Here is a 279,729-nt window from a genome sequence, read left to right on the forward strand (position 1 = left end):
TAAGCCTTTGCTTATGGGGACCTTATGATAGGCTTATGATAAGAATCATCATCTATACATTCCTAGTGTATACATTTATAGTTTCCTGATACCAGAGTTTTCATTTTATTGCTAAAGTAGGGACATATGACTGCTTATACACTTGGAATGTCTAAGGTTCCATTGGAACGGTGATACGAAAGCGCGGCGAGAAAAAGGCGGGGCTTAACTACGTCAAGCGTAAGACGTAACGCGACATTTCAAATTCATTGGCTCGAGGTTTGACGCGAAAAGAATGCGTCGTCATGGTAACAAAATATAAACAAATAAAAACCTCAATTTGTTATCGTACTTAATATTTTAAAGTAATTATAATGTTCTTCACGAAAGAAGGGTAGTGATACCTAATTTCACGTATTCGTATGGTTATAAAAGAGATAATCAGGTAAGCTAATAATATAATAACCATGACTAGGCTTAATGACGAGTTTTCGTCGAATTAGGGTAGCGAGGTGCGAGAGTTTTTCTCGTAAGTTTTCCGGCTTTAAGACACGCCCATTTCTACGAGCTTCATCAGGGCCGTAAAAATCTTCCTTCGACATTCCAAGTGTATACCTATATAGTTTCCTGCAGCCACCAATGAAATTAGTTCTCGATTTGAGTATTAACTAACAATAGAGCAAGCCTTAAATTCCGAAAATGCTAGATTTGGAACACTGTTTTACCGCTGTCAGAGCTCTCTTTCTGATATAAGGTTATTTTTTATTTATAAATGTCTTCACGGGTCTATGGTGCCGTTCATCAAGATAAAACTGGTTTATTGGATTATAGCTTATAGGAGATGACTCAATTTAACGCACGCCGTAACGCGCACTTGGTTAATAAGGTTTTGGTGTTAAAAGTAAATTGCATTAATCCAAATAAAATAAAAGCTTGGCAAGTTTGTGGGCTAACACAGAAATCCGGGCTTGATGCAAAATTCGCCTGAAGGAAGACAAATTTCAAGGAACGCCTCGTCGCGAATTTTTTTGTCATAATGGATCACGTATTTTATACGAATTTCGTAAATATAAAGACAGCTCAAGCTTATTCCTTATCATCTCATTGCATCTATTTAAATACACTCGATTAGGCTTCGTATTAAATTAGGCCTTTGTTGGAGAAAAATCCTCCGTCCGAGGTTTTTTTGGACGACTCTGAAAGGTTTTTTTAGCGTCTGTTTTTGGGGAATTAATAGTACTACCTTTCATTACGTTATTAATTGGTTTAAGGAGTTCGTAATGAGATAGAAAGTTCTACTAGAAGAGCACGCGGTGTCAGTAAATGAGCCACTCAGCCGTGTAAAATGAGCTGAGATCCCCGCAAGCTGTTACCAGGGACGCTTTTTATAAGTTATGCTCGAAAAAATTTATATTTTTTTACGTGGGTACATCTTTTTTTAAGAATAGTTTTAGTACAAAGTAAAACTGGTAATTTGCGTTATTACGCGAAGCCTTCCAAGATTAGTAACTGTCTTAAAATTGTTATGAAATGAGAAATGTGGTTTATTTGAGGATAGCTAAAGAGTGGTTTTAAAACCATGGAAACAAAAGTGATATTATATGACACATAATTATAGGAGCGTAGTGAACGAAGTTTTTTTGTACCGTGGAGGAAACTTCGTGAATAATTTCAAATTCCTGACACTATATGGAACCAGTTGATGGCAATTATTGCGCACTTTTCAATTCATTACCAAGCTTGAATTTCAATATTTTAGAATGAGCTGAAATATTTGAGGTCAAAGGTGGCCATTAAAATGAAGTCTATGGGAAATTTTGACGACTCAATTTACGGAGACGACCCGAGGTGATAATCTCCGATTTTGTTTAAAGTCGGGTATAATGTACACCTCCATGAAACTTGAAAAACCTGCGACGGGCTTTCGTTTGGCCATAGCAACCGAAAACGTTTTTGACAACATGATTTGGAATTATTTCCATTGAAAATAACATGGGAATCTGAAGGATTTTAAGGGTCCCCCAATTGACCAAATTGCATTTAAACTTGATTAAATTTAATTTTTAAAATCAATTTAAATGTATTTTTAACGGTTTTGAAATTTTCAAATTTTTTAATTTTTTAAAAAGTTTCACAGGGGGGGAGGGACCCTTAAAATCCTTCAGATTCCCATGTTATTTTCAATGTAAAAATCCCTAATCATGTTGTCAAAAACGTTTTCGGTTGCCATGGCAAAGCGAAAGCCCGTTGCCACTTTTCTTTTGCTGGTTTTGTAAGGTACATGGAGGTGCACACTATACACGAATTTGAACAAAATCGGTGATTATCACCTCGGGTCGTCTCCTTGTTAGTTTTATAACTCATTACAACTCTTGGAAAGGATAAATCCAGCTAATATTTGTTCACGTGTCATGAGGAAGCTGAGTTTGCGGAAAGATATCGCTAGCTTAGTTTGAAAAACCAGGTAAATTGCCTTATATATATTAGCTTTTTGGCGTTTTTCAAAAAAGTCTTTCAAAATTTGCTTATAGACTTTGTCTCGCATCAAAAGGTGTGCACCACAATTTTGAACACACCATGACCGGCAACACTGCTGTCACGGTTGTTTGTAGCACCCTGTATGCTGAAATATTTAGTTTCAAAGTTCCCGAATTGGGGTCAAAGGTGACTGTATAACGATACTTCAGAAGGATGTACTTACTAAGCTGTGTAGCCGCCCAAGTTGAGATCAATCGACGGTGGTAACGCAACGAAAGCTGTTAGCGAAGGTGATTCATCATCCGCTACGCAACGTTTGGGCGTGGCTTAGAGTTTAACCTCTTTCCAACTATTATGGAATTATATTTAAAGCGGTTCTTTATTCCTGGGGAAAATGACTAAATCAATGATATTAGGAATCTGATGATTTAAAATTTTCGAAGTCTGCTAAATTAAAACATTTTAGAGTATGCTAAATTAAAATATTTAGAGTCTGCTAAAATATTTTGAATGTGCTTATTTTAATACCTTTAGTTAAATTGGAAATTATTATAGTCTGCTAAATTTAAAAATTATTATAGTCTGCTAAATTTAAAAATTATTATAGTCTGCTAAATTTAAAAATTATTATAGTCTGCTAAATTTAAAAATTATTATAGTCTGCTAAATTTAAAAATTATTATAGTCTGCTAAATTTAAAAATTATTATAGTCTGCTAAATTTAAAAATTATTATAGTCTGCTAAATTTAAAAATTATTATAGTCTGCTAAATTTAAAAATTATTATAGTCTGCTAAATTTAAAAATTATTATAGTCTGCTAAATTTAAAAATTATTATAGTCTGCTAAATTTAAAAATTATTATAGTCTGCTAAATTTAAAAATTATTATAGTCTGCTAAATTTAAAAATTATTATAGTCTGCTAAATTTAAAAATTATTATAGTCTGCTAAATTTAAAAAATTATTATAGTCTGCTAAATTTAAAAATTATTATAGTCTGCTAAATTTAAACATTATTATAGTCTGCTAAATTTAAAAATTATTATAGTCTGCTAAATTTAAAAATTATTATAGTCTGCTAAATTAAAATCTTTTGAATCTGCTAAATTAATATCTTTCGAATATGGTAAATTTAAATTTAAAGAGTATGCTAAGTTTAAAATTTTTTAATGTTAAATTTTAAATTTTCGAGTCTCCTTTATTAAAATCTCTGGAATCTGCTAAATTAAAATTTTTGTATTGTTAATTACAATTTTTGTATTGTTAATTTAAATTTTTGTATTGTTAATTTAAATTTTTGTATTGTTAATTTAAATGAAAAGAGACTTAAACCGTTTTAAGTCTCTTTTCATTTAGTTTTTCACAATGTGCTTCTCTTCACTTCTTGTTAATTTAAATTTTTGTATTGTTAATTTAAATTTTTGTATTGTTAATTTAAATTTTTGTATTGTTAATTTAAGTTTTTGTATTGTTAATTAAAATTTTTGTACTGTTAATTAAAATTTTTGTACTGTTAATTTAAATTTTTGTATTGTTAATTTACATTTTTGTGTTGTTAATTTAAATTTTAAGAGTATAATTAGTTTAAAAATTTTAGAGTATGTTAAATTAAAAATTTTAGAGTATGTTAAATTAAAAATTTTAGAGTATGTTAAATTAAAAATTGGTTAGAGCATACTAAATTTTAAATATTTAAAGTATTAAATGTATCGATTCTGCTAAATTAAAATATATTTAAATTCTAAACAGTATGAGTTTGTAAATTGCTGTTAAAAGTGGGTTGTAGAAAACCATTCCAAAACGTATTTACGCTGCTAAGACGTTTGCAAATTGAACCTTCAGCACGTCGTCATGCAGAGGAAAAGATTGTGTTCTTTTTTTAAAACATTTCTTCCCTCTACAAGTTTCAATGAAAATATGTTTCGGAATAATAATAACCAACTGCAGCTAATGAATTCAAATATATTCGGGTTCTCAGTGTTATCTTAACAGGTTTCCCCGGGAACCCATTAACAGGTTTTGCGCTTCAAAGATATCATCTAAACTATTGGTCAGAGCGAACTAATCTGGTATGCGCTGGCCGTATTTAGAATTTCGTTTTATTTCTATTATTCTTTCTCGTAAAAATTCGGAACATACCATTTCGAAATTGAAAAGCTCCCTCTGTCGACGTTTCCATCCCCTTCGCTTAAAATTAAAATAGTTTTTGATTTCCTTATTCCCGCCAGCGGTATTTGAAGGGAAAAAAGCCAGCAGCTCCCCTCAAGAATTAGCGCCTCTCTTATCGATCGTTCTGGAATTTCAATCGTTCTTGCGGCCCGAACTCGCGGAGCGTCTGCGATGGCGAATTATTTAAATGAAGCTAAATAAAGTTGCTTTTATCGCCTCGGATTTACCTCTTACATGTGTTTGTACTATCAAGTTGGGCAATTTTCCGGATTAACCGTTTCAGATGCGGAATCTAATGTTCAAAAATGTTTTCAAAATGGTAGATTTTTCGTAATTAAGAAACCATCTTTTTAGTGCTCGAAATATGCGGAATTAATTTTGGTAATTAACGCGTAATTTACCGGTCAAATGGTATATAAAATTCTCGTTTTGTTAATTTATCAACGTGATAATTACAATTTTACATTTTATATTAATAGATTACTCGCGGTTAATATTTTTTTTAAAAGTAATATTTTTAAAAATAAAAAAGAGGTTTTCCACAATCAGCTTATTATTTAACTTAATTTAGACTATATAATGATTGATATTGAATGTGAATTGTAGCAGGAAATCATATGTATATACACTAGGAGCGATGATTGTGTTCCTAAAAAGTAAAAACGGGCGTGATTTGCAACCGATATTTTTACTCTCCCTGCTACATTAAAATCTGCGTCAATTCGATACTAAGCCTTGTCCAGAAGAAAAGTTCGCAATACCACATTTGCTTTCTTAATACGTGATTTTACGTCGAAATAGACTAGTTTAGTAAATAGTTTATTTTCTGGGTGAGTGTCGTCCATGAGCAACGGCCAATGGATCCTTGGGTATGAGTATTTAATTTCCCTAATTTTAGTCATTTGGGCTTCATTACTTACATTTCTAATTATTAATGAAGTATTACTAAATCCAATAGAATGCACTATATAGCCCCCAAAAATCAATTTATATTCAATCTCAAGTTCTATCACGTTTGGAATTAAAAATAGCAGGGGCGTAGGAGCGTTCTAGAAGTTGGAGGGGGCAAAGAGAAACGAAAAGGGCTCTAAAGAATGGTTTTGAATTTTTAATGGAGTGTAGCTTTTCCGAGTGCATGTGTACTTTTTACTACTATGTAAATTGGTGGGAAAAGACTGAAATTTAAACACAGTTGTGGTTCTTTAAGCTTTATACGCGTTTGAAATGAGCATTTGAGTCTTTTGAAGATTTCAACAGACCAAAACGTTGGAGGGGGCAATAAAATTAGTTGCCCCTCCCAGCAAAATTCTAGGGAGGGGAATTTCCACCCCCTGCCCCCCTGGTTCCTACGCCCCTGAAAAATAGCATGTTATATCCGGTGCCAATTAACGAATTATTAGATCACCACCCCGAAGTAATAGTAACTGGTATTTGTGATCCGATGATAGCAGATTTCTTTCAGCCAGTTCAGATATCGGATTCGTATTTGAACGTCATTATCCGGGCATTTCAGATTTCCAGATTAATATCTATCCGCGATAAATGTTTTTATTTTATTTATCAGATCGGCTATCCGAGTATCTGCGGCACTATCGGATGAGATCTAGAATATGGTTGTAACGGGGTAGGTACATTTGTTCAAATTTCATTCGTCTGAACGGTGGAACAAACGTTCGAATTTCATTCGTCCGAACCGCCGAAATAACAAATGTTTCAATTGTTCGAATTGGACAACTTGTTTGTTTCATTCGTCCGAATCGGTAGCATCACTTGTCCAAATTCTGTCGCTAAATTAGTATTTCTTATTGCTGTTTTTTTGGTTCGGAATTGCGTTGAATGCTGTGGATATTTTAGTTTAGGTTAGGTTAGGTTAGGTTCACGTTAATGTTACTATTTTCTTAAATTAACAATATTAAAAAAAACAACCAATTCCTAATGTTCGAAAAAACGGACAAACGATTATTCGAACAAATGAAATTCGCCAGTAAAGTTAACATAAATTGAACGATTAAATAACCAACAAAAGTTGTGATAAATTTTTCGGGTAAATGAAATACGTTTTCGGACATACGATCCTGTTTTCCGGCATTCGGACAAATGATCATTCGGACATTTGTACCACCGTTCGGACGAATGAAATTCGAACAAATGTACCCAAATCGTTGTAACAGGGTTCAGTCAATCGACTTTGACTTCTACATTTTTCGGCAATTTATCAGAAACTTTATTTTTGAAAGAAACCTAATATTATGTTATTTATACTTTCCGTACAAAAAACAGCTACAAATGTCTATCAGTTACCGCGAATTGATATTTAAAAGTTATAGGATCAGATCAGATCAAATTTCTTATCAGATATCGAAATTAAACCTAACAGTTGACGAGTTTCAAAAGCAGATATCGAAATCAGATGTAGAATAAGCTTCAAAATCCAAATTGTTTAAGCACTAGTCACTGGCCACTTTATATCGTGGTTTTTAGTGGCATATTTTTCCCCAATACATTGGAAAACTAGCAGTCTAGCAGCGTCTATTTCCTATAAATTTAAAGTCATCAATTAAGCTGAACCCAGCCATTATCACCTCCACTAGCAGACTCTTCTTTCCTCTTTCATTATTATTTAAGGCTTAATAGCACGCTCCGAGAGCATTTTTCACTGTTTAAGCCGTCCCCCCAAATAAAGCCCTCTCGTTTTTCGCCGTTAAACTTCTCACTGGAAGTTTCTCCTTCCGTCCATTAATCTCAAAACGGTTTGTTACGAACGCGATTAGATTCCGAAGAAAAAATCTTACACAGAAAAATATATTTTCCTGTTAGGAAAACCATTGTTCAATGTCGGATGTACTTCATTATTTTACAACTCACGTAGGCTTATGATTTAGCTCTCGATGTCATTGTCGTTTAATAACCGATTTGTTTACTCTTAATGCTGGACAAATTTCTAGGAAACAAATTCCATAGTGGACTTTGAACTTGGCCCCACCTCCCTTGACACCTAAAAGGAACTTCAGTTTTGCACCCCCTATAGACAAGCTATAGCCTACGATTAATTCACTTAGGGGCCCCTAAAGTCGATTTATGCGTAAAACTTTGGAAAATTTAAATTTTAAGTCAATATATAGGGAGGCCCACAATTGAGAAAAATCTCCTGGCGCTACCCCTGGCAGTTTGAGCACCTAAAACCCATCCCTCTAAATAAAGGCTTTGGATCCCATATAGCTGTTTAGTAATGCATTGTCACGCATTAAACCCCAAGGTCCTACAGTTAATGCTACGATTTTGACTGGTTTCAGAGAACTCACTCAAATCGCTCTGATAAACTCAGTTGTAAACTAAAGACCGGTAATGTATGCCCCAAGGGTATAAGAGGACAAGATTTCATCATGAGGTCATCAAGATAAGACCATTCAACTGCATTTTCTTTGTATATGAACGTATAAATTTGCGGGGGAGAAAATAGGGCAGCCAATGAAAATTTCAATAAAATTTAAAATAAACAAGTAAGGGCGTCTATTAAGATCTAAACATTTTATCAGTGACATTTAAAACGAGTTGGTGGCAACCACAAGTTTCACTCATTTTTGATTGGCCGCACCCTTTTTGTCATTTGCGGGTAAAATAAACTCCGTTCAAAGTTAAGCACTCCTAATGTTGATGAACTCCTGATGTTACAGTCATTTATGAGCACACCATAATATAATAACATCATTAAAAGCTGAAATTAATTTTATGAGGTGGACCCATAAAAACTTTGTTGAGGTTATCGGTAATAGAAAGTGTAGGGAGCTGTTAGCTGGAGGGTAATAAGGGATTTCCACCAACCTCATACGCATTACAGCCCAGCCAGCTGATTTAAAGTCATTAAAAGCCTTTGGTATTAGCATAGCCAATTTTTATTATTAATATTGTTATTATTAAGCCTGTATATTATTATTAATAGTGGTATTATTAAGACTGTATATTATTATTAATATTGGTATTATGAAGCCTGTATATTATTATTAATATTGTTATTATTAAGCCTGTATATTATTATTAATATTGTTATTATTAAGCCTGTATATTATTATTAATATTGTTATTATTAAGCCTGTATATTATTATCTCACGAAACCACAATAACAGTTGAGTAACACGCATCGATTGATGTGTCATTTACCTTGCAAACCCTAACCATGCGACAGACAGGAAACGCCCAAATTATGAGCCCCGAATGCTCAAAAACCAATTTTGCGTTCCTGAGTGATTTATCGATTGATGTGTCATTTACCTTGCAAACGCTAACCATGCGACAGACAGGAAACGCCCAAATTATGAGCCCCGAATGCTCAAAAACCAATTTTGCGTTCCTGAGTGATTTATCGATTGATGTGTCATTTACCTTGCAAACGCTAACCATGCGACAGACAGGAAACGCCCATATTATGAGCCCCGAATGCTCAAAAACCGATTTGGCGTTCCTGAGTGATTTATCGATTGATGTGTCATTTACCTTGCAAACGCTAACCATGCGACAGACAGGAAACGCCCATATTATGAGCCCCGAATGCTCAAAAACCGATTTGGCATTCCTGAGTGATTTATCGATTGATGTGTCATTTACTTTGCAAACGCTAAATATGCGACAGACAGGAAACGCCCAAATTATGAGCCCCGAATGCTCAAAAACGATTTTGCGTTCCTGAGTGATTTATCGATTGATGTGTCATTTACTTCTCTACCTAGAATATCTCCACTAACTGTCTGAAAAATTATATAATTTTAAAATCAACCGATGTAACTAAAATCGTAGGTTAATAAGTCCAAGCCCAAACCAAAAATAAAGCGTTCCATCAAATCCAGCTTTAATTAAGAAATGAATATTTCTATTCGAAAATCGAGGAAAAATTGATTTGGTCTAAAACGTCTCAAGTGATAATTGAAAAGCTAATTTCCTAGGAATTTTATATTTTCAAATCACATAGCACACGCAGGGGGTCCTTATCGAGGTGATATAAAGCTCAATGACCCTGAAGGTCATTCAAAATCTATCTCGAAAACCGTTGGGCTTAGAGACTCGGTTCCAATTAGAAAGGTGCACACTTTTCGAATTTGAAACGACCTTCCAAAACCCTAACGTTTTCAATATACATTTTGAATGACCTTGAAGACATGGTTCAAGGTCAACCGAATTTAAATAGCATAAGATATCCTACCCGAGTGAATTTTTCCTGAAAACTACTTTCTAAATTATTAACACATAAGCATAATCTATTGGATATTTTTATTTATGACCTTTTCATTTTTGGTGTTTATTTTCTTGGCTTCCTTTTGGCCCATTTACATACGGTTCAAGGTCACTTGGACATAAAATGCGACGGCGCACACCTTTTTAATTGGAATGGAGTCTCTAAACGAAACGGTTCTCGAGATAGTTTTTGAATGACTTTGAAGACATGGTTCAAGGTCATTGAGGTTTGCATCATTTAATGACCCCCTGCGTTTGCTATGCGATCTGAAAATAACAAATTCTTAAGAAAAATAGCTTTTCAATTATTAGCTCTGGATCGTTTATTAGTGGACACCCTGTATATCCATCATGGAGAAAATACTCCAAGAGGAACTTGTTATCGTTCGTAATTTTTGTTAGTTGGCCGCATTTTTAAACCCCGGTTAAAGTTCAGCGTGTGCCACCAGGTGGCGTGGGTAAAATTCATAAAAAAAGCTCGTAACTCTCTTTTGACAATGGACGACTTGATAAAACAATGTCACGCTACACGAAATTTTCAAAGTTACCTAGTTTTTGGCTCAATGTACGAGCACAGAAATTTTTTACAAAATCGGTTGAGTTGTTAATTATAAATTATAACCTTTAATAAAAATGGTAGAAACCACGTCTTTCGGAATTTTCCGAGATTTCTATAAAAAAATAAATTTAACCACCACTCGATAAACCAATAATTCCATATAGAAGCTACTTTCCTCCTAAAGCATCGGTATGTCAATCATAGCGAAATGTAAGCCGCCTTGGAAACCTACCCTTGGAAACTGTGCGAGCCCACCCTTAAATTTTGAATCATGTCGTGCGAGCAGTTGACGTCGCGAGTTCCAACGTTTCAGATGGCTATTGCTGAACCGCTCCGTGGACCGAAAACCGTGAATTTTTTGGAGCTCGATAAACTTTTTATGGATTTTTTTTAGAAGCAATAGTCTTTGTTAAAAATACAAAAAAAATCTGTTGAAAATTATAATATTTTTACTCTTATATAAAACACGAGTGTAGACGAACTCCTAATTGTCTGTATATGTTACGCATGCCCAATTTCCATTGAACCGCGCTGGAAATCCGACGTATGAACTTAAGCTGGTTTCACACTCGACGGAAAATATGCCGGAAAGTAGATAATAAACGCCGAGCTGAAAATTGATTCCCATTCAATATACCGCTAACGTTCAACTTTACGCTGCTAATTTTCCGTCGAGTGTGAAACCAGCTTAAGAGTTTTCCAAACGCTACGCATCTCTGCGATATTTAAACAAAGCAAAACGTTTCCTAGGAAATGTGTGAACGCTATGTAGTAGATACAGTTTTAGCCTGTTGTATTTTTCATCGTTTTGGCAGGAAACAGCCTCGAGCAAGGCACATGTTTCGTTGATTTGGGTACATTTGTTCGAATTTCATTCGTCTGAACCGTGGTACAAATGTCCGAATGCCGGAAAACAGGATAGTATGTCCGAAAACGTATTTCATTTGCAAGAAAAAATTTTCACAACTTTTGTTGGTGAAATAGTCGTTCAATTAAGTTATCTTTACTGGCGAATTTCATTTGTTCGAATAATCGTTTGTCCGTTTTTTCGAACATTAGGAATTGTTTTTTTTTTAAATATTGTTAATATAAGAAAATAGTAACATTAACCTAACCTAACCTAACCTAAAATATCCACAAAATTCAACGCAATTCCCACTAAATACTAATTTAGCGACAGAATTCGGACAAGTGATGCTACCGATTCGGACGAATGAAACAAACAAGTTGTCCAATTCGTACAATTGAAACATTTGTTATTTCGGCGGTTCGGACGAATGAAATTCGAACAAGTGTACCTACCCCGTTTCGTTTCTACGTCCGATATGGATACTTCTCGTGTAAGAGAAAATTCTATTTACTTCTGATTAAAATACCAAACCCTAATTTTAGTCCTAACACGTGTATGTAACTTTCTACTCTTAGCTAGGAAAACCCTGGTGCAAGAGAGGAAGCTTCGCCGGAGGTAAAAATCTGAAAATGTCAGTTTCAAACTAAAAAGAAAATGCTTTTAGCTGTAGAATTGTAAAATAAAAATGACATATTTTGAAAGAAGCCCTTCAGGTCATAAAACGAAAACTATATTCATCTATGTCGGGTTTCGTGCAATACAACCACCAATTTAATTAGCTCATAATCGAATTAACAAATTCTTGCTATGCCCGATTTAGGGTCTCCCATCCCAGTCCGGCGTTCTACAGAAAAGGACAATTAAACACACCCCAAATAATATATGGTACAGATAATCGAGTCTTGGTAAATGAATATCAGCCATAGATTAATGTTCTTTTGATAAATAACAATAAACGTTTTAACTGAACTGAATCAACTTTTGAAACTAATAGGTATGCTTGCAATAAGCCAATCCCTTTCTGTAATGGAAGCCACAAACGGAACACCATCTTTCATTTATGCTGAACTATTATAATAAAAATAATAGGAGGTTATTATACACTTATTGGATCCTGTGTCTTGTGCAATAATAAACTTAAATTAAAAACAATTAAGAGAAACAATCAAATTTGAAAGTGCCGCATTTATATTTTAGATCAACAATCAAATTTGAAAGTGCCGCATTTATATTTTAGATCAACAATCAAATTTGAAAGTGCCGCATTTATATTTTAGATCAAAAATCAAATTTGAAAGTGCCGCATTTATATATTAGATCAACAATCAAATTTGAAAGTGCCGCATTTATATTTTAGATAAACAATCAAATTTGAAAGTGCCGCATTTATATTTTAGATCAAAAATCAAATTTGAAAGTGCCGCATTTATATTTTAGATCAAAAATCAAATTTGAAAGTGCCGCATTTATATTTTAGATAAACAATCAAATTTGAAAGTGCCGCATTTATATTTTAGATCAACAATCAAATTTGAAAGTGCCGCATTTATATTTTAGATAAACAATCAAATTTGAAAGTGCCGCATTTATATTTTAGATCAAAAATCAAATTTGAAAGTGCCGAATTTATATTTTAGATAAACAATCAAATTTGAAAGTGCCGCATTTATATTTTAGATCAACAATCAAATTTGAAAGTACTGCCTTTAAATTTTTGATAAACAATCAAATTTAAAAGTACCGCATTTAATTTTTAGATAAGCAATCAAATTTAAGGAATGACATTTAATTTTTAGATAAGCAATCAAATTTAAGGAATGACATTTAAATTTAATTAGAAAAACTCGATTGCCGTCTGTTTCAATGCAGTAGTGTAAGTACAGAATATCGTCTGCTGTGACAAGAATTTATAGTAGGTTGATTCTTTAGTATTTGTTTACCAGACTGTGGTAAAATGGGTTTGTTTAGCAAAAATTCAATTCGTCAGTACACAGGGTACAATCGTCAGGCTGTATTTCTACTCTAGCAAGTAAGACCAGATTTTTGATATACATAAGCTAGTAATACCTTCCCAGTTAATTATTTAACGTCTGGTAGTTTATTCGTCCCATATATGAGGCTCTCGGTGGTCATTTGTTGCCTCAACAATTCTATTGCCTGTAGGAAAAAATTGATTGAATGTTATTTTTTGTTTATGTTACAACCATATGTGTCATAATTCTTGGCCTTTCCCACCGCTACGAGCCCACCAAGGGCATCCCATTTTTTGAAGTCCAATTTAGAAGTTGTTTAAATACAACAATACAAATTGGGGCCCCGAAATCATAATGCGCCTAAGGGCCTGAGTTGGTGTGAACGCGCCACTGCTTATATAAAATTTTAAAATTTACTCTCCATAAGTATATATACTTATTTATAAAATAACTTTAAAAAATCATTATATGATGTATTTCGCCCAGCATTATTTGGTCTTCAAAAATATAAAAATCAAACTTGAGAATTTACATATTTCACGTGAATAACATTAGTAATAAATATATTAATACTTCTTTCGTAAAAGATAAGTAAGGCGAAGTCTGCTTTGTTTGCCGATCCACTATGGCATAGATTAATAAATAACAGATAAAATATAAAGTCGAAGTTCGAGGCCTTTGTATGAAATTTTCATTATTTTCAGTGAAAATAACGCGCAACAATTCCTATAAGGATTTTAAGTAAATTCGGTAATATATTTGGTAATCATTGAGTAAAGATGTTCTTCAGCTCTTTTATGTACTTTAAACTCGACTTTAAAGAACCACACCGGTGTTTAAAAAATCGGAGTTGAAAATAAAGTAGCTTCTTCTCTTCTATACCACTTTCAGAGTTCATACAGAGCTGGAAAACCTGGAAATATCAGGGAATAAGATTGTAGACTAAAAAATTATTGAAAACCCGGGAAATTCCCATTTTTTTAAAAAAACCAGTTAAATTTAAGATTGTTCTGAAAGTTTACATCAATAAGTTTATCTTATTGAAGATTGACCTTTATTACATCTCTTATACAATATGGAACAAATTTAGTTTAAATATCCAACGTCAATGAGTAACTTATACCTCTTCGTAAAAAAATGTAAAGACACATAGTTATGTGTTTTCGACGTAAGATAAAACCTTAATTTATATTGAGGTTATCTTGTATCTGGGAAATATCAGTGGGAAAACCTGTAAATATTTCCAGGAGCCAGAGGGCTTGACTAATGCAAATTAGGGTTATTTTAATAGTCTTTGTTTTCCATCGTACATGTCGCCAAAATTTTCTTTAAAAGGGTTGTAAAAGGCCTATCCAGTAGCGGTAAACAAAGCCTAGGCTTATTCGGTTAGCAGATCTGGCCAATCATTTTGAAGGATTTCTTACCTTTATTTCTGGAGCTCGAGCGGCAACAAAGGTGTGGTCTTTTAAAATAATCAAAGAATTATTCTACGTACTACATAATTTATTGTGTCGCTTTTCTTAAAACTAACCCTGTTGTTCAAATACAAACGCAGTTAAAAGCTAGTAAGCGAGACTGGTAGCTTTTCCGTGTTATTTTTAAATTACCAAATTCCGTTGGCAAATTAAATCTGGTAAATAACCCAGAAGGTTCCTAAAAGTCCGGTTGTGTTTACTTCAATGTAACCTGCAGGTTTTAATTAAGGTAGACCTTTTCTACTATACTTCCTTTTTAGTAAATTTTATTTCGACTAATACGATGGAAACCGTGGTTCTCTTAGCCATAATATTTACTCCATTACTAATTTGTTTAAATATGTAAATTATACATGTACGGACTTTTTGTTCAGAACATGTACCTCGTTTTTATAGAAACTGCGCAAATAATTTACACTAAGTTAAAAAATATATCGACGAATACGACCCAATTCGTAAACTGTTTCAGTAAGGCTAGTCGAACAGAGAGAAAAGTTAGCGAAAAACGAGAGCTAGTCAATAAATTTCAGAACGTCGCGTGCGTACACGGCTTGATTACGCTCTGTTGGCCTCTTCGAAGTAAAATGTCCCGATAGTTTTTTTACCGATCGAGGGCTTTTCTAGCGTGAATATAACTCTTATTACGCGCTACAGCTTACGAGCAGCCTGACTGTTTAGGCGTAAGTTATTAGCCTAATATCTCGGCTGACAGTGCGGGACCAGGTGAGCGTCAACCGTAACAATGTCTCAAATTAACATTCCCCTCCTTTAGCAGCTATAATGTTTGGAGATCGGAACGCATTAGGCAAACTTTGCCGTAGATTGTCGTAACGGTTCGACAGGGGCCCCTACGCGTATGAGGCTCGTACGCCGAATTGATCCTGGGCACAGTTGTATATCGCGGAAGTATTCGCGGCAGGATGGCTGGCTGGCTGGCTTTAATAAAGCGACGCGAACGGGCAGCGCGCGCACGGTTTTGTGGGAATAGCCAGGGAGAGAGTGCTAATATCCAAAATAGCCTCGCTATATATATGAATAAAGTCCTCTTCTGGCTCGCCTTCCAACGGATCGATAGAGGCCTTACTCGCGCGTTTTATAATAGGTAATCCACCGGAGAAGGCTCTGCCACGTTGCGTTTCGCTGGAGAAACTTCCGAGTTTGAGCCACGAGCGCCGCTGCCAGCCGCGGAAAGCGAGCGAGCTCTGTCCGTGTCTGCAGTCGCGCGTGCCAGTCGCTTCTCCGTTTTGGTGGAAGAGGTTAGTCCTCGGAGATTCTCCATCGATTGAAGAGGGCTTGCGGCCGCGGCCGCCGGGCGATCCAAGTCGCGGCTGCCCGGCCAGGACACGGAGGCTGCAGGGAGCAACTAGTGTCTTCGGAGCGAATATACACACAGTCCGCCGCTCCGCTTTTCCACGAAACTCGTTGCGCCCCGACGTTCCCATTGAGCCAAATATAGAAAAGAAAACGACGAAGCGATAGAAAAAAAATCGTTCTTTGGCTCGGCGCTGTTAGGATTCGGTCAAGGCCGGTTTGCATGAACTTACGAATTCAAAGGAGGAAAAAACGTAAAAAAACACTTTCCCATATTATGATTCAAAGTTCGATTCTCGAACCATTACCTTACGACCTGGTCACCGCTCATCGCCGTGGTTTCACGAACTGTACTTTTGGATGATATTTCACTATGATGGCAATGAAACGGGATTGTTGAAGCGAACACTCAAAAGTTATGAGAGAAAGATCAGATTTTGGGATAAATTATTGGTGGGCGGTTGTTCTGCTCGTATTCCTCTTGGCTCCCAAACTTTGGACCACCGGTGGCGTTGGCGGAGCTTACGGGTAAGTCATTGTTGTCAAAAACCACCTCGTACCAAAACCCCTACAAGTGTCCCCGCGAGGTATATTCGTACGAAACCAACCCCAGCGTGAATTGTCCTCATTCAGTATACTGGTGTTACATCGTATTGAAACGGACGCTTTTAATTTTAACGATCGCGACAAAGTTTGTAAGAGCTAGGGAGAAACGACTTCGCTTATGAGAAACCTTTCTATTTGATTATGGCACCCGCCTAGACGACAAATATTTTTCCGTGTGTTGGAAGGTGAATGACCGCGTCCAAAATCAAATGTAGGATTTCATCTTGAACAAATTTCTTATCCTTAAAATATTCTTCTCTACTTTTCCTCTATTTTATAATACACCGACGTTATTCGGTAAAATAACGAAGTTGCGAATTCCAAAACGGTGGTCGTAGGCCCTTAATCATATTTAATTATTTAACGTGCCCAACCGCTATTGTCCACGATTGCGAGCGCGAAAGTATTATTGAAATTGTTAACGCGTTTCGTAATTTTATAATTTAGATTAATTTAGTAAATATTTAATTATGGAAATGGCCCTAATTACAATTAAGAGAAACTTTCCGTAAGATATATCGTTAGCATCACTGTGTAGGTTACAAAATGTTTTCCCTTAGCAACTAAAGTTGCACATCTAATATAATATAAAGTGTTCAAATGCTTATTTATTCAAACTTAAAAATTTTGCTTCATTTGAGACGTTTTCAAATAAAAATCTTATTAAATTCCTTTGTGTTTATCAACTTAAAATATAAATTTTTTACTACTGGTGATATAAGTGGAAAATTAGGTAATAATAATAATCAGCTAGGCAAATACCCAAGGCACCACTTTAGGCCCAAGTCATCTAGCGACTTTTAAGCCTCTAAACAGGTGGCCGGGTTACAATGCGTAGGAGGGTGGTGGCGAGCCCTTCAACCACGCGAGCCAACAGCCAGGTTGTAATAGGTTACGATATTATTTGTATCATGGATAAGGTAGCCTGTTTGTGCATGAGGAGTATGTGATATTATATTTATATAGCATTAAGCATTAACAAAAACGCATGTAGCTCTAAGTCAAATAATGAATCGCAAACTAGCTTAGAACTGAAGTTTAACCAAGAACAAACTTCTTTGCAAAACATATCGCGTACCATAAGTACAACCAATTAAACCTAGCTAAAAGAGGTTAAACACGAACAATAAATGGACTTATAACAACCTTGGAGTCGTTCTTTTTCTTAATTTTTCCGTCTTTTTTATTAAGTGTCACGATATGAGAACGTCCCAGCCTATAAAGAATCATCAGGTTTTTTCTTGACATTTCTCATTTTCCCTTTGAAACCGCAGGATGTCGCTTAATTAAATATTTTATACGTATACGTAGTAAAGTAGCCATATTTTATTTTACTTTGAGTATTTAATTTAATAGCCGGATAATCTTTGTTTTGGTTAATGGCGTAAATAACGGACCCCAGTAGCAAAAAGCCTCTAAAATTTTCCTGAAAATAAGTCTTTTTAAAAAGCCCCAAAATGCGTTTAGGAAAGGCGTTTCCTCCAATGCCTGCACGTAGTCCACGTACCTATATTTCTAGTATACAGCTAAGGTAACCTACACGAAGTGAGTACATTTCAAAACAAATCCAAGCTATAATTTTATTATGAGTTCTAGTACTCGGATGTCGATATTTACCTGTCAAACTATACTTCATTTAAAAAAAATAGATATTTGTTTATAAACATTCAATTTCTACCGATATGTTCCTTAAACGAGCGGCATCTAGCGATAATTTGAATTACGCCTTGGCCGTACGTATTTTACGCACACATAGGCCATAGAGAGAAGTCTATGACTGCGGTACAAATCATAATCCGAAAGAAGTTTACTTTTTGAAAAAAAAGGCGACTATTTGAGATAAGTTATAAATGCGAAAATGTTTTACGCAAACAGGCTAATGAAAAAATTAATGAAAAAAGCAATATATTTTCCAAAGTTTAACCACGTAGATCGTTTGAAAATGTTCTCTATCTAGAAAACCCTTAATGTCGTTGCTTATATATGTCGCTATCCTTTAGCGTAAATTCTAAGAGGCTATAGTCATCATCATTATAAAATCGCTCACATTTACACAATTTCCGGGGGAAAAGGCTCCCACGGTGGCCACTTTAAAGCTTCGAAAAAGGAAAAGAAAAATGAGCTTCCTTCAATAATTCTACGACGCTAATGCCACTAGAAGCGCGAAGGCTTAAGAAGCCTCGACGACAATTTTGGTCCTTTTAAAAGATGCCAGGTCTTCGGGCTTAAGTTATAAGAAAAGAAGGGTGCTAGCGTATTAATAGCGACAGCGGCAACCGTTACTTCGGGGAATGTGGTAGCTTTTACACCCGCAATTCGTCTTTCAGTCACGTTCTTTACATGTTAAAGGAAGACCCATTTTTAATTAAAAAACACGGTGTTGGTCCGATGCGAGGTGTCCCGCGCGAGTTATTATCAACAACTCTTCGGCTGTCGCTGAACAACTAATTTTATTTAACGTGCGCTAAGCATTTTTACTAACCTTGAATCATACCGAGGTACTTCAGGTATATAAATCAGCAGTGAAATCACTTGAAATCACGTAAATGAGACTTTCTATAAAGTCATTACGCTTGCCGAACTTGTTTTAATGTATCGCTTTCGTCACGATATATGTAGGAGTTCAGTTCAGTTTTGAAGGTTATATCTTTATAAAAAGGGCGGCTCGTTGAATTTTAATTCATGTATTGTTCAAATTGTTAAAATGTTCCACGCGCTCTTTAATATTTTAGCGTAAAAGGCTCACGCATTTTTTGCATTTCAGGGGAGCACGCGCGAAATCGCTCGAGCCCATTTACGCTAAAATATCAAGACGCGCGTGGAACTTTTTAACAAGTTGAATAACACATAAATAGAGTTTATGCTAGCGTCTATTGGCTATCATAGTGAAACGTCACTTCTACGTCATGAGTGACGCACCCGATGCATCTAAACAAGAGAGCCAATGTTACTTTATAGAAAGGCCTATTTAGTAGCTTTAATAACTTTAATCAATTAAATATTGAAATCACTTGAAATCTGAAATCAGATGGACAAAATTTCTAACATTGGAATGATTGGATAGCCCCTCGATTCATACGCGAGCAGTAGAGGAGAAAACATTTGAAAATTGCAGACGATTCTTTACATTTTAGCTCGTAGAATTTCATAGGATTTGGCTGGGGATTTTAAATTTTGAGACTCGCCTCGTTTTGATTAAACTTGGTAATTTCTACATTATAAAGGTAATAAATGTTAAAACTATTATTTGCTATCATAAATATACATACTAATGAACAATAATGGTGATTCTGAAGGCGATATCTCCGTATAATTTCTCAATACGCTTTAAAAAACCTTAAGCCTTGCCCACCTTTTGCGTTTAAACTTTTAAACCAAGGATCATCTATACCTACGTTTCAGGTTTGCCAACCGACGTTTTGGATAGCAAACTACTTTTTCGCTACAAAGACTAAATATAGCGCTCACTAGATTTGTTAGTCCTAGGCCACGTTAATTTCTTCTTTGCTCCGTGTCGAAAACAAGATGTTTCAAAAGTTGTACGTTGGCGGTATAGGGAGTTAAAGGCTTCTCTTATTTTAGGCTTCTGATAATATTTATCGTGACTCGGTTAGTTCTAAATAAATACTGATAGCTATGTGCAGTGGTGGATTAACCATTTAGAAGGCTTAAGTTTGCCGTAAGGTAGAGGCGAGAGTACGTAGGTTGCGAACGAACCTAGAACGAGGTCCAGCTAGGGAAGCCCTAATAAAGTTCACGTCTGGGCCTGCTTGGTAGTTAGTCGGCCACTGTCTATATGTGGAGTGACGAAGGATTGACGTCATTCCCAAAAAGATAAGTGCCGCTAGTGACAAAAATACTTTAAAATATTTTTAGGTGCCTTGACACGGCTGCTCGCAAGCGCTAACTTAGACGACAATGCAAAGAGCACGTACTATTTCTGAAGTCCTTCGAAAATGTATGGTCAGTTTAGAATTGGCTACTAAGATTTAGAATGCGGAAGATTTCTAGATTTAGGTTTATCCTGATCATAAGCTTGTTAATACGCTTCTTCACATCCCGATTCAATGTATCTAAGAGACAGAGAAATATATAATCTTAAGAGACCGAGAGAGATACAATCTTAAGAGACAGAGAGATACAATCTTAAGATATAGAGAAAGATATAATCTTAAGAGACAGAGAAAGATATAATCTTAAGAGACAGAGAGAGATACAACCTTAAAAGACAGAGAAAGATATAATCTTAAGAGACAGAGAAAGATACAATCTTAAGAGACAGAGAAAGATACAATCTTAAAAGACAGAGAAAGATGCAATCTTAAGAGACAGAGAAAGATACAATCTTAAGAGACAGAGAGAGATACAATCTTAAGAGACAGAGAGAGATACAATCTTAAGAGACAGAGAAAGATACAATCTTAAGAGACAGAGAGAGGTACAATCTTAAGAGACAGAGAGAGATACAATCTTAAGAGACAGAGAGAGATACAATCTTAAGAGACAGAGAGAGGTACAATCTTAAGAGACAGAGAGAGATACAATCTTAAGAGACAGAGAGAGATACAATCTTAAGAGACAGAGAAAGATACAATCTTAAGAGACAGAGAGGTACAATCTTAAGAGACAGAGAGAGGTACAATCTTAAGAGACAGAGAGAGATACAATCTTAAGAGACAGAGAGAGATACAATCTTAAGAGACAGAGAGAGATACAATCTTAAGAGACAGAGAGAGGTACAATCTTAAGAGACAGAGAGAGATACAATCTTAAGAGACAGAGAGAGGTACAATCTTAAGAGACAGAGAGAGATACAATCTTAAGAGACAGAGAGAGGTACAATCTTAAGAGACAGAGAGAGATACAATCTTAAGAGACAGAGAGAGATACAATCTTAAGAGACAGAGAGAGGTACAATCTTAAGAGACAGAGAGAGATACAATCTTAAGAGACAGAGAGAGATACAATCTTAAGAGACAGAGAAAGATACAATCTTAAGAGACAGAGAGAGGTACAATCTTAAGAGACAGAGAGAGGTACAATCTTAAGAGACAGAGAGAGGTACAATCTTAAGAGACAGAGAGAGATACAATCTTAAGAGACAGAGAGAGGTACAATCTTAAGAGACAGAGAGAGATACAATCTTAAGAGACAGAGAGAGGTACAATCTTAAGAGACAGAGAGAGATACAATCTTAAGAGACAGAGAGAGATACAATCTTAAGAGACAGAGAAAGATACAATCTTAAGAGACAGAGAGAGGTACAATCTTAAGAGACAGAGAGAGGTACAATCTTAAGAGACAGAGAGAGGTACAATCTTAAGAGACAGAGAGAGGTACAATCTTAAGAGACAGAGAGAGGTACAATCTTAAGAGACAGAGAGAGGTACAATCTTAAGAGACAGAGAGAGGTACAATCTTAAGAGACAGAGAGAGATACAATCTTAAGAGACAGAGAGAGATACAATCTTAAGAGACAGAGAGAGATACAATCTTAAGAGACAGAGAGAGGTACAATCTTAAGAGACAGAGAGAGATACAATCTTAAGAGACAGAGAGAGGTACAATCTTAAGAGACAGAGAGAGATACAATCTTAAGAGACAGAGAGAGATACAATCTTAAGAGACAGAGAAAGATACAATCTTAAGAGACAGAGAGAGGTACAATCTTAAGAGACAGAGAGAGGTACAATCTTAAGAGACAGAGAGAGATACAATCTTAAGAGACAGAGAGAGATACAATCTTAAGAGACAGAGAGAGATACAATCTTAAGAGACTGAGAGATACAATCTTAAGATATAGAGAAAGATATAATCTTAAGAGACAGAGAGAGGTACAATCTTAAGAGACAGAGAGAGATACAATCTTAAGAGACAGAGAGAGGTACAATCTTAAGAGACAGAGAGAGATACAATCTTAAGAGACAGAGAGAGGTACAATCTTAAGAGACAGAGAGAGATACAATCTTAAGAGACAGAGAGAGATACAATCTTAAGAGACAGAGAGAGATACAATCTTAAGAGACAGAGAGAGATACAATCTTAAGAGACAGAGAGAGGTACAATCTTAAGAGACAGAGAGAGATACAATCTTAAGAGACAGAGAGAGATACAATCTTAAGAGACAGAGAAAGATACAATCTTAAGAGACAGAGAGAGGTACAATCTTAAGAGACAGAGAGAGGTACAATCTTAAGAGACAGAGAGAGGTACAATCTTAAGAGACAGAGAGAGATACAATCTTAAGAGACAGAGAGAGGTACAATCTTAAGAGACAGAGAGAGGTACAATCTTAAGAGACAGAGAGAGGTACAATCTTAAGAGACAGAGAGAGGTACAATCTTAAGAGACAGAGAGAGGTACAATCTTAAGAGACAGAGAGAGATACAATCTTAAGAGACAGAGAGAGATACAATCTTAAGAGACAGAGAGAGGTACAATCTTAAGAGACAGAGAGAGGTACAATCTTAAGAGACAGAGAGAGGTACAATCTTAAGAGACAGAGAGAGGTACAATCTTAAGAGACAGAGAGAGGTACAATCTTAAGAGACAGAGAGAGGTACAATCTTAAGAGACAGAGAGAGATACAATCTTAAGAGACAGAGAGAGATACAATCTTAAGAGACAGAGAGAGATACAATCTTAAGAGACAGAGAGAGGTACAATCTTAAGAGACAGAGAGAGATACAATCTTAAGAGACAGAGAGAGGTACAATCTTAAGAGACAGAGAGAGATACAATCTTAAGAGACAGAGAGAGATACAATCTTAAGAGACAGAGAGAGATACAATCTTAAGAGACAGAGAGAGGTACAATCTTAAGAGACAGAGAGAGGTACAATCTTAAGAGACAGAGAGAGATACAATCTTAAGAGACAGAGAGAGATACAATCTTAAGAGACAGAGAGAGGTACAATCTTAAGAGACAGAGAGAGATACAATCTTAAGAGACAGAGAGAGATACAATCTTAAGAGACAGAGAAAGATACAATCTTAAGAGACAGAGAGAGGTACAATCTTAAGAGACAGAGAGAGGTACAATCTTAAGAGACAGAGAGAGATACAATCTTAAGAGACAGAGAGAGATACAATCTTAAGAGACAGAGAGAGATACAATCTTAAGAGACTGAGAGATACAATCTTAAGATATAGAGAAAGATATAATCTTAAGAGACAGAGAGAGGTACAATCTTAAGAGACAGAGAGAGATACAATCTTAAGAGACAGAGAGAGGTACAATCTTAAGAGACAGAGAGAGATACAATCTTAAGAGACAGAGAGAGGTACAATCTTAAGAGACAGAGAGAGATACAATCTTAAGAGACAGAGAGAGATACAATCTTAAGAGACAGAGAGAGATACAATCTTAAGAGACAGAGAGAGATACAATCTTAAGAGACAGAGAGAGGTACAATCTTAAGAGACAGAGAGAGATACAATCTTAAGAGACAGAGAGAGATACAATCTTAAGAGACAGAGAAAGATACAATCTTAAGAGACAGAGAGAGGTACAATCTTAAGAGACAGAGAGAGGTACAATCTTAAGAGACAGAGAGAGGTACAATCTTAAGAGACAGAGAGAGATACAATCTTAAGAGACAGAGAGAGGTACAATCTTAAGAGACAGAGAGAGGTACAATCTTAAGAGACAGAGAGAGGTACAATCTTAAGAGACAGAGAGAGGTACAATCTTAAGAGACAGAGAGAGGTACAATCTTAAGAGACAGAGAGAGATACAATCTTAAGAGACAGAGAGAGATACAATCTTAAGAGACAGAGAGAGGTACAATCTTAAGAGACAGAGAGAGGTACAATCTTAAGAGACAGAGAGAGGTACAATCTTAAGAGACAGAGAGAGGTACAATCTTAAGAGACAGAGAGAGGTACAATCTTAAGAGACAGAGAGAGGTACAATCTTAAGAGACAGAGAGAGATACAATCTTAAGAGACAGAGAGAGATACAATCTTAAGAGACAGAGAGAGATACAATCTTAAGAGACAGAGAGAGGTACAATCTTAAGAGACAGAGAGAGATACAATCTTAAGAGACAGAGAGAGGTACAATCTTAAGAGACAGAGAGAGATACAATCTTAAGAGACAGAGAGAGATACAATCTTAAGAGACAGAGAAAGATACAATCTTAAGAGACAGAGAGAGGTACAATCTTAAGAGACAGAGAGAGGTACAATCTTAAGAGACAGAGAGAGATACAATCTTAAGAGACAGAGAGAGATACAATCTTAAGAGACAGAGAGAGATACAATCTTAAGAGACTGAGAGAGATACAATCTTAAGAGACAAAAGGAAAGACAATCTTTTGTTTTGTCACATTATCTTTCGCTCAGATACTAAACGTGCTCTGAAAGGTTAAAATTTCAACCTTCATAAATTTAAGCGCAGTTTTGGGACACTTTAGAAGCTCGCGCTACTTTCTTAGTAAGAGATCAGTATCAAACGCGTTAGAACCTGGATATCGATACCATGTCTACGCGGGATCGAGCTGCGGTCCCGTCTATACAGTACTCCTCGTCTCGTGAGACCTAGATAAATCAATGCGGTAACGGGATTCAACTGTGTAAGTCACCAATCAAAACCGGTTTGGGTCATGATTTCGGTTTTAATGCAAGCTACTGAATTTACGATATTTAATTAAGCAGGCTTAATCTTATATACGTCATATTTAAAAGCGGAACTCGTTTATGGAGATAACAAATCGTAATCCAGAAGAGGGATTACCATCCGATTCGTATAGAGAGTATATAGAGTAGAGCAGGATTTAATTATAATTTTCCGCTGGCGTCTAGTGACACGAGGCTATTTGAGTAAATCTGTAGTAAACCGAAAGGACGAAGAGCCATTTGGGGGTGTTCACACGCTCTTTGGACTGAAGGAAGCGCTTTAACAGTCCGCTCGTCATACTTGACTCGACAGTTCCGGAGTTCTGGCAGACATTTTAAGCCTGGCCCAGAGTTTAGTCCATTCTATAATGAGGTCTATCGAAGTTTCTCATTTCAAACTCGCGTTCTCATTGGGCTTTTCTGTGGTAATGAACTTTGGCAAAGTTTCAACTTGCTCGGAGAGTCTGCTCGCGTATCGTATAATGTTTGGTAATTTATTTGTCACAAATAACAAGAATTCTACTTGAAAACGCAATTTTCAATTTGATTACGCAATTTTTATTTTTGATGGCGTGTTTGGAAAGTGAATTATTCAGTAGATTATTTAAAATGTATGGCTGGGGATCATAGCTGCCCCTTCCAAGACGCAAAAATACGCAAATTCAAATAATTATATTACTCACTCTGTGATTAGTTTTAAACCAGGCACTACCTTCTAGGAAATACCTTTCCTTCGTAGTCGTTCATCTTTTATGAAAAATACAATCTTAGAAGGTACCCTTTTTCCTTTTAAACATTAATACCTTTCTGGTAGTGTTTTGCTTTCGCTTACATGAATTTTTCAATTTTTGACTCGCGCGTTTACCGGTATTGGAGTTTGCCCTGTGGGACAGATATTTCATTGATCCGTGAGAGGAACGGCTGTCTTTGAATGTCCAAAGGTCAAACCTTAGAGTCTTAGGAACCACCGTATATGATACATCGGATTTTCAGACGCTATTTGTACGTTTCTGATGTTGCTGGGAACCTAAGTAAAAACATTATAAATAACTGAATATTAATAAAATAAATCTGCAACTTGGAATTTTTGTAAATTGCCCGATTGAAAAAATTTAAACATAAATTGATATTTGATAATACCTTTTAGATTACTTCTAGCGCTCTAGAAAACGTAAAAAATAATTAAGGGTGTTGAGCCTTCGAAATAAACACAATCCCGTAACTAGAGGTCGGCGGAACGAATATATTAACCGGCAAAATTTCGTTTAACAATAAAAAGTTTGGTTAACTGTTTTATATGAACATTTTATACGAATAAACAACGGTTTATCATGCAAAAATATTCGGTTTTTTCGTATATTTTTCGGATAATTTGCGGTTATGAATAAAAATAAATAATTGGATGATTTCTTATTCAAACGCCAATCTCTACCCGTAACACACTTAAGAGCTGTCGAAATTACATTTAATAATAATAATAATAATAATAATAATAATAATAATAATAATAATAATAATAATAATAATAATAATAATAATAATCAGCTAGGTCTAGGTTAACGGTAATAGTTAGTGTAGGGAGCTGTTGGCTCGATCTCGTGGCATGCAGGGCTTGCCACCACCCTCCTACGCATTGTAACCCGGCCACCTGAATTAAGGGCTTCAAAAGTCGCATGATGACTTAGGCCTAAGGTGGTGCCTTGGGTATTAGCCTAGCTGATTATTATTATTATTATTTAAGGTCAATGAATTAATTAGGATAATTTAAACCCATTTCAGTTTGACACTGATGTAATGCCTTCAATGAGTGTGTTATCCGCCCACCATGCCCACGTTTAAATACAAGCATCCTTTCAATTATTTTTTTGAGTCTTCATTTAGAGGAATGGCTAACCCCGCTGTGCCCTTTCAAATGGCGCGTAAAAAATTACAAGCGTCACTAATTAATTGGACCTATTATTAGAAAAAAAAAACCACGGGCCAAGTAATGTTTGCTGGGGCGGATAAAAGTAACTGGACAAACAGCGCCGTTATGAACGGTTTGTTTGAAATTAATAACTCTGATTAAAAATCCTTCGTGTTTTTAGACTGCTTCGAGCGAGTCCAAAGCGTTTTTATCCCCTTTTCCTTGGGACACGGGAAAAATGAAGGACCTTCTACGCTTGAAATCCCACTAAACGATATTCCACTATTACGAATTCCGGCAGGCCCAGGGCCCGGCAGAAACCAATTTATTTTACTAGAAGGCAATCCACCTATTTCTGGTTTTCGCGGCCCCCTTTCCCAACACAGCGCGGCTAGACTCGGATCTTGTTTTAAGCGATATTTTTTAAGTTGTTGTTGTATTAAATCCGCCTATTTCATTTTCTCCCCGCGAGGGCGGCCTTTGGCGCTGAACGGAAAAGACCGTATAGTAAACCCCCTCTACAATCGTATACCTCTTTTGGGGATATTTATTTTAGGAGATCCGAATAGCCCGGGACAACAAATCAAAATCCGGGCTTCCCCCGATGCTGTTTTTTGCCGGCGACGTAGCTAGGCCAGACACGCGTGCGGCGCGCTCAGACTCGTCAGTAATATGCAAGCGGGCCTAAGCGGCTCGTATAATGAACCCAATTTCCTGTCAGCGGCTGCTGAAAGCTATTTAAAGCGAGCCTGCTGCCGCTGACAAAAAACCAAGATAAAAGGCCAACGTTGTCCAAGACGAATGGAACTTTTACGCTTTCTCGGGGCGCTCAACGCCCGTTTCTTTCCCGCGTTTCGCGCGCGGAGGGGTATAAAAAACGCCATTGCAGCAGGCCGCGTCTACTTCCGCGAACCGTATCCCTCCGCTTCTTCGACGGTAACTCGGTCGTTATGTTTTTTTTGCTTGTTTTTTTTTGTTTTTCTCGTTACGTAGGACTATAGGCTTCTTTGAAAACATTTACTCACGGCCTACCTGGGAACCAACTTGAATAGAGAAAATATGCGACGTTAGATCTTTTTCGGGAGCTCCTTCCTCGATGATGGCACATGCGGGACTTGAACTTTGGGCGCCTTTTCTTCGGGGGAAATATATTTCTCGCGTACGAGACTTTTCCTAGAATGCGTTTTTTTTCATCATGGCGATATTAAAGCCTTTCGGACATACTTTGTTCGGAGACACAAGAGTCGTAAAACTTGTTCTTTTTACGGTGATAGGTGAATGACTCGGTAGATACGGAACCGACTCTACTCCGGAGTAGTCTGAAGAATATGCCTGCAAAGTTATTAAGGCGTAGAAGTGGTTTTTGGAAAGGTCGGGAACGCCAACGTCCTTATAAAGGGATGCTTTTATTAGTATCCGGTACAGAATGAAGAATAATATACACTCGTATATTCTAATCTCATATCTCATTTGCACCTTCCGTTTTGAAACGATTTGTTTGATTGGTTGCTACAATTTAATCAAATCCAAAAAAGTACCCTTACCCAGAATCCCAACTACAATTTGTTCATTGCTTAATTACGAGCGTTGGCTGGTTTAAATCATGATTAAATTTAAAAATTTAAATAAAGTTAATAAATTCTATGAACTGGGCTTGTACGAAACAGTGAGTAAATTACTTAAATGAAATTGTACTTGACTTTTAATGAAAAGCGACTAATAATTTTATAAAAATCAAACTAAAAATAACAACCCTGACTATTATACTTGTCAGGAGATTTCATTTTTCCGAATGGTGTTCCGAAAATACATTTGTTCGAGTAAAAAAAAGAACAGGTTTCATGTTTTCATACGGAATTTTTTTAGTATGTTTCGTGATAAGTGGCCAGATATTATTAAAGTAAACTTTAATTTTATCTCTATCCTTTTATTTTTTTCAGTTGCTAGTGTTTCGAAAACTACGTTTACGTTAAAGACAAGTTTAAGATTGAATTGAATTAGGTTAGGTTAGAATTGGTTAGATTATGTTTGAATGGTTTGGGTTAAGTTGGATTAAGTAAGTTTTGATTAAGTTAGGTTATATTATATTTCATTTGTTGGGTTGGGTTAGGTTAGGTCAGGTCATGCTAAGCTAGGTTAGGTTTGGTTAGGCTAGGTTTAGTTTTTTATATTTGAATTAGTTAGGTAAGGTGAGGTCAGGCTAGTTTTAGTTAGATTAGGTTTGGTTAGATTATTTTTGAAGGTGTTGAGATAGGTCAAATCAGGCTAGTTTAGTTTAGTTTGGTTTAGTTATTTTTTTAGGATAAGTTAGGTTGGCTTAGGTCATGTTAACTTAGGTCGTAATAGGTTAGGTCAAGATAGTTTGAATGGTTTTAGTTAAAATGTATTAGTATATCGGGTGATACTTGCAAGTTTGAATGCATTTGATCCACATTTTAGAGTTTAGACAATATATAATTTCAACAATTCCAACACCATTTGAAAATGTAACCAATGCAACTAACTCCTAAATTCCATGAAAGTTTGGTGAAAATTAAAATACAACAAGATAAGGTCCTATATTAACCGAAGTAGACATAAGAAAATTAACTCATAGATTCGGCACATACTATTTCGTCATTACACCCATTATACGAGGAAAATAAAAATAAATAGTCTAGAAACCAACTTTTCATATTCTTTAAGGGGAACGGTCAAGCTTTAACCAGTTGGATAGCCCTATAGCCCATTAAAAACTAAAACCGCATAAAAATATTGAGTGGTTAATGTTTAATAAAATAAAGAAATTTCGGGAAATCGAAAAGCGCGCGGCGGCCGCAACACCTGGTGAGAAGTTGGTGAGACAGAAAAACAATATAAAAGCGCGCGCTGCTGAAGACGCAAACAATTTATTTTGCACGCGCGGCGCGTTCCAGTTATAAGAGACTTAAGCCTAAATCGCGCGATTTTAAAAGTTAGGATAGTTCGCAAATCGCTCATACGGGGTTAGGGGCGCTGGCGGCAGCCCCTAAGATGGCGGCGAAAATTCAAACCCAAACACCTGGCGTTATTTTTCGTTTCAACTTTTTGGGCCAAAAGCTATTGTTTCAAGACAAAAAAGGTACGTGTTAGTATATTGAACGTCTTGTTAATCTTTGATACGGAAATAAGGCCATATTTGGAAAAGCTTGGCCGTTCCCCTTTAAGTAAATAAGAACCACCTATGGACTGCATTGCAATCTACCTCTTCACTCTATCCAAATTCTTACCAACCATAGATTTTAGCCCAGCAATAGGCTTTTCTATAAAGTAACGAGGCTTTCATGTTTTAATATGATACTTACATCACGGTCTATGGCTTTTACAAGGCTGCGAGTTCGTGCTAGAGTTGCCAAAGGAACTTGGAACTTTCAAGCACGCAAGTAATCGAACGTGCAAAGTCTTTACTAATAAACCTTTGTCTTTGTGACGTAAAAGCAACATTTTATATTCTTTTTATTAATTTTATTTTATTTTATATTTTATTATATTCTTTTTTAAATATTTCTATCTACGTAATGAAAGTGACGTTTTTAGGACATGTTTTGACAAGAAGGCGAGATATGGTTGTCGATTTTCCATATAGATATATTCCTGCGCGTATCGACAAAAAACGTATGGCCGACCCAATAATCGATAGTTAAAGCGAATAACAGATAACTTGAAAGGGACGTGGTTAGGACGTTTTCGGAATATCAATTGAAATGCTAATTTTGTATAAATGACGGAAATTCGTTACATCATGGTGGTGCGTGGTTACTATTCTGGACGATCGCGGCGGGTGATTTCAGTTCGCTAGCCTACAAAACTTAATATTCTAATTTCGTTTAACGCAAATCATTAGCGCGACAGTAAAGCGTTTTTGAGATACTTCCTGTATTAATTAAATGAAAGCGAGTTCCTTCGTCTAATTAAGACTGGCGAGGCTTAGCTCGACTCGCCTTAAAGCGAAAGCCCAACTAATTTTTCCCAACACGGTGTTCGGGACACTTCCCCGTGTTTCACATCCAACGCGTTCAATTTGTCGAAAAGAAGAGTGGCGGTTCGGGACGGACTGAGTAGTCAGTCTGTGTACATGTACCACTGTCGGAGTGGATTGATTAATTAATCCGGATAAGTTCGCGGTGAAAGTAATTGTCCTCGAATGCTATACGCCCAATTTTCTTAATTGGTAAAACCCGGATTTCGTCAGTCGACAAACATCACTCTTCAGTTAAAATTGAAAATGTGCTCGTTATTGAAACCAATTACCGGCAGACTTCCGCAATTTTAGCAAAATCGTGGCTATTTGCCTACTAAGGTGAAATTAAGATTTTCAAACGGTACATCGGATAGCATACAGGGTGTTTCAAAAGGTTATGCAAAATTTTTAAGGAGTTGTAGGGGGTGAGTTGAGAAGTGTGCCTGTTTTTTTTTTCCATTTTCCTACGAAGAGTTAAAAGAGCGCCAGAGAGCTTCAAAGTGTGGCCTACTAGCCCTTGGAAGTAGGCTGCAACAAACGCAAAACCAAGCAGCAGGGAAATGCGAACATTAAGGTTTGGGTTCGTGTTATAGGTAAAAAAGGACTTTGTAACAAGTCGAGGTAACCAGAGTAAAAAAGTAAACTTAAACAGTACTTAAAGTGGTGATGGACCGCGAATTATCATCACTTTCAAACTGCAACAATGAAGTTCATTTCGAAAGAACTGGCGGATATTTATTTCGTGTATGGACTAGCGGATGTCAATGCTTTGGCTGCTCAGCTTCACTAGCAGAAAAGGTACCCGAATCGCCGCATCCCCATCTGCGGACTTTCACCAGTGCTTGTTGCAGCCTACTTCCAGGGGCTAGTAGGTCACACTTTGAAGCTCTCTGGCGCTGTTTTAACTCATCGTAGGAAAATGGCAAAAAACAGGCATACTTCTCAACTCTCCCCCTACAACTCCGTAAAATGTTGGCATAACCTTTTGAAACACCCTGTATATCAACACCGTAATATATTTATTTTATCGTATTACCACACATTTTATTATTCACCAACAATAATATTTAATTTTATAAAAATTCCACGGCAATAATACTTTATTTAATATTTCCCAGCAATATCATTTCTAACTACAAATTTAAATTTATGTACTCAATTAATTAAAAAGCATTGCTTTCTTAAGCGGAATATAGTAACTCTTGAATCCACATATCCAATATTTTATTAACAATTTCGATATTAATCCATCAATCTTCAAGGTGTGGACGTTGGTTCACCCCATGACGATTAACACGTTTACAATCAGCGCTCATTGAGCACGCCACCAGGCACTTTGCCAAGGTCGTCTACAAATTAGTTTTAACTGCTAATGATCATGGTGCTTTTTTCCTAGTGTTCGTTTTTTAGTTCATTACCACCGGCTTGTACAATAACGGCTAGCTAGGAACCATATTAGGTACCAGTAATCCAGCGAATATTAATGCCATTAATTCAGGAGGCCGGATTACAATGAGTAGGAGGATATTGATAAGCCCTTCATACCACGTTAGAAACCGAATAACTTGGAGAAACCCCTTTAAGCGGTCCGATAACTCGAGAACTCAACGCAGAAGGAGTGGTTCCGAGTTTTACACCCAGTACCACTAGCTCGGATGTGGTTAGGCGGTTCCTGATTTAAAACCGGAGATTCTATGGTTTTGGGTGGATAGATACGTCAACTAGATTAGTGTACGACTATATTTTGGTAGTTAAATTTTTTAATAGATTTTATAAAGGTTGAAGTGTTACTGATACAAGTACTCCTAGTAATAAAGTAATGTTCTGTTAAGTGAGAATCCTGCGCTCCGGTCGCCTCTCCAGGTGGACGATAATGATCGAGATTTGACCTCTGTACTGAGCAAATCTGTGACAGAACTAAGGTATCTGTGGCGCACCCAATAACCTCGTTTGCGACCTCTAAGCTTGACCACTTGTACAGAATCTTTCGTCCTAAAGTATAAAAATATCCTCAAGGATATTTAAGTATTCCTTGTCGTACAGAACATTCTAATTAATATTTAAAAAACCTTTATTAAGGATAGTTAGTTTGGTTATTCTTAGTTGTCTAGTGGCATATTATTATGGAAATGTTTAATTTCCTTCTTTTTAAATCAATATAATATCCTTATCGATAACATTAAAATTAATCCCTAAGCATACTACAGATAATTTTCGTACTAACTCGGGTTTTCGGTTATTTGGCACAATGTTATTATCTTGAAACATTTACAGGTCCACACTTTTTTCAAAAACCAAAAACATTGTGCGTATCGAAATAGTCATATACAGTGACTTTTTAAAACTTTTACATCGGAAAAATAAAGGTTTATAGATAAATAAATTTCCCTAGAAAGCGCAATTTTGCATTTAACATATTCACATTATTCACATTATATTTAGAATTTGTTTCATTAAGTTCACTTTTGTGGCCTATATTTATACTTATCTCATAATTGGTATATTATACACTTCTGGTTATACGAAACTGAAACAATACCGCTAAAGTTCTAAATAATCTACAAATCATTAAAATAAATTTTAAAATAATGCGTATTTTATGTAAATATATAAATATCGGCAACCATTAAAAATTGCAATTTAAGCAAACATTTGTCCGTCCATTTTTCCAAAAAGACAAATAAACTAAACAAACTCTGAAAAATCGATCGGAGCTTTTTCCGCTTACCGTAGATGTAAGTTTCCCAATCTGACGTCATGAAAATTAATTTTCAAACATTGCGTGGTATTAAAAAATGGCTACATATATTTCACTCGAAAATACATTCAAAATCACTTTAATTATTCAAATTATTAAATTAAGTCTATTTAATTTCAAAGAGTTTTAATAGTTTATAATGTACAGTAGTCACTGCATTTGAAACAAACGCCTTTCACTTTCATTAATTGTTTGAACATAGCAAAGCGTTTTACGTTACAATGTTCGATTCAAAACGCAAAAATCAACGTTGTTTCTTCCGAAATTGAAACTACCGTGTGCCTTTGCTCACAGTGATTAACTTTGACTTTGAAGCGATAGTCACGCCTCAGTTCCGAGCAGACTCGTCATGCAAAACTAAAAATGTTTCTCAGATTTAGAGCCACGAGGAGAGATATATTTACGCCTCCGGTGCTAAATTGAACCACTGCCAACTTCGTAGAGTTAGAATCGGCGTCCAGAGGTTGACCGTCCGTACATCGTGGTTGGCAGTGGGATCTCGAACCACTCGTTCGTATTCTGAAAATACGCGAGAATGGTAAAAGTCTGATATTGATTAGCGTGTATTAAAACGAAGCTGGAAGGAGCAAAAAGCGGCGAGGAAATGAACGTGCTTGGAAAGAAGCGCTCTCGGAACCGCGAGCCGAGCAGACCCCGAATATTATTCCGTTGCCCGTTATCTCTCGTATTTAAGCCTATAAGCGTAGTGTAAAAGATAAGAATTTTTCAAATCTTCTTCTACGATTTTTGCTTAAAGAGAGAGATATTTCAAATTCTTTTCCACTATTGCATTGCTAAACTAACTTCGAGAACGTTTAATGGAATTCATTTTTCTGTTCTAATTGAATTTGCTTGTTTATTTGGAAAATGTATTAAAAGGGTTTTATAAAAACCCTCTAAAAATAAACCAAAGATAAATAATTTAATTTAAAAATGTAGAATAATGCGTTTTCATTGAATTCTTGGCGCAACGAAACACAGTGTAAAACCTTATGGTTCTGAAAGTAAAGGCTTACACGGTTTAATTATTTGTAAGGGTTAATTATATTTTAATTTGATACGGAAAACATTGGACACTTCTAAATAATTTTTTTTGAAAATTAGCGAAATAGTTCTTTTTATAAAGTAAAGTGGTCTGCTGGTTGTATTTTAACAAGTTTACGAGCGCGCGATACAGTCACCAGGGGAATATAGCTTTTTCTAGCTATATAATTCTAGAATATTAAAATAGATTTTCGGAATAGAAACTGAACTACTTTATATTTTCCTCGTTCATTTGATGATGGGTTTTGCGAAAATATATAACTCACTTGATGAAATACTGTCGTTAAGTTTATTTTGTTCTGAACGATAATTTTAACGCGCCTAGTTTGTGATGGACTATGGTTATGTCTGAATTTTCCCCACTTCCTCTGGTAGATTATATAGTCCCCATTATCCTACCAAGATGATTATTGTAATATCCTTGCTGGATAATATGGCGATGCCAATTTAGCGCTTAAAAAATTCAGTAGTAGAATCTCATGGTTATTATAGGAAATCTTTCGGATTCGGCCATGGAATCAGTAGCATCTACATTTGGTATCCAAGTCTAAACTCAATGTTGGGGATAGCGGCCAATGATAAATAACGTGTAGTCAATGACGTCAATCACCACGCTAAAATTTGAAATTGTTTTGGCGTTCTACTAATTATTTCCAATTAACTACGAAATGGAAAGATACGAAACTTTATATTTGGGTATTCTAAACGTACGCGCTTTGTTTAATATCAAAATTGAAGCGGTAACGAATTATATGCAACCTTGGTGTTGTGTTTGTTGCTCCTAGATGCAACTTACTCTTTAATAAAGCCGTGTTTTGTGACGTAAGAGCAACATATTACTTTTCTTAGTTCTTACTCATTTTATTTTATAAAAACAACTAATGGTCTTATTTTGATCCTTGGTTACCACAATTAATCTCTAATTTCCTTAATGGCTAATTATATCGGTTTTAGTCAATTGGTGTTCAGTTGAAAACAGCCGTTCCCCAATTAAAACACATTCTGTACAATTCAGTACTATTTTGTTCAATGTTCAACTGTCTTATTGAATTAATAAACCATACATTTAAGTTGTTCTTTTAAATGACCAGCTAAAAATAAGTTTCGATATTGAATTTGGTTTCTTTGTTTCCAATCATACTTCAATTTACCATATTGATTATTTTAATCTAAGGTATTGTTTTCTTTACAGAGAAGAAAAAGTTAACGTCAGTAAGATACTGGATGGTTTTTTCGATCAGGGATACGACAGAAGGATAAGACCAAATTACGGAGGTACTATTTATTTATATATTTATTTACATTATATTTATTATTTATACTATTTTAACTGTTTCGTTAAAATTGGTGTAACTTTATAGAAGGCTGTTTATTCGAACTGATAATGCTTATATATTCGACTTAGAATACCAATTATTACACATCGTAAAATTATTGGTTTCGAAGAGTATTGTACCTTTAAATAGCCCTGCAAGAATGCTTATCCTGGCGTATCGCGTATGGTAAGATTACTCTGACGGCTTTGGTCCCGCCTACGAGATAAAAAATCCCCTTTGGGCGCGCTCCAATCTCACGTACTTGTTTGTTAAGTTAATATAGTGACGTCAAAAGAAACCGTTAGCCACATCGAGACGAAAATCTGCCGTGATAAGCATTCCAAGTAGAGGTATGGATTCCTGGTATTACTTATGCTTGACCTACCAGAACACTCACTATAGGTATTGAAATATCTGTTTTCCCATAAGTGTATAATATAGTTACATAAGTGTGACGCTTCCTAATCTTCACACGCAAAAATTTTACTACGAACTATTCACAAGACAGACTGCATTACGGGCTTCGTCGCCGTTTTGCGTCCGCTTGCTAACGCGTCGCACGTAGCTTTTTACAGCGCCTCACTAGGGGGAGATTTTCTTCGTTACTAGCTTTCAGTAAAATATTCTCCAAAGTGACAAACTTATGGAACTATATTATTATTATGGACTCCTTTCCATAAAAACTTGTAGAGGTTAACGGTAAAAAGTCGCTAGAAGACTTGGGCCTAAAGTTGTGCCTTGGGTATTAGGCTAGCTGATTATTACTTATGGTAATATATTAACAGTAAGAATAGAAATTACCAAAACTTAACACCGAACTAATTTTCAGAGCTATTGCGCATTCAATATTTAGTTCACTACAGAGCCCCCTAGGCAAGTATCTGTATTAGTTCACTACAGAGCCCCCTACACTGTTAGAAATAATGGTCTTATTTTAGATCTCTAAAGTGGTTAAAAAATTCCCATATTTAAGACCATTTAGGGTATTGTCACAGAACATATTTAAATCTTCCGCTCTCCAAATTGAGTCCTTTTGTGTAGTGTTTAAGTACCTCTTTTACACTTTTTAATCTATTTTACTTCATAAACAGTAAGAAGTTAGACCTTTTAATCTCTATTTTCAGTCTTTTATAGGTCCTTATTTATTTACATTTCATTTTTATTTTTCAATACGACCATGTCCAGTAAATTAAGAGGACAGGTTTACGATAGCCTTCCACAGTGCATTTTATTTCTCACCGCGTATCAATCAGCACGAGAGACTCCGAGGGAGTCTGGCAAGGTCGTTTGTACCACGTGATCTTAAAATTTCCATATGACAATCTAATGCGGTTGATATTGTTACGTAAATTTTTGCGCTTTATATTTTAGTAATTTTTCATCATCAACTGATATTTAGTATATAATATTTAATCTATAAAAACGTGAAAAAATACCTTTTGGCGTAAAAATGTACTTCTTGTTTATCTTTTTACCTCTCCGAGGAGACTTTGTACCCTAGGAGGGGTTATACAACCACCGTGTCTGTCTGTCTGTGGGTGGGTGGGTCTGTCAGTCAGGCCTGCGAACGCATTTTCGGGGCAAAGGGTATTCACTGCGTACCCAGTTTCTTAGAATCAGGGAAAAGGTTTTTCCAAAAGCACCCTCTTTCTGTCATTGGGTGTAGTATAATTTTTTATTAGGCCGGGATTCGAACCCGAGCCCTCTTGCAAGACAGGTGAGCGTTCTACCGCAGAACCACGGATACAGTTACGCTTCACTGGAGGAGAGGTATATGTTGGGTTGCCAACTTGTTTCTTTTTTCGAACAGTATCGTCCACTCTTAGCGATACTTGTTTTTTTTTTTTTCAAATAACCTTGGACGACTCCCTTAGTGTGATTGGTTTACGGGGCTAAAAACCAGGCTTTTTACCGATCCTCTAAAATCTACTATCCATGACACGATTCAATTTATTTACCATTAACACGGCCAGATAATGCTGGTTTTCGCCCGGGAAATAGCCGAATGAGCGTAAAATATCATTTAAGTATTTCGGTATTTGATACAGATATAACCAGACTTCTTCAGCCCCCCTATTTGGGTACGCATAGTTGAACGCCTTAATCAATTTCCCCTATATTTAAAATCCGTAATCAAACATTTAAAGAATTAATTGTTGTTAAATATTCCAGGTAATTGGAATTTCTTCACATTGCGTGGTTTTAAAGAAAATATTCAAATAGGAAATAACGTAGTATTCAAATACTAGTATCGAAATTGGTCCACATAATTGTTTTCTTCGTTTAAGGGAATTAAATGGATGTTCAAAAAACTAAATGAAGGAATATAACTTTTTATACCTTTACCACAAGGACTGGAAAAGGTTTAGTCTTAGGGTTACTTACCTTTCAATACCCCACGAAAGAGTAGATCGAATGGGTCTAAAATAAATTAATTTGACCTTTTTTAGTACCTAAATGGATGGAAATTAATTAAGTAGAGTTTTAGTCGTTTTTTAAACTTTTTTTTTAAACAATGTAGGTAAGTATTAGTTCACTACAGAGCCCCCAGGGGCAAGTATCTGTATTAGTTCACTACAGAGCCCCCAGGGGCCAGTATCTGTATTAGTTCACTACAGAGCCCCCAGGGGCCAGTATCTGTATTAGTTCACTACAGAGCCCCCAGGGGCCAGTATCTGTATTAGTTCACTACAGAGCCCCCAGGGGCAAGTATCTGTATTAGTTCACTACAGAGCCCCCAGGGGCCAGTATCTGTATTAGTTCACTACAGAGCCCCCAGGGGCAAGTTTCTGTTTTAGTTCACTTCAGAGCCCCCAGGGGCAAGTATCTGTATTCGTTCACTACAGAGCCCCCAGGGGCAAGTATCTGTATTAGTTCACTACAGAACCCCCTAGGCATTAAAACAATCGGAAGTATATGTATTACTTCTGTTTGACAATGGCAAAAATTGTGGCTTCAAAACGATTCTGACAAACAAATATCTCCATTCCCTTAAACTGCGTTTTCGCGTGGGCCCAATAGGTACTCCACTGAAATGTTGTAATTGGTATTACTGCACGATTCAAGCCACATTTTCTAAGCCGATCCTTTTCTTAATTAACCTGGGGGTTGTATGAACGTTTGACAAAAAAGATGAAAAACAAGACGGGCTCCCGTCCAATTGAAAACAATGCCTCGGGTTTCATTTCCGACGGAACAAAGACCAGAGCGTCCCGGCACTAATTTCGATAAAGCAAATAGTCTCGATGACCGACTCTTTATTACAACGCTAAGCGCTCGTCCAACTTCCAGCTTTTGTGCTGCTCAAACAAAAGGCTACTCGCGCGTAGTTTTGTTTAGTCGAAAACTTTCCAAGCTGGATTAGGGCTTATAGTATTCGTTGTCACGCTACTGTACGCGATGGGAAAATCCTACTATTTTCATTCGTCGAGATTATTACGCTTACCGCAACAAATTCAAATAAAGCTGGAGCGTGAAAGCCAAAGTTGAAATATAAATACTCGCAAAAGCGTTCTTCATATTTTCATTCGAGGCGTTTTTTTTTTAAATTAAGCCTTGGTCCGTTTAAGGGTTACGTCTTTCACCGCATTTGCTACCTCCGATTCCGTAAGCCTTAGACAAACTCTTTTTCAACCTACTCGAGCGTAATGTCATTAGTTTATTCGGTTCAAAATCGATCCGAATGGCCAGAGGCCAAAGTCGAATTTATATTCGCCCACCGTTGATAGTAAGTTCCCCTTCCAGTTTTTTTATTTATTTCAAAAATTTAATCCTCACGCCGAGGCTTAGGGCAAGGACGAGTTAAACGCGATAGTCCTTCCTCTACCCTTATATATATATATATATATATATATATATATATATATATATATATATATATATATATATATATATATATATATATATATATATATACATACATATATTTGCAATATCGCTCAATAAATCAAGAGTTATACTATACTTTAATAGCGTTTCTTCGTAGTCCGATAGATATCCGACCGTATAACTGCCCATTTCTAGCTTCCTTTTGTGCTAGAAGGCAATCATTTTTGAAGTGGATTTGTTTGTAGCTTGGCTTATTAAAGATGATAAGAAATACGAACCATGCGGAATTTATTTTAGTGCCCATTTTAATGGCGTAGATTACGGCATTCGTAAAAATGCGTAGCGAATACGAATGTTATAATATTAAAAGTTTGTTTCCAAAACCATTGTGAAGCGCATTGGAAAAGTGAATTATTTATTTGTCGATTTTTTAACATTCACTTCACGAAAGGAATCGTATATACGTTATTCATAATAAAATACATATTTTGTCTCTCGCCAAAACGTAATCGCCGCCATTACCGCCATTTCCCTTCACTATATCCGTCATTCTCACCATTTCCTTCCACTACGTCCGCCATTCTCGCCATTTCCATCCAGTACGTCCGCCATTCTCGCCATTTCCCTTCCACTACGTCCGCCATTCTCGAGATTTCCCTTCACTACCTCAGCCATTCTCGCCATTTCCCCCCACTAAGTCCGCCATTCTCGCCATATCCTTTCATTACATCCGCCATTCTCGCTTATCTAGCAGTGATTGTGTGTGATGATTGTGGAATAATTCCTTATCATGTCCCTAAAGACATCCCACAGGATTCTACTGTACTGCTAACTCACTTTTGAGTATGAGGAGGGAAGGTTTGGCCAGATTTTAAATATGAGTATTTAAATTTTTTTAAACAAACCATTAGTTCCAGTGAAATAACAATATATCATTTATAGCGTTAATATTTTATTCATAATATTGCTATATTTTGAAAAATATTCGGTTCACGTAGGTCGATTACCTTAGTTTGATACAAAAAATCGACGTTAAAGTGGGCGATTTTTCAATAACAAACCTTAGAATTGATACTTCTATTGCCGTAACTAGGTGCCAAGAAAATTTACTGCCTACTAATAATCTACCATAATAGCAGTGTTGCCAAACTGACAGTTCTAAACGTTTGCCGCAAAACACAGTATATACCGAAGTTTTGGAAATTGACCAGAAAACTGGTAATGTTGCCTTAACCGAAACTGACACCCAGCAACTTCTTTATCCACGAAACACTCCACTAGCGAATTGTGGGAAGCTACATGTATAGTCTGAAATCATATAAACACTGGTATCCCAAATTACGTTTTTAATTTTTCTTTTTTTCTAAAAAGAAATGACTTTGGTTCTCATCCGGAAGTGCTTAACAATTCCGTTTATGTCAAATAAAAACTGTGCGAAAAGAGATAACTGCTCTGAGAATCCGTAGTTTTCCAATTTCCTAGTTTTGAAGAATAGACGCTTGCTTATTTTATGTTCCTTCTATAACGCAAGAGCTATTCTTGGTGGTTCATATACTAAAACTACAAGTTCTGTTTAAAACTTCCCAGACTGTTGGATAAAGTTTTTCTTACCCATTTTCTTTCCAAGCGAAACTTCGGTGATACAATTTTTTTTTTTAAATTTGCAAAACACGTAATGGTACAATTTTCAAAGTTGTCTTGGTAAACTCTTCGAAAGCTCTCTTAAAAATCACCGGTATCCTTTGCTACTGGTCCTAGTCGGCGTGTGATCAAATCGAGTGTTGAAGATACTTGTTGTAAACCCTTTCGCGTTGAGCTGGTTTTGGGTATCAAAACGAACTGGGCGGATAGTAAACTGAGGTACACGTCGATTACTTACTATTTCGTTGTGAATGTATTCTGTATTCTTAACGAACACTAGTTATTTCCTAAGTTACTTTGAATAAACTAGCATTGAAACAGTTTACAATAGCTAATTTTAAACGCCCTATTGGGCGTGTAATCGTATCTTAGATGTCTCCATCTAATTAATTTTCCAGAATTAAATTTCCATAATTACGTAGGAGTCTATTTGGCAACGAAGCTTAAAATAGCCCTAGATCAGATATACCTTAGGCATCGATTATATGAATGGCATACGTTAGGAAGTTACCGTCTCTTATTGAATATAAGACCGCGCCTGAGAGAGAGAGAGAGAGTGAGTGAGAGAGTCAGTGAGAGAGATAGTGTTAGTGAGAGAGTGAGAGAGATAGTGATAGTGAGAGAGTGAGTGAAGAGAGAGAGATTTGGTCCAATATGATTTCGATACAATTGAGCTTCGTCGGCATTCTGTTCCTACATTGAAATATTTGAATACACGTATTCCTGAATCCATACCTCTACTTGGAATGCTTATCGCGGCAGATTTTCGTCTCGATATGGCTGATGGTTTTTTGACGTCACTATGTTAACTTAACAAACAACTACGTGAGAGGGGATTCTAGAATAGTGACGGGCTGATTTTTACTTTCTTTTATTTTCCCATCCATATTAAATAAGAGTTAAACTACGTATTGTAATTAGATTATTATGCTTATCCAGAAGAAAACAGAAGCAAAATTAAAAAATAAATTCTTCAAAATATGTATTTAATGTGTTTTTTAAATTAAGCTTTGGCATGTTTAAGTAATATGTCTTTAGCAAAAAAGATAGCAATCATAAATTTAAAAACCATAAGTGTTACCACGATGATATCGTACGATGCAAGTTAAATAAAATACATGACGGATACTACGTGGTTAACAGATGAATTTAAATTTAAAATTATTTCATTTATTTTAAATAATTTTTAAGACAAAACTTTATCTTTTAAGCACGTAGTAACCATCATGTATCCATCAGATAGCAGTGTTGTCAGATTCAGATTATTTTTTGAAATACACCGAAAACGGCCCACCAAAATATGGAGGGAATAAATTATTATTTTGCGGCATCGACTAGGAAAAGGGGCCCCCTGTTCCTCAATTGGGCGCCCCCCCCCCTATATATTGACATAATATATAAAAACTTCAAAAATATTTCACGACAATCATAATTTTACAAAAATAAAACATGCCTACTTACTCACAACATTAAAATCGCAAGGATTTGTACAACTAATTTTGGGACAATCTGCCAATGTAAATTCGAAAACGTAACGCTGTCTACTAACTCGAAACTTAAGACAGCAGAATTAAAATTATATATATATATAACGTTTTTTATATTATTGTGGGTTTTAAATTTTCACAGTATTAACTATTATCAAATATGTTATTTTAAAGAGTAAGTACCAAATAGATTTCCTGAATAAAAACTTAACTACTTTATACTTTTCTCGTTCATTTGATGATGAGTTTTCCGAAAATGTAACTCACTTGATGAAATACCGTCGTGAAAATTCATAACGCTAATTTTAATTGGATAAATTTTTCAAAACTATCACCTAAAATTACTGCTAAATGATGGGCAATGATTAGAAATGGTTCAAATGGAGACGACCACGTTTGGCCACAAAAGTCTAACTGAAAAATGATATACCTGAAAATTATACACATCAGAAACGTTACGATTCGTGTCTCTCACTATTCTGATCTGTATGAACTGCCTGTCAAAAAAAAGGACCACCCTTAATCGTTATTTCTATCACTGTCGTTATGAATTATATATGTAACGAATCCACGATATAAATCATAGCATTGTATAGAGAAAGGAAACGAATTGTTCGGAACGTCACCACTTCAAATAGTTCCTTGTACAGTTTTGAATAAATTTCGCGTGTTTCCTAAGAGACGCTTCTTTTGTTTTTGCCCCGACCAAGGCTTAAGCGTTATCCCCCTTTTGACTTTTGAAACAGTCGAAGATCTCGCTCTGGGGTTTGGCGGGGGTTTAGGCCTCCCATCGATTTCTCGAGGGCGCAACAATTGGACTAAATCCTTCCTCGAAAAAGAAACGGAGAAATCTGTAATGTAAACAAATGTCTCGGCGACAGAAGCGAATAAGAATGTTGGAAACAGAGAAAGACTCGCCAAGAGAAGACCGATAACAAGAAAAAGGGAAAAAGTAATAACTCGTAAAATTGGACGTTTTTTAGGGTGGGCCATTTCGGCGAGAATAAACCCTGAAAATAGAAAGATTACTAGCTCCCCAAGGACTCATAATTGCCAAGATATATATAAAAAAAACCCAAACAAAAGAGCCGAGGAAAAAGGTTCGCGTGTTGATCAGAAAAGATCTCATTTCTTTTTATTGGCGCAAAATAATCAAAGACTGTTTTACGAGTTTATTTAAGCCTTGGCGAGACCGGAAGTAAAATATTTGGGGCATTAGGCAATTGTGACCTTTAATAAAGAAATAATTGAACTCAGGTGGTTAAGATTTTTTGTCCCAAGCTCATTTGGCGATTTTTTATTGCACGTGGGGATTTAAAACAGGTTCAGATATTTGATGTTTTAATTAAATTTTTTCGCATACAACAATATTAAAGAGGTTGATGAAACGCTAAAACAGATAGTGACTCTTTTTCAGAATTCATAATTTAGGGATATGAGTATAGTGTTTATAATTTTCCGGAAAAATAAAATACGGAAAATTTTCCGCAAATCGGAAAAATAAAAAATTGAGACATAAATTACTTTTTAATGGTTTTTAATGTTTTTAACTTTTTATCGATGTAAAATGTCTAATAACAGTAAACATACTACAAAACATTAATAGTGTTACATTGTTAATCAGTTTAACCTAGTCTAGAGGTTTAGTTTTACTTTCAGATTCGAAAAAAATAGCCGAAAATACCGCTTAATTTAAATATGAAAACAGTATATTAGACTAATCATGGGATGAAAACTTTTTTATTTTTTTCGAAAAACTACGGAAAATTGTCCGGAAAAAAGGCCTCGGTCACTTTCCGGAAAATTTTCCGACTTACAACACTAGATATGACAAATAGGTGTTATAATCAGCTAGGCTAATACCCAAGGCACCACCTTAGGCCTAAGTCATCTAGCGACTTTTAATGCCTTTAAACAGGTGACCGGGTTACAATGCGTAGGAGGGTGGTGGCAAGCCCTTCATGCCACGTGAGTCAACAGTACCCTACACTAATTATTACCGTTAACCTCTACAAGTTTTTATGGAAAGGGGAAACCGAATATCTCGGAGGAAAACCCCTTTCATATTTATAATCGTAAATAGTGCTAAATGAAAGCTAAGATTTTAATCCATTTAATATATATACTTGATTTAAATTATATTGCTGTTTGCTTTAATTTCAAGATAAGTGATCTTAACGGAACAAATTTAGAAAATGAAATAGATCAATCATTTAAACTACTTGAATCTAATTGAACAAATCCTTTCAGGTCCGCCTGTTGAAGTTGGAGTGACAATGTACATCTTGAGTATAAGTTCCGTTTCTGAAGTACAAATGGTAAGTGCTTGTTCTTTATTTGTACTCTCAGTTTCACCAAAAACATTTCACCAAAGTATTTATTATGCTTAGGGTTAATTGTTGGGTTGATTTTTAGCGTGCCTTCCAATCCACGTGATTCTCGAAAATAAGCTCCTGCCATTAAACAAAATCGAATGAGCCCGGCGTTTCATTGGTTCCCTAATACCGAGGGGTCGGGCAATCACTAAAAATGTGTACGGGATTTTGAAATTAGGGATTTCACGCTGGATTTCAAGATTTCTTGTTGGATTTCGGATTTCTTAACTTTTGTCTCGGATTTCGGGATATCGCGATTTTTCGCTGGTTTCTCGTTTTATCAATTTCTCGATATCTTGTCATTTTTCCGGATTTCGGGATTTCGCGTCGGATTTCTGATATTCAGGCCGGATTTCTGGATTTCTGGCCGGATTTCGAGATTACGCGTCGGATTTCTGGATTTCTGGCCGGAATTCGAGATTTCACGTCGGATTTCTGGATTTCTGGCCAGAATTCGAGATTTAACGTCGGACTTCGGGATTTCTCGTCGGATTTGGCGTTTTTTTAATTTCTCGTTTTCTTGTCATATTTCCGGATTTCTGGTCAGACATCGAGATTTCGCGTCGGATTTCTGGATTTCTGGTCAGACATCGAGATTTCGCGTCGGATTTCTGGATTTCTGGTAGGGCATCGAGATTTCGCGTCGGATTTCTGGATTTTTGGTCGGACATCGAGATTTCGCGTCGGATTTCTGGATTTCTGGTAGGGCATCGAGATTTCGCGTTGGATTTCTGGATTTCTGGTCGGACATCGAGATTTCGCGTCGGATTTCTGGATTTCTGGCCGGATTTCGAGATTACGCGTCGGATTTCTGGATTTCTGGTCGGGCATCGAGATTATGCGTCGGATTTCTGGATTTCTGGCCGGATTTCGAGATTACGCGTCGGATTTCTGGATTTCTGGTAGGGCATCGAGATTTCGCGTTGGATTTCTGGATTTCTGGCCGGATTTCGAGATTACGCGTCGGATTTCTGGATTTCTGGCCGGAATTCGAGATTTCACGTCGGATTTCTGGATTTCTGGCCAGAATTCGAGATTTAACGTCGGATTTCGGGATTTCTCGTCGGATTTGGCGTTTTTTTAATTTCTCGTTTTCTTGTCATATTTCCGGATTTCTGGTCAGACATCGAGATTTCGCGTCGGATTTCTGGATTTCTGGTAGGGCATCGAGATTTCGCGTCGGATTTCTGGATTTTTGGTCGGACATCGAGATTTCGCGTCGGATTTCTGGATTTCTGGTAGGGCATCGAGATTTCGCGTTGGATTTCTGGATTTCTGGTCGGACATCGAGATTTCGCGTCGGATTTCTGGATTTCTGGTAGGGCATCGAGATTTCGCGTCGGATTTCTGGATTTCTGGTAGGGCATCGAGATTTCGCGTTGGATTTCTGGATTTCTGGTCGGACATCGAGATTTCGCGTCGGATTTCTGGATTTCTGGTAGGGCATCGAGATTTCGCGTTGGATTTCTGGATTTCTGGTCGGACATCGAGATTTCGCGTCGGATTTCTGGATTTCTGGTAGGGCATCGAGATTTCGCGTCGGATTTCTGGATTTTTGGTCGGACATCGAGATTTCGCGTCGGATTTCTGGATTTCTGGTAGGGCATCGAGATTTCGCGTTGGATTTCTGGATTTCTGGTCGGACATCGAGATTTCGCGTCGGATTTCTGGATTTCTGGCCGGATTTCGAGATTACGCGTCGGATTTCTGGATTTCTGGTCGGGCATCGAGATTACGCGTCGGATTTCTGGATTTCTGGTCGGGCATCGAGATTTCGCGTTGGATTTCTGGATTTCTGGCCGGATTTCGAGATTACGCGTCGGATTTCTGGATTTCTGGCCGGAATTCGAGATTTCACGTCGGATTTGTGGATTTCTGGCCAGAATTCGAGATTTCACGTCGGATTTCGGGATTTCTCGTCGGATTTGGCGTTTTTTTAATTTCTCGTTTTCTTGTCATATTTCCGGATTTCTGGTCAGACATCGAGATTTCGCGTCGGATTTCTGGATTTCTGGTAGGGCATCGAGATTTCGCGTCGGATTTCTGGATTTTTGGTCGGACATCGAGATTTCGCGTCGGATTTCTGGATTTCTGGTAGGGCATCGAGATTTCGCGTTGGATTTCTGGATTTCTGGTCGGACATCGAGATTTCGCGTCGGATTTCTGGATTTCTGGTCGGGCATCGAGATTTCGCGTCGGATTTCTGGATTTCAGGCCGGATTGCGAGATTTCGCGTCGGATTTTTGGATTTCTGGTCGGACATCGAGATTTCGCGTCGGATTTCTGGATTTCTGGTCGGGCATCGAGATTTCGCGTTGGATTTCTGGATTTCTGGTCGGACATCGAGATTTCGCGTCGGATTTCTGGATTTCAGGCCGGATTTCGAGATCTCGCTTCGGATTTCTGGATTTCTGACCGGATTTCTTGATTTCACGTCAGATTTCTGGATTTATTTCCAAATTTTGGGATTTTGAAGAAACCCCGGCTGGATTACGGAATTTTTAAACGGATTTCTTAGAAAGTGTACTGGATTTCTTTGAATGTCTGACCCCTCGCCTAAAACTGTTGTCTTCCACCGCGAAATAAAAATAATGATCAGCTAGGCTAATACCCAGCAAGGCATCACCTTAAGCCCAAGTCATCTAGCGACTTTTAATGGCTTTTAAATCAGGTGGTCGGGTTACAATGAGTAGGAAGATGGTGGCAAGCCCTTAAGCAAACACCGTTGACTTTTTTTCTTCCTTCCTCTCGGTGATACATAATAATAATAATCAGCTAGACTAATACCCAAGGCACCACCCTAGGCCTAAGTCATCGAGCGACATTGACCTTGATGCGCGCTGATAGTCTCAACATAATCATTAACCCTAAATATTAATAAATATATTCTTTGTTTGCTTACATAAAAATAAGCTTTGATGTACTCAGACTTTTTTGAATAGGCCTTTCTATAAGATAAGCTACGCTTGCTGAACTGGTTTTATGTAGTTCATTAGTCACGATATACGTATAGAAGTTCAGTTCAGTTTATGCTATAAAAAAGGGTGCCTCATCGAATTTACTCTTATGTCCCGGGCTTTTCGTATTAAAATATCATCAATACGTCACCCTTGATGCAGCAGCAACATGAAAACAAGAAGGCTAATGTTACCAAAGAGTATGGAGGTAATAGAGATAAAACAACAGGGAGAGGTCCGCAACGAAACGTTCACCACCGAGGGGGTTGACAATGGGGAAAAACCTCTGGAAACCGGGCTTCAAAATAGCTACCGCAGCGCCATTTCGGGATTCTTCGTAATCGAAAAGGCACAAATTTAATTGCAACAATAGCACCAAATAGAATTCTTTGATAGTGCTTGGTCTTTTCTTAGAGTACCTTCTTAATTTGAAAATGAATTTAGATCATAAATATGGCAAAGTTAAATCTACCAAAAGTTTCAAAACGAAAAGCAGGACCAGAATCCCGAAATGGCGCTGCGGTAGCTATTTTGAAGCCCGGCTTCCAGAGGTTTTACCCCATTGTGAATCCCCTCGGTGGTGAACGTTTCGTTGCGGACCTCTCCCGGTTATTTTATCTCTATTACCTCCATACTCTTTGATGTTACTTTACAAAAAAGCCTATTTCATTTATCCGAATGGTCTGGCAAATGTTCGGAATTAATATGTCCGAATGTAAATTAGTTCGAATTTATAACTTATTCGTTTCATGTCTGATTAGTCAGGTGAACGTTTGGTAGGTTTAAGTTAGGTTTGGATAGATAAAAATTCGTTATGTTGGTTTTGGTTTGGGTTATGTTCTCAAAATACCTATACTACTTTGATATTGGCCAAACATCTTTGTTTTAATATCTATAGTCATCATTTGCAAGTTTAAAAACTTTGTGATTTATTCTTTTTTCAACAACATTTAGAACATAAAATCCATATTTTTAGAGTTCAGGCAAGTAAACATTCGAACATTTAGAACATTATTTAGAATGCGACCAAATCATTGTAGCTTATTTTGCCATAATTAATAATATAATTAAATTACAAATAAAATAATCGAATTAAATTACATACTTAATAATCGAATTAAATTAAATTCTTAATAATCGAATTAAATTATAATACTACACTATAAATAGTTTTTGAATGTAATAAAAACCAGTAGCGTAACCCCCTTGTCTGTTGGCTGTAGTTTTAACTCTACTAGATTTTTAAACCTTTCTCGACTCCAATTTTGAAATTTTACAACCTTTTCCTAGACGAAATTCAAGCTGCACGACTGATTAAAACCATTTATTAAAAACAAATTCTTTCAATTATGAAGATACAATTTAAATTTCCATTACTATGTATCTGGAGATTAATAATATAGTTTCCATATGGGAAAACAGTTGTGAATTCTTTTCGTTAAAGATGAATAATAATTATAAAAGTTATTTTTTTAATTATTTCATTAAATTTTATATTTATGTTACCATAACTTAAAACTCACTGCCAATTTGAGTTTTCATTACCGTGTAGATTAATAATTGAATATCCAAAAGGAAAAACAAATTGGAAATTCTTTCGTTAAAGATGAATGGATATAGTATGCATGTATCTGGAGATTGATTAAAATATAGAGTTCTATTTAATAATTATAAAAGTAAAATTTTTATTATTTTCATTAAAATTTGATATTTAGGTTACCATAACTTAAGCTCACGTCCAATTTAAGTTTTCATTACCGTGTAGTTTAATAATTGACTTTCCATATTGGAAAACAGTTGGCAATCTTTTCGCTGAAGATCAATGGCTCTCGCGTGTTCTAGTTCTGTGTTCGGGAAGGCTGGATAGTTTCATATCCTTCCGAACAATTTAGAAGTCACGTGGGAGCAATTTTGCTCACAGCAGATGGAACAAACGAAGGATACACGTACACGACAAAATCAATAACGAAGTTAGGTTAAATCGGTGGTATACGATTTATTCGGGACACGTTGTACCAACTCCCAGAGTCACTAGCAATCATAGCTCTCAAATTGTCTAACCCCGCGGGGCCCTCTTTTCAATGGAACCTCATCCGAGTCGCGCCTATACCTAAATATTTTGTCTTTGCACCGAACGACCAAATTCGCCCGAGTTTTGTTTCCAAGTTCAAGTAACAATATTTGCTTTAGAGAGTCTGGTTATTTTAAGCCTAGTGATACACTACGTTCTAATTAAAACTAATTATAAAATTTATTGCATTAACTGTTAATTTGAGTGAAAGTTTCCGAGAGAGTTTCTACACTGTATTTTATTATCGATTTGATTAATATGAAATAAGAGCGTAAAACTAGTATAAATATCTTAAATCTAAAGTTTAATGGTTTTTTGGAAACCAATTACTTTGAATAACTTCTTGTGTAAGGAAAAACAAGTTGGCAAGCCAAAATATACCTCTCCTCGGAATAATTGTCCCTAGTGGTATTAATTTCTCGAGACGACCCTTAAAGATATCTCCGCAATTCAGAGTTATTTACTAAAAACGTAATCCCGGTTCAATCCCGCCCGGTATAAAATTTTAATTTTTATTAAAATAATTGAGACGAAACAAGCGAGTTTAATTTATTCAGAATAATATAAATTAAGTAGTTACAACAGCGAGTTAGACGTACTAAAACAATGCACAATTGAATTTAACCCTATTTCCAGAACAAATTTACCTGTTAAATATAATACGAAGCAAATTTTAATGAAAGAAATATCTACAGAGGGTATTTGTATTTGAAACTGCGAACACAGCGATTTAAAAAAACTGCGTACGCAGTTATTAAACTTTTCACCGAAAATGCGTACGCGTTCGCAGCACAGACACACAGGCGCACAGACAGACACGGTGATTGTAAAACCCCTCCTAGGGTACAAAGTCCCCTCGGAGAAGTATAAAGTTAAAAAGAATTTACTGAAAAACTTCATCTCTGCTCTGGATATTTGCTTTGGTAAATATTATATTTTATATTTCTTATTACAAAGATCAATTTCTGAGTTCGATTACAGATATAGCCCATTTTAACAGTACTGATACCTCGAAATAATTGGTAATTTTATGGTAAATATTTCTTATAAAATAATTAAAAAACTTGTTGTACGTACTTCCATTATATTTAATTTGGATAATTAACTCGTTTGTTGTGAATTTCCCGAAAATGACTGGCTATAATGTAGGTTAGATTATCAGGATAGGCTGGTAATTGATTTCATTTTTGAAAGGAAAATATAATATAATTTATATCAGCAAAATACCTTAATAATTTAATTTATTATATTTTTGAAAGGAAAATATAATATATATCAGGAAAATACCTTAATAATTTAATTTATTATATTTTTGAAAGGAAAATACAATATAATATATAACAGGAAAATACCACAATAAGTTAATTTATTTGTAAAATTATCAATTTATAACTTTTAACATGATAAGCACGTGACTGAATCATATCATAATATGATAATATAAAAATAATATCGCGGTAAAATATTTACAGAATAGTTCATAAATCGATTATTAAGTCGGAAAATTTTCCGTATTTTTCCGAAAAAAATAATAAAAGGTTGCATTCCATGATTAGTCTAATATATTGTTTGCAAATTTAAATAAAGCGGCATTTTCACCTAATTTTTTCGAATCTGAAATAAAACTAAACCTCTAGACTTGTTTAAGCTGATTAACAATGTAACACTATAAATGTTTTGTAGTATGTTTACGTTTATTAGACATTTTATATCGATAAAAATTGAAAAACATTAAAAACCCTTAAAAAGTAATTTATGTTTCAATTTTTTTTTACGATTTGCGGAAATTTTTCCGCATTTTATTTCTTTCTTCTATATATAAAATATCCATAAGCAATCTTTTTCGTAACTTCAAAGTGGTATAAATTATTTTAAAAATTAAGAGAAATTGAGAAATTGAGTAAAGCACTCCGGGTATTTACCGACAGCAAAATCTTGATCGTTGTCGATAAAAACCGGTAATGGCCATTCAAAAAGCAATTGAGGTATAAAACAATGTATACCCCTATATAACTACTGATATACGGGATTAGTTGGTAAATATAGCAGGGATTATACCCTTTAAGGTTCACACCCATCACAATATCGGCGATTTCGATACGTATAATTTATATCCAGGTGCAATATAGCTGATACATCGTGGCACGGACTCGAATGGTGAGGCACCTCATTCGGTTCGTTCTCTTTAAAAATTTATGGAATTATCTTCACGCGGAGAGAATGAAAACGACTGTTCTAATCTTTTCTACCTTCTCGTTGGAAAGATACTTCGCGGGTTCTATTAATTTTACATTAAGGCTCTTAGAAACCCGTTCCGATAGGTCTCTCCAAGCCGTTAAAAAACCATAAAAACTTATGAAACTAAACCAACGTTTTCCCGCCTATTCTGAGAAAACGCAAACGGCGTGGGTTTCCAGGATTAAAAGCCAGATTGAAGTTTTGGGAAGTATTATAATAAATCTTTGTTTCTTTGGGGCCAATTTGACCCCCACCAAGCCCGAATATTTGGTCACGTCTCGCTCTCGATTGTTTATTTGGAGATTCAGGCGAGGCGGTAATAACCGTAATTTGGAACGTATTTTAGTTATCATCTTCACTCTTTGCGAAACACGTATCTGGGACGAGCAGGTGGCGCTCAAGGGCAGCTGTTTTCAAAACCCCAAATCGAACTCTTCATTATTACATTCTAGAAATTACTCTGAGAGATTTAAATTTATTTTTACGCGTTTTATCGTTGTTAAAATCCAAGTTTTTGGCTCGAACCTTTTCACTAACGAGGAGACTACCGGAGGTGATAATCACCTATTTTGTTGAAACTAGGTGGGTATGTAGACCTTATGGTAACATGAAGGGAAAAGTTGCAATGGACATTAGTTTCACTCCCTTTAAGCCAGTTTAAATATTCGAGTTATGTAACTTCCAGTCAGGAATTAATAGGTCGATTCCGAAAGTCAGAGGGGGGAAATTTCGTTCCCCTATCTGAATGTTTGGTTTTAGTTACAAAATATTGTAATATCTATATTTAACATTATTTGCCTCTTTTTTAACTTTTGAAAAAACAGTATAGTTGTGTTCTTGGAAAATTAAATTGAACGCTTTTCTTTGTTTCATTGTAAAAACTATAAAAACACGTGGCTTGCCAACAACTAGCAGGGTCATTCCATGACAAATCAACCAAATGTTTTTAATTTGTCCACCCTCCCATTTTAGATTTCATTGAAATTTCGTTTAAAAGGTACTTAAGTACGGAAAAGTCGATTTCCCAGTTTTTATTATTGTACGATTATTCGATACCAAATTTTGGTAAAAATAGTAAAAAATGACGTTGACCCATAAACATAAAAATGTATATTTTGTCAAATAAAAGTCCGATTTTAACGGGACCAAGTACCCTTTATACGAAATTTCAATGAAATCTAAGATGGGTGGGTGGACACCTCTGGTTGATTTGTCATGGAATGACCCATGCAGCAGACGAAAATATTTTCTTAATATAATCCTAATTTCCGCTAGATGTCTATATTGTAGTAAATTTAATGGCTTAACGTTGCCAAGCCTACCTATACAGTCTATTCCATTATTTCCTCTCCATAATTTCCATCCTCCTAGAACAGACGACATTTTGAAATAAGGGTAAGTGAGTCTCCACAAGACCCATTGACGATTGGAATCGATCAATACCTTCGTAGAATTTTACCATCGGCCATTTTATTTTTACCCATGAACCCAGAAATTCTTAGAACGACTGACTGTATAGCTCCTCAGAAACGCTGCATTGAAATACTTTTTGTACCCAAAATTCTGAATTTATCAATTTTTCTAGCGGCTTAACGTACAACAGCGGGTCGTCCGATTTTAAGTCATGACTTTTGTATCGATAAAATGCAAATCTCGAGTTCCTCTAAAGATGGTTTTTGCTGAGTGCTATAGACGAAACACTTATGACAAGCCAAAAATTGCTAGTTGCAAAAATGACTTTTTAAATTTTTAGATTTAAAAAACATTAATGCCCAACAACTGAGGTATTTCAAAATTAAATTCTTACACATATTGTAGAAGCCAAAAAATGTTGGTTACAAAAAGTGGTTAAATTTTTTTAATTTTTAAAAGTTGAATGGCACAAGAGTAACTGAAATATTTTAAAATTATATGGCACGTATAACACGTTAAATTAATTAAATTTAACATTTCTAATTTACTATATAAAGAAAACTAATTAAACATATAAAGAAAACTAATAAAACATATAAAGAAAATTAATTAAATATATAAAGAAAACTAATTAAACATATAAAGAAAACTAATTAAACATATAAAGAAAACTAATTAAACATTTATAGAAAACTAATTTAACATATAAAGAAAACTATTTAAATATATAAAGTAAAATATTTTAGTATATAAAGAAAACTATTTTAATATATAAAGAATACTAATTTAACATATAAAGAAAACAAATTTAACACATACAGAAAACCTTTTAATATATAAAGAAAACTAATTTATTTATAAAGAAAACTATTTTAGTATATAAAGAAAACTATTTTAATATATAAAGAAAACTAATTTAACATATAAAGAAAACAAATTTAACACATACAGAAAACTTTTTTAATATATAAAGAAAACTAATTTATTTATAAAGAAAACTATTTTAGTATATAAAGAAAACTATTTTAATATATAAAGAAAACTAATTTAACATATAAAGAAAACTAATTTAACACATACAGAAAACCTTTTTAATATATAAAGAAAACTAATTTTTTTATAAAGAAAACTAATTTATTTATAAAGAAAACTAATTTATTTATAAAGAAAACTAATTTAACATATAAAGAAAACTAATTTAACATATAAAGAAAACTAATTTAACATATAAAGAAAACTAATTTAACATATAAAGAAAACTAATTTAACATATAAAGAAAACTAATTTAACATATAAAGAAAATTAATTTAACATATAAAGAAAACTAATTTAACATGTAAAGAAAACTAATTTAACATGTAAAGAAAACTAATTTAACATATAAAGAGAACTAATTTAACACATACAGAAAACCTTTTTAATATATAAAGAAAACTAATTTTTTTATAAAGAAAACTAATTTATTTATAAAGAAAACTAATTTAACATATAAAGAAAACTAATTTAACATATAAAGAAAACTAATTTAACATATAAAGAAAACTAATTAAACATATAAAGAAAACTAATTTAACATATAAAGAAAACTATTTAAATATATAAAGTAAAATATTTTAGTATATAAAGAAAACTATTTTAATATATAAAGAAAACTAATTTAACACATACAGAAAACCTTTTAATATATAAAGAAAACTAATTTATTTATAAAGAAAACTATTTTAGTATATAAAGAAAACTATTTTAATATATAAAGAAAACTAATTTAACATATAAAGAAAACAAATTTAACACATACAGAAAAGTTTTTTAATATATAAAGAAAACTAATTTATTTATAAAGAAAACTATTTTAGTATATAAAGAAAACTATTTTAATATATAAAGAAAACTAATTTAACATATAAAGAAAACTAATTTAACACATACAGAAAACCTTTTTAATATATAAAGAAAACTAATTTTTTTATAAAGAAAACTAATTTATTTATAAAGAAAACTAATTTAACATATAAAGAAAACTAATTTAACATATAAAGAAAACTAATTTAACATATAAAGAAAACTAATTTAACATATAAAGAAAACTAATTTAACATATAAAGAAAACTAATTTAACATATAAAGAAAACTAATTTAACATGTAAAGAAAACTAATTTAACATATAAAGAAAACTAATTTAACATATAAAGAAAACTCATTTCACATATACAGAAAACTTATTTAATATATATATATAGTAAATTTGTTTTCTTAAGACGATCTCAGTCCAAAATTCTGTATTAATATTCGCAAAACTCCAAATAGAGATATAAATTAAACTAATTGACGATGATATTTCGTCTCTAAATGCCGTATTAACTTTCCAATCACGGTATATCTAATGACGCGCCACCTTTGGGACTGGACTAAATTAGTCCTATTAACGAATGTTGATTTCGCGTGAAAGTCCCTTCGACATCTCATTTCATAATTTAAATTTTCCAAGAGAATCGTAAACTAATTGACCTTTCCCCATTTAACTCCGACTAGCGTCGATCGTGTGGGCGCCAATATGAGTGGGTCGTAACGAGTTTTTAATATTTAAGAGGTTGGCTAACAAAGAGAGTGGAATTCGCTAATCCGCTAACGTTTAGTTACTTAGCTAAAAATTGAGACAACGCCGTTCAGAATGTAGTTTCCCGTAATCCTCTTTCGAATTCCAATCCAGAGTTCTCTCTAGCAGCAAAGTGGAGAGGGCTTTAGGCCCCCTAATACGCGTACGAATAAGTAGCTCCGATAATTTTAAGCTAAAGGTTAAGAGGAGTTCGGTTTAATCATCCGAGAAGAACGCATCGCGACTATCTAAATTCAAAGTTAAACGAAGCGAAAAATCTAGTAATGATAATAGGCTTAAGCCTTATTAAGCTTCTGTACTTGTTCGCTCCCTTTTAAGTGGTCCAGTTAGTATTCGCGCGCCTTACTCGAAAGGGTCGAATAAAGCGCGCCGCTTTGGGAAAACAAAAGACTCCGATGAGGGGCCGCTGGTTGGAGAGCCAGATGGAAAACGGTTTAGGCGTGAAAATGATCTCGGTTTCGCCCGTTATGAGCGAAACGAGTGTACGCTTCCTACTTAGGTCCCGCCTCCAGCCGGCCAAGATGACCATTAATGTTTTTAAAGACTCGCTCCGTTGGAGCTGGGGACTCGAAAGCTGTATATGATCTGGGGCGCGTCCATTGACGGAACACGCTCTCTTTTCCGACCCCTCTCTTTCTCGACCCCTCTCTTGACCGTATCTTACCAATTTACAGCTCTGCCCTTTCAATCTTTAAGATACGGGGTAGTCTGGTTCCTGTTCTCTCGAAGAAAACCTACATCGACAGTCCTTAAAGGGAATATAACCCAATAGGCCGACAACGCGTGGGTCTAGGGCACCAAGCCTAAAAGGGGCACCAAGAAAATTAAAAGTAAAAATATTTTATAATTTACTTTTCACAAAATATTTTTTTTTCTTGAGTTATTTTAGTAAATGCGTCCACATTTTTTGATACCATGAAACGTCACTAAAATATCCGCAAAGTCTGCACTGAAATTGTATTTTCCATCCATTTTTCAATTGCGGGGGTGCATAGCTCGCTTCGCTGAAAGGGGCATCAAAGCTAGCTTGGGTCTAGGGCCCCACAAAGTCTTGATCCGGCCCTGATTACCCGCGCTACAAACCACTAAGCTGAGCCGAAAATATTAAAAGTTGTAGGAGGGAGCGGTCAATATTGGAACCTATAAGGGCAAAGGAAATAGTTGAGGTTACATTCGCTTTAAGAATCCAGTATTTTGTTTTTGTTATTGCTTTTTAAAGATAGTTTCTTTAATTACACGCTGTAAATGAGAAGTAAATAATATATATATTACACGATAAATACTGGTTGTTCGCTCGAAACATGTAACTTCGCAGTGCAAATATATTTTGGGGAGAAACCCACGTGATTATAGTGCTTTTTACACACAATCCTTAGGGGATTTATGTGTATGCGGTACGTCAGAGGTACAAAGACACATGATACGTCAATCGATTGGAAATATCATGCCCTCACCGCCATTGTTAACATTTGTGAGATCGGGGCCCCAAAAGTGTGGAATTTGCCCATTTTAGTGATTTTAGGCGATTTTTGAACCTAAATTTACATAATGTTTTTACATTAATTATGACCGACTTCTTTAAAAATTATATTTGAAGTTGCTAATGATCATTTCTGATTTACGTTTTCGGTTGCATTAAGAAATTTTAATTTTAAATGAGATTTCTGGCCAATTCGCGGGACCCCTCAACCCACATACGCACTATAGCCATATTTGAATTTCGTGCCAATTGATTGATTCGTGCCATCTAACTCGTTCGCGTTTCGCTACCTTATTTCCCAAACCAGGTTACTCGAAAAATTCGGTTTGTCTAAAAATTAGTTTAATTAAAGTGTTCGCGTTTGGCTACTTTATTTCCAAAACCAGGTAACTCGAAAAAATCGGTTTGTTTAAAAATTAATATAAATCAACCAGTTCACGTTTCGCTACTTTATTTACGAAACCAGGTAACTCGAAAAATTCGGTTTGTCTAAAAATTAGTTTAATTAAAGTGTTCGCGTTTGGCTACTTTATTTCCAAAACCAGGTAACTCGAAAAAATCGGTTTGTTTAAAAATTAATATAAATCAACCAGTTCACGTTTCGCTACTTTATTTACGAAACCAGGTAACTCGAAAAAATCGGTTTGTTTAAAAATTAATATAAATCAACCAGTTCACGTTTCGCTACTTTATTTACGAAACCAGGTAACTCGAAAAATTCGGTTTGTCTAAAAATTAGTTTAATTAAAGTGTTCGCGTTTGGCTACTTTATTTCCAAAACCAGGTAACTCGAAAAAATCGGTTTGTTTAAAAATTAATATAAATCAACCAGTTCACGTTTCGCTACTTTATTTACGAAACCAGGTAACTCGAAAAATTCGGTTTGTCTAAAAATTAGTTTAATTAAAGTGTTCGCGTTTGGCTACTTTATTTCCAAAACCAGGTAACTCGAAAAAATCGGTTTGTTTAAAAATTAATATAAATCAACCAGTTCACGTTTCGCTACTTTATTTACGAAACCAGGTAACTCGAAAAAATCGGTTTGTTTAAAAATTAATATAAATCAACCAGTTCACGTTTCGCTACTTTACTTACGAAACCAGGTAACTCGAAAAAATCGGTTTGTTTAAAAATTAATATAAATCAACCAGTTCACGTTTCGCTACTTTATTTACGAAACCAGGTAACTCGAAAAATTCGGTTTGTCTAAAAATTAGTTTAATTAAAGTGTTCGCGTTTGGCTACTTTATTTCCAAAACCAGGTAACTCGAAAAAATCGGTTTGTTTAAAAATTAATATAAATCAACCAGTTCACGTTTCGCTACTTTATTTACGAAACCAGGTAACTCGAAAAAATCGGTTTGTTTAAAAATTAATATAAATCAACCAGTTCACGTTTCGCTACTTTATTTACGAAACCAGGTAACTCGAAAAAATCGGTTTGTTTAAAAATTAATATAAATCAACCAGTTCACGTTTCGCTACTTTATTTCCAAAACCAGGTAACTCGAAAAAATCGGTTTGTTTAAAAATTAATATAAATCAACCAGTTCACGTTTCGCTACTTTATTTCCAAAACCAGGTAACTCGAAAAAATCGGTTTGTTTAAAAATTAATATAAATCAACCAGTTCACGTTTCGCTACTTTATTTACGAAACCAGGTAACTCAAAAAATGCGGTTTGTCTAAAAATTAGTTTAATTAAAGTGTTCGCGTTTGGCTACTTTATTTCCAAAACCAGGTAACTCGAAAAAATCGGTTTGTTTAAAAATTAATATAAATCAACCAGTTCACGTTTCGCTACTTTATTTCCAAAACCAGGTAACTCGAAAAAATCGGTTTGTTTAAAAATTAATATAAATCAACCAGTTCACGTTTCGCTACTTTATTTCCAAAACCAGGTAACTCGAAAAAATCGGTTTGTTTAAAAATTAATATAAATCAACCAGTTCACGTTTCGCTACTTTATTTCCAAAACCAGGTAACTCGAAAAAATCGGTTTGTTTAAAAATTAATATAAATCAACCAGTTCATGTTTCGCTACTTTATTTACGAAACCAGGTAACTCAAAAAATGCGGTTTGTCTAAAAATTAATTTAAATTCCGATAATATTCCTCTTGGGTTTATTAAGTTAATGTACAAGATGATTGTAAATTTGTTCAAATTTAAATATAATATTTTAAATATAGTTAATACATCGTGGGATTGTGTGTACTTAAATGTCCGTGACATCTTGTTTAAAACTATTAAATACTGTCAATATGATTTATAAATCAGTAAATATTACAAACATTTCAATTTCAACATTTTACTTCATCAGGCTGCTATAACAAGCGGTAAACGCACAAAAATTCAAGAAACATAAAATCTATGACTAAAAAATCCCAAAAAACATTTGAATTTTTAAGAGACGATTCTTGCAATCATGGATAGTAGATTTTAGAGGATCGGTAAAAAGCCTGGTTTTTAGCCCCCGTAAACCAATCACACTAAGGAAGTCGTCCAAGGTTATTTGAAAAAAACAAGTATCGCTAAGAGTGGACGATACCGTTCGAAAAAAGAAAAAAGATAAACACGAAGTACATTTTTACGCCAAAAGGTATTTTGTCACGTTTTTATAGATTAAATATTATATACTAAATATCAGTTGATAGTTTTTATTGAATTAAAAAACCAAAATTTAAAATTACTAAAATATAATGCGCAAAAAATTACGTAACAATATCAACCGCATTAGATTGCTATTTTGAAATTTTAAGATCACGTGGTACAAACGACCTCGCAAGACTCCCTCGGAGTCTCTCGAGCTGATTGATTCGCGGGGAGAAATAAATTGTACTGTGGAAGGAAATTGAAAACCTGTCCTCTTAATTTACTGTCCATGGTTCAATCTTTCAATGGTTAGAATGAAGCTAATTATATCTAAAAAAGGTAATGAAAAACTAGGTGCAATTTTGGAGGTTGCATCGGATGAAACCAAAGTCGCCCCCAAAGAAGATTATATCAACAATATCCGTGATATTCCGGATTTTTTAAAAGCTATTTCTCATAGTAATAGTTTACGATAATGTTCGTCCAAATAAATGTTTTCAACGAATTTTGGTATTTTAAAGGATTTTAATTTATATTTTAACGCATTAATTTTAGTAATAAATATACTCTTAAACTACTTATTTTGAATTTTTTCAACATAGATTTTTTGGTTATGGATATTTTCTCCTAGATTCATTACAAGCAGTTAATATTTGGGTCGTAATTCTTTGTATGATTACGCTGTTTGGCTCGAAATTTGCGCCTTTTTAAATTTACTTCGAGCCAAGCAAGGTACATGTTTAAGTTATGATAAAATACGTGAAAAAGTAGATTAGTTCATAATTAAAAGGGATAATATAGCTAAATCCTAAACAAATTTGAAGAAATTAAAAAAAAAACTTACTAATAACTCGTACCAATAGGTCTTCGAGCAAAAAACGCGAAACTCGGATCAAATAGATCTTCGAGTAATAAACTAAATTAAAATTAAATAAAATAAAATAGCCAGAAATTCCAACGGTAAACCGGTTTCGTTCTATTTAGAACTCATCAGTACCGTGCGGGAAATCTGGCTGGCGACTGTGAAATCTAAAGGAGAAACTAAGCCTAAACATTAAAAATTTCAAAACGCGTTGCATATAGCAACGGAAAGCCGAAAAGGGGGGAGTGTGGTGGAGAATAGAATATGATAGTTAACATGTTTAAGTTAAACGCACACACACACACCCCCCCACACACATAAACATATATATATATATATATATATATATATATATATATATATATATATATATGTTTAACTTAAACATGTATCTTATATAGATATACAAATATATATATAGCTATACATGTATATGTATATATAAATATATATGTGTGTGTGTTTAACTTAAACATGTTTCTTATATAGATATATAAATATAATTATATGTGTGTGTTTAACTTAAACATATACCTTGCTTGGCTCGAAGTAAATATATATATTTTTGGAAGGGTTTTTCAATAATTATATTTTTTAGTTCATAATTTTGTGGTATTGTAAATTTTATCATTGAAATTAAACAATTGTAAAACGCGGCTGACGAAAAACTTTTAAAATAAAAACAGTTGAAATCATGAAGTAGTAGATTTTATTATTAATAATTACAATATTATATATTACAAACTTATTCTTGCAAGAATTGACGTATGATTTAACTTGACAGCAATGAACAAATAAATTATTAGAAATGCCGGTAATTAATCAATAATAATAAATTAGAATGGAGTGAAGATTAATCATTCATTTAGTTCCTTCAAATAACAAGAAATCCTCTTTTGGAATGAATAATGGTCATTAACTTAGTAAGATTGGTCAGGCGTTACGTTGTTTCTCTGATGGACGTTTCCAATGCGACCGCAACCATCCATTCTCCTCCGACTTCCAATCTTCCGTTCATACACTGAACCATCAAGTTCTCCTACGTGACATTCAACGCCGTTCGCGTATAATTCGTTAAGCCTTGGCGCCGAGGCGTATCCCGCGAGTCGAGGACCTCCGAGATCCAAGTGCGGACCAGCCCTCGTACTTGGGATTAAAAAAATCGGGCTGGACAAACTCCCGGGCCGAAAAAACGAAAACACCAAAATATATCTCGGGAGCATCAGCCCAGACTAACTCTTGTGGTCTTTGTAATTGGAAGAGCTAGCTTGATGTGCGTGTCGTACCAAATAGGACCTGGCTAACTGCTCTATAACGCAATACGCTAGCTTATTTCCAAAATCAAGTAAATCAACTTATTTGCTTTTTTTGGGAGTTTTTTTATTGATAGTTAATTTTCAACCTTAAAGGGGAAGACTACTTCGCCATTGTCTACTTTCGCGCTATTTCAAGCTGAACTCTTTTAATTTTGTATTTTAACTTATAAAATTAATATATAAGTGCAGAACAGCCTCTTGTTTAGTGACTAAAATAATAATTTTTACAATTTTAAATTTAAAAGTAATTAAAGGCCTAGTATTTCTTCCGCCTGTTTTCATTTAAGTTTTCTTCCTGCCGCGCAAATATCCTGGTGGTAGGCCAACGTGTTCTGCGGTTGGCCTACCACCAGGATATTTGCACGGCGGGAAGCAAACTTAAAGTAAAACAGGCCGAAGAAATACTAGGCCTTTAAGTTATTACGTTTTAATTCGAACCCCCAGAGCTAAACAAGTTGAGCAAGCGCCCAAACTACCCGTTAGTTAGGACCTTATATCTCGTTAACTATTAATATTAGAATTATCAAAATTATTTTAAGCACTAGAGGATGGTTCAGCCTAATAAGAAAAATATAATTAAATTATGTAATTGTTAAAACAGAAACGTTCAGCTTGAACGAAAAAGAAGTTTTTACTATATTCTTCCCCTTAATCACAACTTAAGGTATTTCAAATGGTACGTATGTAACTTAAAAGTTACCAATTTTTTGTCAATCTTAAAAAGTATTATACGCAATATTTAACCTTTTAAATAAGTTTTACGCTTCCTACAAGTCACGCTGGTTAGACTAGCATATCATATTGCTTGTATGAAAATACGTCTGTTCAAAGTACATACTCATTATATTATCTCCACGTATGCCTCATGTATCCTTGTTAACTTTTCCACTCACGTTGTCTTTCCGATTTCACGATGAGTAATTTAATCAAATATATACGTCGTTAGAGAGCTGCGAGATTTTAAAATTCAGTGTTGGAGGTTTGCATAAATTGCATACGATTAGAAATTCCCTAAAAGTCAAGATCTGCGTGTGTTGAGAACAGTTTCCAAAGTGTTTGTAGCAGTTGTTAATATTTATTTATGCATGTATATTACGCAAAGAAATAGCACGAAGTTAAAATTTCTTGGCCAGTAATTTAACACTCTTAAAAAAAGGTTTATTTTCAAACCTTTAAGACTTTTTCTTGTCCCATATTTAACAATTTAACTGGTTTATAAATGATGTTATCTACACCTTAAATAGCATTTTTCGTTTTAGGGTGTTTAGTTACACTGTTTGGGGTTCTTTTTTTCCTCCGTTTTGGTTCCTTTATTGTCGTATTAAACTACGCTCTTCAGGGTTCTTAATTCCTCCCTTGAGCGTTCTACAATACTCCCTTTCATGTTTTAAGCTTATCCCTTAAATGTTTATTAATTACTCTCTTCAGGGTTCTTAATTCCTCCCTTAAGCGTTCTACAATACTCCCTTTCAAGTGTTAAGCTTATCCCTTAAATTTTTATTAATTACTCTCTTCAGGGTTCTTAATTCCTCCCTTAAGCGTTCTACAATACTCCCTTTCAAGTGTTAAGCTTATCCCTTAAATGTTTCTTAATTACTCCCTTCAGGGTTCTTAATTCCTCCATTAAGCGTTCTACAATACTCCCTTTCAAGTGTTAAGCTTATCCCTTAAATTTTTATTAATTACTCTCTTCAGGGTTCTTAATTCCTCCCTTAAGCGTTCTACAATACTCCCTTTCAAGTGTTAAGCTTATCCCTTAAATGTTTCTTAATTACTCCCTTCAGGGTTCTTAATTCCTCCATTAAGCGTTCAACAATACTCCCTTTCATGTTTTAAGCTTATCCCTTAAATGTTTCTTAATTACTCCCTTAAGCGTTTTACAATACTCCCTTCAGGGTTCCTAATTCCTCCCTTCAGGGTTCTTAATTCCTCCCTTCAGGGTTTTACAATACTCCCTTTAAAGTGTTAAGCTAATCCCTTAAATAATAATAATAATAATAATAATAATAATAATAATAATAATAATAATAATAATAATAATAATAATAATAAAATTATACATGAAGATCAAACCTCAAGCATCCCAAATAGAAGCATCCAATCAAATTTAAACATAATTCGTGATGTAATTGACTACTATAATAATTACTCTAGGGCAAATTTAGCTATTATATCGTTAGATCAAACAAAAGCTTTTGACAGAGTGTCTCATAGCTACTTACTATCAATTCTTAAACATATTAATATTGGAGAAACTATAACTAATTTTATTAAATATACATACCAAAATGCAGACGCACGAATAAAAATCAATAACACCCTGACGTCAAAATTTTCTATCAATAAGGGTATAAGACAAGGGGATCCTTTGTCGAGCTTTCTGTTTATACTTACTCTGGAACCGTTGTTATGCCATTTAAGAAAAGAACTTTACAACCATAGTCCTGCCCTGCCATTTTTTCATAGACCACTCACCAATTTGTCCTTTGCGGATGATTGTACTAACTTCGTTTCCACAGATAAAGGTTTAACTATTTTGAAGGATGAATGTGATAGATACTCTAAATATAGTAATGCACGAATAAATTTAGAAAAAAGCTGTGGTTTGTGGTTAGGAGGCTGGCGTAATCGCGCAGATTCTCCCTTAGGTATTAAATGGAATAAGAATCAAATTAAAATACTTGGGAACAATTTTACCGTGGAGGAAAACTGGCAAGATAAAACATATGAAAACATGGAGTCATCATTAACACAAAGCTTATGTAATTATAACCACCTAAAACCCCGTTTATCATTTAAGGCTCGGGCCCAGCTATGCAATATTGAATTAAGTAAAATATATTTCTTGCTACCATTATTAAATCGCCCAGTGTTGCAATCAAATAACATTTTAAAAATATGCTTAACCTACGTTTGGGACTCAAATAAGCACTGGGTCAATAAAGATGTCGCGACCGATACTATAGAAAATGGCGGCTTAGGCCTTAAAACTCTAGATTCCCAGTGGCAATGCTTTACTTTAATAAAATTTAAAAGGCTGCTCCTAGAAAATGTCCATTCTTTGGAAAAGGATCTTTTCAATTATTACTTAAATAAAACGAACCGGTGTTCTAGTGATGAAAAAATTAATTTTAAAGTTTGAATTTATACCGAAGTTTTATTGTGATGTTTTTAATTTTTTAAAAGACTTAGAAATCAGTTTGGAAAAACCAACAAATTTGAATGATTTTAAAAGCTTACCAATACAGCACAATCCTTTTCTACCTGAAATCGTTGTTAACAGAAAATGGTTGGATCTTAAGATCCGATACATACACCAAATATTTAGTTGCACTACTAAGAAATTTGAAAATCCATTCTTAAACCTACAATTCGAAATATCGGCACCGACACAGAGAGCTCTGAATAGAGAGTTCAGTGAGCTTTGTAAAGAAATTGAGAAGGTTTTTCACGGAAATGAAATTTACACGTGGGAAGAAGGAACCCCCGATTCCAAAGAATATTTTAAAAAACTTAAATTAAATGTTAAAAACGGGTCACAGTATATTATCGAATGTGAAAATGATACTCTAAAATATTTTGTCAGGAAAACAATTTGTAAAAATATAAATGATAGTGCACTAAATTTGTTTAAACAAAAAAAAGACGATGTCAAAATTATATATTATAAATGCATATGGAAAGACCATTTCACGGGCAGAGAATCAAATGCTCTATATAGAATATTAAAAGGAAATATAATGACTCCGCGAATAGCCAATCGTATATTTGATGTAGGTGAAGCATGCCCTTTGTGTCAACAGCATAGTGGAAGTTTAGAACATATATTTATCAATTGCGAAATTTCTATGTGGCTATACAATCAAATATCAAATGTTATCCATGTTTTTGAAAAAAAATTTAAGTTCAGGGAAATGGTTTTTTGGTACAATGTAAAACAGACGTATTTATATTCAAATGTAATATCAGTTTTGCTAAACATCGGGAAAATAATAATATACTATGGTTATCAGGAAGCTATGAACGTAGGAAATAATAATATAAAAAATAAAATAAGGGAGAACTATCTTACAAAATTACTGCGCATCTGTAAATATCATTTTGAAATGTCTAAAAGAAATGATTTTCATATGTATGAATCACTGGAAAAATCAAAGTGTTGCAAAATTACAGATACTGGATTTGTTGTTTTAACAGATGTCATCACGAATGTTTTTTATGTTTAAAAAAAAGGTTTTGTTTTGTTGTTTTAAATTATGTTATTGAAATTGTAATTTTTTTCTTGTTTTTTACTCAATAAATGCTTACCTGCTCGACAGGTAGGCTTAAAAAAAATAAAAAAAAATAAAAAAATAATAATAATTAATAATATTTATAATAATAATTAATAATATTTATAATAATAATTAATAATATTTATAATAATAATTAATAATATTTATAATAATAATTAATAATATTTATAATAATAATTAATAATATTTATAATAATAGTTAATAATATAATTATGAATGTAGGTAGGTCACAGTCTGGTTGAAATTTTTATAGGGAAAACTCAACTCTAAACGGAAAGAAATAGCTTACTGAAATACTTCAACTTACTATTTGAAGATGTTTTTTCTCTATGGGAACAACGCAGGCAGAATGATGTTCATTTTTGGACCTCAATACGTCACTCATGTTTGTGTATTAAGTGGGATGATCGATAATCACTGAAATAGCAAAATAAAAATAAATATAATTATTAAAAAAAAAAAAATAATAATAATAATAATAATAATCAGCTAGGCTAATACCCAAGGCACAACCTTAGGCCTAAGTCATCAAGTGACTTTTGAAGCCATTAATTCAGGCGGCCGGGTTACTTAACTACTCCCTTTAGGGTTCTAAACTACTCCTTAAGTGAGCTACACCCTACCCGGTATTAAATCACTCTATTTATAATAATATAACACCCTTTATACATTTTTTCATGTTTTAAATTTGGGGTCAGAAAAACCCTAAAGACAGTTTTTTTCATACATTTTAGTAGAGCTCGGGGGAACAGATAAATAACTAACCAAAACTTCGATTAATCATAAATATTTCGGTAAACTGTTCATTTACGGATATTATTCGCGGCTATACAACGATTTAATATGCAAAATTATTCGGGTAATTTTTGGTTATGGATATAAAACTAATGAAAGCTATATGTCTTATACAAACCCTGATCTCTATATTTTAGACCCTTAATATACCATTTGAAAACCTTTTTTTTAAGACTGAATTATCCACTAGCATGTCTAGTTGGAAACGGTTACCTGTGTCTACCCATTGAAATTATGTAAGCTAACTAAATATTGTGTTTCGTTTCTTCGCTAAGGTTAAGGAACTCTCGATGTAAGGTAGCCAATTATCAAACCTTCGATGTAAAAGTAAACTACACTTGTATTTCCAAAATCGGAAAAGCCTGCAATCATGTTACCCCTCCCCGAGATAATTTTTTTCACCAGTTTCTTCAAATCGCTTTATCAACAAAGCTGCAAATTATCTCGCTGCCGAGAAGAGCGAGAGCTATGGAAGGCATTCCACAACTAGCTTTGGAAAGTCAGTCAAAGGCAGATGGCAGCGTTCATCTCCAATAGGGTATCATTTTTCATTCCTCAACGCAGCTTATTCCCTGAGCTTTTATTTGCCTTTCCAGCCCCCACCCTGGTCCCTAAGATCCCTATATCCAGAGAGAGAGAGAGAGTGAGAGAGAGAGAGAGAGAGAAAGAGAGAGATACCAATATAATAGCATCTACCTCCCCAGATTGCATTGGCATTCCGAGTAATTTAGGCCACCCCTGCACTTTTATTGATATCAATGGAAGACACTGCGAGTCCTCTCTCTTCTATCGACGCGCCACTTTTCTCTTAAGCTTTCTCTTTGAAGCGCCCCGCCGCCAACCTCCTTCTAACCTGACTCCGGAAATAAACCAGATCCGGCTTAGCTCCTTCCGAGGAAACGTACCCGACTTGAAAGCTATCCACCCGTATCCGTGTCTCTAACGTATTTTCCTCGTCGTTGGTTTCAGAGTGAAATATTTATAATTTTCTTACAATCGTGCCCTGATTATGGAACGCGCGACCTCCAAGAAATATAGTCCGAGAAATATTTCGTCAAATCTATATTCCTCGATAGTATAGCGTATCGCTTTCGTACTTTATTTTTCGTATTAAACTTTTCCTAGTGCCTTAACTCGTACGCCTTTTTATGGGTTTAACTTGTTGACAATTGACGTCATTTTCGAAGTAAGGTTTCCGTAGCAACCGAATCCGCGCCCATACTGAAAATTCCGAGAAAGGCAACTAGATTCGTTACAGTCAAACCATCGTAGAGTGCCCTTCTAAATTAAAACGAACGCCTACTATAAGAAGGCGTAGAAATGCCATCGAAGCTTCAAACCCGTCACTAATTTGTTTACGACTGCTAAAATATTTCAGGAAAATATTTCGGTGGAAATGGATGACTTTAAATCTATTCAATAGAAACGAGCGTTCACAGCCCAGATTTTCGCAATACAATTATTTTGAAAGAACGTGCAACGTCTTTAACATTCGACGTAGTTTCTTCAGATTAATTCGCAACATGGTGCCATCTAGGAGCAACAGACACAAGGAGAACGCAGCTAGCCTTTAAACACGCTAACGCAGTGTTGTGTACAAATTTCATTGGACGAGCCTTAACGCTGAGCGTATTATGGAAAGGAGGAAGACAATTTCGTAATTTTCCCCTTCCAATGAAAGTCGGCGCTAAAACGTCTAGCCAATTAAAACTGTACGCAAGAAAATGCACGACTTTTGACGGGTTGCGTTCTCCTTGTGTCGGGTGTTGTGCTTGTTGCTCCTTGGTACCATTGTATCATTAGACATTTGAAGTATTCGTTGTTTAAGCATTTTTTAATAAACTACATTTTAGAAATACATTGCGATGTACATGAACTCTTAGAGCAATTTGTATGAACGACCACTATTGCACGATAAAAATATGTGCCAAATTGTATCTTCTTGTAGCAAAGTTTTTTTATGTGTAAAAATCATGGTAGGGCTTTGGTTCTAACTAGAACGTTCATTATCAGTTGATGTAACCTACCATATCGAGGGTATTTTGTTCAAGAATAGTTTTAAGGCGTTCAATGTCAGCTGTTTAAATGTTTATGTTATATTTTCCTAGACAATTTCCAAACAATGTCCTGCAATTCATGAAAATTAATTAGGGGGACTTTGCATTTATATTTAAGGTGATGACTATTTAAAAAAAATCGAATAGGTGCTTCAAAAAAACCATTCAACGATTCGCTAGGAGGTATTAATACATACAGCCTGGACCTGCAAGCTCCCTTCTTTATATGGCTCTTGTAATAGGGACAAAATAGCCGCGATGGTGAGCGTTGACGGGAAAAACCCGTATTAGGCCTAACGGTTAATTTTTGCGTCGAGGAGAAAAAATGGTCTTAAGCCTAACGGTGAGTTTTTGCGTCGAGAAAAAAATAATGTCTTAAGCCTAACCGTTATTTTTTGCGTCGATGCTCAGTATTGCGCTGTTTTTTTCCTTTTGGAATAATTAAAATTAAGAAAAAAATTGTGTTTATAAAGTGAATGACGAACCTAGTTGACTTACAAGTTAGAGTGACTTCTACTTGACTTCTTTGGCTAAGTAGCAGTTAATTAGTCAAAGATTGAGCGTCTATTTGGTTTTGAATTGAGTTTAAAATAGACTCTACCAATTAAGATAAAATAATTATAAATCCCATTTAAATTCTCACAAATTTAGAGGCGCAATTTTGTACATGAATTGCACACATTTTTTTCTAAGAGTGTGACCACAAAATTGGAATCTGGCCACTTAAAAACCAGGCAAGAAACATTAAAGCTTTTATCGCGAATGTGCCATAACAGCTATAAGTATAAGATTTATGAAAATGGACAAACCACTTCCACTTTGGCGATAGTGGTTGGGTTCCTTTCGAACTTCTTATTACATTATTGCCGGGCAATTGAAGCTCTTTCCAGCCAGAAATGTTGCGAGTAATTGATCACTGGGGTCAAAGCTACCTCCACCTTCAATTCCATTTGCGCTAGCGGTTTTTCTTTAAGACTATTTTAGAGGGTGCGTGTTTATCACCGCAGACATTACGGCGACTGGCAAAAATTGAGTGTTTAAACGCGCATTGTTTTGACGTGCGGAGAATCACGTCACCAACTACAATTAGTAATTTTATTAAGTAAAGCCATTTCTTCAGTTTCGTTGTGTTTTTTATTTTTATTTTAACCCGGTTTGCCCCGAAAATTATAGTTCCAAGGCGTCGCGAACCTTGTTTTCAACGAATTATTGCGAATACGTGATAGTCAGTCGCTACTTTTGAGAAGGCTTACATTACGATGTCTACGCCTAGTTTACGTCTGTACTGTCTGAAAACGACGTTTTTTTGTTTACATACAAAAACCGAACTAGGTTCATCCTCTGTTATTAGAGAAATTATCAATTACATTATTTCACTACACGAATGATTTTGCTATTATGTTTCGTTGTTTAACTAATTACAATGTTAAACCATTAGTGGTCAGTCATGCAGTTATTTTACTCAAGCCAGGAAAATAATTTCTATTGAACAATAAAATAAAACGATTTTCCAAAATGTTTATGAAAATTTCGGTAATTTTTCCAAGTGCAATGTAAAGTCATTAGTCATGCCATTTTTTAATTCAAACCTACAAAAGAAATTCTGTAGAACTATAATCAGAGCATGATAAAACGATTTCAAAAATATCAATAGAATTTATTTATTAACTACAATGTAAAGTCATGAATAGTCAGCCATGTAGTTATTTTTCTCAACCATACAATAAAAATTCAATAGAAATTCTATAGAAAAATTACCAAATTATTTATAGAATCTTTAGAAATTTCGGTCATTTATCTAAGTACAATGTAAAGTCATTAGTTGTTAGTCATGCCCTTAGATTATTCAACCCTATTGAAACTCAATAGAAATTCTAAAGATCTGTAATTCTACAGAAAAATTACCCAAATGTTTATAGAATCTATAGAAATTTTTGTCATTACTTATTACAATATATAGCCACTATAGTGATTGAGAAGTTGTGATGCAGCCACTCGGCACTACCGGCCTTAGCCGCGTTAGTCTACGTGCTTTAATCACCATGGCCTATGCTATAGACAAGGCCTGAGCAGTAGATTTGACGTACCTGCACACCTAGCGGGAATTTACGGCAAATTCGAAAAACCAGATAATTTATTTATTTTCGAGCATGCAATGGCCTTGATTAATTACGTATATAGGTAGTGACTAAACGCGTGTTCGCCGACAGTCGTCTTCTGTCGACATACATAAAGATCTTTAAAGTAACGCGTCTTGGCTGTGATAACGTTTAACATTGCCGAGAAAATTTAAAATGCATTGCTGTAATTATGAGTTGAAAAATATATTTTTTTACAACTTAGTTTGTACATATATGTTTCTTATCCTACTAGAACAACTTAACTGTGATAAAGAGATAAACCTTAAATTTAGGTCAAATAAAAACAATGAATTAAGTTTATGTTATTATATAATTACATTAGTCTGTTTTCTTATAAATTGTATTTTAATAAAAATAAAAATATATAATCAAATATAATTGTATTGAAATTAAAATAAACTTGAAACATATACACTTCAAAAATATGTTTTCCAATTGGCTGAAACTTCAGCATGACCATAATAATATCAGGAAACTATATAGGTATACACTTGGAATGTCTAAGAAAGATTTTTACGGCTGTGATGAAGCTCGTAGAAATGGGCGTGTCTTAACTCACAAGAAAAACTCTCGCGGCTCGCTACCCTCATTCGACGAAAACTCGTCATTAAGCCTAGTCATGGTTATTATATTTTTAGCTTACTTGATTATCTCTTTTATAACCATAAAAATACCTAAAATTAGGTATCACTACACTTCTTTCGCGAAGAACATTATAAATACTTCAAAATATTAAGTACGATAACAAATTGAGGTTTTTAAATCCATTGTTTTATAAGCCTTTTTTGCGCGGGAATTTCGCTTATTTGTTACCATAACGACGCATTCTTTTCACGTCAAACCTCGAGCCAATGAATTTGAAATGTCGTGTTACGTCTTACACTTGACGTAGTTAAGTCCCGCCTTTTTTCTCGACGCACTTTCGTATCACCGTCCCAATGGAACCTTAGACATTCCAAGTGTATACCTCTATAGTTTCCTGATAATATATCTTTCTGTTCTTTAAAAGTTGCATCCGTAATGACTAAAATTTTCATAGCCTTCATGATTATGTCTAAATATAATATTTTATAGAATAAAATGCTTTAAAGCTTTAACAATGTTATACAGCTACCTTACCATTTGCGTATTCAACATTTTTCAACATTTTGAAATAACAATCCAGCTAATCGCTACCTGCCTTTTGGAAAATAGGCTATACTTTAGTACTAATGAAATAGGATTCAGTTAATTGGACTTACTTCAGTAAATATATAAATGAAGTGTAGTAGATTTGATAAAGACGTTGATGTTTGCTTAGGCAATACTATGGTTCGATGCCAGTATATACACCCACCGTGATTATGGAGAAGTAGCCGTACACGGTAGGCCTTCATCTACTATCTAATGGGCTCAAATTTTCTTTTCTTAGAGATCGTAGATACGACCAAAAACAGTTTCCACGATGGCACTACTTTGTTTATGGAAATTAAATAAAAAACAGTGTTGGGAATTTAGTCATGATATAATAGAGTTGGATAAATAGTAAATACATATTGGGATTTTGGAACCAATGCATCTGGAGCAGCGACACATAATTGAACACAAATTTATATTATATCGTTTTAAATATATTTTAACGAATTGAAGTTTCTTTAAATAACAAAGCAAATATCATATTACTTCGAAATATAGAAATTCTAAGTTTGACAAAATTAAAATTGAAATGTCTAGTTTGACAACTCTGGAAAAAAAAGTTGGTGGGGGCGGCTTACCATCTTCTCCCTCCCCTATGACTTCGCCCCGGTCCAGAGCCCGACTGCAGACTCAAGTTTCTTTCTGACAAAGATCCCTGTCATTGTTTTATATTTATTGTTTCACTGAATTAGTTGAACAATTTTTAACGTAGAAATTACATTACATTAACTTCTCGATTTAATTTATAAGGAGAAACAGTAAGTAACCACTCCGTCACCCAACATCATAATAACACTGGTTAGCGCTTTCGCCTCGCAGCAAGAGGAGCCGGGTTCGAGTCTAACTTGTGGCACTGAGTGAAAACTCAGGACAACTCCTTCTGCGTTGAGTTTGCAAGTTCTCTCCCCACTCGTTTAAGGGGTTTTCCATTTCCATAAAAACTCATTAACAGTCGCGAGATGACTTGGGCTTATAAGGTGGTGCCTTGGGCTAGCTGATTATTATTATTATTATTATTTAGAGTGCTCTATTGGATATAGACAGTTTATCTTTTCGCTCTATCAGATTTTATAGAAAATCAATTCGCGACCGAAACGAGTCTAGGTGGCGTAACGGCGCTAGCTTCTCCTATGTAGCGCCTATTATCTAGCATCTGCTACAGACAAATTAAAAAGTCATAAGAATGTTTTTTCTTAACTTATGAGCAAAAGATGGAAATATTATATTAAAATGAAATTATCAATATTTATAAAATTAAGTTAACGAAAAACGTTGCGGAAAAACTAATAGCGTCTGCTTTAGCCGCAACCTATCTAACAAGGAGACATCCCGAAGTGTAACCCACCGATTTTGTTCAAACTCGGGGGATTGGTAGACGTTCATGAATCATGAAAAATCCTAAAGGGAATTTATGCAATGGGCAACCGTTTTGCCATGGCAACGAAAAATGTTTTTGACAACACAAAATAACATGGGATTTTGACCTAAAATTGATCAAAAGTTGAGCAATTTTGATGTTTTTATTGTCAATTTTTATTTATTTTTTCTTTTTTGGCATTTTCGAAGTTTTGAAATCCCATGTTATTTTCAATTGGAAAATTTCCGTTTTTTGTTGTTAAAAAACATTTTTCGTTGCCATGACAAATCGGTTGCCCAATGAATAAATTCCCTTTAGGATTTTTCATCATACATGAACGTCTACCACCCATGTTATTTTCAATGGGAAAAATTCCATTTTTTGTCGTCAAAAACATTTTTCGTTGCCATGGCAATTCGGTTGCCCATTGAATAAATTCCCTTTAGGATTTGTCATCATACATGAACGTCTACCAATCCCCCTAGTTTGAACAAAATCGGTGGGTTACACTTCGGGATGTCTCCTTGTAAGTATCAATGGCGAGCCAAAGGTGGCGTAGCGATGGTTTTCGGTCGCGAATAGAAACATTTAGTAAAGAAGGTACTAAATTCGGCAAGCTATTAATTTCTATAAAAATTAAAATAACGCGATATTATTTTTCTAATAATTGTTTCATTTAATTTCAGGATTTTACGTTGGATTTTTACTTTCGCCAGTCGTGGTCGGACGATCGGCTGATTTTCACGAAGAGAAAGGGCTTTGAAAGTTTGACCGTGGGTGCGGAGGTAGCCGAACGAATTTGGGTTCCCGATACATTCTTCGCTAACGAAAAATCAGCCTACATCCACGTGGCTACGACGCAGAACACCTTTCTCAGGATAGGCTTCATGGGACACGTTTTCAGAAGCATTCGGTGAGTTTCATTTGATCTTTTATTTCCCAATTTTATAAATTTCGTGATTTGGTCCATTTGAAATTTCCTAACTTAAAATCTAAGAAACTGCCAAATATTTTATGGTGTACCGGTACTATAATAAACCTTGTAAAAACTTAAATAAGTAATAAATATTAAATTTTTGGTTCAAATAAAGTATTTAAGTGACATAACCGATTTTTGGTTATAAATGGGTTAGTTCATAGTGGTAAAACGTAACCTCGTTGAGGCAGTCCTAAATATTAATGAAATAACCTAAAATTTTTCGAGGGTCATGTTATCATCAAAATGAACAAGTAAATCCATGTGCACCAAAACATTTCGATATTTGCATTTTTTAGAACCACCCAACTGTAGTGTTGTAAGTTGGAAAATGACCGAGGCCTTTTTTCCAGAAAATTTTCCGTATTAAGTATTCTAATATATTGTTTGGAAATTTAAGTAAAGGGGCACTTTCACCTCATTTTTTCGAATCTAAAAGTAAATCTAAACCTCTAGACTAGTTTAAACTGATTAACAATGTAACACTTTTAATGTTTTGTAGTATGTTTACTGTTATTAGACATTTTATATCGAGAAAAAGATAAAAACATTAAAAACCCTTAAAAAGTAATTTATATTTCAATTTTTTTTTCTGGAATTTTTTTCGCATTTTATTTTTCCGGAAAATTAACAACTCTAAAACTGTTGTATAAGTTTATATTTAAAGCTCGTGTTCTTAGAACAAGCTTTTATTAAAATAAATATTTTCCATAATAACCTTTTGTATTATAATTGCTTAAGAGGTTATTAATATTTTAATAACAACCGATTTCAAAATTGGCGTTTAATTTGATTATATCCACAGTTGGAGCGCTACAGAATTCAAAATTAACTATTAACACGCAATTATCTTTAAAATTTTGGGTTAGCTTCATAGTTAAATTATGTAATTTTCATACTTTTTCTTCTTAATTATTTTCGAAATGATTTATTTTGAAAAATCAACAAGGGCCTATTTGCGAATCTAGATGTTAGAATGTAATTTTCATACTTTTTGTTCTTAATTATTTCCGAAATGTTTTAATTGGAAAAATCAACAAGGGCCTTTTTGCGAATCTAGATGTTAGAATACTTCTGGTGTTATTAAGAATACACGCAAATGAGACCACTGAAACGTTACTAAATGATTTATAGTTAATACTGAAAATTAACTATTTTAAGCAAGTCGCAATTTATAAAAAATAGTTTTAATATTTAACTCATTAATTTAAATTAATTTGAAATTAAATTGCAATTTTCCATATAATTTGGTCAGGGGCGGACTGTTAAATTTGGGGTCCTGGACTAACACTGTTGATTTTGCAGGGTAAATGGAAAATTATTAATTTAGGAAAAATTGAATTTAAATTATTTTTATATTTTGAAAGAAGCCCTGTGCTGCAGCCCATAAAGACCACCTGAATTAATGGCTTCAAAAGTCGCATGATGACTTAGGCCTTAGGTGGTGCCTTGGGTATTAGCCTAACTGATTATTATTATTAGATTATTAGACCATGCCTAAATCCGCGTTGATTTTCCCCTTTTGAAAAGCAGCCTTTAATTCTAGCACCACTTTAAGCCCAACCGGCAAGGACCATATAAATAACTTTTTGGGCGAAACACTGGATCTCTTTTTATTTCCTCCTCTACGCGCATGCCCGAGTTACATAATAAAATAGTCACGTGTTAGTTTTATTTGATAGCACGTGCACATTTTTTTCTTTCAGGAGGCGCGCGCGAAATTGAACGAGCCCTTCTATATTGAAATATAGATTGAAATTATATTACCACCTTTATCGTAATATATTTTATTTAAGGGCCCCACTGGCGTTGGAATTTTACTGGTTTGCTGCCCGAGCTCCGGAAAAATTCTAGCATATGATTAGCCAGTCCTGCTATCACGTGGTACAAAAGAGGCGGAGCTACTGGATTTTGACCCAGATTTTTCAAACGCCGGTATGGCCCTTTAAATAAGTAACGCTTGAACGAAGTACGAAATCTACAAGTTTCTCCATCGGGATTTGACGAAAAACTGAAACATAAATTTCATTTGCTATTCTCCATTACACGTTTGAAACCCTCGCGATCCTCGGAAAGCTATTTTTAGTCGGTGAAAACTACGCTGAGCGGAAATGAAACCTTGGGTACATACTGGTTATTCAAATTTCTCCGCTTAAGGGTCGTTTGCTATACAGAACCAATATTGCCATTTTGGTCGCTTCCCCTAAATAACTCGAACTGGTGCGACCTCATTTTCCGGGATATTTTTAGGACTTTGAAACCGCGCTCTGGGAGTTGGAACGCCGTAACTTAAAGAACTCTCGTGTTTTAAAGTAGAATTGACTAGTCGAACCATCGGGTGAGTGGAACAACTTTTACGTTTTACCGAAGTGCGCGCTGGTTTTGATCCTCAATGTCGTGGGATATCTGTAAAGGAAAATAGGGTGGAAAAAACTTGATACCTTGTTTCGGTTTCACTCAAGACGGATATCTCCCGCGGGGTGTTTCAGACTCGGCTTGCTTTGACAACTTTACAAGTTATCCGAACACGGGTCGTTATACTGGATGAATCACCGATAGCCCATCCTTGGTTTGAAGTTCATTTATATCCACCAACTTGGATTGACTAACATTTTGACGAGCGGAATTTTTTATTTATTGAAATCGATTTGAGTAGACAGTATTTTCAACACGTAAAAAGCTATTCCCAATATCAGTTAACGCAATGTTTTAATGATAATGAATTCATCAAATTCTGTAAACTAATTAATAGAAAACTGATTACAGTCTTTGGAAATGCCAAATCTGAAATAACTGTCGTATAATCAAAGATGCAGATTTGTATAGTTAATAAAAACCACGGCTACGGATTGCATTCATATGAGCATATATAACATAATTACTCATAAGAATGCCATAAAAGCATTTTCGTTAATGAAACCTTGTTCACGAGATATGACGTACACTACGTCACTTACAACTCAGTGACGAAATATGCTGCATCAACTTTACTGATGGGAAACGGAAGTTAGTGAGAATTCCTCGCGCGTTTCTGGCTTTGCCCGTGTCAAGTTTAGCTCGTGCCTCGCGATCACATGATTTCATTTCCATGGTAACCTTTTCAATAGCGCAAGGACTATAAGCATTTTTGCATTTTTGGGTCCGCTCAATGTAAGTTCCGCGTGAAACAAGGTCTCATTGAATTTTTTTCAATGAAAATATTATACAGAGGCATACTTATGAGTAATTATGTTAGATATGATATGAGTAATAAAGAACGCTAATAAGTTGAATAGTCCATAATTAAATGGGATAAAAAAGATAGACCTTAAAAAAAGTTGAGGAAATTGAAAAACTTACAAATAACTCGTACCAAAAGGTCTTCGAGGATAAAATAAATTCGCGTATCTCGGACCAAATAGATCTTCGAGTAAAAAACTTTTTTACTCTTAAAGGGGAACGGTCAAGCTTTAACCAGTTAGATAGCCCTATAGCCCATTAAAAACTAAAATTCATGGCGAAAACCAAATCAAAAAATATTGAGTGGTTAATTTTTAATAAAATAAAGAAATTTCGGGAAATCGAAAAGCGCGCGTCTGCCGCGAAAACTGGTGAGAAATCGGTGAGACAGAAAAACAACGTAAAAGCGCGCGCTGCTGAAGACGCGAAAAATATGTTTTGCACGCGCGGTGCGTTCCAGTTATAAGAGATCGATTTTAAAAGTTAGGATAGTTCGCAAATCGCTCATACGGGGTTAGAGGCGCTGGCGGTAGCCCCTAAGATGGCGGCGAGAATTCAAACCCAAACACCTGGCGTTATTTTTCGTTTCAACTGTTTGGGCCAAAAGCTATTTTTGAAGACAAAAAAAGGAACGTGTTAGTATATTGAACGTCTTGTTAATCTTTTGATACGGAAATAAGGCCATATTTGGAAAAGCTTGGCCGTTCCCCTTTAAGTCTTTATGTTTGCTTGGTACGAGTTATTTGCAAGGTTTTTTTAATTTCTTCAAATCTGTTTAGGGATTAGCTTTTTCGTACCTTTTCAATATGGCCTATTCAGATTTGTATACCATTAACCAAATGAATGAATGATATTTTTGAAAAAGGATTGGTTTGAAGTAAGGGCTTTTTTTTTAATCAAAATCAATTATGACCATATTTTCTACCCTTCACTCGCGCATCGCTAATTGGAAGTTGAACAGACATAGGCCAATAATATTGTCCAAAATTTAACCTTATAGACGTTGTATTCAATGCCATGGAGGTTAGCGTTAAGCAAGAAGGAAGTCACGTTCACTGAGAGAGACAGCCTTAATCTAACCGGAGTGTCTTCCAGCCCTCTAGCTGAGGAAGACGGGAAATCTTACACGATTAAAGGCAAAGGGGCGTGGAGTTTTCTTCCGGGAATCACGGGTCGAACAGGTCATTGCCCACCTTTATACATTATTGATTTAAGTATCTCAAATTATACGGGAACACCGTCGAAACTCGGCTCTCAATTCGTGTCTCGAACGCTTACTTTGATGTTATAAGCAGCTTTCAATAAGTAAATAAGTCGGTTTCAATGAGTTCCTCATCAGATTCGGAAACAAACAAATAAACTCTTTTATCTGGAGGGGAGCCAGGCCCTACGCAAATTTTCTATTTCTACGTTAGAGCGGAAAGTTCTTGTTCGAAATATTTTACACTCCAAAAAGCAAAATCTGTAAATAGGAAAGCTCTCGAGTACGAGGTGCTCGCTAGGCTTGATAAAAGGCGCGCGGAGGACGGTAGTATATACTTCTCGGAATGTATTTCGAATCTCCAGGAGCTTAGTTTCGCTTCGGAATTTTGGTCGCGTAGGCGTTCGTAGCGAACGAAACATTCCCGAATGCGGACGAGCTTAGACCAAGGCCCCGCCGGAATTGAATTCGAATATTAGAAGTTCTTCAAACAAAGACCCCAAAAAATACTAATAAAAATTACGACAAAGAATGCGACGACGCAATTGCGAGTACTATAAAATTACTCTTTGACACATTTTACGCGAAATCAATCCATTTTATACGCGCGAAAAGGTCACTAGCACCTTTTGAAGACCTTTCAGTTAAATAAATGCCACTCTTAGATGATATAAATGGATCTACAACGTAAACTTCAAAGGCCCATAGGAATTTAGAAATAGCCCCGTTGATTAGTAGACCATTGTCTACTTTCGCGCTATTTCAAGCTGAACTCTTGTAATTTTGTATTTTAACTTATAAATTAATATTTAAGTGTAGAACCGCCTCTTGTTTAGTGCTTAAAATAATTTTGACAATTTTAAATTTAAAAGTAATTAAGTTATTACGTTTCAATACGGACCCCCGGAGCTAAACAAGTTGGGCAAGCGTCCAAACTACCCTTTAGTTAGGACCTTTTATCTCGTTGACTATTAATATTATAATTATAAAAATTATTTTAAGCACTAGAGGAAGGTTCAGCCTAATAAGAAAAAGATAATTCAATTATGTAATTGTTAAAACAGAAACGTTCAGCTTGAACGAAAAAGAGGCTTTAACTGTATTCTTCCCCCTTAAGGAGACAATCTAGTTTATGGTATTCTTTAATTCCTTCCTTAGGAACTAACTTCGCAAATATAGATTCTGGGTAAGACTTTATATTCGTACCCAAGACGCCACTCGCGTTTTATAAAATTGTTCCTTTAGAGGTTTGATGGAAATATTTATAGGCTTCTACGTGTATTCCAAAATTTGTAATCCACATTTCTTCATTCTTTACGTAGTTATCAAAACCTATTGCAAATAAAAAAACTAAGCTACTTACTTATTACAAACTGATTCTACTTGGTAGGACGGCCAGTCAGTTGGAAACCAATTACCGTGTTAATTTTACCATTTAATTATAAAGTGATACTGGGTGAAAACTCGGAACAACTTCTTCTACGTAGAATTTGCAAGCTCTCTCTTCTCCTCTCTGCTTTAAGGGTTTTTTCCCCCGAGTGCTTCAGTTTTTCCTTTACATAAAAACCTTTGGAAGTTAACGGTAATAGTTAGTGTAGGGATTTGTTTTGCTCGAGTAGCGTGAAAGGCTTGTCACCACCCTCTCACGCGTTGTAACCCGACCACCAGAATTAATGGCAATAAAATTGGCTAGCTGAGTTGGACTATAATGCATTGCGTAGCTGATTATTATTATTATTATTATTATGACAATATACTTAAAATTAATAAGTTGACTACTTACGTATATAATAACCACAATTTTAAAATGGACAACTTTATTTACGCAATAAAAACAGAATTAAAAACATATGTATATATGCAGTTCAATACGACGACTAGTTTCGCTTCCATTCAGGCGCATCTTCAGGTCTAAATTCTGGAGTGGCCGTGGAAGGAGTTTTCAACTTCGTCACATGATTGCACAGTGGGCGCGACAAACAATTTTTATTTTAGTCGTCGTATTTAACTGGATATATACATATGTTTTTAATTCTGTTCTTATTGCGTAAATAAAGTTGTCCATTTTAAAATTGTGGTGACAATATACTTCTTTAAAGTTGCATTTTTGGATAAGATGGCGCGAAATCAGTAATATTTTATACCATTAAGTAAAGTAAATCTGTACAGCCTCTTATCAATATACCTACTAATAATAATTAGATTTACTTAATATTTTGAAATTTCAACTCATCTGTAATTAATTTCAATTTTAATTAAACAATTAATTAATCTATATAGTCTAAATTAACATTAATATTAATTTAGATTATAAAGATCAAGAAATGGTTAATATCCAAAAAATATTCACCACACTTCATAGAAACCAATGCATCGTATTCGCGTATATTTAGACATAAAAACGTGGTTTCAAAAAAAATGATGAAATGACTTTAAGCTCCGCTGGCTCGTGATGCGAAAGACAGTTTTGGGAAAACGAAAAAGTTTAATTATGGAAGAAGGTCATTTACGTTAATGTAGAGATAGAAATATTATATCGGTGAATCCCAAAATGTAATAAGATATAGTCTGATGAATTCCCGGAGCCTTCCTCGAAAGTGATGATTCTAGCTCCAGCGTCAAGAAAATATCTTTTACAGCAGGGACCCCTTTTGGCGATTTTTGCCCACAGACAGCGTAATCAGATTAATGGACAAGATCGTCTACTCGCGTTCCCTAATTTTTCTCGTCCATAACATGTTCGGATAATTTAAAGTGTGTTCTCCAGCAGAGGCTAGATTATAGGTCATAGAATATTATATTTATCGGCCGCATCGCGCGATTAGGAAAATTAGTTTGTTCTTTACCGCTATTGTATAATATTATATTCAGATTTTCGTATAGATCTAGGTATGTTCAAAGTGATGGTAGCTGTTTTCGGGGTTTACAATTACATAGCGGAAAGTTATTAGTTTGAGTGAACGACGTATCATATTGAAATCTGTTCTACCATATCATTTAAGTTGCAACGATCTATTATAAAACGAACGTTAGACGTCGTGTATCAAATAAATTTATTTTAAGGTGTATAATTTGTATTCATTTCTCCTATCTTTACTGCCATTTTCTTGGGTACGGAATTGTTCGAGTGGGTAAGTGCTAGCTGTACTCCATTTTTCTACGAGAGCATAAATTAATTTTCTATGATTGTATTCATGTAAAATGTCGGTTTCATTTTTGCAACACTGCCCTCATGGTCGTATATAAGTATATTTTCTACGTATCTCGCAGCGATAAGAAAAATACAAACTTTTGTCTTTAATATGGTAATTTCAAATCGCAATCCAGAATGTAAATGGTTTTCTATCTAGCTAAAGTGGCCTACGTGAACAGAGTAATTTTAAAATTTTAGCGATTGTATAATTGAAATATTATCGCAATATTATAATAGGGTGGCGTTGTGGTTAGTACTTTTCCCTCGCAGCAAGAGCAAGCCGGGTTCGATCCCACCTTGTGGCAATGGGTGATAACTTTGGACCACTCCTTCCACGTTGAGTTTGCAAGTTCTTTCCCTGTCGGTTAAAGGTGTTTTCCTCCTAGCTCTTCAGTTTCCTCTTTGCGGAGGTTTAAAGCCAATAGTTAGATAGGACGCTTGTGGTTATCTGTGGCATGGCTAGCCACAACCCCTGTATCGCTGTTAAAAGAGCCTCTGGCCTGTTGTAGGTTTTAAACATATAGCTTATTATTATTATCAGTAGGATATAGGATATCATCTATTTCTGTATATACAATGGTTTGTTTAAAAATTTAACTTTCCAATTAATATGTTCATGAGGGGATAAATGTATTTACGACTTTCTACGTTTTATGGTAAAAACCGCGGGGGTAGTCACTTAAGTAATCAGGTGTACAAATCGAGGGGTCGGACACTTGCCATTATTTTGTACGGGATTTCGGGATTTCGTAGAGATTTTGGCGATTTTATCATTACTTTTTGAAGTGATTTTGGGATTTCGATGTTAATTTACCATAGACGGAGTTAAAAGATTTTGCGATTTTAGACAAAGTGTATGGGATTTTGGTAAATGTCCGACCCCTCGGTACAAATCCTTGGTTATCACGGGAATTCACTAAAAATAATCACTGGAAATCTCCAAAATATTGTGAATAATCACTGGAAATCTCCAAAATATTGTGAATAATCACTGGAAATCTCCAAAATATTGTGAATAATCACTGGAAATCTCCAAAATATTGTGAATAATCACTGGAAATCTCCAAAATATTGTGAATAATCACTGGAAATCTCCAAAATATTGTGAATAATCACTGCAAATCACCCAAAAAGTATGAGCAACCACGGATTATTTTACGAAAATCAGTAACCAGGTGTACAAAATATTTATGAGTAAACATTACCTTTTCGCGATTATCACACAGCAGAAAAGATCATTATAAAATTAAAATTAATTTTTGTGTATATTTCCACATTTTCATCACAGAGCTAACCACACAATGGTATTCAAATTCCGTAGCCTAATTAACTAGATTTATTTATTTTAAGAGCCTTTTATTAGATGATCCTTTAAAACACTTTGACCGTCAGATTTACTTAATCTAAATCAGCGAGCGTGTTTAGAGAGCGGGTAGTGTAATATGGCCTCTTAATTAGATCAGCGTCGTAAAAGTGACGTACGAAATTAGAAAGGCGAAGAAAAATGAAGTTAAAGCAAAGTGTAAGGGTATGCAAAAAATTACTTAATAAAGCGGCCGGGTGAGTGAGAATGCTTTTACACGCCGCGATTGTTTTACACGGCAAACAACAAACTATGTGGAGTGGATTTTCTTGTTGGCTTTCTACTTTTTTTTTGATTCGCAAACCCCCCCCCTTAAAACTTTTCATGGCATAATCTCACCGTCAGAAATCTCCCTTTTTTATTTGGGTCAAGAAGCTCCACCCAAGGAGAAAAAAAAACCTTATTTTTGGGATAAAAGCTTAAGAAGATTAAAACCGTCTCAAGAGTCGCTATTTTTAACATCTATTGAAAAGATTAAAACGTCGATAACCTACGAACATTACTGATTATTTAGCGGCGTAGGTCCAATTGTTCGAAATTTAACCAAACGTTCGAAATGTACGGGTGCAAATTTCCGAATGACCATTTGTCCGAAAGAAATTATAAATGTGGTTCATTTTTCGGAAATAAATTATAAATGTGGTTCATTTGCCCGAAAGAAATTATAAATGTGGTTCATTTATCCGAAAGAAATTATAAATGTGGTTCATTTATCCGAAAGAAATTATAAATGTGGTTCATTTGTCCGAAAGAAATTATAAATGTGGTTGATTTGTCTGAAAGAAATTATAAATGTGGCTCATTTGTCCGAAAGAAATTATAAATGCGCTTCATTTGTCCGAAAGAAATTATAAATGTGGCTCATTTGTCTGAAAGAAATTATAAATGTGGTTCATTTGTCGGAAAGAAATTATAAATGTGGTTTATTTGTCCGAAAAAAATTATAAATGTGGTTCATTTGTCCCAAAGAAATAATAAATGTGGTTCATTTATCCGAAAGAAATTATAAATGTGGTTCATTTGTCCGAAAGAAATTATAAATGCGCTTCATTTGTCCGAAAGAAATTATAAATGTGGCTCATTTGTCTGAAAGAAATTATAAATGTGGTTCATTTGTCGGAAAGAAATAATAAATGTGGTTCATTTATCCGAAAGAAATTATAAATGTGGTTCATTTGTCCGAAAGAAATTATAAATGTGGCTCATTTGTCCGAAAGAAATTATAAATGTGGTTCATTTGTCCGAAAGAAATTATAAATGTGGCTCATTTGTCCGAAAGAAATTATAAATGTGGTTCATTTGTCCGAAAGAAATTAAAAATGTGGTTCATTTGTTTGGCTGAATAATTTTTGTCTATTAAACGTTAAAGGTTAGGTTAGATTAGGTTAAGTTAGGTTAGGTTAGGTTATTTAAGTTAAGTGTATTTACTTCAGTAAACGGAAAAATGGTTTTTCAGACAAATGGTCGTTTGCTCAAGTGGTCATTGGGGCCACCTTTCGGACGTTTGGGTTTCGGACCAATAGACGCAAACCTTATTTAGCATTGATTTTCTTTACGTATCCTTCAAGTTATCGTTTCAGTTGTTCTTGATATTTCGTTTATATAATTTAATTTCTACGTTGGTCAATTTTTATTACGAAATTCTTAAAATGTTGATCTAAATTTTCATTCTGAAGTTTGTACTCAATTAGGCAAAACTGACTGTTAATATTATATTATACTAGCTGGTGTACCCAGTATTTTCCGTGGAAATATGCCTATTTGTTTAACCAAGGAAAAAGAGCCAGTGACGAAACTCCGAATTAAGAAACTCGGTCTTTGGCTAAGATCAAAGTGTAGTATCTTGTATATAGCGGATATACCTAATTAATAAATTAATTCAATTAATTAACACACATATATATAAAATAGAATAGAATGTGTTTATTGTGCAAAAAAAACAGTTTACAAATAAAACCAACAAGTTGTTACACTGCAGTCGTTAATCGGTAACTTAGTACATCGAAGAGAAACAATAATAAGAAGAAATTTCGATACAAAAACATAGTTAAATTAAATTATGTTATATGTTTTTGTACGTCGTAAAATTCGTCTTTTACGTTGTATACCCAATCGGGTTTAAAAAAAATAAAAGTATATATATACAAAAAAAGGATAAAAATTGTAAAAACTAAGACGATTAACATATAGAGATTATTATATGTTGTCGATTTTATATTTTTGGAATACAATTTTGAGTTGTTAAAAAAGTCAATTGTATGACCAACCTTATTGGAATTTCTCATACCTCGTACCTTTGACTGTAATAATGAGATTACGCGTTATCTTTCAAGTCTGAACCTTTATCAGTGTTGAGTACGCGTAATCGGTGTACAAGCTCGTACCTTTGACTGTAATAATGAGATTACTCGTAATCTTTCAAGTCTGTACCTTTATCAGTGTTGAGTACACGTAATCGGTGTACAAGCTCGTACCTTTGACTGTAATAATGAGATTACTCGTAATCTTTCAAGTCTGTACCTTTATCAGTGTTGAGTACGCGTAATCGGTGTACAAGCTCGTACCTTTGACTGTAATAATGAGATTACTCGTAATCTTTCAAGTCTGTACCTTTATCAGTGTTGAGTACGCGTAATCGGTGTACAAGCTCGTACCTTTGACTGTAATAATGAGATTACTCGTAATCTTTCAAGTCTGAACCTTTATCAGTGTTGAGTACACGTAATCGGTGTACAAGCTCGTACCTTTGACTGTAATAATGAGATTACTCGTAATCTTTCAAGTCTGTACCTTTATCAGTGTTGAGTACGCGTAATCGGTGTACAAGCTCGTACCTTTGACTGTAATAATGAGATTACTCGTAATCTTTCAAGTCTGTACCTTTATCAGTGTTGAGTACACGTAATCGGTGTACAAGCTCGTACCTTTGACTGTAATAATGAGATTACTCGTAATCTTTCAAGTCTGTACCTTTATCAGTGTTGAGTACGCGTAATCGGTGTACAAGCTCGTACCTTTGACTGTAATAATGAGATTACGCGTTATCTTTCAAGTCTGTACCTTTATCAGTGTTGAGTACGCGTAATCGGTGTACAAGCTCGTACCTTTGACTGTAATAATGAGATTACTCGTAATCTTTCAAGTCTGTACCTTTATCAGTGTTGAGTACACGTAATCGGTGTACAAGCTCGTACCTTTGACTGTAATAATGAGATTACTCGTAATCTTTCAAGTCTGTACCTTTATCAGTGTTGAGTACGCGTAATCGGTGTACAAGCTCGTACCTTTGACTGTAATAATGAGATTACTCGTAATCTTTCAAGTCTGTACCTTTATCAGTGTTGAGTACGCGTAATCGGTGTACAAGCTCGTACCTTTGACTGTAATAATGAGATTACTCGTAATCTTTCAAGTCTGAACCTTTATCAGTGTTGAGTACGCGTAATCGGTGTACAAGCTCGTACCTTTGACTGTAATAATGAGATTACTCGTAATCTTTCAAGTCTGTACCTTTATCAGTGTTGAGTACGCGTAATCGGTGTACAAGCTCGTACCTTTGACTGTAATAATGAGATTACTCGTAATCTTTCAAGTCTGTACCTTTATATATATATATACAAAAATATATATATACAAACAAACACTCATCTTTATGTATTAGGTTTCCAAGATACCACCCATGCATATGTCGTCAATTGAATATACGCTCGGTTCATAATTCGTCAATCTCTTGGAGATAGATGGGAGTGCTGTCCTGAGAATTATCAGATGCAACTTAAAATTATAAAATCTGCAATTTTAATCTTAGTAACTTTCCTAGAGGCTAGAGCTATCCATCAGGTTTTCAATCTACAGGGTTCATTTCGATTCATTTTCCATCTAAATTCTGGTTTTGCGTCAGATGGCCTGTACACCGATAACGCGTACTCAACACTGATAAAGGTACAGACTTGAAAGATTACGAGTAATCTCATTATTACAGTCAAAGGTACGAGCTTGTACACCGATTACGCGTACTCAACACTGATAAAGATTCAGACTTGAAGGATAACGCGTAATCTCATTATTACAGTCAAAGGTACGTTCTTGTACACCGATTACGCGTACTCAACACTGATAAAGGTACAGACTTGAATGATTACGAGTAATCTCATTATTACAGTCAAAGGTACGAGCTTGTACACCGATTACGCATACTCAACACTGATAAAGATTCAGACTTGAAAGATAACGCGTAATCTCATTATTACAGTCAAAGGTACGAGCTTGTACACCGATTACGCGTACTCAACACTGATAAAGGTACAGACTTGAATGATTACGAGTAATCTCATTATTACAGTCAAAGGTACAAGCTTGTACACCGATTACTCGTACTCAACACTGATAAAGGTACAGACCTGAAAGATTACGCGTAATCTCATTATTACAGTCAAAGGTATGAGCTTGTACACCGATTACGCGTACTCAACACTGATAAAGGTACAGACTTGAAAGATAACGCGTAATCTCATTATTACAGTCAAAGGTACGAGCTTGTACACCGATTACGCGTACTCAACACTGATACAGATTCAGACTTGAAAGATAACGCGTAATCTCATTATTACAGTCAAAGGTACGAGCTTGTACATCGATTACGCGTACTCAACACTGATAAAGGTACAGACTTGAATGATTACGAGTAATCTCATTATTACAGTCAAAGGTACGAGCTTGTACACCGATTACGCATACTCAACACTGATAAAGATTCAGACTTGAAAGATAACGAGTAATCTCATTATTACAGTCAAAGGTACGAGCTTGTAAACCGATTACGCATACTCAACACTGATAAAGGTACAGACTTGAATGATTACGAGTAATCTCATTATTACAGTCAAAGGTACGAGCTTGTACACCGATTACGCATACTCAACACTGATAAAGATTCAGACTTGAAAGATAACGCGTAATCTCATTATTACAGTCAAAGGTACGAGCTTGTACACCGATTACGCGTACTCAACACTGATAAAGGTACAGACTTGAATGATTACGAGTAATCTCATTATTACAGTCAAAGGTACAAGCTTGTACACCGATTACTCGTACTCAACACTGATAAAGGTACAGACCTGAAAGATTACGCGTAATCTCATTATTACAGTCAAAGGTATGAGCTTGTACACCGATTACGCGTACTCAACACTGATAAAGGTACAGACTTGAAAGATAACGCGTAATCTCATTATTACAGTCAAAGGTACGAGCTTGTACACCGATTACGCGTACTCAACACTGATACAGATTCAGACTTGAAAGATAACGCGTAATCTCATTATTACAGTCAAAGGTACGAGCTTGTACATCGATTACGCGTACTCAACACTGATAAAGGTACAGACTTGAATGATTACGAGTAATCTCATTATTACAGTCAAAGGTACGAGCTTGTACACCGATTACGCATACTCAACACTGATAAAGATTCAGACTTGAAAGATAACGAGTAATCTCATTATTACAGTCAAAGGTACGAGCTTGTACACCGATTACGCGTACTCAACACTGATAAAGGTACAGACTTGAATGATTACGAGTAATCTCATTATTACAGTCAAAGGTACGAGCTTGTACACCGATTACTCGTACTCAACACTGATAAAGGTACAGACCTGAAAGATAACGCGTAATCTCATTATTACAGTCAAAGGTACGAGCTTGTACACCGATTACGCGTACTCAACACTGATAAAGGTACAGACTTGAAAGATTACGAGTAATCTCATTATTACAGACAAAGGTACGAGCTTGTAAACCGATTACGCGTACTCAACACTGATGAAGGTACAGACTTGAAAGATAACGCGTAATCTCATTATTACAGTCAAAGGTACGAGCTTGTACACCGATTACGCGTACTCAACACTGATAAAGATTCAGACTTGAAGGATAACGCGTAATCTCATTATTACAGTCAAAGGTACGTTCTTGTACACCGATTACGCGTACTCAACACTGATAAAGGTACAGACTTGAATGATTACGAGTAATCTCATTATTACTGTCAAAGGTACGAGCTTGTACACCGATTACGCATACTCAACACTGATAAAGATTCAGACTTGAAAGATAACGCGTAATCTCATTATTACAGTCAAAGGTACGAGCTTGTACACCGATTACGCGTACTCAACACTGATAAAGGTACAGACTTGAATGATTACGAGTAATCTCATTATTACAGTCAAAGGTACGAGCTTGTACACCGATTACTCGTATTCAACACTGATAAAGGTACAGACCTGAAAGATTACGCGTAATCTCATTATTACAGTCAAAGGTATGAGCTTGTACACCGATTACGCGTACTCAACACTGATAAAGGTACAGACTTGAAAGATAACGCGTAATCTCATTATTACAGTCAAAGGTACGAGCTTGTACACCGATTACGCGTACTCAACACTGATACAGATTCAGACTTGAAAGATAACGCGTAATCTCATTATTACAGTCAAAGGTACGAGCTTGTACACCGATTACGCGTACTCAACACTGATAAAGGTACAGACTTGAAAGATTACGAGTAATCTCATTATTACAGTCAAAGGTACGAGCTTGTACACCGATTACGCGTACTCAACACTGATAAAGATTCAGACTTGAAGGATAACGCGTAATCTCATTATTACAGTCAAAGGTACGAGCTTGTACACCGATTACGCGTACTCAACACTGATAAAGGTACAGACTTGAATGATTACGAGTAATCTCATTATTACAGTCAAAGGTACGAGCTTGTACACCGATTACGCATACTCAACACTGATAAAGATTCAGACTTGAAAGATAACGAGTAATCTCATTATTACAGTCAAAGGTACGAGCTTGTACACCGATTACGCGTACTCAACACTGATAAAGGTACAGACTTGAATGATTACGAGTAATCTCATTATTACAGTCAAAGGTACGAGCTTGTACACCGATTACTCGTACTCAACACTGATAAAGGTACAGACCTGAAAGATTACGCGTAATCTCATTATTACAGTCAAAGGTATGAGCTTGTACACCGATTACGCGTACTCAACACTGATAAAGGTACAGACTTGAAAGATAACGCGTAATCTCATTATAACAGTCCAAGGTACGAGCTTGTACACCGATTACGCGTACTCAACACTGATAAAGGTACAGACTTGAAAGATAACGCGTAATCTCATTATAACAGTCCAAGGTACGAGCTTGTAAACCGATTACGCGTACTCAACACTGATGAAGGTACAGACTTGAAAGATAACGCGTAATCTCATTATTACAGTCAAAGGTACGAGCTTGTACACCGATTACTCGTACTCAACACTGATAAAGGTACAGACCTGAAAGATTACGCGTAATCTCATTATTACAGTCAAAGGTATGAGCTTGTACACCGATTACGCGTACTCAACACTTATAAAGGTACAGACTTGAAAGATAACGCGTAATCTCATTATAACAGTCCAAGGTACGAGCTTGTACACCGATTACGCGTACTCAACACTGATAAAGGTACAGACTTGAAAGATAACGCGTAATCTCATTATTACAGTCAAAGGTACGAGCTTGTACACCGATTACGCGTACTCAACACTGATAAAGGTACAGACTTGAAAGATTACGAGTAATCTCATTATTACAGTCAAAGGTACGAGCTTGTAAACCGATTACGCGTACTCAACACTGATAAAGATTCAGACTTGAAAGATAACGCGTAATCTCATTATTACAGTCAAAGGTACGAGCTTGTAAACCGATTACGCGTACTCAACACTGATAAAGGTACAGACTTGAAAGATAACGCGTAATCTCATTATTACAGTCAAAGGTACGAGCTTGTAAACCGATTACGCGTACTCAACACTGATAAAGATTCAGACTTGAAAGATAACGCGTAATCTCATTATTACAGTCAAAGGTACGAGCTTGTAAACCGATTACGCGTACTCAACACTGATGAAGGTACAGACTTGAAAGATAACGCGTAATCTCATTATTACAGTCAAAGGTACGAGCTTGTACACCGATTACGCGTACTCAACACTGATAAAGATTCAGACTTGAAAGATAACGCGTAATCTCATTATTACAGTCAAAGGTACGAGCTTGTAAACCGATTACGCGTACTCAACACTGATAAAGATTCAGACTTGAAAGATAACGCGTAATCTCATTATTACAGTCAAAGGTACGAGCTTGTACACCGATTACGCGTACTCAACACTGATAAAGGTACAGACTTGAAAGATAACGCGTAATCTCATTATTACAGTCAAAGGTACGAGCTTGTACACCGATTACGCGTACTCAACACTGATAAAGATTCAGACTTGAAAGATAACGCGTAATCTCATTATTACAGTCAAAGGTACGAGCTTGTACACCGATTACGCGTACTCAACACTGATAAAGGTACAGACTTGAAAGATAACGCGTAATCTCATTATTACAGTCAAAGGTACGAGCTTGTACACCGATTACGCGTACTCAACACTGATAAAGGTACAGACTTGAAAGATAACGCGTAATCTCATTATTACAGTCAAAAGTACGAGCTTGTAAACCGATTACGCGTACTCAACACTGATAAAGATTCAGACTTGAAAGATAACGCGTAATCTCATTATTACAGTCAAAGGTACGAGCTTGTACACCGATTACGCGTACTCAACACTGATAAAGGTACAGACTTGAAAGATAACGCGTAATCTCATTATTACAGTCAAAGGTACGAGCTTGTACACCGATTACGCGTACTCAACACTGATAAAGATTCAGACTTGAAAGATAACGCGTAATCTCATTATTACAGTCAAAGGTACGAGCTTGTAAACCGATTACGCGTACTCAACACTGATAAAGATTCAGACTTGAAAGATAACGCGTAATCTCATTATTACAGTCAAAGGTACGAGCTTGTACACCGATTACGCGTACTCAACACTGATAAAGGTACAGACTTGAAAGATAACGCGTAATCTCATTATTACAGTCAAAGGTACGAGCTTGTACACCGATTACGCGTACTCAACACTGATAAAGGTACAGACTTGAAAGATAACGCGTAATCTCATTATTACAGTCAAAGGTACGAGCTTGTACACCGATTACGCGTACTCAACACTGATAAAGATTCAGACTTGAAAGATAACGCGTAATCTCATTATTACAGTCAAAGGTACGAGCTTGTAAGCCGATTACGCGTACTCAACACTGATAAAGGTACAGACTTGAAAGATAACGCCTAATCTCATTATTACAGTCAAAGGTACGAGCTTGTAAACCGATTACGCGTACTCAACACTGATAAAGATTCAGACTTGAAAGATAACGCGTAATCTCATTATTACAGTCAAAGGTACGAGCTTGTAAACCGATTACGCGTACTCAACACTGATGAAGGTACAGACTTGAAAGATAACGCGTAATCTCATTATTAGAGTCAAAGGTACGAGCTTGTAAACCGATTACGCGTACTCAACACTGATGAAGGTACAGACTTGAAAGATAACGCGTAATCTCATTATTACAGTGAAAGGTACGAGCTTGTACACCGATTACGCTGACTCAACACTGATGAAGGTACAGACTTGAAAGATAACGCGTAATCTCATTATTACAGTCAAAGGTACGAGCTTGTAAACCGATTACGCGTACTCAACACTGATAAAGATTCAGACTTGAAAGATAACGCGTAATCTCATTATTACAGTCAAAGGTACGAGCTTGTAAACCGATTACGCGTACTCAACACTGATGAAGGTACAGACTTGAAAGATAACGCGTAATCTCATTATTACAGTCAAAGGTACGAGCTTGTACACCGATTACGCGTACTCAACACTGATAAAGATTCAGACTTGAAAGATAACGCGTAATCTCATTATTACAGTCAAAGGTACGAGCTTGTAAACCGATTACGCGTACTCAACACTGATAAAGATTCAGACTTGAAAGATAACGCGTAATCTCATTATTACAGTCAAAGGTACGAGCTTGTACACCGATTACGCGTACTCAACACTGATAAAGGTACAGACTTGAAAGATAACGCGTAATCTCATTATTACAGTCAAAGGTACGAGCTTGTACACCGATTACGCGTACTCAACACTGATAAAGATTCAGACTTGAAAGATAACGCGTAATCTCATTATTACAGTCAAAGGTACGAGCTTGTACACCGATTACGCGTACTCAACACTGATAAAGGTACAGACTTGAAAGATAACGCGTAATCTCATTATTACAGTCAAAGGTACGAGCTTGTACACCGATTACGCGTACTCAACACTGATAAAGGTACAGACTTGAAAGATAACGCGTAATCTCATTATTACAGTCAAAAGTACGAGCTTGTAAACCGATTACGCGTACTCAACACTGATAAAGATTCAGACTTGAAAGATAACGCGTAATCTCATTATTACAGTCAAAGGTACGAGCTTGTACACCGATTACGCGTACTCAACACTGATAAAGGTACAGACTTGAAAGATAACGCGTAATCTCATTATTACAGTCAAAGGTACGAGCTTGTACACCGATTACGCGTACTCAACACTGATAAAGATTCAGACTTGAAAGATAACGCGTAATCTCATTATTACAGTCAAAGGTACGAGCTTGTAAACCGATTACGCGTACTCAACACTGATAAAGATTCAGACTTGAAAGATAACGCGTAATCTCATTATTACAGTCAAAGGTACGAGCTTGTACACCGATTACGCGTACTCAACACTGATAAAGGTACAGACTTGAAAGATAACGCGTAATCTCATTATTACAGTCAAAGGTACGAGCTTGTACACCGATTACGCGTACTCAACACTGATAAAGGTACAGACTTGAAAGATAACGCGTAATCTCATTATTACAGTCAAAGGTACGAGCTTGTACACCGATTACGCGTACTCAACACTGATAAAGATTCAGACTTGAAAGATAACGCGTAATCTCATTATTACAGTCAAAGGTACGAGCTTGTAAGCCGATTACGCGTACTCAACACTGATAAAGGTACAGACTTGAAAGATAACGCCTAATCTCATTATTACAGTCAAAGGTACGAGCTTGTAAACCGATTACGCGTACTCAACACTGATAAAGATTCAGACTTGAAAGATAACGCGTAATCTCATTATTACAGTCAAAGGTACGAGCTTGTAAACCGATTACGCGTACTCAACACTGATGAAGGTACAGACTTGAAAGATAACGCGTAATCTCATTATTAGAGTCAAAGGTACGAGCTTGTAAACCGATTACGCGTACTCAACACTGATGAAGGTACAGACTTGAAAGATAACGCGTAATCTCATTATTACAGTGAAAGGTACGAGCTTGTACACCGATTACGCTGACTCAACACTGATGAAGGTACAGACTTGAAAGATAACGCGTAATCTCATTATTACAGTCAAAGGTACGAGCTTGTACACCGATTACGCGTACTCAACACTGATAAAGATTCAGACTTGAAAGATAACGCGTAATCTCATTATTACAGTCAAAGGTACGAGCTTGTAAACCGATTACGCGTACTCAACACTGATAAAGATTCAGACTTGAAAGATAACGAGTAATCTCATTATTACAGTCAAAGGTACGAGCTTGTAAACCGATTACGCGTACTCAACACTGATAAAGATTCAGACTTGAAAGATAACGCGTAATCTCATTATTACAGTCAAAGGTACGAGCTTGTACACCGATTACGCGTACTCAACACTGATAAAGGTACAGACTTGAAAGATAACGCGTAATCTCATTATTACAGTCAAAGGTACGAGCTTGTACACCGATTACGCGTACTCAACACTGATAAAGGTACAGACTTGAAAGATAACGCGTAATCTCATTATTACAGTCAAAGGTACGAGCTTGTACACCGATTACGCGTACTCAACACTGATAAAGGTACAGACTTGAAAGATAACGCGTAATCTCATTATTACAGTCAAAGGTACGAGCTTGTACACCGATTACGCGTACTCAACACTGATAAAGATTCAGACTTGAAAGATAACGCGTAATCTCATTATTACAGTCAAAGGTACGAGCTTGTAAGCCGATTACGCGTACTCAACACTGATAAAGGTACAGACTTGAAAGATAACGCCTAATCTCATTATTACAGTCAAAGGTACGAGCTTGTAAACCGATTACGCGTACTCAACACTGATAAAGATTCAGACTTGAAAGATAACGCGTAATCTCATTATTACAGTCAAAGGTACGAGCTTGTAAACCGATTACGCGTACTCAACACTGATGAAGGTACAGACTTGAAAGATAACGCGTAATCTCATTTTTACAGTGAAAGGTACGAGCTTGTACACCGATTACGCTGACTCAACACTGATGAAGGTACAGACTTGAAAGATAACGCGTAATCTCATTATTACAGTCAAAGGTACGAGCTTGTACACCGATTACGCGTACTCAACACTGATAAAGATTCAGACTTGAAAGATAACGCGTAATCTCATTATTACAGTCAAAGGTACGAGCTTGTAAACCGATTACGCGTACTCAACACTGATAAAGATTCAGACTTGAAAGATAACGAGTAATCTCATTATTACAGTCAAAGGTACGAGCTTGTAAACCGATTACGCGTACTCAACACTGATAAAGATTCAGACTTGAAAGATAACGCGTAATCTCATTATTACAGTCAAAGGTACGAGCTTGTAAACCGATTACGCGTACTCAACACTGATGAAGGTACAGACTTGAAAGATAACGCGTAATCTCATTATTACAGTCAAAGGTACGAGCTTGTACACCGATTACGCGTACGCAACACTGATAAAGATTCAGACTTGAAAGATAACGCGTAATCTCATTATTACAGTCAAAGGTACGAGCTTGTACACCGATTACGCGTACTCAACACTGATAAAGGTACAGACTTGAAAGATAACGCGTAATCTCATTATTACAGTCAAAGGTACGAGCTTGTACACCGATTACGCGTACTCAACACTGATAAAGGTACAGACTTGAAAGAATACGCGTAATCTCATTATTACAGTCAAAGGCACGAGCTTGTACACCGATTACGCGTACTCAACACTGATAAAGGTACAGACTTGAAAGAATACGCGTAATCTCATTATTACAGTCAATTGTACGAGCTTGTACACCGATTACGCGTACTCAACACTGATAAAGGTACAGACTTGAAAGAATACGCGTAATCTCATTATTACAGTCAAACGTACGAGCTTGTACACCGATTACGCGGAGTGACTTGCCTCTCGGTCATGATAATAATAATTATAATAATAATCAGCTAGGCTAATACCCAAGGCACCACCTTAGGCTTAAGTCATCGAACGACTTTTAAAGCCTTGAATTCAGGTCGCCGGGTTACAATGCGTAGGGGGGTGGTGAGAGATAATATAAGAAATGTGTCTAAAATTATCGAATTCAATTTCAAATATTTTCTCGAAATGGTACCGATGTAATCGCCTTTTAAGCCATTGTTTACAACGTCGCGAATCAATTCTCGATAATTGAGTCCAGCCTTAGGAGTTGTTGTACGCTCTGATCAAGTTGACCGACCTTCCCTGGATACGTTTGGGCTCTCGGTGTGGGGGCTTTATTAAGAGATTTCACGTTCTTTGTGATCGTGGGCCTTCTCCACTCTCTTTAATACGTTCGCTTTATTGTCTGTCGTCGCCTAGGCTGGTGCCGTCCTCGGAGCTGGGCCCTGGATTCTCTTCCGCCACTACACGCCCTGAGTTTCGGGTTCTTCTTTTCGCAGAAATCTCATTAGATTTCCTGGGCACGAGAAAAAGCCAGCGAGTAATAATAATAATAGAAGTAAAAAACACGTAGCTCAAGCTCCAGGGAGAATCTCGTTCACGGTAATGATGTTTCTTATTAATTAAATTGTATTCTAATAAAGATCCCACTGCGCTCTAATTGGGTTTTCCCATACCGAGCCGCTGCGAAATCTATCCCAAATTTGCTATTCGAATCACGCCGATGTTTTTTTAACAATAACCAAAGCGCCCGAGTTTATCGTACGCTTCATTGTATTTACTCTGAGCTGTTTATTTTGTTTGGTGTTAATTCGCCAGTTTCAATAATGTAAAAGTGTTTTCAAATACCGCCAACTTCAATTGTTTTGACACGCGCTTTTATTTTATCGAAATTGGCACTTTTGCGCGAGAGTAATTTTAAGAACGCGCTACCTAATTCAGTGCAAAATTTTGAAACCCATAAATGATGGTAATTTAAATTTAATAATGTAATTTATGTAATATCAAGATTCCTTGAAAATATTCTCCATGCACTCGGAGAGAGAGCCTTAGATCGTATCGAAGTGTCGTCCCTCCCTTACCAGGAGAAAAGGGCGTGGTTTTTCTTCCAAGGAATCACGAGACCTGCAGGCTGCCACTCTCATATTCTCTGTTAACCTGAATACATTCTTGGTCAAAGTTTCAACTCTACAGTCGCCTATGAATTTTGCAATTCGGTTAAAATTAAGAAAGGAGAAATTGAATGCACGTTGTCTTTCTCTAGGTAATTGAATGTTTTTAGAGAACTTATCTACTAGCATATCTCGTATAAATCAACTCCTCTGAATATTATTCAGAAAACCTATGAAACCTAAAATAGGCTTTAGTCATTATATGGTCCCTCCTATTAATTTCGATCGTGGCATTCCGAGGGAACAAATGTAATTCTCAAAGTAGTATAGATGACTGTAGCGGTTTTTTTCTGGACTGTTAGAACTATTAGAAGTCTTAATTGATTGGTCTTACTTAAAATCGAAAACATTTCGTGGCTCAATTCTGTTTATTTGTATAAATAAGAAGAAATAAGAAAATTTATTTGTTGACATAATTTTATTAGTTTAATAATATTTTTAGTGTTAACAAAAACTTGCCCACTAAATTTTATTATTAACTTTACGGAAACAGTAAACAAATAGTTTATTCAAAACATTACGCGTTAGTTGAACGAGGATCCTAACTATTTTTCAAAATATTTGCGAAGAAAATATAAGCACGGTTGCAATATTTTTCTACGCCATTCCAAACTTCAACCTTCTGTTTTTCAAAGCTGGGTTGCTCGAAATATTTTTCCTTTTGTCTATAAAAGTAGTTTTAGCCCACTCCAATAGTCTGATAGCTTTTTTAAAAAACCAAACAAAGGAAAAAATAATATCGCGAAGAGTTTGTTTTCAAAGTTCCCTGGAATCGCGCCTACAAATCGATGCAAAGCATCTACGAAAATCCATAGTTGACACTTGATTTTTAATGGAATTGTCTTTTAATGACCGCCATTCTCGTTGGGGTTTTTTTTTTATAATTTCCCTTTTGTGCCAGCGGCCTCTAACGCTTTTACTTAGTAAAAATAGAAGACGAAGAGTGAACTATAGGCCTTTTCAACGCTAATGTAATAAAGACAAAGGCGGCGCTGAACGCCTTTTCCCGCGCCTTATCCTTATTTTTAATTAAAGCTAGTAGAATTAATTGAATTAGACGTCTACTTCTTTGTAGACCAATTAAGTCTGTTTCTAGCGTAACAATTCGACCTTCTTTATTTTAAAAGGTCATAGTGAGGCCTTTTGAAGGGAAAACCCCGGAAAACCCTGAGGTACACTTTATAAAAATTAGTTCTTTTAAGCCAAATCCAAAAAAATCGAGGCGTCTAAAACAAATTTAGGATTTCCTAACGTTTTAAATGCTCCTAATTTTTTATTATTAAACCGATTCTGTTTACCGAAAAAATTATGGTTGCTAATTTTAACACATTTTATGTTTGCTTAACTTAAATGGCTTTTTCTTTTGCATGGGTGTTGGAGAACCTTTTAATAGCTTATTTAAACGCTTAAACGGATCCGATTATCTAATTTGTTATTAGGATGCTAAGCCCAAACACAACGAGGGTTTTGCAGTGAAAACTAAAACGTTATCTTTACAAAAGATATATTTGTTTCAAGAGTTTAGGAATAACATATGTACAAGTATTAAAGGTTAATTATCTCTAACCAATACTCTAGAATCTGTTCCATTGCGCCGAATCCCATTCGACCGAACCCAATCCCATTCGACCGAAAAAGCCGCACTTTGGCGGATTTAGGATTCGGTCTAATGAGATTGTCCCATTCGACCGAAAAAATCCGCATTTCTCCGGGTTTAGGATTCGGTTTTATCCGTTTCAGCATCTGTCAGAACAGCATGCAGTGTTACCTCACCTCACCTTACCTCACCTAACCTAACCTAACGTCAATTGTGAATATTGCGTCGGTCGATTAGATAAATACAAAACCGGCCTTTGGGCTAATTTCATCAAAAACATTGGCGGAATTCGGTCTAATGGGAATTCGGTCGAATGGGATTCGGCGCAATGGAAAGATACCATACTCTAACCCTCTAAGGGTTAGCCGACCGGAAATCAACCAATTTGACGCGCTTCTAGCCCAAGCTGGACAGTTTAAAAACTTACTACCCGTACTAACAATCATGCACATTTAAAAACAAATACATAAACGCTTCCGTTAGAGATTTTAAATAAAGGGTCAGAAATCTTGGGGGAACTGTGGCTGAGAAGGAAAAACTAGGTGACTAGGGATTAAACCACTTGTTATTTAGCCTTTAAATAAAACCATTAAGGAACTTTATTCTCAGGTGATCAAAATAATAGAAAAATATTATACCTATCACGAATTCCAAAAATTCAGTTTAATCAATGGGATTGTTATGAAAATAATTTTAGCATGAAAACCTTTTGGATAGACTCGCGTCGGCTGTTCTTAATAATATATTTGAAAGATGACGGCAAGCAGTGTAAATTTCGGAGCAGACCAAAACTTCATCTCGTCATCTTGCGGATAAAATAGTTTTAGCAGTATTAGAAATTGCTTTTCAAGAAATGATCTGAGTTGGCTCTCCTTATCTTTCCTCCATGGTGGAAATGTTGATTCCAAAATCCAACCATGATGGCCACGTATCGTCGTTCTCCTTAACTATTAATAAATAAATTATTGATTTTCAGCAGTGACCTTTCTTATAAGGTTATACAGAAGAAAAGACTAATTTAAAAATTGGTACAGAATTCCCCGATAGATATTAGCTGGCAAATGATTATAAGATCTGTTTAAATGTGAAAATAAAATACACGAAATTATTGCGTACGTAAAAGTTTTTTAAGAGAATAATCTAAAAAAACTTTTACTTACGCAATAATTTCGAGTATTTTATTTTCACATTTATTCTTTGAGCGTAAATCGTTTCGTATTTTTATGTTAATATATGATCAGAGCAATGTTTATGATCAGGAATCCATACCTCTACTTGGAATGTTTATCGCGGCAGATTTTCGTCTCGATGTGGCTGACGGTTTATTTCGACGTCACTATGTTAACTTAACAAACAACTACGTGAGAGGGGAGCGCGCGCAGAGGGTATTTTTTCTCTCGTAGGAGGGGCCAAAGCCATCAGAGTGATCTTACCATACGCGATACGGCAGGATAAGCATTCCAAGTAGAGGTACGGATTCCTGTTATGTTGCGTTAAATTGGAATTCCATCCCACGCATTAGCTAGAAAATGACCATATGATCTGTACCTCAAAACCATTATAAAGGCATATACACAGCTCCGTGTTTGTTTTAGGTCAAACTAAAGTTTAATCCCACACACCAATTGAGAAATGATAGGAGAGTAAATTCAAGACGGGTAACATCCAGTAACACAATTCCCAAATTCGATTGTTATTTTAAGGGAAAAGTATTTAAGAAAAATATAAACTCTTTCAAGTCTCGTGAAAATCAACGTGTTGAGATCAGTCTGGAAGGACCACAATCGCGTTCTCTCGGCTCTCGTCAACGGGAATCTATTCCATTGCGCCGAATCCCATTCGACCGAAAAACCCGCACTTCTCCGGGTTTAGGATTCGGTTTTATCCGTTTCAGCATCTGTCAGAATAGCATGCAGTGTTACCTAACCTAACCTCACCTAACCTAACCTAACAGACTTAAAAATATATTAAAACGCTTCCATAAAAAAATCAAAAAGAGTAGAAAGAAAAACTATTTTTTTTTTGCGGTCGCTCAATTTTGAATATTGCGTTGGTCTAATGGGAATTCGGTCTAATCTGAATTCGGTCGAATGGGATTCGGCGCAATGGGAAGATACCGTCATCGGGCATTAAGTAACTTAATTAAATTTACATTCTAAAGTTTTGCTGAAAGCGTCAGCGTCGTAAGTAATGGTATAGCGGGCAGTAGGAAGCCAAAGAGCCTAGAGTAGGACCACCTTTCTTTCGTGTCGTCGTGATCTTTAACGAGATTTCGCGGAGCTATTTTTCCCAGAGCTCCCAATTTTCCGGTATCCCGATTTTCTATAGGAGGCGACATCCTTTTCGCTATCCATTAAAGCACTCGTTCGGTAATTCCGCTGTCTCTCACCGCTCACCGTCGTCCCAATATCTGAATTAAATGGGAGAATGCTCTCCAGCGCGACCTTCCGAGTAAGCCGTTGAAATTTTAGATATTTGTAATAGGATCTAGACGTAATCGCGACTAGGATTATGAGAATAATAATATTGCTCCAGCGGAGGCCTTTCGTCTCGTCACTTTTCCCACAGCGGAACGAGATTCCACTCTCCACCCATAGGTGTCGGGCGATGGACTTTAATTACGTAGGAACTCGAAAGGGTAATTGAATTTTTTCACTTTTGTTAAACACGTGTTTCGTTATTACGCGTCTAAAAGCTAGTTGCTATTTCCAAGCATGGGCTTAAAGAGCGCCCGTTTAAAGCTGCTAGGTTGCTTTTCGGATCCGCAATCTCAACTGACAGCGAACCGAATCAGCTTTTTTTAATTAGATTAGTCTAGTTAAAGGAATTTATAATATAGGCTTAAAAGAAACTTCGTATGGATATTTAAATTTTATTAAAACTTTGGCTTAGCCAACCGACGCTAACTGATGAGAACTTTGGCACCCATGAATTTATTTGTCTCTGATGATGTACTATTAACTGAATCATAACATGTTGGACCTTCCTAGGTTTAACTAAACTTTAATATTTGCAATTTATTTTTTTTTCTTTTAACCCCAGATATTTTTATAATTGCCAAGAAGAATCCATACCTCTACTTGGAATGCTTATCGCGGCAGATTTTCATATCGATGTGGCTGACGGGTTTTTTGACATCACTATGTTAATTTAACAAACAACAACGTGAGAGGGGAGCGCGCGCAAAGGGGATTTTTTCTCTCGTAGGCGGGGCCAAAGCCGTCAGAGTGATCGTACCATACGCGATACGACAGGATAAGCATTCCAAGTAGAGGTATGGATTCCTGTTGCCAATCATTAAGTTATAAAAAATAAAGAAATTCAATACGATATTTTTAGTTTTGCGTTGCCATAGTTTCAAGTTAGCATAAAGGATTAGCCCTTTGGTCAGGGTATCCAATATACATAATACTTTCCTTGTGATTAGACTGGAGGTTTCCAAAGAACCAAGAATTAAAGGTATATCGAAACGTACTTTATTTCCAATATATTTCGAAACCGGCTCATAATTTAACTATTCTCAAATATCAGCTCATTTGAGTTTATCAAGCCTCTAATTAATATAATATAATATAACATAATTCACTAAGAAATATGTATAAGCGATCCAAAATGGTTTTCTCTCGTTTCCGAGTCAATCTTACTCGCTAAAAATGGTCCGCCATTTTTATTTAACAGGCTCACCTATACTTTACCCACCCGCAGAGTCACACAACGGATGGCAAAAAAATATATAGATTAATATTGAGGCTGTGCGTGCTTTAGACCGGTTGCCATGGCGCTGTACGCGAATCGAAGAACTAAGGTTGTTTGTCGTCGAAATTTCAGAAAATGACGCAGCTGTATTGCTCTAACCTCATTAAATCCAAACTTCAAAATTTAATTACAAAATGACCGTTTAATATTTTTCCATTCGGTTTCCGCCATTCCAGAAAAGATTTAATGGCTCTTCCGGAAAATATAAAACTTGATTGGGGTACTAAGATCACGTACCGTGTAGCCGCCGCCGCCGTGTCGGACATAACGCATAAGGTTTAGAAGGGTCATTGATATGTCAATCGATAGAAAAAAATCAGATCCTCAATAGCCCAATATTAATTTTACCACTAGGAGGCCTACAAGCTGGTAATTTTCCCATTTAATAATTTAAGTAGATTTTCTACTTAAAATGTACATAACGTTTTTAAATTAAGACCGACTTGTTTGGAAATTATATTTTTAGTTAGTACACTTATTCGGTTGAATTAACAAATTTTAATTTTAAGTCAGATTTCATAACTCGTGTATGCACTATTGTGATATTTAAATTTCGTACCAATTAACACCGGCGCCATCTAACTCCAAAAAACATGACTACCTTATTTCCAAACCAGGTAACTCGAAAAATTCAATTTTGATCAAATTCCTCTAGGGTTTATTAAGTACAAGATGTTTGAAAATTGGTTCAAATTTAAATGTAATATTTAAAATATATTTAAGACATCGGGGGAATGTGTGTATTCAAATATCCGTGACATCTTGTTTAAAGTATCAAATACATCATATTAAGGTTGTTTAGAATTAAAAAAATTTACTATCGTGATTGTTAGAATATGAAATTTTCTGTTAAGAGGGGAAGAGGGTGACTAGTAGTGGCGGACCTAGAATTTGTTTCTGTTAGGTAGAGTTTGTAATGATAAGCAATCATATGAAGGCTTCGGTCCTGCTAATTTTTTTCTTCTTCCTGGGTTGGGCGCCTCCCTTCCCCCCCGGGGGTGCGCCACTGGTGACTAGAGAAGGGGGGCTTGTTTCGCGTGACACCCAAAAACTTCAAGGTGATATTATAGTTTCTAAATTTGTCGAAAGTTTAATCATTTTGTTGAACGATGAGTATTTCAAACGGTATATTTCGGAGGATAATTGTAAGTGCCTTTTTAGCGTGTCTCTAAAAAGTCCAATCAACCATCTTATACGATATTTATGAAACAATTTCGTTGTCGAGTCGCCTCAAAAGGCGGTTTTATATGTCAAAGGTGATAGTATTAAATTTGGAAGGGTGAAGTTTATACGGGCTCGATTGACAAAAATCTGTGGCTAAATCCCGGCAGCGATATATCCCTTGAAAAGTGACAACGCAAAAGTCGACACGCCCTAATCCGGTCGTCACTTCGAAAAGCGTATCCCGGCCAAGTCACTATAGTGTTACTAAGACTTTTATCCCAGATTAAAGCTAGGCTGTCTGAGGTATATTTTCAATGAAGAAAACGCTCTGGCTTTTTGAAAGTGAAGTACCGGAATACCTATATCTGAGAACTTCCTAACTCGAATACAAAATAAATCTCCAAAAACGCGTTCCTTCGCTAACGCTGTTAAAGTTCCGAGCTTCTTTATAATTGACTTTGCACTTCCTGTCTTTGGCTTAAATTTCGCCCTGTTTCTGGCGATATTTACGTCCTTCAAAAACTTGGGAAGACCAAAAATTACTCGTTTCTTCTGGACCTACTTTGGCTCGCTTTTTAATGTCTTATTCCGATATACTTTTCCGCGGCTATAAAGGCCTTAAATATTAGAAAAGGCCTCCGTATAACTCGGAACGGTAAGACTTTGAAATGTTCCACCGAACAGTTGAGAACTTACCTCGTTTGCAGATGCGCGAAACTTTTTCCGCGACGACCATTAAAGTTTTCGAAATAACGAAAGACGAGGATCGTTTTCTTTTGTTTCCGCCGTGCCTTTTTTATTTCATTTGGTTTTTCCGTCACGCCCTCGATGCTTTTGGTTTCAAATGTAACCCACTGTATTCCGTTATTTCTCATGAAATTGCCAGATATGCAAAAATTTACTTTACATCTTCAGACTTAATTTTTTTCCATCAATAATATTAAATATAAAATGAAGTAGTTTCTACCTTTGAAGTTTCAGTTCGTATTTTTCAAACTTTAGTAAATTATAAAGTTAATAATTCAACAGTGATTCCTTTAATATTTTATGAAGTTTATAAGATTTGTAATAAATTTAATAATTCAACAGGTATGCTTTTCATTAAACTATTACACTCTTCTTCTGTTTGTATGTTTCTCTTCATAAATATTGAAGAACTGCAAAAAGGATTTTTAATTATTACCGCTAATGAAGTCACTCAATTAACTTTCCAGATGTTTGCTTAGTAAAACCAGGAGCGTATCGAAAGTGGTTGAATTCGGGAAAGAAGTCTTGATTTTGCCAATTTTATCCTCATTTTTCAAAGTGAATTGGGGAAATGTTTCTTTGATTTTTCATGAAAGCAAAAAAGGTTGTCAGAAACTTCATTTTGCCAAAAGGACCTCATTTTTTAAACTGACTACATTTTGCCAAATGACCACAATTATTTAATAAAATTTTTTAATTTAAATCTAATTTGGGTATATTGAAATTTGGTTCTTGTTACCATGGATAAATGTTAAGGAGTCGTGTTGTAAAATAATTTTAACGCTAGTGGAATCATGGACAGTAAATTAAGAGGACAGGTTTTCGATACCCGTCCACAGTGCATTTTATTTCTCCCCGCGTAAAAATCAGCTCGAGAGACTCCGAGGGAGTCTTGCAAGGTCGTTTGTACAAGGTGATCTTAAAATTTCAAAATAGCAATCTAATGCGGTTGATATTGTTACGTAATTTTTTGCGCTCTATATTTTAGTAATTTTTAATTTTGGTTTTTAAATTCAATAAAAACTATCAACTGATAATTAGTATATCATATTTAATCTATAAAAACGTGAAAAAATACCTTTTGGCGTAAAAATGTACTTCGTGTTTATCTTTTTTCTTTTTTCGAACAGTATCTTCCACTCTTAGCGATACTTGTTTTTTTCTCAAATAACCTTGGCCGACTCCCTTAGTGGGATTGGTTTACGGGGGCTAAAATCCAGGCTTTTTACCGATCCTCTAAAATCTACTATCCATGGTGGAATAATAAGGACTGACAAAAAAGGGATAAACAACGGGAATTTTTTAGCGTGGGAGGATTCGAGTTAAGTAAATAGTGGATTTGTAGTCATCGCTCGCGAAACACAAAACCCACTGTCGATAGAAATTTGTAAAGGTTAACGGTTATAGATAGTGTATAGGGAGTTATTGGCTCGCGCGGCATGAAGGGCTTGCCACCACCCTCCTACGCATTGTAACCCGGCCACCTGAACTAGTGGCTTTAAAAGTCGCTAGATGACTTGGGCCTAAGGTGTTGCCTTGATTATTTACCGTGGTGCAGCGTTAAAAATAGTAAATATGTCAATACATTTACTTAACCAAGTTGGCATATTTAAAAATATGAAATATATGTATTAATGGTCAGGGTCGTAGGATTGATTTTGAGTTTGAGGGGTACATTGCAAGCGAAGCGTGCCTCACATATATGATATTATAATAGTGGAAAAATATTTGGAAATTTTACTTCAATTTGACCAAAAATCGAAAGTAGACCAAGAATTATAATGAAGAGTCTTCATTATAATTCATGGTCTGCGTTCATATAGATATTTTGTACTCGGCCGCTAGGGGCGAAACTTTTACCTACGCTCAGAATGAGTCCATATACATGACAAATGAACCAAGTTGAATTTGAATTCGCTCAAGATACTTGGTTGTTAAAAGTTTTAAACGACAAATTATTCTTTTTCATAATGGTTGTAAAAACAAATTCACAATATTTCCGGAGGGGAACAAATACAGACGTGTGTTGTCTGTCCCCTAGTAGAAAATGTAGGAGGGGACATTGTCCCCTTGTCCCCCTGGTTGCTACGCCGCTGTTAATGGTTGATACCAGTAAACTATATAGGTATACACTTGGAATGTCTAAGGAAGATTTTTACGGCCGTGATGAAGCTCGTAGAAACGGGCGTGTCTTAAAGCGGGAAAACTCACCAGAAAAACTCTGGCGCCTCGCTACCCTAATTCGTCGAAAACTCGTCATTAAGCCTAGTCATGGTTATTATATTATTAGCTTACCTGATTATCTCTTTTATAACCATACAAATACCTGAAATTAGGTATCACTACGCTTCTTTCGCGAAGAACATTATAATGGACGGATTTTGAAATGACGTTTTAGCGCGCGACACTACAGATACATGTCTTGGGCACACAGCCTTCTTTGCGTGCTTTTTTGACCATAACATGTAGAGGTATTTTCACGCGCAAAATGAATTTTAAAAGACGTCAATTACTTTAAAATATTAAATACGATAACAAATTGAGGTTTTCAAATCCATTGTTTTATAAGCCTATTTTGCGCGGGAAGATCGCCTATTTGTTACCATGGCGACGCATTCTTTCGCGTCAAACTTCGAGCCAATGAATTGGAAATATCGTGTTATGTTTTAAACTTGACGTAGTTAAGCCACGCCTTTTTCTCGACGCGCTTTCGTATCACCGTCCCAATGGAACCTTAGACATTCCAAGTGTATATTTCTATAGTTTCCTGTTGATACGTATTACTGCTCGAGTATCCGTACACGCGGTAGTGGAAAGTTTTTCCGCAGTTCGGAAATATTTTTCTTTCCTCTTATGATTTATAAGGTGAAAAAGATAGTTTGCCGTTAACATTTCACCATCATCCTCTTGGGAGTTAAGATTGGGACCATCACTGCCCTCAACATTAATTGGCAGGATAAAATGCTGTCGTCTTCCTTACGCAACCGTTGTCGGTCGAGTTTTCCTAGCACCTGACAAGAGCGGGCTAGCGTCAAGTCAAGCCGAGAGATACAATCTTCTCGCTATTTTCTTGGGCGACATTTTACTTGACAACTTCCTAACGCGCCGAGTTCCAGGATCCAGCTGACCTAGGCGTAAACAAGCGCCGTCCAGCGCCGCTAAGCGCTTGCTGGAGACTTCAACAAAGCGCTTTGTCTTCTTCAGCGGCCATAGAAGAAGAATGGAAAAACCCGCTTTGCCTACCCCGAAGGAATAAAGTAACAACAAAGATTAGTCGCCACCGAGCTAGCTCGATGGAGGGGAAAAAGCGAGCGAAGGGCCGGAGAGCGTCTTGGAATTTGAGATAGCGGAGCTAGACCTTCCTCGGATCGTATAATGCGTGTGGGTTCCGAGACTCTTATTATATTTACCATGCTCGGGAAATTAGATTGTTGTTCTTTGTGGCCAGTGGAAACTTACTCTTACTAGATAAGATATCAATAATAGGGTATCTTGGGAATATTTTTTTTTTTCAAACTTTGATTCCGAAACTATAAAGACTAGTTTTGGTTTCCACTTTAAGATATATGGACACGCGAAAGTATAGCGTGTAAGAATAATTATTCGACAAACTATCGTTTGATGTTAGGAAAACGTTGCCTTAAAACACGGCTATTGAAGTCGCATGATGACTTGGGCCTAAGGTGGTGCTTTGGGTATTAGCCTAGCTGGTTATTCTTGAAGATTTTAGAATTTATATCTTATGGCGCTCATTTTAGTTAATTTTTAATTAAATTTGCACGTATTAATCTTTTATTAAAGCGAGAGAATAAGATTAAGAGAAAAATTAAAACCACTTAATTTACGTAATAAATATATTAATTAAAATAAATATAATTTTTTTAAAATATTAATTACGTAAATAAAGTTTTTTAATCTTATTACCTTATAGTTTACGTAAGTAATCGTTTAGTTTTCAGCTTAAGACTTAGATAGTATTAGTCGGGTACCTTTGTACCTTGAATTAAGTCTAAACGTTTTTCCCACCAGATGAGGTGATTAAATACTTCAGCGTATCGCTGTATTGTTAGAGTAAGTTTATAACCAGAGGCTTCGAAACGTTGTCTTTTAACTAATTCATATCAAGTAAATAAAATAAAAATCAAGAAGGACTTGCATCAACTTCTCAAAAAAGTGTCTTTAAAATGCAGCGACGTTTTTCACAGCAAAGAGAAAATAGCGCGTGAAAAATATTTATATTTAAAGAAATAAAAATTCGTGCGCGAGCCGGCTTCTACAATACATTTTTTATGGTCGCGCGTGCTCGTCTTTGTACCTTCAAAACTGCCTCTACTTGCCGTGAGTTGGCGCGCTCTTAAAAAAGCCGCTTCACATTCGAGACAAAATAAAATTTAAATTACTACCAGCGATACATGTCCCTCTTGGGGTACGTGGTCTGTGATCAATCATCAAATAGCTTCAGATTTTAAAAATCATTCGGATAACGGGGAACCAGCGGTCAACCGGCAGATGGTTAAAGAAATCAGTCTTGGTGTTATCAGACCAGGTAACGCCAATTTTAAATAATTTTATCAAAGAAAATTTTATGATCCTAAATTAGAAACGTGCTCTTAAATTATTACTTATTTGAAACCCCATCCATTTACTTTACGTAATTTTCTTAAATTTTCACTACTTCTAAATAATTGTTTTATGTTTTTGAGTTGGTTCGTCAAGTTTAAGATTAAAAGAATAACTATATTATTCGAAAAGCACTCGGCAGGGAAACCAACTGTAAAATTCGCTGCGTTTCCCCTAAATCGTAATGCAATTCATCTGAATCCAATCCGTCTTAATTTACACGAACTAGTTTAAAATTCCAACTTTGTTGAAATTCTTCTTACAGTAAGCGAATGTCCATTGAATACTAAGCCTTCTTTTCCCGCGAAAGCCCGTAACTTTACATTGAAGCCACGATAAGACAACAGCGCCTCTCGTAAATTTAGCCCAACCTCAAAAATAAAATAAATCTATATATATATATCTATAGCTTCCCTCTATTTCCGTAGAGTTTTGTGTAGAAGATTTTCTTCCTATAGAAAAATGTAGGAAAACATATGGGAGCTAGGAAATCGTTTTTTATCCTACAAAATGAGGGACACATAAATTTGGTAGGATTTATGAGTTTTTCGTTTGGCGAGAGTTCGAAGGGTGCCTATTTTTTTATTTAACAAAAATGTTGCGTCGACGATGAATAGAAAATGTATAGAGCTATGAATCTTAATAACGTCGAGTCAGCTGGTAATTGAATTTAAAACACCCCCATTTAATATTTTTTCCACCAAACATAAAGCTTTCTCCTTTAAGATTTCGTTTATCCGTTTTTCGGTTTCTCCTGTAAAGACGAAAAAATCAGCTTTTCTACTCGCCATTTCGGTTACTTAAAGAAGAAGTGCGCCGAAAAAATTCTCTTTCTGGGTACAACCTAATCTTCCACGGTGTTTACTCTTGGTAAATACGTAGCTTTCTGACTTTTTCGCTGCGTGGGAGAACGGGCGTATGTTTCTCGTTGCTGTAGAGATGTCTGATATTTTTGATGACGTCAACCTAAGATTTGGATTTGAGTGGAGTCAAGAAAAAATGACTTGCCAAAATTTCCACCTCGCGGAAATAGGTCTAGGATTGGCTTGTCGCGCGTGTGAATCTGCACACGCTTTTGACACTTCCATCTTGCATCATTGTTTTGTAATATACTTACCAGAAAAGAACCCATTTAGGACGTAAGACTGAAACAAGCAATTTTTAATAAAAGTAAAATCTCAGAAACATGCGTACCTCAAACTTAACTTGATGAAAAATGCAAAAATTTACACTGCTTAAGGATAATCACTAGTTTGGCCTTGCACTATTTTTTATCCAAAACAGGTGGTAAATTATTTGGCTAATAATGGTAAATAACGTTATGGTATAAGATGGGAAAAGAGGTAAATAATGGTATAAAATGGGAAAAGAGATAAATTATGGTATAAAATGGGAAAAGAGGTAAATTATGGTAAATAACGTTATTGTATAAAATGGGAAAATAGGTAAAATATGGTAAATAACGTTAGGGTTTAAAATTGGAAAATTGGTAAATGATGGTAAATAACGTTATGGTATATAATGGGAAAAGTGGTAAATAAAGTTATGGTATATAATGGGAAAAGTGGAAACTAACGTTATGGTATATAATGGTAAAAGTGGTTAATAATGGTAAATAACGTTATTGTATAAAATGGGAAAAGAGGTAAATTATGGTAAATAACGTTATTGTATAAAATGGGAAAATAGGTAAAATATGGTAAATAACGTTAGGGTTTAAAATTGGAAAATAGGTAAATGATGGTAAATAACGTTATGGTATATAATGGGAAAAGTGGTAAATAAAGTTATGGTATATAATGGGAAAAGTGGAAACTAACGTTATGGTATATAATGGGAAAAGTGGTTAATAATGGTAAATAACGTTATTGTATAAAATGGGAAAAGAGGTAAATTATGGCAGGGAACACTTAACAGAGGGAAAGGCAGCACAACGTTAAAAACCCGACTGAAATTTCCCTCTCCCGCTTCGCCAAATATCAGGCTCTATACCGTAAAGCGCAGGCGCGAGTGACGAACTGCGCCAGGTGCTAAGTGTTCCCTGCTCTCCCGACCTCTCCATGTGGAAGGATTCAGTCCGCCATTGTTAGCGCTGTCAAAATTGTCAGCATTGACAATGCCTTTGAGAACCGCGAAGTCCGAATTACGAGGTGACCGTCGCTATCAATATAAGTACGTAACTTATTCGAAGCGCGCGCATGCGCAAAGGTAAAATAATCATGCGCGTTGAGAAACGAGCGAGAAGGTTTTTTCGGACGCTCTCTGCCGGGTCATTTCCTTTCCCTCTGTTAAGTGTTCCCTGATTATGGTAAATAACGTTATATGGTATAAAATGGGAAAAGAGGTAAATTATGGTAAATAACGTTATGGTATATAATGGGAAAAGTGGTAAATTATGGTAAATAACGTTATGGTATAAAATGGGAAAAGTGGCAAATAATGACGTTATGGTATAAAATGGGAAAAGAGGTAAATTATGGTAAATAACGTTATGGTATATAATGGGAAAAGTGGTAAATAATGTTATGGTATAAAATGGGAAAAGAGGTAAATGATGGTAAATAACGTTATGGTATATAATGGGAAAAGTGGTAAATAATGGTAAATAACGTTATGGTATAAAATGGGAAAAGTGGTAAATAATAACGTTATGGTATAAAATGGGAAAAGAGGTAAATTATGGTAAATAACGTTATGGTATATAATGGGAAAAGTGGTAAATAATGTTATGGTATAAAATGGGAAAAGAGGTAAATGATGGTAAATAACGTTATGGTATAAAATGGGAAAAGTGTTAAATAATGGTAAATAACGTTATGGTATAAAATGGGAAAAGAGGTAAATGATGGTAAATAACGTTATGGTATATAATGGGAAAAGTGGTAAATAATGGTAAATAACGTTATGGTATATAATGGGAAAAGTGGTAAATAATGTTATGGTATAAAATGGGAAAAGAGGTAAATGATGGTAAATAACGTTATGGTATAAAATGGGAAAAGTGGTAAATAATGGTAAATAACGTTATGGTATAAAATGGGAAAAGAGGTAAATGATGGTAAATAACGTTATGGTATATAATGGGAAAAGTGGTAAATAATGGTAAATAACGTTATGGTATAAAATGGGAAAAGAGGTAAATGATGGTAAATAACGTTATGGTATATAATGGGAAAAGTGGTAAATAATGTTATGGTATAAAATGGGAAAAGAGGTAAATGATGGTAAATAACGTTATGGTATAAAATGGGAAAAGTGGTAAATAATGGTAAATAACGTTATGGTATAAAATGGGAAAAGAGGTAAATGATGGTAAATAACGTTATGGTATATAATGGGAAAAGTGGTAAATTATGGTAAATAACGTTATGGTATAAAATGGGAAAAGTGGCAAATAATGACGTTATGGTATAAAATGGGAAAAGAGGTAAATTATGGTAAATAACGTTATGGTATATAATGGGAAAAGTGGTAAATAATGTTATGGTATAAAATGGGAAAAGAGGTAAATGATGGTAAATAACGTTATGGTATAAAATGGGAAAAGTGGTAAATAATAACGTTATGGTATAAAATGGGAAAAGAGGTAAATTATGGTAAATAACGTTATGGTATATAATGGGAAAAGTGGTAAATAATGTTATGGTATAAAATGGGAAAAGAGGTAAATGATGGTAAATAACGTTATGGTATAAAATGGGAAAAGTGGTAAATAATGGTAAATAACGTTATGGTATAAAATGGGAAAAGAGGTAAATGATGGTAAATAACGTTATGGTATATAATGGGAAAAGTGGTAAATTATGGTAAATAACGTTATGGTATAAAATGGGAAAAGTGGCAAATAATGACGTTATGGTATAAAATGGGAAAAGAGGTAAATTATGGTAAATAACGTTATGGTATATAATGGGAAAAGTGGTAAATAATGTTATGGTATAAAATGGGAAAAGAGGTAAATGATGGTAAATAACGTTATGGTATAAAATGGGAAAAGTTTTAAATAATGGTAAATAACGTTATGGTATAAAATGGGAAAAGAGGTAAATGATGGTAAATAACGTTATGGTATATAATGGGAAAAGTGGTAAATTATGGTAAATAACGTTATGGTATAAAATGGGAAAAGTGGCAAATAATGACGTTATGGTATAAAATGGGAAAAGAGGTAAATTATGGTAAATAACGTTATGGTATATAATGGGAAAAGTGGTAAATAATGTTATGGTATAAAATGGGAAAAGAGGTAAATGATGGTAAATAACGTTATGGTATATAATGGGAAAAGTGGTAAATAATGGTAAATAACGTTATGGTATAAAATGGGAAAAGTGGTAAATAATAACGTTATGGTATAAAATGGGAAAAGAGGTAAATTATGGTAAATAACGTTATGGTATATAATGGGAAAAGTGGTAAATAATGTTATGGTATAAAATGGGAAAAGAGGTAAATGATGGTAAATAACGTTATGGTATAAAATGGGAAAAGTGGTAAATAATGGTAAATAACGTTATGGTATAAAATGGGAAAAGAGGTAAATGATGGTAAATAACGTTATGGTATATAATGGGAAAAGTGGTAAATAATGGTAAATAACGTTATGGTATAAAATGGGAAAAGTGGCAAATAATGACGTTATGGTATAAAATGGGAAAAGAGGTAAATTATGGTAAATAACGTTATGGTATATAATGGGAAAAGTGGTAAATAATGTTATGGTATAAAATGGGAAAAGAGGTAAATGATGGTAAATAACGTTATGGTATAAAATGGGAAAAGTGGTAAATAATGGTAAATAACGTTATGGTATAAAATGGGAAAAGAGGTAAATGATGGTAAATAACGTTATGGTATATAATGGGAAAAGTGGTAAATTATGGTAAATAACGTTATGGTATAAAATGGGAAAAGTGGCAAATAATGACGTTATGGTATAAAATGGGAAAAGAGGTAAATTATGGTAAATAACGTTATGGTATATAATGGGAAAAGTGGTAAATAATGTTATGGTATAAAATGGGAAAAGAGGTAAATGATGGTAAATAACGTTATGGTATAAAATGGGAAAAGTTTTAAATAATGGTAAATAACGTTATGGTATAAAATGGGAAAAGAGGTAAATGATGGTAAATAACGTTATGGTATATAATGGGAAAAGTGGTAAATTATGGTAAATAACGTTATGGTATAAAATGGGAAAAGTGGCAAATAATGACGTTATGGTATAAAATGGGAAAAGAGGTAAATTATGGTAAATAACGTTATGGTATATAATGGGAAAAGTGGTAAATAATGTTATGGTATAAAATGGGAAAAGAGGTAAATGATGGTAAATAACGTTATGGTATATAATGGGAAAAGTGGTAAATAATGGTAAATAACGTTATGGTATAAAATGGGAAAAGTGGTAAATAATAACGTTATGGTATAAAATGGGAAAAGAGGTAAATTATGGTAAATAACGTTATGGTATATAATGGGAAAAGTGGTAAATAATGTTATGGTATAAAATGGGAAAAGAGGTAAATGATGGTAAATAACGTTATGGTATAAAATGGGAAAAGTGGTAAATAATGGTAAATAACGTTATGGTATAAAATGGGAAAAGAGGTAAATGATGGTAAATAACGTTATGGTATATAATGGGAAAAGTGGTAAATAATGGTAAATAACGTTATGGTATATAATGGGAAAAGTGGTAAATAATGTTATGGTATAAAATGGGAAAAGAGGTAAATGATGGTAAATAACGTTATGGTATAAAATGGGAAAAGTGGTAAATAATGGTAAATAACGTTATGGTATAAAATGGGAAAAGAGGTAAATGATGGTAAATAACGTTATGGTATATAATGGGAAAAGTGGTAAATAATGGTAAATAACGTTATGGTATAAAATGGGAAAAGTGGTAAATAATAACGTTATGGTATAAAATGGGAAAAGAGGTAAATGATGGTAAATAACGTTATGGTATATAATGGGAAAAGTGGTAAATAATGTTATGGTATAAAATGGGAAAAGAGGTAAATGATGGTAAATAACGTTATGGTATAAAATGGGAAAAGTGGTAAATAATGGTAAATAACGTTATGGTATAAAATGGGAAAAGAGGTAAATGATGGTAAATAACGTTATGGTATATAATGGGAAAAGTGGTAAATAATGGTAAATAACGTTATGGTATATAATGGGAAAAGTGGTAAATAATGTTATGGTATAAAATGGGAAAAGAGGTAAATGATGGTAAATAACGTTATGGTATAAAATGGGAAAAGTGGTAAATAATGGTAAATAACGTTATGGTATAAAATGGGAAAAGAGGTAAATGATGGTAAATAACGTTATGGTATATAATGGGAAAAGTGGTAAATAATGGTAAATAACGTTATGGTATAAAATGGGAAAAGAGGTAAATGATGGTAAATAACGTTATGGTATATAATGGGAAAAGTGGTAAATAATGTTATGGTATAAAATGGGAAAAGAGGTAAATGATGGTAAATAACGTTATGGTATAAAATGGGAAAAGTGGTAAATAATGGTAAATAACGTTATGGTATAAAATGGGAAAAGAGGTAAATGATGGTAAATAACGTTATGGTATATAATGGGAAAAGTGGTAAATAATGATAATTAACGTTATGGTATAAAATGGGAAAAGAGGTAAATGATGGTAAATAACGTTATGGTATATAATGGGAAAAGTGGTAAATAATGTTATGGTATAAAATGGGAAAAGAGGTAAATGATGGTAAATAACGTTATGGTATATAATGGGAAAAGTGGTAAATAATGGTAAATAACGTTATGGTATAAAATGGGAAAAGAGGTAAATGATGGTAAATAACGTTATGGTATATAATGGGAAAAGTGGTAAATAATGTTATGGTATAAAATGGGAAAAGAGGTAAATGATGGTAAATAACGTTATGGTATATAATGGGAAAAGTGGTAAATAATGGTAAATAACGTTATGGTATAAAATGGGAAAAGAGGTAAATGATGGTAAATAACGTTATGGTATATAATGGGAAAAGTGGTAAATAATGTTATGGTATAAAATGGGAAAAGAGGTAAATGATGGTAAATAACGTTATGGTATATAATGGGAAAAGTGGTAAATAATGGTAAATAACGTTATGGTATAAAATGGGAAAAGAGGTAAATGATGGTAAATAACGTTATGGTATATAATGGGAAAAGTGGTAAATAATGTTATGGTATAAAATGGGAAAAGAGGTAAATGATGGTAAATAACGTTATGGTATAAAATGGGAAAAGTGGTAAATAATGGTAAATAACGTTATGGTATAAAATGGGAAAAGAGGTAAATGATGGTAAATAACGTTATGGTATATAATGGGAAAAGTGGTAAATAATGGTAAATAACGTTATGGTATAAAATGGGAAAAGAGGTAAATGATGGTAAATAACGTTATGGTATATAATGGGAAAAGTGGTAAATAATGGTAAATAACGTTATGGTATATAATGGGAAAAGTGGTAAATAATGTTATGGTATAAAATGGGAAAAGAGGTAAATGATGGTAAATAACGTTATGGTATAAAATGGGAAAAGTGGTAAATAATGGTAAATAACGTTATGGTATAAAATGGGAAAAGAGGTAAATGATGGTAAATAACGTTATGGTATATAATGGGAAAAGTGGTAAATAATGGTAAATAACGTTATGGTATAAAATGGGAAAAGAGGTAAATGATGGTAAATAACGTTATGGTATATAATGGGAAAAGTGGTAACTAACGTTATGGTATAAAATGGGAAAAGTGGTAAATAATGGTAAATAACATTATGATATAAAATGGAATTTTTTTAATAATGGTAGATTATGGTAAAACTCGGAACCACTTCTTTCGCGTTGAGATTGTATGTTATCTCCTCACTAGGTAAGAGTTTTCTCACGAGGTTTTCGGTATCCTCTTTCCATAAAAACTTGTTACTTAAGGTTAATGGTAATAATGAGTGAGGGTAGCTAGTTGGTTCGCGTGTTAAGAAAGTCTTTCAACCACCCTTCTCCGCAGTATAAGCCGGACACGATAAATACACGCATTAAAATACTCGAGGTGACTTTGCTATTAGCCAAAATGATGATTATTATTAAAAAGCCAATAGCAGTATAAGTAAATAAGTACTTATATATATGGATTTAAATCGTACACTACAAATATATATTTACTTTTTTTATTAAAGGGGAACGGTCAAGCTTTAACCAGTTAGATAGTCCATTGAAAACTAAAATCAAAAAATATTGAGTGGTTAATTTTTAATAAAATACAGAAATTTCGGGAAATCGAAAAGCGCGTGTCCGCCGCGACACCTGGTGAGAAGTCGGTGAGACAAAAAAACCACGTAAAAGCGCGCACTGCTGAAGACGCAAAAACTTTGTTTTGCACGTCCGGCGCGTTCCAGTTATAAGAGACCTAAGCCTAAATTGCGCGATTTTAAAAGTTAGGATAGTTCGCAAATCGCTCATAAGGGGTCAGGAGCGCTGGCGGCAGCCCCTAAGATGGCGGCGAAAATTCAAACCCAAACATCTGGCGTTATTTTTCGTTTCAACCTTTTGGGCCAAAAGCTATTTTTTCAAGACAAAAAAAGGTACGTGTTAGTATATTGAACGTCTTGTTAATCTTTTGATACGGAAATAAGGCCATATTTGTAAAAGCTTGGCCGTTCCCCTTTAACTACTTTTTCTGATGACATATTTCGAGAAAGTGAAATAGAATAAGTAATTATTGGTATTATTTCCTCACTACGATATGATAAAAATTTCAGTTACACCCTTTTTCGTAACAAAGTCGATAAGCAGCCTCCTAAATTTACGATGTTCCACATACCGTGTCATGTGACATTCAAAAAGGCATATCCTCTTTTGATTTGATAAAGCGAATTTTCATTACAGTCACATCTGTCAAGCTAAGAGAGCTGGGTCAAAATTCGCCGAAAATTCGGCGAATTTTGAGGTGTTCCTATAGAGACCAAGGTCGTACGATAGAATTAGGCTCTGGGTTTTCGGAGGCGTCTTCTTTTGCTTTTCATATCGCGGGCCTGTACTACAATTTCGGAAGGGGTAGGTACTAGAAACTACTTTTTGAGCCAAGAGCCCCGACGTAAAAAAAATATGGAGAGGCGGGAAACGCGGAAAGCACAGACGAAGACTAGACTATAGCTTTCATTCTTCCAGGCGCGCATTGCGTATGATGGCAACAGAGCTCTTCTCTTGATTATCTATCGCTGTCTTCCCTCGTCGGCTGACATGCCACCACCGGCGACGCTATTTATAGCCACGCCAAAAACTCGCGTGATTTCGGAGACGAGCAAATGTCTATGGAATAATCTACGAGCCTTCCTAACTCGGAGCCGAGGCAAAGTTCGGTTAATAGTCCCGTAACATTTGTTTGACGCGTCCTTGGAATTAGGCGTGTGAATTTGGGCTTTCAGTCACCTGCTTGGTAGGCTCTTGGCCTCCCATACCCTCGCGTTACGTACTGTAGTTGGTGAGCGAATCACCACGAGCTTCCGACATAAGTTGAAAGCGCCTTAAATCGGGGTCGTAGCGAGTCGAGCGAAAGAGACCATCGAATCTTCTTTTTCCGCGTTGAAGCTACTCGCGAGTACTCCAACAACCAACGTCAGTGTTACGTAATTAACGGTCTTTTGAGTGCCTACGCTGTAATTTGGATGTTAAGACAACAAAGTAGCACCCTTTTTCTTTCAAGGGTGTGAGCTTAACCCCCCTGCTCTGTATCTTGACCTCGCTAGGCAAAATAAAGGATAAGTCTCTTAACCCTTTGCTTTATATTGATTATTTCGCGGGACTAAGCTAAACTTTAGGTTTCGGCCAATTTTTCTACAAAATATTTTGTTTCTCGAGCTTTCCGTGGCGAGAAATTGCCTCCAAACACGCGGTTGGGTTCGATACGGATGCGTGAACAGTTTCCAAGTAGATTAAAGATGCAATGAATTTGCAATTCGATGAACTGTGAAACTTATCTAGAATATTAATGTGTAGAACTTTGCACGAAGTTTAAAATTTAAAAACCTTTTTGCTTTCCTTGAGCTCTACTACCCCACCCTATTAAACTTCTTTATAACTGCTAAAAGCTATAACCGTTTTAGCCGGTACAAAGTAATTATTAAAAATAATATATAATTGTAACGATATTTGCATTTAATAACTTCAAAAATCAGTTTAGGCTTTTATTAATGGCTTTCTCAGACGAAATCCGTAGTTTGGGTTTTATGATATAAGTTGAAGTCTCGGAATCAACCGCGCCCTATGTTTTGTTGGTCTAGACACCATTAAAGAGGTACTAATGATCGTTAGGTTCTAAATTAATAGGCAGTGCGCCTAATTTCATCGAAAATGTCACGACTTAAATAAAACGTTTTCAGGGCTATAAGTCTTCTTCTTTATAATGCTAAATTTATTAAAGTTACAGAAAACTTATCGAATAAGTAGAATAGTCCATTATGAAATGGGACAAAAAAGCTAAACCCTGAACAAATTTGAAGAAATTTAAAAACTTACAAATAGCTCGTAGCAATAGGTCTTCGAGCAAACATAAAGAAGCGAAACTCGGACCAAATGGATCGAGCTATTTGTATGTTTTAAAATTTCTTCAAATTTGCTTAGGGTTAGCTTTTTTTGTCCCATTTCATAATGGGCTATTCTACTTATTCGCTAATTTTATCATCCTGTGCAATGCAGCCCATAGGTGGTTCCTTTTAACAGAAAACGTATGACGATTTAAAAAGTAATTTTAATATAATATTATTAACATAATTACAAAAGGCGTGATGTTATTACAAGCACCAGGAATCCAAACCTCTACTTGGAATGCTTATCCTGCCGTATCGCGTATGGTAAGGGCACTCTGACGGCTTACGAGATAACCAATCCTCTCTGCGCGCGCTCCCCTCTCACGTTGTTGTTCGTTAAGTTAACATAGTGTTAAGTTAAAAGAAACCACCTATGGACTGCATTTCTGGTGGTTCCTTTTAACTAAGCATTGCATATATACTAATCTATACCACTCTCCCCCTATTCGGCTTTCCGTTGCTATGCAACTCGTTTTGAAATTTTTAATATTTATGCTTAGTTTCTCTATTCGGTGTTATAGTCACAAGCCAGATTTCCCGCACGGTGCTGACGAGTCCCATAAAGGACGAAACCGGTCTACCGTTGGAATTTCTGGCTATTTTATTTAATTTAATATAATTTTTCACTCGAAGATCTATTTGGTCCGAGTTTCGCGTCTTTTTGTTCGCTCGAAGGCCTATCGGTACGAGCTATTAGTAAGTTTTTACATTTCTTCAAATTTGTTTAGGGTTTAGCTTTATTATCCCTTTTATAATGGACTAATCAACTTATTCGCTAATTTTATCAAGTTAACATAGTGACGTCAAAAAAAAGCCGTCAGCCACATCGAGACGAAAATCTGCCGCGATAAGCATTCCAAGTAGAGGTATGGATTCCTGCGAGCACGTACTCGCCGTGACACAACGTTTCGAATCTTAACGAGATTCCTTGTCAAGTGTGAACATTTTGGTCATATCGCGCTTATTTATTAACATTTAAAAATATATACACGTATTTTATTTCCAATGACGTCGAGTTTCTACACAAATGTTTTTAGTTTTACACGAGCCTAGTATAGGCTAGAGTAAAACTCCCGTAGCCGCTACGGTCCCCGCCGCCGCCGCCGCCGCCGTTTGCAAACACGCCGTTTTCGAACGCCACGGTAGGATTCTCACCGTCCGCAATAACGTCGTTCTCTTACGCCACGGTAGAATCCTCCTACGCTCGCGCTTTAAACCAGAGAGGGAAAGGCCGTAGAAAGCTAGCCATATGCTCCTATAGTTTTACCAGCTTTTCATCCCTAAAATTCCCGCGGTTTAGACAACCAACAACCTTGCAAGTCGGGCAATCGGGATTCGGCGATCTTCTGGCGTTTCCGTCTCTGGCGTTTTGGCGTTTTCGTTCGCACACGGTTTCCGCAACAGCGCTTGCCTCTCGCTTCCATTCGGGTGGGGGAGGGTAAAATATGGCGTCTCTCCCACCGAGCGCTCCTATCTATTGTTGGCGACTCTTCGGAGCCCAGCCATTCTGTGGAATTTGGGAACTATGCTATCACCTTCCATGAGCCCCTAGGTGTGAAGGGAGGGGAGGGGGTGGCATGGGTTTTCGTAAGTGCATCTCTAAACGTGGTGAAATCGCTTCTGTTTGTTTTTTAACTCTTTAGCCCAACCACTCTGGGTAATTTTTGAAATTGTCACCCCTATATTTCCCACAAACATATTTCGAGCGGTTCCCATATTACCCACAAAAATATTTCGAGCGGTTTTTCTCGACCGTTTATTTTATTTGTTCATGTTTCCGTTACCGGTTATACTACTATTCGTGTGTTCATAAAGCTTGGCTCGTGTGACACTATTATTTGGGACTGCCGGGCCCACTTGTTTGTAATTATGATAATACTATTATATTAGAATTACTTTTTAAATCGTCATGAATTTTCTGTAACTTTAATAAATTTAACACTATTATACCACCATGACAAAAATCAGCCTCTCAATTCTTCTCCTTTATACCCTAACAATCCGAGTAATAGAGACAGGACTCCTAATAAAAAGTCACCCGATCAGACGTCGCGAAGTAGCGACCCTTGATTGCGTGCCCCCAACCACTTTATTTGGGCTCCCATTACCATTTCCATACAAACATTAATACTCGCTGTTAACTTCACCAGCGAACCATTTCCTTTGATTTCCAAAAGTTTTGCTGAAAGGAATTGGCCAAAGAAAAATAAGTGATTCATTCGGGCAGTAAAACGGGAAAGTCCCGAAATTTCGGCGAGGGAAAACTTGTATCTTCCTTTTTTACCTGTAACCAGCCGACCCGCATCAATAACGGTCATTCGATAGGCCAATTTAGCGCGGCTATTTCCTCCCTTTTCAATATATTCCCGCCGATTTTCTCCGGTGACCTGTGTTCCCCGAATTGGAAGCCGAAAGCTGTGGACTGGCGCGGCCATTTGCAGAAAGCCGACCCTTTTCCGAAGGATAAAAAATTTGCTAGAAGCTCCGCCTGGAACCCGTTTCAATGAAACGCTTATATTTTGTTTTACTGACGGAAATTGCCTAGAAAAAGGGTCAGGGAGGGGAGAGAGAGTTAAAGTTCATTCGAGAAGATGACCAAAGCCTGCGAGGAGAAAACTCCGAGGGTGCGAGTTAAATGCGCACCACGCAGTTACTCGTTATACATCTTACTTGGTACTAGAGGCAAAAAGAACGAGAAAGTACGGTCACACTCTATTAAATTTAAGCAAAATGCCTGGTATCTGTCCTCTGGTCAGTGGGTGGACACGCGACTACTAGTTTTACTGACTAATAGGAAGCTCATTGATTCTCGGAGGCGAAACCCCAGGCGAGAATCGAAGGCGCCTTTGTGGTGCGACTTACGTTGCTTTTTGGGGACAACATTGAGAGAAAGAGTAAACGTTTTATTTTGCCGAGGAAGTGAAACTTTTCCTGATATTTGTTTTTCCACGAGACACTTTTTAGGAGTCGATAGAAAAGAGTCAAAGAACGCGTTTAAATTAATGCGGGAGGATTCATTTAGGTCACAACGCTTTCTTTACTAAATTTTTTATAACATTGATTGAGTTATATGAAGTATCGCGTTAATTTTTATGGTTAGAAACTAAGAATAGAAATCATTTCCAGCAAACGAATATAGATGAAAGGTTTTTCTTGTATTCGCAATAAATTGAATTAAAGCATGCGTGAAGTAGCTCTTTTTTCAACAGATGTCACTAGCATTGAAATCAAAACAAGATAGTTAAGCTACATTTTGACCCAAAAGGAGGGATATAAAAGTAGCCCTCGCGTTGATTGGCTCGTTTGTAAATTTGTCAACAACTTAAATGGTAGTAATATTTAACAATATATTTTATGTGGGATATATAATTAAGGTTCAAGTCCACTAAAAAATTTAAGTAAAGTATAAGTTTTCTAATTATAATAATTATAAATGGTTATCTGACGACGTTATTGTCTCGCTATTTTGAATTTTAGCTTCCTTTGCCATTAATAGATGGCCCCACGCTCTCCAGTTAAATGGTTTTTTCGAAGAACCTGATAGATTCATTGCCATCTCTAATAAAAAGGCCCTTTCATAATACAGGTGGCAATGATAGAGCCAACAGTTGCTTAAGTTACGTCACAATCCATTTTAAAATAAGACTACAATTAGCATTTCGCCTCGCGGAAAGATTAGTCGGGTTTGATCCCAGCTTTGGACAATGGGTGAAAACTCGGAACAACTTCTTCTGCGTTGAGTTGAGTTTGCTAGTTTTCTCCACACTGGTTAGAAGGTTTTCCCTTTCCATAAAAATTTACGGTAATAGTTAGTGTAGGGAGCCGTTGACTAGCGTGTCATAAAGGGTTTGCCACCACCTTCCTACGCATTGTACTAAGGCCATCTTATTTTAAAAGTCGCTAGATGACTTGGGTATTAGCCTAGCTGATTATTATTAGTATTATTATTATAACGGTATGCTAATTACAGTAATAGTAAATAATGGTAAATATTGGTTTATATTATATAATAATATGTGACATCAAGAATATAATTCAAAAAAGGAATATATCAACTTTAGAAGATCTTGAACTTTATTTTAATTACTCTACTAATCTGTTCTAAATATTGATAGTTTTATCTTTTTAAATGTAGGTTTCAGTTTTAAATACTGTAAACAATTCATGCAAATATATTATTTACCATTATCTACCATTATTAAAACTTTTCCTATTTTATATCATAACGTTATTTACCATTATTTCCCATTTCCATTTTCCCCATTTTATACAATAACGTTGGGTATTAGCCTAGCTGATTACCAACTTCAAAATGAGTCGCTTTTCTCTGTCAAAATCATTATTTGCCTGATTAATTGTCTAGCGCCTATCAAAAGCTCTTTCAAATTATTCTAGTAATTAAAATGAACACTGTTTAAAGTCGCTACAGAGTTCTCGATTGAATACCCGAAGCTGAGTAACCATGGCAACCGCTACAAAGATGGCTCCAAATGCCCCGAGAAACTACCTCGTGTAGTTTCGCTTTTGAATCCTACCTATAAGTAAAGTATAAATTGCTCTTACACCATTTTTTGTTTATAATATCACGTGATAGTCCCATTACCATTTTAGTACTTTTTCCCGCTTTTTTCTAAGCCCTTATCATTTTGGAGAAATCTCATTCGAACTGGCTACGCTCTTTCTCTCGGTTCCCACGAGAAAATTCTATTAAAATGGCAATTTCTCCACGAAAACAACTCCATTTCGGCTTCGTCCGCTAGGTGTTACGAGCCACGTATCCCCGTAATACCTTTATCGTTTAACCGTAGAAATCTAGCATTATAGTAAAGCCTCAACTGACAGTGAAACCATAGCGGGTAGAGGTGTCTTCGCGAGCGAACGGCGTCGCTGAGGTCTAATGGCCGTAAGCCGTATTCAACGCGACACCGTCATTATAATCGCCAGCCTGGAGTTTCTCCCTTATTTACTCTATAGCGTTTCCGAGAGTTGGTAGTCCACTCTCGGATTAAATTATTCATTAGCTATTGGTGAAGCTCCACAGAAAAGAGAACGTAGTGGACTGGCAAGTGCCGATTATTTTGTGATTTAAATGCTAATATTCTTATTGGGAAACGTCCTTGGAATTTATTATCTAGAACTAGGAGTGTCTGTTCGCTTTTCGGACGATTTACTAGCTTCAATGACGCTTCTAAGATTGGTATTGGTCGATGGCTTATTGGCAATCGTTGTCCATCGATCATATACGAAAATGTGACGTTTACTCGGCCCGTTATGAATGTTTACTCGGTTTGAACATGGACTTCGCTTAGCCCTCCCCTTCCGTGTTAGGATTTAATTAGAGATCCAACGCGGCCAAGATAGCCATTATTTCCGCTCTGTTTGACCGCTATTAATCCAAAATAATTAAATCGACGCTGATATTGAAGAGTGGTTTCTTTCGTTCGAGTCGGACAGCCTTTGCTCCAAAAATCCCGTACGTCTGTTAGTCTATTTAAAGGTGCTATAAATTCAAACCAGACTGATAAATTATATTGAAGTTAATATTAAATGAATGGTTGCTATAATTTCTAACAATATATTACTTGGATATACAGGGTGTATCAAAAGGTTATGCAAAAATGTTAAGGAGTTGTAGGGGGTGAGTTGAGAAATATGCCTGTTTTTTTTTCGATTTTCCTACGATGAGTTAAAAGAGCGACAGAGAGCTTCAAAGTGTGGCCTACTAGCACCTGAAAGTAGGCTGCAACAAACGCAAAACCGAGCCGCAGGGACTTTAAATACTGTTTAAGTTTACTTTTTCAAGCTGGTTACCTCGATTTGTTTACAAAGTCCTTTTTTACCTATCACACGTACGAACCCAAACCTTAATGTTCGCGTTTCCCTGCTGCTTGGTTTTGCGCTTGTTGCAGCCTACTTCCAGGGGCTAGTATTCCACACTTTGAAGCTCTCTGGCGCTCTTTTAACTCATCGTAGGAAAATGGGAAAAAGACAGGCATACTTTTCAACTCACACCCTACAACTCCTAAACATTTTGGCATAAACTTTTGAAACACCCTGTATACCTTAGTCAATTTAAGTTTAAAGGCTATTTTAATTTAATTTGTTTAAGTTGATTTAAAGCTAATACTTTACCCTTATTTAGGTAAACATCAAACTTTTAACTAAAATATTTTTCTGTACAGTCTAAAATATGTCGTACAATTATAATTTCCAAAAAGATAAATGTTTTTACCGTACTAGCTAGTGCAGTTGACTAATTGCGAATACCTTATCCTTATTTAAAGAAACATCAAACTTTTAGGTAAAATATTTATCTGTGTAATCTAAAATATGTCGTGCAATTTCAATAATAAAATTATAAATATTTTTATTGTACTAGCTAGTGCAGTTGGCTAAAAGCGAAATACATGCAACAACTGAAAAATTAATCATATTCTTCAAATTTTATCTGAAATTATGCAATAGAGTCAATTCCAATTGCGATAAAAGTGAAATTCAGAATCTTTTGATAAAGCAAATTTTATTTTTTACGATAAGGTCTTATAGCGTAGATTTATATCTAGCCCTATATTCGTTTATTGCAAATATGTCTATACAAATTTCATTTTGCTCAAACGAGTACATTTATAAGAACGCTTAGTTCATAAAGTTTGGTCGTAGTAATAATTCATATTTCTGCATTACGAAGAAAATGTTCTACGCGAATGTTTTTAAAAAAAAATAGTTATATTGGTTTTTTTAGCGCAACTAAAATAAATGTTTATATTCATACATACAACGAATAGTTTGGAATGGAAGAGTCTTAAAAATATCAAAGATAAAATTTCCTCCAAATTCAGTGCGGACAATAAAAGTGTCATTTTGGGGTTAGCCAATAAAAATTGCAAAGACACTCGTAAAAATTGAAGATTTTCTCGTCGAAAATAGCGGATAAACACATCTTGGTCGTCTCAGTTTTCCCTTTACGCGTTTTAAGCTTTGGTTTCAAAATCTAGTTTAAGCCTTCTCCTTTTTTCATCTCATATTTTGAGCATGCACTGAAATGGGCCGAAGAGAGATTCTTCTCCAAATACGTGACGTTCATCCCTTAAAAGTTTCCAGCTTTTCTGTTGAATTGTTGATCAGTAACAGATGGAAAGTGGGAAACTAAGGAAACGTATTCCTTTTTGGGGGGTAGTGTCCTCCACTCGAGAGCAGTTTCGCCGTTGGTTGCGGGTAATTCTTTATTCAAAGCCTCCCCAAAACGGTAATCTTTTCTCTATCAAGGACCTTCCTTTTTTTAGGCCAGTAAAAGGGTTGGCTATCCCATTGAAGGGGAACGAACCGAGAGTCTGACAATCCTCCGGAATGTCACTAAGCCTTTGGTCCGTGAAGAAGTAATTTGTCGCGTCGGACAAAATATCTTAGCCGTGAACGATTTATCCGCGCCGAAAGAGCGACAACAGTGGCCGTACGGGTCTCCTACCACGATACTGTCCTTCTATACGCCATTTTTAACCCAGCCACCATCGTTAAATTGAAATTGCTTAGCGTTTCGGAAAACCCGAAGGGATTGGCGAATCCGAATTTTAATTATAGCTGGGGAAATGGTTTTGAAATGCCTTTATTTACAAATTAATGAGAAGCAATGATTTTCGGAAACAAAGGGCAATTTTCGCGATACGTTTAAACATTTTGGAGGAAAGTGGCTGGCCTTAATGGCACCGGCGAGACTGCTGCTGCAGCCTGCCCGTTAATAATATACATATGATAGTTTGCGCGCCGTAACTAAAATGTGCCGACAAGATACGTTGGTCAGAGAAAGTGTCACTTGTTCGCGACAGATATTATTTTCAGCAAAAATGCACGGAGCTAGGGACTCGAAGTGACAATGGACAATTTTTCTAAGCAGCGCAAACTTTTATAATGATATTAATACAAACTTTCGTGGGCGTTAAAGTCTAATTTCGACATTTTCCCAATTTTCACCATCAATTTCTTACGATCAAAAGATATGAGCTCAATTTTTTTGTTCTTTGTTTTTCAGACAAATAATGAAAGGCTGATTAAAATTATTTGGATTTTATTTTAATGTGATTTAAATTAATTTGATTTTAATGATTTTGATCAATTTCATTTTTATGATTTTGACCAATTTCATTTTTATGATTTTGATCAATTTCATTTTTATGATTTTATCAATTTCATTTTAATGATTTTGATCAATTTCATTTTAACGATTTTAATCAATTTCATTTTAATCAATTTTATTTTAATCAATTTTATTTTAATCAATTTTATTTTAATCAATTTTATTTTAATCAATTTTATTTTAATCAATTTTATTTTAATCAATTTTATTTTAATCAATTTTATTTTAATCAATTTTATTTTAATCAATTTTATTTTAATCAATTTTATTTTAATCAATTTTATTTTAATCAATTTTATTTTAATCAATTTTATTTTAATCAATTTTATTTTAATCAATTTTATTTTAATCAATTTTATTTTAATCAATTTTATTTTAATCAATTTTATTTTAATCAATTTTATTTTAATCAATTTTATTTTAATCAATTTTATTTTAATATATTTGACGTAATGTATTTCAATGGAGGAATAAAAATGGAAAAAAAAATCAAATACAAAGCAAATCCGATCAAACTAAATTTAATATTTAATTAAATGTTTGATTATATAACCGTTACAAGCAATTAGACTAAAATACAGCTACTAATTGTTCAAAATTAAAAGGTTTTGAAGCCTAATTTGCCCATTCATTATCTTTTTACGCTTTATAATATCAATTATATTATCTTTAAATAATAACTATTCTTTATTTTAGTAGAAGATTTCATTCCAAAAAACAAGCTATTTCAAAAAAATGTGTCCTGAAATATAATTATTTAAATAAATTATTTTTAAATCAAAATTTGCTCCTTTTTTTAGATGAAAAGGGCAGACTTTGATTTAATTTGTAACAAGATAACTCAATGTTTTAAAAGTAACTTTTTGGTGAAATATTACGCTAAATTATGTAAATAAAATTGCGAATTTCTTGAAAAGTTCTTAAATCTTTCAGAACATTCGAAGCTTATCAAATTCGAAAACATATTTGATTTAGCTCAAAAAAGGATTAAATCTTGGCTTATACACTCTTTTATATCCTTATTTGTGAGAGCTGCCATTTTATTACAGGTCTGATTTCAAATAGTGCATGCAAGGCCGCTTCACGCGGTCAAGTGCACGCGACGTCTCGAGCTGATGAGCACGTGCAGGCGCCCTTGCCTGTACTATTTTAAATTAGGCCTGTAATGAAATGGCTGACTTCGTAAAAGAGTGTATATATGAAATATCTTGGTTCATTAAAATCAGCAGTTCATATTGGAAATAAAAGTAGAAAACTTAGTCTTCGTGCTCAATCTAATGGAATCACTTTTAATAATAAGAAAAATCCGAGGCGTGAAAAATGATCCGAAGACAAAATTGTCTTTTGGAAAATCGTTAGCGTATTTATGAAATGCAAATAAATAGGAGCCACGCATCGTGATTTACCGACAAGTTGAATTGTAAAGCGAGCGGGATAGTTCAAAGGCTGCAGGCTCCTTATATGAGAAATCGAGTGTCTTTGACAATGATTTTGGGAATAAAATAATCGTCGTGTCTTGATTTCCAACAACGCTTCGGGGGGGGGGGGGGGGAATACGCATTCAGGCCACGAGTGATCTCATTTATCTTTTGCTTTGCATTATCCCATTTCTCTCGAGCGTATTCTCCTGCTAAAACGTAAAGAAGGATCTTTTTGTTTCTGAATAATGATCCAAACAGTAGGTGCTAACACTGGGATTTTTTCCACTTTCCTCGTATTATTTTCAAATGATTTTGGAAACAAGAACGCTGCTTTAAATTGTCCTGATTTACCTAATGGTGTAGTTTCAGGTTTCTATTGTATAAATTGGAAGATCACGTCCGTTTTTCGAGGTTAAGGTGAAATTCGGAAAAACCTTGTTTCGGAACCACTTTTAAAATACAATTTTACTCGTAGACAAAAATTAAGTTTTCAACCAAAATCGAAAGTTTTGACGCAATGGTTATGGCCCATGAACATTTTTATTTTGGAGCTAAGCTCGTTACGATACGCTCCGATAAAATTCAAAGACATTTTTAACGTTATTCTAAAACATTTTGCTCATCAATTTGATTATTTTACATTATTAATCAAAAAATAGCAAAATAACATTACAATTTTCTTTATATGTAAAACATACACGCATAAAGGTAATGCGGGGATTTATGAAATATTTAAAACCATATTAATGTTGTGCTTTTATAACTTAATTCGGAATATTCGCTAATATTTCAAAATATTATTCGGAAGGAAAAATGAACTTTCTAAAGATATTACTAAATAAAACATGGTAGAAATCATTAGGAAATGTAATTTCATTGTTTTACATAGTTAGATGGAGTACATTTTGAGCCGCATTGCGGCGTATACATCCGCGGTTTGGTGGGAAAATAGTGGTTCTTAGAAATTATCTCGAAGGTAAACGAAGGTGCATGTTAAAGGGCATCGGAACCCTGTGGGTGACAGTAGAGGTAGCAGACTCTGAAATAATATTTTCTGTTAGGTAATTTGTTTAAAAAAATATCTCAATTAAATAAAACGTAGTTACAATTCTTAATAGTCACAAAAGACGAAATTTTTCAAACTCTCTACCGTCATCTCTATATACTCTACTTAAATATGTAAATGTTAAAAAAAAAGTCATAAATTTTGACATTATCCCCTCTGCGCGCTCTCCCCTCTCACCTTGTTGTTTGTTAAGTTAACATAGTGACGTCAAAAAACCGAAAATCTGCCGCGATAAGCATTCCGAGTAGAGGTATGAATTCCTGCTTCGGTATACAGCGTATTTTACGCTAAACGTTCATCAACTTACAAGGAGACGACCCGAGGTGTTACACACCGATTTCGTTCAAACTCGAGGGATTGGTAGACCTTCATGTAACTTGAAAAATCCTAAAGGGAATTATTTTGCCATGGCAACGAAAAATGTTTTTGACAACATAAAATGGAAATTTTTCCTATTTAAGCCATATCGTTTTTTTTTATAATTTTGGTATTTTAAATTTTTTTAAATTTTTTAAAAAATCGGTCCATATCCCATGTTATTTTCAATGGGAAAATTTACATTTTATGTTGTCAAAAACATTTTTCGTTGCCATGGCAAAACCGTTGCCCATTGAATAAATTCCCTTTAGGATTTTTCAAGTTACATGAAGGTCTACCAATCACTCGAGTTTGAACAAAATCGGTGTGTAACACCTCGGGTCGTCTCCTTGTTAGTGCCTGAAAAATCAATTTTACCCCGAAAGACCGACAACGGTTGCGACTCTCAGCATCCCGCTACTTACGCGGTTGTGGTTAAAAATGACGGTAATAGGAAACGTTGGCATATTGTTTGATCAATATGGCTCTCCTTAATTTCGCATTAAACGTTGCGCGGTGAATTATCACGGCTTGTTCTCTCGCCAGGTTTCTCTCGCCTTAATGATGATAGTGGCAGGCTCCCTTCGAGACCGCAGCCAAGAAAGGGAGATCGGCGCCGGCTTCCTAAAATCTCCCCAACCACTTTAAGTTGGCAAACTAGCTAATGATGGCCACTCTCTTATTTTTGCACTTTTTTTTCTGCCAGACCGCTAGATGGAGGCAAAAAATCGTTAATATATTATCTAGTCTTTAAACGTTTCTCTTATGCCACTACCTTCTTAATGAAAACAAGGTGTAAAATGGCCTACGAGTGTTCTAAGCGCGCTGAAATAATATTTTTTACTAATTCATTCAAGTGTATCTACAATCAGATTCAAAACATTAAAAACACAGCACCCCGTCAAAAGTCATGCATTTTCTTGTGTACATTTTTCATTGGTTAGACGCTTTAGCGCCTGCTGCCATCGGGAGGGGAATGTTCGGAAATTGTCTTCCCTCTTTCCATAAAACGTTCAGCGTAAAGGTTAGTCCGACGAAATTTGTACACAACATTGCGTTAGCGTGTTTAAAGACTAGCTGCGTTCACCTTGTGTTTGTTGCTCCTAGCTATAAGTATATAATTTTGTCTCATAAGTGTTGCAGTTAGTCGGAACTGCGTTGACGTCTTATCAAAAAAAATAGCGTCTTTAAGGAGAATAACTTATGGCGACGAAGCAAAGAGGCTGATGACTTACACTGATATTCTCTAAAAATGTGTGGCCATTTTAGAAATGGATCGAAGTAAACACATTAACTGACAATCTTAGACTACACTTTGTTGAAAACTGGCTAAAATTTGGGCGTAAATATATTTAAAATATAAAGAAACATACTGTTAGTAAAGACTACGGCACTCGTGTTCAGGGCGAGGCAGACATTTTGTTAAATAATCCGAGTTGTCTTCTCTCTTCGAACTACGCAGAAATAACTGTTGACGTCACATCGTACGTCACTCGAAAGCACTCCGTATCGACCGATTTTTATCGTATTGTCGACTGAACTTACTTGAAATATAGCATCGATAAATTTTTATTGGTTGCGTTATCGATCGAAACGTATATTAAATTATTTGTTGCAGCCTTAATTTTGTTATAAAAAGAAGCGCTTACGTTTAAAATTCCCAAATATAAAGTTTCGTTGCTTTCCGATTCGTAGTTAATTGGAAATAATTAGTAGAAGACCAAAACAATTTGAATTTATAGCCTGGTATACCTAGTAACAGAGACCATACCACCGGAGGCCTATCATCATAGTGCCCTACGCCAGCGTCCACTTAGCCCGGACAGGTGACAAATCCAGCATGGGTAGTAGTACCCTACAGGGCCGGCGGATCGTGTTAATCTTGGGTGGGTAGTCAGAAGAAGGGGGGGGGGCGGATTTATTGGGTTATCCTACATAAAAAGATAGGCCTATATAAAACTAATTAAGAGAAATTGATAGAGGTAAAAACTACAAAAATTTAGTATTATTCAAATTTATTATTACATAGTATTAATTGCGCAATGCAAAAACTGTACTGCGCTTTGCATTTTCGGAAATGAACTGATTCAACAATTTTTCCAAATATTTTGACGCGTGATTTCATGTAGCTATTAAAATTCATATGGCTACGTGTAACGATGTTTGAAAGATCTGAGTACTAATATTTTAACTCAATTATATAGAAAGGTAGAGACAACGTTATAAAACATAGTACTGACAACTGTGGGTACTTTTACTACCCCAATTTGTGGTAGAAGACTTCGTTCCTTAAAATTAGGCACCGATTATTTAAATTACAATTATTTAAAAAATAAATGGAGACTTTATGGCTTTGGTGTCAAATAAGCAGTTTGGACACTTACATTAGAGCCCACTACTAACCAAATAATCAACTCAATATCATATATTTAATATACATTTAGTATCGTTTACCTTCTAAAATTTATAGTGTATGCATATGCACTTATAATTCCTACTTCACAACGGGAGGTAGCTAATAACTATTTTATATAAATGTTTGATACAAAGAGGCTAATGACGACAAACATTAACGTTTAAATACACTTATGAAAATTATGCTTTTGTCATTTTATGTATTTTTAAATTTTGATTTTGATGATTTACTTTAATCTATTTCATTCGGGGCAGTGCCGCGTGCATAGTTTTCAACAGCACCGATATTTAAAGCATGAGATAACGATAGTGTTGTATTTAACTTCTGCATCACTTCCCGATAGAAGTCAGTCTTTACCATATTTTCAGAAATAGAAAGGGGATGGACGCGAAGGAAATGAAAAGACTTGTCAAAGGTCGATGCTTAAGTTGTGATTTGCCCTTTTGGGAAGACTGCATTTTACTATTCACGCTTGTCTCATTAGAATTAAAAACTAATATTTAATAACCTATTTTACAAATTTACTTCTGCAGTTTTTATACTGAATGAATTAACTTAATCAAGGAGGGGATAGGAAAAATACGTAGTCCCTGGAAAATTGTGGAAACCTAGCTATTCTGTGACAATGGCCGTGGCTCTATCCCCATAGTACCGGGTGGGTACTTCTACCCACCATACCCACATTATCCGCCGGCCCTGGTACCCTATACTACTGATGGTCGCACCTTTGACGCAAGCCACACAACTCAGCAGAAGGTGCAGCAATGGGTGGAGCATTTCCCACTTCGCACACAGTAGTGGGATTAAGAGTGGATGCTATAGCAACTCCAGCCGACACCCTACCTACAGAGGTAAAGAGTCAAACCCTTTGGAGAGAGCTCCTAAAGGGGAACGACGAGCACACAGCGGTCCACATAACCCGGCACAGCTGGCACCAGAGATCCCGGTGTGCTCCAAAAGGTCGGGAAACAGGACCACCGTGCCCTCATCTACCAAATGCAGTGGGAATAATTCAGACAAAACCGTAGTCAATGACGTCACAAACTAGGCGCGATAAAATTATCGTTAAAAAAATGGTTGTGGGCCGCTGCAAGTAAATTCAATTTTAATAATAAATGAACTTAACGACGGTATTTCAAATCAACAAGAAAAATATAAAGTAGTTTAATCTATTTGCAACTTACTCTATAAGGTTCAGTATATTTATCAGTATATATGTATATAAATAGAAGAAACAATTGCTTGAAACGCTCATTTACTAGAATAGAACAACAATTAGGATATAATCGATAATTTTATCGGTGTAATAGTTTGCGCGAACAGGAGAAGGAGGGGTTGGGTTCTGGCACCTCCCAGAAACACCTTTGGTAATGATTATTTAATGCTTTTCGTCGACTTTCTTTTTGCCTTCTCCGGAAATCTAGGTTCCGTTTTAATACCCGTTAGAGGGCGTAGCGACGGAAAAAGAAAAAAAAAACATTTCTCTATCTCCGAGCTGAATTGCTTTTTTCTGCTTGATGATAGGAAAGCCACCATAGTCAAAACGAATCGAAGGGTTTTAGCTCTTTCTCGCGTTTTCGCCGGTGTTTGAAAAATAATTGGCGAATGATTCTGGCTTTGGGGATTGCCCTAGAGGTCCTGAAAACTACGGAGATAATGGCTGATATTTGAAAAACTTAAAAATATATTTTTTTATTCCCTTTAGTTTTGATGCAAATGATAGAATTCAAAAATTCGCTAGATCCTGGAGTATTATGTTATATCCTTAGCATTGTAGTTTTTTTTAGTTGGATCTGTTGGATCGTGCTCGTGATAATGTGTTCAACAGCGGATACAAAATGGTACTACACTTCGATCTGAGCCATATTAAATTATTAAAAATCCGAAAATATTTTACACGAAGTACAAAACAAAGTATTTACACATAAAATTTTTATTTAAGTTTTTTTACAAAAAGGACGTTACAGAATAACATCAAAAACTATACAGCCAAGAAAGTTAATAGTCCTTTAAATTAAAGATAATTCATAGCCGATTATAGAGTTTGTGCTGCTGCGACTGGACAGAAAACAGGTTTGTCTATGGTTTATCTTTATACTGCCAAAGCTAAGAATTTTCTATGCATAGATCTGGCAGCATTTTTCAACAGTTGGGCAAGACAGTCAGAGAGGGGTTTATTTAACCGCCTATTGATGTAATTTTAAACAAGTTGGCAAGCCAAAATATACCTCTCCTCGGAAGAATTGTCCCTAGTGGTATTAATTTCTCGAGATAACCCTTAAAGATATATCTCCGCAATTTAGAGTTATTTGTTAAAAATATTAACCCATTTCTATCCCGCCCGGTATAAAATTTTAATTATAATTAAAATAATTGAGACGAAAGGACCAATTTTAATTTATTCAGAATATCATAAGTTAAGTAGTTACAACAGTAAGTTAGACGTACTATAACAATGCACAATTGAATTAAACCCTTTTACAGAACAAGTTTATCAGTTAAATATAATACGAAGCAAATTTTAATGAAATAAATATCTACAGAGGCTTTTTGGAATTACTCGCTTACGAAATACTTGCCGCATCTTTAACGCTCATTTTATTTCAACACTCGCCCTTGATGAAGATACCGTAGATATCTTGTAGTGGACGACTCGTTCACTTCCTGTTGACGTTGTGACGCATACCACATGAAAAAGACCAATGCCGTCCAATTTCCAATATCATATAATGACTCGCACACCCAAGAAATCATTGACTGCGTTAGAAATCGTAGATATCCAAATATCCACACCAAATGTATTTACAAGAAGCAAAAACCTTACCATCAACAAAGCACAGAGAGCCACTTGACTAACCGCCAGCTTTTAAAGCAATTAACGTTAAATTATCTCCTTTGAATTAACAGAACTATATATAGGTCGTTAAGAAAGTGGACCACCCACAGGGTCTACCCTTTAACACTCTAATCTCGGCTGACTGCGCTAAAACAAGATTTAACCTTTAAAAAATACCAGATTAGGCCTTCATAAATTAATTAATAAAAAAAGACTTTATTACCTATTATGCTTACGATGCCTGTCTTAATTTCAGTGAATCTAAGCAGCTATCGGTGGTTCTGTGGTAGAGCGCTCGACTGCCAAGCCGAATGGTCTGGGTTCGAAACCTGGGTGGCGCATTTGTTTTTAATCAATAGAGAAACGCTAAATTAGAATTTCTTCGATGCAATAATTTCAATTTCAATTCTATTTCAATTAAACCAAAATTTACTACTCTATTAAATACGCTTCCGATAAAGCTGAAGGTCTAATTTTCAATAAGGCGTAACAAGTGTCGGTGGTTCTGTGGTAGAACGTCCGCCTGTCAATCAGGAGGTCTCGGGTTCAAATCCCGCCCGATGCGATCGCAAATTGATACTAAGACGAATACCGTGTACAACTGGTGGAAACCCTGCCATTGGACGTTGAGAGGTAGCATTACACTCAGCACTCGGTCCGTCCCAAAGTCATTAAGAAGAAGTTGGAGAGAAAACGCCCATATAAACACAACAGACTCAACATGCACAACCATCAGAACACAAACACAACAAATTCAACACTCACAACCTACGCATAAACATTACAAAAACGTAATACACCAAACCGTCACGACGGTGAGCGAAAAAACACCATCCAAACCAAACCGCAAATGCATCCTCGGAGAGGTAAAAATTTCAACTGGTTCAGAAAAATCTAGAAATAGTTTCGTAGTCAGGACGAAACACACAAACAATTCAATTAATTTAACAGTAAACTATCACTTTATTATTTAAATATATTACAGATTTCAAACAATCATGAATATTGAAAGAATTAAATAGTGTAGGTTGTTTTCCACCTGTTCAATTGACCTTCCCACATTTCTAAAAATACGTAAACATTACAGAACTATACACCAAAAACCAAGATAGTAATACTAATTTATTCAGAGCTTACAATCTATTTACAATCTTTGGTGCGACTGGCTAAGTCAGTAACGGACTTTTATGCCAATGAATCCAATGTTTGCAAAAAAGTTAAAATTAATTTAATTAAATTAAGAACCAAAAGAAACGAACACTCTAGTACAGATAAGAAACCTTTAACATTTTAAACTTCGTTTTGGTTCAACTCTAACTTAGATAAGAAATTTTGAATTTAAACAAAGATATTTCTATTATTTGTCTAGGGGTTTGAAATGGACACTACGAACCTACTTTTTAAATTTATTCAAGTAAAAAGTTGTTAAAATTTTAATGAATTATACAAATGTATACCCTTTTAATACAATGAGTTAAGTTTAATAATAGTTCTAGGTCTTTCTATATTAATGAGTTTAGAATTACTAGTAGTATATTTTTGATCAATACATAAAATAAATTCATTGTGGTCTTGGTTTTTTAAGGATTTAAAAATAAATATTAAAATCTCGTACCTAAATACTTTATGAAAACTTAAATTGTGAAATAATTCGAAAAGAGGATCAGTATGTGCCAAAAAAGGAACTATCGGCCAAATTCTAATAATTCTCTTTTGTAATATAACAGTTATGAAAATGCAGTATTTTAGTCGCGAGTAAACTGAAGAATAATAAAGTTTGATTAAGACTTTCGTACTAAATATTTTTCGGTTGTAATTTATAACTTAAATACATTATTTTATTGATTTGGCGACATAGTCAATGTGCATATTCCAACATAACTAATCATCCAACCAAAGACCTAGGTATTTGGCCTCAGAAGTTTTATTTAATTTCTCACCATCCAGAGTAATATACATATAAACGATTGTTTCAGGACATGGATTATTAAGACTTTATACAATAGAATGATGTATTGCTATATTTTGAATCTATTTGGAGAAATCTAGAGTTTGTTATCGCGTAAAAACCAAACACAACAAAAGAATAGTAGTCCTAGTTTGGGCGGTAAAATAATTTAACAGAAAACCATGACTTTAATATTTAAATTAATAACGAAATCAAACAACTCCGAAACAAATAGATTAGGTAGTTTTCAAACTGAAAACCTGCAGTTAACTGTTCCGAGTCTTCCCACAATTCGAAAAATAACTGAAGCTTGAAAAAATAATCTCTACCATTCTTTTCCTCTTTTAAGCAACAGCTATGTGGGTCAAACTTACAAAATATTTTTATTTATGGTTTACGGTTAACCCCAAAAAAATTAATTACCTCAAATTTAAACATTTCATTATATATTACATGATGAAAAAAAACTACCAAGAATAGATAAGAATTTTGAATAAGTTTTTAATATTTATCAGACAATTTAAAAGCTTTTCACCTTTATCTATTTAATTCTTTAAATTCCTCTTGATTTAAAGGTAGCGCTACATTAAGTCTAAATATTTAGTTTTCGCAAAATACATTACGTACTAATAAATGAAATACGAAACAAAATTATACCGGAGAAGAATAGCCAGAGAGATAAGCACTATACAAGCGGAATTATATAATTTAATCCGAACGAGGTTGGCGGAAACTGAATTACAATTTAGGCCTTGTTACTTTTTATTTTATCTTTTAAGTATTATGGTTTCGAATCGTTGTCCGGCGTATCGATACGCATCTGTTCCTATATCACTGACCGTAGTCAGCCGAATAAAAATACCGTAGTCAGATCGATTTTGGAGAAAAAACCAGTTTATTCATTTCCTCTTATATACACTTTACCATCTCTTATTTCTATACAATCCGTATATCGTTACAGCCATTTTTATAAGCAACGAAAACCACCGTAGTCTGTTACATTGCTTTTCGGGATAAATGTTAAGCCTTGGTATTTTGTGATACGCTGTTTCCCGCGACTCTCTTAACGTATATATGTTGGAATACGCGAATATTTGGCGACGGTAGAAGTTTCTAGATACCATAACCTTCTATGGCTCGGACCTCTTATCATTATAGGGGCCAGTATTGCCGCGACGGCCGCCCCACCCCTGCCCACGGATGTTGATATCGCTAGTTTCGGGTCACCGAGAGATGGTGTGGTAGGGGGTGGAGGCGGTAAAGAAATGAGGCTATAAATATACGATCGTGTTTGTAGCTATACATTCTACCCTTTGTATATCTTTATTAGATCCAAAAGCGGAGGAACTATTTTCACCTTATATCGAATGGTGTGATTTTTAACGTGGGACTATATTTCGCGAAAATAGAATCGGACGTAGGCGGAGCCAAAATGAGAACGTAATCTTCGATGTATTCTGGCTATTTCGGCGTTGAAACTATTTGGCGAGTTCGGTAATGCGCTGATCACCGAGGGAGCTGACAACGGAACGCGGGACTTAGATAAGCCGACGTGGGAAGTGTTTTCCAAATTTAGAAAGGATATTTGTACGGTGACTCTAGTTTTATTCCGTTTTTCATTGAACTATGAAACTGTTCTCAACTGCCACTCGAATCAAATAAACTTTACGCTTATGTCATCATTCGTGTAATTTTCTAATGAGACACAATATTTTTAAGAGGAACTATTTGATTATTTCGGAACAGTTTAAATAAAGGCATAGCAAAGATTTATAATATTTCCCTGACCATAACCGAGTGGGACACGTGTGGACATTCAGAGCACTACTGGATGGTTGTCCTATCGACTTTTGGAGCAGCCGAGGGGTATGTCACTTCCTTGATTAACGACGCACCCCCCGAAAGATTAAATCCGATTTAATCGTAATTATTTTGCCTAAATTCAATTTAATCGCGATTATCACGTTTAATCAATAATTAGAATGTTTAAATCTGATTTAATCAAGATTAAATTATTAAATCTGATTTAAATGATTAAATCCTGATTAAACGATTAAATTGTGATTAGTATGATTAAATCGCGATTAGAAATTAGAACGAAAATCCGAATGATGATATTGGTGATTGGAATGATTGTATCGTAGATGTTTAATTTGGCCATGGCTAGAATACTAATTAGTTGGAAATATATATATAACGACGGATACTTCATGGAATGATTCTAATTGTGCGTGATTAGAACGAGCTGATTAGAATAATTTAATATGTGATTAGAATTATTATTTCGTATTTACCGCCCTCGATAAAATCTCGGTTCGACCGATTATATTGGTTAAATCGTGATTAAAATTATTAAATCGTGATTAAAATGACTAAATCTGATTATAATGATTAAATCTGATTAAAATGATTAAATCATGATTAAAAAGATTAGATCGTGATTAGAATCATTAAATCTCGTAAATCCTGATAAGATTGATTAAATCCTGGTAAGATTGATTAAATCGTGATTAGAATTTTTAATCTGGATTACCCTGATTTAATCACGATTACCCTGATTTATTCATTTTACTATGATTAAGACGCACCCAAAATGGATGTGACCTGCCCCTCGGAAGCAGCCCAAAGTTTTTAAAGAAAGTAAAATTATAGATACTCTAAAAAACCTTTGAATTTAATAAGCTAAGGGGCGTGCTAATTTATCATTTTACAGATCACAATTTAGAAGGTCGAGATCACCATTTTCAAGTTCGAGATTGCTCTTTTAGTTAGATTTTATTATATTTTAGAGACAAACATTTTGAAGGTTGAGATCACCATTTTCAAGTTCGAGATTGCTCTTTTAGTTAGATTTCATTATATTTTAGAGACAAACATTTTGAAGGTTGAGATCACCATTTTCAAGTTCGAGATTGCTCTTTTAGTTAGATTTTATTATATTTTAGAGACAAACATTTTGAAGGTTGAGATCACCATTTTCAAGTTCGAGATTGCTCTTTTAGTTAGATTTCATTATATTTTAGAGACAAACATTTTGAAGGTTGAGATCACCATTTTCAAGTTCGAGATTGCTCTTTTAGTTAGATTTTATTATATTTTAGAGACAAACATTTTGAAGGTTGAGATAGCCATTTACTAAAGATCGACCATTATGTCATCCATGAAATCGGTGTATACATGTGCAACCAGGAGCTCATCAAAACATTTGTATTCAACCGCTATGTCATGCAAATTGTAGAGATAAAAGTTTACTAAAAATCCACCGTTTACTGGAAAACCTATTGCAGCCAATGATAGGAAACATGTCGATCGCAAACACAGAGACCCGATTCCCTTTCGATTCACCGCCCCCTTATTTACATATTTTTAATTTTTAACGATGACATTTATTTTACCTCAGCAGTGTCGAGGGAAGGAAATCCCGTCAAACTCCCAACGCTTCGAGAAATTGCGTTTTTCCCCAAGTCAAAAACAACCAAAAACCATTTCTTAATATTGCACAAACAATTACTTTATTTCTTTCCTCGTGTACTCAGCTTTATCACACAATATTAATAAGCAAATTTAACAGAAATAACACTTTATTTCTCAAATTTCTCCATTTCAAAGGTGGTCTTAGCTAGTAGTATGACGGATTCGTCGCACGTTTTGCTACAGTACTTACGAATTCAATGTTTTTGATAACCGACACTTTTTAAACCCGTATGACGTTTGGGAATTGTTTCAAATTAAATTTCCATAATATTTTCGATTTTATTCAAGATGCAAATAGCCAATGCATTTGATGAAACCTAAACAAAAATCCCTTTAATCTAAGGATTAAGAACAAACGTGGGTTTGTTCACGAAATATGAATTTCGTCAGTGGTACTTGGACTCTTCGGAAGAGTATAGTAATAAAGTTATTCTCTCTCGCGAGTGTTTTGTATTGTGAAACCTTTATGGTCTTTATAAGTGGACCAAGATTAGGAAGAATTCCAGACGAAGAGAGAGAGAGATGGAGTTATTTCTCAGTTCAAAATGCATTGTGAAATTTCGGCTGTCTTGAAATCTATTCTCTCTGCAATTCGAATTTAACGAGACCAAATGTGAGAGCTGAGACTCGGAATTCCTCGTAGCTATTTGCATATTTAGAAATGCCCCATCGCCGCAAAACTCAACCTTTTCCTCGAGTATTCTATTGAGTTATTTAAGTGCCAGCAACTTTCAAATGGCAAATTATCGATTTAAACGAATATACGGAGAAAGTAAAAGTAGAACTCGACATAGGCTTAGAGCTATTTAGGCAGAATGATATCGAAAACGAAATTTGAAAAGCAAATTCTTGTGGGAATTTTATAAATTACATACGCGGATCAAGAGAGCAATTTCGAAGGCGTGGCCATAAGCAGACGCTCTGCCTCTGTCAGTGGCTGACATTTCGAGATGGAGCAACGCAGTCCGTAGCGTTGAGAAAACTATCCCCAAAAAAGTAAAAGTTATCTTTAAAAAGCGTATTTAATAAATCTAAACTTGAATTCTAAATTTGGAAATTAAATCTAAACTTGAATTCTAAATTTGGAAATTAAATCTAAACTTGAATTCTAAATTTGAAAATTAAATCTAAATTTGAAAATTAAATCTAAATTTGAAAATTAAATCTAAATTTGAAAATTAAATCTAAATTTGAAAATTAAATCTAAATTTGAAAATTAAATCTAAATTTGAAAATTAAATCTAAATTTGAAAATTAAATCTAAATTTGAAAATTAAATCTAAATTTGAAAATTAAATCTAAATTTGAAAATTAAATCTAAATTTGAAAATTAAATCTAAATTTGAAAATTAAATCTAAATTTGAAAATTAAATCTAAATTTGAAAATTAAATCTAAATTTGAAAATTAAATCTAAATTTGAAAATTAAATCTAAATTTGAAAATTAAATCTAAATTTGAAAATTAAATCTAAATTTGAAAATTAAATCTAAATTTGAAAATTAAATCTAAATTTGAAAATTAAATCTAAATTTGAAAATTAAATCTAAATTTGAAAATTAAATCTAAATTTGAAAATTAAATCTAAATTTGAAAATTAAATCTAAATTTGAAAATTAAATCTAAATTTGAAAAATAAATCTAAATTTGAAAATTAAATCTAAATTTGAAAATTAAATCTAAATTCGAAAATTAAACCTAAATTTGAAAATGAAATCTAAATTTGAAAATGAAATCTAAATTCGAAAATTAAATCGAAATTTGAAAATTAAATCTAAATTTGAAAATTAAATCTAAATTTGAAAATTAAATCTAAATTCGAAAATTAAATCTAAATTTGAAAATGAAATCTAAATTTGAAAATTAAATCCTAATTCGAAAATTAAATCTAAATTTGAAATTTAAATCTCGATTTGAAATTTAAATCTCAACAGTGCTAATATACTGGCAAAGATTAAATTTAAACAGGGATATTTTCAATGGAACCAGCTACTTTAGTAAAGAAAAAAATAACAATTTCCTTTTAAGTTTGTGATTTTTAATATTCTTGATTACTTTACGACTATGGTTTGAAATATCAATTCTTATTCCCAAAAAATCCAGATGGTACTTTGTATTTGAATAACAATCCAAATTCGGCCTCAAGGTAGCGTTCATTGAAATATCTCATTTAAAATTGAGATAAACGGAACCAAATCCAGTGAAAACTTTATCGAATCCGGCATCTTTGAGCGCCGTTTCATTATAAGACTAGCAAGTACAATTATTATTAAAACTAGTTTAAATTGGGCAGAAACTACAATAGCTGGAGGTGAATTGATGCTTCAAACTTATAGTCATCTTTTGGACCAGTTCAGTCTGTATACATTCTAATAGTCTTTTTACTCTAGTGCACCCCTCTTGCATGGGGGATCTGGAGTTAAGTGTGTCGATAACTGCTTATCTTTTTTCATGAATGTTAAATTATTTTTCCTATATGAAATAGCTTAAATGCTATTAATTGTTGTTTACCGACGCAGTTAATCTCTAAACATTTGTCAAGAATATGGGCCGTTCAAAGACATTTTCTTTTTGGGTGTTGTAGAGCGGTTGTGGAGATATAAACAAGATGTCACGGACATTTAAGTACACACAAACCCCCCGATGTATTAACTATATTTTAAATATTAAATTTAAATTTGAACAGATTTCCAATCATCTTGTAGATTAACTTAATAAACCTCAGAGGAATTTTATCGAAAAAACATTTCGCGTTACCTGGTTTTGGAAATAAGGTAGTGAAATGCGAACACGTTAATTTAAATTAATTTTTAGACAAACTAAAATTTTCGAGTTACCTGGTTTGGGAAATAAGGTAGCGAAACGCGAATGAGTTAGATGGTGCCTGTATCAATTGGCACAAGGTTCAAATATGACAATAATGCGTACGCGGGCTGTGGGGTCCCGCGAATTGGCCAGAAATCTCACTTAAAATTCGAATTTTTTAATGCAATCCGCACTAACTAAAAATATATTATTCAACTAAGTCGTTCTTTATTTTAAAAAAATGGTGTAGATTTTAAGGTGAAAATCGCCAAAAACCACTAAAATCGGCAATTGCCCCACTTCCGGTGCCCTGATCTCACAAATGTTAACAATGCCGGTGAGGGCATGATATTTGAAATTGATTGATGCATCATGCGTTTTGGTACCTGTAACGTACCGCGAGAAATCGTGGGTACACCATACGTGAAACTAATACACACAAATCCCCAACGGATTGTATGTTAAAACCAGTGTTTCCAGTCCGTGGAAAATTATGACCTTATGAAATTATCGATTCCAAATTTTTTTTAGCCATTGGCATTGGCATTGGTTCCGAAGTTGAGTACTCTAAGCAAAATTATAGTTATGGGAGTAAACGGATCAAAATGAACCACCCTAGTTTTGCTTTATGTATTTAAAATAAAGAACAGGTAATCGTATAAGTTAAAATTTTTATTTACCATGGTTTAAAATATTAATTTAATAGTTGTTTAAAGCATGACTTGATTTTATTAAAAACAGTTAAAATTTTACATGTTTCCGAAGCTTTCGGGTTCGAGACCCCTCGTCAAGCGGTATTTTGAAAACTGAAGAATACCATGAAGTATCAGTCATGCTTTAAACAACTATTAAATTAAAGAACAGGTAACTTATATACGAATTTGTGAATACCCCTAAGCTTATTTCTAGTGCAAGGGTGTACACTTAAAACTGTTTCTCCAATAAATTAGGGCGCTCATTTCCACTTTACAGTCTTTTTGCAAACTGAGTGTGCTTTCCCATTCGATTTACCTTAAGCGCAATAACCTTTTCAATCAATAATGTCCAATCAAAATTGTATAGGTTCTAATTAGTCTCTTTATTAGCATAGAACAGCCTAGCGAGATCTTCACTTTGCTACTCAATTTTAGTCTGATTAAAACGAAAAACCTATAATCGACACGCTGACAGAAAGTTTATTTTGTTTAATGTTAAAATTCCTACATATTATCTCTGGTAGACGAAAATTCAACTTTGATGGATTCAATGTCTAATAATGCACTAAAACTTGTAGGGGAAACTTGTCGGATTGTATACGTTGCTTAATACTATAGTAACTATACAATCTCCACTCCTTACACGTTTTAGTGGGGTGGCATAACTTTTCGATTTAATACAGTCGCTGCTAATTCTTTTGGCAGGAATCCATACCTCTACTTGGAATGCTTATCGCGGCAGATTTTCGTCTTGATGTGGCTGACGGTTTTTTTGACGTCACTATGTTAACTTAACAAACAACAACGTGAGAGGGGAGCGCGCGCAAGGGGGATTGTTTCTCTCGTAGGCGGGGCCAAAGCCGTCAGAGTGATCTTACCATAGTGCTCGGATTTCGATTAATTTTTATCCATGAATAAAATAAGCTCGGCGATATTTAAATAATATTTATTTAAATAACCAATAGTTGAAAAAAAATTGTAAAATGTTTAAATAATCGAAAGTGAATAAGCCTATTATTTAAATAAAACAAACAATTATTTAAATAAATGCCATTTTTATTCAAATAAATGCTTGGTTGCGTAAAAAACATAATTAAATAGGTTAAAATGATATTCTTTTTACCAAAGTTTTTTAAATAAATCGGAAAATTTGTGGATAATGAATAAACAATTCCGAGCACTATCTTACCATACGCGATACGCCAGGATAAGCATTCCAAGTAGAGGTATGGATTCCTGCTTTTGGCTAGAGACAAATATTTCAGCTGCACAACCTTTCGTTAGTAGAGAGGTTAAGCAGAGCGCTCTAAACGTTTGAACAACAACGTCTAGAGTCAGGTGATCAGTCTCCACGGTTTTCTTTTCGCGTTTGTGCTTCGGATTCCGAAGACGACCCTATATTGACACGTAGTATAATATCTATAGCCTTTAAATTAAAATACTGAATATTACAATTTTCCTGCTCAACAAATCAAGAGATAGTTATGGTGCATTTTAGCAATCATAAATACTAGTTTAAATTGAAATACTTCTACAGGTTTAAATCAGACTACGGAGAAACATTTAAAGTTAAGCCGGGTACACGAAATCAAATGATTGTCTTTAGCCATACATGCGGCACGTTTTAACATTGGTTAAACACGTTTTTGTTTTCGTCATGTACCCGGGTTTAGCAAATATTTATAAAATGTGTTAAAAATATTTTGTAACTGTAAATGTTTTCTTTAGCAATCAAACGGATTTTATATAATTTAATTTCACGACGTTGTCGTTCAAACTAGCGTCCTGCTTAACCTCTTTATTTATAATCGTATGAACTGGCTCACTTGACTCAAGCATATGCGTCGAGACGGTTCAAGTGCAGTTCAAAGTAGCGAGTACCGTGAGACGCATTCGATAAAGGAATTACGGAATCAAATACGCGAATGCACGAAACCACAAGAAAATTCCGAAAGTAAAAGTTGTTGTTGTATTTCAAGAATACTGTGTAACACTTACAAGGAGACGACCCGAGGTGATAATCACCGATTTGGTTCAAACTCGGGTATAGTGTACACCTCCATTTACCTTAAAAAACTGCAAGGGAAAAGTTGCGACGGGCTTTCGTTTTGCCATGGCAACCGAAAACGTTTTTGACAACATGATTTGGAATTATTTCCATTGAAAATAACATGGGACTCTGAAGTATTTTAAGGGTCCCCCAATTGACCAAATTGCATTTAAACTTGATTAAATTTAATTTTTAAAATCAATTTAAATTTTTTTAACGTTTTTGAAATTTTAAAAATTTTTCATTTTTTAAAAGGTTTCACAGGGGTGACCCTTAAAATCCTTCAGATTCCCATGTTATTTTCAATGGAAAAATCCCAAATCATGTTGTCAAAAACGTTTTCGGTTGCCATGGCAAAACGAAAGCCCGTCGCAACTTTTCCCTTGCAGTTTTTTAAGGTAAATGGAGGTGTACACTATACCCGACTTTGAACAAAATCGGTGAATATCACCTCGGGTCGTCTCCTTGTTAGTAATAACTTATGGGCTGCCTCTTGATTTCCGAAAGAAAAACCACGCCCTTCCACTTCTCCCCCCCCCTTTCGATCGGCGGGTCCCTCTCACAACGTGTACACTCTAAAAAAATGTTTTCTATTGTCCCAGATTGAACACTCTAAAGACCGTAAAAAGGTATTAATATACACAAGAAAAGGTTGTTTACTGACACTCTTTTGGGTGCTTCACTATTCCGTCTGGGTTACTACATCACTCTATTCAGGGATCTAAACCAGTCCCTTTAGAGCGCTAACCCAGTCCCTTTAGAGGTGCTAAACCAGACCCTTTAGAGTGCTAAACCAGACCGTTTAGAGTGCAACGCTATTCTCTTTAGGGTGCTAGGGTTCTAACTATGGGTGCTTCACTACTCCCTTAGGGCTGCAACTTTACCCCTTTAGTCGACTACTTTACTCGCTTAAGAGTACTACAACACTCCCTTTGGGGTAGTACAGCACTATCTTTTTAATAGTATATATAAATATACACCTATTTACGGTGATGTATAGCACCCTTTATAATCCTTTTATGGTGTTAAATCTGGGACAAGGAAAACCCTTAAGGGTACAGTGAAACCATTTTGTCTTTCAGTTTATATAAACTCTTTCCACCCCAATTTAACACCATTATTATTTTCAATGTAGGCGTAGAATATCTTACGGGAATTATTTTAAACTAAATACATTCTTAAAGATGATAAAATTAGCGAATAAGTAGAGTAGTCCATTATGAAAAGGGATAATATAGCTAAACCCTAAACAAATTTGAAGAAATTTAAAAACTTACTAGAAGCTCGTACCGATAGGTCTTCGAGCAAACAAAAAGACGCGAAACTCGGACCAAATAGATCTTCGAGTGAAAAACTAAATAAAATTAAATAAAATAGCCAGAAAATCCAACGGTAGACCGGTTTCGTCCTATTTGGGACTCGTCAGTACCGTGCGGGAACTCTGGCTCGCGACTTTAACACCGAATAGATAAACTAAGCCTAAATATTAAAAATTTCAAAACGGGTTGCGTAGCAACGGAAAGCCGAATAGGGGGAGAGTGGTGGAGATTAGTATATACGCAATGTTAAGTTAAAAGGAACCACCTATGGACTGCATTGTTAAGGATGATAAAATACATTCTTGATTTAAGAATAAAAGTGATTGCTCTTAGAGAAGCTAGAATGGGTAAGCACACTCAGATGGTAAAAGTCAGTAAAGTGGAAATAATCACCATAATTTATAGGATAAAATATGCTAATGGGACACCCTGGTACTGGAAACAAGCTTATCGGTATTTACAAATTCATAAATAACTTGTTCTTCATTTTAAAAATATAAAACTTAAACTAGGGTGGGGCATTTGCTGCGTATGTCTCCCTACTCTATTAAGCCTTTTAACATTATGCTAGCTATTAATATTTTACAGTTAAATGTAATATAAAATGACTCTTTCTTTCTAATTACATAAAGTAATGTTAAAATTTCATTTCAATAAATAAATTATTGATCTCTTTGAAATCGTTGGAAATATCAGTTAAATCAAGAATGTATTGAAGTAACTTCAATACATTCTTGGTTAAATTTAAACCATTTCGAAATCCTTTATCTTTAAGCCTGGTTTTCACTTAGCGGAAAATCACCGACAGAAAGTTCGACGTCGGCGATATGGTTTTCGACGTTTCGTTCACTGTCGGCGTTTTAGCATTTTCACTTGGCGTTTTTTTAGGGCGGAAATAAAGCGTTTTTTTTCTGGCAGCGAGTTCGTCGGTTTTCGTCTGATAGTGGAGATTTAAGCCTAGGCCTAAAAATGGATGATTTACCTGATCATAATAGTGAACTATTGATTAAAGCATTTTAAATTTAATGTTATTTTACATGAACTATCGTGTTCAAAGAAATATGAGTTATGAAATATCGGTTTGGGTGAAAGAAACATACAGGAAAAGAAGGCAACAAGGGTATCAAGAAAAAAACACGTTCCAAAATTCACACAGGAAATTACCCATCCCCCCTGACGTCACAGTCACCTTTCTATAATGGTTTTTGATTGGTTGAAAAAGAGCGAAATCGCCCAACTGCGCGAAAAAAATAGAAATGAAAATCGCCACACAAAACCGAAAATCGACGGAATTTCCGCCCGGCGTCGACGGAAATTTTCGCCCATTTTCCGTCGACGCCGGTTTTTTTCGCCCAAAAGCCGCCAAGTGAAAACCAGGCTTTAACGTCAACTTCGAAATTCCGCGTCCAAATGGTTAACCGCCATTGAACCATTCCGAGGTTCTGTTCTCTCTCCGTTAAGCCTCGCTATATTTATAGACGTGGCGTTTTATTTTAAAGTTGTTTAAGCTTTGGAACTATGTAATGTTTCATAGCGCAAATAACCGGAAGTTCGTTTCTAAAACTGTGGAACCCGTTAGACGTGTTTTAAGCTTTCGAGATGGATCCGCGTTTAAAATTGGGAATTATACCACGCAATATTACCAGAGAGGTCCGTGAGCTCTACATTTCGGCTTCAATGGCTCATCAAACAAAAATATATACGTGAAGGAACGGTCGTTCGTCCATATCACGGTCATTAAGGGTTAGCCAACGGTTCCAGAATATTCCTATCCCAACTACGCTAGTCCATTAAGTTAAAGTTCAAAATGCATTTAGGAGTGGTTCCAACTCCTTTCCTTTGTGTTTTTCCCGCTCTGCAAAAACGGAATAAGTAATCAAGCCAAGCTTTTGCGCGCGTCAATTTTAAATAAGCGTGTAGCTATAACAGAAACGGTTCCCACCCCAAAAACCTTTCATTTTAAGTACATTAATTATGTTTACGAGGCCTTTCTTTTTGAGGTTTTACTTCGGAAAAATAAACCAAAGTATTGAAATCGAAAAAGTTCTTAATGATTGCGTTAAAAGTCTAGGTTTTCTTCTGCCTGTCTCCCTTTAAATTAGGCCAACATGTTCAGCGGTTGGCCTACCACCAGGGTATTTATGCTCCACTAAGTTAATTTAAAGGGGGACAGGCAGGAAAAAACCTAGGCCTTTAAGTACTTTTTTTAAAATCTTTCAACAACATCTGTGGTTCTAGATTGTCAGGACAGTAATTAACTAAAGATTTCTGAAATCGAAATGAGTTAGTTAACCCAGATCTAGCCTGTACCGGGAACTACTAGTGTGTATTCTTGTGACGTATTAGTCTAAGCCACGCCTTATACGAATGACGTTTGATGTCGATGAACGAGCGAATTTTTCTATCGCGAGTTGTGCCGGTGGCCCATTTGTCTAACACAATTTTGGAAGTTTCGCTGTGTTTCTAAGCCTTGGCAGATAACTGATGAAAATGTCTAAATGCGCAATACAAGGTTGTGGTAATAGAAATGGACGCTATAGATATGAGTTTTTTCCAGCCGTTATAAAAAATAAGTTCCCTGAAACCTTAAAACTATCGGTACAGCGAAGGCATTTATGGCTGACGATTATTGCTAAACAAGGTGTAAACTTTAACAATGCCAACAAATTACTATATTTCCGCAAATACATATTTTTCTTATATACCTAATTTTATCACTCCCAGAAATGCCTTCGGCATATCCAGCACAAAATTTCTCCTTCTCGTTATTTCAATTAATTTTAAAAATTAATAGCACCACGATTAGCGACTTGGAGATATCACAGACAATATGGCCGCCCAACGTTTTTTAAAACCGTTCCGATCCCAGATGGCGGTTTGGTCTTTACGCGGGAAATTCGAAATTGGGACTAAGCCCCGACTCGTGAATACACACTATAGAGCTAATAACTCTTCCTCTATTAGTTTTATTTTATTTATATTGTGTTGAATTCCTGCAAGTTCCAGCGCGTGTTATATTAATCCATTTTAGAAATTCCTATTGCGTAAATTTTAAATTGATCAATAAATGTTTAATGTAGATTATTATCTTCATTATAGCGTATTTTTAGTTTTATGCTCCTAAACAATCATCAAATGTACGTCAACGTGGTAATCCCTTCAATACACCCGTTCTATATTTACCCTGGACTCGCCAAACTGAATTAGTTTAGGTATGCTTCACTTGTAGTACCAAAAATAAATTATTTCAATTGTTTTTTAAATCTTATCTATGTTAATTAATTAATTATCACTTTGAAATATAACGCAATAGACGGTATTTTCCAAAATTATATAATGCGCGCGGAAATACTTCGAAATTCAACCGTAAACAGGCCAAATTCAAAATTCCCTCCGCCGATTTACCGGCAATTCGTGCTAGTACCATTCCGCCAAATGTACTAGATATTAAGCCTTTATTAACCTGCAACTGAGTATAATCCCGTGGAAAATTCGACCATGATGGCCACGGATTGTCCCAACATTGTCTTTATCCCTAAGTATAAATACATGATTAATTCTACTGATATCGTTAGCTTTTCGAGAATATCCAGAATTCCTAAACAGTATTAATGAGTCTCAAATCGGTTCACTGCTTGAATTTCTAGCTGACATTTGGTTCTGATAGAGCTCTCTATGAAAGGTTAAACCATATGCGGGACAATGATGTCTAACAAGGGTTGAGATTAATTTTAAATACAGGGTACGTTCAGTAACGCTCATCAGAAACATTGATGAGTAATTAATGTTAACATTTTGTTACTGTACGATTTTTCGCGTTTCCGATTTGACGTCGCGATGGGCATCCGATGCTCATCAAAAAAAAAACATCTCCCAGAGAAGGGTTTTTTTTATGTCTTAACGTCAAATGCGTCGGTGTTTACAGTTTAGCTGGCGGAGGAGAATTCTGAAAAAATGGCTGAAAATCCAGAAAGTTATGCAACTATAGTTTAAATCAACAATTATACGGGTTTGCTTTACGAAACGATAGTATCAATAAATGACCACGACCAAATTTTGACTTTTGACAGGTATGCTTATTTTTAGAAAGTTTGTCACCATTTAATTGAACTTATTAGTAAAAAAATGTTAAGCCTTGGTTTACTGTGCTTTGCTTTTTCGCTTCCTCTGATTTTCGGGCACCGTAACATTTATCGCCGCCATCTTTAAAACAGCGCTGACTAGAAATAACACCGTTCAATAACTTCCTACGTCACTATGACGACAAGCGCTCATCCAGGGGCGTAGGAACGTTCTAGAAGTTCGAGGGGGCAAAGAGAAATGAAAAGTGGTCTGGAGAATGGTTTTGAATTTTTAATGGGGTGTAGCTTCTCCGAATGCATGTGTACTGTTTACTATTATGAAAATTGGCGGGAAAAGACTGAAATTTAAACACAGTTGAGGTTCTATAAACTATATATGCTTTTAATATGATAATTTGAGCCTTTTGAAAATTTCAACTGACCAAAATGTTGGAGGGGGCAATAACATTAGTTGCCCCTCCCAACATAATTCTAGGTGGGGGCATCTTCCCCTGCCCCCCCCCCGGTTCCTACGCCCCTGCGCTCATCAAGTAAAATCCGATTTTTCCCAGATTTGCGTTACTAAACATACCTACAGACTGCAAAAAAGAATAGACACGTTATTCCAGCGCTTGAAAACGTGTAAAGGAAACTCGTTGGAGGGTAGACGATAGTTTTATGGTGTACAATCTCCCGCAAGTTATTCATAACTAATCACTCATTTAAAAGATTTACTTTCTTTCAGCTGCGTTTTTTACTCATGAGACATAACCAAGTACTATATGTAACATAATTACTCATAAGTATGCCTCTGTATAAAATTTCCATAGTTATAATGAGACCCGGGGTACGTCAAGTTGATAAGATTTCTTGCAAGAAATGTAAGATTTCTTGTGATCTCGTGAACTTGGCGGTTTTTAAAACCGGAAGTAAGAGCGATTGACGTCAGATCTTACAAGATTAATAAGATCGCTTTCGAGGTACTTTTAAATAAGAATTCAAGATGGCGTCGAATGGCGGTGAATTATTTAACATAGACCTCAAAGACGATGATTCGGGAATAATTTATAAATTTGAAGTTCCAGCCGAAGAATTTCAGTGAATTTTGAATGGTAAATATAACTTTATTGTTCTTCGAGGCTTTTATAATATGAAAGCAACATTTCAGCGTACTATTTATGAAATAGCATTTGATGACAAGGCTTAATGATATATATTTACACTTTCTGTAGATCCAGATTATCAGAGGCAATTGGTGGAAGAAAAGTATATCCAAAACAGAACCTTAATGAGGAATATTATGCATAATAATCAATCGGTATTGAACTATGTTGAATTAGACCATGAGTTTGAGCCAGAAATGAACTGTGGTTCAGAAAGAAACATGAACGAGCTTGAGTCAAGTGCAACTGAAGAAAGTGATGTAATAAATAGTAATAACTAATTCCAGAACATTATTAAAAGCTATATCTTTAACAATCTAATGTTAATTGGGTTTTTAGGCAACTGGAGTAACGCAGCTGTCCAACTTTTGATTTCCCTTTTTAAGGAAAATAAAGATAAATTCAACTGCACTACTAACAAAAAGAAATTGTTTGGGAATCAATAGCGGAAAAAATAAACAATCATGGATATAACTTTACGGGGTTGATAGTTCAAAAGAAATGGCACAATCTACAAGAATCATACAAAAGCATAAAGGACAACTAGAGAAAAACTGGCCGTGGGAGAAAAACTTGGCCTCATTTTGATCAAATGGATGAAATTTATGCCAAAGATCCAATATATGATCACTCTAATGACGCAGCTGCTGGTGTCTCTAATTTGATTCCAAAAAAGTCAAATATAATCCCGTTTGATAAAAACAGAGATGAAGATCATTCTCTCAAAAACCCACTTTCAAGTTCAACTTCTTCGAGGGAAAATATATCTCCTGAGCCATCAAAGCAGTGTAAGAAATAGAAAAGGAATGAGGCGCCTGAATGGGTTTCAAACGTAGTTGAAATTTACAAAACTGATAGTGAAGAGAGTCGTGAACTTTTGAAGATGGGAATATAAGTTGCGGCTAGAAGAAATGATCTTCTCAAGGGATTTCTTGATTATTTGAAGGAGAAAAATACAGATAAGCCAACATACGTCATTCGGTAGTGACGTATCTCAATTAAAACTTTATTCAGCAGTTGAAAAAATATTTTAAAACATTGTAAAGTTCATAACAATATGATTTATATAATATATAATATATTTCAAGTTCCTAACCTCTATATTAAAAATGTTTCAATTTCCTAGCATATTTAAATATTACATCTTTGTTAATCTCAAACCTTAATAATTAAATTATTGATTTTGAGGACATTGCCGTCTCTGATTTACTTCCCATATACGGTTCATAATTTCATTCCTTTTCCTTTCTCCCAACTCTTTCTGCAAAACATTTAAATATCTTTCCTCTTCAACTAAATCATTGTCATTAGCTGCAAAATTTTTGTTTCTCTCTCCATTGTTGTTCTTAATTTTCTGAACTTGCCCTTTAGTAAATAAAATGTTCTTTCAATCACACTTCTTGCTGAACTTTGCTTTGTATTATAATACAATTGTTTTGGGCTTAAATGTCCGTTACTTTTGTAAGGTGTTAGCAAAAAATTTGAAATAGGATAAGCGCTATCACCAAGAATGTGCCTCTTCCTACTTAGCAAATTTTCAATTAGATAATGAGAAAGAGGAGAGCACCAAAATACCATTGCATCGAGCATTGACCCAGGCAAACCTACGTATACATCTATAAATTTTTGAATCACATGTTCCTTGCAAAATGAGTGAAGGGACTCCCTTCCTGTTAAAGTAGCGGTCTTTGGCTCCTTTATGTGGATATAGTTACCATCGATGGCACCCACTCTACCATTTATTCCACATTTTGACTTAAAATGACTTACACTGTTTTTCTGTTCCTGTTCATTTAACCAAGTTATGAAGGTTGATGCCATTGACGACACAATTTGAACCATACGAAAATAAATGAAATGACTGTTTCCACGAAGCATGCCAAATCTGTCACCAATTTGTCTAAATGATTCAGTGTTTGAAATCACCCACAAATAGATCATGCAGCATTTCTCTATAGGGTTAGACATTTTTACAGCTTCAAGTTTTTCTCTTATCTTCTCAGCAGCCATTCGGCAAAACACCTATGAAAAAAAAATAACAATTACAAAGTTAAAGTTAAAACACTTCAAATTCATAAAACTTACTTCAAATGGAGGTCGTGTCATTCTGAAATGTGACTTGAAAACACTGTCATTATATTTCAAAGTAACTTCCATATAATTACATATATATTGTGGTTCTCTAGTGTCATTAGAATTATTAAGCCTTGGCTTATTTTGAGCTGCAACATGCATCAGCATATTAAAAACACTCTTGTTTGACTTAATTTTTTTACGAATAAATTCGTTAAAAATTTCGATACTATTGTCCGAGATTTCTTCAATAAAAAGTCTTTCAAACAACTCTTTACGTTTTCGCTGATTTGAATTCTCTGCATGACACAGCCGCCATTTTGTTTGGGACTTCGCGATCTTTTATTCTTTTCAAGTTGACGCCAAAATCGCGAAATTCTATAATAAGATTTTTTCTTGCTAGACCAGTTCTTATAATAAGGAAAATATCTTCTCCACTTGACGTACCCCTTGTTTGCAAATTTCTTATACCCCTTGCGCTACTGAAAAGGTTACCATGGAAACGAAATCACGTGATCGCGAGGCACGAGCTAAACTATTCACGACCGAAACGAGTCTAGGTGGCGTAACGGCGCTAGCTTCTCCGAGGTTGCGCCTATGATCTAGCGTAGACCTGCTACCGACAAATTAAAAAGTCCTAAGAACGTTTTTTTCTTAAATAAACTTATCAAAATATAAGCGATGCAAAAAATTATATTAAAATGCAAGTATCATTATTTATAAAGTCAAATTTACGAATACCGATGAGGAAAAACTAATAGCGTCTGCTTTAGCCGCTACCTATCTAGGTTTCAATGGAGAACCAAAGGGGGCGTAGCGATAGTTTTCGGTCACGAATAGGATTGTTAAAGTTCCTAGAAACGCGCGAGGAATTCAAAATTTTTTGAGAACTCGACCTTGAATAAGTAATTGGAAAATACCAAAAAATTGCATAGTCGGGTACTCGATTACTTGAATAAGCTTTTTGGGGTGGCAATAATAAACGGTACCTACAAGACAACCAATACTTTGAATGACCTTAGAGATGGATCACGGTTTCTAATACGTAGTGCGCCTACGCGGTTCTTCTCCAAGTATTAAAGGGGAACGGCCAAGCTTTTCCAAATATGGCCTTATTTCCGTATCAAAAGATTAACAAGACGTTCAATATACTAACACGTACCTTTTTTGTCTTGAAAAAATAGCTTTTGGCCCAAAAAGTTAAAACGAAAAATAACGCCAGGTGTTTGGGTTTGAATTTTCGCCGCCATCTTAGGGGCTACCGCCAGCGCCTCTAACCCCGTATGAGCGATTTGCGAACTATCCTAACTTTTAAAATCGCGCAATTTAGGCTTAGGTCTCTTATAACTGGAACGCGCCGCGCGTGCGAAACATATTTTTTGCGTCTTCAGCAGCGCGCGCTTTTACGTTGTTTTTCTGTCTCACCGACGTCTCACCAGGTGTCGCGGCGGACGCGCGCTTTTCGATTTCCCGAAATTTCTTTATTTTATTAAAAATTAACCACTCAATATTTTTTGATGCGGCTTTCGCCATAAATTTTAGTTTTTAATTGGCTACAGGGCTATCTAACTTGTTAAAGCTTGACCGTTCCCCTTAAAGTTTTTGTTTTGGTTTAGAGTGTCACGGTCTCTTCACGAGTTCGGATGTCGGCCGGTGTAGTAGTCTTAACTTCCTCAGCAATATACATTTATAATTTAAAAAATTTATATTGTATTGTTATTTTACTATTAACTACTATAATTAGGCTAGTAGCCAGTATAATAATCATTTATATCACCTTAGTCACTATAAGGTTACTAAAGTTGTGGAAACTGTGGTTCATTTAAATTAATGGAATATTTTTCAGCGTGAAAAGTTAGTTTATACTCATTTTAAATTTAATTTCCTAATTACTTGAATAAAACCAGCTCCTAATCAAGTACTCGATAACACGACTTGTTAAAAATATTTACTCGAGGTTGTTTCTGAATTACTCGACTCGAATAAGAGAAAATTTCCCCTTAATCGATTACTCGACTCGAATACTCGATGAAAACTAATTCGTACTCGATACCCGACTCGATTGCCTATAACCACTACTCGCACACAGGGTTGGACATAAAGATATTTTATTTAGTAGTCAGCCTGACTAGTGAGCCTCCTATCTTAATTTATTTCAGTAGTCACTGACTAGTGGAGGTTAAAATGGGGGTAGAAAAACAATTAGGATAGCCAACATTTGGTTTTACCCGACATAATTAAAAAAGAAGTTTATTTTCACTGGAGTTACATGATGAGATTTGTTTTAAATAAAATGGGATTGATGAATGATGAATTTATGATACGCCATATTCGCCATTAATGATGAATATTTAGGTAAATTTTTCACTAGTCAAGTTGACTAGTGAGCCCCCAGATTTCGATTAATTTTAGTAGTCAGAGCATTTATTTTAGTAGTCAAACGCCTTGACTAGTGCCTTATGTCCAACCCCGCTCGCACAGCCTAATTTCAGTACGCGCGCCTGCATATTCGTTACGATTTATGGATTTGCAAATAGAGTATTTTCGTCCTTTGAGTCGTCGTCAAGAACTGACTTTAAATTCCACGCTTGTCGAGTGCCAAAGGTAACGGACGGAGTCACTCGATTTTTAGGCCAGCTTCAATCTCTCGCGACAAATAAGACGTTTTCTCGCGTGACTTTTCCAAAGGGGTACCTTGAATCACGTCACGCCTAGTCCTTCTCGATAGCGAGCGAGCATTTTCCTTTTCCCGTTGATACGTTTTGTGATTTTAGGAAGCGAGTCGTTACGCTCGTATCCTGGCTGATGGTAAAGTCGTAGCTCTCGGTTCTACAGAGAATGTTCCCCGCGTTCTAGTAATAAGGGAAAGAGCCTCCGCAGGCTGAACAGAGTCTTTTCGGGCAAAGCCAGCTTGGAACTCTTTCACCTTCTTAATATTCCAACGGCGATTCTACTCCGAGAGCCGCTGCCTGACTCTGCTTTTGGCGTTCCAGCCTTACACCGCCGCGTTTTCCTCTTACAAATGTGTACGCGTTTTAAACATTCATTCCTTCCGTGTATTGTTCCGTTGCCGGCCATCAAAGTCTCTTTTCGTTAATGGTAAAATGTTAAAGAGCTCGCGAACTTTTCAGTTTTTTTTTTCATCAAAAAAGTTCCGTTTAAACAGTTTTTGGCTGGATGGAACGGCCTATATTTGAAGCGTGACCTATCGATGATAAAAAAAGAGATTTTTGAGGATACCAACTGTCGTTAGGTCGTTGTAAAATGGTTTCTCAAAAGTTATCGCTATTTTAAAAACGCGCTGTTGCGAACCGTGAATTGGTGCGTATTAGAAAAATTTTGATAAAGTTTTACGAAGGTATATAATATTAAAGGGGAACGGCCAAGCTTTTCTAAATATCTCCTTATTTCCCTATCAAAAGATTAACAAGACGTTCAATATACTAACACGTACCTTTTTTGTCTTGAAAAAATAGCTTTTGGCCCAAAAAGTTGAAACGAAAAATAACGCCAGGTGTTTGGGTTTGAATTTTCGCCGCCATCTTAGGGGCTGCCGCCAGCGCCCCTAACCCCGTATGAGCGATTGACGAACTATCCTAACTTTTAAAATCGCGCAATTTAGGCTTAGGTCTCTTATAACTGGAACGCGCCGCGCGTGCAAAATAATTTTTTCGCGTCTTCAGCAGCGCGCGCTTTTACGTTGTTTTTTTTTTGTCTCGCCGACTTCTCACCAGGTATCGCGGCGGACGCGCGCTTTTCGATTTCCCGAAATTTCTGTATTTTATTAAAAATTAACCACTCAATATTTTTTGATGCGGTTTTCGCCATAATTTTTAGGCTATCTAACTGGTTGAAGCTTGACCGTTCCCCTTTAATAGCATTTAAAAGGTAGTATTGTTACACTAATAGCACACCTAAACAATAATTTAACGTCACATTTAAGCTTTTTAACATTGTAATTCTTAAATGATTAAATTGATATATTTTCAAACCATTACTCTTTAGTTAGACATTTCTATTAAAAACTTTATATTGGCTTCATCACGACATTTATAACTTAAAAGTTACGAAAGTTCTACCCAAGATTCGCAAGTTCGCCAGCAATATCAATTGTTTCCGAAAGTACTTGAGCATTTCCTGTGTATTTATCCACCTCTCCCCGAGGCCACTTACAGGAATGAATTCCATTTGTAAAGGTTCCGCTATTTAATTTACTGTTTAAGGAGTATCAGCGCCACCTATCGCGCCTATTTGGAATGATCGTCTTTAATCATTCGAGAAGTATTTAAGGGGCTGTTTTAAATTTCCTCCTGGGAGGTTGACGATGCTCCGGCGATTAATGGATTTAACCTCGCGAAGGTTCCAAGGTCGACAACGATAGTCAAGATTATTCCGCCATTTAAGGTTTTCGCTTAGACCTTTTTTTGTTATTCACTAAAACCAGCACCACATTTTCGATGGTTTTCGTCGAAATTAAAAACTGTTGAAGTTTTTAACAGCAACACTGAGCTGAGCGCAGGTACCGAAATGAATCCAGTGACTTCAGTTAAAAGTAATGAACGGTTTATTTACAACTTGGTTAAAATATATATACATTACAACTAATGAAAAGATGGTAGTACAACATAAAAATGACTAGTATTGTTGAGAGCCGGTAACAGCTATACGCAAGTTAGTTTTATATAAGGTAAGTCTTATCTCTTAAAAGATAACGGAGAGATAAGACGTTGTTACAAAAAAATATCTTCCATTGTTTTTTAATTCTTCAACAAAAACAATATTTGATAATTCGAACTTATATCAGGGCTTTGAAGATACATGACTCCTAATTAAATTAAATAGTATTATTCCAAGGCTCTATTGGATAAAAAAGGTTCAATTTAATTTAGCGCGTGGTAGCAGAAACGACCAATCCTATTCTGGAAACGGGTCAAATTCAAACGCCGATGTGGCCCTTTAACGTACCTTTCAGTTGCTTCGGATTTATCTATAGGAATTGCTTATTTGATTGATTATCTTTTACTTTTATCAATAATTTTAAAGGAAGTATGAACTTCCATATTTATGGTGAATCAAGGATTTTCACTTTTTTTCCTAGGCTCAAGTTATCTAGCGACTTTTATTGCCTTTAATTCAGGTTCAACAGAAGCTAGATATGTTTGGCGATAGTATACGAGAAAAACAAGTCCTACGGCGTGTTAGTGCTGCACTTTCGCCTCGCAGCTAGAGGAGCCGGGTTCGATCCCAGCTTGTGGCACTGGGTGAAAACTCGGTACAAATCCTTCCACGTTGAGTTTGCGAGTTATCTCCCTACTGGTTAAAGGTGTTTTCCCCGAGTTCTTCGGTTACCCCTTCCATAAAGACTTTTGAGGTTAGCGGTAATAGTTAGTGTAGGGAGCTGTTGGCTCGCGTGGCATGATGAGCTTGCCACCACCCTCCTACGCATTGTAACCCGGCCACCTGAATAAATGGCTTTAAAAGTCGCTTGATGACTTAGGCCTAAGGTGGTGCATTGGGTGATTAGCCTAGCTGATTATTATTATTTATTATTATTATTATTTCGATTTAGTTCCTACACTCTTTAACCTAGGAGCAACAAACACAAGGAGAACGCAGCTAGCCTTTAAACACGCTAACGAAGGGTTGTGCACGAATTTCATTGGACGAGCGTCACGAGCCTTTACGCTGAACATTTTACGGGCGGGGGGAAGACAATTTCCAAATTTTCCCCTTAGCTAATGAAAAATGTACACAAGAAAATCCACGATTTTGACGGGTTGCGTTCTCCTTGTGTGGGGTGTTGTGTTTGTTGCTCCTAGCTTTAACATTTCAACACTGCTCTTTGGTTTGTTGCGGTGGTAATCCCTTAAAGAACTCTTTGAAGGTTATATTCCCTTTACACATAATTAAATAGTAATAAAACGAGTGTAATAATCGATATAAAAGGCTTATACCCTTAATTTATTGATGCCTCTATTCGTCGGATATTCAAATATTATTATTAAATCAATACCGTATATTTTCGGCTAAAATGGGCGAATGGCTATTATGGCGTATGAGATTAAATTTTAAAAGGTACGATTTAGTAAAGTGAAATCCAATTTTCGTTGCACCGCCGTGACATTTCTTTTCGCAAATAATTTTCTCTCGTTCATTTTTCGTCAGAATATTCCGTATGGACGCGTTTCGTTTGGTTCTGTTCGAAGGACACATTTAACGAATGACTTTTGTAAGGTTCTCTCGTCTCGCGGGGACACAAGCGGAAGAAAAGGCGAATGTTTTCGAAAGAGGCTGCGAAGAAAGAGAACTGATGTAATATTTTAACTTTTACGGAATCTAGATTATTTTACTTTCAGAAGAGATTAAATTTTCCCAAAACGGTCTAACGAGAAAATTTTCATTTGCCAGTTGGAATTAGACACCATTTACTTCATTTTTACTAAATATTAGGCTACGCTGACATTTACAAATTAAAAAATAAATATCTTTAATATTTCTACCTTATAGACAATACTGAATATCATAAATGATAAGTAAAATATTATTTTTTTAAATTACACTGATGGTCTGTCGCTGAGTGATTACGTAGTCGCAATTTTACTGGTGCCAAATTAATTGTTCATATCCAATATACCAAATAATTGGTCAACATACACTGTTCACACATTTACACCAAACAATGAGTTTATATATAATAAAATTAATATTAATAATAATCAGCTAGGCTATAACACCCAAGTCACCACCTTAGGCTAAGTCATCAAGCGACTTTTGAAGCCATTAATTCAGGTGGCCGGGTTACAATGCGTAGGAAGGTGGTGGCAAGCCCTTCATGCCACGCGAGCCAACAGCTCCCTACACTAACTATTACCGTTAACCTCAACAAGTTTTTATGGTAGGGGAAACCGAAGAGGTCTGGGGAAAACCCCTTAAACCAGCAGGGAGATAATTTGCAAACTCCGAGTTTTTCCAAGTTTTCACCCAGTGCCACAAACTGGGATCGAACACGGCTCCTCTTGCTGCTAATCGAAAGTGCTAACCACTCCGCCAGACGCCACCCCACCGTAATAGTACAAAAATTGTCCACACGAGGACTATTGATTTGGCTTCCTTCAAGGGGATTATTCGTATTTTTATTGTCGTCTACTATACTATTTCCTGTATGAAATTTTGAAATTAGGATTAGCCTGTCAAAATTATTTATGTCTGCTCTTTCGATCATTATATTATATAGTAAGCAAACGACGGATCAAATGTTTCAAAGTTCCCACGTCAGTGACTTTACGGAATAGCTTAATTTCATTGGTTGAATTTCAAATAGTTAAAACAAATTGTACACCTAAAAATCGGTCATCTAAATGAAAAACTTGCGTGTTGGTCCACCAAAAAGTGTATCAAAATTTGCTGTTCACAATGCTTAATTCACGGCCAATGAGTTGGGAAAGTTTGGTGACCGAACCAATTGACCTTCAAAAGTTGTATGGTGTGGACGCCCCTTAAGTTGGAAGGTTAATGGAAAACACTTCCGTTCAGAAATGATGTGGATGTTTATAATAGAAATTTTCAATTATAGATTAAATATAATATAAAATTTATAATTTGTAATTAAATATAATATAAAATTTATAATTTGTAATTAAATATAATATAAAATTTATAATTTGTAATTAAATATAAATATCATTATTTGGCCAAAAAAAGATTACAATTTTCAATAAACCTAATGATTTTCATAGTTATTGGAGAAACAAAATGGCGTTGGGAGAATTCATACTTATAAAGTATGTATCTTATGATAATATATGACAATAACAAGTAACACACTAGTTTTTGAAATACGCATTGCATTTTTTAAAACAAATTCAAGGGGATAATTATTGTTATAAGGTTGTGTCAAAAATATCTAATTAAAATGGACCATTAAACTGCTTCGACTGAGTTAAATGTTACCTCAAAATAAACCTTCCTTCATAACAACCAAATAATCAGAAATAGATGTCCAGTAAACTACCTTTTACGAAGTTATCGATTATTGGTCGATTATTTTTAATCGTTTGCTCATAAAAACGATTTACGACTTAGAACATGGTTACTGGAGATTGTCATTAATATCGTTTAAACTAACAGCAAAGAAATACTGAATATTTTCGAAAGATAAATTGTTTAACCCAATTTTATTTTATTTTATTTATTTAAATTTATCTAAGCCACTATTTGAAATTAAACCAGGTTTAAACAAAAAATTAACTGTTTTTGGGTTTTTTAATAGCAAACTCTAGTTTGAATTCTGGTTTAGTATCTAACTACGAGTGGAATAAATCAAACTAAGGCAACAGTATATAAAATCTAAAATAAAAGCAATAAGGAAAAAAATCAGAATAAACGAAAGCTACTTCTGAACGCGAAATCTTCGTCTTGTACGGAGCTCCTGACAACTGAGAAACGAATTTTCACGCGTCTTAAACCCTTTTAATCCTCTTGATTTCGTCCTAGTTTTCGGAGTCTTAAATTTAAGAAGCTTTACGTTAAGAAACCGGTTTTAAAAGCTTTCCCTTATTTTCCAAGATTTGTTTTAAAAGGGGCAGATGCAATCCCCGATATTAAAGGTTTCGCCCTGGATGACAGTACTTCAAAGACGGAGCCAGGCCTTGTCAGCCAGATGCAAGCTGAATCTCGACTCGAATGATTCGATACCGTAATTGATTAAAGGACTAAGTCTGTTGGACAGACTCTCTTCCGAGTCCATTTTGCTTGTTTCCGGTTCTCTCTGGATGTCTTCGGGCGAGTACTCGGGTCCCTCAAATCTGCTTTCTGGGCGACTTCCTTTTAGACAAGACACTAAGATTGCTACCGCTTCGGGTTTTGTAATTATCAAGCTGGAATAGGAAAATAACGAAAGTGTTTCCTTTCCTATTTTAAAATTAAACAAAGTTTTAGATTCTAAGTGTAACGTTAAAAGGAACCACCTATGGACTGCAATGCAAAGGATGATAAAATTAGCGAATTTACTACGACTAATCTACTTATTCGCTAATTTTATCATAGTTCAGATTCTAAGAACGGTGCGCTGCTTGAATTTCTCAGAATTTTTATTCAAAAATTAATGTTTAATTGATCGAGAGAAGATTAACTAATTGACTCAAATTCTTGTGTGCATTTTTTCATGACGCGATAGCTCGCGCTAGATTTCTTTAAAACAGTAAAACGTTTGGCATTACATCAATTAATATAATACATAATATTAGTATAATTATAATTATATAATCTACTTTTGTAAAACACAAATAAAAAATGTTTGTGTAGATAGGCACCTGTTAAATATTTTGTTCGTTAGAAATAGATGATTTCTTATATTTTTTTAAATTGATGTTAAGCTTCTTCATCGTTTGGCTAGGATTGAAGTGTAGTATCATTTTGCACCAGCTGTTAATCATATGGTACCACGTTTGTTTTTAAAATTGGATCGGGCTATACTATACATACTAACACGATTAAGATCAAAGTGTAGTTTTTGGTATCAGCTGTTAGTCATATCTCACCACTTTTGTTTTTAAAATTGGATTGGGCTATACTATTCATACTAACACGACTAGGGTCAAAGTTAAGTATTTGTATCAGCTGTTAATCATATCTCACCACGTTTGTTTTTAAAATTGGATCAGGCTATACTATACATACTAACACGACTAAGATCAAAAAGTAGTTTTTTTGTACCAGCTGTTAATCATATCTCACCACGTTTGTTTTAAAATTGGATCGGGCTATACTATACATACTAACACGACTAAGATCAAAGTGTAGTATCACTTCGCGCGTAATCACATTTCACCACGTTGACTATTAGAATTGAACAGATATATACTCGCTCGTAGAGTCAACTAAATTCTAGTTGTAAAACTAGAAGCAACATTTTAAAATTCGGGTCCTTACGGTAAATCTCTGATATTTTTATGTCGTTTTTTCGTCTGGCAATCACAAACCAAAGCTCCGGTACGCGGACGTAAATACATCGAGGGCCATTTTTCACAATCTTGCGCCGTAAAATATAGTCCCATATTGGAACGCTTAGACAGCGACCGTACATCACTCTACGGTTAAAACGAAATCCGCCAAAACTCGCCAGTAGCAACCGCGGGTCTCGCTACCCTCGTGATCTTTAAAGCAACCAGGCCTATATCTAACCACTGGTCCCCTTTCAAACCATATATTATGTTTCTAAAGCTATAACTTATATTTAACCTATAGGCCTTGTCACTTTGTCTGGCTGATTCTATACTCTACAGCGAGGTTTTTTAAAAACAAAATTACATATATTGGAAATAGATTGTAGGTCAAACGTCTGTAGAAGTGTTAAACCAGTTTTGTACCGCTGTTCGGCAATAGAAAACCACGTCCGTTCGTAAATAACGTCATTTTACAATGGCACACAAATTGCGATGAAGCGGCTTTCAAGTCTTCTAATGTTCGGCCAAAACTTCTAGAAATAATGTTAAGAAAAAGTTGCGTAAAACAATTTAGTATTATAGCCTTTTAGGTCGGTAAATAATCTCATCTAAAATTCAAACTTAGAATCGGCGTAACATACAGAATATCCCAATTTCCGAATTAATGAGGAACTTAAATCGGGGTTGAATCCAACCCGACCATATTGCGTTATTCCCGCTATCAGGATCGGTAAACTTACTCTAACTGCTAATTGGTGTAGCAGCTTTCAAAACTGTAAGTGCATTCGCTGATCAATTCCGCTTCTACTGCATGAAGAATATAGCAATTTCTGAAATTCATAAGGATCTTAAATCAGGTTCGAATCCAATCCGACCATATTGCCTTATTCCGGCTATCAGAATCCAAAATATGCTCGGTAAACATACTCATCTGAAATTCGAACTGAGAATCAATATAACAGATTTTAAAACAATAAGTGAACCAGCATAAAGTATATCCCCATTTCTAAAATTCATAAGGACCTTAAATCGGGTTCAAATCTAATCCGACCATATTGCCTTATTCGGGCTATAAAATCCAAAATATGCTCGGTAAACATACTCACCTGAAATTCGAACTGAGAATCGCTATAACAGAGTTTAAAACCATTAGTGAACTGGCATAAAGTATATCCCAATCTCTAAAATTCATAAGGACCTTAAATCAGCTTCGAATCCAATCCGACCATATTGCCTTAATCCAGCTATCAGAATCCAAAATATGCTCGGTAATCATACTAATCTGAAATTCGAATTGAGAATCGCTATAACAGAGTTTAAAACCATTACTGAACTGGCATAAAGTATATCCCAATCTCTAAAATTCATAAGGACCTTAAATCAGGTTCGAATCCAATCTGACCATATTGCCTTATTCCGGCTATCGAATCCAAAATATGCTCGGTAAACATACTTATCTGAAATTCGAACTGAGAATCGCAATAACAGAGTTTAAAACCATTACTGAACTGGCATAAAGTATATCCCAATCTCTAAAATTCATAAGGACCTTAAATCAGGTTCGAATCCAATCCGACCATATTGCCTTATTCCGGCTATCAGAATCCAAAATATGCTCGGTAAACATACTCACCTAAAATTCGAACTGAGAATCGCTATAACCGAGTTTAAAACCATTAGTGAACTGGCATAAAGTATATCCCAATCTCTAAAATTCATAAGGACCTTAAATCAGCTTCGAATCCAATCCGACCATATTGCCTTATTCCAGCTATCAGAATCCAAAATATGCTCGGTAATCATACTAATCTGAAATTCGAATTGAGAATCGCTATAACAGAGTTTAAAACCATTACTGAACTGGCATAAGTATATCCCAATCTCTAAAATTCATAAGGACCTTAAATCAGGTTCGAATCCAATCTGACCATATTGCCTTATTCCGGCTATCGAATCCAAAATATGCTCGGTAAACATACTTATCTGAAATTCGAACTGAGAATCGCTATAACAGAGTTTAAAACCATTACTGAACTGGCATAAAGTATATCCCAATCTCTAAAATTCATAAGGACCTTAAATCAGGTTCGAATCCAATCCGACCATATTGCCTTATTCCGGCTATCAGAATCCAAAATATGCTCGGTAAACATACTCACCTAAAATTCGAACTGAGAATCGCTATAACCGAGTTTAAAACCATTAGTGAACTGGCATAAAGTATATCCCAATCTCTAAAATTCATAAGGACCTTAAATCAGGTTCGAATCCAATCCGACCATATTGCCTTATTCCGGCTATCGAATCCAAAATATGCTCGGTAAACATACTTATCTGAAATTCGAACTGAGAATCGCTATAACAGATTTTAAAACCATTAGTGAACTGGCATAAAGTATATCCCAATCTCTAAAATTCATAAGGACCTTAAATCGGGTTCGAATCCAATCCGACCATATAGCCTTATTCCGGCTATCGAATCCAAAATATGCTCGGTAAACATACTTATCTGAAATTCGAACTGAGAAACGCTATAAAAGATTTTAAAACAACATGTGAACCGGCATAAAGTATATCCCAATCTCTAAAATTAATAAGGACCTTAAATCGGGTTCGAATCCAATCCGACCATATAGCCTTATTCCGGCTATCGAATCCAAAATATGCTCGGTAAACATACTTATCTGAAATTCGAACTGAGAAACGCTATAAAAGATTTTAAAACAACATGTGAACCGGCATAAAGTATATCCCAATCTCTAAAATTCATAAGGACCTTCAATCGGGTTCGAATCCAATCCGATCATATAGCCTTATTCCGGCTATCGAATCCAAAATATGCTCGGTAAACATACTTATCTGAAATTCGAACTGAGAAACGCTATAAAAGATTTTAAAACCATTACTGAACTGGCATAAAGTATATCCCAATCTCTAAAATTCATAAGGACCTTAAATCAGGTTCGAATCCAATCCGACCATATTGCCTTATTCCGGCTATCGAATCCAAAATATGCTCGGTAAACATACTTATCTGAAATTCGAACTGAGAATCGCTATAACAGATTTTAAAACCATTAGTGAACTGGCATAAAGTATATCCCAATCTCTAAAATTCATAAGGATCTTAAATCAGGTTCGAATCCAATCTGACCATATTGCCTTATTCCGGCTATCGAATCCAAAATATGCTCGGTAAACATACTCACCTGAAATTCGAACTGAGAATCGCTATAACCGAGTTTAAAACCATTAGTGAACTGGCATAAAGTATATCCCAATCTCTAAAATTCATAAGGACCTTAAATCAGGTTCGAATCCAATCCGACCATATTGCCTTATTCCGGCTATCGAGTCCAAAATATGCTCGGTAAACATACTTATCTGAAATTCGAACTGAGAATCGCTATAACAGATTTTAAAACCATTAGTGAACTGGCATAAAGTATATCCCAATCTCTAAAATTCATAAGGATCTTAAATCAGGTTCGAATCCAATCTGACCATATTGCCTTATTCCGGCTATCGAATCGAAAATATGCTCGGTAAACAAACTTATCTGAAATTCGAACTGAGAAACGCTATAAAAGATTTTAAAACAACATGTGAACCGGCATAAAGTATATCCCAATCTCTAAAATTCATAAGGACCTTAAATCGGGTTCGAATCCAATCCGACCATATAGCCTTATTCCGGCTATCGAATCCAAAATATGCTCGGTAAACATACTTATCTGAAATTCGAACTGAGAAACGCTATAAAAGATTTTAAAACAACATGTGAACCGGCATAAAGTATATCCCAATCTCTAAAATTCATAAGGACCTTAAATCGGGTTCGAATCCAATCCGACCATATAGCCTTATTCCGGCTATCGAATCCAAAATAAGCTCGGTAAACATACTTATCTGAAATTCGAACTGAGAAACGCTATAAAAGATTTTAAAACAACATGTGAACCGGCATAAAGTATATCCCAATCTCTAAAATTCATAAGGACCTTAAATCGGGTTCGAATCCAATCCGACCATATAGCCTTATTCCGGCTATCGAATCCAAAATATGCTCGGTAAACATACTTATCTGAAATTCGAACTGAGAAACGCTGTAAAAGATTTTAAAACAACATGTGAACCGGCATAAAGTATATCCCAATCTCTAAAATTCATAAGGACCTTAAATCAGGTTCGAATCCAATCCGACCATATTGCCTTATTCCGGCTATCGAATCCAAAATATGCTCGGTAAACATACTTATCTGAAATTCGAACTGAGAAACGCTATAACAGATTTTAAAACAACGTGTGAACCGGCATAAAGTATATCCCAATCTCTAAAATTCATAAGGACCTTAAATCAGGTTCGAATCCAATCCGACCATATTGCCTTATTCCGGCTATCGAATCCAAAATATGCTCGGTAAACATACTTATCTGAAATTCGAACTGAGAAACGCTATAACAGATTTTAAAACCATTAGTGAACTGGCATAAAGTATATCCCAACTTCTGAAATTCATAAGGACCTTAAATCTGGTTCGAATCCAATCCGACCATATTGTGTTATTCCGGCTATCGAATCCAAAATATGCTCGGTAAACATACTTATCTGAAATTCGAACTGAGAAACGCTATAACAGATTTTAAAACCATTAGTGAACTGGCATAAAGTATATCCCAATCTCTAAAATTCATAAGGACCTTAAATCAGCTTCGAATCCAATCCGACCATATTGCCTTATTCCAGCTATCAGAATCCAAAATATGTTCGGTAATCATACTAATCTGAAATTCGAATTGAGAATCGCTATAACAGAGTTTAAAACCATTACTGAACTGGCATAAGTATATCCCAATCTCTAAAATTCATAAGGACCTTAAATCAGGTTCGAATCCAATCTGACCATATTGCCTTATTCCGGCTATCGAATCCAAAATATGCTCGGTAAACATACTTATCTGAAATTCGAACTGAGAAACGCTATAAAAGATTTTAAAACAATATGTGAACCGGCATAAAGTATATCCCAATCTCTAAAATGCATAAGGACCTTAAATCTGGTTCGAATCCAATCCGACCATATTGTGTTATTCCGGCTATCGAATCCAAAATATGCTCGGTAAACATACTTATCTGAAATTCGAACTGAGAAACGCTATAACAGATTTTAAAACCATTAGTGAACTGGCATAAAGTATATCCCAATTTCTGAAATTCATAAGGACCTAAATCTGGTTCGAATCCAATCCGACCATATTGTGTTATTCCGGCTATCGAATCCAAAATATGCTCGGTAAACATACTTATCTGAAATTCGAACTGAGAAACGCTATAACAGATTTTAAAACCATTAGTGAACTGGCATAAAGTATATCCCAATTTCTGAAATTCATAAGGACCTTAAATCTGGTTCGAATCCAATCCGACCATATTGTGTTATTCCGGCTATCGAATCCAAAATATGCTCGGTAAACATACTTATCTGAAATTCGAACTGAGAAACGCTATAAAAGATTTTAAAACAACATGTGAACTGGCATAAAGTATATCCCAATCTCCAAAATTCATAAGGATCTTAAATCAGGTTCGAATCCAATCCGACCATATTGTGTTATTCCGGCTATCGAATCCAAAATATGCTCGGTAAACATACTTATCTGAAATTCGAACTGAGAAACGCTATAACAGATTTTAAAACCATTAGTGAACTGGCATAAAGTATATCCCAATTTCTGAAATTCATAAGGACCTTAAATCAGGTTCAAATCCAATCTGACCATATTGCCTTATTCCGGCTATCAGAATCCAAAATATGCTCGGTAAACATACTCACCTGAAATTCGAACTGAGAATCGCTATAACCGAGTTTAAAACCATTAGTGAACTGGCATAAAGTATATCCCAATTTCTGATATTCATAAGGACCTTAAATCTGGTTCGAATCCAATCCGACCATATTGTGTTATTCCCGTTATCAGAATCCGAAAAATGCTTTTGGGAACGAATTTTCGAGTTTCCGTTAACCCCACACTCCATTTTTCACATTTTTTTTTATCGCGCACCTCTAAGACGGTCGACGGTAGAGAGAGAAGCAAAGAAGGCTTAAAAAGTAGAGCTTATCACTGTAAAAGTCTCGGTTGTTGCTTCCTTTCTTTATCACCTCCCGGTCCTTCTTCCTCCGTCTAATGCTCCTTCTCCGCTCTGCTTTACCATTCGCGAAAAAAAGGTCAAAGCGAAGAAAGTGTCTGGAACGAATTACTTGGAAGAAATTGAAAGGGCGAATCTCGGCTCGACCACGGACCTGGAAAAACGCCACCAAACTGCTTTTCCCTGCACTATACAATTACGTAGGCGAAACGCTTCCAATCCGTTTGTTTGTGGGAATCATTTTCGTTCAATATCCACGTATCTAATTTCCTCGTAAAAATCATACCCACTGTTAGAAATCTAAAGTGGTTATCACTTAACTTATTTTCAGAGCTATTGCGCATTCAATATTTAGTTCACTACAGAGCTCCTTAGGCAAGTATCTGTATTAGTTCACTACAGACCCGCTACACTGTTAGAAATAATGGTCTTATTTTAGACGTCTAAAGTGGTTAAAAAATTCCAATATTTAAGACCATTTAGGGTTTTGTCACAGAACATATTTAAATCTTCCACTCTCCAAATTGAGTCCTTTTGTGTAGTGTTTAAGTACCTCTTTTACACTTTTCAATCCATTTTACTTCATAAACAGTAAGAAGTTAGACCTTTTAATCTCTATTTTCAATCCTTTACAGGCCCTTAATTATTTTTATTTTTTTATTTTTCAATACGATTCAATTTATTTACCATTAACACGGCTAGATTAAGCTGGTTTTCGCCCGGGGCAATAGCCGAATGAGCGTAAAATATCATTGAAGTATTTCGGTATTTGATATAGATATAACCAGACTTCTTCAGCGCCCCTATTTGAGTACGCATAGTTGAACACCTTAATCAATATCTACTATATTTAAAATCCGTAATCAAACATTTAAAGACTTAACTCTCCTTGTTAGTTGAGCAAATTGAACGTGCAAATGGTTCGGATTAAACAGACACTGAATGGCTTCGGCGTACAACTTTTGTATTAGAAACTGAACAGCACCTCGAGTAATTTATCGTCGCCAGAGCAGTGTCTCGGTCATGGACACCTTGTTGATATTTTCTCCCGTTTCCTCGAGCTGGGTTTCCTGGGTACACATTTCCTCGCAGATACTCTCCAACCGTCGTTTGATGTCGGCTATCACAGTAACACAGTACAAGTACCAGTACGTGTATGTCCGCGGGCGAAAGGAGCTAAAGCGCTTTATATCCAGTTGAACCGTTATTTCTGAAGGCGTTTTTATAGGGCGACGCGCCCTGACGTGTTAGATTTTGATTTCGAAGAATACGGGATTAATCTGGCGGGGAATATCCCCCGGAGACGACTGACCCCCCCCCCCTCACGATGAATTGTTCCTTGTCTGCTTCCCCCATCCGCTTCCCCCCTTTCCCCTTCGACGCGGAGACAGCGGCGCTATTTCTTTTTGAGCGCTCAGCGTACTCCCATCTGAATCTTCGCCCATAGCGCCCAATACGGCTCCGAATTTCTCTTCCTTGGCGATTTTACAACCTTTTCTTCGTTGATGGGCGCTTCTACGGCGAAAAATATAGCTCAAATTCGTACGGTTTTAGTTTTGTTTTGCAATTTTTTTGTGTCAAATGTCCGTAACTACTTTTATACCAAGTATCGAAATAGTACGTTACGGATCAAATTTGAATGTCGTCACTACAAGACACTGTCATTGAAATCGAAAACCATTTTCCTCCCAGACATGAGCTTATCTCGTTCTACCAATATATATTCAACATATTCCAATTTTTTGGTTGGTTCGACATAAGTTAAACAAACTTCATTTAAATTAAATTTCAAGACGGCGCATTCTAATATTGGTTGTTTACATCTAGGAGCAACAAACACAAGGAGAACCCAGCTTGCCTTTAAAAACCCTAACGCAGTGTTGTGTACAGATTTCATTGGACGAATCTTTACGCTGAACGTTTTACGGGCAGGGGAGGGAGACAATTGGCGAATTTTCCCCTTCCGACGGCAGCAGGCGCTTTAGCGTCGAACCAATGAAAAATGTACCCAAGAAAATGCACGACTTTTACGGGTTGGGTTATCCTTGGGTAGGGTGCTGTGTTTGTTGCTCCCAGTTTACATAATGTCGTATTAAAAGTTCTGTTACATATTAATCAAGTTTTTGTGAATAAAATATTTCTTAACATTAAGAATGTACGCCTCTTCGCATTTCCTGGTCGAATCCTTGTTAATTAATGTTCATTAATATACGAGACATTATACAGTTATAATCCTAATTTCAGAAATACATCTCAAACGTGTGTACTTAGAAATAACCTTAGTATTTCCAGTTTAGTTAATTAATTTGAAATATTTTAGTTCAATTTATATAACTTTAAAGTACTTCGGAAATATTATCCAATGTATAGGAACAACCTTAGGCCCAAGTCCTCGAGCCTTTTAAAGCCTCTAATTCAGGTGTTCCGCAAGGACATTTCCGTTTTTGTCTGTATAATTGGCGGCTCGAGACCCCCGATTTCGTTAATGGTGCGAACGGCCAAGCGCCTAGCGGATTTTTAAGGAAGTGATGATCACGTGCAATAACTCTTTCTATAATATAATTTTGTCGAAACATGTATAAAAGTGATAATTGGTTTTGGGCACGCGCTGTTCAATTCTTTAATATAAATTGACTCGCGCAATTTTGCACGCGGTCTCTTAAATAAAAGAATGTCACGCACTCTTATGCTTTAACAATACAGTAAAATTACCATAAACACGTGACCTCCAGTTATTTTCATTTAAATTAAAAAAATCGTTTGCATAAGCAAGGCCTAAGGATCTATCTCTTCTTCATAGTTTCATCATGGAGGAAGCACGTGACTGATACTGCGTACAGTCAATAGGAGCGGACATCTACATAGAAGAGGAGGGGTTCAAGTGGCTCTGCCGAACGGCGGAGACATGAACTGAGTCTAAGCGGACGATTTTCGTGAAAATTATTTTGTCTCCGTAATGCTTTTCCTACGGGTATTTGTTTTCCTAACTGTGTTGCAATTCGGAGACTTTTTAATAATTTTAGTGTTTCTACTCAACTTTGAATTTTTCATATGATTTTTAGTAAGTTTCCAGGTTTTATTTAAGACTACTTTCATAATTTTCCCTTAATTATTTCGCTCGTAATCTACTTTTAAAATCGACGAAAATTTTAAGGCGAGGAAATGAATTCCCCGCCTTTGGGACCTATATTTGTGCTAGGTCCCAAAGGCGGGGAATTCATTTCCTCGCCTTAAAATTTTCGTCGATTTTAAAAGTAGATTACGAGCGAAATAATTAAGGGAAAATTATATGAAAAATTCAAAGTTGAGTACAAACACTAAAATTATTAAAAAGTCTCCGAATTGCAACACAGTTAGGAAAACAAATACCCGTAGGATAAGCATTACGGAGAAAAAACAATTTTCACGAAAATCGTCCGCTTAGACTCAGTTCGTGTCTCCGCCGTTCGGCAGAGCCACTTGATTTTTGAACCCCTCCTCTTCTATGGAGATGTCCGCTCCTATTGACTGAACGCAGTATCAGTCACGTGCTTCCTCCATGGTTTCATTTTTAAAATGGTTATATTTTCTAGAATTATTTAATAATTTTAAGTAATTTATTCCTGAACAATAAACAGAAAAGGTAAAATAAATTTTGATCACATTTTGGAATTTAGTTTTAAGATCTTAAATTTCATTTGGCGCTTGAAAATTACCCGCCATGCTAGGGTATAAAAGCAGGTAAATATGCCTGCGCAAAAACGTAATATTGAAATCGGTCAACTTTTTATATTTCTTTTTCCAACGTTTTCAAAACCAAATAATACCTCAGGTGTATCATATCAGATTTCTAGAACAAGTGCCAATAAGAATAATATTTATGTCCCTCGAGACTGTCAGCTAGGAGCAACAAACACAGCACCCCACACCAGGAGAACGCAACCCGTCAAAAGTCGTGGATTTTCTTGTGTACAGTTTTCATTGGTTAAACGTTTTAGCGCCCGCTGCCGTCGGAAGAGGAAAATTCGGAAATTGTCTCCCTCCCCCCCTGCCAGTAAAACATTCAGCGTAAAGGTTCGTCCAATGAAATCTGTACATAACACTGCGTTAGCGTGTTTAAAGGCTAGCTGGGTTCTCCTTGTGTTTGTTGTTCCTAGGTGGCAAGTCCTTCACACCACCAGAGCCAACAGCCACCTACACGTATTATAACCATTAACCTCAAAAATGTTTATGGAAACCGACGATCTCGGGGAAAAACACCGTTAACTTTTGGGGAGTGACCTTGAAAACTCAACGCGGAAGGAGTTGTTCCGAGTTTTCAAGTTAACAAGTGTTAAAAGGAAATCCCTTTGAAGTCAAGACGTCTTCCCTGATACCGGAATGGTTGCGGAAAATCAATAAATGTAAATTAAGGATTCCAATTATTCGGCGTTTAATACATTTACAATCTCTTACATTGTTTAATGCAAATTTACCTTCGTCACATTAGTGTCTGGTGTTCGTCTCCGTTTCATTATTCGTAATTCTAAATTCCGTTTCCAATTTCTATTTTCAGGATAACAATAACAGCCAGTTGTCCGATGGATTTGCAGTATTTTCCCATGGATCGCCAATTATGCACGGTGGAAATCGAAAGCTGTGAGTTTAATCGAAAATTGCTATTGCCAGAATGCTGTCCAACGAATTATTCTTAATCAAATTGCGACGAAATTTGAGTAATATCTTAGCTCTCGTTCGGCTTCTCGGGTTCTATTTAATTATAATTATTCGAAATCTGAGGAATTATTAAACTGGTAACTGGCAAATGGTTTAACAATGTCCCCCTTTTTGTCAGGGCCGGACTTAGAGATCCTGGGCCCATAGGCAGATAAGGAGTCTGGGCACCCTTTTCACGCGCTGCATTTACTCTTATCCCTGGAACTAGGCTGTGCCTGAATTTCCCTGATTCAGCGTAGAAGTCTGAGCTCTACGGTTATATTACTAAATAAAATCTCTTAACAATCGTCGACTAAATATGCGATTATTATGCAACATTTAGATTTAAGGCTGCGTCCGTAAACTGCCAGGCAGAAATTTTGCTAATTTTAAAACAAAATCTTCTACCTAGGAATTTCTCCAATATAAATTACGATTGATATTATATATTTATGCCTTCGAATACAGTAATTACGGTCACTGGAGGTCCCCTTAAAAGGATGGGCCCCTAGGCCACGGCCTAGGTTGGCCTAGGCGGAAATACGGCAGTGCTTTTTGTAAGGTCACATCTGGCAGAATCGACAAATATTCTTTCTTCCCAATTATTGGAAACTTTAGTACGACGTTGCTTTTCTGTAAAACAAACAACTGTTTTAACCGCAATATGACGAGTTTGGAAAAATCAATACCTCTTTCCTTATTTTCCAATTGGCTTATTTATACGATAGATTATTCCCATTTGTATAAGAGTTAAGGATATCTGCTATCTGTGTGTCTCATTCTTGTTTTAAACAGATATTCCGTTAGCCTTACGTGATCTGCTTTTAAATTTAAAAATTCTTTAATCGAACAGCTTTCAGCTACAGATTTGAAAACCATATTATGTGCTTTTATTAATAAAAACATTTAGAGGTTTTTTTGAAAAGCATTATCTCACGTAAAGTAAAAGTATCTTTTACCAAAAATGTGTAGGGATTTTGAAATCCGGGATTGCCCGCTGGATTTCAAGATTTATTGTTGGTTTTCGGATTTCTTAACATTTGTCCCGGATTTCGGGATTTCTCGTTGGATTAAAGGATTTATCGCCGAATTTCGCGATTTTGAAATTTATGGATTTCACGTCGGATTTCGGGATTTCTCGCCGGATTTCGGGATTTCTCGTTGGATTAAAGGATTTATCGTCGAATTTCGCGATTTTGAAATTTATGGATTTCACGTCGGATTTCGGGATTTCTCGTTGGATTAAAGGATTTCTCGTCGAATTTCGCGATCTTGAAATTTATCGATTTCACGTCGGATTTCGGGATTTCTCGTCGGATTTCGCGATCTTGAAATTTATGGATTTCACGTCGGATTTAGGGATTTCTCGTTGGATTAAAGGATTTCTCGTCGAATTTCGCGATCTTGAAATTTATCGATTTCACGTCGGATTTCGGGATTTCTCGTTGGATTAAAGGATTTCTCGTCGGATTTCGCAATTTTGCAATTTCTCGATTTCTTGTCGGATTTAGGGATTTCTCGTTGGATTAAAGGATTTCTCGTCGAATTTCGCGATCTTGAAATTTATCGATTTCACGTCGGATTTCGGGATTTCTCGTTGGATTAAAGGATTTCTCGTCGGATTTCGCAATTTTGCAATTTCTCGATTTCTTGTCGGATTTCGGATTTCTGGTCGCATTTCTTGGAAAGTGTACGAGATTTCTTTGAATGTCCGACCCGTGATGAAATTCAGTTCAGATTGATCAGATGTCTTAATCAGTTTTGATAATAACCAGAAAGCATTTATTCATAGTTAGTGAGAATGTCTATCTTGAGACGACCCGCAGTCATCATCGTTTCATTTTCGAGAAAGGGGAGGAAAAACGTCACAGGCGTACGTTTCCATCGCGTCGGAAGACGTCAGATTTATGGAACCAATGAGTTACCTGGTGGTTTTGATTTTTTTATTGAGGAGGTAGCTAACTCATAAGGAGACTACCCAAGGTGTAACACACCGATTTTGTCCAAACTCGGGGGTTAAGTAGGCCTTAATGAATCATGAAAATTCCCAACAGGAAAAGTTTCAACGGGCATTAGTGTTGCCATGGCAACCGAAAATGTTTTTGACAACACAAAATGGATTATTCCCTACCGAAAAAAACATGGGATTTTGAAAAATTCTAAGGGTGCCCCCTTGGAAATTTTTCCAAAAGATTAAAAAAAATTAAAATGCAAAAACTAGAAAAAATTTATCAAAATTTAAGAAAAAAAATTAAATTTATAAAATTTTCCAAGGGGGCACCCTTAGAAATTTTCAAAATCCCAAGTAGAAAAATTTTCAGTGGAAAATTACCGAGGCCCTTTTACGGAATATTTTCCGTATTTTCCCGAAAAAAGAAAAAAAATGTTTTCATTCCATGATTAGCCTAATATATTGTTCACAAGTTCGAATTTCGCGGCATTTTATCAAATCCAAAAGTAAAACTAAACCTCTAGACTAGTCAATTTTTTATTTTTCCGATTTTCTGAAATTTTTCCGCATTTAAATTTCCCGGTAAATTAACAACTCTATTGATAAGAACATAAGTAACATAATAACCATAAGTATGACAATTAACGAGATTTACAACCAAACTGATTTTTATAGTTATCGCGTAATCAAGATGTTTTCTCAGCATAGAGCCCTCTAGTGTCTAAAATATGAGATAATTCCGTTAAGCCGAAATATCTGGTTTCCGATAGATAGGAGAAATATTAGGCTAAAATGATAAAAATTAAAAAAGTTTTTAACGGCGCCACGAGCTCATGTTTTTTTATCACGCATGATTCGCACTCGGGCTTCAAAACAAAGCCAAAGCCCCTCGCGACTCCAGAACGTGCTCTCCGATATTAGGCTTAAATATTTTATCAAAACCTAGGGTACGTTCAGAAACAGTCAACGGAAAAAAACCCGATGGATTTATATTTTCCACCGATGAGCTTTTTCGTCATAATGACGTCGTAAGTTGCTGAACGCTTTTATTCAGTCATCGGTGTTTTTTAAAATAGCGTAGCATTCAGGGGCGTAGGAACCGGGAGGGGCAGGCGGGGCAATGCCACTCCCTAGAATATTGCTGGGAGGGGCAACTTATGTTATTGCCCCCTCCAACCTTTGGTCAGTTGAAATCTTCAAAAGAGTCAAATTATCATTTTAAAAGCATATACAGTTTATAGAACCTCAACTGTGTTTAAATTTCAGTCTTTTCCCGTCAATTTACATAGTAATGACAAGTACACATGCATTCGGAGAAGTTACATTCCATTTAAAATTAAAAACCATTCTCCAGACCACTTTTCGTTTATCTTTGCCCCCTCCAACTTCTAGAACGTTCCTACGTCCCTGGTAGCATTAATAGTAGTTTTACGTCAGTAATGACGTCAGTCATCGGAAAAACCGACTATCTCTTTCGGTGACTTCGGTGTCTCACCGATGGCTATCGTGACGTCAATACCCGAAATTAAAATGGCGTTCAGTAAAACACCGGTGTCAGCGGACTCACCGGTGAGCGTTTCTGAACGCAGCCCTAGTCCTCCAAAACGGTAAGTCGCGAGTCAAGTCACAGCTTGAAGAGAGTATCAGTGCCGAAAAAAGGTTCGGTTAGAAAATTAGCATTAAAGTAATAGGAAGTGTCATACTTATTGTTATTACGTTACTTATGATAATAATAAGTATTGTTATTTAAAAACGTTTTAATTTTTATCACGAACTTAAAGAATATTTAATTCTTCTTTTTTCTGTTTTTAATTACCGAAAGCTTAGTTACTTAGCTTTTTTGACTATTGTCGTCTTTGGAAATTTAACTAAGCCATTGTCAATTTAAAAACTAACTCGCGAAAAAGAAGTGAAGTGGCGGCTACTTAACGTTCGCGAAATAAATTAGCTCGACACAAAGGAATTTTGAAGAGATAGTTTGGAAAGTAGAAGAGATGGCGGAATAAAAACTGACAAAGAGAAGCGGGAAACGCAAACTGGGTTTTCAGTTGTTTGCTTTTTTTGGCCGGTTCCTTTTCTCTTTTCCGCGCCAGCACCTCGCTCTCGTTCCTCTTTTCATTTCGGAGGGAGGAGCTTTTAAATGTCACATTATTAAAAACCACTTTCTCTAACGAGGCGAGTTTTTGTCCCCGAAATAGCTAGTTCCTGGTTTGTTTCAGTCGAAAATCGAACTCTAACTTCGCGTCACAATTAAATCCTAAAAAGAGTCATTTTGTCGGGGAGTTTTCAGTAATAAAACTGTCATTTTAAATTTAAAAATCGTTAATCTAACAGCTGTCTGCTACAGATTTGAAAACCATATTATATGGTTTTATTAGAAAATTATAAAAATATTTACGAAAAGTTTAGAAGAAACCACCTATGGACTGTGCAAAGGATGATAAAATACGCGAATAAGTAGATTAGTCCATAATGAAAAGGGATAAAATAGCTAAACCCTAAACAAATTTGAAGAAATTAAAAAACTTACAAATAACTCGTAATAATTGACCGATTTCAAAATTACGTTATTGCGCGTGGCAGTGCCTTTACATCATGAGGTATAGCAGGGTTATATCCATAGATATAAGAAATGTATAGAAAGGTCTAGATAAATTTCGGGGCGTCTAAGCCTAACATAAAATACGGAAGTGACACCTAGCAGACACCGAGGAAGGCACGTGACCAAGAGCGCGAGCTCTCTTAGCATTTTAGTACGAAGTGCTTGACCTTTCCGCAGGCCGTAGTCTTTAGACACCATCTGTTGGTGACTTTTAGTATAATTTTTAAGCAGGAGACAATGGCTCTCGCGACGATAGCACGAGCTTTCTTACCGATAGATAGCGCCTTATAAGGATAGGCTGCAGAAATTACGCGTTTCTGCTAGCTGTCACCTCCGTATTCACTCCCTTTGAAATATTTTATCTAGACCTTTATATACGTTTCCTATATCTATGGTTATATCCCTGCTTTTATACCCTAACATGACGCCGTATTATCACGTGCAAAATGAATTTTAAGATCCAAGCATTCGTATATGCTATTCTTCACCACTCTCCCCCTTTTCGGCTTTCCGTTGCTATGCAACGCATTTTGAAATTTTTAATGTTTAGGCTTAGTTTTTCTTTTAGATATAACAGTCGCCAGCCAGATTTCCCGCACGGTACTGATGAGTTCCAAATAGAACGAAACCGGTCTACCGTTGGAATTTCTGCCTATTTTATTTAGTTTTTATATAGTTTTTTACTCGAAGATTTATTTGGTCCGAGTTTCGCGTCTTTTGGTTTACTCGAAGACCTATTGGTACGACTTATTTGTAAGTTTTTTTATTTTCTTCAAATTTGTTCAGGGTTTAGCTATTTTATCCCTTTTCATTATGGACTAATCTACTTATTCGCGTATTTTATCATAAAAACATTTTGACTTTTTTGAAAAAAGTAAAGTAAACGTAACTTTTACTTTCTGATCTGGTATCTCAGCTAGAAAGAGGTTGTGATATCTATGAAAGTGTACGGTATTTCTTTGAATGTCCAACCCATGATTAAATTAAGTTTAGATTGATCAGATGCCTTAATCATTTTTTGATACTAACATGAGAGGTATTGGAAGCTAAGCTAAAAATCTTCTCAACAAATCATTCTACCCAAGTATAAAGAGTACCATTATCCCAAAGCAACAAAGTGTAAATTTCTTAACATCATAGCTGGTACCTTAAAAACATAGAACTGCTGGTGCATACTTCTTTTCTGAATTTAAAAGCTTGGAAAACCAGTGCTAATAATTTCTTGTAACTGATGTTTTTAAAAGCTTTAAAGGAAACAGAATCGTATGAATTTAATCACGTGTCTTAGTCACCTGACGGAGCTATATGAAATTTGGCACCAATTTTTCAAACTATTCTGTGAACCTTTAACATTATTCTCTAAGATTAACATATAAATGTCTTTTAACCTAACTTTTTTGCACGAACTGTTGCGTCTAGCTTTGTTATGTTTCAATACAAACTTTAATTGCTTTTAAATTTATTAATTCCATACCGTATTCTTTGAATTAAATGATATTAAGTTAACAACGGACGAAATAAATATAAGATACAATGTTTGGAAGATCTAAATTTAAAAAACTATGGGAAGATATGCCTTAATGGCTGGGAACAAGATTTAACCAAAAATACCGTGTTTCCAACCATTTAGTCTTGTATTGATGAATTATTCTTTTATTAGTATGGTAAAAGATACTTAAAATTCGAAATGAAAAAATCTACGATGAACCATGATTCTTAAACGCATATTCAATATAATTGGTATTCAAATAACGTATTATATTTATTATTTATTACTAAACTAAATAAAAGATTTTCAATGAAGCAATCAAAAATCTTTCCACGATGACTTTTACGTTTTTTAAATAGAAATATTTCGAAATTAATCAGATTCCTGGTATTCCTATTTTATATTTGTTTAAAAAAGTGACTTTGTCTTTATTTGTAGTTGGATATACCATGAGAGATATCCGATATAAATGGGCGAAGGAAGATCAGTCTGTTTCTATGTCGGCCGACGTGGAGTTGCCTCAGTTCAAAGTTCTGGGTTTTAGACAGAAGTCCAAAGAGATACAGTTAACAACAGGTAAAAACATTAAAGAAACTTAAGACTATCGGATATAGAGCTAGTTTCGGCCACGTTCGAGGATAGCGAGCCAATGACCTTCTTCAGAACGAAAAATATCCTTCTCTTTCCTAACAGATAAAACGGTTAAGTTAGCCTTTAAACTTTCAACAAAGCGTCAAGAATATCAACTTCACTTCGCCCCAGCCGTTGCTTAGAGTAGCGGGTGGTTCTCTCGCTATCAATAGTTTATACGACGGGCACAAAAAAAACTAGGTTTTGAGTCTAAATTGAACAATATAGATTCAGCGGCCCTTTCCGTGGTGCTAGATTGGAGAATATAAATGCGAACCACATTCGAGGAGGAGCTGATACATCTAGATTGTTTTGGCTTCGAAAGAAAGTCAATATGGGTGAGAAATACAGTATGCCAAACCCTATTCGAAATATCTTTTTATTTTGGCGCGGTGAAGACGTTGACCACCACGATGACCTCGCGCTAAGACGTTTCGCGAAATGCCAGAACTGTCTTTTTAAACTTTGGGGAGATTCTATTGAAGGGCCATTGTTATAGCTTTTCTATTGACCATAACAGAGCCTTCTTGCCTTTCCTTTTCCAGTCGTTGTTTCGCCTCTATTTTCTATATAAGCTTTCAATGACTTGTACTTTCGGTCAAACGTTATTTTACTCCCAACAATTCGAAGGAATAAAAACAGACCAATTGCAACTACGTTTGACCATTTCTTATCAGAATGCAAATGTATTTTTCTACACAAACATTACGAACAAAAACTTTGATTTTAGATGTATATTAAAGAGAAAATAGTAAATTTTAAGCGTAACCTTAGTCCAGAGAAAGTAAATTTATTTAATACACTTATACTTCTGTTAAAAGCAGTCGTTGATCTTTAGATAGTACCTTGTTAGATAAGACTTATTTTCAAAATTATCTGGCAGATAAGGCATAGAATGTTTTTCATTATTTGTTTGTATTTGGACAAACTTCTAGGACTCGTCTCTTAATTTCTATTCCCAAGAGGCAACTTTTTTGCCCAACTTTGTTAGTGAACACGCTTTTCTACTCGAGGTAGTAAAACAAGTTGCTTTTTAGTTCATACACTCCACAGAAAGTTGCGGTAACCGGCAAAAAAATGTCTATTAATTATTTAAAAATTACGTCTTTTAGTAGAAAATATGTTAATTTACATTAATAAAGGTATGCATTATTAATTTTATCTTTAGTTTATGCATTCTAAGGGATGGGTACGAAAATTATTTGATTCAAATATTTGAACCTAACGCTTATAGTCAGAAAAACCTGCCGATTTTCGAAACCCGGCCAACAAAGCGTTTCTGTGCCCAACACGTAAACCATTTTTTCTCCAATCACACGGAAGAGTTTGATTTGCGACTCGTGCTGACCAACAATGTTTTGCAAAATTGTTAGCTAGTGTGGATAGGCCTTAACTACAAATCAATTTATGTTTTTACGAATAATTGGGCAGTGTAATTCACCCTCAAGCTGTTTGATTTAAGCGAATACCTCAGTTAATATAATTTCCCGTCAAATTTTGCGGAACAAGGTCAAATCACTTTTTTTTAAAATATTTCCTTATTCAAATCTAAATTTGACGAAAACCAGGCAGCAATTGATAGAGTAGACGCGTTTAAATACCTTGGGGTATGGATCGATGAAAACCTTAAGTGGAATATTCAGTCAAATGAAGTTAAAAAAAAGTCGCGATTATGGCTAATTAGATCCCTACAGCCATCACTGGACATATATCCATAGTGAAGCCTGTTTTTGACTATGGGAATATCTTTTATAATAAAGCAGCAAAAGGAAATCTTGACAAACTGGAAATTATACATAACTCCGGTGCAAAATTAATTACTGGACAAAAGAAACGTTCTTCATCAACGGCTGCTAGGAAAGCAATACATTTTCTTACTCTAAACTGTACATATTGCATAAATTCACTCATTTTTATGTGCAAAGTAAAAAATAAGATTCTCCCGGAATACATTTAAAGTGGTTCCAAGTCCCCACCGCACAATATACAACTAGGAGTAAGAATAACGACTTCATAGTGGAAACCTGTAATTCTAGGTATCGGGATATCGGTACCAAATTCAACGGAATTAGCCCCTGGAATAATCTCAGAACTGATAATTAAAGAAACGAGGACGTTAACGTCTTTTAAAAAGCTCATAATACAACACTTGACAGAACTTGGCCTATGACTTTCTAAACTCAATATTTGTATCTTTAAGTATTTTAATTTAATTATTTAATGTGTGGCCCCTATTGTAAATAAGTCTTCTGACTTAATAGGTTATCCCTAATAAAGCATTTATTTATTAATTCTTCGAACTTTGTTAAAACTCGGAAAGACACCTCGAGAGGAATAGCGCGGAAAAAATCTTTTGTCAATTTCTTTCTATCGGATTTCGAGATGAAAGAGATCGAAGGGCAAAATAAATGAGCCAGTCCTTCAGCCTCCTTAATTAACACTTTTTGGCTTTCCTGGCTCTTCTTAGATGGTGTGGTGGAACCCCTTTAGCATTGGCTTTTCACCCGTATATCGCCCTTAAAGATTTCTTTTAGCGGACAAACCCGAAAACATTTTCGGTGACTGGGCGGAAAAGGGTTAAAAGATATTATCTCGCATTAATTAAATCCGCGACCACTCGGTGGTAGCGAACACATTTTACTGGTCTCTGATATGTTCGCGAGTAAATGAGAGTGCGGATTCCACGCGCTGTCCTTAAGGGATATCTTTAAAGGACTATTTTATAGCTTATTCCAACGTGGGGCATTGGAGACCCTTTGATAGATTTTTACCTTTTTCTCGATAAAACTTAAATCGTAAATATAAAGTGGTAAATATGTTTAGGAATTAGCTTTTTTTTGAGCGAGCATTTTCGTTTGAACAGGTAATTACTCTAGATTAGCCTGCGAGATTCAGTTCGTCAGAAGTATGGGCTACTACCTGATCCAGATGTACATCCCAGCTGGCCTTATCGTCGTCATCTCCTGGGTGTCCTTTTGGCTGCATCGCAACGCCACTCCCGCCCGCGTCTCCTTAGGAGTGACCACCGTGCTGACCATGACCACGCTCATGTCCAGCACCAACGCCGCCTTACCCAAGATCTCCTATATAAAAAGCATCGACGTCTATTTGGGGACCTGTTTCGTCATGGTCTTCGCCTCGCTCGTCGAGTACGCGACCGTCGGTTACCTCGGTAAGAGAATTACCATGAGGAAGCAACGGAGCATCCAAATGGCTCGCATCGCCGAGCACCACAGACAAAGGTGCGCCGCCGCGGCTGCTCATCACGCAGCCGAAACTAGCCAAGCCGTCCTAATGCCGGGAGTCAACGACTCCCACTTACTCAGAGCCACGGTGAGTACCGTCTCATTCTCCCTCGTTCTATATACACCGCAACCTCAAGTACCGCCGTACCGTACGTACCAATACCCTCACCAGCTTTAACTGTCGTACCGTGACAGTCCACGTAATCACACGCTCGCTCGTTCCGTTTCGTTCTCTAAATGTACCTTTTCTTCTCGTCCAACGACACTCACCGCCGTACCATCGCTTTAAACATTCCCAACCAACCATTCAATCTGAATTTTATTTAGAATAGTTAATTTCTGGTTAGTACACGAAAACGAGATATCACCCACCCGAATGGTACATTTCTCGGTAGAAGAAGCGCTTGAATTCGTCACTCGACCAAATGCAAAAACCTAGTTCGCCCCCCTCGTGATGCCGACGCGTGCTACTTAACGATTGTTTGTTAATTTTTTTAGCACCGACACAACCACCACCAACATCACCAACACGATGATTATGAGGTGGACCGTGGGTTTAGCGAAGATAGCTATTCATGGGTGTGTATTCGACTCTCTGCTCTCTTTATTACTTTTTTGCAACCTTAGAAGTAGCGATATGGTTTGCAATTAGTAGTAAAATTTAGTTTATTTTCCCATAAATTTTATTTACTTAAAACCCGCAAATTACTCCGTTTATGAACTTTAAAAAAAATGATTTATTTAAAAAAGTGAGCTTTAAATTCGCCCTTCCAAAATCACTAATATGTGAGTATTAAAATCTATATGGGTGGTGAAGCGCTGGTAAAATCTATTATGTTTCCCACAAATGTTACCTAAACTACTTACGCTATCTCGTGGCATTTGCGGGAAGTGCTAGACCATTACCCTCATTTGAATTTCAGTTATGAAACTAAATATTTGACTTACTGACTCCAGCACTTCAAACAATTACCTATCGTCAGTAGACAATCTGCGGGTATCCGCATCGAGACACACTTTTATGACGCATTGCGACTGCAATTAGACAAAAAATCCTCTTAAAGAACTTGGACTATTTTAAATAATTCAAAATGTAGCATCCTATTTCAAAGTGGGTTTTTTTAAACGGGCATAGTGCCTGTAGATCTCAAAATAGAAATGAAATTTAGCTTTGGAGAAAGTGGAATTCTAGAACAGGCCATTATAACTCCAATAAGATACCTCAAACTGCTGATAAAATTTGCAAAAATAATAACATCTATTGCAGTGTCACATCCCAAATGGCGAACCCGCGTAGCATTCTCTTTTAATATAGCCTTGAAAAATAACTACCGATAATTTCAGTTGTTATTTGACCATTTTGTAAGTCTATTTAAAAATTACAAATACTTTCTACCCTGGTGGATAAAAATTTCGTTTCATCTATCATTATGTCGTCTAATCCGTTGTGTTCCTTAAAGCTTCTGAGAGTGTGATTTTCGGAATCAACTTATTTAATTAGAAATAATATTATAGTTCGATACATATTTGATAAGGGAGAAGATCCTTTCACGGGGGTAAAGCCATTAAAAGCCGAGTTTTAATTACGCGAAGTCGTACCAGATGGTGCCAAAGTCAGAAATCTAGTAGCCGCGTGTTTCATTTTAAGTCAAATTTTTCCTAAGTTGAATTGATATTTATAATTTTTACCTCTCCGAGGGGACTTTGTACCCTAGGAGGGGTTATACAACCACCGTGTCTGTCTATCTGTCTGTGGGGCTGTCTGTCAGGCCTGCGAACGCGTTCGCATTTTCGGGGCAAAGGGTAATCACTGCGTACCCAGTTTCTTAGAATCAGGGAAAAGGTTTTTACAAAAGCGCCCTCTTTTTGTCATTGGGTGTAGTATAATTTCTTAATCGGCCGGGATTCGAACCCGAGCCCTCTTGCACGACAGGTGAGCGTTCTACCACAGAACCACGGATACAGTTACGCTTCACTGAAAATTAAAAACTCTTCCGAGGAGAGGTATATTTTGGCTTGCCAACTTGTTACAAAACACGTCGCTTAAAATAATGATAGAAGTGTTTTTTTTCTGTAATAAATTAGGAAGTATTTATTCCGTTCCAAACAAGAAGTTTAAATTGGCGCCATCTGGTATAAATAAGAGCATTAAAATTGAAACCTCTAAGGGCTTGGCTGCAAAAGCCAGTTTTCCCTGTAAGCAATTTGTAAATTGAACTATTCGCGAACCTTAGATGAAGACGTTACTATGAAACGACTTGGGTGTCTAATTATAAATTATTACGGTGGTTTTGATTAATTAAATAACTCTTTAACCATGACGCAATACGCGTATGTAAATAAATTATAATATAACGCTATCATCTAGTATTTATCACGTTGGCGGCGTAGCCTCGTAATTAATTTATCGGTTTAAAACCCATTTTTCAATTTCTATATACCGCGTAGAATGTAAGTAGTACTATCCTTAAATCAAAAATCGCGCAAAATTCAACCGAGGTAAAATCTCCCCAAAAATACATATTTAATGATATTGAACGGAAGAAAATTGGCTCGGGGCAAATCTTGCTCGTTTAAAATAAGAAAACGCCCGTTTCGTTTGGCTATTGATACAAAACATTCCCCAAAACTCCAAACGCAATTTGTCAATTTTTAAAGAAATCTTTTTCTTTTTACTTGGAAAAAAGGTAAACTTCGTTTTTCCTATATACCATCAATTCCGTTGAACAAACAAAACAATTGAAATATTCTTTACCGCGGTTCTATTCAGAGGTGCTTCTTAATATTTGGAATACCTTCGCGCGGAGAATTTCCCCGCATTTCCTCTCTGTTATACGTTCGACAATAAAGAAAGTAGAATCGAAATTGAAGGGAAAATCTTTATAGCCGCTTTTTTACTTTTCTCCGTGTTTTTTTTGTTCGGCGCATCAGAGATGGCGCAAGAACTATACTCTGATAAAGGAACAAATCTTATCAATTTCATTTACTTTTCACCGTTGTCATAGGTAGAGTGGCCTTTGGATATCTGCAAACTAGCGGTCAGGGTATAGAAGAAGAGTATATAGTAAACCTCGTCGCTGTCTGTTCTAGGAATATGGAGCCCTCTATTTAGTGGCGCTAAACGCTTAGTTTTATTAAAAAAATATTATTAAGAATTAAAATAATAAATAATTAATATTAAGAATTAAAATAATAAATAATTAATTTAAGAATTAAAATAATAAATAATTAATATTAAGAATTAAAATAATAAATAATTAATATTAAGAATTGAAATAATAATTAATGTTAGGAAATAAAAATTATAAATAGATAAAATTAGGAAATAAAATTATAAATAAATAATGTTAAGAATTAAATAATAAATAATTTTAGGAAATAAAATTATAAGTAAATAATGTTAAGAATTAAAATAATAATATTTTGAATTAAAATAATAATATTTTGAATTAAAATAATAATATTTTGAATTAAAATAATATTTTGAATTAAAATAATAATATTTTGAATTTAAATAATAATATTTTGAGTTAAAATAATAATATTTTGAGTTAAAATAATAATATTTTGAGTTAAAATAATAATATTTTGAGTTAAAATAATAATATTTTGAGTTAAAATAATAATATTTTTGAATTAAAATAATAAAATAATATATAATTAATATACAGAATTAAAATAATATATAATCAATATTAAGAATTAAAATAATAAATAATTAAAATTAAGAATAAATTTAATAATAAATTAATAATAAGAATGAAACTAATAATAAATTAATAATAATTAATTTGTTTCAGGGAAAAAATGAAAAAGTGTGTTTTAACAAAGTATTATAAATGAAAAGAATTGTACAATAGTTAAAGTTAGTGTTTTTTCTAGTTAATCGTTTAAAAAAACTTGTGTTTGTTATGTTTATTTTTAAGTATGTTAATTTCCAGATGTGTATCTCCTTTATTTGACAGGTAGGCTTAAACTGAAAAAAAAAAAGAATAATAAGAATGAAACTAATAATTAATAAAAATTAAGCATGAAACGGATAATAAATTAATATTAAGAATGGAATTAATAAAAAATTAATATTAAGAATTAAATTAAAGGTAAAAAAGTAAATTAGTAATAAAATAATATTAAGAATGAAATAATCGTATATGTTGAATTTATTTACCATGGTTTTTAATTGATTACGACAACGGATATTAGTAATTTTATTTTAAACACGCTTACAATATTTAAAAAAAAACACTCTGCGAGCTTTCGGGCCGGAGCCCCTTTTCAAGCACTAGTCCTCACAAATTTAATTTAATATCCGGCCCGAAAGACAATTAAATTTGTAATGACTAGTGCTTGAAAAGGGGCTCCGGCCCGAAAGCTCGCAGAGTGTTTTTTTAATATTGAAGTGTTTTTAAAATTAAATTACAACCATGAAGTATCCGTCATCGTAAAGTGTTATTATTTAAAAAATAAAATAAGTGATAGATTAAAGTTAATAATAAAATTAAGAGTAAATTAAGAATAAAATTAAGAGAAAATTAAGAGTAAATTAGGAATAAAATTAAAAGTAAATTAAGAATAAAATTAAAAGTAAATTAAGCATAAAATTAAGAATAAAATTAAGAATAAAATTAAGAATAAAATTAAGATTAAAATTAAGAATAAAATTAAAATTAAAATTCAAAATAAAATTAAGAATAAATTTCAGAATAAAATTCGGAATAAAATTCGGAATAAAATTCAGAATAAAATTCAGAATAAAGTTAAGAATAAAATTCAGAATAAAGTTAAGAATAAAATTCAGAATAAAGTTAAGAATAAAATTCAGAATAAAGTTAAGAATAAAATTCACAATAAATCTGAATTGCGAATTAAGTTAATATTAAATTAAGATTGCGACTTAAATTAATAATAATTAAAAATCATTGGCTCAACTTAAAAGCATAGTTTTATTAATAAATTAAATTAAATTAATAATAATTAAAAAATCGTAATTAAATTAATATTTTGGTTCAACTTAAAAGCATAGTTTTATAAATAAATTAAATCAAATTAATAATAAATACAAATTAAGAATGAAATTAATAATACAATAAAATTAAGAATGAAATTAATAATACAATAAAATTAAGAATGAAATTAGTAATAAATTAAAATTAAGAATCAAATTAGTTATAAATTAAAGTAAAGAATAAAATGAAGACTAAATTCGTAATAAAATACTAGTAAATTAAAAATAAAATTAAGAATAAATTAAGAATAAAATTAAGAATAAAATTAAGAATAAATTAAGAATAAAATTAAGAATAAAATTAAGAATAAATTAAGAATAAAATTAAGAATAAATTAAGAATAAATTAAGAATAAAATTAAGAATAAATTAAGAATAAAATTAAGAATAAATTAAGAATAAAATTAAGAATAAATTAAGAATAAAATTAAGAATAAATTAAGAATAAAATTAAGAATAAATTAAGAATAAAATTAAGAATAAATTACCATTAAATTAAAATTGTGAATTAAATTAATAATAAATTAAAATTGTGAATTAAATAAATAATACATTAAAATGAATAATTAAATTACTTTTAAATTAATTAAATTAAAATATTATTAAAATAATAGTAAAATAGTATCACTTCTTGTCCCATGTTCGGTTTAACGAATGGAATTAATAAAAAATTAATATTAAGAATTAAATTAAAGGTAAAAAAGTAAATTAGTAATAAAATAATATTAAGAATGAAATAATCGTATATGTTGAATTTATTTACCATGGTTTTTAATTGATTACGACAACGGATATTAGTAATTTTATTTTAAACACGCTTACAATATTTAAAAAAAAACACTCTGCGAGCTTTCGGGCCGGAGCCCCTTTTCAAGCACTAGTCCTCACAAATTTAATTTAATATCCGGCCCGAAAGACAATTAAATTTGTAATGACTAGTGCTTGAAAAGGGGCTCCGGCCCGAAAGCTCGCAGAGTGTTTTTTTAATATTGAAGTGTTTTTAAAATTAAATTACAACCATGAAGTATCCGTCATCGTAAAGTGTTATTATTTTAAAAATAAAATAAGTGATAGATTAAAGTTAATAATAAAATTAAGAGTAAATTAAGAATAAAATTAAGAGTAAATTAGGAATAAAATTAAAAGTAAATTAAGAATAAAATTAAAAGTAAATTAAGCATAAAATTAAGCATAAAATTAAGAATAAAATTAAGAATAAAATTAAGAATAAAATTAAGATTAAAATTAAGAATAAAATTAAAATTAAAATTCAAAATAAAATTAAGAATAAATTTCAGAATAAAATTCGGAATAAAATTAAGAGTTAATTAAGAATAAAATTAAGAGAAAATTAAGAGTAAATTAGGAATAAAATTAAAAGTAAATTAAGAATAAAATTAAAAGTAAATTAAGCATAAAATTAAGAATAAAATTAAGAATAAATTAAGAATAAAATTAAGAATAAATTAAGAATAAAATTAAGAATAAATTAAGAATAAAATTAAGAATAAATTAAGAATAAAATTAAGAATAAATTAAGAATAAAATTAAGAATAAATTAAGAATAAAATTAAGAATAAATTAAGAATAAAATTAAGAATAAATTAAGAATAAAATTAAGAATAAATTAAGAATAAAATTAAGAATAAATTAAGAATAAAATTAAGAATAAATTACCATTAAATTAAAATTGTGAATTAAATTAACAATAAATTAAAATTGTGAATTAAATAAATAATACATTAAAATGAATAATTAAATTACTTTTAAATTAATTAAATTAAAATATTATTAAAATAATAGTAAAATAGTATCACTTCTTGTCCCATGTTCGGTTTAACGAATGTAGATGGAGACAAAGCGCCGGACTATACTTTTCCTTTGAGCAAATTGTTCTTCAATAATCTTATTCTCGTAGTCTGTGTCCCTGACAATCTCCGGATTTTTGAGACTTTTGAAAGCGATGGAAGGGAGCGAGACATTGTGGGGGGGAAGATCTTTCTCTCCGTCAGAGCATGAAGATGAAATTTGCCATTAACCGGGATGGCAAATAAAGAACATCAAACTCACGCTCGAAAACCGCCCCGAGTTGATTTGTAGAAACTGCCACATTGAACACTTCGCTTTGTGCCGCAGTACTAGCGCTAGAGTTCATTTTAAAAAAAGTGAAAAAAGTACCTTTAGTCGTGGACCAAGAATCTCTAGCTACGTTCACACTTACCCCTAAATTCGCTTCGTTTAGATAACTGGTTTTTAAAACCAACGTGAGAAATCGCTTCGTGTTGGTTCGGGAAGCAACTCGTCCAAGTCGGTTCGCTGCGAATCGCTTTCAAAACGACACGGCGGGGAAGTAAAATTGCTCGTATTTTCAAAAATAATGGGAATAAAATTCTAAATAATGTCAAATTATATTAATATATGTATAGTAAGCGTGATTAACTAATTGTTTTGGGACATTTTAGTATTTTCAAAATTCTAGTCATAATTTGAAATGACGTTAAGCCTTGGCTATAAGCGAACCGGGCTGAAGCGATTTCGCACGTGTGAATCAAGAATTATCGTAGGCGGTCAAAACTGGCATTCAAACCGACCTAAACTGGGTTTTAGGCTCTAGTGTGAACGTGGCTTAAGAGGACTCACTGTTCCCGATATTTTGACACGGTAGGCGTGGCTTAAAATGGAAGGCGCACTGAGGTACGCTAGCCGCTTTGAAGCGCCTCAAGAATTCTGTTCAATTATCACTACGAATGGCTTAGTTTAGGGCTTAGGCGACAGTACGTGCAAGAAAGTTAGGTTAGGCTTAGTAAATTTTTCAAGTTTATAAATGAAATTGATTGCAATTAATTTGAGTTAAAAACCTCGGCCATACGCGGCTTACTGGTTATTTTTACCTAACACAATGGTTAATTACCATTACTTAAACTTTTAAAGAACCAATTTCAAAAACTTAAGGTCTAAATCTTACTAATCCTAATCATTTAACCGAAAAAAAATGCGCCATATTGTCAAAATTGAAACTATACTACTTCAGCGTCACCAAGTATGTCCACATTGAACTAAAATTAGCATTGATTTTCCTATTCTCAGTATTAACGCGTGCTTTTTAAAACCTGAACAGTGAGTCCCTTTAAGCCACGGTCACACTAGATCTTAACACCCAGTTTAGGTCGGATTGAATGCCAGTTTTGAACGCCGGCGATAATTCTTGGTTCACACGTGCGAAATGATCGCCTCACCCCGGTTCGCTTATAGCCAAGGCTTAAGGCCATTTCAAATTATGACTAGAATTTTGAAAATACTATAATGTATCCCACAAAAATTAGTTAATCATGTTTACTATACATACAGTAATATTATTTCACATAATTTAGAATTTTATTCCCATTATTTTGGAAAATACGAGCAATTTTACTTTCCCGCCTGGTCATTTTGAAACCGATTCTAAGCGAACCGACTTGGACGAATTGCTTCCCGAACCAACATGAAGCGATTTCTCACGCTGGTTTTCAGTGGCGTAGCTAGCATGGGTGAAACCGGGGCGGATATCATGGTGGGCTACTTAATAGTCTCTATAGTGTGTGTTTTCACGGTCGGGTGTCACCCCCAAATAACGCCAAACCGGGTGGCACCCGGGGCGGACCGCCCCCCCCCCTAGCGACGCCACTGGTTTTGAAAAATAGTTATCTAAAACGAAGCGATTTAGGGGGTAAGTGTGAACCTGGTAGGCTGGCTAGATTCTTGATCCCTGCTGTAAGCCATTGAGTTGGGAATATTAATCTAGAGATCCAATCAAATCTGCTCCCCGCGAAACAAGTTTTTGAAAATTACGAATGTGCCGTCTCCTCTAAAATGACGAGAAACGTTATCATATGACCCGTGGCGCCATCCATTATATTTAAATAAAATATATTTTTGCCGTAAAACGCGTCTTATTGGAAAGAACCATTGAGAGATAGACGGCGCCACGGGTAGAATGATAAAGTTTTCTCGTATTTTGTGAGCAGACGGCAGTATTCTTATTTTTTAAAAACTTGTTTCTCGAAATACTGAAATCCGACATTTTTATTGAACCTCTAGATTAATATTCCCAACTCAATGCTGTAAGCGGAAAGCGATTCATCTGGACCTCGACAGCCATCTATTGGTGTAAATGCTTACTAAAATACGGAATATCCAAAATAATAAAGGCACAAAAATCATTGTAGAGTATTGTATAATAATAAATTTGTCAGCTGATTTATGAGCAATTACTATTTCTAAATTGATAGATATAATTATTGCTTATGCCTGGAATTTATAAATGCCACTAGGAATTATTATCCTGTATGTTTTTCCCTTTATATATCGCGGAACATTTTACGCTATCTTTCTCCGTGAGTCAGTGAATAGCGAGTGACAATTAAAATGTAAATGTAAAAATAATTAGTTTTAATTACCCTATTTATGTGTTGAAAGAAATTAAATACATATATTGATGTATTCATTTTTACCATGACGATCAGGCTATATCCATTACCCCTTTTTGCGTTTGCCAATCCACAAAACGTTCCTATGATTGTGCGTAGAAAAATAAGTTGATAATCATGAGAAAAGGTATTTTCTGTTAATATTTTGACCTATTTTCGCTAAATTGAAAAAATGCGTGTTAAGAATTTACGATAAAAATTTCACGCTAAGCCTTCGCAATAAAAATGACCAAGCTTCAAAACATTGTCCATCATAACAATTTTTGTTATGACAAAAACCATTATCTTAATGTTTTTATTATTTTCTAATAAAACAAAATAATAGACAAAAGACTTAACCTGTCAAATATTGTCCTAATTTTTTAAGTTTGATTAACGTAATCAGCTAATCAGCTAGGCTAGTACACTTGGCCTAAGTCATCAAGCGACTTTTAAAGCCATTAATTCAGATGGACAGGTTACAATGCGTAGGAAGGTGGTGGCAAGCCCTTCGTGCCACGCGATCCAACAGCTCCTTACCCTAACTATTACCGTTGACCTCGACAAGTTTTTATGGAAGGGGAAACCGAAGAACTCGGGGGAAAAACCCCTATACCAGTGGGGAGAGACCTTGCATACTCAACGCGGAAGGAGTTGTTCCGAGTTTTCACCCAGTGCCACAAGCTGCGAGGCGAAAGTGCTAACGTAGATCAGTAAACATTCTCAGAAATAAATGGCATAAAAAGTCGCTAGATGACTTGCGTCTAACCTGGTGCCTTGCAGTGACGGCGATCCCGTGGGGGCTCTGGGGCTCGAGCCCCCACGGAGAAAAACAAACGAGGGCAGAGCCCCCACAGAAATAAAATTGAGGAAAAATAGCAATCAGGGAAAAATTTATAATCTCACTGCCTTTATTTGGGTCCAAATTAAGTCTTTTTACCGAAGTTATTTTGAGATTGCAGATGCGAGTAGCATTAAGATGATATAACCGTAAAATTTATTTCGATAGATTCGTCCAAACAGAAAATCACGGCATCGTGTACCCTATTTTCCCTAAAATATTTTCGTAAAGTATGTGGCCAAGAAAGGCTTAATTATCTAGCCATGTACACACGTATTTTTCTAAAGATATTCCATTGGCGGATGAGATATCAGAAAGAACGCTTTTAAAAATATTTATATAGTAATAAAAGTTTAGAGCTGTACATTTTCTTGCTTAAGTCTTAAGTACGAGCGTATATGAATTTTGGATACAAAAATAATGGCCCATGCCCCCTCAGAAATGTTTTCCGATCGCCGCCGCTGGTGCCTTGGTATTAGCCTAGCTGATTATAAGGCTAACAGATTTTAAAACCAAAAGTATAAGATAATCGTTAACAGTAAGAGGAATGGGAACCACTAGGTAGAAAAGAATAAATTATTCTAGCGACGTTTCTCGTGTTCGAACCAAACCTTCGCAACGGCTGAAAGAAAGTATTTGAGTGAGAAGGCGTCTGGAGAAATTTGTTTGCATGAACTCTCTACAAAAACCAGAGAAGAGAGAATCTTTCCGCGGGGAAACGCTGACATTTCCGTTGCCATAGAGACCGAATTTTTCGATTGAGCCACGGCCGAACCGTCGCGAGGCTTCACAGTAAGGGCGGATAAAATGATGAACAAAAGAAATGAAAAAATCTTCGGGAGAAGCCTGTTGCAAACGTATCTACAGGCGACATTAAGGAGAAAACGGAATAGAGAGAGAAGTAAAATAAAGAGAGAGGAAAAGTGAAGTCTTGACGCCACCCGAAGAAATTTATTATCTCGACATTCAAACATTTTTTATAGCGAGAGACTACTAATAAAAGAAAGGACGACTCTCATTGCGATGAAAAATGTACTCCGAAATTGAACTCGTCTAGTTAATGTTTCTACGCGTAACCGTTCGGAGTTAGGATTCAAAAGTTAAGAAATGCAAAACGTTTTTTATTTCTCGCGATGGTGTTAAGTAACAGAAGCCGCGGATAAGTTGATGTATTCCTTTTTCAGATTTTATATTTATTGTTTAGTGAATTTAATATTATTTATATTTATAGTTTAGTGAATTTAATATTATTTATATTTATAGTTTAGTGAATTTAATATTATTTATATTTATAGTTTAGTGAATTTAATATTATTTATATTTATAGTTTAGTGAATTTAATATTATTTATATTTATAGTTTAGTGAATTTAATATTATTTATATTTATAGTTTAGTGAATTTAATATTATTTATATTTATTGTTACAATATTATTTATATTTATTGTTACAATATTATTTATATTTATTGTTACAATATTATTTATATTTATTGTTACAATATTATTTAAATTTATTGTTACAATATTATTTATATTTATTGTTACAATATTATTTATATTTATTGTTTAGTGAATTTAATATTATTTATATTTATTGTTTAGTGAATTTACTATTATTTATATTTATTGTTTAGTGAATTTAATATTATTTATATTTATTGTTTAGTGAATTTAATATTATTTATATTTATTGTTTAGTGAATTTAATATTATTTATATTTATTGTTTAGTGAATTTATTATTATTTATATTTATTGTTTAGTGAATTTAATATTATTTATATTTATTGTTTAGTGAATTTAATATTATTTATATTTATTGTTTAGTGAATTTAATATTATTTATAATTTTTGTTTAGTGAATTTAATATTATTTATATTTATTGTTTAGTGAATTTAATATTAATATTATTTATATTTATTGTTTAGTGAATTTAATATGATTTATATTTATTGTTTAGTGAATTTTATTATTTATATTTATTGTTTAGTGAATTTAATATTATTTATATTTATTGTTTATTGAATTTAATATTAATATTATTTATATTTATTGTTTAATGAATTTAATATTAATATTATTTATATTTATTGTTTAATGAATTTAATATTAATATTATTTATATTTATTGTTTAGTGAATTTAATATTATTTATATTTATTGTTTAGTGAATTTAATATTAATATTATATATATTTATTGTTTAGTGAATTTAATATTAATATTATTTATATTTATTGTTTAGTGAATTTAATATTAATATTATTTATATTTATTGTTTAGTGAATTTAACATGTCCTAGAAAACGTTTAGAGCTTAAGTGTAGGGAGAGCAGTTTGTTCACAATAAGACTACTTTTAAATTCCTAGACACGGTTTCCTAGAACAAGCGTATTCTGTTTATAATATTATTATAAAAAACCATCATTTTTAACATTTCGACGTTGCAATTTGAAAACACTCTGCATTGGTTTTAAATTTCAAATTCTAATTAATTAATTTATTTATTTGTAAAACTGCTTTTCTTTAAATTATAGTGTTTAGATGATTTATTTTAAAATATTTCAAGTTGGAACCTTTACCAAATCATCTAGTTGAAAAGCTTGTCAGCTAGTATCAGGGGTGTAGTAGCCGAGGGGGGTTGAGGGGTACTCGAGGCCATTGTCTCTCACAAATATTTTACTAGAAAGAGCAAATAATGGAAATTACTCTTCAACCATTTTTTTTAAATTGACGAATTAATGTACCAATATCAACCCCATCTGAAAAAACTGGTGGTTTATTCTTTAGTTTTAAATTAATATCGGTATTATTTTAGGCATTTAAGGTGATAATTAACAATATAATAGGGTAGCGATTATAAAATTCCAAGTATAATTTAATACAAAAGAAATGTTTAAGTAGCAAAGATTTGAAAAATTACATAAAAGTTCACATTTATCTCATCTGTTCACATTAATATTTGCTTCATCGGACATTAATTCATATTTAACCGACCAAAAGGCTAGAGGACGCTAAGACGGTCAATGCCCTGCAAGAAACCAGTGAAATTTGATGCTGTTGTTGATCCCTTGACGTCCTAGGCAAAATTTGTTGCGTAAAACTATGAAAGGGTATGTTCCTTATTAATTTAGAAACTTGTTGAGGTTAACGGTAATAGTTAGTGTAGGGAGCTGTAGGCTCGCGTGACATGCCGGGCTTGCCACAACCCTCCTAGGCGATGTAACCCGGCCACCTGAATTAATGGCTTCAAAAGTCGCTTGATGACTTAGGCCTCAGGGGGTGCCTTGGTTATTAGCCTAGCTGATTATTATTATTATTATTATTAGCTATATCCGGAAATGTCAGTCACCAACATTTACAAGGAGGTGATTCTCAATGATTTTGTTTAAACTCGGGGTTCTAAAAGACCTTCATATATAACTTTAAAATTCCCTTTAGGAAAAATTTCAATTTCCGTTTTGCCATGACAAAATTGTTTTTGACAACTCAGTTCAAAATTTTCTTTACGGAATTTAGGAGTAACAAACACAAGGAGAACGCAGCTAGCCTTTAAACACGCTAACGCAGTGTTGTGTACAAATTTAATTGGACGAGCCTTTACGCTGAACATTTTACGGAAAGGTGGAAGGCAATTTCGGAATTTTCCCCTTCCGACGGCGGGAGGCGCTAAAGCGTCTAGCCAATGAAAAATGTACGCGAGAAGATGCACGACTTTTTGACGGGTTGCCTTTTCCTTGTGTGGGGTGTTGTGTTTGTTGCTAATAGACGGAATTGAACATAGGAAAATCACTGATTCTCAGGATTCCCCACCCCCCGGTAAATAATTTGTAAAATTTCCATATTTGGTTTTTACAAAAAATAACCCACATGAACAAAATTATGAATTATTGGTCGAATTTGTGTCAATTTGGGTAAATGCAACTAACATTTTGTAAAACGAGTATATAAAGGGGGAAGACTACAGTGGCCATTGTCTACTTTCGCGCTATTTCAAGCTGAACTCTTTTTATCTTGTATTTTAACTTATAAAATTAATATTTAAGTGTAGAACAGCCTCTTGTTTAGTGACTAAAATAATTTTTAACAATTTTAAATTTAAAAGTAATCAAGTTATTACGTTTTAATTCGCACCCCCGGAGCTAAACAAGTTGAGCAAGCGCCTAAACTCCCCGTTAGTTAGGACCTTATATCTCGTTAACTATTAATATTAGAATTATCAAAATTATTTTAAGCACTAGAGGAAGGTTCAGCCTAATAAGAAAAATATAATTCAATTATGTAATTGTTAAAACAGAAACGTTCAGCTTGAACGAAAAAGAGGCTTTTACTGTATTCTTCCCCTTTTATATACTCGTTTTTACAAAATTTTAGTCGCATTTATACTTTATACATGCCAATAAAGTAAGGTAAATATACCCGGAAAAAGTATTGGAAATTTTGGTATAATAAAAAAATGAGCTTATTGAAAAGAAATTGGGTTAATTTAAGTAAAATTGGGTAAATGCAGAGAAATTTGGGTAAATGCCAACAAATTGGATAATCAACTAGGCTAATACGCAAGGCACCACCTTAGGCCTAAGTCATCAAGCGACTTTTAAAGCCATTAATTCAGGTGGCCGGGTTACAATGCGTAGGAGGGTGGTGGCAAGCCCTTGATGCCACGCGAGCCAACAGCTCCCTACACTCACTATTAACGTTAACTTTAACCAGTTTTAATGGAAGGGGAAACCGAAGAGCTCGAGGGAAAAACCCTTTAACCAGTGGGGAGAGAACTTGTAAACTGAAATCCGGATATATTTGGTTATTGCAAATAAGTTTGGGTAACTATAGGAAAATTTTAAAAATGCAAATAAATTAGGAAAATACAATTTAATTTGGGTAAATGCGAAAAAATCGGGTTAATTAGAATAAATTTGGGTAAATGTGAAAAAAATTGGGTTAATTAGAATAAATTTGGCTAAATGTGAAAAAATTTGGGTTAACAAGAATAAATTTGGGTTAATTAGAATAAATTAGGCTAAATGTGAAAAAAATTGGGTTAACAAGAATAAATTTGGGTTAATAAGAATAAATTTGGGTTAATTAGAATAAATTTGGGTTAATTAGAATAAATTTGGGTTAATTAGAATAAATTTGGTAAATGTGAAAAAGTTTGGTTAATTGGAATAAATTTGGGTTAATTATAATAAATTTGGGTTAACAAGAATAAATTTGGGTTAACAAGAATAAATTTGGGTTAATTAGAATAAATTTGGGTTAACAAGAATAAGTTTGTGTGAGACACGGGCATTTTGTATTTGAAAGTTTAGGTTGGTAATTTCAAGAATTTTTAGTAAAGAAATTCGAGGAAATTAATTTGTATAAATTAGGTTATCGTGAATAATTGAAAGTAAATTTGAATTTGTGTAGGATATAAATAATCAGCTAAGCTTATACCCAAGGCACCACCACAGGCCTAAATCATCACGCGACTTTTAAATCCTTATAGTGGATGGAAGGGATAAATTCTCGAATAAATTGCGTAGGAGGATACAGAAATTTTCGTAAATTTTTTATACTATTAACCTAAATCCGTAAAACAAATTATGTTAGGCAAAAAAGTATGTTGCTGATTCAAAATCTGAACACATTAACGTTTCTTAAAATAGTTTGAATGGTTGAGTCATATGATTTAATATTAATTGAACCCAATCAATCTCAATTCATTATGGTAAATGAAGTGAATTGAATATATGTTTGTTTTAACTTGTGTGAGGAATATATGAAGCATACTCAATATCATTTTAATTTAGTAGCATTAGGGAATAGGTTGACTTGTTGGGTAAAAAAAAGTTGGCACCAGATTATTGGGGTAAATAATCCTAAAATAGTAGAGCTCGGGGAAACGGATAAATTAACCGCCAAAATTAATCATAAAAAATTCGATTAACTGTTTATTTATGGATATTATTCGCGGTTGTAAAAAGATTTAATATGCAAAAAATAAGTTCGGATAATGTTAGGATATGGATATAAAATAAATGAACGGAAAATTTCCTATCCGAACGCCGAGCCCTATAAAATTGAAAAATCTTGAACCTTAGTGCATGGACGTAATTTAAAATATCACTTCCATGCTTAGTGTATTGTCAAATATTGCCAAGTATATATTTTGATGTTGAAATGGTTTCTCCGAAAATACTATGTACGGGATAGAACGACTGTATTCATTGTGAAACATGGTGAAAGTGTAAAACCCGTGCTACGGACGTGATCAACGCAACTGCGTCGTAAGAGATGCCGTGGGCCGCTCGAGCACACCACTGAGAGTCCTAGTAGCGATGGTCATCAAGCAGAAAGCGAGATAAGTAACTGAACTCTAATCGTATACCCACTCGCACGATCAGCCAAGGATTCGTTCCTCTAAGGGCATTTAGTAAGGTGCAGTGGGCTCTTGGTATTTCGTATACCGCCATCAGTATTTATATCGTTTCGACGATTCAGAACTAGCCCGGTGAACTCGTAAAGTGGAGTAATGCAATTTAACTTTTAATTGATAAAATAACGCGTTTTGAAATTTTTAATGTTTAGGCTTAGTTTCTCTTTTCGATTTGATAGTCGCCAGCCAGATTTCCCGCACGGTACTGACGAGTTCCAAATAGAACGAAACCGGTCTACCGTTGGAATTTCTGGCTATATTATTTATTTTTAATTTAGTTTATTACTCGAAGATCTATTTGATCCGAGTTTCGCGTTGCTCGAAGACCTATCGGTACGAGTTAATAGTAAGTTTTTAAATTTCTTCAAATTTGTTTAGGATTTAGCTATATTATCCCTTTTAATTATGGACTTATCTACTTTTTCGCGTATTTTATCATCCTTCTCACAGTCCATAGGTGGTTTCTTCTAACTTAACTTAACTTTTAATTGTTAACTATAACTACGTTGGCGACCGTGCACTGAAATACACCACATAGGGTTTTGATTTGACTTGTTAGTTTCTAAGTGTTCTTCTTACCGTAATTAGAGTATCATTGTCGGGAATAAATTATTGTAGAAATGTTATAAACAGTGTATTAAATGTAAGTTCTTTTACAGTAATTTCCCATATTTTTATGATTAGTTTCAGAAAAACCGTGAGCGGATTTAGCTACGCTGGTTTTCAGTCAGATTACACCACACTTCTAAATAAAAAATTATTTATTTATTAACAAAAAAGCTATATAGTTTAAGCTATAACACGTAAATGTATTTTGATTACTTAGTGGTTAATTGACGTTTTAGTGAATTTGTACCGCCATTTTCCAAGATGACGGATTTTCGTTTTGAGATTGCAACACGTGAAAGAACCTCATAACTTGAGTCATACACACGGAGTTCCGTTAAGATGGTATTTTTAGAAACACTTGATAAAGGGCGCATCTATAATTTTAATTATCAAAGGGCTTTTAAGGGTTTCTGGGGTTTGGGTTAATTGGGTATAAACGTACTTGGACAAAATTACTCGGTTCAGGGGTTTTAACTATTAGTGTCTCTTAAATACGGTTACTGCTTCATAACCAATTTTCTGCCCGCATTTTCAAACCTATGATCAAGTATTCCTGGTTTCCTTCGCATTTACCCAAATTTATTCGCATTTACCTGAAATTATTTGTAAATACCAAATTTCCCTGCTTTTATCCCAATTTATTCGCAATCACCCAAATTTATTCGCATTTTTCCAAATCTATTCGCATTTACTGAAATTCCCTTACTTGTACCTAAATGTACTCACATTTACACAAATTTACCAACAGTTTTCCCAAATTTATTTGAATTTACCGAAATTTCCTTACTTCTACCCAAATGTACTCACATTTACACAAATTTACCAACAGTTTTCCCAAATTTATTTGAATTTACCGAAATTTCCTTACTTCTACCCAAATGTACTCACATTTACACAAATTTACCAACAGTTTTCCCATATTTAACTGCCATTACCCAAACTTCCCTATTTTTACCAAACTTATTCAAATGAACCTAATTTATTCGCATTTACTCAATTTTACTTATATTTACCCAATTTCATTTCATTTCGCTCATTTTTTTAATTATATCAAAATTTCCCCGGGAATATTTACCCTTCTGTATCAGCATGTATCACATTTATCGAAATTTTCGTTAATACATTCGTTTTTACCTTAATTCGACCAATTAATTCATTATTTGTTCCTTTGAGTTATTTATGGTAAAAACCTAATTTGGAAATTTTACAAATTATTTACAGTGGGGACCTTTAAAACCAATGATTTTCCCATGTTGAATCCCCTAAAGATAATATTAAACTGAGTTATCAAAAACAATTTTGGTTGCCATTGCAAAACGGAAGCCCATTGAATTTTTCCTTAGGGGAATTTTCAAATTACATGAAGGTCTATTAGAACCCCGAGTTAGTAGTACCTTAAAGTCTATATTTTTCTACATTCATAAGTGTTATCTAGAGCTCGGGGTTTAGATAAGAAATATCCGTTTCATTGTTTTTTATCCATAACCGAAAATTATCTGAATAAAATCTAATTTTTTGCATATTAAATCGTTTTATAACCGCGGTTAATTTATCTGTTCCACCAAGCTCTAGTATTATTTTTTCTACTAGACAGTAGAAGTTTTAGAAGTTATATATTTTTTCTATATTTATCAACAAATGCCATAAAACCTTATGAAAATGGTGGCTTAAATTTTGATTAAAATGTCCAGTTCAAAATGTGTTATATTTGACCGAATTACAATGTAAGAAATTGATCATCATTCCGATTGATAAAAAATAATTTGATCCAAACAGAACAGGATTCAAACTGAATGTGTGTTGATTCCAATTGGATTCAAATTTGAACTTGGGTCCAGCTATTTTCTTAAATCTAGATTAGGTTGCCTGGAAGTGTTTTATGGTCCTACGAAATGTGAAACTACGAACCAATTAAGTGGTTTTCATAATATCAGGGTGGGCTCCTCATTTAGTTCTAGTCTATCTCACACACAACCCTCACTCCGCCAACTTAACATGAAATCATTGACTTGGCGCAATGAAAATTAAGAGGGAACATTTGGTTTGGTAACGTTAGCGTGGTGTTACGCCGACAAACATTCTCCGACCAAATAACCTGATAATTTTAGCGCGGCTCTTAAGCTATGTAGAAGGAATATTTGAAGGCCTGACGTTAATGCGGTGTTTATTGCATTAAACACCAGATTAACAAATTTCCGACTTTCATAAAGTTACACTACTCTCCCAATGGAATTCAAAAAAAGTTATTTTAGCTTGCCCAACTTGTCACTTTTTCAAGTCGTATTTTGTCAGTGAAAAAGACGTCTATTTTTTTCGCGCCAACGCTATTTGTACGTTTTCGGTGACGCACTACAATTTTCTTATTGACAATTTTCTTATAGCACCTAGCGGTTAAAATTAAAATTTTCAAAAATCGTTAACATATTTTGCGATTTAGATGCAATATTGGTAGAAAGTGTCCCCCGGCACGTATAATGTACAGTACAAATTTCTAGAAAACATAGTTTTTGAAAAAAATCACTTTTTCGAGCAAAAAACACCTTGTATAATAATTAACATAATAAAAGTTAAATTCCTGTCGAAATGCTTTTCGACACGGACATTCTCACCCAGTTCCAACTTGGACTCGTACTAGAACAGAGTAGGGTGTTATCGTCCTTGCTAGTAATATATTTCACTATGGGCAAATTTAGACACTAGGGCGCTCTGTGCTTAGACATAAACCAAGATTTCGCAATAGCTCTGAAAATCAGCTCAGTGAATATTTTTCCTAATTGACATACTTATTGCTAATATGTTACTTATGCTAATATGTAATAGAAGTTTGGTAATACTAACAAGTTAGTTAGGGTGTCGAGATAGTTCGAGGAAATACGTTTAATTAGCGTTAGTGGAGCGTTTCTAATTTTAATTATATTGGTCTCGCACGTCCGCAGTTTCAATATAACGTGCCTTGTAAAGTTAACTTATTTGATTAGGTTTTGCATTCCTTATATTACTAAATAATACTATATAATGTTGTCTTATATCCTTATTTCAGTGTGACCTCATGCCAAATAATAAACTTTGTACATAACATTTACTACTGCAGTCGAAGTAAACGACTTTCGTTACCTCATATCCAGTCAAAGATTACAGTTCCAACGGCATCACACAATACGATATGAAATTCTCGGCGGTTTCAGAATTCTCCGCGCACAAGTCTATAAATAAAAATTCTAAAAATATTTCGGAGATAATACATTCGACTTAATGTAATAATATTTCGAGAATTTTTTAAATACAGTATTATTTAATATATTATTTTTGAGATTACACATTTTGATATATATTAATCGTATTAGGAGAATATTAATAATATATATAATCATTAAAATTTAATCATTTTAAATTTAATCATAATAAATGTAAACATTAAAAATTTAATCATTATAAATTTAATCATAATAAATGTAATCATTATAAATTTAATCATTATAAATGTAATCATTAAAAATTTAATCATTATAAATAAAATCGTAATAAATATAATCGTAATAAATAAAATCGTAATAAATATAATCGTAATAAATAAAACCGTAATAAGTATAATCATTATAAATATAATCGTAATAAGTATAATCGTAATAAATATAATCGTAATAAATATAATCGTAATAAATATAATCGTAATAAATATAATCGTAATAAATATAATCGTAATAAATATAATCGTAATAAATATAATTGTAATAAATATAATCGTAATAAATATAATTGTAATTAATATAATCGTAATAAATATAATTGTAATTAATATAATCGTAATAAATATACTCGTAATAAATATAATTGTAATTAATATAATCGTAATAAATATAATTGTAATTAATATAATCGTAATAAATATAATTGTAATTAATATAATCGTAATAAATAAAATCGTAATAAATATAATCGTAATAAATATAATCATAATGAAATGAAATGAAATGAAATTTAATGTGCACCAAAACAATACTAGTTACAGCATCAGCAAGTTGATACACAATGTAAGAAAAATAAATAAGGAAAAAAACGAGAAGGTTAAAAGATTATATAAACACAATTAGAATGAAAATATATACAATAGTTACAAATGTTTAGAGAGTGTCTTAAAGCTAGTGAGGTTGGAGATTTTTTGTCTCTTATTTTACAGGTGAACAGATCAATATCTCTACCGTATTTGTTCGAAGTTGTTAAGATTCTAGAGATAGGATTTAAGGGGCTTTTAATAGTTTTAAATAGATTTACGTTTCTAATAGAATAATTTGGGACGGTAAAATTAATATTATACAGTAAGTCTTCACTTGGGATTGAGTTATGGAACAATTTATATAGGAAGATAAGCTCGGATTTCTCTCGAGTTACATTGAGTTTTTCCATGTTTAGGTCTTCTAATAATAGATTATAATTGTAAATATGACTTTTAGTGAAGTTAGTATGCAGATATTCGATAAACTTCTTTTGAATAGCTTCGATACTTAATAAAAGATAAGTGCTACAGCCTCCCCAGGCTAAAGAGCCGCACATGACCTTCGAGAAGATAAGACTTTTATACAGTAAAATATAGTGGAATTTAGAATTAATTTTTTTCGAGAGTTTTAGAATAACGCCGAGTAGTCTTCTGCAGCTGTTGACAGTGTATTGAATATGTTTTCTAAAGTAAAGTCCTTGGTCGAGGTACACTCCGAGGTCTTTAACCGAGTCCTGGCGTGGGACGGTGTCACCGTTAATTTTGTAAAAGTACCGAATTATTTCCGTTTTCCTACTAAAAGAGATTATCACAGATTTAAGGGGATTGATTGGTAAATTATTTTTGGAGCACCACTTAGCAATATTATTCAGGTCTTCTTGTAGTTTTAAACAGTCAGTTAAATTAAGAATGGTTCTGCATATTTTATTATCATCGGCAAATTGATATATGTTGGAATGTTTAATAACGAATTGTAAGTCATATATATAAATGTTAAATAAAAGCGGGCCCAGGGAACTACCCTGGGGTACTCCACAGTTTACTCCATAGCTAACCGCGGTAACAACACCGTTACATTTTAACAAATTGTTCCGGTTATACAGATAACTGCTCAACCAGCGCAATAAATCGCCATGAACACCAAATTTTGCTATTTTTTGCAATAGAGTCGGGTGAGATACTCGGTCAAAAGCTTTCGCGAGATCGATAAATACTACATCAGTTTGTTTCTGATTTTCTACACTTTCAGTTAATTTGTTTTAAAAATTAACATGATTCGTCTCAACGCTTTTGCCTTTAAGGAAACCATGTTGGGCAGAGTTAGGAAATGTATTAAACCAATTTGAAATAAATAAAATCGTAATAAGTATAATCGTAATAAATATAATCGTAATAAATATAATCGTAATAAGTATAATCGTTATAAATATAATCGTAATAAATATAATCGTAATAAATATAATCGTAATAAATATAATCGTAATAAATATAATCGTAATAAATATAATCGTAATAAATATAATCGTAATAAATATAATCATAATAAATAAAATCGTAATAAGTATAATCGTAATAAATATAATCATAATAAATAAAATCGTAATAAGTATAATCGTAAAAAATATAATTGTAATAAATATAATCGTAATAAATGTAATCGTTAAAAATAATAATAACAATAATAAATATAAATATAATTCCTTATTATAATTGCGCATAAATTGCATTGTGGAAAACCAACTCAGACATTATTTTAAATAATCCATATACAAAAATAAATTGTAGCTACAGCGCTATATTTTTATGTTCCGTAAAATAATCTTCGACTATTACAAATAAAGTCGACATTTGGAAGGCGAGACCTTTGGCCGATGTAAAGATTTTGACGGTTCTAGAGTCGATATAAGGTTTTTCTGGCACTCTTTCCGAGATCAATACATTCATATTTTTGGCGTTATTGAAAAAGTTTCTGCGAAGTTCGTATGCATGAACGGTTTTTTTAGAAAAGCATTTCGCTAAAAGCCGCAACGTATCTACTACTTTGCTCCTTTTTTTCCGAAATCAGAAGGTTTTCGCCGGGATTAAACGCGTTAAATCCCAGTTATTAGTCGCGACTTCACGCTTTCGGTCGAACGAATTTCAATCATTTTTCTTTCGCCGATTACTATTTTAGAGCTCTCGGTAGACCTTTTAAATGAAGAAACTTGCCCGAAAGTTTTTAAATCGAAAGTTAATAGAGCCTTTACCTTCTTTTAATACGGGCTTTTTTACAAATATAGCAACAGCGTTTTTCACTTAAAATATTAAGCAACTGTTTTGAAAACCAAAATTTGTGTTACTATTCGTGAAATAATCATATTTTAGCGAAAATTTCATTCAACCGGCAATGGTGAGTGGTGGAGTGGTTAGCACTTTTGCCTCGCATCTAAAGGATTCGGGTTCGATCCCTGCTTGTGGCACTGGGTGAAAACTCGGAAGCACTCCTTTTAGCTTAGATTTTACGAGTCATCTCCCCACTTGTTAAAGGGGTTTTTCCCCCGAATTCTTCAGTTTCCCCTTTCCATATAAACTAGTAGAGGTTAATATATAGTAAGTGTAGGGAGCTGTTGGCTCGCGTGGCATGAAGTGCTGGCCACCACCCTCCTACGCGTTGTAACTCGGCCACCTGAATTAAGGCAATAAACGTCTCTAGATAACTTGAGCCTATATAGGGTGGTATTAGTGTTGTTCATTTTCCGGAAAAATTTCCAGAGAATTTTCCGCAAATTGGAAAAATAAAAAATTTAAACATAAATTACTTTTTAAGGGTTTTTAATGTTTTTAACGTTTTATCGATATGAAATGTCGAATATAAGTAAATATACTACAGAACATTAATTGTGTTACATTATTAATCAGTTTAAACTAGTCTAGTGGTTAAGTTTTACTTTCAGATTCGAAAAAATTCCGCTTTATTGAAATTAGCAAAACAATATATTAGACTTGTCAATTTATCATGGAATGAAAACTTTTTTATTTTTTTTCGGAAAAAAGGCGTCGGTCATTTTCCGGAAAATTTTCCGACTTACAACACTAGGTGGTATCTTGGGTATTAGTTATCTAATTATTGAATTATTATAATTTTATTTTATTTTTTTACTTGTGTTTCAAAAGAAGATTAATCAATTTTTAAACCATCGGCAAATAAGAGTTAGCTGGTTCAAAGTAAATCAAATAAAACCAAAATTAATGTTTTTGTCAAAAACTATTAAGGTATCCAAATTCCGAACAAACTGAACTCAATTTAACCATAGGTGAACTGTTATTTTGTCTGTATCAACCCAATTTTGTAACCATCTGCAGTTAGCTGATTAACAGTAATCTAAATAAAAAGATAAAATTTAAATTTAAAAAATAGCTTTAGCCTAAATTTATATCTCGAAACGTTTTTATTATTTACTAATAAGGCCACAAAATAATAGCAGATCGTCTAGCGTATTTGGATAGGACTGACAGGTTTTATCTGATTAATTGGGGTTGATGTGTTTGATCTGAGAGGTCAGCCACTGAAGTCAAAGTTTAACAAGAGATTTATGATTGCCAAAGTTTTCTTTTGATTCCCAGATTTTTTTTTATCTTAAGATTTCCATAAAAAATCTCGATTTCTTGTCGAAGCCATGATATTGAGGATTTTTAACTGATTACTAAAGATTTCCACAATTTACAAAGATATCTGTTTTTTTATGAATTCCGATTACCATTGAAGATTGGTGCCTTGGGGATTAGCCTAGCTGATTATTATTTTTATTTACCGATTATTCTTTTGATTTTTTTATTATTTTTGATTTTCTAAGATTATTTTCGGTTACTTTTTTAATTTCATGGATTTCTAAGATTTAGATATTTGTTAATTTTTTATTTTAAAAATCGATTAGTCCTTTTCTTTTCGAAATGCACACCGGATTTCTCGATTTTGTCTTGAATGGTATCTGTATAAAACAAATTTCGAAAAAAAAAGTGCAGATATTATTTAAAAGTTAGAAGTTTCTTTTATTTGAGAACAACTTAAAGTTAGAAGTGGAATCCATTAATTTTGGCCAATCAACAATTGTTTTACGCTATTGAAAACATTTATTGGATAGGGTTTTAAAAATAGACGATTTTATATACTTACTTTTAAATGGAGAATCATATAACAAAAGATATGGGCAATAGGTTCCGGAAATAAATTTGCTTTCTCGTCGTAAGATTCTTTGAATGATGACTCGAAGTGATTCAATTTCTTCCCGACGTATCGTTCAATAACAACAGTGGGTCTAGACTCGCGGAAAAATATCGGAAAACCCCGATATCTTATAAGCTAACCATTAAACTTCAATATAAAAATCGGGAAATAGTGGCGAAGGGCTATTGAAAAGCCAACGATCGAAAATCCACTTGACCGCCCACCTAGATGACCTATTGACAGCCGTAACTTTGGGTCCTCCCCCACAATCGGACCCGACTGGACTCTATATCGGCCTCGCGTGCGTCTATATATCTAGCCCATCAGCAAACTCTATCACTCTTTTTTCTAGCCCATCTCGGACCATCATTCGCTCATCGAAAAGCTCTTATGATGGACAGACAGTACACTAACGCGGTCTATATAACCTTTCTCTCTTTCTTTCCTTCTAAGCCCAGCATGTTCGTCATCTATTTTTGTACGTTTTGTATGCTTGTAAATAACTTCTTGTTTCAGAAACACGCCGAGTTCACGAGTACGTTCACTCAGAAAAAGATAAATTTAAAACCTATATTTTCAGAAGTACATAATATATCTAGAATTAGTAGTATAGCAGCGAAAATGTTTACACAGCATCACCATACGGGGTTTCTTTGATTTCCCATTTCTATATATGCTTGTAAAAGTGAATAGTGTGTGTAGGGAGCTGTTGGCTCGTGTGGCTTATGGAACTTACCACCACTCTCTTAAGCAATTTAACCCGGCCACCTGAATCAAAGGCAATAAAGGTCACTAGATGACTTGAGGCTAAGGTGGTGCCTTGGGTATTAGCCTAGCAGATTATTATTATTATCATTATTATAAATTTAAAAATTAAATGGATATTTACTTATTAGTAAATAATATTTTAACTTTGTAATAATTTTAGAATGTTAATATATTATGTATTTGGCCCTGCACGACCTAATATATTCACGGCAATAGTGACTGTAGGGAGCTGTTGGCTCGCGTGGCATGAAGGGCTTGCCACCACCCTCTTACGCGTTGTAACTCGGCCACCTGTATCAAGGCATTAAAAGTCGTTTTATGACTTAGGCCTAAGGTGGTGCGTTGGGTGATTAGCCCAGCTGATTATTATTATTATTATGTACGATTTTTTCTTCCGAAACCTCTTCCGAAAATCAATGGGAGCCTGCTCATGTACACTTTTCAAGCGAATAATATTAACAGTTTAGGGAGATGAATACTTATTGTAAGATATATATTATGTACTTCGGATAAAGCGTAGTTTTTCTGGCTGACGTGTACTCTGGAACTCTAATGGAAGGCCCTCCATCTCGTACTATATACTGTAATGTTTTCTCTCCCGACCATCTCTAGGAAGTCCGCTTGAAAATGATGGAGCAATCGAAGAGCTATGACAAAGTGGCCTCTATGGACGGAAACGCCGACTTTGATTATCGCGGCTACCCCAAAGTGTTCGGGGTCAGTCCCAGCGATATCGATAAGTACTCTCGAGTAGTTTTTCCAGTTTGTTTCGTCTGCTTTAACCTCATGTACTGGATAATTTACTTGCATATCAGTGACGTACCGCTAGAGGGTATCGTCCCCAAAGGCACGACTTATTAAATTAAAATATATATTATATATATTCAACGTGTAGTCGGTTTAAAAAAATGCGTATACAATATTAGTTATGTCCATCAACGAATGGAAAGGTGAAAATGTTTTTAAAATTGTTTTAAATCGAGCGTGAGAGTACTGATATAACGTACTACGAAACTGTTCTCGGTACTAATTTGTGATACTACTATACTCTATAAGACGGGGTTGAATACTGCGTAGCTGGTTTCTTCAAAGTGCAGTCAAAATAATGGTGTCAGCTGATGCGGCTTTAAAATGAGAGTGTGACGTTGGATTCGACAATGACGAATTTGACTCAAATTTACTCCGATGGTTTATTAACGCTCATCCGTAGCTAGCACTTTCCAAAGATAATTCGTTTTTTTAATATTTTAATGGAGTTATTGAAAGAAAAAATGGCTTTGTAAATGTGTTTAAGCTTTTACGGACTCACTTAATTTGGGTTATTTTGAATAATAAATATTTCGCCATTGTCGAATCCCAAAATGTTCGTGTGAAATTGGAATAAAATGCGTTGACGACAGACAAAAAGGATTGGAATTATAGTTCGAAGTAACCGTAATTTTACTTTAAGAATTTTTGTATATGAGTGTAAAACAAAAAAAAAGACTTCTAGATCTGCTTTGATTAGCAGATCATCCGCACAACGGCGCTACAGTACCATGCCCTTTTCACGTCATCGACCCAGTATGAATCTTTCGCTGGGGAGTTGACTATTAAAATTTCTCTCATTACTCCCGCTTGGGTTCCCTTTTCTAACATTTACGTCAGCCTATCTTAATTATTGTAACTAGCTATAAATGAAAAATATCCAGTATTGTACAGGCCTTGATACGCTCTTTCTATCTTTATCTTAACTCTTCGTTGAATATGACAGGCAACTCGAAACTCACCTTTTTCACTCTTTAATTAACTTAAATTACAATTATGTATACATTGTATTTTGATATTAAACCTATCCGTTGGAATAGCGCGTATTATTAAATAATATATTAATAGGCTTATAATTTTAATTTATATTGAAAACACCAACCCCTATCTTATTACATTTATTTTGTAACTCGCGATTGCTCTGAATTTCCTCATATTTTGATATAGATTACTTTTCTTGTTTATAAGGGTTAATATTACCATTTTCAAAATTCTAGAGCCTGCGTGTTAAGAATATCATTTTCAACGAAGAGATAATATATTAACGGAAAACTGTTTTAGCCGAAAACAAATTGTAAGAGCGGATAATGTAATCGATAACGTTGGATTTCAATCTTAGAAATTGAAACGCGAACTTTCGCTAAAAAACCGTTTTCCGTTTCTTCATCGTAGACCCCTACTCTAGGCCATATACTCCCATAAATACGACTGGTTTTCCACGGTTAAAAAATATTCAATCCTGTTGTAAAACTCGTAGGCTGTCATCAGTTAAACAAAATCTCTTATTCCATCGGTTATTTTATAAATTTTTCGAAGAAAGGCTTATTCGATTGTACATACTAAGGTAGTTTAAATGTATTTAAAAATAACCCGAGAGCCAATCTATTTCAAATTGTTATCACAACCCGTGTACATAAAAACCCCGTTCGCTCGATATATTTCCATTATTTAACTCAAGTTTTTTTACATAAAAAAACGAAACAAAAATTAGAAGAAAATTGTTTATTGTTAAAATCTTAATGCTGACATTCATTATTTAATTGGAAATTGTTTCTTGAAAAGGGTCCAATTTGAGGCTTTAGGAATATGTAAAAAATAGGAAAAAAATTGCCTTTTTCAGTATCCTAAATATTATATTGTTATTATTATATTATATTTATTTTTTTATTTCGTCATTTCAATTTTTATCAAATTTTACGTTAAATCGTGTTTTGAAGAGAATATCGCAAGATTTAACCCTTGTTGAAAGTTTTTAGAAATTAGGTATCAATGATTTATAATTTATAATTTATTATATAAGATAATTGTTATTTTGTACTCGGTATTTTTATTAGATTCCAGTAATCACTTTTGTAATTTAATTATACAAATTGTTGCTCTTAGTATATGTTCTGAGATTTAAAGGTAAGGTAGCTAACAATTAGCCCTTTGATGTCACTTTACTCCATTTCTGTTCTTGCTAATTGTTTGGGATGCTATTCCACAGTACGGACAAACGTATTTTGGAACTAAAAGTGTACACTAAATTACTCTAAATTCAACTATTCACCTGCCGCCCTAATAGAGCAGTTTCAAACTCGACTTTTGAGCGGACGACTTTGAGCAAATCCGTTTGCACGTCTTTACTGTTGCGCTTGAAGAGGAGTGGATAACGTAGCCAAATACTCTACCCTAGGCTAATAATTTACGGTGTAGAATAAACGATTAGATCGACTCAGGGTAGAAAGTGTACACTTTAAGTTCTAGAACAAACAAGATCCACCAAATAAACCCCAAAAGGAAACGACTTCCTGCAACGGAATGAGTCCCGAACAAATTTATTTGAAGGTTAATTTATGATGAAACGACTTCCTGTAACGGAATGACATAAATATTAATTGGCTGTTAAATCTTGTGATATTATCTTCAAAATGAAGTAGTTCTAAATTATTGTTTACATTAATAATAATTCGATTTATTTCTTACGCTTATCTGGAAATTTGGTTTGGTAATACGAAAATATCTCGAGCATTTGATCTTTTCCCCGTAAACATGCATAATGGACATGCTGTGACTGCGAAACATACTAAGGAATCTTTTTCATCTCCACTTTCTACAATGGGACTCTATTTTTCACATTAACTGTTTTTATAAATAACAAAGGATAAAATAAAAAAATAAAGGGGAAGAAACAAAATGAATTTAAATGTTCGGAAATTCAACAAAAAATGAGAGTATCGTAATCATATAGAACTAAACTTAAACCGTAAGAAATTTTGAAAACTTTCTTTTCAAGATTTCGAGTAAGCATAGAAATAATTTTTATATAAGAATTAAAAAAGCAACAAAAAAAGTAACGTGTATCCAAGCTCTTTGTATTTGATATGAAAAAAAACTATGATACGGATATTTCTAAATCTCTAAAGGTGTGTAATACAACATTACCGGTAAACTACCTAAAAAAACTCAAATTTGTGAATACTTAAAAACATATATGATTTAACAATTCTAGAAATTTTGTTAGTGAGTAGAAAATATTAAAACCATTGAAATAATTCGGTATGTTACAAACCAATATTGGTCGGTAAATTATAAATTTGAACATCAACCAAGAATGGTTTATATAATTTAAAAGACAACTAGGTTTCCCTTACTCATGATCGATAAATGTAACTCCACCACAGACGCGAATATCCGTTTTATTAGGTGACACGTATTTTCTTAAAATACTCTATGCCGGCAGATAAATGAAATAACTTTCAATCTCAAAACCCTAAATGTCTTCCTTTACAAAAAGAAACGGTTTCTTTAATTTTATCCACCACTCTCCAAAGTTCCATCTAAGTCTAAAAGTAAAAAAAAAGAAGAAAGGTACGCCCGAAGTTAAAGAAAGAGAAAAGTTCCAGAGCCAACAGGTTTTTTAAGCCCCACGATAGAAAACTTCGTAGGCCATTAAATAGTAATCGAACAAAGGCTTTAATTCGTTGAAGATCACAAACTGTCCCACCTTTCCCATACACTTCAATTTTCCAGGGACGATGAGACTGGACTCGACTCGTCGAGAGTGAGAAAAAAATCCAGCGTATAAGGCCAAAAGCAATCTCCCGCCTTTAGAGTTCTCCGATGGGAACTCGGGAATAATAGAACACGGCACTGTGGCGAAGAAAAACTAAACTGCGCGAGAGTATACGTTGTTCACCATTACCGGAGTGAAGAGAAAAAATAAAAAAACCTAAAAAGGAAATGGCAGCGACGCTTGTTATTTGGTCGCTTTTTTCCCCATTGTTCTCCAACTTCCCAGCCAGGTTAGTATTAATTGACAGTTCAGACAAAGCCACCGAGAGTATTCAGTCTGCGTCGCGCTATTCCCATTTGTCTGTCCCAGGTTTATCTCACTTTCGTTGGAATGTAACTGCCACGGTGATACTCAAATAATGAAAACTGCCAGAATCCGGAAACGCGTTATCATATTTTTCTTTGTTTTCTGGTTTTTTTTTGTCTCTTTCGAAAAACGTGTTCCGAAATATTGCTAATATAATATAATATTATATTATATGTTAATATTATAATTAAATTTTACTATCTGTGAACTTCACTTACAAGGAGACGACCCGAGGTGTTACACACCGATTTCGTTCAAACTCGGGAGATTGGTAGACCTTCATGTAACTTGGAAAATCCTAAAGGGAATTTATTCAATGGGTAACGGTTTTGCCATGGCAACGAAAAATGTTTTTGACAACATACAATTGAAATTTTTCCTATTTAAGCCATATCGGTTCATTTTCACCCATTTGGTTCAAATTGATCAAAATGTGATTAATTTTGATTTTTTTCTATTTTATAATTTTGGTATTTTAAAACTTTTCAATTTTTTAAAATCTTTCACAGGGTGGATGGAATCGGTCCAAATCCCATGTTATTATCAATGGGAAAATTTCCATTTTATGTTGTCAAAAACATTTTTCGTTGCCATAGTAAAACCCTTGCCCATTGAATAAATTCCCTTTAGGATTTTTCAAGTTACATGAAGGTCTACCAATCCCCCGAGTTTGAACAAAATCGGTGTGTAACACCTCGGGTAGTCTCCTTGTTAGCATAAATGACATCTAAAGAATGCAGTATTTAGTTAGTATATTTTAACGACGTGATGGCTGATTCACGAAAGATGCCTCTCTGATGTGGACCTAATAATGGCTTTTCAGATACTAAGGCTCAACCTTTTCCATAGATACATAAACATTAATTTTTATTAAAACCATTTCGGGAATTCATCTTCTTTAAAAAATCAAAAAGCCATATTTTTTGTGTGCCTTGATCTCTTGAAAGTTGAAACCCTTCTGTTGCCTAGACAACGGTATCCAGATAAGAGAGAACCTAGTGGTCGGAATTGTTGAAATAAAATGCCCGAAATTAATTAAGGAAATTCCCCGTCTTCTTGAGACCACTAATAGCTGTTCTATTGACACTTAACAGCATTTGTAATTTTCTTCACGGAATGCAATTGATAATATTTTCCAAACCTAAAAACGTAAACCTAGGTTATACGTTCTCAAAAAGTTTCAGAAAATATTTCTTCTAATAAACGTTTTATTCTTTCAACCGCGAATACGATGTCCGTTTCTGTTCCAAAGATAGCTCGGCAGTCGTTTTTAAACTATATATTTTCACCGCAAGAATGTTTGCAGTTTCGTAAGCAATGTTTGTTGGAACTCTATGAAGCAATGAACTGTAAGAAATAGAAAATGTATAAGAACAAAAAAAATACAATAAAATGGGAATAGTACGATGTCCCCAAAAACCTTCTCGGAATGAAAGATCCTGTTCGCTGTCCTTTTTTTAAACGTTTTTTATTATTTTACTTCTTACCTTTATTTTCGCTCTCTGTTCGTGTTTTATCGAAGATACCAGCAACTAAAAGACACGGTTCGTATCTTATGTTCTTTACCTTTTTAGTTTACTAAGAAGTCACCGCTTTATCGGAGTCAAAGGGTCTCAGTACCTTGTTACCTTTCAAGCAACTGCAGCTCGGTGATATAGAGCTACCACATTTTCCGTGTAACGTAAAAGCGTATATTAATTTGTCGTTTATGTAGTGGTGTAAGGAATCTCACTTTTAGACCATTATTTTTGATATAGTATCTTTTCTTATTTATATTTGACCATTACCTTTGTAATGACACCCGTTACAAATTTATAAAGCGTGTAATTTTTCTTTCTTTGTTCATAAAGGTTTGTCTTCTTTAAAATTACGCCACGCGCTGTAGGAACACGCAATTACCCGTCTCAACTTTTATTTAACGGGTTTCGTTTCATTTGATGTTATTATAAACGTAATTTCATAGAGACGGCAGAATTTCCAGAAACGTGTTTTTGTAAAGCAAAGAAATACCGAATTATTTCAATATGGTTTATAAATTACTAAACAATTAAAAGAATAACCAAATTAAGCTACTAGAAGTAGATTTTAGTACTTTTCCGACTTAAGATTTTCCCCAGAGAAAAAAAATATACATAAAAATCAACATTTTTAAAAATAAAAGTTATATAATTAAAACATTTAAAAAAAACGAAAGGGTAAAATAAAATATTGACGCGTTCTTCTGTAACTGAAAGGTGCCCAAGTAAATAATGAGCAAAGGCCTTAACTAGTATCGTAATTTGTTAATTATCCTCGTGTATAGTTGTAGTAGTTAGATTTGTATCTGTTAAGGAAAACTAAAACTTGTAGGGCAGTTATTATACATATAAAGGAACATTTCACACCCGTGTAATATATTGATCGTCAAAATGTTAATCGAAAAATAAATACATACAACATTTTTGCACGAAAAGCGATTCTGGATTTTGACACAAAAGAAATAGAAGAAAAAAAACCAAACATCGCATGTGATGATTATAGTTAAAATTCATTCATGTATTATAGATTAAAATAGTGCTAAAATAGGTTAATTTATGAAATACCGTTTTTAGGAATAGTGCACTTTAATTAATGTTAAACGGTTTTAAATTAACCCGGAAATTACGCTTCATAAAATAATTTCTACCAGGTTTTTAATAGTTTAATTTTTAATTATTAAAATATAATAAATAAATAACTGTATTTACTTTTTAGTAATATTATTACTCCATTTTCACGAAATAATTTACCTAATGCCTTGAATTACGATATTCGGCTTGATTATACAAAATAATACTACTTAAAATATCATTAAAAAAATTAAATAATTAATTTAGGTATAACGAAATTAACGGCATGTAGGGTACAGTTTGTATAGTCAACGGTACAAATAAACGGTTTTAAAGATAAAACCCCGATAATATAGTTTTGTTTTACGTTTTAATATTTAAATGATCAACGTAACAAACAATGGTTACCAAATATTATAGTTTTAAATTTAATTTAAAAACGCAAGTTATATGTATCGCGCTTGGATATTTTTTGTAACATTCCATTTTTTATTTATTTTAAGCTTGTATAATAAAAAATTCCGGAAAAAGAATTATCAGTTTTCATTAACTATTTTTTAATTTTATTCTAATCCTTTTATAGGTTTTAAAAGATAACATATGGAAACGTTTTCAGGTGAACACCAACTAGGTGGGCAGCACCCTGAGAAAAACCACACCTTTCCTTGTGTAAACTTTTCCGCAAGGGGGAGGGGGAGGCACTCTGGTACTTTCGCAGGCTTCAAGGAATCAAGGAAACAGTTGCTAAAATTGCGAATTCATATCCTCTGTTAACATGAATACTAAATAGCGTAAAACGTAATTTGTTGCGTAGATCAAATTAAACTTTTGTTGATCTTAAATTCCACGAAATTTAATTTGTGTTATTGCTTATAAACGAAATTAATTAAAATCATATACAGTATTTATTTTCCCATGTTGTTCAAGAAAACCAACAAAACAAACCGTTTTTCAACATTTTGATTGGAACTTGTTTTTTATTATAATTAAGACGAAAGACTAACCCATTTTGTTGGTCTTTCTTTACTTATCTTTGTTTAAAGCGAATATAACCTCCGAAGCAACAATTTTAAGTATTACCTCCGCAAAAAACAACTAAGCAGCGCTGAAAATGTCAAATGCCATAGGAGGTAGCGGTTATATTGGCGACCGAAATACTGTAGGCAGGGCCGTCTTAAGGCATGGGCTAAATGGGCTACAGCCCAGGGCCCCCAGTCAGTTTTGGGGCCCCGGAAAGGCCAGCCATACAACCTCTACTCTAGGGATTAGGGTTTAGTTAGTTAAATATTATTTATGCTCATTTAATATTATGTATCTTTTAGTTACGTCCAAAGTAATTTGACTCATCGCTACATCGCGTATCATACGGTACCAACAATTTCTAAAGCCTAACGTCAGTAAAAATCTAATTTTCAGTGGGCCTATGTTATACTTTTGAAATAAAAAGTTTTGGTTTGATTATTAAATAGTTGAATTTAGACAACGGACGTACAAAGGCTGACCGTTGGGGATCGCAAAGGTCTTACGAAATAATTTAGCCCAGGGCCCCAAAAGGTCTTAAGACGGGCCTGACTGTAGGTTATATTCCCTTAAAGCTTTTCGTTAAGACTAGATCACATGTTGATTTTCTTCATTTCTGCTTTGGTTCTTGAAAAATTCTATTGTTCAGACTACCAAATTATTTTTTTAAATACCACATCTAAATTTCCATTGTATCGTTAAATTTAATTTCTACGCGTATTAAGCGCGTAGCGGTTTCAAATGACGCGTTGAGACCGCCGCTATAGTAACAGATGAAACAACTGAGGCGCCAATCTGCGTAATTTTAACGACCACTTAACGTTTATTAGCTGGTTGAAAAAGCTCAGCTTATTTTTCTCGGAAAACACTCATTGATCGAGAGTTTTTCAAAGCGCCCAACGCAATAATTGGCTTTGTGCCCCGCGCCCGATTTAATGGATAAGATTCTTTCTACTGTCCATCCTTTGTGTAAGGGAAGTGTGATGGTCTTCTCAATTGTCCTTCAAGTATTCGAATGGTGGCTGACAATAGACGCTTGGCGAGAAACCACTTTGAATAGTGACACTCTATTCATATGGCGCCTGAATGAGAAACACGACCTTCGTTGATATGCCCTCTTTATTTTACAAGTTCGTATATTCGTCTAAATGAATATTTTAAGGCACTTTTAGAAGAGTATTAGTTCTAACAGAAGTATATCACATCTCTTTTACGATAAAAGTATCCATCTACGTCATAGAAATGAGACGCAGTTACTTATGCACTCTAAAATAAGAGCGTGCTTTTGCCGTTCAAATTTAACCGATAAAATTTTGAACAATTTCCAATTAAACATGACTCCGATTTGGCGTTCAAACATAAACAGGTGAATTCAATTTTGAAACATCCCTAAATTTTGCGCTCAAATCTTCAACTTTGGTGATCAAAATAACTACAAGATCATCTAAATCTGAACAATTTTCCCTTTTTGGTGATCAAAATTAACTATAAGATCCTGAACAATTTTCTCTTTTAGGCGAACAATTTTCCAAGGTTTGAAAACAAAAACCCCGACCCAAAACACCCAATGGCTGTATTTAGACCCTCCCACCTAAAAAAAACCACTTAAAAACCCACCGCAGAAAAAATCCACTTTTAAATCTCAGATTTTAATTGAAAAACCAAGTTGTTCAATGTGCAATGACCAATTTAATTTTAATATATATCTTAGACTGAATTGTAATGTGAATGTGAACTTATAACTTATAACTTTGTAACTTCTAATAGTCCTTTACATTTATGGAAATTGTATACTAAAATAAAAACCCACCGAAATTAAAAACCCATTAAAAACCCACTAAAATCCACTAGGTTGGGCTTTTTGGAATAAACCCGGGTTTTTTCGAACCGTGCAATTTTCTCTTTTTGGCGATCAAAATTAACTATAAAACCATCTAAATCTGTACAATTTTCCCTTTTTGGCTATGAAAATTAACTCTAAAACCATTTAAATCTGTGCAATTTTCTCTTTTTGGTTCCAATTAAAAAGTTCTTAAAAAAATATCGTTAGTTATATATTTAACTACAATTCATCTAAAAAGTTATCAATTATTATCGAGTCTATCCAGTTATTGCGAATAGTTGTAAAGTTATGAACTCGTTCTTTCCTTAAAAGCGATAGTTTTAAGCGACGGAGAACTAAAAAGAACTGTCTCTTAAGCCGCGTTCAGCGCTTAGGGTGATAGTTGGCGTATTTATTACCGTCCTGACTAATGTTTCCGAAGCGCGAGTACAGAGAGTAGAGTGAAATGCCTCTATGAAAATACAGTGTCCGGGCCGCGTTGATTGCTTTAAAAAGGAAGCTCAACGAGTCGCCCCTTTGAAACAGGGGCGTCAGATAGGGTGTCCATACACGCTGCAAGTTGACAATGCGACAATCCGAATTTGGAGCGGAGTCAAGTGAACCTAATGGTCCATTTCGTCGGTCGTTTTGTGAAAAAATCCCGAAGGGCTAGGGGGGGGCTAGCCTCTACATCGTGGAATATTCGAAGGAGTGTGCCTATGGGATTAGTCGAAAGATTACGCTCCTGAAGTCGGTAACGCGCTATTTCGCGTAAAAAGTAGGACGCCCATAGCTAGTTCCCAGGGCGACACGATAGGCTTCGAGGTCGCGGTGACGTCATCGAATTAGTCCCGAATATCGCGTGATTAATTCTTTTCACGGAAAGTTACACTCTCTTCTAACTTATTTAGCGAAAGGATTGATAGACGTGTGTACATTTATCGTTCTCAGTTCGAGGTTTCGTTTCGTCGTCTTGTCCTCTCGCCATGAAGTTGTACTTTGTTTCAGCGGTGATTTGCTTCTACGGATTTAATTCAGTTTTATCGTCCAACACGTAAGTGGTTACCGTGTCCGTGGCGTTTGTCGTGCCGTTTTCGTCAGTAGTTGATAGGGCGCGTGGTCACGAATTCTCGATTTTTATACTAGTTTCGTTTTTAGTGGCGACGTTTCCGATATTTTGAATAAAATGACTGATAATTACGATAAGAGGGTGCGACCCGATTACGGAGGTATCTCTAGTTTTAATAATATTATTTTATTTAAAAGCAGGATACGATGAAATATTTCAGTTTAAATTAGATGCTGTATGTTCAACCGTTAAAATGTGATGGTAAAGTTCCATAAAGTATAGCCATAAACACTGACAAAAATAAATCAAAATCGTTCGAAGTCTAAAGATGATTTAGGCAATATTATTTGGTCGTAACGAGTAGTATAATTCTTTTTCATATTTCTTTGGTGAATCTTATTAAAAACAGAGAAACCCGTTGAAATTAACATTACCATGTACGTTCTACGAGGATTGGAAATGTCGGAAAAGACCATGGTAACAAATAAACGTTTTATGAAGTATTTCTGGTTTGGCTTTGAGCATGTTCTTTTTCCAAGCTGTCTTGGACATGTACAAGTTAGAAACGGGAAAAGGAAGCCTAGCTTCCTGCATGAGCCATTTCCCGTGTTTAACGTTAATGTATTTTTAACGCGGGATGGTGCATTTGTATGATACAAAACACTCCGATAAATTACTAGAGATTTTCAAAATTAGACCTTTCGTAACGTTCTCGATGATTTGGTTTTTTTCTTTAAAGAGTTGGAAAATCCAATACTACTTCCGGCAAGCCTGGCAAGATCGTCGGCTGGCCTTCAACTTTCCGGGAATCTCCAATATCACTGTTGGACCTGAAATGGCCAGGAAATTCTGGCAACCAGATACCTTTTTTCCAGCCTCGACGTCGACCAAACTGAAATCGGACGAAAACGTCTTTTTCCGAATCCGAAGTGATGGTACCATCCTGACAAGTGCCATGTCCGTCCAACAGAACGTCTTTCTACTGGCCAGATCTGATACATTTTCGTTATTTACAACAGGGTGACTACCGAGTCTTTTTGTCCAATGGATTTGAGAGTTTTCCCACATGACAGGCAGCGATGTACTTTGGATATTGAAAGTTGTAAGTTTATAAACAGCTCTTAAAGCCGTTCTTATGACTTTGTTACCTTTTTATAACCTTATATCCTTATGACCCTATTACCTTATGACCTTATTACGTCTCTTATGACCTCATTGCTGAGGTTAACGGTAATAGTTAGTGTAGGGAGCTGTTGGCTCGCGTGGCATGAAGGGCTTGCCACCACCCTCCTACGCATTGTAACCCGGCCACCTGTTACTTGATCACGCACAAGCAACATTGCTTATGTGCTCGAAGGTGGTGCCTTGGGTATTAGCTCTATTTAAAAGAAAAAATTACCTACTTATGACCTTATTATGACCTTCTTAAGACCATATTACCTACTTATGACCTTATTACCTCTCTTATGACCTTATTACCTACTTAACACCTTATTACCTCTCTTATGACCTTATTACCTACTTAAGACCTTTTTACCTCCTTATGACCTTTTACCATCTTATGACCTTATTATCTTATTATGGCCTTATTACCTTTGTATGCCGTTATTACCTTATTCTGACCATATTACCTTCTAATTGCCTTTTTACGACCTTATTACCTTCTTATGACCTTATTACCTACTTATGACCTATTACCTTCTTATGACCCTTTACCTTCTTATGACCCTTGTACCTTCTTATGACCTTATTTCCTACGTATGACCGTATTACCTACTTATGACCGTATTATGACCGTATTATTTTCTTATGACCTTATTACCTGATTTCCTACTTATAACCTTATTTCCTACTTATGACCATATTACTTTCTTATGACCTTTTAACCTTATTATGACCCTATTAACTTATAACCTTTTATGACCATATTACCTTATTATGGCCATATTACCTTGTTATGATCATATTACCTTATTATAACCTATTGACCTTATTACCTACTTATGACCTTATTACCTTCTTATAACCTTATTACCTTCTTACGACCTTATTACCTACTTCCCAAGGAGCTCACTGTAATCGGTGATTTTGCTAAAGTCACGAACCTGATTACAAATTTAAAGGTACTCAGTTTCAAATGCTTGTAATCTGTGTACAGATTTTCACCACTTGTCCAAATTTCGATCCAACTGGAAACAAGACACATCCAGTTTATATCCAATTCTGTTTGAATCAAATAATTTTAATCAAATCGGAATAAAGTTGAATTCCGTTAGATTAATCATAAAAACATTTTGGATTGTAATTATCGGTCAAGTCGAGTTTTTAACTGGCCAAGTTTTGATATAATTTTGGAATCAAATTTAATACTCCATTTTCGTAATATTGCCGCGGAGTATCAAATATTATTATAATTATATATAATTATTGGGAACTATATTAACTCAAACCTATCAGCAATATGTAAGTCGTTTCACCGAGCGGATTTCATAATTTTTCTATGTGTAATTAACTTTTAATTCGGGGTGAATGCTTCGAAGCCTTAGAACGTCTTGGATGTCCAATTTAATACTACCCAACCCTTGTAAGTTCATTGTATTATCGATTTGAAACCTGTTGAAGGAGTTTGAAGAAACCAGACTACTAGCCCAACGGCGGCATCTATTGCATATACTTGACATACACTTTTCTGATTATATTAAATCTTTAATAATTAAATTATTTTTTTGGTATTTTAATTCATATTAAAACCATATCATTATAGATGGTTACACTATGACTGACATTAAGTATCAATGGAAAGATGACGAGAAGGCCATAGGCTTCGATCCAAATATCCATTTCGAGGACCATAAGATTGTTCATTACTATGTTCGAAATCACGAAGATGTCCTTACCACTGGTAATATTGTGTAATCTGCGACCTTGTTGACGCTTCTTTCTGGTGTGTTGCGGGACAAGGTGTATTATTCAGTGGTGCACTAAGAATTTAAATAAGGGGGGGGTCTGCTGGGTGCGTTTCTAGGATTTTGATATTTCCTGATTTACTTCGTTTTCCTACAAATTTTAGGAAGATACTCTAGAGTGTCGTTGAAAGTGGAGCTAAAGAGAAACTCGGGATACTTTGCTCGACAATTCTTCCTGCCATCGGGAATTTTCGCAATTGTGACTTGGTTGTCATTTTGGATTCCCGAATCGTCAAAGTTCTTTCGGGGTCTCGGTGTTTTGTCTTCTTTGCTGACCAATTGGATCCTGTCCTACCGCGCCAGCCAAATTCTTCCCAGGTTGGAATACGCGACTCGATTGGAACAGTACACCACTACTTGCCTCGTACTGTCTTTGTTCGCCGTTGCCGAATTCATTGCAGTTCTATCTTTGGCCCGTAGTTTCGAAGGTCGAAGGAAATCATCCGACGACAAAAATGGGGACCTAAATAAGGAGATTGCCGTAACTATACAGTTAATCAGGGAAATTATACATTTTCACACTAGGAGTGCTGAAAGCTGCTTCGTTTAAATTCCAAACAAGAACTCCTGCCCATTATAATATTTACAATTACCTCGAACATATAATTTCGTTTCATTCAATTAATCCAAAAATGTATTCCGGTGAACAGATAGTATGTTGATTTAGAGAAATGGTTCCAATTTGAAAAGTGTGTTAATTTAAATTTTAAGTCTAAATGACTATAACGCGATGCAAAACACCATGTTAAAAACCTTTAAAATTGGAGCAATTTCTCTAAATCCATTGGTTTTCGAGATAAACTTTGAATGACCTTGAACCATGAGTTGAAAGTCATCCGAGTTTGAAAATTCTTAAGACCCCCTATCAAATGAGTATGTCTAGCAAATTTTTGTACTCTAGCATGATTCCTTTTTAGTAATATTTTCATCACGACCGGCCAGTTTTTGTTTAAAATCCCTCGACTGGTTTTTGGTCAAATTAGGGGGGCCCAAAGCTATTTAGTCCTAAAATGTGACGGGAAACACGTAATAATTGATATCAACTTTTTATCTCTAATGGTTCTCGAGATACATTTTGAATGAGCTTGAAGACCTGTGACCCCCTGCACGTACTATGTGTCCTGAAAATTTCACATTCCTAGTTAAAACACATTTGTTATTGATTCTGTATCATTTTTTAGTTAACACCTTATAGAATTAAGCCTTAAAAAATAGCTAAATGCTCGAATTAGCAGCGTGAAAGGTATTTAATAATATCTTAAGTAAGAAGTTTCCATTTAAGAGGTAAAAGTTAAACATATACCTTCGCAGGTTTAAGGCAGTTTAATTTCCTATGTAAGAGTTATACTAAATATTCATAGTCGCACAATTCCCAAACTTATTTTCAAAAATTAGCTGGAGCCAGCGAAGTTACATGTTTCAAGCGAATGGCTTGAAGTGGTGTGCGGAATAGTTGGCACTTTTGCCTCGCAGCAAAAGGAAATTGTTTCGATCCCAGCTTGTGGCACTGGGTGAAAACTATGAACAGCTCCTTCCGCGTTGAGTTTGCAAGTTCTCTCCCCAACTGGTTAAAGGGGCTTTCCCAGAGTTCTTCGTTTTCCCCTTCCTTAAAAACGTTTTGAGGTTAACGGTTATACTAACAAGGAGACGACCCGAGGTGTAACACACCGATTTGGTTGAAACTCGGGGGTTTGGTAGACCTTCATGCAGTGGCGTAGCCATGGGGGGCACAGGGGGCACATGCCCCCCCCCCCGAAACGTATGGTCGTACGTACAAATATTTTTATTTTTTTACTTTTTTTTCAATGGTGTGCCCCCCCCCCCCCCCCCGAAACAAAATCCTGGCTACGCTACTGCCTTCATGTCACTTGAAAAACCCTAAAGGAAAATGTCTCTATAATCATGGCAACCAAAAATGTTTTTGATAACACAAAATGGAAATTTTCCCATTGAATATAACATGGGAATCTGACCAATTTTAAGGGTTACCCCGTGTAAAAAAAGTTAAATTTTTTAAAATGCTAAAAATAGAAAATGTAAATAAAAAAATAATACAAAAGTTCGAAATTGATTAAAATTTTTACAGAGGGTACCCTTAAAATTGGTCAGATTCCCATGTTATGTTCAATGGGAAAATTTCATATTTGTTTTGTCAAAAACATTTTTGCTTGCCATGCCAAAACGGTTGCTTATGGAAACATTTCCCTTTAGGGTGTTTCAAGTAACATGAAGGTCTACCAAACCCCCGAGTTTGAACAAAATCGGTGTGTTACACTTCGGGTCGTCTCCTTGTAAGTGAGTGGCTTCCCACCACCATCCTACGCGTTGTAACCAGGCCACCAGAATTGATGACTTGGGTCTAAGGTGGTAAATTGGGTATTAGCCTGCTGATTATCTTTAAAATATATCTTATATACTTCTAGTACCACGTTCCTAAAGAGAGGTTCATTAAAGTTTTAGTACTCCTTGGGTACTCCTAGTGTGTAAAATTATAAACTCTTGGTTTTGGGAATGAAGTCATTGATTATTACATGGTTCCTTTTTCATTCAGGACCCTGAAACCGGAAGCAGCAAAAACGTGGCGTCTTACTTCCGTCGGTCTTTCAGGTATGCCATAACCATTGGATCACACCGGCAAGCGTCTCACAAAGTCGATCTACTCTCGAAAATTGTGTACCCCATCATTTTTATCATGTTCAACATTTGGTACTGGGCGTCTCTTCCAAGCTCAAATTGAAGCTATACCCATTCAGAGATTGGCTAATCCATAAATCATTACATGTCACGCAAGAAGGGAAAAGTTGTGTTAATGTATTTTTTACCGTAAATATTTAGAGAAAAGAGATATTAAATCGATAGCTTTTCGTGTTATTAAGAATTTAATTTTTACAAGCGAGTATGAAAATTACCGTTCCATTTTTGAATATGGTAAATGTAATTATTGTAAGAACGTTGCTCAAATAAGAATATATAATTTAGTTTAATTATCTTGAAATATGCTCATAAAATTGTATACTCGTTTAAATAAAATTTAATTATTTATTAATTCTAAAAATTATTAATATTATATAATATTATATTTTTATGCAATAGAACGTGCTTCAAAATAAATGTAGAGGTATGAAATCCTTTAAAATCGTAAGCTTGTTAAGTTAAACTATGACGTAGAAGGCAAAATTTACGTAAGCAGGAGGAGGGGACGTAGCAAGTATGACAGGAATCCATACCTCTACTTGGAATGCTTAACGGGGCAGGTTTTCGTCACGATGTTGCTGACGGTTTTTTTTGACGTAACTATGTTAACTTAATAAACAACAACGTGAGAGGGGAGCGCGCGCAGAGGGGATTTTTTCTTTCGTAGTCGGGGCCAAAGCCGTCATAGTTATATTACCATACACGATACGGCAGGATAAGCATACCAAGTAGAGGTATGGATTCCTGAGTACGAGAATAGGTATATTGCGATTTACTTTGCACCCTCGTGCAGAGGAGGAAATACGACCATGGTCATTCTCACTAAATATAAATAAGTATATTCTTGGCCGTGCTATAAATCGCATTCTTATCTGAATAAACAATGTCTTCGCTCATTTACAATTAGCCACATGCTGATTCGCTCTTTCACCTCTTTGCAAATGTCTGGTTAACATAAATTACCACAACTTTTGACCACATTGATTAATACAGGAATGTTTGTCTAATTGCTATACTCAATAATGGTTTTCTATACTCGAAATCACTGTTACCTGGGTACACTACCAAAGGCAGGGATCTTTCTACGTCCTCCGGAAATATAATCCCCCAAAGATAGCGATTGCTCTTTAGAAATGTTTGCTGAGAGTAAAGTTTGATATATTGATTGAGACCAAAATAAACTACGAACGTAAAAGAGCTTGTAAAATATTTACTATTTAAATAAATACATTTTTTTACCTAAAATTCAAATTTAAAGTATCACGGTGACCTTACTATCTCGACCATTTTCATTGGTCTTAACAACGGTTTCTTCGCTAAAAAGGACATGGCAACACTGTTTTAAAATAATACATAACCAAAGACTAGCGATTGGACAGAAAACGTTTATTTTTTCTATGTAAATTAACACGTTGATTTTACTGTGCGAGCTTGAGTGCAAAGTCCGTAAGTTCGTTGTTGCCTGGGTGCGATTATTTATAGCACCGCTAAAACCACTGTGGACGATTAACGCCATCTACTGATCAGTTAATGAAGTTCCGCGTATGAGTATTAATGTTAAATGCCGACCAATTGACTGCCCCAGGTAACAGTGATTTCGAGTATAGTACCTTTATTTTTTTTAGTATTCCTTAGTTTAGTATTCATTCCCACCAATAGATGGTGACCTAGTCACTTATTAGAAGGGCATTCCGGAAACGTTTTGTAAATTTCTTATCTTTTTTTTTGCCGCAGTGGAGAATTGCTTTAAGGCTTTCAAAAATTGAAAACGCAATTTTTTATTTAAACCCTCCCAACAAAACGTTTTTGAAAAAGTCTTCATTCATTTCTACTAAAAATTGAAATTTGTTTAACCAAAAGTAAAAATCTGTGTCCAAAGACAAAGCTGGGCACAAATGTTGATCTTGAGTTGTTTAGTAAACTAGAGCTCGCGAGAAAACAATCCATGTTAATTGGCAAGTGGTAAATAGCTTTTTGATTCGCCCTATAAGAGTTCCTTATACAGGGTGTCCACTAAAAAACGATCCAGGGCGAATATCTCAGAAACCGTTTTCTCTAGGAATTTGAAATTTTTATGTTACGTAGCTCGTGCAGGGGGCCAAAGAAGAATGATAACCTCGATGACCTTGAATCATGTCTTCAAGGTCATCCAAAAAATATCTCGAGAACTGTAAGTGTTAGAAAGTTGGTTTCATGGTTTCAATTAGAAAAGTGTTCCCCGTCACGTTTTATGCCTACATAGCGTGAACATGAAAGGGAAAATTGCAAGACAGCGCTAATAACTCCAAAACAAGTCGTGCTACATTATCGAAATTTGCTAGACAATCACATCATGGTAGGATATTTTAATACTTGGAAAATTGTATGACCTTGAACCATTGTTTTTCACAATGTGCTTCTCTTCACTACTAAAAGGTAAAAATAATTAATTGCAGGTCTGGTTCAATAATTCCCCCCTATGTTGCGAAACAGATCGTCAACAGTGGTGACAGGCTTTCGATATACGGGATCCGAGATCAATCCTCACGGAAATAAGTCGAGCGGACCTAAGTCTGGGGATCTTTCACGCCAAGGAACGGGATCGTTTCGACCAATCCATCGCTGGGGGAACTCCGCGTTACGATATTCCACAACATCAAGCTGTTGATGTGCTGGACCACCGTTGTGCTGGAACTAAAGTCGTCCAACATCGAAGTTATCCAACTAGTTCGCCACTTCGGTTTGTAAGATTTCCGACCAGATCTGCCCAGACGTTTAGCCTAAATTGCTCTTGATGGTGATAAGGAAATCCCCAGTGAGGATTCACGAAGCTCCGCGTGTGTTGCTTCTGGAGGTTAAAAGGGCAATTTCTTGAGAAAGAGCATTCTTCAGATACTACCAGTAGATGTAGAAAATTGGGATATTCGTGGGCCATGTTCAGGAGCCAGTTGCAAAAGTAAAATCTTCGTGCCATATCCCCATCAGGCTGTGCTTGTTCGAGGGTTACTTGGAAAGGAGGGAAGTGGTGGTTGTCAAAAACTCTCCAGACATAACCCCTTGACACACCCAAGTCGTTGCTAGCTATCCTCACGCTTGCTCGAGGGTAAGTAGCAAAGTAAACCAGAACGATATCTTTCCTGTTGATGGGATGATAACTGGGCCCTCGGAACCTCGGATTGACATTACTAGAAATTCCAACGTCACGAACAACTCGGAGGACAGAGTCGTGATTTGGTCTACTATTAGAATAGCGCCTTCTGAACAATTGGCTAGTTCAAGTAGCAATTCAATTATCTTCACTAAGAAATAACTCTAGCATAAACGCACTGTTCCAAAGAATAACGAAGCATGCTTAACTTAAACGAATAACTTGTCAGACTTATTTTTCTTGCCACCACCCTCCTACGCATTGTAACCCGGCCACCTGTTTCAAGGCATTAAAAGTCGCTCTTTGACTTGGGCCTAAGGTGGGGCCTTGGGTATTAGCCTAGCTGATTATTATTATTATTATTAAATACAGAAGACGTACAAATGTAAAAAAAATATCTTTTGACAAAGCATCAAAATTCTACAAAAAACATGTTTTGTTGTATTTACTAGGTCTTAAATGTCTAAATTGTTTGATTGAATAAAAAAGGTTTTCTTTGGTACACTAAATAGTGTTATGATTATAGCTTAATTCAGAAATGACTCCGCAAAAGCTATTTTATTTAGTACCAACTTGTTCATTATGCATTATCTATGTAAAAAGTGACCCTATTCCATGGAACAAATTTTATTTGTAATTTCGAGAGTACACGTTACAATTTTATCATTGTAACGTTTTGTCTGACGCCGATCAGGGAAAAAATAATTTTTAGAAAGTAAACAAATATTTTCCAAAATTCCAAAATTTACAAAATAAATCATTCCATTGCCTATAAATATGCTATGAAAATTTCTGAACTCTTGATCAAATAGTTTTTGAGAAAAATTACCTGGCCCAATCGCCCTGTGTCTTACTGCATAACAGCCTCATTCGGATTTTAGTCAAAAACCCTTAAGTGCCTTAAAGCCTGTATCAATTTTTTCAATCACATTCAATAAAAGCTAAAATCTAACGTGCAAAAATATTAAAGGGAGTACAAAGTGTTTTAAAAATTGGAGGAAATGCTTTATGCCTGTTTCCTTTCTTTAACAATGAAGTCACCGAACTATTTGAAAACAAAGAAAAGTGCACAACAACGAATAATATCAAAGCGTAACGCAAAAGACGCGTCTAAATGTTAAGGGCAAAACAATCTTAAAGTTGTGCCATGAAGTGAAAACAAAGAATACATTTCGTGGTGTTGCTAGATGGTGAGATATCATATGCAATGTGCAAGCGGTAATTTAAATGCAAATACGCTTATCACACTCGTCCAATCATCATCCACTAAGGTCAGCATTTCTTTTTAATGAAGGTTTCTACAGACATACCTTCAGACCTCCCTAAAAGTCTATTCTTGTGGCAAAAACGAGATATCAGTTGATCAATCACCGAACATCAAATTTTATACTCCCTTTAAATGGTTCAATTTAAATGGCCCTTTCTTGGGTTTTCTTGTCTAGACAACGCCAAACTTTGTGAACGAAACTATTGCCATATTTGTAAAAGATTCACATTTAAAAACAATCGTATTGACGTTCCATTTAAGAGTATTCTGCCTTAATCTTTGAGCGCTACGAAGCTATGGTTGAAAATGAGCTTGGAATAATAACCAAACCATGCTTGCGCGGTTTTAGGGAGATTTTCTTTTGGATCAGGAGCTGTGGTTTTCCATATTTCAAGTGCCTTCGACAACCTAGCTTCATAGTAGTGAAAATTAAATTCTAAACTGCCGTGAATTTTGTCAATAGCATAATTGGTTATTAATCTCGCGAGTATCATAGAAACAGATTGTGTTATGGCAAAACGCCCAATTTAAAGAAATTATCGCATTATCCAGTAAACCAACCAATACATCAAACGAGATAGAGTCAAACAGATTACGTCTCGCTACGAAATTTATATAATGGTTTTATTTTGAAGCGAAAAAAAGTCCGTCATCATCGTTCTTAATTGCTTCTTCGCGAGACAACTCAAATGATGAGCGAGGTCATCGCAAGAGAACTCTTTCAGAAAAATAATACACTTAAACTAAAACAGGAGATCGCTTCGTCGTAAACTCATTCGTCCTCCAAACTGGACACGCAGCCAGAGTTCCAACAAAATGAAGCTCTACGCGTCTCTATTACTAACTTTGATTTTCGATTTATCGACGGTTTATTCAAATACGTAGGTTACATTTTTAATTATTTAAATATATAACGCGACTAATTAACTGTATTGACTTTTTGTAGTACACACGAGGATGTTACTCGAATTTTAAATAACATATCATCTAACTACGACCATAGAGTTAGACCGAACTATGGAGGTATTTATTTTTATTTGGCATGGTGGTAAATTTTAAAAAATGTTAGTTTTGGAATGTTTTTTGATTTGTTACTTCCATTTTTTAAAAGAAAAACCCGTTGACGTTGAAATATCCATGTACATCTTACGCGGTTTGGAGTTATCCACCAAAACGATGGTATGTGTTGCTATAAATTAATTATTTTTGGCATTTACTTACAGTAGTTGATACTTATAAAAACTACAACATTCTAACGCGTTCAATTACTTTTAAAAGAGCTGGAAATCTCAATTTTATTTTCGCCAATCGTGGAACGATCCGAGACTCGCATACGATTATCCAGGAGTCCCTTACGTCACTGTTGGACCGGAAATGGCCAAGAAAATTTGGCAACCTGACACCTTCTTTCCGGCCACTACTTCAACGAAACTGAAATCCGATGAACACGTCTTTTCCCGAATTGCTAGTGACGGCACCATCCTAAGCAGCGTCATGTAAAGTTTAGTTTATTTTAATACCCTTACGGAAATGGTGGATCAAACTTCATTCCAAAATCGGTTAGATCCCAAATTCGTCTTTGATCAAAATGCCAAAAAAAAACATTACAATCATATTGCATGAAATTCAACTTATTTCCGATTTGATCAAAATTATTTGATTCAAACAGAATTGGATTTTCCCTGATTCCAGTTCGATCCAAATAAAGGACATTGGCTCAAGTCATTTTCATAAGGGAATTAATTTGTAATCAAATATCAAATATCTTATTAATGTGTTCTTCCAAAAACATGGTACAATAGGGCCACTAGTGACGCAGCCTGTCCGATGAAATTGAAATATTTTCCTCACGATCGCCAAAGGTGCGTCTTGGAAATGGAAAGTTGTAAGTACCGAGCATTTCTCGCATACCAAGACATTTTTAATAAGGGATAATGATTTTGTTGCAACGATTTTGAGCGTTGCTCCCAATCCCGCTTGCTCTAAAAAAAAACAAATCAGTCCTGTACGGCATTAGTTCCGTTATACAGTTTGTTTCAAGAGGTTATGCAAAAATGTAAGGGAGTTGTATATAGAGGGGAAAGTTGAGAATTATGCTTTTTTTTTCCCATTTTCCTACGATGAGTTAAAAGAGAGCAAAAGAGCTTCAAACTGTGGCCTACTAGCAAGTGGAAGAAGGCTGCCACAAGCACACCACCAACGGAACATTGCGAGCAACCAGTCGCGGAGGTTAACGGAAAAGGTTAGTGTAGTGAGCTGTTGGCTCGCGTGGCGTGTAGGGCTTGCCCCCACCCTCCTTCGCATTATAACCCGGCCACCTGTTTAAGGCATGAAAAGTCACAAGATGACTGGGGTCAAAGGTGGTGCCTTGGGTATTAGCCTACCTGATTATTATTATTATTATTATCAAGAACACATAGAGGTACTAGGAACTATGAAAAACTTAAATGGTGGCTCCATGAAGTTATACTTTTCCCATGGCGCCTTGGTGTAATGGATTTTTACATAGAGAGAGAACCGTCGACTGCTTAGACTGCTTCTGAAAGTATAACAACAAGGCAAGATGGGCGAATGTTAAGGTTCATAGTTCTTAGTACCTCTATGCGTTCTTGTTATTATTATTATTATTAAGTTCAAATAAAAAATTAAGTAACGTACCCAGAATGTGCCGGTCTCGCCTGATAGAGACGTTGAGGAGCTAAAGCATTGCCATCCGCTTGTCCATACATGAAATGTATATCCGAAAGTTCCTCCGAAGTGAACTGCAGCCTACTTCCAGGGGCTAGTAGGCCACACTTTGAAGCTCTCTGGCGCTCTCTTAACTCATCGTAGGAAAATGGGGGGAAAAACAGGAATACTTCTCTACTCACCTCCTACAACTCCTTCAAATTTTTGCATAACGTTTTGAAACACCCTGGATTCTTAGGGCGGAAAGACCTTACTCTTCGAGCATGAGAGGGAATAGAAGCAACGTCAAAAATCGTCTCAATAAAATCAATCTCCGTTAAATATAAATAATTACATTCAATAGATTGAAAAGATAGTCAAAGCTAAAGCTTGAAGTAAAAATTATTTATTTTTTTGCTACTAGATAGATATACCGCAAATGACGTTAAATACCAATGGAAAAACATAAAAATGCCCCTGGGTATAGCATTCGATATCAAATTTGACGACTTTGAAGTAATTGACCAAAAAGTTGGCGAACAGCAAATACATTTGTCTACCGGTATTTTTCGATATGGTCACAAATGTATTAATTTCTACCACAAATATCTAATTTCACTTGTTAGTTAGTAGTCGGGTTCATTGTTGTAACGATGGTTACACAGCTATTTTGTTCGGTACCTTTTTTACCGTAATTTTATTTTGTAAAATTTCAAGGTAAAACTTTTCAATTGCCCAACAATAAGTATAAGCTACCGCCCATCCTTGACCAAGTTTAAAAAGATAAAGACACATAGATATCCATGGTAGAAATTAATACATTGATTATAGGTTTAGACGTTGCTCATTGTGTTTTCCGTGTGCCATTTAGGAAACTACTCTAGACTGACGTTGGAAATTAACGTGTCCAGGATTTCTGGATTTTTCTGTCGCCAATTTTACTTACCAGCCATAATATTGGCGCTCATGACTTGGTTGACTTTCTGGGTGCCGGAGTCCTTTAGGATTTTCCGTGGACTGGGCTTGTTAACTTCGCTGATATCGTTTTCGTTCATGTCGTTTCGAACCAGTTGTTACTTGCCCAAACTCGACTATTCGACGCGCCTGGAACAGTACATCAACACTTGTTTATTGTTGTCATTGTTAGCTATTGCCGAGTTCGTTCTGGTCTTGTTCCTAAGCAGCCGACAACCCCAAGAGTCTAATAAACAGAGTAAAGACGAGAATAGCGAGTACAAAACAATTGTGAGTTGATGTTTTCCGTTTGCCATTAGACGCTACGTGGAAGAGTAAATTTGCAATTGTAATTCCGTCAATTTTATTTTTAATTCGGTTTCTTCTAAATCTGTCAGGATGAGGAATCAGGCAAAATCATAAACAAGTTGGAATCTTGCGTTTGCAAATCGCTCAAGTCCGTTCTTGGACAATATCGATGTGCCGCTCTCAACATTGACTTGATGTCGAAAATACTCTACATTGCGGTATTTCTGGTCTTCAATATTTGGTACTGGAGTTCTTTACCGTAACACGTAACCAAACTGGTTAAAAACACATAAACGAGCTACTAATTAAATGAAATATTTGTCAACAACAATATGACAAAACTAATAGAGTTTGTATTTTAATGCTTCTCCTAAATTAGTTTCTTTTGAAATTTTGCTAAATATTTGTAACTAAATAATACATTTTTAAATTAATTAAAATAAAATTACATGACTGTATAATGTGAGTTCCCAGTTGTTTGCTATTCTTATATCGTGTATCGAATGTAAGATGAAACGCGTATTTTCAAATTCATTCAGCCATCGCTAAGTAACTTTCCAGAAAAAGAATTTAAGAAACGATTAATTCTCACCCGGAAGATCTAACAGTTTATATTAGTGAACGCTTTAAATATTGCATCATATCACCAAAAATAAGTTCAGGGACTTAAGAGTGTGGGGTATTAGCATTAGCCTTTGGTTTCACCCTGCAATTTTGCAAAGCTCGTCTGCTTCTTAATCACAGAAGCAAAACATAGATGACGATCGTCTGCATGGAAAAGGACATGGCCAAAAATCAAATATACACAAATTTTCGTTACAAATTACTTTAGGGGAGATTTAGAATGTACAGAGTCCTATATTCTTCAGTACTGGAATTCATTCCTAATAACACTGGGAAAAGTTCTGTCAAGAAAGCGTTTCTTGGTGTCAATTAGTGGTGTCAATTTACATAGAGCCACGTAGTGGTCAATGCTCCTAAGCAGACGATTTTTTAGTTATAACAGCTTGGACGCTTCTTCGGTGTCAGCTACGTGTGACCGTGGGGTTTACGAGTTCTGATTGTTGGATATTCGGATTGACTAGGGAAGCAGTTATATTTCTTTAACATTGATGAAGTTGAAAATCTCGTTAACCAGGGCAGTTAAAATTTTAACTTTACAATCCATGCATGCAGTTCTAAAATTCTGAAGTGGTGTGAACTGAAAAAAACGATTCCCATCACGCCAGTTTGGGACTAGCTGAGAGTTGACCGAGATATTGATCTAGTTCACTGGTGATTTTTTCGTGGATCGGGAGGCACTTTAGATGCTCTGGGAGTTAATTTCAGTTCCGGACTGAAGAGGGAACAAATGACTTCGCCCGAAGTTGATCTTCATAAGGGAACAACGAAAGAGGCGCCACACGGCGAGATGAGATTGCTTGGGTAATTTGGAACATGGCTCCATTTGCTATGTGGATAATAGAGTTGATGGCCACAAGGCGTTTTACACGATGACGTGGCCATTTTACGTTTTTGAGCAGTGATGGGCATTTTTTAAAGTTTTGTGATAACTCTCACTCCACCTCATTCCCGTTTCTAAAATTTTAAACTTAAACTCATCTCCTCTAACCACCGTAAACCAACTTTTTATCTCATCTCCTCTCATCGAATTTCGCGCACACTCCCGCTAGTTTTGTTGAAAAATCTGATCTCATCTCACGCTCTTTTTCGTTTATCGAAGTCATAAAATATCTCCTTTCAATCTCCTCTCTCTGAAATGCGTATTTTGTGAAGCTCCTCTCACGCTCCTCTCCTTTTGAAATTTTGCGCATATCACCTCATCTCAGATTCTCACACTGTTCTCACAGGGATAGAACAACGACCATCACTGGCCGGTGGCCACGTTAGATTTACTGTCTTTAACTTCTTTAAAGCCTTCTAACGTCAGCATATTATGTTATTGTACGTTTGAAGCAATACCCATTCAGAGATTGGCTAATCCATAAATCATTATATATCACGCAAGAAGGGAAAAGTTGTGTTAATGTTTTTTTAACGTATATATTTAGAGAAAAGACATTAAATCGAGAGCTTTTCATGTTATTAAGAATTTAATTTTTACAAGCGTGTATGAAAATTACCGTTCCATTTTTGAATACGGTAAATGCAATTATTTTAAGAACGTTGCTCAAATAAGAACATATAATTTAGTTTAATTATCTTAAAATACAATATTCTTATAAAATTGTTTACTCGATTTAATAAAATTTAATTATTTATTAATTCTAACAATTATTAATGTTACAGAAAGATCAAGCACTATACCAGCTAATTTCGATATTTTTATGAAATAGAGCGTGGTACAGTATAAATTATACAAAAACCAGTTCTACGAACTGAAAAAACAGTGTTTATTCTTGTAAGTGTTACGGCTAAGAAGGGACAGACATAAAAAAATATTAGAATTCGTGTTTTTACGAAACATCATACAAAAAAATTACGCAAAGTTTATCCATAATAAACTCTATAAACGTTAATGATGATAAAATACGCGAAAAAGAAGATTAATCCATAATTAAAAAGGATAAAATAGCTAAACGCTAAACAAATTTGAAGAAATTAAAAAACTTACTAATAACTCGTACCAATAGGTCTTCGAGCAAACAAAAAGACGCGAATCTCGGATAAAATAGATCTTCGAGTAATAAACTACATAAAACTAGTTTTTTGTCTACGTCACCCCATAGTCGAAGTCGACCAAAAAGAATGGTCTAAAACTACAAAAGTTTTATTTTTCATAATTTTCGGGACAATTTTCTGAATTATTCTTGCTGTTCGAAAAGGCATTCCTCGCAGTTTTTAGCAGGTGCGGAGGATCACAAATGAAAAAAATTAACCGCTCTTCATCAGTCCCGTAAATATTTTTCCACATGAAGCCATCCTTCACAAAATTTCTAAACGCGTTTCTATTTGTACTAGCACCATCCGCTATCACAGATAGCACCTTTATACCATAGAACTCCTGACGGGAAATCGCCTCTGACATAATAGTGGTAAGATTGTCACTGTCCATATTTTTACATGGGAAATACGCTAATCGGAATTTGAAATTTCCGGTTATGCTTCTGATCATTAGCTGTAGTACGTGCGTTGCTACTTCTGGAATTTCATCATTTTCAGCTTGCCTTAACCTTAGAATTTTATTGCCAACATCGTCAAGGTTGCTGAACCCGACTAATTCTCCCGAGTTTGCTTTGTAGATGATATCTTCTTTAATTTTCATCTCGTCCAAAATCAGACTCACGTATCTTTGGTGTACATGAGGACACACTTGGTAGAGCTGGTCTTTAAATTTTTGGAAGGAAGCATTGTTGAAGCTTGATGATAGTCCTATGTGACTTGAATGGTGATATAAAGTCCTCTTTGATGGTAGTTGTAATACACCACTGAATACCATAAGTTTGTATGACGCAGGAGATTTCCTGTAGAAATGTATACACCACTGTAGTACTTTTGGGTGCCATCGTCGCAATCGCTTGTTTTTAGCTGTAAGGGCGGAAATTTGTTGCTCGATGAAAAGACGTTGAAAAGAATTCTTTGGCAAATTTTGTTTTTGGTGGTTCAATAAATTTGTAAAAAAAGTTGTGTCTTCTGGTTCCAATATGTGTCCACATTTTTTAAGCTGGCTTCTCATTCGGAGTTTCATTTTACTAATCCTTTTACGCAAATAAGAATTTGTGATTGTTTGTTCTTTAATCTTCTTTAGTAGTTGGGCTCTTGACATATAGCAACTTCTAGTTTCACCACTCCCTTTTTTGTTTCGAATAACACCCTTTATTAGTGAACTCCTGTACTTCATACAGTTTTCACATAAATCACGAGTGTCAGGACTCTTTCCATTCAGTGGCGGCCTAAGGGGGGTGGGGGGGGCGGTCCACCCCGGGTACCAGGGCAGTAGGGGGTGCCATCGGAGAAGCTCGAGGGGGGGTGCAAATCAGAACGATTAAACTTGAAGAAGACGGACCCGTGAAAACGTCTGCACGGTCCTGGGGGGTGTCACAAAACACTGCCGCCGCCCCGGGGACCCAGTCTTCTTAAGCCGCCACTGTTTCCATTATATCTTGTTACTTTTTGATGAACAATTTGGCAGTCGCTTGCGTGAACAGTGTTTGTAAAAAAATTTTTCACACCTTACATTTTTATTTTGCTTTCAAAAAGATTAACAATTTCAGGAGTGCAAATTCCACTACACAAGTTAAATGAGTCTATCATTTCTAACAAAATAAACAATGATGCAACGTTCTTGATATCAGGTAGTGAATCTCTTATAAATGGAATTTCAGATACATATTTTCCATAAATTTTGAAGATGCCTTTCTTATCGTAGTTTTTGATAGTAAAATTCTTAATAGCGAAGCAGTTTTCCCTATCCATTTTTAAAAATATAACACTATCGCCTGAAGTAGATGCTACCCATCCGCTTGGTATTGAATTTCCCCAGAGAGATTGTCTTAAATGTTCGGTGTACATTCTTCCATTTACCACATATTTAATATCATTTCCAAAATGTAAAAGCGAGCTGGGTACGGATTCATTTTCAACATGAAATACTTGAACTCTCTTGTTAGTACTAGACTTGAGCCAGTGATGTTATCAAAAGATGAGCCAGTTGCGTTGCCCGGAGATGAGTCTGTTGCTTTATCCAGAGTGGATACTGTTGTGTTAACCTAGAGATGGATATAATTTCAGTTAGAAACAAAAAAAAGGTGAAGATATACAACACTATTACCGATTCTGGTATCGGAGATGAGCAAGTTGCGTTATATGGAGATGACTCTGTTGCATTATCCGGAGTAAAGTCTGTTGTGTTAACCTAGATGGATATAAGTTAGAAACACGTAAAAAAGTAGAGACATACTACACTATTACTCCTTAACAGACATCTTCACCTGATTGGAATCAGTGATGATCCAATCTGTAGGGCATGTCAGGCTGAGGAGGAAACCGCCTCTCATGTGCTTTGTAGGTGCGATTACTACGCGGCCCAAAGATTCGAGCATCTTGGTATGCATCAACTGGAAACTTCTGATTTCTATAATATGCCGGCCAAGAGGATTCTCCGTTTTGTGTCGGATATTGGACTTTTTAAGTCTTAAGGTTCGGGTTTTGCACAATGGACCTCTGGTCGACGTGCGCGAACGGGCATTTCCAAAGCCCTTCACCCCTTCATCAATAATAATAATACACTATTACCAAGTTTGTTGTTTTACCCGGAGTACCGTCTATGGAGGATGACGAACTAGTTGATAAAAGGTTATATAAGATAGATGTACTATTTCCATCAGCCCACATGTCTTCTGACATTCCCATGGGTATCACTTGCGCGTCTGAGGTTTCAGTGTTTAAAGACGTGGTATGTATTTGTTCTTTAACAAATGCTGTTCTTTGGGAAGGATTGAGGTTTGAATAAATATCCTCATTTGGGAACTAAAAATTTTAAATGATAATTAAAATGGTTGTAATATATATGTATAAAGACTTAAACTGACCATTAGTTGAATGGTTTTCTGAGTTTCTTTAAATGGTATGGGATCTGGATTAAGAAAGGTTGGTCCTAGACCTCCGACGAAATGATCAGAGCAAATATAATAAGTGTTTTTCTTAATTTTCTCTACTGTAATTTTGTTATCAAATCTTCCGCAAGCAGATATCCACCTTGTACATTTTTCAAGATCAGATTTGGGTCTCGGGAAAGGAAAATATTTCACAGCTGAATTATTAGGCCTTGGTTTTTTAAAGTTTTCCCGATTCCAACAGAGGGAATATTCGCACTGTTTTTTTACCATGTTCGTTTTCACGGTCAAGTGAGATTTATATCCGCAATTTCACGTTACTTCGTTAAATCACTAACAAATTAATAAATACCGCCTTTGAAAATAATATTGAAGACTAACCTGAGCTAAATCATGACAGTATCCATGGCTAAATTTACGCTGCCTTTTTCACCGGAAGCCACGCTAGTTTTGTTTTTGTCATGTGACGATATTCATATTGTGAAGGATTCATATTTTAGCATGATTTTACGCATGCCTAGTGTGAACTTCTTGCTACATCATTTCGCGGTAAATAATAAAATTTAAACGCTTTGGAGGTCCTTTTCATTTTGAAGCGGCGGTGTTACCCAGGTTTGGACTAGTAGGCGGTGGCGCGCCGGCTTTAATTTTTCGGCCACGACGTTTATCCGCGTTACATAAAATTATATTACACCAAAAGGGCTTTTTATTTAAAAAACATAAACCCCATTTCCAAATCTTCTAATTAGAATACGAATTCTTTAGTTAAATATAAAACATTTATACAAAGCATTAATTATCACATTTGTGTACTGTTATTACTGTGTAGTCAAATACACCTAATATACCTGGTATACAGGGTGTTACGGTAAAGAGTACCGAAACTTTCTATATGCATTCTATGGGTATGTATGAGTAAAAAATGTCTAATAAACATGGGTCCTAAAGTGCTTCGTTTCAGAGATATGGACTCCCAAAAACCTACCCAAAACATCCGGACAAAGCTTTAAATCTGGCAACCAAATTGTTTTCATTAAACTACCAATTGTTTTTTATCCGTGAGGCGAGAAACTTTAATAACAAGTGGCAAAAGTTCATTACGTCCTTTTAGAAGTAAAATGAGTTTGAAGACAAAGCCATTTTAATTTAGTGATACGATTTTAATTATTAAATTTAAAGATACAAATGTCATAAAAATTCTAAAGGAATGGTTTTAAAATTGTCTAATACGTTTTGTAGCTAATATGGCACAATGGTCTAGGAACGCTTATTGCACGGACGGGTTCAAGAAAAATGGGTTAGAAGCTCAAAGATTCAACCAGCAGTAGATTCCTAAAAGACTGGTGTCAGATCGACACAAAGTTTAATCATTGTTTTTTTGTGATTGGCATGTAACCTGGAGAGAGGTACAACTAATATTTCGACTGGTTTTACCAAATAGACGAACGATTGAATCTTTGGACTTGTAACCCAAAAAGCGTTCTCGGACGGGCCATATTAACCACAGAGCGAATTAGACAAACTTAAAAGCATTCTTTTAGAAATATTATGACATTTTATCTTTAATTTTGATAATTAAAATCGTTCGTAACCGAGGGGTAAGACACTCTGCGAACTCGGTGTACACTGCCGTACCTCTGACAGTGCTAAATGGAACTCGCGAACTCTTGAAAATATGTACCTTTAACAGTGCTAAATGCACGAACTCGGTGTACAGATTATCTGAGACTGTCTTACCCCTCGTTCATAACGACAAAATATTTTTATTTTATTTGGAACCGTGTCAATAAAATTAAGATGGCTTGGTCTTCAAACTCATTTTACTTCTAAAAGGACATTAATGCACTTTTGCGACTTGTTATTAAAGTTTCTCGCCTCACGGATAAAAAACAATTGATAGTTTAATGAAAACAATTTGGTTCAAGGAAGAATATTGTTTGCCAGATTTATGGCTGTGTCCAGAAGTTTTGGGTAGAAATTGTTTACTCATAGAGACCCATAGAATGCATATAGAAAGTTTCGGTACTCTTATCCGTAACATCATGTATTAGGTGTATTTGACTACACTAAAACAACAGTTCAGTTCTCAAATGTGTTAATTAACGTTTTGCGTAAATGTTTTATACCAAAATTATAATTATAAAACGTAGCTTATTAAACTTTAATAAATCCTCGGTCACATTTAACCTCGAAATCGCCTCAAATCGCTTTGTTACTGGTTTGCAACGCATACACACTTGCTAAGAAACCGCTTCGAAGCGCTTTCGAGGCGTAAGTATAAACGTGGCTAATTAAAGTTTAATAACTTACGTTTTATAATTAAACGTAGCGCAAAGAAACCCGGGGTTGGGTCTAGGCTGCCATCCGGGAGTTAGGCAACTAGAGCCACGTTAATACGTACGCCTCGAAAACGTTTCGAATCGCTTTAAAGCGGTTTCTGGCCAAAGTGAACGAGTTTTAAACCAGTGTGTAGCCATTTCGAGGAGTAAGTGTGATCGAGGTTTAGCAGAGACAACGCCACGTCTACACGTTTTTCGGCTTACGCACTATTCAATAGATCTTAAGCTTGTTTTCCACTAGCGCGCGTCATAATGTTATTTTCTTTACGCGTGTAAAAACGTTTGAACGTTTCAAAGCTGAGAAACGCGTCGTTGCGCGCGCCAGTGGAAAACAAGCATTAGACTTTATTTACTCTGCTTTGCTACAGTACATTGAGAAAATAGATAAATGTTGAAACGTTATAGTTTGTATTTTTAAAGTAATCAAGTCCAATAGAAATTTCATAATAAAAGTAGTGTATAGTGGCGGCGTCGGACTCCACTTTTAATTTCGATTTTTTTTTTGTGGCTATGAATTTCTTTACCACCTCTCTATCACTACTTGGAATATCTACCAAGTCTTTTCAAATACAACCTTATAATTATTTAATGAACATTACGGCTGTGTCGTAACCTAGGTCGCAACGGTCGTTCTCTGACAATTAAAAGCTTTCACTAGTAAACGATCACGGAAAGCAATAGACGATAAATTATAAGATTGTGTACGTACATATCATACCTTCTCGTAATGCATATGTATAAATCGAACTAAAAATACGTTTTTTTAAAATAATGAAAGGTGGAACGGGAAAGGGAAGGCACGTCACAGGAGTTTAAAAAATTAACGTTTTTTAGAGTAAATACGACTATAATACTCTAGTTTTTTAAGCGATTGATCTGGTATCTTACGTCTTCGAGGAAAATAGGCTTGGTATTTGAAATTTTACTTTCACACAGTTCGTAAATTAGAAGCGTAATTCGATCGGCATAGTTCCTGTATTCGGGAACAATCGGCCGTATTCTGCATGACCCCGCAAGTAAGAAGGGAAACGCCTACTTGCTTCGGCCCTACCATTGGACGAGAGCTCACTGATTTCCCTCTTTCTCCCCTCTTGCTTGGCCAATTGAAGGGCTGCAGCGACGTCAATATTGTGACGTGACTCTTGATGACCCATGTTCCGGAAATAACGTTAAAACGCCCTCTACTCCAAAATTAAGCGTACAGTGTCATCTAGTGTTATTTTAGGGAAGATAATTTGCAATGCCATCTATTTTTAATTTTTTATTCCAAACTTTTGTAATGCCATCTTCTTACAAACCAAAAAGTAATAGCCCTAAAACAATGCCATCTACTTTAAATTTCATTAACTTTAGAACAACATCTTGTAGGATAATAACAATAATTAAAAATAGCCTTCCATAGTAATCTGAATCTTGTTTGAAATTAAAACCGACTAAAAATATAATTATTTTTTACAATATTTTTATTACATATTCAGCTTTAGTGTACAATTTATTGAATAAAATTAACATAAAAGTACTGCCAACTTTGACCACTCAGTTACGCGGAAAAAACGGAAGAAGAGCTTCGTGAAGTTACCAACAAGTGACGAAGATTCTTTAGTTCGTTTACTTTATGGAATTAAATTCTAGCAATAAATATGAACCTGTAGGTCATATAAAATTATGCACCTGTAAGCCATATCGAAATAGGAACCTGTAGGAGTAGCGAACTAGTGATTGTATTATCAGTAGCTACTAAGCGGCTGGAGCTTAATTCCAACAGCCAAATGTAGGCGGTGTTGATAATTACACCTTTAATGTTGCTATAATTGGCTATTTTCAAATAGGGATGGCACTTAAATCCACTTATGGAAATAACTGCTCACCCATTTGCCATCCCTACAGGTTTTTTTCTTCCAATCACAAAAATAAATAATAAAAGTTTTTGTATTGTTTGGAAAATGTGTAGAAATTTGTGAAATAAATATTTGACTCAATTCGGTTTTGTTAAATATTTTCGTAAGCACAAAGCAATTGTTTAAAAATGGGTGATGAAGACCCTTCAAATACTGTGGAGGAAGTGAAAGCCTCTATTCCCCATCTTAAGGAACCCAAATGTGAAGAGCTTCAGCGGCATAAAAGCTGTGCTCATATCTTTAAGCAGAATAATCGATGGGAAACAGTTGCACTCGTGGTTAATCTGCTTTGCTAGCTCCCAAAATTTTCTCATCTGAAATTAAAATAATTGAACAACCTAAAAACTGATGCAAGAAATAACAATACTGGTGGCGGATAATATCCAGACATGCTTAAAAATGAACCACTTAAAAGAAAACACTTGTACATATTATTGCATAAGTGTCGTGCCTTGTAGTATTTACATCTGAATAGGGGCTTTCTGTGAAAAATCGGCAATATATAAATAGTGGTAATGATGCGAGGAGATAATTTTTAATAATAATCAGCCTTTTCAATCGCTTTAGTCCCATTCGACCGAAATCCCATTCGACCGAAGGCGGTTTTTGAGGTGTCCCATTCGACTGAATTCCGCCGAAACGTGCGGTTTTTATGTGTCCCATTCGACCGAACGCTTTTATGTGTCCCATTCAACCGAACGCTGCTATATAAATTGGCTTTTGGAATGAGCATGAATTATATTTTTATCTTCACCTAGTCAAGAAAAGTAACTGAACCAAAACTGAAACAGTAAACTTAACCAACTCTAACCTAACCTAACCTATCCTAACCTAAACATGGATCTTCGATAGTACATACCTTATAAATAAAATACCAAATCACCCCGCCAATTGGGCTACATTTTAAAATTCTTTCGGTTGAATGGGATTCGGTCGAATGGGATTTCGGTCGAATGGGAATAAACGTTTCAATCTGACTGGATCCAGAGAAAGTGAGATGTTCGGAAGATTAATGAAGCTTCTGGAGTAGGGGAAAAAATTTAAGTAAAAAGCAATTGTGATAAAATAATTATCACCTTTAAGTATAATGCTAATGAATTAACTGAGTTTAGTGCTCTTGATTGAAAAATATTCTTGCCAATTGTAACAGGACGGGCGAAATTTTTCAAAGTTCGAAAAATTATGCAAGAGACAGCAGGATAAAATTATATTCCATCGACACATCGGCCCTAACAGTAAATTAAAAACATTACGGTAAATATCATTCGTATTGACGTATTTGTAAGCCCCAGCCCTTGTGGGTTAGGACACTAAGCCAACGTGCAAAGATATCACCCAAATATACATGCGAATGTGTATTATTGATGCGCGCAGAGTTCATTCGGTAGTACGCATCTGCAAATAAAAATATTTGTATTTCCAAATTAATAATGTAATCATAATTTACAAAGAGTATTGTACCATTGGCTCTTCAATTTTATAATTTTGTAGCGGAAAGCCGCATGTGTTGATGAGCGTTACTGAACGTAGCCCAGTTTCCTGGTTACTAGAAAAAAACACGTTGAAAAGATCCTTAACTGTAAAAAAAACGCAAATTAAAACCTTATGTTCAACGATTGTAACGTACATATTAAATACCTGCTTCTCCAATCATGCGCTTAGCTCAACATTCTCAATTCCATGCTACATTCGTTAAAAATTTCTACTTCTTCCGCTAAGCCTATCGCTTCAATTCCCAAGACAGCAGCAATAACTCCCATTGCAGTTTCGGCAAAATTCACTTTACAAATGATATTAAAAATGTCGGAAAATTTTAACCGGAAGTTTGGAATTCAAAACAAGTAATACGTCACACTAAAGCAGCCCTTCAATTGGCCAAGCAAGAGGGGAAATAAAAGGGAAATCAGTGAGCTCTCGTCGAATGGTAGGGCCGAAGCAAGATAGGCGTTTCCCTTCTTACTTGCGGGGTCATGCAGAATACGGCCGAATGTCTACGCGTAAAGTTCCTTCGTGTACCATAAAGAAAAGGAAATTGATAGACAAAACGTCCACCGTATTTGATAACCAATTTTCCACGAAATTTCAAGCTGGCGATTTCGGTAAGCGCAACCTACAAGATCATTTTACCTATCGTGGAAATACAGTACAAGAAAATGGCTTGCCATCGAAAATCGTCGTGCTCGTTTGTTTACATTGTGATGCTGTATTGTGTAGCGATAACCCCAACAATTTCGAAAGACATCCGAAGGTAAAATAATTAATACCATAAGTTAATAATTCCTATAAGTTAGACACAGCCATAAAACTAATGTTTTCCGTGATTTCTTCTATGTTCGGTATATGGAAAGTTCCAGGAACGAGGTGTACGGTCGCCCTTGATCACGAACTTTTTTTAATTTTTGGCCGCAAAAGCACGCGACAATTAATATTTCATTTTTGGCCAAAAGAAGGCGTCATTCGAAGTCTGGTACATTAGTTCTATGGCGGAGTCTTAACTTTTAGAAATTGTTAACTTATGTTAATACGTTTTGGGTAAACTTAATAATTATTCACGTTGATTTTTTGGTCTACTTATAGAACATTCACGGAAAGATATTAAGAGAAAATACAGACAAAAAAAGAGAACGTCCGAAGAGGCTTTGTTCTTGCACTCTAACTCTTTCAAACCAAGGAAAATGTCAAAGGGGGACAAAGATTCCGAAGAGCAATTAGCCTTTCAAGAATGTATGACGGACATGGTAGCAGTTGACGGTCAGTCTTTCGATTTCGTTGATAAATGGGCGTTCAGAAGGTTTACGACTCTATTTTGTCCTCAAATACACGTACCCACAAGACACACTCTCGTAAGACAATTGGAACTAACTGTCGAGTCAATTAGACCAAAGATATCGGCGTCTTTGGAAAAAGTGGGAAACAAATCTTTACATATCACGCTTGATATATGAGGTAGCAGACTAAGAGATTCGGTTTTGGCGTTACGCTGTCAGTTTATCGATGAAAACTGGTATCTCAAAAATCTACTGTTAGGATTTATTCACTTTTCTGGAAGCCACACCGGTGACAACATTTTGAAGGAGGTCAAAAATCAATTATTGAAAGTGGGAGTAAAATCTCTACAAGTATTTTTTTAATTCGAAATTTGGCTTAGATTTCGTCAGTATTTTTATTAACAATTAAAATTCCTTTAACTGTAGGTTTCAAACGTATGCGCGGACAACGCCGCCAATATGATTAAAGCATTCAATGTTACCGAAATATTGGGATCTATGGAACTGGATGTGACAGATAATTCGGACAACTCTTACGACAATACGACTACACCTGTAGTATCAGAAGAATCATCACACCGAGACTTTGTCGGTAAGGGTGTTTTGGTACTCTTTGCAGCGTCTAATTGTTTCCGGCAATTGAGTCGAATATCTTCTCTAGCATGGGAGTCCTTCAAGCCAATTCAGGACACCAAAGAACCACAAGGGTCTTTGCCTTCAACAAATAACTCTTCTTTAGATGGAAAAGAGATCGACGATCTTTTGGACCTTAAACTTTCAACTTCGAAAACCCACTGTTCCTTCATCGGAGCAATTGATTCTTTAGATGAATATATTTCACGCGACATGGCATTTGATCCAGATTGGATAAAGAAACCTTGTCTCGCTCACACTTTGCAACTCGTTGTCAATCACAGTTTTAAAGCCTGTGAAGCTGCTACAGCTTTCGTGAAGAAAGCCAACGCTTGGATTATGTTTTTCCGCCGTTCACCTAAACGGACTGAAATACTTAAGAAACAAACAGGAGGAAGAGATCTGGTCGTCTCAGTCTGCGCAAGATGGAACTCGGTGTACGACGCAATCGCGCGTTTAACCGAAGTAATTATTTTATTACTAACTTAATACTAGGTTCTGCGTAGTGCTTCCAACTGATCATCAGATATCATTTATATTATCTGTAAGTGAGTACAAAACCAGATTGTTCAGATATCAGGTTATCTGATTTTATATTTGCATTTCGGGCGTATGCAGTATACTCACCGGGACAAACGCTGAGAGAAAAGAGCGAGCAGCGAATGTTAGAATGGTGCCAATATTCGGCGCTTACTCTACTATCACTCTCTCAGCGTTTGCCCCGGTGAGTATACCGCATACGCCCCGAGACACAGTACACGCGAATACTACGGAGAAGCGCAGAGCTGGTTCAATGGGCCGCGCAGAACCCCGTATACTACTATCTGTCATGTACGAGTCTAAATAAATAAAAAACTTTGGTTATTTCTTTAAAAAGCCAGAAATGTTGGATGCGCTTATAAACGTTCTAGCACGTGCCAAAAATATGAAAGGTGGCCCCAAGATATCGTTTATTTTACCAACTCCAGGAGTAACGAGTGAAGCCAAGGAACTTTTGGAACTTTTAAAGCCTTTAAAAATCGCCACGGATAAGTTCCAACGAAGAGACGTAGTATCAGGAGAGGTCATTGCCGAGTTGCTCACAGTATTTGGCATGGTGTCAGACGTTGAGACTGATCGATTTGATCTATTGCAAATAAATATTCTGGTGGAAAAGAACAAGAGGTTCCCAAGCATTCTTAATGATAGAGATTACATAGCCGCTGCTATACTTGATCCTCGAATAAAAATTGAATTTTTTAATAGTAAGTACTAAGTATGTCAAATGTGACATAATTAACAAAAGTGTGACACTCCCTGCTCAAGGTTTAATAATGATCGACTCGAGATCGACCACATAATCGTAGGCAATATAGGCAACTGCCTAGGGCCCGCACATCAGGAAGGGGCCCGGTCCGCCCGAATTTAAAGCTTCGAATGGAAGGTTTCCTACTTTTTTTATATAGTGCACATAAGACTATTTATTGTCATTACTTCTGGCTCTTTTTTTAGTCTCTGGTAAATACACTAGCTTGCCAACTTGCATTTCGCTCGTATTTATTAAGGAATGTGTCCGAATGACACACTTTTGGTATACTTATAAAGGCTGATTTCCATTAAGCTAACTTTTTGCTTTTTCAAACAAATCTTTCTAGTTCCGTATTGCAAGTCATCTCAGAAGGAATATTCAGATTTTAAAAGTCCTAATATCAAAGGAGCAACGAACGTGATTAAAGAAATCTTAGCTGAAGACTTGGAGCAACAAATCAAAGCGGAGCAAGCCTCTTCCATGGAAGATCATCCCTCGACTTCTTCAGATCTCTTTGCCTATTTGAAAGCAAAAAAAAATAAGTGACCACCTATAGCACGCCAACCGAAGGATGAATTAGACCGTTATCTTAAAGAGGCAAATCTCGATCAATTTGGAATCGGACCCTTGGATTACTGGAGAGCAAATGAACTAAGATTTTTGGCTGAGCCAGCGTCATCAGCGGATGTCGAACAAACATTTTCGATAGCAGGATCCCTACAAAGAGCACGTCGAGCAAGACTAACAATCGCTCATATATCAGACATCCTTACTTATCGAGAATATCGCTATCTACAAATCAAGGAAAACCTTAAAACCGAAAAATAATAAAAAATACAAGAATAATAACTTGTTCTTTTGTGAAATTGTTTTGTAATTTTCTTTAATATATGATACAAGTTGTATCTGTACCTGAATCGGAATAAATTTGTTTGTATTTGCAGTGTACGATTTAAATGTAACTAAAGTGAACATTTTCAAGAGGTGTCACTCTTAACCCGTGCAACGAATAATTATAGAAGGGCGTGGCTTTAAATTCCATTTCAATAACACCCTAGTGGGGAAATGTAGCTTAGGTATCTTGTTTGATTTTACACTAGAGACAATTATTGAACTAGTGAGCTAATACACAAGGGCTGAATGTTTACTTTTTAAATTTTTCACATTTCCTAGTGATGAAAAACATTCGTGTTGAAGTGTAATTTATTATTAATATTGGAGTTATTAAATACCACGCGAATATTATATTTCTTAAATTTAGGGAAATCTTCCTGCTTTGATGTTTTTTTAACTTCTACCTTTAAATGTCCTTCATTGGATGATAACCAACTCTTGCTTATTTACACGAACGTATTTTCATAGCAGCTTTTAAGAAACGTTTTACTGAACTACGATTAAAAAGAAGATTTTTGTGGTCTATCAGAGAGAATAACTTCAAATTTAACGAACATAGCGCGATGAGAAGGTTAATGAATATTTCTACCCGCGAAAACTTCATGATCAGTGTACTTTTCTTGAATTCGCCTTTGTAATCCTTCCTTATGTGAAGCTGTCTTTGCGTGTTTCAACCAGAATGAATTACTGCTGGGTGAAGGAATTTAAATTTTTCAAACACTGTCTGTGAAGTGAATATGCCCAACTCTGGATAAAGTCGTACAGTTTCGTTCTTTTTTTAGCATTACGGTATTTCGTTTATGATTTAAATTTTAACATTGAAGTAATTATACTAATAATTAGTAACTATACTAATAAAAATCGATCTGCCGTCCGGGATTTGAAACCGAGTCCGTCTGCGGGGAAAGCGAGTATTTTGCCACTGAACCCTTTGATACTCATGCCGTACTACCGAAATTCAGATAAATAGCCTTGGTGACTTTATTTTTTTCGGATACGCAAATTTTGGTTTTAAAATAATAATTATTTTAATCTAATATTGGAATTGTCTGTTTTTTTTTCGTCGTAAATTTTTACCTCTCCGAGGGGACTATGTCCCCTAGGAGGGGCTATACAATCATCGTATCTGTCTGTCTGTGAGGGTGGGTGTGTGTGTGTGGGTGTGGGTGTATATGTGTGTATGTTTACATATATATATACATGTATAAGGGTGTGTGTGGGTGTGGGTGTATATGCGTGTATGTTTACATATATATATACATGTATAAGGGTGTGTGTGTGTGTGTGTCTGTCTGTCTGTGGGCTGCGAACGCGTTACCGGGGCAAAGTCCAAAACGCGTTACCGGAGCAGAGTCGAAAAACCGTTTTTACAGTTTAAAGGTTGGCAAAACCACCGTCTGACGGTGAGCGTTATTTGTTAACACTAACCGTCGTGACGGTTTAAACTCAGTTTCATTGGAAATTTTGTTATTGCAAGGAGGGTCTAATAAATGGAGGAGAAAGTGTATGGCGGGTCCCATATATTACACTGTCGCCTAAAGTGTCCATTCTTTTCATAAAAAAAGCAGACGGCAAAAATATAAAATTGCGGTACAACGTAAACAAAGAAAATGGGCTCCGAGCTTAGAACGTGTTTCACTTAATTCAAATAACTTTTTGATATTTAATATGGGTAAAATAAAGATCTGTGCATTCGGTAATTGTAAAAACGATTCTAGGATATTAAAGGGTAAAGATATACGATTCATACCATTCCCAAAACCGAAAAGAAACCTAGCAAAAAGCTAGGATTGGGTGGAAAAATGTGGTAGACTAGATGATTTCAGTGTAATTAGCATTGGCCGGTCAACATTTGTTTGTTTACTCCATTTTATTGGCGGGCATGGTCCAACCGAAGATAACCCAGATATTGTTGATCATAGGGAAAGTCAAGATTTTAAGGTATTCTATTCTTGTTAACAGTTTTCGTTTAGAACCTGCTGAACCTGCAATCGCTTAAACAAATTTTCATATTACTGTAGATTTGGAAAAACCAATATGATTATTATCAAGAACTTCATCGCAACCAATCTGTATTAAGTTAAATTGAGAACCACAATCAAACATCAAGTTCTACAGAAATGTTATTACCGTTGGTGACTTCGACTTATGAATCTTTTCTACTCGAAGCTTCAGTCCCTTTTCATACTATAAGTTCAACACCAATAAAAACATTGGCTGCAAACCCTGATCTCTTGGTAAATTGGAACTCTATTAAGTTTTTATTTTATAACTTATTGCCTTCAATTAAGTAATACCATGTATTTCATTCCAGCAAAATGAGAGTGGTATACAGTCAATGGATCTCCAGGAATTAACAGAATCAAAATCAATGCTGCCAAAAAATACAGTACTTACTTCAGACGGTTGCACAACTAGTTACTCATCCGAAACCTCGACATCCAACTTAGCGGAAATCTTGGCATCCAACTTAGCGGAAATCTCGGCATCCAACTTAGCGGAAATCTCGGCCTCCAACATAGCGGAAATCTTGGCATCCAACTGAGCGGAGATCTCGGCATCCACTTAGCGGAAATCTCGGCATCCAACTTAGCGGAAATCTTGGTATCCAACTGAGCGGAGATCTCGGCATCCAACTGAGCGGAGATCTCGGCATCCAACTTAGCGGAAATCTCGGCCTCCAACTTAGCGGAAACCTCGACATCTAGCTCTGTACAAACCTCGGCATCCAACTTAGCGGAAACCTCGACATCTAGCTCTTACAAACCTCGGCATCCAACTTAGCGGAAACCTCAACATCTAGCTCAGTACAAACCTTGGCATCTAACTCAATGGAAACCTCGGCTTCTTATCCAGTACATAATTTAACTAATACACTATTGGATTACACCAATTCTTTTAAAAGCTTTCTATTTGAATTACCAAAGTTTATACCCAAAGGGTGGGCCATCACATATCAGGAGAGTGATAGATAAATTAATTTCTAGAAGTGCTGCAAAATAAACTGCAGCGTTACTATCTTCATTTCAATAATTATCAATCATGAGATAACCTGTAAAGAAAGTATTATTATGAAAGTGTTGAACAGATTTCTTCCGCAAGAACACTTGGCCGTTGTTACTTTTGGGGAGTATTTTGAAGATCTTGAAAACTTAAATATACGTGGAATTATAGATGCTTTAAGCAAATTGAACGATTATGGAATTTGCCATGGAGTAACCGAAACACATCTCAAAGAAGAATTTGAAAATTCAAAACAAAAACCTGGATTTTTCTCATTGCATGATAGTGCATTACATTCTAACTTATGCGACTAATTAACTTATTCAACTATATGTGGAAGATGCAAAAATCTTAAAGCTGCGTTAAAGAAAAGATTGAGTCGACAGAAAATTAGATATTTGGCTATTGCTAAAGGCAGTGGTAATGGAAAACCAATAAATAATCGAAGCCGCCCATTTTCTGGAATGGCTAAAGATAAATTGGTCAAGCAACTTCAAAAACAGAAGAAACAAGCTGCATATCTAAAAGATAAACTTTCTAAGACTCAACGATTACGAAGGCAAATTGAAGACGATGGCCAAAAACTAACAAGCACTGACAGTAATCAATTGCTACAAATTTTAGATGAGCATAAAAACGACTTCCCAAAAGACTCCGATAAAAGCTTGTTTATTGAAGAGAAAATAAGAGCCTTAACATCCAAAAGTAAGCGTGCTCGACGTTGGCATCCAAAAATGATACAGTGGTGCCTCTATATACAGAACAAATCCCCCGGTGCTTATGAAGCTATGGAGAGAAGTGTGTGCTTCGAATTACCATCACGGAGAACACTCTACAACTGCGCTTCACATTTTGGAGCGAAATCTGCTTTTAGAAAAGAAGCATTACAGGAAATTAAAAAAATACATCAATTTGTTAGTTGATGAAATCAAAATTAAAGAGGATGTTGTGTACAAAAAATACAGGCGAACTTATTGGATTTGTCCAATTAAATGAGTACGGGAACACTGTTGTCATAGGGTTACAATTAACACTATAATACCATTTCTGCAATGGAATCTACCATTTCGAACAGCCTGAACGTCTGATCATTTACAAAATATAAGCCGCCTCTATTCATACGTTCAGTCCAATCAATCAATGCACCTATCTTTTTTTGATACATTAGGTTTCGATATGTCTCCCTTAAAGCCAAATAATGGCACATAATCAATATTTTGAGGTACCCATTTTTTTATAGAATTAATTGTTGATCCAGCGACATAGTAAAGTCATTCTTTATGCTTCGCTTCTTGTTTGTCATGGACGGATTGAGATACCTTGTCTAGGGATTTATTTTCCAATGTTTCCGCAATAATTGGTTTTATTAAAAACCTTCGCAAGTTTATGGAAAATCTTCTCAAGAATTCCGCGCAGCAAAAAGAACGTTCTCTATCAGTGAATCCTTTTATATTACCAAATACTACTTCAAAGTATTCCGAAAGAGATTTTATGGTTTCTACTTTATTTAATAGTATTAGAATACTCAAGTTTAATTCGGATACGTCTTTGACAATATGGCCATCGAAGATTTTTATCCCTTCAAACCATTCTCCTAAACTCTTGTTAGACATTGAAGTTTTTAAACTATCAAAAGCCTGAACCACTCTCTCAGGGCCTAAATTAGGATCAAATTCACTTAAATCATCCGCAGTTATCTTCATCAGATCTTGAAATTCTTGACTAGATAAACGTATTTCCAAGTTCGATATAGGACTCTTTTTGTTGTTTATTTTCTGTGGCGGCTGCACCAATTTGGGCAATGGGATTTCATCAACTAATGATTCTATTTCTCCAACCACAGTTTCAGTTGCTAAAGTTATATCATACACTAGATTAATAACTTCTAGTGAGCAATCTTCCTCTAACGTTTTAGTGTTATTTGTTTCTTCTATTACCCTTTCTTTAGTTGGCATTATACAACTTGCATTTTCAATGAGTTTAATATCTGGAAGCTGAGGCCTAAAATAAACGAGTAATTTAATTACAAACAATGAAGAAAAAAAGCTTTCACCCCGGATAAAAATTAGTTGAAAGTTTAATCTTTACTCACTTTGCATAAGGATGTTCCACATGCTTTCTATTTACTTGACTAGTACTTGCTGCCTTCTTTTTTACTTTTCTGGTAGGTGAGCACAGCTTTCTTTTAACTATTTCATTCTTTTTTGTTTGATTCATTTCAATTATTGATAATGAAAAGAAATGATCTTGAAATTAACAGCTAAAATAAGCTAATTTAACGTCCCACATCACTAAGCCTTCGCGAATAAAATAATAGCAGACGAAATCACTGACGAAACGATCTATTATGAAGCAACGGTTTGTTTACTTTGTACCGCCGAAATGAGTGGACGTTGTAGGTCGACGAAAATCTGCCTACTTTCTCCTCCATTTATTAGACTCTCCTTGGTTACTGTAATGTTTATGCGTAATGTAGGAATGTTGAGTTCGTGTTATGGCGGTAAAGTGTGTTGTGTTTGCATTCTGTATGTATGGGCGTTTTCTCTCTAACTTCTTCTTACTGACTTTTGGGACGGACCGAGTGCTGAGGGTTACGATAAACGTCTCAACGTCCAATGGCAGGGTTTCCACCAAATGTTTACGGTATTCTTCTTAGTATCAATTTGCGATCGCATCGGGCGGTATTTGAACCCGAGACCTCCTGTATGACAGGCGGACGTTCTACCAAAGAACCACCGACACTTCTTACGCTTCATCGAAAATTAGACCTTCAGCTTTATCGGAAGCGTTTATTACAAATTAACAGAGTATTAAATTTCGGTTTTTATTAAAATAGAATGAAATTTCGTGTTCCATTTAAATTATTGAATCGAAGATATTCTAATGTAGCGTCTTCTCTGTTGATTAAAAAGAATGCTCCGGCCAAGTTTCGAAACCGAGCCCTCCTACATGACAGGCGAATGTTCTACTACAGAACCACCGATACATGTTACGCTTCTTATAATTATAAACTCAGCTTAGCAGAAGAGTATATTAATGGTTTTTAAAGTCAAATCTTGTTTTAGCGCAGTCAGCAGAGATAAGAGGGTTAAAGGGTAGAACCTGTGGGTGATCCACTTTGTTAGTTTTTTGTTATTTATTTACGGGTTTTATTATCGTCTTAATAAAAGCCGTTTATTTAACGTTTATTGATATACGAGCTGTCGTTAAGTCAAGTGGATCTCTGTGCTTTGTTGATGGTAAGGTTTTTGATTCTTGTTAACACATTTGGTGTGGATATTTGGATATCTACGATTCCTAATGCAGTCATTGATTTCATAGGTGTGCGAGTCATTATATGATATTGGAAATTGGACGGCATTGGTCTTTTTCATACGGTATATGTCACAACGTCAACTGGAAGTCTACGAGTCGTCCACTACCAGATGTCGAATATAGCTATTCTACGGTATCTTCATCAAGGGCGAGTGTTGAAATAAAATGAGCGTTAAAGATGCGGAAACTATTTCGTAAGCGAGAAAAATACAAATACCCTCTGTAGATATTTATTTCATTAAAATTTGCTTCGCATTACATTCAACTGATAAACTTCTACTATAAAAAGGGTTAAATTCAATTGTGCATTGTTTTAGTACGTCTAACTCATTGTTGTAACTACTTAATTTATAATATTCCCAATAAATTATAATCGGTTATTTCGTCTCAATTATTTTAATTATAATTAAAATTTTATACCGGGCGGAATAGAACCGGGATTACGGTTTTAGTAAATAACTCAGAATTGCGGAGATCTATCTTTAAGGGTCATCTCGAGAAATTAATACCACTAGGGACAATTCTTCCGAAGAGAGGTATATTTTGGCTTGCCAACTTGTTATCTTTTATTCTTTTAATCGTATTTACTTCTTCCGCGAAATGGTTCATTTTTGGAGGAACCTATGTGTCGTTGATTTTTTATCTATTAATTGTTTAAGCGCATTTACTTCTTCCGCGAAATTGATCATTTTTGGTGGAACCTTTAAATTGTATTCGCCGTGTCTCGAAGCTTACCCGGTTTGATTATAACTACGTCGAAAGTTCGTAATTTATTTACGGGGTTTCTAATCGACTTAAAATGTGTGATATAGTTGTATTAATGCGGTGGCGTTGGCTTGACGTTTATGGATATAGGAGCTGTCGTTTAGTCTGCAATATTCAGTCAAGTGGTTTTTTTGTGCTTTGTAAATGGTAAGGTGTGTTTCGCTTCTTGCTACTTCATTTTCTATTGGTGTGGGTGATTAGATTGACTTTTGCTTGTTTTCTAAGTATTTGAATTAATTTGTTGCTTGATTGCGTTAATATATTTTTCTTTTCGTTATTTTGGCTCTGAAGCCTGGTCGATTGGGTTATTATTATATATTTTTCTATTCGTTAGTCATTATGTAAGTTAATCTCAGAAATCGGACGTCTGCCAGACAGGGTTCTAATGTTAAATTAATGGTAATAAAGTTGCAAAATGAATTGTTCGTGCTTCTTCATTAAGGTAGAATTGATTTAAGTATGAACGTTTGAATTGTGTGTGCGCGAATGTGAATGATTGAAAGTCTTAAATTGGTTGTTTGTGTTGATTATTTTGAGTGACGTACTGTAAGAGCGGAAGTACTTGAATTTTTCTAATTCAAATTCATTGTGGTCTTGGTAAAGTAATTTTGAACTTTTTAAATTACTAACTTAATCTAAGGAAGAAAAAACCTTTGTCTTTGTGTTTTCTATTTTTCCACCCTTTACATACAGTTTTGGCAATGTCGAACCAAATTAAATTTCGATGTAGCGGCAACGGGAATGAATTCTGGTAAATTTATCGTGCGGGTCTTGGTAAAATATATAATCTTAAAATTAAATAATTAGTTTTTCGGCCCGTTTTCTTTATTTTTTCATTAAAAAAAGGATCGCCCTTATAACAGTTTTAATCATTATTTTAATTATTATACACCATATTCTACCGGTCGGGATTGAACCGAGATTACGTTTTTAGGAAGGTGTTCTGAATTGCGGAGGTATCTCGTAAAGTACCGTGTTCAGTAGTTAATACACCCAAGGGCAAACTCCAGTAGCGGCGCTAAGGTTTTTTCACAGGTGGGCTAATTATTTTGTGGCCCCTAAGAATTTTGTGGCCCTTAGCGGGAACCTTGGATTGACCATATTTCGCGAAAGTGGTGAAATCGAAAAAACCCGAGAAGAGCAAGGTCGTTTTATTGTTGCGGCTCTCGTCGCGTTTTTGGACCCCCTACTGACCTTGTATCTGAACTGCATGAGAGGACACGTGCATGCCTGGATATTTCCGTAAATTCCCATAAGCCCCTTTCTTTTCAACTTTATCTCAATTTCCGCTACCTTCCTCCCGAATCTATATGTTTATGGTCTACTACCTTTTTGAGTAAACAAATTGATTTTGAAAGATTTTTTCCAGAAAAACGTTTCTTCGCAATAAAACAAATTTCTAGAGATAAAGAAAATTCATAAATTAAAATATGTGGCCTCTTAATTATGAATATGTGGCCCTTTTAATATAAATATGTGGCCCCTCTCAGAAATGCAGGGGGCTAAAGCCCACTTCAGCCCACCCTTAGCGCCGCTACTGGCAAACTCTTCCGAGGATAGGTATATTTTGGCTTGACAACTGGTTTCAATCACATTGAATAAAAGCTAATATCTAACGTGGAAAAATATTAAAGGGAGTTCAAAGTGTTTTTAATATTGGAGAAAATGCTTGTTGCATGTTGATTCTTTTACCAAGGACGTCACCGAACTATTTGTAAACAAAGAAAATCGCACAACTACGAATAATATCAACGCTTGACGCAAAAGACGCGTCAAAATATTAAGGGCAAAACCATTTTAAAGTTGCGCCATGAATTAATTCATTTCGTGATGTTGCTAGATGGTGAGTTAGCATATGCAATGTGCAAGCGGTAATTTAAATCCGCATATCACACTCCGTCCAATCATCTTCCACTAAGGTCCGAATTTCGTCTAAATGAAGGTTTCTACAGACATACCTTCAGTCCTCCCTAAAAGTCTATTCTTGTGGCAAAACGGTATATAAGTTGATCAATCACGGAGCATCCAATTTTTTAATCCCTTTAAATGGTTCGTTTTAAGTGGCCCTTTCTTGGGTTTTCTTGTCTAAACAGCGCCAAACTTTGTGAACGAAACTATTGCCATATTTGTGAAAGATTAACATTTAAAAACAATCACATTGAGGTTTCCTTTAAGAGTATTCTGCCTTAATCTTTGAGCACTACAAACCTATGTTTGCAAATGAGCTTGAAATCAAAACCAAACTGCGCTTGCGCGGTTCTAGGGAGACCCGCATCTTCAGGAACTGTGGTTTTTCATAGTTCAAGTGCCATTGAAAACCTAACTTAATAGTAGTTAAAATAAAATTCTAAACTGTCGTGAATTTGGTCAATAGCATAATTGGTTATTAGCCTCGCGAGTATCATAGAAACAGATAGTGTTATGGCAAAAACCAACCAATACATCAAGCGAGATAGAGTCAAACCGACTACGTCTCGCTACGAAATTTTTACAATGGTTTTATTTTGAAGCGAAAAAAGTCCGTCATCGTTCGTAATTGCTTCTCCGCGAAACAACTCAAATGATGAGCAAGGGCATTGTAAGATACCTCTTTCAGAAAAATAGTACACTTAAAATAAAACAGGATATCGCCTCGACGCGTCGTAAACTCATTCGTCCTCCAAACTGGACACGCAGCCAGATTTCCAACAAAATGAAGCTCTACGCGTCTCTATTACTAACATTGATTTTCGGATTATCGACGGTTTATTCAAATACGTAGGTTACATTTTTAATTATTTAAATATATAAAGCGACTAATTAATTGTATTACCTTTTTGTAGTACACACGAGGATGTTACTCGAATTTTAAATAACATAACATCTAACTACGACCATAGAGTTAGACCGAACTATGGAGGTATTTATTTTTATTTGGCATGGTGGTGAATTTGGAAATCTGTTAATTTGGGAATGTTTTTTGATTTGTTACTTCCATTTTTTAAAAGAAAAACCCGTTGATGTTAAAATATCCATGTCCATCTTACGCGGATATCCAACAAAAAGATGGTATGTGTTGCAATAAATTAATTATTTTGGTCATTTACTTACAGTAGTCGATATTTATAAAAACTACAAAATTCTAAAGCGTTATATTTCTTTTAAAAGAGCTGGAAATCTCAATTTTATTTTCGCCAATCGTGGAACGATCCGAGACTCGCAAACGATTATCCAGGAGTCCCTTACGTCACTGTTGGACCGGAAATGGCCAAGAAAATTTGGCAACCTGACACCTTCTTTCCGGCCGCTACTTCAACGAAACTGAAATCCGATGAACACGTCTTTTCCCGAATTGCTAGTGACGGCACCATCCGTAGCAGCGTCATGTAAAGTTTAGTTTATTTTAATACCCTTACGAAAATTTTGAATCAAACTTGATCCCAAAATCTGTTAATTCCAAAATTAATCTTTGATCAAAATTACAAAAAAAACATTACAATCAAATAGCATGATATTCAACTTATTTCTGATTTGATCAAATTTATTTGATTCAAACAGATTTTAATTTTACACTGATTCCAGTTCGATTAAAATCAGGACATTGGATCAAGTCTTTATCATAAGGGAATTAATTTGAAATCAAATATCTTATTAATGTGTTCTTCCAAAAACATGGTACAATAGGGTCACTAGTGACGCAACCTGTCTGATGAACTTGAAATATTTTCCTCACGATCGCCAAAGGTGCGTCTTGGAAATTAGAAGTTGTAAGTACCGAGCATTTCTCGCATACCAAGAAAGTATGTATTTATACTCAGGGATAATTATTATCTTGCGAAGATTTTTAGCGTTGCTCCCAATCCCGCAGGCTCTAAAAAAAACAAATCAGTCCTGTATGGCATTAATAATAAAATAATAATAATAATAAATAAAATAAGCTTTTATTGGATAAATCCTCCTAAGTTGAAAAAACTTTTTTACAGAGGGATCCATTACATTAAAATTAAATTAAATCTAAGAGATATACCAAAAATGATAAAATTGTCCAATTACGTAGTCTTTAGCATTGTGACGAAAACTCCCTAATGATTGACTATTTTTTAAATCTCTGGGCAGTTCATTCCAATATTTTACCCCAGAGACACTCAGATTTTGCTTACTGAATTTATTTACCTTAGGGGCCAGAGAGAAGTTAGTCAGTTTCTCACGAGTACTGTACTTATGATGTACATTTTTTTCAAATAAGTCCAAAATATATTCTGGTACTTTTGATATATTCACTCTGAACATTAAAGTTAGAAGCATCCAAATGTATCTCTGTTCCAGTGCCATCCAGTCCAGTTCCGCACACATTTCTGTTGCAGATGATCTTCTATTTTTATGCAACATAAATTTACCACATTTATTGTGGATTACTTGAAGTTTCCTGATGTATAATTTAGGTCCGTTCATATATAGAAGGTTGCCGTAATCAATTATTGGCATTATTAATAAGTCATGCAATAACTTGATATTATATAAATCCAAAATCTTGAAAAATCGATTTAACAACCATAGTCGCTTATTGACTTTTGAAATAACATATTCTATATGTGGTTTTCACGATAGGTCCTCATCAAATATCAACCCTAAGTATTTATATGTTTTCACTCTTTTCAGACCAGTATTTCCGAGGGATTCGATTAAGTTAGTGCTAGATTTAAAGCGCTGAGGGGAGAAAATCATAAAAACAGTTTTCGCTAGATTGACCTGCATATTTTTAGCGTCTAAAACGTTTTTAAGGGAGTTGGTTCCGATATACAGGGTGTTTCAAAAGGTTATGCAACAATTTGAAGGAGTTGTAGGGGGTGTGCTCAGAAGTTTGCCGGTTTTTATCCTATTTTCCTACGATGAGTTAAAAGAGCGCCAGAGAAATTCAAAGTGTGGCCTATTAGCCCCTGGAAGTAGGCTGCATCAAGCACACAACCAACAGAACATTGCGGGCAACCCGTGGTCGACCAACTTCGTTCCTGTACTTTAAAACGAACACTACGTTTGTAACGAACTAGTCGCGGGGGTTAACGGTAATAGTTAGTGTAGTGAGCTGTTGGCTCGCGTGGCGTGTAGGGCTTGCCCCCACCCTCCTTCGCATTGTAACCCGGCCACCTGTTAAAGGCATTAAAAGTCGCTAGATGACTGAGGCCTAAGGTGGTGCCTTGGGTATTAGCCTAGCTGATTATTATTATTATTATTATCAAAAACGGATAGAGGTACTAAGAACTATAAAAAACATAAATGGTTGCGCCATGAAGTTATACTTTGCCGATGGCTTAAGTCTAACTTGGACCTTGGTATAATGGATTTTTACATAAAGAGAGAACCGTCAACTACTTAGACTGTTTCTGAAAGTATAACAACAAGGCAGCATGGGCGAATGTTAAGGTTCCACGTTCTTAATACCTCTATGCGTTCTTGTTAATATTATTGTTAAGCTGAAATAAAAAATTAAGTAACGTACCCAGAATGTGCCTGTCTCGCCTGATAGAGACGTTGAGCAGCCAAAGCCTTGCCATCCGCTAGTCCATACACGAAATGAATATCCGTCAGTTCTTCCGACGTGAACTGCAACCTTCTACCACGGGCTATTAGGTCACACATTGAATCTCTCTGGTGCTCTTCTAACTTCTCAACTCACCCCCTATAACTCCTTAATAAAACACCCTGTATTTTTAGGGCGAAAAGACCTTACTCTTCGAGCATGATAGGGAATATAAGCAACGTGAAAAATCGCCGCAATGAAGTAATTCTCCACTAAATATAAATAATAACATTCAATAGCTTGAAAAGAGAGTCAACGCTAAAGCTTGAAGTAAAAATAATATATTTATTTGTTAATAGATGGATATACCGCAGATGACATTATATATCATTGGGAAAACAATAGAATGCGCCTAAGTATCGCAGTCAATATCAGATTTGACGACTATGAAGTAATTGACAAAAATTTTGGCGAACAGCTATTACTTCATTCTAGCGGTATTTTTCGATCTGGTCACAAATGTATTAATTGCTACCACAAATATCTAATTTCACTTAGTTAGTAGTCGGGTTCATTGTTGTAACGATGGTTAGAGAGCGATTTGGTTCGGTACCTTTTGAAACTTTGAAATTGTTATTGCAAATGTCTACCGTAATTTTATTTCGTAAAATTTCAAGGCACATTTTTTCAATTGACCAACAATAAGTATACATATTAATATTTCTAATGATAATTAACAAATTTCGTACTTGTTACAGGTATCTTAAATCACGTATAAGCTACCGCCAATCCTTGACCAAGTTTGGAAAGATAAATATACTTAGATATCCATGGTAGAAATTAATACATTGATTATAGGTTTATACGTTGCTCATTGTGTTTTCCGTGTGCCATTTAGGAAACGTCTCTAGACTGACGTTGGAAATTAACGTGTCCAGGATTTCTGGATTTTTCTGTCGCCAATTTTACTTACCAGCCATAATATTTGCGCTCACGACTTGGTTGACTTTCTGGGTGCCGGAGTCCTTTAGGAGTTTCCGTGGACTGGGCTTGTTAACTTCGCTGATATCTTTTTCGTTCACTTTTACTTTAAAAACCTTTTTAAATAATGAATTTTGTAAATGTACGGTCGCTAGAATAGTCTGTAACGCTAAACAACATTTGTGAATAATAACCAGTTGATTTAGGAAAAATGTGTCATTCTTTAAAATGGATTTCAGGTTGCAACATCCTTTTAACGGTCTGATCGCGGGTGCAACTCAGTCAGGAAAATCCTTTTTCGTGGCTAGTCTTATCAAATATAAAGATACGTGTATTTCGCCCCCACCAGAGATAATTATATGGTGCTATACGGCATATCAACCCAAACTGTTTAATTCGGTATTAGATGATACACCCACAGTTGAATTACACGAAGTGTTATTGGACGTTAAAATTTTAGACCCAAATGTCAAGAATTTTGTTATTCTTGATGATTTACTTTGTGAAATATCAAATAACAAGGATGTCACGAATTTGTTTATAAGAGGTTCTCATCATAAAAACACGTCGGTTTTTGTACTTATGCAAAATTTGTATTATGCTGGGAAGGAAATTATAACGTTAAATTTAAACGCGTACTATCTAATAATTTTCAAGACATCACGTGACAAATCGGCGATATTTCATTTAGCTAGACAGATTAGTGTAGTATCAGGGAGACAAGTTGATATCTTTGATTGTATGGATTCAAAATCTGCTACTATGATATATGGAACCTGAAATAAATTAAATTAAATTTTGTAACATTTATTTTCACATAATTTGTAATAAATTACTATTTGCTTCATTCCGAAATTTTTGAACTTCAATACAGACTCGTTATGCGGCATTGTCACACGCGTGTGGTTAACGTGAACTTCCTCTGTATGACTTTTTCTGAGACAACGACAACAGTAAAATGTTTTGTGATCGTGTTTAGTGAATTCACTTAAGAGACGACTAATACATAATGTTTATTTTGTCCCTTTGATAACCAAAGAAAATCAATTTCTCTTGATTCCTGTACTTTCCTTTCACTCACATAACGCGAGAAAACACTTTGTTCATATTTATGGATAGATTATTCACCTCTTCAAATTTTTTTAGTTTATATGTATCAAGTTCAAAGGGGAATGTTATTCCTGAAAAATCTAGTTCATTCATGTAATTCTTATAATTACTAATACGACTAGGGTTGGTATAAGCTGGATGAAGTTTGGCTAGTATAGACCACAAAAAACATTTATTGTCAGCTGGATATTCAGGTACCACATTTACCGTGGCACGTTTATTTCCAATCGCGGGTGGTAATTGAAAATATGTTCCGCCTAAGAGGGGTAAGTATTGGATTATATTGATTTGTAAATATAAAATTCTGTCCAAAATCCAACAACTTCCGAGTCCTTCATAATTGTTCATACTATCTGCAATTTTGTCCCGACTTGAATTTATTTGTTCTTGGATTACCTCGGGAGACATCGTTGCGTGAGTAAAGCCTCTGAAGTACGGCATTGCCTCAACGTCCATACCGGTATTCCCGAGTTCTCGAGTATATCGCGCACGTACCACCATGTACCATTTTATTCCTTATTTGGCATTCAGTTTGTTTCTGAGATATCCTTCAACGGTGTCACGGTGCTCATTTATAAATAGCACAGGATCGGTAACGTCATCTAGCGCTGTTATCCTCGCTGAAAATATCGCGTCACCTAGAGCGTTAATTTCTTCAATTTGAGGATTTTGGTCAGCTGGTAGCACTGATGGTGGGTGAGCTGGTAACACTGCTGGTTGTGTTAGTGGTTGACCAACTTTAAGGGCAATGGGTAAGTTAACGGGTGGGTTATCGGGTGAGTTAGTGAGTAGGCTAGTGGGTATGTTAGTGGGTGGGTTAGGAGCGGCGACTACTTGCTGGTCAACAACGGCTGAACCAACTGCGGTTGGTTGTTGATGTTGGGCTTGAATATTATCCCTATGCCCACCAAGCCATTCGTCTTCAGGATGCGAGTCCAATAGATTGTTTAAGGAATCCGTTTGTTGAGATTCGGGTTGATCGATTACGCCGTCACCGTGTTGAGCATCGTAGTTCTCCATAAAGTCTTTTAAACCCTCATCATCTTGTGTGTCCAATAACGCGTCCACATTATCATTAAACATCACTCCTAGAGCGTCCATTGCGCGATTACACTCGCTGTGCGTAATTTGCGGGGTTAACGTTTGAGCGGCATAACATTAGTAATTCAATTTTTTTTATTCATTTACCAATTGCATATTTACATATTCCATATTTTTACAATTACACGGTCTTCGTACGGTATAACGTATACAATAGTATCGGAGAAACATACGCGTTTCATACAGGCGGTTAAAAAGCGGGGACTGTCAATCAGGATTGAAACTCTTCTTCTCTGCAGGTTGCGATTTTCTATCATTAATACAGAGCAAGGCTGCTGCCTTTTATAAACCTTTCATTTTAGCGGGGTACAGTCTGTACCTTTTCATATTCACCACTCTCTATAGCTTTACACGTTCACCACCACTGATGTCTTAGTTTACTAGTTCTCCACCCAACGAAAAGCGGGGACTGTCAATCAGGATTATAACCCTTCTTTTCGAGAGGTGGGTAAAGAGCTGACGGTCAACCATTAATGTACAGAAAGGTGGCTACCTTCTACAATTCGCCACTAGTGGTGGACTAGCGTTTCTAGATCACCACCCAGCACCACCCTCCCTTTATACGTTCACCACCAGCACCACCCTTCCTTTGTATGTTCACCACCAGATTCACCCTGCCTTTGTACGTTCACTACTCGGTGGAGCAGTCTCCATCGGGTGGAGCAGTCTCCATCGGGTGGAGCAGTCTCCATCGGGTGGAGCAGTCTCCATCGGGTAGAGCAGTCTCCATCGGGTGGAGCAGTCTTCATCGGGTGGAGCAGTCTTCATTGGGTGGAGCAGCCTCCACGAGTCGAGGCCTCTATTATACTGTTTTGGGACCGGCATGTTGACCCTACTCTCATGCAAATAGTCATTAAAATCCAGCATTGACCACTACGCTTTCTCTACTTAGTAATATAGGACTGGGTTTGGGTCCACTTGCGCAGTTTTCATTTGCGCAGTTTCCATTTGCGCACTTCCCACTTCCGCAATTTTTGTTTGCGCACGTTCCCAATTGCGCGTTTCCCATTTGCAGAATTGCTATTTGCGCAGCTCCCCATTTGCGCAGTTTGTCATTTGCGCAATTTACCATTTGCGCGCTTTTTCCCGATTGCGAAGTTTCCCGTTTGCGCGATTTTTATGTTGCGCAGATTTGTTATTTGAACGGTTTTCCCATTTGCGGGGATTTTTATGACTTAAATATTCACTATTACTCCTTTTTCCTAGAAAAAGGGTTATTTCTGGCAGGTAAATTTTAACATTACCTTGTTTACCATCCAGCTGCGCTGCTAGTGTTTGTTTAATGTCCGATTGGGCTGTAAATACCAAACAAAAATAGGTTTTTCTTAGTTAAAATAGCATTCGTTGAATTAGTCTCTTGGGAAAATATATATAGTCCAACAGCGACTCGAAGCTTCTCGGCCTTTTGGCTAAGATCATAGTGTAGTGTCTGTTTGCTCCTTTTTTCGAAGCCAAAGGCCGGGAACCGTATTTACCTGTACGGGAAGTTTATACGTACCTGCTCGTTTACCTGCCACGCTGCTCCACCAGACGTCGTCGCCGCGCCAGTTCCTGATCCTGTTCCTGTTCCGCTACTGGTTCCAGTCCGTCAGTTGCCGTTTGCCTCCATCCAGCGGTTCCTGAGTTCCGGTCTCCGCTTCGGCGGTCGCCACCAACCTCGCCATGCCTGCCGTGCAGTCACTGCCGTCAACTTCGCAGTCCTCCTCTATGGCCTCGAAGAAGGCAACTGCAAGGATAAAATTCGACGGGGTCAATGTGGAAGAATTGGCTGTAGCCCTTTTCGAATACATTGGCCCCAGTAGCATCACCGTCTTCCAAATGATTGGGAAGGCGGAAGTTCAAGTCACGTTCGCAAACCATTTATGTTACCAGAAAGCGGTTGATACCGGAATTATCATTGGGGAGAAACATCTTGACATCGTTGGCGTTTCTGATCCAGTTTCCCAAGTTACCATGAAAAATGCGCCCAGCTGGTGGGACCTTGCGTTCTTAAAAGCCAGTTTGAAGAACTACTGTGACGTTCTATCCGAGACGTGGGAGACCTTCCAGCAAGGCCCTCTAAAAGACGTCCGCAACGGAAACCACCGTCTTGAAGTCAAAATCAAGAGCCCAATCCCGAACCTGATGACCATCAGTGGACACCGTATCCAGCTAACGTATCAAGGCGTCCAACGCATGTGCTTTTATTGCCGCAAGGACAGTCATCAGGTTCGGGATTGCCCGAAAAAGAATAAGAAGGCTCGACCAACTCCAGAAATTATCGGTGTCCAGAACCCGTCATCTGATGAACCAGATAATGTAAGGAGCGGAACACCTATTCCAGTGGGGGATGCCGCAGACACCAGCGCCAACGCCCATGGCGAAACGATGGATGAAGCAGGACCATCACTGGACTTCCATGGTCCAAAAGAGAGTTGGTCGTTGACAACGCCAGAGTCATCACCAAAGAAAACTGAATCAACAGCCACAGTCAAAGGGTACGCCGAAGCCGTTAAGTCTCCTCAGCGTACGCCGAAATCCGATCCTCCAACACCAAAGAAACTTAAGGAGTTACCAATTTACAGTCGTGAGTGGGACTTCTCGAGCTTATCGAAAGACGCACTAGAAGATTTTTGTTGTAAAGCCAACGCATTAACTAACACGGAACCACAGGTCCTGGCCTGGCGCGAAAACGCAGTACGAAAGGCCAAGCATCAGCTGCAGCAGCGATTCAAACGACGTCATAGTCCTCCACCTGAAAAAGAACTTAAGAAAGGGAAAAAGTAGGACCTTGTTTTGAGTTGTAAATATGGTTTTAATAACTTTTTAAGTTTTACATATACTTTTAATTTTACAATTTAAGTATACGGTTTTATATGTTTGAGTTTTTAATTGTATTGGATTATAAAAAAGGGGGACTTAATTTAATCTGGTCCGCCGTATCTTTGTAAAATATATATATTTTTTACGTTAAAGTTAGAAAGAAAGAATATTGAAAAGAAATATACTTACCTGTAAAAAAATTTTTAAAGTTATACTTACCTTGTTAGATTATAGAAAAATACTTACCTTGTTAAAATATAGATAAAAACCGTAAAAATTATACTTACTGTTAAAATATAGGAAAAATAGTTTAAAAGATATACTTACCTTGACGTTTTTAAACAGAAACCTGAGAAAAAAAAAAGAAATAACTGTTTTTGACAATGTTCGCGATAATTTAAATATTAATAACGCGAACAATTGTAACCTGACCAAGAATTTAAATAAACAAATTCAGTAACTGTTTACTGACAGTTCCAGTTTTAAGGACGATTTTAATGATGGCCATACCTCTTAAACAATTGTAGGCGGCACAATAAAAACGATACTTTTTGAATTGACCTCTTAAACAATTGTAGGCGGCACAATAAAAACGATACTTTTTGAATTGAAACCAACCTATTTCCGAACAATAAAAATGATAAAAAATAAAAACGATGTTTAAAATCTAAAATAAACAGGAATTGAAAAATGTTTCAATTTCAGATAAAAATGCTGCTAATACCTTAGCACCACTTTTAAAATGGCTTCTGTCGTAGGACAATATACGTCCTCTGTAGTAGAACACCTATATGAAAACGGTGCCTACGCGCCGCAGGCGCGCCCGGCTAACCTAACCGTTGCGCGCTAGCCTTGATATAACTACCTCTATATAAAAACTATTTCGTTGAAATGGCCTCCAATATAGGGTAGTAAGCGTCCTGTATTTCTTAGGAATGCCCTCATTCATAGGACAGTTACGTCCTATGTGAGAGGTCAATACCAAGATATTTCGTTAGAATGGCCTCTGTCGTAGAACACCTCCTATATGAAAACGATGCCTACGCGCCTGCGGCGCGCCCGGCTAACCTAACCATTAAAAAATATTCTTTCTGACCCCTAGGAAACATGCAGTGCAATTAAGAATGTGCATTTTTGGTGGAAGGCACTAAATTTAAATAGCAGTCAATATACTGTCCTCAGTGTTACAGATACTACATTTTCTTTTAGCCTAAAAGAAAATGTAGTATCTGTAACACTGAGGACAGTATATTGACTGCTATTTAAATTTAGTGCCTTCCACCAAAAATGCACATTCTTAATTGCACTGCATGTTTCCTAGGGGTCAGAAAGAATATTTTTTAATGGTTAGGTTAGCCGGGCGCGCCGCAGGCGCGTAGGCATCGTTTTCATATAGGAGGTGTTCTACGACAGAGGCCATTCTAACGAAATATCTTGGTATTGACCTCTCACATAGGACGTAACTGTCCTATGAATGAGGGCATTCCTAAGAAATACAGGACGCTTACTATCCTATATTGGAGGCCATTTCAACGAAATAGTTTTTATATAGAGGTAGTTATATCAAGGCTAGCGCGCAACGGTTAGGTTAGCCGGGCGCGCCTGCGGCGCGTAGGCACCGTTTTCATATAAGTGTTCTACTACAGAGGACGTATATTGTCCTACGACAGAAGCCATTTTAAAGGTGGTGCTAAGGTATTAGCAGCATTTTTATCTGAAATTGAAACATTTTTCAATTCCTGTTTATTTTAGATTTTAAACATCGTTTTTATTTTTTATCATTTTTATTGTTCGGAAATAGGTTGGTTTCAATTCAAAAAGTATCGTTTTTATTGTGCCGCCTACAATTGTTTAAGAGGTCAATTCAAAAAGTATCGTTTTTATTGTGCCGCCTACAATTGTTTAAGAGGTATGGCCATCATTAAAATCGTCCTTAAAACTGGAACTGTCAGTAAACAGTTACTACACTATGATCTTAGCCAAAAGGCCGAGAAGCTTCGAGACGCTGTTGGACTATATATATTTTCCCAAGAGACTAATTCAACGAATGCTATTTTAACTAAGAAAAACCTATTTTTGTTTGGTATTTACAGCCCAATCGGACATTAAACAAACACTAGCAGCGCAGCTGGATGGTAAACAAGGTAATGTTAAAATTTACCTGCCAGAAATAACCCTTTTTCTAGGAAAAAGGAGTAATAGTGAATATTTAAGTCATAAAAATCCCCGCAAATGGGAAAACCGTTCAAATAACAAATCTGCGCAACAGGAAAATCGCGCAAACGGGAAACTTCGCAATCGGGAAAAAGCGCGCAAATGGTAAATTGCGCAAATGACAAACTGCGCAAATGGGGAGCTGCGCAAATAGCAATTCTGCAAATGGGAAACGCGCAATTGGGAACGTGCGCAAACAAAAATTGCGGAAGTGGGAAGTGCGCAAATGGAAACTGCGCAAATGAAAACTGCGCAAGTGGACCCAAACCCAGTCCTATATTACTAAGTAGAGAAAGCGTAGTGGTCAATGCTGGATTTTAATGACTATTTGCATGAGAGTAGGGTCAACATGCCGGTCCCAAAACAGTATAATAGAGGCCTCGCCTCGTGGAGGCTACTCCACCCGATGAAGACTGCTCCACCCGATGGAGACTGCTCCACCCGATGGAGACTGCTCCACCCGATGGAGACTGCTCCACCCGATGGAGACTGCTCCACCCGATGGAGACTGCTCCACCCGATGGAGACTGCTCCACCCGATGGAGACTGCTCCACCCGATGGAGACTGCTCCACCCGATGGAGACTGCTCCACCCGATGGAGACTGCTCCACCCGATGGAGACTGCTCCACCGAGTAGTGAACGTACAAAGGCAGGGTGAATCTGGTGGTGAACATACAAAGGAAGGGTGGTGCTGGTGGTGAACGTATAAAGGGAGGGTGGTGCTGGGTGCTGATCTAGAAACGCTAGTCCACCACTAGTGGCGAATTGTAGAAGGTAGCCACCTTTCTGTACATTAATGGTTGACCGTCAGCTCTTTACCCACCTCTCGAAAAGAAGGGTTATAATCCTGATTGACAGTCCCCGCTTTTCGTTGGGTGGAGAACTAGTAAACTAAGACATCAGTGGTGGTGAACGTGTAAAGCTATAGAGAGTGGTGAATATGAAAAGGTACAGACTGTACCCCGCTAAAATGAAAGGTTTATAAAAGGCAGCAGCCTTGCTCTGTATTAATGATAGAAAATCGCAACCTGCAGAGAAGAAGAGTTTCAATCCTGATTGACAGTCCCCGCTTTTTAACCGCCTGTATGAAACGCGTATGTTTCTCCGATACTATTGTATACGTTATACCGTACGAAGACCGTGTAATTGTAAAAATATGGAATATGTAAATATGCAATTGGTAAATGAATAAAAAAAATTGAATTACTAATGAAATTTTTTTTTATAAAAATTTAAATGCGAAATTGACTACGATTGGATTTGTAATCCACTGGTGTAGTCTTTAACGGTACGATGTTTTTTCCGTGATTTAAGAGCGATAGATACTAAATATAGGGAAAAACCATTAGGTGTTTGCTAGTTTTCGATGAACAACTAGAGATGGACCGTGAAAAGGTTTCTTAATGCATTTGGGATAATCTGTCGAAGGAACCACTCTCCTCACATCCCCCAATTTTCCCTTTTATGTCAATCATTGACACAAGTGTGCTTTGGAGAAAATCCAATCGTCCCGAAGAAACCCATTGTCCTAACTGGACCTGTTAATTTTGAACACGTCACTTTCAATCAAAAAGGTTAAAGAGAGAGATGCAACGAAAAAATTGCTCAATATTGTGCTTGGGGTAATCATAGAATTCACCACCCTCTCGGACACCGTTTAGGCATACGTCATTTTTAACCAATGATAATCTTGGTGGTGAATCGGTAAAAGTGCCGAATCATGTTAGGTCTATCAATCACTATAAAAGGGACGTGTAAGGGTGAAAAAGGTCACATTCGGCTTCAAGATATATTCTTGTAGTACTTGTAACCTCGTTTTTACTCAAAAGAGAAACCTCGACCGTCATATGGTAACTGTTCACGGTAATACTACGTTTAATTGTTCCGTGTGCGATAAGTCATTTTCGAGACGCTATGCCCTTAAACGTCATCAACGTACAAATAATCACGGTCAACCCGCGGTACCAGTCCTGTCTCTGTAAGCGCCGCCGATGCCGTTACCCCATGGTCAGAACCGCCTCGTATCGTCAATCTGGAACGAGTGGCGCCCTCTATGGTTGCTTCACCGTCAACAGAGGCTTAGCTGTCACCCCGAAGCGCTAGTCCACCCTCCCCGCAACCGGGTCCGTCGCTTAGACTTACCCCGGGTAAAGTAAAAGGGGCTTCATCACCAGACTCAAATCCTCCTAAAAGAGTCAGAGTTGAAAATGGTAAATTTCTTTAAATTTTTTTATTATTTCTTACATAAAATAAAATAAATTTTTCTATTAGAAGATCAAGAGTACATTCTCTTAATGCGTTATTAGACGCTGCGGATGAATATAATCACGAGTCGATTATGGACTATTCGTTGCACTTATTATCCGAAAGCTTCGACAACGACCCGTTAAATGAGTTATTGTGTACTCAAGACAGTGATGATAAACTCAATGATTATGTTATGCCGCTCAAACGTTAACCCCGCAAATTACGCACAGCGAGTGTAATCGCGCAATGGACGCTCTAGGAGTGATGTTTAATGATAATGTGGACGCGTTATTGGACACACAAGATGATGAGGGTTTAAAAGACTTTATGGAGAACTACGATGCTCAACACGGTGACGGCGTAATCGATCAACCCGAATCTCAACAAACGGATTCCTTAAACAATCTATTGGACTCGCATCCTGAAGACGAATGGCTTGGTGGGCATAGGGATAATATTCAAGCCCAACATCAACAACCAACCGCAGTTGGTTCAGCCGTTGTTGACCAGCAAGTAGTCGCCGCTCCTAACCCACCCACTAACATACCCACTAGCCTACTCACTAACTCACCCGATAACCCACCCGTTAACTTACCCATTGCCCTTAAAGTTGGTCAACCACTAACACAACCAGCAGTGTTACCAGCTCACCCACCATCAGTGCTACCAGCTGACCAAAATCCTCAAATTGAAGAAATTAACGCTCTAGGTGACGCGATATTTTCAGCGAGGATAACAGCGCTAGATGACGTTACCGATCCTGTGCTATTTATAAATGAGCACCGTGACACCGTTGAAGGATATCTCAGAAACAAACTGAATGCCAAAAAAGGAATAAAATGGTACATGGTGGTACGTGCGCGATATACTCGAGAACTCGGGAATACCGGTATGGACGTTGAGGCAATGCCGTACTTCAGAGGCTTTACTCACGCAACGATGTATCCCGAGGTAATCCAAGAACAAATAAATTCAAGTCGGGACAAAATTGCAGATAGTATGAACAATTATGAAGGACTCGGAAGTTGTTGGATTTTGGACAGAATTTTATATTTACAAATCAATATAATCCAATACTTACCCCTCTTAGGCGGAACATATTTTCAATTACCACCCGCGATTGGAAATAAACGTGCCACGGTAAATGTGGTACCTGAATATCCAGCTGACAATAAATGTTTTTTGTGGTCTATACTAGCCAAACTTCATCCAGCTTATACCAACCCTAGTCGTATTAGTAATTATAAGAATTACATGAATGAACTAGATTT

General features: G+C 35.3%; 4 protein-coding genes across 4 annotated transcripts; all 4 read left to right on the plus strand.

Annotated features, from left to right (window-relative positions):
- The first annotated feature begins 16,356 nt into the window (after positions 1-16,356).
- On the plus strand, positions 16,357-215,536 carry LOC149943514 (gamma-aminobutyric acid receptor subunit beta-like). The gene is made up of 9 exons (XM_090176112.1): positions 16,357-16,551; positions 36,127-36,209; positions 45,457-45,524; positions 75,639-75,865; positions 178,332-178,414; positions 184,952-185,089; positions 188,007-188,476; positions 188,887-188,967; positions 215,288-215,536. Exons 1-9 carry the CDS (start codon positions 16,442-16,444, stop codon positions 215,534-215,536), a joined length of 1,509 nt encoding a protein of 502 aa, XP_090032238.1. The 5' UTR covers positions 16,357-16,441.
- Positions 215,537-225,673: 10,137 nt separating this feature from the next.
- On the plus strand, positions 225,674-232,086 carry LOC149943515 (gamma-aminobutyric acid receptor subunit beta-like). Its single transcript, XM_090174872.1, has 8 exons — positions 225,674-226,047; positions 226,152-226,222; positions 226,472-226,539; positions 226,802-227,019; positions 227,082-227,164; positions 228,827-228,964; positions 229,133-229,509; positions 231,580-232,086. Exons 1-8 carry the CDS (start codon positions 225,980-225,982, stop codon positions 231,763-231,765), a joined length of 1,209 nt encoding a protein of 402 aa, XP_090030998.1. The 5' UTR covers positions 225,674-225,979; the 3' UTR covers positions 231,766-232,086.
- Positions 232,087-236,835: 4,749 nt separating this feature from the next.
- On the plus strand, positions 236,836-240,493 carry LOC149943516 (gamma-aminobutyric acid receptor subunit beta-like). Its single transcript, XM_090175157.1, has 8 exons — positions 236,836-236,997; positions 237,063-237,139; positions 237,228-237,295; positions 237,395-237,612; positions 237,919-238,001; positions 239,208-239,345; positions 239,655-240,028; positions 240,136-240,493. Exons 1-8 carry the CDS (start codon positions 236,933-236,935, stop codon positions 240,307-240,309), a joined length of 1,197 nt encoding a protein of 398 aa, XP_090031283.1. The 5' UTR covers positions 236,836-236,932; the 3' UTR covers positions 240,310-240,493.
- A 25,163-nt stretch (positions 240,494-265,656) lies between these two features.
- LOC149943517 (gamma-aminobutyric acid receptor subunit beta-4-like) lies at positions 265,657-269,059 on the plus strand. The gene is made up of 4 exons (XM_090175731.1): positions 265,657-265,869; positions 266,168-266,250; positions 268,361-268,452; positions 268,900-269,059. The coding sequence occupies exons 1-4, from the start codon at positions 265,748-265,750 to the stop codon at positions 268,915-268,917; spliced, it is 315 nt and encodes a 104-aa protein (XP_090031857.1). The 5' UTR covers positions 265,657-265,747; the 3' UTR covers positions 268,918-269,059.
- Positions 269,060-279,729: the final 10,670 nt, after the last annotated feature.

Source organism: Leiobunum rupestre, chromosome 5 (assembly GCF_980474605.1).
Source record: "Leiobunum rupestre chromosome 5, qqLeiRupe1.1.hap1, whole genome shotgun sequence".
NCBI lineage: Eukaryota > Metazoa > Arthropoda > Arachnida > Opiliones > Sclerosomatidae > Leiobunum > Leiobunum rupestre.

Bases quoted from the DNA above. Each gene is read 5' to 3' on its own strand.
- LOC149943514 (XM_090176112.1), top strand. From the start codon at position 16,442: ATGAGAGAAAGATCAGATTTTGGGATAAATTATTGGTGGGCGGTTGTT. The intron at 36,210-45,456 runs GTACTATTTATT...AAATCCTTTCAG, and splicing joins GATAAGACCAAATTACGGAG to GTCCGCCTGTTGAAGTTGGA. The intron at 185,090-188,006 runs GTAAAAACATTA...TCGTTTGAACAG, and splicing joins AGAGATACAGTTAACAACAG to GTAATTACTCTAGATTAGCC.
- LOC149943515 (XM_090174872.1), top strand. From the start codon at position 225,980: ATGAAGTTGTACTTTGTTTCAGCGGTGATTTGCTTCTACGGATTTAAT. The intron at 227,165-228,826 runs GTAAGTTTATAA...ATATCATTATAG, and splicing joins TACTTTGGATATTGAAAGTT to ATGGTTACACTATGACTGAC. The intron at 228,965-229,132 runs GTAATATTGTGT...TACAAATTTTAG, and splicing joins CGAAGATGTCCTTACCACTG to GAAGATACTCTAGAGTGTCG.
- LOC149943516 (XM_090175157.1), top strand. From the start codon at position 236,933: ATGAAGCTCTACGCGTCTCTATTACTAACTTTGATTTTCGATTTATCG. The intron at 237,613-237,918 runs GTAAAGTTTAGT...ATGGTACAATAG, and splicing joins ACCATCCTAAGCAGCGTCAT to GGCCACTAGTGACGCAGCCT. The intron at 238,002-239,207 runs GTAAGTACCGAG...TTTTGCTACTAG, and splicing joins CGTCTTGGAAATGGAAAGTT to ATAGATATACCGCAAATGAC.
- LOC149943517 (XM_090175731.1), top strand. From the start codon at position 265,748: ATGGCCAAGAAAATTTGGCAACCTGACACCTTCTTTCCGGCCGCTACT. The intron at 265,870-266,167 runs GTAAAGTTTAGT...ATGGTACAATAG, and splicing joins ACCATCCGTAGCAGCGTCAT to GGTCACTAGTGACGCAACCT. The intron at 266,251-268,360 runs GTAAGTACCGAG...ATTTGTTAATAG, and splicing joins CGTCTTGGAAATTAGAAGTT to ATGGATATACCGCAGATGAC.